At 42.4% G+C, this 288,358-nt stretch overlaps 1 protein-coding gene across 5 annotated transcripts; it reads right to left on the bottom strand.

Annotated features, from left to right (window-relative positions):
• Positions 1-83,175: 83,175 nt before the first annotated feature.
• Positions 83,176-236,726, bottom strand: LOC132834248 (uveal autoantigen with coiled-coil domains and ankyrin repeats protein-like). Of its 5 annotated transcripts, none has more exons than XM_060852925.1 (19): positions 236,478-236,726; positions 166,630-166,763; positions 156,704-156,792; positions 152,131-152,195; positions 149,673-149,730; positions 141,138-141,208; positions 139,751-139,857; positions 138,866-139,047; positions 115,137-115,174; positions 112,785-112,874; positions 110,261-110,368; positions 106,870-106,902; positions 104,138-104,236; positions 101,301-101,349; positions 99,301-99,353; positions 92,962-95,676; positions 90,967-91,116; positions 84,754-84,819; positions 83,176-83,304 (listed from the first exon to the last, which is right to left on the bottom strand). In XM_060852925.1, exons 1-19 carry the CDS (start codon positions 236,523-236,525, stop codon positions 83,233-83,235), a joined length of 4,227 nt encoding a protein of 1,408 aa, XP_060708908.1. In that variant the 5' UTR covers positions 236,526-236,726; the 3' UTR covers positions 83,176-83,232. The 5 variants fall into 5 exon arrangements, with proteins under 5 accessions (XP_060708908.1, XP_060708909.1, XP_060708910.1 ...); XM_060852926.1 differs by having other exon boundaries at positions 166,630-166,760; XM_060852927.1 differs by lacking the exon at positions 236,478-236,726 and adding an exon at positions 178,199-178,643.
• Between the last annotated feature and the right edge of the window lie 51,632 nt (positions 236,727-288,358).

Genomic DNA, 288,358 nt, shown 5'->3' with positions numbered 1-288,358 from the left:
GGGATATCTCCCCTGCATCCCCCACCTCCACCCCCGCACCAACAGGCTTGGCGATGTGACTCAATGAGAACAATCTCTCTCAACATCAGCAGAAGTAAGGAACTGATCACTGACCTCAGAAAGAAAGGAGAAGATGCCCCCACCTACATCGACGGAGCTGAGGGGGAGAGCGTCAGGTTTCTCAGAGTGACAATAACCGGCGACCTGTCCTGGATTTCCCACGTAGATGTGATGGTCAAGAAGGCACAACAACACCTCTTCTTCCTCAGGCAGCTCAGGAAATTGGGGCATGTCTTCTACAGATGCACCATTGAAAGCATATTGTCTGGGTGCATAATGGTCTGATACAGACAACTGCCTAGGACTGTAAGAAACTACAGAAGGTGGTGTGCACAGACCAGACAATCGCAGAAGCCAACCTTCCATCCATGAACTCCATTTACACAGCCTGCTGCCCCAGAAAGGCTGCCAACATTATTAAAGAGCCTTTGCGCACCAGTAATGAACACCTACAACCTCTTCTGTCAAGCAGAAGATATAGAAGCCTGAACACACACTCCAGCAAGTTCAGGAACAGTTTTTTCCTGGCTGTTCTTAGCTCGATGAATGGACTTGCTTGCCTCAAATAATGCTTACCTTGCTAATGTTGATCTCGCCAAGTACACATCTGTGCAATGTAACCTGTATGCCTCTGTCTAAGTCTTTTTACAACCTCTGAGCTGTACATCCTTGCTTGCTATGCCTGTACTGCTCATAAACAAAGCTTTTCGCTGTATTTCGGTACACATGACAATCAATCAATCAACAGTAGTAGTGTGCCATCCACTTTCATCTCCATTAATATCCAGTCCAAAGATGTGCAGGTTAGGATGGATTGGCCATGTTAAATTGACCCATAGTGTCTGGGGTATGTAGGCTAGGGAGATTAGCCATGGTAAATGTAGGGTTATGGTGATAGGATGGGGTGTTCTTTGGAAGGTCAGTGCAGACTCTATGGGCCAATTGGCCTCTCTCTGCACAGTTGGGATTTTATGAAATGCGGCTTTGTTCTGCAATGTAAATCCAACCAATTCCTGGATGGCTAAGTGGAGAAACTGAAATTCTTTACAACAAAGGGTTGTTGAGGCTACGTGGTTAATGTTGAAATAGGCACTTTTTTTAATCAGTAAGAGATAATGGTGGGAAAGTTGGAAAGTGGAGGTGAAGATCACTCGCTCAGTGAATGGTGGAGCGGACTCAATGGGCTGAATGGCTTACTTTTGCTCCCTCTGTCTTAAGGTTCAGAAAACAAGAAATTGGAGCAGGACCAAGGCATTCTGTCCTCAAGCCTGCCCTGCCATTTAATGAGATCATGATGAATCCTTTACCTCAACTCTACCCTACTGCCCTATTCTCTTATCTGCTGGTACCGTGCTTTGTGCCAAAAGTCAATTGATCGATAAATGTGAGGTGTTGCATTTTGGAAAGGCAAATCCGGGCAGGCCATCTACAGTTAATGGCTCTGTCCTGGGGAGTGTTGCTGAACAAAGAGGCCTTGGGGCGGAGGTTCATAGTGTCTTGAAAGTAGAGTCTCAGGTAGATAGAATAGTGAAGAAGATGTTTGATATAGAACATAGAACAAAGAACATCGAACGTTACAGTGCAGTACAGGCCCTTCAGCCCTCAATGTTGCGCCAACCTGTGAAATTAATCAGATGCCCATCTAACCTACACAGTTCCATGATTATCCATATGAATATCCAACGCCAATTTAAATGCCCTTAAAGTTGGCAAGTATCCTACTGTTGCAGGTGGGCCATTCCATGCCCATACTACTGTCTGAGTAAAGAAACCACCCCGATACCTGTCTTAAATCCATCACCCCTCAATTTAAAGCTACATCCCCTCGTGTTAGCCTTCACCATTGAAGGAAAAAGGCTCTCACTGTCCACCCTATCTAACCCCCCCCCCCAATTATCTTCTACGTCTCGATTAAGTCACTTAGCAACCTTCTTCTCTCCAACGAAAACAGCCTCAGCTCCCTCAGCCTTTCCTCATAAGACCTTCCTTCCATACCAGGCAAATCCTAGTAATTCTCCTCTGAACCCTTTCCAAAGCTCCCACATCCTTCCTATAATGTGGTGATCAGAACTGTACGCAATACTCCAGGTGCGGCCTTACCAGTGTCTTGTACAGCTGAAGCATGACCTCGTGGCTCCAAAACTCAATCCCCCTATCAATAAACGCCAACATACCATATGCCTTCTTAATAACCCTACCAACTTAGCTGGCAACTTTCATGGATCTATGCGCCTGGGCACCCACATCTCTCTGTTCACGTATACTGCCAAGAATTTTACCATTAGCCCAGTACTCTGCATTCCTGTTACTTCTTCCGAAGTGAACTACCTCACGTTTTTCCACGTTAATCTAATTTTGCCACTTCTCAGCCCAACTCTGTAGCTTATCTATATCCCTCTGTAACCCACAACATCCTTCAGTACTATTCACAACTCTAGCTACTTTAGTGTCATCCACAAATTTACTAACCACATCGAGATCATTTATAAAAATGACAAACAGCAGTGGCCCCAAAACAGATCCTTGTGGCACACCACTGGTAACTGAACTCCAGGATGAACATTTCCCATTAACCATCACCTTCTTCTTTCAGTTAGCCAATTTCTGATCCAAGAATCCAAGGTATGTATTCCTTTATTGGTCAGAGTATTGAGTATAGGAGTTGGGAGGTCATGTTGCGGCTGTGCAGTATATTAGTTAGGCTATTTTTGAAATATTGCGTGCAATTCTGGTGTCCCTCATAAATGAAAGATGTGAAACTTGAAATGGTACAGAAAAGATTTACAAGGATGTTGCCAGGGCTGGAGGGTTTGAGCTATAGGGAGAGGCTGAATAGGCTGGGGCTGTTTTCCCTGGAGCGTCAGAGGCTGAGCAGTGGCCATATAAAGATTTATAAAATCATAAGGGAAATGGATCGGGTAAATAGACAAGGTCTTTTCCCTGGGGTGGGGGGTGTCCAGAACTAGAGGGCATAGGTTTAGAGTGAGAGGGGAAAGATTTAAGAGGGGGCAACATTTTGACACAGGAGGTGATGCTTTTATGGAATGAGCTGCCAGAGGAAGTGGTGACGGCTGGTACAATTACAACATTTAAAAGACATCTGGATGAATATACGAACAGTAAGGGTTTAGATATGAGCCAGGTGCTGGCAAATGGGACCAGATTAATTTAGGATATCTGGTCAGCATGGATGAGTTGAACCAAAGGGTCTGTTTCCATGCTGTACATTTCTATGACTCTATGGTCCCATTTTTGAATATAAGTTAATGAAACAGTTTAAGATTGTCCATTGCAAATTCCTTTTGACCAAATAGTCATCCTGAGGTGGAGAGAGAAAACAGTCAACATAATTAGATTAGATTAGATTCCCTACAGTGTGGAAACAGGCTCCTTGACCCAACCAGTCCACACTAACCTTCCGAAGAGTTACCCAACCAAATCCATTTCCCTCTGACTAACATACCTAACACAACGGGCAATTTAACATGGCCAATCCACCTGACCTGCACCTCTTCGGACTGTGGGAGGAAACTGGAGCACCTGGAGGAAACACACCAGACAGTCGCCCGAGGCTGGAATCGAACCTGGACCCTGGCTCTATGAGGCAGCAGTGCTAACCACTGTGCCACCGTGCCACCCCGATAATGGAAAACCATGGAGAAATGCAAGGTTTGAGTTAAAATGAGGAGCTGGATAGACTGGGGCGTTTATAATGTCACCTCTCAACCTCCAACTCTCACTGGAGTGTAGGAGGTTGAGAGGTGACATTATAAAGGTTTATAAAATCATGAGGGGTATAGATATGGGAGCTGTTTTTCCCCCAGTTTGGGGGATTTCAAAATGAGGGGGCACATTTTTAAGGTGTGAGGAGAGAGATTTGAGAAGGACATGAGGGGCAACGTTTTTACACAGAGGGTGGTTCACGCTTGGAATGAACTTCCTGAGAAAATAGTGGATGTGGGCACGGTTACAACGTTTCAAAGACACTTAGATAAATGTTTGGAGGAATATGAGCCAGCAGCAGGCGGGGGGGGGCGGGGTGGGGAGGCGGTCAAGTTTTGTTTGGGATTATCTTTGGCATGGACTGGTTGGACCAACGGTTCTGTTTCTGTGTTGTAGGACTTTGATTGAAATATAAAGGAACATAAGCAATAGGAACAGGAGGAGGCCATTCAGCCCCTCGAGCCTGCTCTGCCATTCAATAGGGTCATTGCTGATCTGTTTATGTTCCATATTCTACATTCTCATCCAACACCTTGCCCCCCCCCCCCACTTCCAAACAAGAATCTACCAGCCTCCACTTTAAAAATAATCAATGACCCCACCATCATCACCTTCTGAGGTAAACCTCTAAAGTCACACAAAGCTCTGAGAGAACAATTCTCACCTTGGTCCTAAAGGATGGCCCCTAATTTTAAACAAGGCTTTCTGCTTCTGGCCACATCTGCATGAGGAAACATCCTTTCCACGTCAATCTGGTCATCCTCACTTAGGACCTTATACCCTTCAGTCCAGTCGCCTCTCAGTCTTCTAAATTCCAATGGTTAAAGCCCAGTCTCTCCAACCTTTCCTCATAGAGCACTCATTCCAAGTCAATCGGGAAGGGTTTTCTTGATGAAGGGCTTTTGCCCAAAACGCCGCTTTTCCTGCCCCTCGGATGCTGCCTGACCTGCTGTGCTTTTACAGCACCACTCTAATCTAGACTCTAATCTCCAGCATCTGCAGAACCCACTTCTGCCACTCATTCCAGGTACTGGTCTAATAAACCTCCTCTCAACTGTCTCCAGTGCAACCCTCCTTAAACAAGGAAACCAAAACAACACACAGTAGTCATGATGTCCTCTCCCCCATAGCATGCGTAATTGAGACACAACATCTTTATTTTTATGTTCAATTCCTCTTGTTACAATTGAAAATTGGAGGAGTATGGAATAGGAGAGAATAAATCAAAATGAGAGAGAGAGACCATAAGACGTAGGATCAGAAATAAGCCATTCTGCCCATGAAGTCTGTTCCGGCGTTGAATGAAATCATGGCCGATCTGATGATCCTCAGTTCCATCTACCTGCCTTTTCCTCAGATATTTTTAACCAACATCATCAAAGCTGTGATGACACAGCTCCACAGCAGGCAGGACTTGAATCCAGGCTTTCTGGCCCAGACGAATGGGACACTGTCCCTGTGGGATAGCCAGAAATAGAATGACATAGCAGAAAGAGAGGGAGGGATTTTCATGCTATGACATAGTCCAGAGAGTGAGACAACAGATAGTGAGTGCACCCTGATAATATTGCGATGGATCAGCAGCGGAAAGGAGGGTGCCATTAAGAGAGAGAGTCACTAGGGTAAGAGAGCTTCAAAACATAGTTAATAGCACATGGGAAGTATTTAATGCAAATAATATAGTACAAGATAAGAAAAAAGACAGAGAAATATAAGTTGCAAACAAGAAGCCAGAATCAGATAATGTTGGAATCTGCAACAGTTAGTGCTCATTATTTAAACCTTTGATCTCCTATGAACTGTATGTCAATTTTTAAATAGCCAGGCCCATCAGATTGCTACATTCAAATTAAATAATTTTTCTGTGCTCTGCTGCTGTTCATGTTTCAAGACACCCCATCACTTTACTCACACAGACCTTCAGAAATTCAGCCAGTCCGACTGAAAACCTTTCCAGTGCCTTGAGAAAGAACAATTACCCACAGCATGAAAAATGGAACCAAAAATTATCACCATCAGACACCAGTGTAAGTTGGAAGGGAATTAGACAGGCTTAACAGCTTTAAAAAAGCTCGCGGCTAGAATTAACAAGCTCTCAAGCAGAAGTCTTAACTAGGTCAAGATGTTAAAGTGGAAAGCGCTTGAAGAAAAATAATTCAATCAGTTACAATAAATAGCCAATAATTATTACTCGGTTTTTTTTCTGTATTTCATTGATTTTTCCCTGGTGCTCTCATTTAAAGTAAAGAATGCTGATGTGCAGTCATGTAAGTTCAGGTCGTAAAAGAATTGCTTATCCCTGACCAATACAGGCCTGAATTTCCCAGTGTCAGCCCAACACAGGGAGCAATGTGTCTGACGTTTCATGTCTCTCCCATGTCAAGGCCTCTGCTACTGTCTCTGTCATCCCCTCTGTTCCTTCAATCCTCTAACACCTCTGTGCACCCCTCCAATTCCGACCTCTGCGGTATCCCTCATCTTTTGTCACTCCAACATTAGCATGGTTGCCTTCAGTTGTTCAAGTACTAAAATCTGGAATGCACCCCCTCCCAAACCCTCTCCACCACTCAGTCTCCCCCCCTCTCTCTCTCTCTCCTCGTGAAGGCCTTCCTAAATACCAAACACTTTGATCAAACTTTAGTTTACGTGTCCTAATACTCCTTATGTGGTTGAGTGTCAAAAGTTATTTGCTAGCTCTTCTGCAAAGCACCCTGGGACACTTTGTCATATAAAGGGTGCTATACAAATGCAAGTTCTTATTGGTTCTTCCAGCACTGAGCAAAATATCTTGTGTTGTAACCTATAGGAGCAAAAAGCTTGGAACAGGCATAGGACGACCATTGCAGACTCACTCTTCAGACTATGTGTTTGAACAGTGCCATCCAACAGAGTGGGCACCTATAAGTCACCTTGGAATTCTGTATGAACCTGGTGTGATCAGCTTTATCATTGCTTTCAAGATTCCCCATCACTTTAATGATACAAAACTGGGGATTCAGCCAGTCCGACTGAAAACCTTTCCAGTGCCTTGAGAAAGGACAATTACCCGCAGCATGAAAAATGGAACCAAACATTATCACCATCAGACACCAGTGTAAGTTGGAAGAGACTTAGACAGGCTTAACAGCTTTAAAAATGCTCTCGGCTAGAATTAACAAGATCTCAAGTGAAACTTTTAACGAGGTCAAGATGTTAAAGGGCAAAGTGCTTTAAGAAAAACATCTCCGTGAATTGCAACATATCAACAGTAACTTTACTAGTTTTATATTTTTTTAATCTTTTGTGGATTGTTTTACTGTGTGTTTTTGTTTATAAGTACTATTCCAGAAATGCTGTTCATGATTCTTAGCTCTTCTCAGCCTCCGCTCATTTTATTTTTAAGTATTGTTCCAAAGTTATACTAACCAAGGCTCAGAATCCTGTAAATGCTGGAAATGTGAAGTTGGAACAGGAAAATACACTTTCATTTTGATTCTCAGCTTTCTCAAGACCATTAAATTCTGATGACAGGTCACAGACCTGAAAGGTTTACTCTGCTTTACTCTCTCTCTATGGTGGCTGAACCATTACGATTTCTTTTGCAGCATTTTCTGATTTTTTTAATCCAAGGTTACACTGTTCAGCTAATTGTACTGGGTATAGTTTGTGCCAAGCTCCAAGATTGTGCAGATCAATCAAACAGTCCACACACAGAAGCACGTGACTTGGACATTTGAAATTCTTCAGATCTCCCTTGAACTGGAAATGTTTTGACCCAGGTCTCTCGCTCCAGTGTTGCATCAGGCTCTTAAATCACATCTGACCTTGGACGTCAAAATATGTCAAAGAATGAAATAAAGCACGCTTTAGCTATGAACACTGAAGCAGAGAGAACACTGAGGTCAGGTATAGTCTCAGATAATAGCTAAGTAAAGGTTTCCCTCACTTGCTCCAGCAATGTGCTTACTCCCTAAGGAATGTCGCTCTACTGTTATCTACTGAACAAGGCTTGAACTCCTACTTTCGATGTTGTTGATTCATTAGGGTATGTTTTGTTGCAGATTTATGTCTGTTGGGGGTGTGGACTGTATATGTCTGAGATCAGCTCACCTCTACCCCTCAAGGGTCCTCAGCAGGTCTGCATTCTGAGCTGAATCTCAGAGCTGAAGAGGGAGTAAGACTGAAACAAGCTGGATACTGACACCGCTGCCCCAGTTGCCGAATAAGAAGACTTCCTTGCTCTGCTTTTGGAGATTGCCCGGAAATTTCCTCCTATCCCACTTGAGATTTGGGCAGAAGAGCAGCTGAAAAGCAAAAAAAATTAGATAACGGAACGGGCGGGTCTGGTGTTTCTGCCCTGACCTCAGATTTTCTTTCTCCTTGTCCTGAACCAATGGGAGTGGCCAGGCTGACACGATGCACTGACCCCCATCCTTTCAATCAAACCCAGGGGATCCAGCACAAAGCTGGCCGTCCTTTATCTACCATTCAATCACAGTTTTTGATTTTTAATTGATTCACAGGATGTGGTCAGTTTTTATTGCCAGAGGGCAGTTAGGAGCCAACCATATTGCTGTGGGTCTGGAGTCACGTATAGGCCAAACCAGATATGGACAACAGATCTCCTTCCCTGAAAGACATTACCGAGCCAGATCGGTATTTTCCCAACAACCAACATTATGAGATTCAATTCTAGAAATGTATTATTGAATACAAATTCTATCTGCCATGGTGTGACTCCATCCAAAGTCCCTAGAACATTGTCTAGGTCTCTAGATCAATAGTTTTGTAATAATACCACTAGACCATCACCTTTCATCGGTGACAATTTTCCCCTGTCCATCAAGAACCAGTTGTTGATTCAAAACTTGTTGTGGACACATTTGTGGGAATGCAAGACACCAGAAATTCAGTAGCTTATTAATGAATGATGAGCCAATTAGCAAATGCTTTGATAGGATCTTAAAATTTAAAATCCAGGACGTGAGATTCAACATTATTTCTCGGAGGCTGCTGTCTAATATAAGTGTTCATAACGAGACCACATTTGTCACAATAATTACTAATGTCATATCTTGATTCTTTATGTGATTGTAGGAAGAGTCCAGTGAACTCAGATACATGAGTTATAGTACGGATAATATTATAGTAATGAGTAAAATATTTCATTCCTGTCTCATTAAGACCCCTTGTCAAGGAATCAAGTGTTTCATTTTTTCTAAAAATATTCAGTTTCTTTGATTTATATCTGTTCCACTAATTAGAATGTTACATCTTTTTATTATGAAATTCATTAAACTCTTGTACCCAGCTCACTGGTGTTTTGTTTTCAGACGTTCCTGGGGATCTGTGATCTTGCTGTACAGAGAGTGAGGGAGGACTACAGTAACTCTTTGTAAAGGCAGGGGATGTGTCTCTGTGGACAACCAAGTATATGCCCACCAATGCTTCAAGGTGGTCAATTTGTATTAGGTAATAGGTGCTCTGACCCACATTGGCTCCTAGTCTGATTTTTAAGGTCTCATCCCTATACCGTTCCTCTTTGTACATGTCCCTCCTTATCTCTGTAATCACCTCTAGCCCCCAAATGCTCCAAAATATCTGCATACCCAATTTTCTTGGGTATTCTCCATTTCCATTGCTCCACTTTTGACAACCATGTCTTCAGCTGCCTGGGGCCTAATCTCTCTTTTCTCCTATAAGCCACTCACTAAAACTAATCTTTTTCACCATACTTTTGGTTACCTCTCCTAACATCTCCTTACTCTGTTCAGTGTCCAGCTTTGTTTGGTAATTGCAGCATCAAAGCACTGTTGAATATTTTATGATGCTAAAGGCGCTACTGAAATGCACATTCTTGTTAAAATGTGGGTGGCAGGCATTTTGGAGCATGCTGGGGGTGGAGGGGGTTGGGTTGAGGAGGGGTAGTTGTGCTGGGAGCAGGGGAGTGTTGGGCTGGGAGTTGGGGGGGTTGGGCTGAGAGTGGAGGGTGTTAGGCTGAGAGTGGGGAGGGTGGGCTGCAAGTAGTGAGGGTTGAGTTGGGCGGGGTTGGACTGGGGATGGTGGTGGTGGGCTGGAGGAGGGATGTTAACTGGGAGTAGGGGTTTGTATGGGCTGGGGGTGGGGGGTGTTGGCCAGGAGTAGGGGCAATTGAGCTGGGGAAGGATGTGGAGGCTTATTTCCTGATGCTTCTAATTAGCAGTGACGCTGAGGAGAGACATTGAGTGCATGAAGTCCTCCGTCCCCCATTTCAGCAACTTCCACCCCATTTCCCATCCCATTCCAACCAGTCCCATTCCATCAGTTGTCACAGCCTTCGATCAGAATCCAAATTACAAACAGGAACCTGTAACCCAGATAAAGCCTTCTTGTTGAATTTGTCATTTTCTCTGCTCCAGGAGTCTCCGTTTTAGAGGAGACGGTGAGAGAGACAGGGATGTTTGAAAGGTTTTAAAGTTATGAGGCATCTAGATGGGGAAAGAAACAGATCCTGTTGGCAAAAGGGACAAGAACCTGAGGTCACAGATTTGAACTGATTGTTAAAAGAACAAGAGGAGACACAAAGAAAAATCTTTGGAAGCAGCAAGTGGCTCAGACCTAGAATCAAAGTGTAGAATGGAGAGAATGTGAGGACTGCAGACGCTGGAGATCAGAGCTGAAAATGTGTTGCTGGAAAAGTACAGCAGGTCAGGCAGCATCCAAGGAACAGGAGAGTCGACGTTTTGGGCATAAGCCCTTCTTCAGGATTCCTGAAAAAGGGCTTATGCCCGAAACATCGATTCTCCTGTTCCTTGGATGCTGCCTGACCTGCTGTGCTTTTTCAGCAACACATTTTCAGCTCAAAGGATTTCAGTGAGTATCTTAGCCTGCTTGGCTCTCTCTCTCTTATTCCTGATGAAGGGCTTATGCTCGAAACGTCGAATTCTCTATTCCTGAGATGCTGCCTGGCCTGCTGTGCTTTGACCAGCAACACATTTGCAGCTGTGATCTCCAGCATCTGCAGACCTCATTTTTTACTCGAAGATTTTAACCTACTGCGAATCCTCTTACAAGGATGCCTTCCTTGAAGAAGCTCTCTTCCTCCCTCTACAAGGATTTCAGTGAGTATCTTAGCCTGCTTGGCTCTCTCTCTCTTATTCCTGATGAAGGGCTTATGCTCGAAACGTCGAATTCTCTATTCCTAAGATGCTGCCTGGCCTGCTGTGCTTTGACCAGCAACACATTTGCAGCTGTGATCTCCAGCATCTGCAGACCTCATTTTTTACTCGAAGATTTTAACCTACTGCGAATCCTCTTACAAGGATGTCTTCCTTGAAGAAGCTCTCTTCCTCCCTCTACAAGGATTTCAGTGAGTATCTTAGCCTGCTTGGCTCTCTCTCTCTTATTCCTGATGAAGGGCTTATGCTCGAAACGTCGAATTCTCTATTCCTGAGATGCTGCCTGGCCTGCTGTGCTTTGACCAGCAACACATTTGCAGCTGTGATCTCCAGCATCTGCAGACCTCATTTTTTACTCAAAGTATAGAATCCCTACCGTGTGGAAACAGGCCATTTGACCAAACAAGTCCACACCAACCCCATGAAGAGTAATCCTCTTTGCCTACCCTATTACTCTACATTTACCCCTGACTAATCCACCTAACCCACATATCTCTGAATACTATGGGCAATTTCCCATGGCCAATCCACCCTGACCTGTACATCTTTGGACTGTGGGGAGGAAACTGGAACACCTGGACGAAACCCATGCAGACACGGGGAGAATGTGCAAACACCACACAGACAGTTGCCCGAGGCTGGAATCGCACCCAAATCCCTGGCACTGTGAGGCAATGGTGCTAACCACTGAGCCACTGTGCCATCCCTATAGGTAGGTTGACTCAAGGATTTCAGATGAGGACAGGATAATGATCTGTAGAGAAAAGAAAATCTTAGGACCACTGGGAAGAGATGGGGAGTGGGACTAGCTGTGCTGTTTTTAACTGTAGAGACACAATGGATGAAATGGTCTCTTTCTATGCTGTAACGATACAGTGGATCAATGAGACTTGGCTCTGTGTGTTTAATGTTGCTCTGAGAACAGTTACAGGAAATTAACTCAATCACGGGTTGCGGGGAGGGGGTGCAGAATTCAAACCGTCTTGAAGCTGAAAGACTTCACCGACAGATTACCATGGCTAGAAACCTATCCCTGATCTTCCATAACGCCTTTCACAACCTCACCATGTCCCAAAATGCTTTGCAGCTGAATTGGACTGAATCATGTATTGTCACATGCCTTCAACATAAAATATAATGAAAGGTTTATACTATCGCCACGCACTGGCACCATTCTCAATCACTTGAAATATATAAAAGAAAGATAACTTAGAGATTCCAACTGTCCCTTCTCCACTGCTGCAGTCCTGCTCCAGGCCACACCAGCCATGGAGTGGTGTGGTCCTTCATTAATGAAATGTAATCAATGTTACCATGCAGGTAGTGGAGGAGCGCATAATAAGATCCCACGGTCAGCACTGTAATAATGATTAAAAATCAGTTTCGGTCATTTGAAGGGTTTAATTTGGGCAGAGCACACTTCCCTTAGTTTCCTTTGAAATCGTGTCCAAGGGAACTCCTCACCTCCCTTCACAAACATCGCATCCACCAACGGTCAGAGTATTGAGCACAGGAGTTGGGACGTCATGTTGCAACTGTACAGAACTTTGGTTAGACCACTGTTAGAATATTGTGTGCAATTCTAGTCTCCTTCCTATTGGAAAGATGTTGTGAAACTTGAAAGGGTTCAGAAAAGATTTACAAGGATGGTGCCAGGGTTGGAGGATTTGAGCTACAGGGAGAGGCTGAACAGGCTGGGGCTGTTTTCCCTGGAGCGTTGGAGGCTGAGGGGTGACCTTATAGAGGTTTACACTATTATGAGGGGTATAGATAGGATAAATAGACAAGGTCTTTTCCCAGGGGTGAGGAGTCTAGAACTAGAGGGCATAAGTTTAGGGTGAGAGGGCAAAGACATAAAAGAGACCTAAGGGACAACTTTTTCATGCAGAGGGTGGTACGTGTATAGAATGAGCTGCCAGAGGAAGTGGTGGACGCTGATACAATTGCAACATTTAAGAGGCATCTGGATGGATATATGAATAGGAAGGGTTTGGAGGGATATGGGCCGGGTGCTGACAGGTGGGACTAGATTGGGTTGGGATATCTGGTCGGCATGAATGAGTTGGACTGAAGGGTCCGTTTCTGTGCTGTACATCTCTGTGACACCACAAGGAGTGCAGCTTTCCCTTCACTGCTCCAGTATTTTGTGCTGAAATTCTGGAGTGGCGCTTCAAGGCTGGCGTTACCTTGGGTCATCAACCACCTACCGACAAGTACATCTCACCCCCATCATCCCCAAACATTAACATGAGCCAGCAAGTCCCAGTGCTTCAACAGCAACAACTTGCATTTACATAGTGATCAGCCCAAAGCACTTCACAGGAAAATTAAGGTTTGACTCCGAATCACATAGGGAAATGTTGGGTGGTCAAGCTGTTAGATTTTATTGGGTAGGAAAGAGTTGATTCCCTGCATTTGTTCAGTTAACTGGAATGGGTGGGATTGACAGAGACATAGAGATCTCCAGCACAGTAAAGGCACTCCAGCACCAGTCAAAGAAAACCATCAACCTATTCTCATCCCATTTTCCAGCACTTTGCCCACAGCCTGGATTCCTTGGCGTTGCAAGTGAACACTGAAGGGTTTTTACCTCCACCATAAACTTTGACAGCAACTTGTCTACATGTATTGCGACACACCTCTGGAGCAAATGGGTCTTGAATCCAGGCCTTCCAGCTCAGAGTCAGGGACATTACCACTGCACCAACAGAGCCCCCGTTTCCACCTCCTTTACAGGTGTGAGTTCCAGACTCCCACTATCATCAGGCAATTCATTGATCAAGGTGTTTGTTCATCAAGAGTGTGGTGCTGGAAAAGCACAGCATGTCATCCTGAAGAAGGGCTTATGCCCGAAACGTCAATTCTCCTGCTCTTCAGAAGCTGCCTGACCTGCTGGGCTTTTTCAGCACTACACTCTCGACTCAGATGTCCAGCATCTGCTATCCTCACTTTCTCCAATGTATTACTAGTCAACATATACTGCATGAGTCTAAGTCGGATTTTATTACAGGCTGTTCTGCTGTAATGTGAGTTTTGTCAACACAAATTGGCTCTGACGCGATTGGTGAATTGTGGGCATGGTTTGGATAATGCGAACTTTTTAATGAACGGGGATAGCTATTTTCTATTCGCGATCTTTGACAGTGTGACTTTCTGTGGCAATTTTCTGTAGCACCACTTTCTATAGCACAAGTTTGCAGAGGAACACAACTATCACATTAGAGCTGAATGACCCTGCACACACTGTCAGTTCCCAGATGCGGTGTCCTCCAAGATCACATTCACAATCATTGAAGAATAATTCCCACTGGAGTCCCGTGTGGATCCACATTAATTGGCACAGTTACATCCTCCAAGATCCATGAGAGAACCAGTTGGGTGTTCAAGTTTTACTGGCAAAACAGGCCGAACTGCGGGTAAACATTTGTTAAGCTGCACAGTCCCAGGGTTCTGGTAACTGTGTGGATTAAATACAGTTTTGCAACCAGGTGGAAAACATTCCAAACATTATACAGAATCACCCTTACACGATCAACTTAACAGATGGAGATGAAATCAGTTTTCAGGATCGCGCACACTATTAACACTTCCTGTGCTGGTACATTCCAGGTTTTATCACCTTTATTGTGGGCGGCACGGTGGCACAGTGGTTAGCACTGCTGCCTCACAGCGCCTGAGACCCGGGTTCAATTCCTGACTCAGGCGACAGACTGTGTGGAGTTTGCACGTTCTCCCCGTGTCTGCGTGGGTTTCCTCCGGGTGCTCCGGTTTCCTCCCACAGTCCAAAGATGTGTGGGTCAGGTGAATTAGCCATGCTAAATTTCCCATAGTGTTAGGTGAGGGGTATGGATGGGTTACGCTTCGGCGGGTCGGTGTGGATTTGTTGGGCCGAAGGGCCTGTTTCCACACTGTAAGTAATCTAATCTAATTGACCAAAACAAAGAATCATTTTGAATCATGACAAGAATTCTGGAAAGTTAAAGAAGGCGAGTTTTAAAAAATTCATTCATGGGTTGTGAATGTCAATGGCAGGGACAATATTTATTGCATGTCTCTAATCTATAAATTACAGAATTGTTATGGGGCAAAAGGAGACTATTTATCCCATCACACTTGCATTACTTGTCAAATGAGTATCATTACTTAGAGCAGATCTCCTGCTTTGTCCCCATACCCTTGCACTGTATTTCTATGGAGGTGGGAGTGAACTGCCTCCTTTAACTGCTGCTGTCCATGTGGCTGTCTGTCAAGGTTTGGGATGACGAGAAAGTTCTCCACCCAAAGGGTTGTGAAACCTTGAAAGTCTCTATCCCAATCACTGAGTGTGTTCAAGACAGAATCAATAGATTCATGGACATCAAGGGAATCAGGCAATATGGAGATCATGCAGGAAATAAATACAGCCATAAGACATAGGAGTACAAATAGGGTATCAAATCAGCTTGATTCCAATGAGGACATGGCTGATCGGATGGTCATCAATTCTACTTTCCTGCCTTTCCTTTGATTCCTTTACGAATTAAAACTCCGTCTAGCTCAGTCTTGAATATATTTACTGATCCAGTCTCGACAGCCTCCTGCGGTAAAGACTTCCACAGATTCACAACCCTCTGACAGAAGAGGTTCCTCTTCATTGCTGGCTTAAATGTGTGACCCCTTATTCTGAGATTGTACCCTCTGGTTCTAAACTCTCTTAGAGGGGAAACCACCTTTCCACGTTTGCCCTGTCAAGTCCCCTAAGAAACTTGTCCATTTCAATAAGGTCGCCTCTTATTCCTCCAAACTCCAATGAGTGCAGGCCTAAACTTACTCAACTTCTCCTCCTATGACAATCCCAGCGTACCTGGAATCAGTCTCATAAATCTGGGCTGTCACCAACACCAACATACCTTTTTTAGATAAGAGGATCAAAGGTGTTCATCGTATTTCAGCTGTGGTTTGAAAATGCTTTGTATAGTTTTAGGAAAATCTCCCTACTTCTAAAATCCATTCCCTTTAAAGCGATGTCAACATTCCATTTGCCTTCCCTATTATCATTGAACTTGGATGCTACCTTTTTGTGATTCACGAATGAGGATTCTCGAATCCCTCTGTTCTGTCACTTTCAGCAGTCTTCCTCCATTTAAATAATAATCAACTCCTCTAATCTTCCTTCCAAAGTGCATAACTTCATATTTTCCCACATTACATTCCATCTGCATACTCACTCAACTTGTCTATGGGTTTTCTACAGACTCTTTATATCATCCTCACCACTTGCTTTGTCACCTACCCATGTAGCATCAACAAATTTGACTAAACTACATTCACTTCCCTTTTCCAAGTATTTAATATATATTGTAAATAATTGAGGGCCCAGCACTGATCCCTGTGGGACTCCATTGTTTACAGTGTGCCATCCTGAAAATGGCCCCTCTGTAACAACTCATGGTTCTTCTTACAAGGTAACCATGCCATTGAGTTTTTTCAGAAGTTCTAACTACCCAAGGTTCCATCAGGCCTGGAGTTTGACTGGTTTATTGGGGCCCTTTGTTCACCTCCAACAGACAACACCTCCAGCCTCAGGCTTTCATGTCTAAAAAAAACCTGGTATAATCAAAGGGGAGTGCCCAGCTAGCTGTGTAGCTAGCCTTTGTTTAGATTAGAGTTTTTTCCTGTTGAGTTTAGAACTTTAGTAAGTTCAGTTGCAGCAGGAGATGTGTGAAACCAGTTCTCTGACTACAAACTGTAAGCTGTCAGTGTCATTTTTACCTTTGTGCTCAGGGGTGTGTGTACTGGCACTGTTGCAAGTATTTTCAGAACAGCATTATTATGTTAGTTTGGACAGGATAACTTACCTGATATTCAGTTTTCTGTTCTTTGTGTTGCATTGTATAATTTTGTCAATAAATTTTGTTTGTTTAAAATTTGGCAGTCGAACCAGCTAATTTACTCCTGGAATATCCATTGCACACTTAGCTAAAACAAATAGCAACGTTACGGTCTGGGCTACCTGGTTAAAAAGGTTTTGAGGGGTCTTGCCTAGTCCCTAACACCTTTAATCACAAATCTCTTTTTTTATTAGTTAGCCAATCCACTACCTACGCTAATAGATCACCTCCAACACCATGGGCTCTTATCTTATGAAATAACCTAAGGAGTGGTACCTTATCAAATGAAAACAGAACATGTTGGCAATCACAGCAGGTCAGGCAGCATCCATGAAGAGAAAGCAAGCTAACATTTGGAATCTATCTGAATCTTCATCAGAGCTGAGGTGAAGCTGTACAAGGCACGAGTCATACCACAGCTGGAATAATATGAACACTTTTGATTCCTTTATCTATAAAAGATGTACTGGGCCTGGAGGCAGCTCAGAAAAATTTTGCTAGGGATTGTCTTGGAATGAGAGGTTGGGTCTGTATTCATTAGAGTTTGGAAGCATGAGAGGTGACCTTATTGAAACATACAAGATTCTTAGGGGACTTGACAGGGTAGTTGTGGAAAGGTGGTTTCCCCTTCTGTGAGAATCTTGGATCAGAGGATATCATCTCAGAATAAAGGGTCAGCTCTAATAAAGAGTCATTGAGGCTCAACACATTAGCTTGCTCTCTGTCTTGCTGCCTGACCCACTGTGCTCTCCAGCACTTTCTGTTTTCAGTACAGCTTCCGACATTTCTATAATTTATTGGTACTTTATTAAATGCTTTCTGAAATTCCAAATATATTACACTCATTGCTTCTCCTTCATCTTTCCTGCTTGATTCCTCCTCAAAGAATTCCAACAAATGTTTAGTAGGATTTCCCCTCCATGAACCCATGCTGACTCTGCTTGATCATATTTGGTATTTTGAAATGCTCTGCTATTATATCCCTTATAATAGACTCTATCATTGTCCCAGTGAGACACATCAAGCTAATTGACCTAGAGTTACCTGCTTTCTGTCTCATTCTTTTTTGAATAATAGTGTTACATTGGCAGTTTTCCAACCCTCTAGAATTTTTCTAAGAATTCCTGGAAGATTATCCCTCACCAGTTCATCTACTACCTCTGTAGCTACTTTGTTTAATATCTGAGGATGCAACCCATCAGATCTTTAGTCCCATAAGTCTCCCGAGCACTCTTGCTCTGGTGATATTATTTTGTTTATGGTCTCTCCTCCTTTTGTCCCTTGATTATTTAATAATTATGGAATGCTGTTAGTGTCGTCTACCACGCAGACTGATGCTCAGGTTGATTAGTATAAAAGATCCACGACTGTATTGGATGACATAGTGGGCAAGAGGGGCAGAACGGCCTGCTCCTACATTCTTAAAAATCCCGATTAAAAAGGACCCTTTGTCAACCTCTCGCTGGTTATCACAAAGCTCCTTCTCCCAGGGAACGTTCTCTCTCTCTCTCTCTCTCTTGTCAGTGAATTCGTGTTCCAAATCTCTCTCTCCTTCACTACAGGGAGAACAGCCTGAAACATGATATTATGTATATATTACATCCCCACCTCCTCTGAAAAGCTGCTGAGTCCTTAGCTTGTTACCAGCATTACAAACATCTGATGTCATGTCACATTAGCAGATTCTTCTCCGACAACCCAGAGATAAATGTCAGTGCATCTCAGCACCTTCAGCAACACTGGCAGCTTCTCCTTCTGTTCCCATACATCAAATACCACAGCCTCCTGCAGCTATCCCTGCTGTCTTAAAGCTGGCAAATAATGCATCAAAGCCGATGTAGCCTTCAACACTCAGTTGTCAACCCGCCCCCGGAGACCAGATTGAGATGCCGAATTAAAATAGATATCTCCTTGTAGCGTTAGGAAAGAGGAAACCTTTCAGAAGTAAAGCTGAATTCATTGTGGTACAATGATATCAAGAAAACCTTGTTAAAAAAAAGAAGGTTAAACCGCTTAGGGCAACAAAAGAATTTGCTGCATGAATTGAATATTTGCTCATATCCAGCTGGTCCTTGTCCCCTCAGCGATAAATTGCAAAGAAAAATGTAAATAATTAGATTATGTAGTGCACATTGAGGTGACAGTCTGGTAAGTACATTTACAGGATGGTGAATTGGCATGTAGCAGCAGGCGAGAATTGCTGTTTCCTTACAAAAGATTCCGATTCTTCGCCCCTCTATCTTCCTTCTTGTTTCTCATCTACTGATAATCTTCCTGCTGTTACCTCATCAAGTGGCACCTTTTCATCTGCGAATCCGCTCAGCAAATATCGATGTATTGGCCCAAGCTCTTCCAAGACAGTGCTGCCCTTTTCTTGACACTTACCGAGTCTCACACGCACATGAACATATGCACCAGGAGCAGGAAGAGGCCGCTCTGTCCCTCGAACCTGCTACACCACGTAGTAAGGTTCATGGCTGCTTCCTGCCTTCCCACAACAACAACCTTCCACCACCACTCCCCTCTCTTTGCTTATCATAAATCCACCTACCTCTGCCTGAAAGAAATTCAGAGGGTATGGGGAAGAATGTTGGGATGGGGGACTGACTCAGCCATAGCGGTGCAGGGTCAATGGGCTGAATGGCCTATTCCTGCTCCACTTTCGCATGTTTCTAAAACTCTGCAAGGAAAAGAACTCTGGAGACTCACAACACGCTGAGAGAAAATATCTCACCTCACCCTCTCATCACGCCCTCCATTCAATGAGGAACATTGGCTCCTGATCTGGGCAGGCCCATGGCTTCTACAGTGTCTCCCTGGTAACAGAGATCGTGGAACAAACAAATCCTTAAAACAGACATCACGGGTAAACATCAAGAGAGGTGGAATGGGAGAAGTTTAAGCAAATTTATGGTTGAAGAACCGGACTTTGGGGCAATTTAAAAATCTGAAGTGGGGGGAGGAGGTGATAAGGATTAACAGCTAACATTTCAGAGCTAGGAGCATGGTAGTAACCTGCAAGAAGCAAAAAGGAGAATAAGAAAGAGGACTGGAATATTGAGAGGGGAGACAGGGCTGGAGGGTATTGTAATATTGGATGGGAGAGAAATACTGAAGGGATAAGGAGCCACTGGGAATTAATAATGAAGGATAATGATTCATAATAATGACCTTAAGTTGGAGTTTTAAAAAATGTTTTAGGGGATGTCAATGTCACTGGCGAGGCAGCATTTATTACCCGTCCCCAATGACCTTTGAACTGAATGGTTTGTTCAGCCATTTCAGAGGGCAATAAAGAGTGAAAGAGGCTGACAGTACACACAAAGGTCCTTTAGCCCATTGTTTTTGGCAGGTGCAAACTCAATCACCTCATTATTCCAACTCCATTTCCAGCATTTTGCCCATAATCTTGTCTGTCTTAGCACTGCAATTAAGAAGAAGAAGGTACCCTTGAGTCTTAGAAAGGAGAAGGTGGATATTGCTTTGTTACAGGAGACACATTTGGATGACAAGGAGCATCTGAAATTACAGCAGAATGGCTTTAACTGAGTTTATTTTTCATCATTTAATACCAGAAGTAGGGGAGCGGCTACATTGGTAAGGAAGGATTTCCCATTTAAGCTGTTTGAGTGTGTTAAAGACACACATGGGAGGTTTGTCATTCTTAAAGCTTTGATAAATGGAAAGAATATGGTGTTTTAAATGTTTATTGGCCTCCAGCTCATCCCCTTAAAATTTTTGGTAGAAGCTTTTTCTAAACTGATAAGTCTCAAGTCCCAGCACATCATCATTGGGGAGTTTTCAACTGTCTCATGGATCCCATAGTAGACAAGTAGCCCAAAGGTCCCTGAATACCCTCTGTACAAACTAAACAGTTTGTGAGTCTGTAGGGAGTTAGGGTTGATGGACGTCTGGAGGCCTCTCCACCCGACAGGTAGGGATTTCATTTTTTTCTCCAATTCACACAGATGTCACACGAGGATTGATTTTTTTTTATGACTCCTGCGGTAACCCTGGTTCTGGTGGCATCTTATACGATTGGCAATATTACCATCTCTGATCATGCTCCAGTGTACCTAATGGTTAAGATGAAGGACATTACAGTGGGTTCGAGGTATTGGTGAATGGATCCCCTTATCCTCGAGGATAAGAAGTTTGTGGAGTATTTCTCTAGGGAATTTTGGGCATTCCTAGACAATAACTTAGGCTCTGTTGATAGCTCATCCGTCCTCTGGGAAACTGCCAAAGCCTATTCCAGGGGGTTAGTTATTTCATATTTCACCAGTAGGAAGCGGCAGAAGGGTGAGCAGCAACGTCTCCTTGAAACACCGTTGAAGGCAGCCAAGAGCGCTTACTTTGACAGGCCCTTGTTGGTCAAGCTACAGAGGATTACGATGCTGTGGTCTGCATTGAATTCTGTGCTCATGCAGACGGCAAAGGAGCTTACCTTTGCAAAGCAAAGGTTATATGAGCATGGTGACAAGCCAGGCAAATATCTAGCGTATCTCGCCAGAAAAAGGAGTGCCCCACAAGCCATCACGGTGATTAAGGAAGGGTCTGGGAACCTAACATGCGATTCCAAAAAGATTAACATGGCATTCCAGAGATTTTACTCGAAGTTATATCAATCTGAGGATTGTGAGGAGGGGCAGGCCAAAATGGAATTTTTTTTTAAGGATATGAAGATCCCGGGTGTGACTCCCGAACAACAGCCCTTTCTCAATGCCCCATTATCAGAGCAAGAAGTGCAGGAAGCTGTGAGGCAGCTTCAGAGTGGAAAGGTGCCCGGTCCTGATGGACTTCCCAGTATTCTATAAGGAAATTATAAGTATACTGTCAAGCCCGATGTTCAATATGTTTAATTATTCATACAGTTATGATTGTCTCCCACCATCTCTGAGAGAAGCCAATATTTCACAATCTTAAAAAAGGGAAGGTCCTGGAGGACTGTGCTTCATACAGGCCCATCTCGGTCTTAAATATGGACTTTAAATCCTCTCTAAGGCTCTTGCATTAAGGCTGGAAACTGTGTTACCTTCTATTATTAAAGAGGATCAGATGGGCTTCATAAAGGGCCACAGACCCTCCAGTAATGTGAGGAGGCTGCTTAATGTGCCAACAACAGTCAAGATTTGGATGTGCCAGTGTTGGACTGGGGTGTACAAAGTTAAAACTCACACAACACCAGGTTATAATCCAACAAGTTTAATTGGAAGCACACTAGCTTTCAGAGCGACGCTCCTTCATCAGATGAAGGAGTGTCGTTCCGAAAGCTAGTGTGCTTCCAATTAAACCTGTTGGACTATAACCTGGTGTTATGTAATTTTTAACAACAGTCAATACAGGGATTGGTGATTTCTCTAGATGCAGAGAAGGCATTTGACCGAGCTGAGTGGCCGTACCTTTTCTATATTCTGGAGCGGTTTGGTTTGGGCAAAGTCTTTACAAGATGAGTAAAGGTTCTCTACAGTGGCTCTCCCAAAGCAGTCATCACCAACAGGGTACAATCAAGCAATGTTAATACTTCTAGGGGCAGTCAACAGGACTGTCCCCTTTCACCATTGCTTTTTACGTTGGTGATTGAACCGTTGGCAGAGGCCATTCGTGGGGATCCCGATATATCAGCTCCAGGAGTGGGGTCAAAATTACATAAGATCTCACTGTATGCAGACAATGTCCTAATTTTTTTGACAAATCCAGCAGTTTCAGTGCCTCGCCCTGATACAATGCATTCGCGTGTTTGGCACCTTTTCGGGTACAAGACTAATCTTGTAAAATCAGAGGCTATGCCTATGGATGGTCAAACGAAGGAGCTACATCTTGAGGGCGACTATGGATTCCCATTTAGGTGGTCACGGGGGGTTTTGTGTATTTGGGCATATTCATTACTCCAGTTCTGGATCGGCTGTTCAAAGTCAATTTTATCCAATTATTTGAAAAAAATTAAACAAGACCTTCAAAGATGGGAGGCACTTTGTGGTTGGGTCGGATAGCGCTTATTCTCCCCCACCCATATTGCTATACCCAATATGGATGCTCCCCCTGATGTTCAATAAGCAAACAGACAGGAGGCTGAATGGTTGGCTCAGTTCCTTTATGTGGGATTGTAACGAGCCCCTCATTAAGTTAGCTAAACTGCAACTGCCTCACAGATTGGGGGGAGTGGACTTTCTGGACATTGAGAATTACCAATTAAGCTCGCTTTTGACCTATGTAAGTGATTGGGTTTGTGGAGATCCTCCTTCAATATGGCGAGATATCGAAGCCTCCCAGGCAAAATGCCCCCTTACCAGTTTGCTGTTTTTGGACAAAATGAGGACAGTTAGGGAATATTGCCATAGTTATTAATACTGTTAAAGCATGGAGGGCAATTTGGCAGAGGGAAGGCAATATTAGCAAAACATCTTCGTTTACACCTTTAGTGGGTATGCTGTGTTTTCAACCGGGTATGATAGATTCAGCATTTAAACATTGGACAGCTAGGGGTGTGTCTTGCATGGGTGATTTATTTGAGGGAAACGTAATCTTGTCCTTCAATCAATCAGTACGGAAGGTCGAGTTATCTAATCGGGACCAATTTCGTTTGTTTCAAGTTAGAGATTTTATTCAAAAAAAAAGACCACACTTATAACTGATCCCTACAAATCCAACATAGAGAGGGGGGGTGCTAAGAGTACACTTTCTGTCAGTACTTTATATCATCAATTGGAGGGGGTGCCCCCTCACGTGAGTTTGATTAACTTTGCAGGATGTGGGAGAGAGAGGTGGGTGTTAAAGTCTCCTCAGAGGCTTGGGAGGATATTTGGGAGAATGCAAGGAAGATATGGCGGCACGGTGGCACAGTGGTTAGCACTGTTCAATTCCCGCCTCAGGCCACTGTCTGTGTGGAGTTTGCACATTTTCCCAGTGTCTGCATGGGTTTCGTCCGGGTGCTCTGGTTTCCTCCCACAGTCCAAAAACGTGCAGGTTAAGGTGAATTGACCATGCTAACTTGTCCATAGTGTTAGGTGCATTAATCAGAGGGAAATGGGTCTGAGTGGGTTGTTCTTCGGAGGGTCGGTGTGGACTGGTTGGGCCGAGGGGCCTGTTTCCACACTGTAGGGTATCTAATCTAATCATGTCCTTCTAAACCCTTCCTATTCATATAACCATCCAAATGCCTTGCAATTGTACCAACCTCTACCACATCCTCTGGCAGCTCATTCCATACATATACCACCCTCTGACTGAAAGAGTCCCCTCTCACCCTAAACCTATGCCCTCTAGTTCTAGACTCCCCCACTCCAGGGAAGAGATTTTGTCTTTTTATCCTATTCATGCCCCTCACGATTTTATAAATCTCTATAAGGTCACCCCTCAGCCTCCAATGCTCCAGGGAAAAAATCCCAGCCTATTCAGCCTCTCCCTGTAGCTCAAACCCTCCAAACCTGGTGACATCTTTGTAAATCTTTTCTGAACCCTTTCAAGTTTCACAACATCTTTACAATAGGAAGGAGATCAGAACTATATACAATATTCCAAAAGTGGCCTAACCAATGTCTTGTACAGTCGCAACGTGACCTCCCAACTCCTGTACTCAATACCCTGACCAATAAAAGATGTTGTGTGAGTCTCGTTATAAATGGCGAGTGCCTGTTTTTACAACAATCAATGATAGTTGCACATTTACTATCATTGCTGACACTAACTTTACATTCCCAATGTATTAATTAAATTTAAATCCCAACACCTGTCACTGGTGCTTTGGGATTAGTAGTCCAGTGACATCATTCACGCATCACCACCTGATAGCAGCCATTGAATAGAGGACACATTGCACATCCACATCTGGGATCTCCATCAAGCAGTGATGTAGAGTCGGAAAACTGAGAAACATGAATACCAGTCGGATTGGGACTGGGACCCAGACTACGATGGGATTGCGACTGGGACTGGGACTAGGATGGGACAGTGATTGGGACTGGGACTGGGACGAGAATGGAACTGAGACTAGGACGGGACTGGGACTGGGACTGGGACTGGACTCCAAGTGGAGACAAACAATATTTCTTAAGTAGAAGGAAGAAATTCCAGGGATCAATAATTCATTTCAGATCAAACAAGATGACGAAAACCTGTTGATGTAAGTGTTTTCCAGGAATCAGGAGGAGTCTGGGGTTTAGGATCATGAGGTCCTGTAGCATGGCTGTTCCTGCAATCTTTATCCTAAAATTACCTCTGAATGTTCGAGCCATCGAATTAATATTTAAAACATTTGTACTCCTCAGGAAGAAACATTTTGGTATCCAGCATCTGAGTAACCTTGCTTGCTTTGTTCTTTCATGGGATGTGGGCATTGTGAGAAGGTCAACAATTCTTGCCTTTATATTCAGTAACTTGAGAATGCTTCAAAGGGGTCACCTGTTGATCTACAAAAGGGTCCTTATGGCTGGCAGATCAGTGGACCTTTTCAGCGAGAGGCTATTTGAGGAGTTGGTGAGAAGGATTAAGTTCCATGCCAAGATCAACTCTGGCCATTGCATTCGCGTTGCACCAGCTCTCTTACCAGCCCCGGAGGGGAGGCAGTTGGGGAGAATGCTGCACACGTTCCCATCCAGTTGATATCATTCCTTGCCATCAAATAACTAGCAGGGACTTGCCAGGTTTGATTGTATTTCTATTACTTCTTTCATTCATTTTCACTCCCCCTCCCAGCAACTCCATTTTCAAGGAACATTCAGAAATGTAAGATCATTCAGCACTTCAAGAATCAAAGCCTTGGCATTTACCCCATTCATCAATTGAATTAGGATCAGGAGAATCACTCTCAACCTGCCTCATCATTCTACAAGACTGTGGCTGGTCTCAAATCCGCTTATCCATCTGTCTCCAATAACCTTTGACTCCCTTGTCAATCAGTATTCAAAGAACCAGCTTCTGCTTCACCCCAGGAGCAGACCTCCATCCATCCTCTGCAGGAGAAGCTTTCTCCTTATCTTTTATCATCTTATTCTAAAACTCTGTCCCCTAGTCCCAATCTCCTCATAAAAGGGAATATCTATCCAGCCAGCCAAGTCCCCTCAGGATTTTCTACCTCTCAATCTGCTAAATTCCAGTGGGAATGTGTCCAACTTGTTCAACCTTGCTTCATAAGATAAACCCATCATCCCGGGAATGAGTCCGCTGAAATTTCTCTGAAATGTTTGTATCCCTTTTCAAACAGACAAAACTGTACACCATAGAATCCCAAATGTGTGGAAACAGGCCCTTCAGCCCAACAAGTCCACACCGACCCTCCAAAGAGTATTCCACCCAAACTCTAACATTTACCCCTGACTAATGCACCTAACCTACACATCCCTGGACACTATGGGAAATTTAGCATGGTCAATTCGCCATAACCTGCACATCTATGGATTGTGGGAGGAAACCAGAGCACCCAGAGGAATCCCACGCAGACACTGGAAGAACTTGCAAATTCCACACAGACAGTGACCCGAGGCTGGAATTGAACTTAGGTCCCTGACACTGTGAGGCAGCAGTGATGACCACTGAGCCACCATGCACAACACCCCACATGTAGTATCACAAAGACCAAATACAGCTATAGCAAAACTGTCTTAATTCTATATTCCACTACCCCTCCATTTGCTTTCCTAATCCCTTGCATTATCTGCAGATTAACTATTTGTGATACATGTACCAGGACACCCAGATCCCCCTGTACATAGAATCATAGAGATGTACAGTATGGAAACAGACCCTTCGGTCCAACTCGCCCATGCCAACCAGATATTCCAACCCAATCTAGTCCCACCTGCCAGCACCTGGCCCATATCCCTCCAAACCCTTCCTATTCATATACCCATCCAGATGCCTTTTAAATGTTGCAATTGTACCAGCCTCCACCACATCCTCTGGCAGCTTATCCCATACATGTACGACCCTCTGCCCCTTAGATCCCTTTTAAACCTTTCCCCTCTCACCCTGAACCTATGCCCTCTAGTTCTGGGCTCCCTCAGCACAGGGAAAAGACCTTGTCAATTTACCCTATCCATGCCCCTCATGATTTTATAAATCTCTCACCCCTCAGCCTCTGATGCTCCATGGAAATCAGCCCCAGCTTATTCAACCTCCCCCTATAGCTCAAACCCTCCAACAGTAGAGTTCTACAGTGCCTTCCCATTGAAATATTAGACTGCTTTTTGATTCCTGCTGCCAAAGGGAACAAGTCCCACATTGTAGTCCATCTACTTATTTCTTGCCCACTCATGTAACCCATTGACACCTCTTAGCAGACTCTCTGTATCCGCTGGGGAACTTACTTCCATGACCTGTCCAGGTAATGGCCTCTTTTGAGCTCAGGAGAGAAATGTTCCAAACCGTAATCAATAGGATCAATAAATGGAGAGGACTGTGTGGAAGGGGAAGGGACAAGTGGGACCAATTGAGCTAGCATCGGCTTGATGGGTTGCATGGTCTCCATCAATGCTGAATGTGGAAGAGAAGATAATGGGACAAAAGTTACCACTTTGTCACAATGGGTTGATATCAAAACTGTCATAAGAGACCGTAAAATAGCACAAAGCAGATTCAGAATATCTCTGCACATCTATTTTCAAAGACAATTTTGTGATTCATCTAAGAGCCCTTGAGAGTTAAAAGGAGACCAAATTGACTCTTGGATGTGCAAAGTCAATTAAAAAGTACTTATACAATACTGCAGTGCTGAGTGCTAGCAACAAGATCACTGTGGCAATCAACTGCATTCACACAACTGTGAATCATTCTTAACGATCAGGAACTCCCTGAGCTTTCCAACATGCTTCATTGTGAGGGGACAGGTGCGGGCTGCACACTGCAAGTTATCCAAATTCTCATCAACCGGAAGTCAGGCTTTTTTTCCTGATGAAGAAAAGCAATTTGAGGAATGGTACGGTAGCTCAGTGGTTAGCACTGCTGCCACACAGTGCCAGGATGTGGGTTCAATTCCAACCTCAGGTAATTGTCTGTGTGGAGTTTGCACATTCTCCCCATGCCTATGAGGATTTCGTCTGGGAGCTCTGGTTTCCTCCCACAGTCCAAAGATGTGCAGGTCAGGGTAGATTGGCCATGCTAAATTGCCCATAGTGTCCCAGGTTGGGTGGGTTAGCCATGGGAAATACAGGGATGAAGTGGGTTTGGTGGGATACTCTTCAGCCAATTGGTGTGGACTTGATGGACTGAGTGGCCTGCTTTCCACACTACAGAGATTGCATGATAATATTGTTGGAGGGTTAATTAGGTCTGCATTTATTAAGCAATTATTGGAACTTCTCAGAAAGTACCTGCCAAGGCACAGTCACTGCTGTGAAATGGGAACTGCAACCATCAATATAAGCACATCAAGATTCCACAGAGAGCATTGTGGGATGTGGAGGAGGCTGCAAACATTGGAGCAGACTCCTAGACATTGCCACCACAATTGAGGTTTTCCAGACAAAATTGAGGAATGTACCTAGTCCTGCTGGGAGAGATGTTCACAACACCTACAGGTCTTGAGAGACGTGAAGTACAGAATGTTGTTAATAAAAAAAGTATTCAAATTCAAAGACAAATTAGATAGAAAGGTGTGATCAAAGACCAGCAGATCAAAGTAACAGAAGAAATGTGAAAATGGAGATGAAAGGGGCTGGAATTAAACAGATTTCTTTCCTCCTGCTGGTAGGTTTTTATATATAAAAAAGGTGTTAATATATTAACTTGACTAATGAAGCAAAAAAAAGGCTATTGAGTGAAAATGTACTGAGGAAGATCCCACATAATCTTTTATATTTCTCAGCACATCAAAGAACATTGACAAGGTGCTGGTAATTGGGATGAGTAAAATCATCAAATGTAGATGCTATACACCGCATTTAAACAGGCTTAATCACTTCTTATACCTACAGTGGTCCAGTTATAATCACATTTCATTACTTTCAAAGGGCTCTCCTTTTTGATATGCAGTCTCCGCACTATCCCCAATAGACACATCTTCCAAGAATTAATTGCTGGGTTTCATCTTGTGTTTTTTTTCCCCCAGAGGAACAGCATTTAAAGGCTGCTCACACATTTTGCAAATCTTCGCTGAATGTGTATTGCTACAGTGCATTTCATGAAAAATAATCAGTTCAGTAAAAGTGCAGATATTTAAACAGAGGGAGCAGATTTTTATTTTCTGAGCTTTCCCTGATCATGTTCACAGTGAGTTTCGAGGGACGCAACTATCTCTGAGCTCTTACACTCCACAGTCCATGACCTTTGCTGAGGTAGATTTCCAGGAAGATCAAGTCTAAATCCATAAGCCTTTGAAAGTCCACCTCAATTACACCAAGAGTCAACCTCAGGACAGCAACATTGGACCCAATAAAAACAGTGATAACAATTTCATTCACTGAACTAAGAAAGGTAATAAAGAGGTGAGCACTGGGGGTATATTATTTCCCCCTTCAACTCCATTTTGATTTAGCCTCCTCCCCCTCTCCCCACCTCATTCTTGACGGTTTGCAATGTCATTAATGGGCTCTGTGTATAAACATTGAATTGGCTACATGGGTGTTTTTACTGGCTCGTGGCTTACGAAAAGAAACAGTCATGGTGATTTTGGTGACGGGAAGATCATTCAGTTGTATGTGATAATACTTCTGGGTAGATATATAAAAAAGAAAATTAACAACAACTTACGTTTAGAACATCCCCAGTTGCATTGCAGGTGAGATTATTTTGACTCCAAACTATGCAGAGACATGTTAGAATAAACTACCAGGAGAGTAAGAGTTTTTGTGTTTCTGTTTGTCCAGGATGAAACAGAGAGATGGGCTGCCGGAAATGTTCTAATCTGCGTGTGCAAACAGAGAGGTCTGAATTTCCCAGTAGGCTGTGAATGTCCATACTTAATCAGTGATTCACTTGACATTTGAGTATGTCTTTTGCTCAAATACCTAACATACACGATTTGCAACAGCCATTTTAATCATCTGTTTGATTGCAGTTTTTAAAATATTGACTGAAAGTTCCTAATAATCTACAGTGTGACACTTAGGTGTTACCCGAATAATTTTTCGAAGGGACAGCCTGTAAAATACACTTGTCTATGAAGAGAGGCCATAACCTTCAGAATCCTACCTTCTATAAAATTGAACATTGAACGATTAAGGCAGGGCTAATAAACTGAAGGTCACAGACAGTCTGCGTATAGGAGTTGGTTTTTTTTTGGTCATTAAAACAACATACTACTACTCTTTTCACTTGCCGATTGAAGAAATAAAACAATCATTTCTGCTGAACACACTGTTTGGAAACTAAGTCTAAGAACACGAGGATTAAGTACAGGAGTAGTGAAGTCTTGCTTCAGTTGTCTGGGAGCCTGGTTAGATCACACCTGGAGTACTGTGTACCGTTTCAGTTTCCTAATCTCAGGAAAGATATTATTGCCACAGAAGGTGGATGTTCCTGAGATGGATGGCCTGTCCAATGGAGAGAGATTGGGCAAACCCGGCCTGGATTCTCGAGAGTTTCAAAGAATGAGAGGTGAGCTCATCAAAAATCGACAGAATATGTAAATGGTTAGGCAGGGGAGATACAGGACAGATATCCTCCTGGGTGGGGGTCTGTAACCAGGGAGCACGGGTTATTAATAAGGAGAATACCACTGACTTCTGAGATGGGGGGAATTTCTGAGGGTTGTGCACCTTTGGAATTCTCTCCCCCAGAGGGCTGTGGGAGCTCCGTCTTTGAGTCTGCGTGAGATAGAGATTGATCAATTTCTGATGACCAGTGAAGTACAGAGTTCAGGGAAGTGGCGGAGGAAGGCGGGGGAGGGGAGGTTCGTAGTCTATGTAAAGGCATTGAATTTTTTGACCAGCTATGGTCATATTGAACAGTGGCACTGGCTCAATGGGCTGCATGGCCTACTCTAGTCCCTTTGCTAGAATCCTCTTAAAGTCAGCTGGTATCACAGTACGCCATGTATCAAGTCCCATTAAGATTAGGAAGAACTTGATTTTCACGAAATCGAGTGGGGGTTGGGGGCCGGGGGCATGGTTATAACACTTTGTACCTCACTCCCTGGCTCAGCACTGCACTGCAGTTCATTAACTCTTAATGTTTTCCTTCCCCACCCTGGCATCATCAAATCTGAATAAATGCCCATTGTTTAGTTACAAAGCTGTTTGAGATGAGAGGCTAACTGAGCAATGCCACCGGTGGGTCTATTTAGAGTCTCTGAGGACACTTGCTAAACTAAATACCAGATCACAACAAAACACTGTGGCTTTTCCCCATCATTTCCAGGGCTATGAGGGATATGTGATCATTGTCAGCTTTGCCCAGTGATGCCCATATGGTATAAATGAATAAACGCATGTTGGTATCACGCTGTGTTTTAGTCACTGCTAAGTATTGAGAGAGCACTGAATGAATTAATGGTTTTATTGTGTGCATTCACAGTGAGAAAAACAGCAAAATACAGTGAGAAGCTTTTCTACTGTCACCAGGATCCAGTGCCATTTGGAATAGTTTAAAAATAAGAAATAAAATAGAAAGAGGTAGCTGAAATACATCCATTGGTCATGAGCCAGCTCATCATCAATGATGCCTGTTCCACCTACCCTGCCCCATCGCTGTATCACTGCCGTCTACACCCGACCCAACCAATGTTAAAGGCATTGCTTCTCAGGCACCAACTTTCACTGCTGGGCTGATTCCCCACCACCATCCCCACCTGCCTGTGTCAGACCCACCAACCCCACGTCACTGCCTGTGTCAGACCCACCATCCCCTCGTCACTGCCTGTGTCAGACCCACCATCCCCACGACACTGCCTGTGTCACACCCACCATCGCCACGTCACTGCCTGTGTCACACCCACCATCGCAACGTCACTGCCCGTGTCAGACCCACCATCCCCACGTCACTGCCCGTGTCAGACCCACCATCCCCACGACACTGCCTGTGTCAGACCCACCATCCACACCTCACTGCCTGTGTCAGACCCACCATCCCCACGACACTGCCTGTGTCACACCCACCATCGCAACGTCACTGCCCGTGTCAGACCCACCATCCCCACGTCACTGCCCGTGTCAGACCCACCATCCCCACGTCACTGCCCGTGTCAGACCCACCATCCCCACGTCACTGCCCGTGTCAGACCCACCATCCCCACGACAATGGTGTCCAAACTCAGGATAAGAGGTAACTCAAGAAAAAGAGAAGAGAAAGAAACAAGAGAAAAAAAACAAAGAAAACAAAAGCGGTGGGAGTGGATGAGCCCCAGCTCAGGAGCCCCACTCTGCCGCCATTTTGTTGCTGTCATATTTAGGCTGTGACGCTAATATGAGGGTCCACCTGCTCTCTCAGGTGACTCTGAACAATGCCACGGCACAATTTCAATGAAGACAAGGAGTATTTTCCTCGGTGTTGGGTCAATATTCATTTCACCAATCCCAGATGAGTAAAAGCTGACAAGTACAACCGCACCTTCACTGTTTGTGGGAGTCTGGAGCAGCCACATTTCTGACAATTTAACAGTGACTCCACAGTGTGTCAGCTACATTGCCTGGAACCGTTGTGCCATGCCTGGGGACATATACAAATCAATATACAAATCTTTGCTTTCATTAATGGCAAGTCTCATTCCAAGTACTCAATACATGCAGCATCTGTAGATAAGATTCAGAAAGTCCTCATCTTGCCCACTGCAGCTCTCCATGCTCCACACAAACAGAATGTGGGAGTAACTTAGAAGTATAACATTAAGCTCAGTCAAAGTTCAAAGCTCTCAGTTAAAACCAAAGCTCATGACGATGTGGGTAACATGAGGAGGGAGCAACATGAGATGCGGTCTTTTATTTCTATATCTCTGGAACAGTCCTCTCTGGGCTTAGGCCTTGGGATCCATTTCCACAATGCGGCAAAAAGCCAGTGTCCAGTGAAGTCTGATAGCAGCTTTACACCCAATGTAAATTAATCAGGAGCACATCAGTCCGAATCCCATACCGCGGTCTATTTTCAGTGCACAAGTTGAGAAACTGTTTGCTAGCTTTGTGAGGATCAGAAGGTTTGTGGGCATAGAGGAACAAGGAAGGGAAACCAAGCGTTGCTAAATTACTTTTGCAGAGGGTCAGCACAGAGATTTGGTAAAGTTAGGTCATTGATAGAAGGCAATCCCTGTTCATGTCAGCAAGCCATCTTTATTAGCTATAACGACATCCCAGAAACCTACAGGCTCAGGTACCTTTTCCATGTCATTGATGACATCATGGAGAAACCCCTTCTGCATACATTCAGTGGCTAATTTTAGAGTAAAGGTATAGTTAACCCTTTAGTTTCTCTGCTGTCATCATTTCTGAGATTCATTGTTTCTGTCATGCTTATATTTTGGAAACTAACTCCAAAGCGAATAAGAGAATCCCTAAAGTGTGAAAGCAGGTCATTCAGCCCAACCTAATCTTGCAAAGAGCATCAACCAAACTCACCCGCTATCCTTGCATTTCCCATGACTAACCCACATATCCCTGGATATGGCCAATCCAACTATCCTGCACATGGACTGTGGGAGGAAACTGGAGCACCCCCACGCAGACACAGGGAGAATGTGCAAACTCAACACAGAGGCTGGAATCAAACCTAGGTCCCTGGTGGTGTGAGGCTATTGTGCTAACCACTGAGCCACCATGCCATTCAGAGAAACTGGAGAAGGAAGCAGCAATAGATCATTTACATACATCTGACTATTTTATACATTGTGATTCCCTCAAATGTTTCTTGTTTTCATTGAGAGAATTGAGGGGTTACAGCACCAGGACATCATAGATACATAAGAGAAGGAGAAGGCTCTTTAACCCCTTGAGTCCGCGCCTCCTTTCAAAGAGACCATTGACAGATCTGTGACACAACTCCGGAAATCCACACCCACCGCAGAATCAGCAAACCCCTCTGTCTCTTCACCCATTTCCAACCCTCAAGTCGAAGGGGCTAGGAATGTAATTGTGAGAAGGACAATCCATTTTGATGCTGGGCACAAGAATGGAGGCAATGAGAATACCACAAAGAGGTGCTTGTGAATAGAGCAGCAAAATGCTGTTGAAAGTCTGAAATACAACTGATTCTGAGATGATCGTATGTCACAAATTTGTTTTATAATCAGGGTCCCTGACTCCCTCCTCAATCCCAGACAAATATCTCTGAACTGTGTTCCCCTCTACCCTTCTCTACCCTCCACTACCCTGGCTCCATCTCTTTTGCCCTCCCCTCCAACAACACAATGGGCACCAACTTATTCCTGGCCCAATCCAAACTCCCTCATCAGTCTCAACCATCTATTGAACTTCTCCCACACCCCACCACCAGCTCCAAATACTCCAGCCCTGAATACCTCCCTCATCCAATAGCAACCTGGCCCAGGATACCCCCAATGCCAAAATAACTCCATCAGCTCCAAAAATCTCCCCATCCAATGTCCTGAGCCCAATAGCTGTTTCAGCTCCGACTATCCCCCTCAACCCTCTGACTGACACTGGTGACCATGGGTCTCTCTTCCATGGTCTTCTCTTGTCTGCAATCATCTCCCCATTTTCTGCACCCTGGCGACTGTGCTATAACATACTTCCGCTGTCAAACTGAGAATGGAAATAGGCAGCCAGTCTGTAGCAGCTCTGGGTTGGAACAAGGGTGGTGGGGAACAGAAAGAGACTGTGAGCTGCAGAAGTGCATCAACCTGAAACACTCAGTCTGCTGCTTTCTTGGACTGCCATTGCTGGACCTGCTGAGTATTTCCAACATCTTCCGTTTACATTTGAGATTAGAAGGGGCCAGGGTCTCTTTCAAATCAAGAATCAGTCAGTGAATGCTGAACAGCAGCTTTTAATTGGAGAATCTGATTGGTGCGAGATCTGAGGAATGATTTGAATGAAAGAATTAGAGTCTGGTTGAAGATTTGTAGCTCGGGTGTCCGTTGTTGTGGTTCTGTTCGCCGAGCTGGAAGTTTTTGCTGCAAACGTTTCGTTCCCTGGCTAGGGAACATCATCAGTGCTGTTGGAGCCTCCTGTGAAGCGCTGCTGTGATGTTTCTTCCGGTATTTATAGTGGTGACTATTTATATATAGACCACTATAAATACCGGAAGAAACATCACAGCAGCGCTTCACAGGAGGCTCCAATAGCACTGATGATGTTCCCTAGCCAGGGAACGAAACGTTTGCAGCAAAAACTTCCAGCTCGGCGAACAGAACCACAACAATGAAAGAATTAGCTTTATTGTCACATGTACTGACATGAGTACAGTGTAAAGTTTACAAGCTGACACTTATGGCACTATCTTAGATACAAAGGCACCCAGGTACAGATTCTTCAGTACAAATTCTTAGGAAATATATGTTAGAAAAATAAAGAAGTAAAAAGTTCAGTATTAAAAATCTTCAAAAGTACAAAATCATACAAACAGATTTTTAAAAAGTAGTAAGAAGTTCAGAACAGCAGTGCTTCTACTAATATGGAACAAAGGGAAAAAAGAAATTTAGAAAAATAAAATTTAAGATAACATCCATTTCATGGCTGGGAGCTTGAGGATTTGAATCCTCTCGTTGGAATCCCAGTTGGACACAGCACCACATGGAGTCATAGACCAACGGAAGCTGCCTGGAGTTAGCTTTAGGATGCACAGGACATGACATCTGCTGAGGTTTGGGACCACAGTACAGAAGGTGAGGGGAAAGCTGACAGGTTAAAGGGTTTGGTTGTAGCTGTCTATCAGAGCAGAGATGAGCTTCAAGGAGAAAGTGAGGACTGCAGGTGCTGGAGAGTCAGAGTTGAAAAGTGCATGCTGGAAAAGCACAGCAGGTCAGGCATCATCCGAGGAGCAGGAGAATCGAAGTTTTGGGTATAAGCCTTTCATCAGCCCTGATGAAACATTGACTCTCCTGCTCCTTAGATGCTGTCTGACCTGCTGTGGGCTTTCCCAGTGCCACATTTTCCAACAGAGATAAGCTTCACAGACACAGTCCTCAGACCAGGCCTGTCATCAAAGTGGAGCTGGAAATCTGAAAAACAGAGAGAGAGAGAGTGATGGAGAAACTCTGCAGGTCTGGCAGTGTCTGAGGAGAGAGAAATAAGAGTTTGAGTCCAATCTGACTTTCCTTGAGAACATGTGGAGCATGCTGCATGAGAATGGTGGTGACATGCTCAGTGAACAGACCTGCTTTGCCAAGTTCTCTACAATGGGAGGGAAGCCAATTCACCTACCGGGTCTGTCCCAGCAACTCTCTCTAGTGTTTTCAGTTAATACCAGTCTCCTGCCTTTTGCCTGTAACCTCACAGTGTTTCGCTTTAATAATCATCCAACACCTTCTTCGATTGAACCATTCTCCGCCACATTTCCCAGGCAGTGCGTTCCAAACCCCAACCACTTAATGTGTGAGAAAGACATTGTTTCACCTCGCGTTTGTTGCTTTTGTAAAATACTTTCAATCTGTGGCCCCTGGTTCTTGATCCTCTGGAACAGTTTCGCCCTGTCTTCTCTCTGCACGGCCCCCATGGTTTGGAGAATTTTTAATCGGGTCTCCACTTGACCTTCTGCTTGCAAAGGAAAGCAATCACGACATTCTCCAACCTATCCTCGAGACTGAAGCTTCTCATTCCCAGGAATCATCCTCATCGAAAGGCCTTTGTTTGTTTCACATTGCCTGGACAACGATTGAACATCATCCATTTATAGATTTACTTTTTACTATCCTGGCTGTCATGTGGTCCACTATAATAGAGTTACAGGCTAATCATAGTGATCGATCTCGATCAATGAGTTTACAACTGACTCAGACAGGAGGTGAAGGAGACCCCCACTGGTTAGCAAAGGTCAAAGGTTATCTGTTTTTCCAAGAAAAACTCTATTCACCACACATCACGTCTCGTATTACTCAAACACTGGATCCTAAAAATGCTTTTCCTGAAACAAGATTCAATTTTGAATTTGAATGTATCAATACTAACTGCTTCCAATATGTCCCTGAGGAGCCTGTTCCACTCATTCTCGGAGATATTGATTACACAGATTAGTTTTGAGTTTATCCCTTTCCATTGCAGGCCTTGTCCCAATTAAAGCTGGGTTTAACATCAGAGCAGAGTGCTGCAACTAACCCCCACTGCCTCTCACTGAGTGGGAAGCAAGAACAATCTGTCTAGCACCTTCCACAATGACCCCGTGTGATATATAGCCAGTGAAATTAGATTTTTATTGGATTAGATTACTTACATAGTGGAAACAGGCCCTTTGGCCCAACATGTCCACACCGACCTGCCGAAGCACAACCCACCCAGACCCATTCCCCTACATTTAATCCCTTCACCTAACACTAGGGGCAATTTAGCATGGCCAATTCACCTAACCTGCACATTTTTGGATTGTGGGAGGAAACCCACGCAGACACGGAGAGAATGTGCAAACTCCACACAGAGAGAGTCGCCTGAGGTGGGAATTGAACCCGGGTCTCTGGCGCTGTGAGGCAGCAGTGCTAACCACTGTGCCACCGTGCCGCCCAATGTTTAGTCACTGGGATGATGTGAGAAATATCACAATACAATTTTAAGGGAGAATTCAGTCCAAGATCCAATTCCCAATTGCTACAGTGTGGCTCCTGATGAACAGTATTTGGTGAAACAGAGGTCGGTGTTAGCAGGATCGCCTGTTAGCTCACTCATTGTTTCATCTGACACAGGAAGACTGCCTCTAAGGGGTCAGCTACAATAAGCCAAACAGGATCACGGTAAGAGATTTGGGATCACTTTCTAATGTATTTTTCAATCCATAATGGGTTGGTGGGTTATGGAGAATGGCTGGGAAAGTGGAGGTGAGGATGAGATGAGATCAGCCATGATTGTATGGCAGAGTCAGCTGAGGGGCTCGATTACCTTTACTTGCTCTTAGATCTTAAAGGTGCTGTATAAATGCAAGTTGCTGAGTCAGCATCACCAGGTGTGGAACTACAAGAGGGATGAGGGGACTTTTAAGAAACATCACAGGTGTTGGAAGATAAAAGCTGCTGAATTGGGAATGGACCATGTCCCAGACAACAATCTAACATCTCTAAGTTGTACACGTTTACATTCTTGGATTAATAATGCTTGGGGAGGCCTCTCTGGAATACTGTGTCCAGTTCTGGTCGCCCAGTTACAGGAAGGATATTATCAAGTTGGAGCAGGTACAGAAGAGATTTACCAGGATATTGCCGGCTATAGAAGGTTTGCGTTATAAAGAAAGGCTGGAGAGGCTGGGACTTTTTTTACTGCAGTTTAGAAGGTTGAGAGGTGACCTGACAGAGGTTTATACAATAATGAGGGGTATAGATAGAGTTAATAGTAGTTGTCTTTTCCCTAGGATGGGGGATTTCAAGAGTAAAGAGCATATTTTAAGGTGAGAGGAGAGAGATTTTAAAATAACATAAGAGGGAATTTGTTTTACACAGAGGGTGGTTCATGTGTGGAATGCACTTCCTGAGGAACTGGTGGATGTGGGTACAATTACAACAGTAAAAACAATTTGGATAGGTAAATGAACAGGAAAGACTTGTAGAGATAGACTTGTAGGAGCAGGCAGGTGGGACTAGTTTAGTTTGGGATTATGTTCAGCACGGACTGGTTGGACCGAAGGGTCTGTTTCCGTGCTGGATGATTTTATAACAGACACAGTCTGGACTTGTGCACATACCACAGTGAAAGACAAAAATCAAATGCTACTACCAAATGTTTTATTTCTCCTGGAAATATCTAATCATAGGAAAAACTGAACCACTTTCATGCTTTTTTTTAAATAAGAGGAAATTGCCATTGTTTGACATTGTGCATTAAAACAAAGGGCTGGTCATGGATGTGGGGGATGCACAAGGTTACCACCTCATTTAATTAGCGCCAGCTCTAGGTGTCATCCTGGCAGACGATGAGTGAATTAAACTGCTCTGCAAATACAGGGATTACTCAAGGCTCATATTCTAATGAGGACAGTGTATGCATCAATAGACAGGCACACGGCTCTGTGTAGTGTCACGTGACCGACACAGGTCATGGGTCAAAACACATGAGATGCGGGTGTGAATCCATCAATCCAAAACCTTATTAGGAACATGTTTTGGAATATTTTAATTAAGTATGTAATGAGCAAGGTGAAATTATCTTGAGTCCTTTGATTTAAGCAGAACACTGTAGGTTAAATCATTCCCTCAGTCTTACTGCCCTAACTCTATAATGAAGCTCGGTTAACTTCACTGTTAAATGGAAAGATACATTTTCAATCTAATGCACAACTCTCACCAACCATCCATTTATGGATGGAAATAATGACTGCAGTTTCACTACTTGTTTCTGCCTCAGCTCATCCGCAGCAGAAACTTCCATCTGAGTCTGTCATCTCCACACACAACAATTCCAACTATCTCCTGGCCACCCTGCAGCTTGCACTCTCCATAAACTCTCACTCAGTCAGAACCTTGCTGTGCCTATCCCCCAGCTCACACCAAAGACCCTTTCACCTATTATAGTCGCTGTGCTGGCTAACCTGTATTGGCTCCAAAAAGAACAAACAGCAACACAGCACAGGAACAGGCCCTTCGACCCTCCAAGTCTGTATCTACACATGCTGCCCTTCCACCCTAAAACTGTCTTCACTTACAGGATCCATATTCTCCTATTCCCTTCCTATTCCTGTATTTGTCCAGGTGCTTCCTGAATGCTGCTATTGTGCCTGCTTCCACCACCTTCTCTGCCAGAGTGTTCCAGGCACTCACCACAGGGTGTGTGAAAAACCTGCCTCGCACATCTTTTTTAGACTTCCTCCCCGCACCTTGAGTCTGTCTCCCCCAGTAATTGACCTCTCCACCCTGGGAAAAAGCCACATACTTTCCACTCCATCCAGACCATTCACAACCTTATGAACTTCTATCAGGTCACCCCTCAACCTCCTTTGTTCTATGAAAACAAACCCAGTCTATTCAATCTTTCTTCAACCTGAAATCCCCCATACTGAGCAACATTTTGATAAACCTTTTTATGTACCCTTTCCAAAGCATCCACATCCTTCTGGTATTGTGGTGACCATAACTGCACACAATATTCCAAGTGTGGCCAAAGTTCTATAAAGCTGCAACATAATCTCATACTCTATACCCCTTCCAATGAAGGCAAGCATGTTATAAGCCTTTTTAACGACCTTATCTACCAGGTCTGGAAAAACCCCAATGTAAAAATGCCCATTGTCATTTTTAAAACCATCCTATCCGATTTCTGTGACCTCCACCCTCCTCCTCCCCAAGACACAGATAACAGCACTCCTCCCAAGGCTGCTCTCTTGCACAACTCCAATGTTAATTGTTCCAACAGTGGTGGCTGCACCTTCAGCTGCCCCATGGTGTCAGACTCTGTCCCCTCTAAACCCACTCCCAATACCAAGCTTTGGGTCACCTTTCCTAATACGAGAGGCTCCATCTGAAATGTTGCTGAGTAATAATCATAGGATGTTTTGGTGCTTTTTAAAAGCAAATGCATAATGGCATGGGTTTACCTTATCAAACATCTCAGCTGCAGTAGTGTAGTTGTCACTCAACATCGCACTGGCGTATTAATGCGCAAAGCTGAGGTGGATTGATTTTGATCAGTTTTGGAATCAGGGGTTATTGGGACAATGCAGCAAAGTAGATGTGAGGTACATCAGATCAGACCTGAATGGTGGAGCAGGCTAAAGAGGATGAATGGCCTCCTGGTCCTATTTATTTTGGTCTTATTCCAGAGTGAGATTTGAACTCTCAAAGTTCAGATTCCAGTAAAGACAACCTGACAATCTCCAGCACAGAATGTCAGAATTATTATGGGATAGAAAGAGATCAATCAGCCAATATTTTTCACTGGTTGTCCCAATGTGCAATCACTTTGTGCCATTCTGATTCCTTCCCGTAACCCTGCACATTGGCTCAGTTGGCTGGATGGCTGGTTTGTGATTCAGAGTGATGCCAACAATGTGGGTTCAATTCCCACCCACCAACTGAAGGACTCTCCTCAACCTCATCTGGAGGTGTGTTGACCTGGATTAAATTCATCACTGATCATCTCTCTTTCTAAGGAGACAGTAGCCCCCTGGGATGATGGTGACTTTATTAAAGAAAGGATCAAGGAGGAACCCAAAGGCTGGTATCAGAATCCAGAGATAGTATCTCTCAGGAAGGATTGACTCAAATTCTTATCCAGAAAAACGAGGAGTGACTTGATAGAGGTCTTTAAAGTGAAGAACAGTTTTGACAGGAAAGATGTGGAGAAGATGTTTCCACTTGTGAGCGAGACTAAAACTAAGAACCATTGACCATTGATATTGTCACTAACAAATCCAACAGGGAATTCAGGAGAAACATCTTTTCCCCAGAAAGTGGTCAAGGCAAGAAATATAGACACATTTAAGAGGACTGACTGTGTGCATTCTCCCCGTGTCTGCGTGGGTTTCCTCCGGGTGCTCCGGTTTCCTCCCACAGTCCAAAGATGTGCGGGTCAGGTGAATTGGCCATGCTGAATTGCCCATAGTGTTAGGTAAGGGGTAAATGTAGGGGTATGGGTGGGTTGCGCTTTGGCAGGTCGGTGTGGACTTGTTGGGCCGAAGGGCCTGTTTCCACACTGTAAGTAATCTAATCTAATCTAATCTTAAAAAAAAGGACACTGGATAAACTGTGAGGCAGAAGGAAATAGAAGGATGTGCTGAGGGGGTAACGGGAGGTTCACATGCATAAACACTAGTATGAACCAGATGGGCCAAATGGTCTGTTTCAATATTATATGTTCGATGGCATTCTGTGCATGATTGAAACTTTTTGAAAAGGTTTGGGCCCCTCTCGCTCCAAATACACTTTCGCAACCTTTCTTAAAGTAAAAGCAAAATACTGCAGATGCTGGCAATCTGAAACACAGAGACAGAACACTGGGGAAGCTGAGCAGGTCTGCAGGAGGAGAAACACATTAATCTTTCAAGTCAATAGACCCTTCATTGGGACTGCCTTCCAGCTTCACAGAGATTGAGCAGGCTCTCTGACCTGCAGCTCAGTTTAAACTGCCCTGCTTCAAGTCTTCTCAACGAACCGCAGCTATCTAAATCAAAACTGGAGTTGGATAACCATTGTCTCAGCTACAAAATAGTCAATTGATACAGTGAAACTTGAAAAGTTGGTCAATGCAAGTCAATGCAAACCTTTAACTTGCAAATCACAATTCCCCAATGTCAAATTGTCAATAAGGAAACACAGTCAATGAAGAAAGGATCATGCTAAATCGTGGTCTAAAGGAGACTAATTTAATGTAGTCTAAGTGCTAACATGTGGGTGAGAAATCCTGCCTCCAGGTCATACATCAAGGATCAGTTAGAAATCTGCTACCATCTGCAATTAAATTACAAACACTGCTGAAATCATTTTTGTATGTTTTACGAATTTAATGCGATTGTTTTTTTTAAGTCTTTGGAACACGAGCTCTGATTTCAGCAGATTACAAACATCTGCACAGCAGCTGGTTTGGGAAAAGCACAGAATGTGGTATCTTCAGTAACTATCGGATTTGTTTTGGTATGCAATTTAAACAGTGGTAATGAATACCCAGGATTACCAACACCAACACTTCACCTCAAACTACAATTGACAAAAAAATAAACATGGAGAAATATCATTTAAAGAATAATAAACATTGAGTTTCAACCGATTCTAGAGTCTGCTGACTCAGGGGGAGCACTGTTACCTCATTGTCAGTCAAGGTCTCAGTTTAAGTGCCATTGCAGTAACTGCAGCAAATAAACTATGATTTGGAGATGCCTTTTTTTTCTCTTTTTTACTTCTTCTTTTTCATATAAACTACACTAACATTCCCAGCACAGAGAGAATGCTGCACTGTCTGCAGCATTGTCTTTAAGCAAGATGTTAAATGTGAAATAACTCAGAGGCCAGTATCGCATCACCAAGTCACCCTTTACTTACACAGGGAGAGTCCTTGACACTGATCCAGCTCTCTCAGAGTGAACAGAACCTCTGACACTCCTGTTTTTTATCTGTCAGCTAGGGGTCCCTGATTGGACCAGATTGACAGCCCCAATCAGGGAACTCATATTCTATGAGATCCACCTGGCTGACCTCGTTACAATCCACTACAAAATGGAGGCTCCATCTGCTTCCTTGCTATTTATAAGGTCCTCTGACTGGAGGTGAAATCCCACAGAACTATCTCAAAGAAAAGCAATGCTGTTTCCTGGCCATTGTGTGTCCCTCAAAGTCAAGGCTATCAGATTATCTGCTCCTACAGCATCTTTGCTGTGTGTGGGAGCTTGTTGTACTAGGTTTCCTACATTACAAGACTCGTAACACTTCAGGAGTATTTTATTGACTGTAGACCTCTTTGGGACAACCGAAGATATTTGTTCCCTGATACATCTGACACACTCAACCCCCTTTTCCCTTCTTGAAACTCCAAGTTTCATCAAAGATAAGAAGCAGAATTTCCTGCCCTTAAGTTCCAAGATGCACAGCTTTTCAAAGGAGACCGCTGTAAATTTCCATCAACTTTTGCATGAAAATAATTTTTTTGACATCACTCCTGAATAATCTTGCTCTAATTTTAAGATTGTGCCATTGTGGTTCTGCGTCTCTCCAGCACAGGTAGTTACAGTAAGCAAAATGTGCAGTTTGCAAAAGCTTCTATCTAGAATTATTTTAAAGAATGTTTGAAAAGTACTTTTAGGAGTTTGTGTCAATTGTATTGGGATCGCTTGTACCCTTCTTCAATAATGAGCAATATGGCCTATGTAACCGTCTGACCTTCAACTTGGAAGCAGTACCAACAGAAAAGAAGTTTAAATAAAGCAGAATGGCTGGCAGATACAAAGGAGAGCTACAACCAGAGGAGCTGGAGAGTGAAAGTCATCAGTGCACGATGCCAAGAGAAAGAGGAAACAGAAAGAAAGACATTTTGTAAGGAGGAAAAGGAAATCACTTCCAGGAAGGGGTTAGTTTTCCTGTTTTGGCAAAGTCCTTTTGAGGTGCTGAGCAAGCAAATCAAAAATGCCTAAAGCCTGAAAAACTCTGAATAACCCAGAGACCCTAAAGATGGCAACAGGAATGGTGACCTCGGGCACTTTTTCATGGCACTCCTGTAGTTGAGCACATGTGACAAAGAATCAAATTCTAATTCTAATGAACTGGAAGCTTTCCTGGAAATGACCAGATTGTGAAGCAGAGCATTATTGGTTGGTCGATTGAAAAGGGAATTTTGGAAAGCTAAAATGACAGGTTAATAGAGATCTAAAGGAGAGAGGGTTTGTAGAAATTGTCTTGCTGATAAAAGTCATAGCCGTGAAACTCAAAGGGGAAAGCTACTGTTTGTGTTTGAGTCAAGAGCAACATGTTGTAGAGCAGTACAGTTATGTCGTACAGAGGTACAGTTATGTACAGAGGTACAGTTAAGTTGTACAGAAGTACAGTTATGTTGTACAGAGGTGCAGTTATGAACTCTATAACTGAGTAGCCTCACCACAGCTGGGAATGCATGTGTTTGTGGAAGACATATCTTTGTTACCCAACAATTTAAAGTAAAATTCACCTTTCACCTTTCTATTTGAAGCATTTCCTGTTAAATCATGTTTAACTTGCATTAGTTCTGATTCATGTTCAGTAAAAAGTACAAAAAGTGGAATCTTGTTGCTGATTTTTTCATTTGAGAGTCATTCAGTAAATTTGGTCTCCAGTTTCCTCCTGGGGATTATGTCACTCTGTAATTCCTTTCCATTTTAAAGGCCCCAACTAAATCTCCCTATCGCCTTTGAAATGTAAGAGGATACACATTTCTGAGTATAATCACACTGGGCTATGGTCAATATATTAGTTTACACTGTTATATAAATCTTGTCTCACATGTGATGTTCTCTGTATGTATAGCCATGTGTTTGAAAGGCCCTCCAGAGTCAGATTTATCAGTGACAGGTACATAATACTGCACCAGGCAGGAAGATTAACATTCTACTTATCTAGTTCCCAAGTGCTATAAATTTTTATGAGTTGGTTACAGCAAATGAGGGTCACATGGATTAAACTGGAAGCTGTATAATTGGTTTTTGCATTATATTGGTCCAAGTGATTTTTTTTCACATTTTTCAGATGATTTCAGAATATATTTTCTGCTGTGACAGGTTAGGAAGCAGTTTACCAGGAAAAACAATTCCCATATACTGGATGAAATTGTGGTGTGCCTTCAGCTACAAACCACCCTCTACCAAAATTTTACCATCTACTGTTTCATTAGAGCAAGTATTCCATTTAATACTACTGCCTCTAGGTCAGGAAGGGCAGGAACTGAACTCTACTCTGACTCTTGACAGTGAGAGTAGGCTCCATCTCATTTCTGGGGTTCAATGGGACACTCACTCACCAGCAAACCCTTCATCATTCTCTCCTGGGTTGTATAACCCACAAAATTCCTCCACCGTATAAGACTAACCTCCCAATCGGTCATAGAAACTAGGCCATTCAGCCCTTTGAGCCTGCTCTATCATTCACTATGATCATGGCTGATCCTTTATCACAATGTCATACTCCTGCTTCCTCACTGTACCCAGTCAGCTAAAGTCAAGGTGGGTAATGCTATTGAAGATTCATTCATGGCCTGCTCAATTGTTTGTGAATTTTGCCATTAATACATAATCTGTTCCCCTGGGGAATGGTAAAGAGACAACAGTGGCTATCTTATTGCCCCTTGGAACCCATACTTTAGGTTCCCATTATTCTATCCCACATATGGTCTGATTAGTTTTGCTCAGTGGATCATCTCTCCACGCTGGAGGCTTCCTGCTTCTATTCCTGATGAAGGACTTTTGCCCAAAACATCGATTTTCCTGCTCCTCGGATGCTGCCTGACCTGCTGTGCTTTTCCAGCACCACTCTGATCTAAACTCTGGTTTCCAGCATCTGCAGTCCTCACTTTTGCCCACTTGTCCCTCGGGTCAGATTGTCTTAGGGTTAAACTACATGCTAGCAATTGAGCACATGATCTCATGCTGAGGGAGTGCTGCCTGTGAAGCTGACTCAGCATCTGCTGCCATTCCAAACATTTACCATTCTTTTTGGCTGTAGAAGTGCTTCCTGAGCACCTGGCCCGAATTCTCAGACTATGCCTCTAGTTCTAGAACCCCCAGAGGAAATAGAACATCAAAGATAAACTGAGTAAAGTTATCGCCTGTTCTCCTGACGTACATCCCTTCTCATCAAGCAATGCCTCATTTAAAAATTCTCATCCTTGTTTTTGAATCCCTCCACAGCTTCATCACCCCTCTGTAATGTCCATTACCCCAAAAACCCTCCAAGGTGTCTCACCTCATTAATTCCTTACTATCCATCACTGACAGTCATTCCTTCCAGTGCCTGGGTGCTAAATTCTGGAATTTATTCCCTAAATATTGCTGTCTTTGTCTCCTCCTTTCAGGCACACCTAATCATCCAACTCAATATTTTGTTCTTTCTTTGGACTCCTTTTGATCCCCTTAGCCCTAAGAATACATCTACCTCCATCTTGAAAACATTCAATGTTTTAGCTTTAACTGCTTTCTGTGGCAGAGAATCCCACAGGTTCTCCACTCTCTGGGTGAAGACATTTCTCCTCATCGCAGTTCCAAATGGCCTACCCCATATCCCCACCGCCTGGGGAACACATTGCTGTTGTTGGTGCTGTGTTTTTCCCTCAAACTCGCCACCAGAAACAAATTCATTGGACATTCGTCCCAATTGTTGCCTGTGTTGTTTTGCCACATTTGCTTGCACATTACGGTAGTGCGACCAACTCCGATAATCCACAGTCATTGTAAAATGCTGCAGCTCACTGGCAATAACTGGAGCTTTCAAGACTCTGATTAATGGGTTTCTGCTGAGAAAATGTCAGTGAAATGGAGTGAAGGCTGTTCAATGAAGTTGCAGCATCTCAACTAAACTTTAATTCAATGATGAAGCAGGCTTGAGGAGCTGAATGGCCTCCTCCTGTTCTTATGATATCATAGAATTCCTAAAGTGTGGTAACAGGCCATTCAGCCCATCAAGTCCAGAACAACACTCCAAAGAGCATCCAATCCAGACCCATTCCCCTACCCTATCCCTCTATTTCAATGGTCAATCCACTTAACCTGCACATCTTGGGACTGTGGGAGAAAACCAGAAACCCACATAGACATGGGGAAAGTGTGCAAACTCCACAGAGAGTCACCGGAGGCTGGAATTGAACCCAGACCCCTGATGCTGGGAGACAGCAGTGCTAACCACTGCAGTGCTGAGTGATGACCATAACTTTGTGTTCATTGTATAGTAATTGCGTTTAATTATAAACAGGTGGAGGGAATTAATTAAGATTTTCACTCGCGCACAAAATAATTGAGGTAGTAATAATACACTTGTCATGTTTTACTCTATAAATAAATGTATGGTTAAACAAAGATTGAGCACCATTCTGCATCATCTGATTTTCCAAATACAATGTGTTGGCTTAACTCTAACTTTCACCCAGAATGTAAAAAACAAAGATTACTATTAGAAGTTATTGTAAGCATTTCACACACAAAGGGAGTGTGTGTGACGGGAGGGGTAAGGATTTCAAAGTCCCAAACTAAATAGCTCCAAGATCTCAACATGGCTTTGATTTAAATTGTTTGGAATTTCATGTGCGATGATGTGTCACTTAATACATTGAGTTTTTCTCTCTCCTGAACCTGTGCTGTGTAATTTCATGGACCAGGATTGCTCCCTCCAGTATCCAACGCTCATGATTATTCATTTGGGAGATTGCTGTGTGAGATTGGCTGGCTGGAAGCAAATCCTCCTACCCAGCCAGAAACTCACTCCCTGCACAACATCCACATACAGACTGTTCTTAACCAAGAGTTACAAAGGATGGTATTATCAAAATCCCGTTCAACTCCAAAACAGTTCAAATAAGGAGCTAAAGCCAAATGTTTGAACCTTGGCTATGCTGTGATGTACCCACAGGATAGAGTCAACAGAGGCATCAGGAACGTTATTTAATTAAATTCTTCCAAAGGGAATATTCTGCGATGCCTCATTCACCAATTGTCCTGTGGTCACTGATCTACATTAGCAACCCCTTTCCGTGTCCTTAGGTCCAGCAACATTTCAATTTCAAAATTCTCATCCTCTTGTCCCAAGTCCTCTGTGGCCTTTCCATTCTCTATCTCTAGAACAGCCTCCATCACCAGAACTCTCCAACATCTTTGCAATCTTCTGATTCCGGCTTCTTTATCCCCGATGTCCATCGCTGCGGTTTTGGTGATGCAGTTAGCAGCTGTTTGGGTTCCAAGCTCCAGAATTCACTCACTGAACCTCTCCGCCTCTCTCTCGTCATTTAATGTACTGCTTACAGCACACCTCATTGGTCAAGCCTTTGGCCAGCTGAGCTACTGCTGTGTCCGTTTGTTAAATTTTGTTTAGTTGGACACCTATGACATGCTCTGACATGGTTAGGCTACAGTGAAAACACTACATAAATGCAGACACTTGTTGCTGACAAGAAGGAATAAGCTAAGCATGAAGTTTCTAATCTTGACAGTGAAGAATGAAAGCAGGGAACTCCGGTTATATCCTGTAATGTGAATTCACAATGATCATCATTTCTTTCTCCTCTGGAATCTAAATAATCAAATCACTGTATTAATATAAAAGCAGTCAATCAATCCACTTCCCTGTTTTCCATTAGTTAATGTATAATGACAATCCAGAAAAACATCAAAATGCAAATAGAGAGAGAGCGCGAGACCACCCACAGTTGACAAGCCCAAATAAAGGGGCAATATTTATAAACACACCCAATCAGGGGAGGTTGGGAAGGAATCACATGTAATGAAGTTTGTAATTTTTCAATCTTTCAGCAAATTGAAAACAGGTGATCATCACCGCCAGAGTTCAGTTATTCCGTACTGATGACTACTCACAGGGAGAGTCAGAAACTGAACCCAGATGGCAAACTCCCTATTTTATAACTTACTTTTATGCTGACGCAGGATGTTACAATGATCCAACAGTCAGAACAAACAATACTTTTTCATTTTTGCATTGTGGGTGACACTGGCTGGCCCAGCATCTGTTACCCATCTCTAACTGTCCTGGAGACAGTGCTGCCTTCTGGCAACTGTCTGCTACGCAGAGTAATTTCTCTGCATTTACTTTGCTCCGCAGTCATCCCAATAAAAGGATCATAGGCTCATTCCAATATACAGATACCACAGTCTCATTAGGTCTAGGTCCTGGTGGTACCCTGCACCCTCCCCCCATTCCTATCCACCCCATCCCCCTTCCCTCACCCATCTCTATAACAGCCTCCATCACTAGAACTCTCCAAGGTCCTTGTAATCTTACAATTCACATACAACTGCCAAACTCACGGGGAGCCATTACCTGTGGCCTGCCTTACCCCAGACTCAGTCTTTTAGGGGTTCACTGCTCTTCCCCTGCAGGACCATGTTCCCTTGGCACCAATCATTAGCTTCATACACTCCACCTTGCACAACACCTTGACCTGCATCACATGATCATCTGCCAGGCGCTTTCTCAATGGTCAAAGTTGAAAACACAGAACTCTAAACTAACCACCAATGACACCACCTATTTCCCTGATATGGAATGTGGACATCACTGGCAAAGTTGGCATCAGGACAGCACGGTGGCTCAGTGGTTAATACTGTTTCCTCACAGCCTCAGGGACTCAGGCTCTATTTCAGCCTCAGGCAACTGCCTGTCTGGAGTTTGCACATTTTCCCACATTGTCTGTATGGGTGTACAGGTTAGCTGGGTTAGCCAAGGGAAATGCAGGGTTACAGGGAGAGAGTCTGGGTCTGGGTGGGATGCACTTCTAAGGGTGTTGTGGACTCAATGGGCCGAATGGCCTGGTTCCACCCTGTAGGAATTGTTTAATTTATTATCCACCCTTAAGTACCTTTAAATTAATTGGCTTATTAAACCATTGCAAGTGACAGTTAAGAGTCAATCACAATCACATCGCTGAGAGTCTGGAGTCACATGTAGACCAAGTTAAAAATCACACAACACCAGGTTATAATCCAACCGGTTTAATTGGAAGCACTAGCTTTCGGAGCGCCGCTCCTTCATCAGGTGATTGTGGAGAACACAACTATAAAACACAGAACTTGCTAAACTTTTGCTACAAATTCTGTGTCTTACAATTGTCCTCCAAACCATTTGATGAAGGAGAGTCACTCTGAAAGCTAGTGCTTCCAATTAAACCGGTTGGATTATAACCTGGTGTTGTGAGATTTTTTTAACTTTGTACAACCCAGTCCAATACCGGCATCTCCAAATCATGACATGTAGACCAGACTAGGTAAGGATGGCAGATTCCCTTCTCAAGGTTAACTAGGGACAGGAAATAAATACTTGCCAGCTAGCGGCACCCATGTCCCACAAGTGAATAAAGAAAAGAAAATCCTTCCCTATATGACACTGGGGAGGTCTCTTCTGGAATACTGTATCCCATTCTGGTCATCCAGTTGTGGAAGGATATTATCAAGCTGAGGAGGAATCAGAAGACACTTACCAGGATGTTGCCGGGTGTGGAAGGTTTGAGCTATAAAGAAAAGCTGGGATCCTTCTCACTGCAGTGTGGGAGGTTGAGGCCAACCTGATAAAAGTTCATAAAATAATGAGGGGTATAGGTAGAGTTAATGGTAGTTATCTTTTCCCTAGGATGGGGGACTTCAAGACTTGGGGGCACATTTTTAATGTGACAGGAGAGAGATTTTAAAAAGACATGAGGGGCAATTTTTTTTATATACAGATGGTGGTCTGTATGTGGAATGAACTTCCTGAGGACGTGATGAATGTGGGTACATTCACCGCGTTTGGATAAGCACATGAATAGGAAAGGTTTGGAGGGATATGAATCAGGAGCAGGCAGGTGGGACTACGTTAGTTTGGGATTATGGTCAGCATAGACTGGTTGGGCCGAAGGGTCTATTCCCATTCTCTATGATATAGCAACCCAGACAGGTTCTTACAACAATAGTTACTTGGTCATCCTTAGCCTAACATTTTGATTCCAGATTTTTGATTGGCAAATGGTGAAATTAGAATTCAAAGTGGAAGTCAAACCCATGTTCCCAAAAGATTAGTCAAGGATTCTGGATTACTAGTCAAGTAAGAGTAGCACTTACCATCAACTCCTCATTGGAAATTATCTACACACCGCATTGTAACAAATAAGTAAGCTGCATTTATACCACACTGCAGATTTACTCTCCAAGAAAATTAGGAAATGACTATCATGCTGATAGCACATTCTTGTTCTACACTTTCCACGAGATATTCTATGTTCAATGCACAATAGAGTATGCATTTTGACTCACATGACATGAGACTGTACTGTGTAATTTCTATAACAAGGAATTTAACTTTCTAAAAACTGAAAGAACTACAGATGCTGCAGATCAGACACAAAAACAGAAGGTGCTGGAAAAGCTCAGCACCTCTGGCAGTATTTGTGGAGAGAAATCAGAGCTAATATTTTGAGCTGAATGACGCTTCCTCAGAACTGAATTCCCAGAACTGGATTTTCTGTTGCTTGCAATTCAGCAAATGTTGAAGCAAGTTCCTTTGTGTCATCTTTTTCTGCAATTTCATGTCTGTTAACAAGATGCAAAACTCAATCAGTGTTTCTCTTATCATTGAGGGAACATTTGTTTGTTTTAATCAACTTTAGCTCGTAAAAACGTCATTCACCAATGGCCACAGATACAAGGAGGGTCAAGAGGATGTGGAGAGTCATTAATATGCGGGAGCACTATCTACCAGCTGTTTTTTTGTGAACAAAGTTATTTAAATTCATCTCACAATGGCTATCCATTCACTTCACAAATCATCAATATCTTTGGAGTCCCCATGTTTTTAAAAATTTCTATCATGTGTTCATGAGCCATGGGCATCACTGGCTGGGCCAGTATTAATTGCCCGTCCCTAATTGCCCAGAGGGCACTTAAGTGTCAACTACTGTGGCACAGTGGCTGTGGTTAGCACCGCTGCCTCACAGCACCAGGGACCCAGGTTTGATTCCTGTCTGTGGAGAGTTTGCACATTCTCCCAATGTCTGTGTGGGTTTCCTCCGGGTGCTCTGGTTTCCTCCCACAGTCCAAAAATGTGCAGGTTAGGCAGCTTGGCTGTGCTAAACTGCCCATAATGTCCAGGGATGTGTAGGTTATGTGCATTAGCCAGGAGTAAATATAGGGTAGCGGAATGGGTCTGGGAGGGTTACTCTTTGGCGGGTCGGTGTGGACTTGTTGGGCCGAATGGCCAGTTTCCACACTGTAGGGATTCTAATCCTAATTCTCAGTGCTGAGAGTCTGGAGCCACATGTAGGCCAAACCAGGATGGCAGTTTCCTTCCCTAAAGGACATTAGTAAATGAAATGGGTTTTTATAACAATTAATAGTGGTCACCATTAGGTGAGCTGTTCATTCCAAATTATAACTGAATTCAGATTCTACCATCTGCCACGGTGGGAACCAACCCCACGTCCTCAGAACATTAGCCTGGGTTTTGGGTCACTAAACCAGTGACATTATTCTGCAAATTGTGAACATCATATCCAGCAAATTATTTGATGTGTCCTTGTGAATATGTTGGTTTACTCTGTCAAGGACCGCAAAGTTCCCTTAGAGTTTTTTTTCCAGGTTTGGAGTAGACTCAGTCTCCTTCACGTCTGGATGGCTTCCTCTTTCTCTTTAAATGGTTCAAATCTGGTTCAAAGTAACCCTTTGTCACTCTACAATCTCCAAGAAACATCTTAGTTTCTCTTAGTTGCCTAATGGTTTCTCTCAGTTCCATCAATGTGAAATTCCTTTTCCTGAAGTTATCTGCTTGCCATTTTGAGCTCAAAGAGGATATCATCTGAATAACTGTTAGTAAAGAGGTTTCCAGGTATTAATCTTGTTTCTCTCAATGGTTTCCCTGAAAGATTAGACACATGACACATCAGAACTTCCCAGAAATGGTCTGAAGCTGAGAAACGTACATAGACATGCACTCGGTGAAAGAAAGCCACTGGGTCCAAGTGACACTATCATAAATATCTAAATGTAGAGAACGTACACTGGAAGGAACAAACAAAACTTGGATTAATATCCAAAATTCTTTAACAAAAAAAACAGAAATTGCTGGAGAAACTCAGCAAGTCTGGCTGCATCTGCAGAAAGAAAATCAGAGTTAACATTTTGAGTCCAGTGACCCTTCTCCAGAACTCTGCGCTCTGTTTTAGAACACACAAAATTCTGTCGCACTCTGTTTTCTCGGTCATAAACCCCCTGTTACTGTAGCAAAGTATCCAATAGGCATTGCCATCTCTAACTGGTGAAGGACAGCTGTTGTCCAGTTGCCCAGCACCAGGCCGCACCTTTGAGTGGCTCAAGTCCCAAGACATGTTCCTTTCTAAACAGGGACACACAATTTGCAGCATGTGGAGCTGAATCCACAAAACAAGGGAGAATCTGGGCCTTCTAACCCAGAGCTAGGAGCACTACCACTGCACGGTCATTTGTTCAGTATGGCCCGCAGGATGTGTACGATCTGGAATAATTGGACGTACTCAACAACTCAGGCAGATGCTGAGGTTTTGCCTTTGACCACTTTGGGAATGAGGTACAGAATGAATTGCTGCATCTTACCCAACGTAGTGTTCAAGTCTCTCTGCTTATTTATCTTATAGGTCTGCAACTAGGTCAAACAAAGTGATATTCAAATATTTCAAGAAGCTCTCATTCCCACAGATTTTCACTGGTTCCCCAGAAGGTCAGATTTTGCTATCAAGACCTCTCTATGGAACAGTCACTCTCTCTACATTTTGCTGCCAATACATTTTTCTTCTGGTTTAATCAAGCACAAACTCTATTCATCATTGTTTTTCTTGTTTTACAACCACAATTCAATATTTTCCACTTTTGAGAATCTATCAGATGTTTATGGTTTTTCTTGTGCTCTGGTGGAATGCTCTGTCCCATGCTTCACTCCTTGATCAACAGTGAGATGGTGCAGCAATTGGGTTACAGCTTGCAGTATAAGACATGCTTAAGTCCCTTAACACAGGGATTATAACTCTTGATAAGACATTCCTTTTTCATTAGTCATCACCCTTTCGGAATGATTTGTTGTGAATTTCTTTTAGTTATGATGTCAATGAAAATGACAATGTGTGCTGACATGATCCACCACAATCTGTCACACATGATCATTGTATGTGAGTCAAGTAACAGGGTTAAAGAACAAAAAAACAGTGTAGCAGAGGAACCAGCCCTTCAGCCCACCAAGCCTGTGCCGACACATGACATCTTTTTTTAAAACACAGAACCTTTTGCCTCCACGCAGTCAGTATTCCACCATTCCCTGCCTATTCATGCAGCCAAAGTGCCTCTTAAACATTGCTACTGTATCGGCTTCTCTCGCTTCCTTTGATGTAGAGGTTCCTGTGTCGGACAAAGTTAAAAATCACACGACGATAGGTTATAGTCCAACCGGTTTATTTGAAGACTCTAGCTTTCGAAGCCCCTCTCCTGCATCTGAAGGAGGAGCAGTGCTCCAAAAGCTAGTGTTTTCAAATAAACCCTTTGGACTATAACTTGGTGCTGTGTGATTTTTGCTGCAAATGTGTTGCTGGTCAAAGCACAGCAGGCCAGGCAGCATCTCAGGAATAGAGAATTCGACGTTTCGAGCATAAGCCCTTCATCCCTTATTCCTGATGAAGGGCTTATGCTCGAAACGTCGAATTCTCTATTCCTGAGATGCTGCCTGGCCTGCTGTGCTTTGACCAGCAACACATTTGCAGCTGTGATCTCCAGCATCTGCAGACCTCATTTTTTACTCGCTGTGTGATTTTTGACCTCCTTTGATAGCACATCCCAGGCAGTTACCAGTCTCTGTTTGGAAAACTTGCCTCTCACATCTCCTTTAAATTTCCCCCCTTTTACCTTAAACCTGGGTCTCCTAATATTTGGCACTATAGTTCAATCAGGTGACAGACCCATATCCTTCAAAAGCACAAACCATATTCTGACTGACTTCACTTGGGTTCCTCTCTTACAGTCAGATGTCCCTCAGCTGCAACATGTGAAACTGGGGCTAAAACTGTCCTCTCAAGTTGGTCCTTTGAGCTACAACAATCTTCAGCTTCTTGATGTTTTGGACAAAGTTACTGCAGAAATGAAGCTTTGCACGTGGTTTGTGTTTTTTTTTCCCCCATTACCATCTCCTGTTTCTGATAGAAAATGTTTGCTGGGACACCCTGTCTCGATCTGACACGATGCCTGCCATGAATCTGAATGCTCCCTGGACAGTTTGAAATAAGGAAAGCCCTCTCTCTCTGCTTTCCCATTTCCCAGGCCTGTTGCACCTTGTATTAATTTTCATCACTCCAACAGGAGGGCTGTCTCATCCTGGAATCACCAACGGAAGGTGACTGAGTGAGTGAAGGGTGGGGTGGGCACTAGCCGGTGAGCCAGATTCAGGATCAAAACCCCACAATATCCAGATGGATTCCAAAGTCCTGGCCCCTTCAGGGAGGTATGGGAACATTTGCTGTCCCGTGATGTGAGAAAGATACCGGCCTGTGAACAGGAATTCACTCTTCTGTATCTGGTCTATAGCCATAAACCAGTAACAGGGATTTCATAATCATGATCAGAAGTCACATGACACCAGATTATCATCCAACAGGTGTATTTGAAATCACAAGCTTTCAGAGCGTAAGCTCTGTCCAATACTGGTACCTCCACAACATGGCTACCTTCAAAACCACAAAACGCAGCACAAGACAGCACATCACAATCACTTAGGAACAATGTGAAGATTTGGAGATGCCAGCGTTGGACTGGGATGTACAAAGTTAAGAATCACACAACACCAGGTTAAAGTCCAACAGGTTTATTTGGAAGCACTAGCTTTAGGAGTGCTGCTCCTCACCAGGTGGTTGGCAACCACTTAATGAAGGAGCAGCGCTCCAAAAGCTCGTGCTTCTAAGTAAACCTGTTGGACTACAACCTGGTGTTGTGTGAGACCTTTAACTTTGAACAACATAAAACCTCTCTTCATTGTATTCTTGGTACGTCTGTATCTCTGAAGATTGAAGTGCTATACTTAAAAATCTCAAATTAAATGAAAATCTTCTTTTGTTCACAACGTGACTGCAGATTGTGAAAGGCCCAGAAACAGAGATTGTGAGAATCTATTCCTGATGAAGGGCTTTTGCCCGAAACGTCGATTTCGCTGCTCGTTGGATGCTGCCTGAACTGCTGTGCTCTTCCAGCACCACTGATCCAGAATCTGGTTTCCAGCATCTGCAGTCATTGTTTTTACCACGTATAAAACAAATTTCTCTCTTCATTTCATTGGATTGGAAATCTGCCCGGTTGATTTTCTCAGAAAAGCTCATCGGCATTGGGCTGGTCTTGGTCAGTCAGTGAAGAAAAATCTTCACATTGTACTTTACTGATGACCCTATGATTATTGTAGCTCCTCAATCCCAATGACATTGGCTGTCAGTTTTATCCCTCATCGTGGGTTACTGTTGCCATCTACAGTTCACCTGCTGCACTGCAGCAGTTATAGACTCCAGAAATATTTTTACAAACCCTCATGTTTGGTCTTGAACACTTTTATTCCAAGACATGTACGTGTACAAGAACATTTGTACAAAGTTCTGACAGTTGCAAACTCAATTCCCAAAGTGTTTTTGTTCCCAAGATTATTTTGTTTATCTACATTGATAGCTTCAGCATAATATAATGTTTAGGAAGGTCCTGAAAATGTTTGCAGAAGGTAGTAAGGGATTTTTCCTTCTTTCATAATTTCCTCCATTTTATTCAAACAATTGACTGATTCTGAAACGGTTACTGTCACCATTATGTGATGGAATATCGCCACATGCCTGGATGGGGGCAGTTCCAACAACACTCAAAGCTCGACACCAGAGGAAAAAGCACCCCTCTTAACTGGCACCACAACCACTAATTCCAGCATCCACAGGACAAGGGCAGCAGATACATGGATTAGATTACTTACAGTGCGGAAACAGGCCCTTCGGCCCAACAAGTCCACACCGAACCGCTGAAGCGCAACCCACCCATACCCCTACATTTACCCTTATCTAACACTACGGGCAATTTAGCATAACCAATTCACCTGACCCACACATCTTTGTGACTGTGGGAGGAAACCGGAGCACCTGGAGGCAGTGGCACTGTGGTTAGCGCTGCTGCCTCACAGCGCTAGAGACATGGGTTCAATTCCCGCCTCAGGCGACTGACTGTGTGGAGTTTGCACATTCTCCCCGTGTCTGCGTGGGTTTCCTCCGGGTGCTCAGGTTTCCTCCCACAGTCCAAAGATGCGCGGGTCAGGTGAATTGGCCATGCTAAATTGCCCGTAGTGTTAGGTAAGAGGTAAATGTAGGGGTATGGGTGGGTTTCGCTTCGGCAGGTCGGTGTGGACTTGTTGGGCCGAAGGGCCTGTTTCCACACTAAGTAACCTAATCTAATGGGAACACCATTCCCTTCAAGTTCCCCTCCAAGTCACTCACCATCCTGACTTGGAAATATATCGTCATTCCTTCAGATCCAGGAACTCCTTTCCTATCAGTAGTGTGGGTTTACCGACACCAATGAACTGCAGCGGATCAAGTGCAGTGACCCCTCACCACCTTCGCCAGGGCATTGAGAATAAACACCATTGGGTCCACATCCTGTGATGGAACACCCTGTCCTTCTGTACGTCCACGTGACTCGATTTGAGGTTGAGTATTGGAACACTGTGTCTTGACAAAAGTTTATCCTTTTAACCAACACAACAAAACCAGAACTGATTATTAACAACCTTTAAGACCTCTACACTCACCTGGTTCTGGCCCCTTCTGCATCCTTGATTATTTGTGACCCACCATTGGCAGCTTTCTCTTCTGTTGGCTCAGCATCTGAAATTCCTTCATTAAATCTCTCCAACTCCTCTATCTTTTTTAAGATGACTCTCCTTACACTGTTCTCCATTTTCTCTAACATTGCCCTTGTAGCTCAGTGACTAATTCTGTTTTATAACACTCTGGTGAAGGGCTTTGTGACATTTTATGTTGTTAAAGTTGCTGTATAAATATATATGTTGGAGGTGATAAGTTTCGAATGATTGTCACATTTACAAAAGCAATAGCAATCATGCACCTCAAAGCAGTTCATTGTATGAGACTCCCAGAGATATTTCTGGATCTATTGGATGGCACTGGCTAGATCCCTGGGTACATAAGGCAGGAAAATGGGGTGATGATCTAGAACACCCCCACACATACACATGACCCTCTGTAAGCCCACATTCATAGAATCCCTACAGTGTGGAAGCAGGCCATTCAGCCCATTGAGTTCACACCGATCCTCCAAAAACAAAATCCCCCCGAACCATTCCCCTACCTCTGTATTTCCCAAGACTAATCCACCCAGCCTACACATCCCTGGACATAACAGGCAACTTAGCATCGCCAATCTTCCTAACCTGCACATCTTTGTGGAAGAAACCAGAGCACCTGGGGGAAACCCACAAAGACACGGGGAGAATGTGCAAACTCCACACAGACAGTCGCCCGAGGCTAGAATCGATCCCAGGTCCTTGGTGCTGGGAGGCAGCAGTGCTAACCACTGAGCCACTGTGCCTCTCCACAGGTGAAGGCCAGGTTTTGAAGATTCTGTGACAGAAAGTCAGTGCAATGTTAGAGACTATTGGCTAAGGGTCAAAGGGCACATCCGGCCTATCAACTGGATGGGTAATGTTGCAACGGCTGGTCAGCAGATGACATTCAGTTCTCTGTTGTCTGGACAGACTGGGATTGAATGGTATACATATCACTCATCCTCACAGTGTGAGACTTTCCTTCTCTCCTATTCTTTATTTGTGGAATCATTACCATATTCAAACAGAAATGACATGAAACAGATGCTAACAGGCAGACATGTGGGCCCCATGCTGAGATTGTAAGTTGAGCTAAAGCTGGGAATGTGTCCATTTACTTGTTTACAGAGTTCCTTTCACAGTAAGAAGTGCTGATATACAAGGTCAGCTATCATCTAGTTGAACAGTGCAGCAGACTCAATGGGCAGAATGGCCTATTCCTTCTTATATTTCTAATTATTTTCCACTTTTTTCCCGTTAATTGGCAAAACTTCCTAATGCTGATATCATTGTTATAAATTATTGATATATCTTTCATTTAACTCGGAGAAATTTTAAATGACTGTGATATTAGAAGATGAAATTCAGAAATGATAGTATCAAAAACAGATGTATTAGACCGATGTATCAGAGATAAACTGCATGATTCGGGGGGGTGTTAAAAAAATCAAGGGCACTGCTTCATTCATTTAGAGAAGGTGGTAGTGCCAGGATTGGTGGGGATTGAACATTATGGCCATAATTAAGAAGAGACAGTACACATTGGTATGGTCTAGATCAGATCACTCAAAACATTCATTCCCAGACCATAACTTGGCAATTAATTGTCGTAAGTGGACAGTGAAAATTACCCAGAGTAAGTTAGCTAGGTTGACTACCAGGTTTTAAAACAGACAAAATTTATTCACAAATTACACAATGAAACACAAAGAACAGAATAAAGACCCCTACAAAACCCAGTCTATCCAAACTAGACTTAATTCTGCTGTTATACACAACCGCCCCAATAAGCACACCCCCTTTAATACACAGTACAAAGGGAACAAATGCTTGCAGGTTGAAGTTAGAAGGACAGAAGAGGAGAGAGAGCCTGTTTCCATTCAGCTGAACTCCTAACTAGTTCTGGACTGAACTGCTCACTCCCCTTTCATTATACAGGTCACTTCTAAAACATGACCACTTTGGTCTGAATTCTCATCTGTTTACATATAAACAAAAATCCTCTCAAAATCCTTTTCATCTCTGTACCAAACTAGTTAACTGACCACTCTGAAAAAAAGGACACAGTATCCTTGAGAAAAGGAACAGCTGTTAGAAAAAAGGACTAACTTTGAGACATCTCCCTGCTTAGAAAAAATGAACCGTCAATATCAAAGATAACTTCATTTTTAAAACCCATCAAAAACAAACTGGTTAGTAATCTAAAACACGCAGATACACTATACTAACACGCACAACCACATGTGAATTCAGGCCGTGGTATACCCACCGTGGTACACCCACCACCGAACGCCTCTATTTCTCATTCAAGTCTCAATAACACATCAGCAATCACATCTGCGTGACCTGCCACCTGCACAATTGTCACATCGAACGGCTGTAACAAACTCCATCTAAACGGTCTGGTATTTTTGTCCTGAAATTTTTCCACAAATGGCAATGGGTTATGATCGATGTACACAGTTATCTTAGATGTATTGCTGGTAATATAAACACTGAAATGTTGTCATGCCAATACCAAGCTTAAAGCCTTTTTCTCCACTGTTGAATATTTCTATTGATGAACGTTCAACTTCCTGGAAATATGCCCAATGGGTCTTTCTATTCCCTCGTCATCCTCCTGCAGGAGCACTGCACTGACACCCACATCACTGGCATCGATAGCCACCTTGAAAGGTTTTGTGTAATCCGATGTGGCTAATACTGGGGCAGTGGTTAACACCGTTTTTAGGCTGTCAAATGCCTTTGACAGTCCGCTGAAACTTCTTATCCTTTTTTAACAATTTGGTGAGTGGAGCAGCCACACTGCTAGAGTTCGGCACAAACTTTCAGTAAAATCCACTCAACCCCAGGAACCGAGTACTGCTTTGTTTGTCGACAGTGTGGGAAATTCCCCAATTACTTTCGTTTTCGAACCCCGTGGGGCCATTTGTCCATATCCAATAACACGGCCCAGGAAGGTGACTTGGGCTTTGGCAAATTCACTTTTAGCCTGGTTTACCACTGCCTTCCAAAATTGATTGAACAAGTCCAATAAATGCTGTAAATGTTCCTTTCATGAGTGACTAAAAATCGCCAGGTCATCAATATACACCGCATGGTTGGGTAATCCGGCAAAGACATTATGAGTCAGTCTCCGAAATGTGGCTGGAGGGTTTTTCATACCAAATGGCATGACTTTGAATTGATACAGTCCATTTGGTGTTAGGAAAGCTAAAATTGCCTTTTGCTTTCTCTGACAGAGATACTTGCCAGTCATCTCCAAGCAAGTTCCTTGCCCCACCTTTTTGACACAGTCCTCCAACCATGGAATTGGGTCTACATCAGTCTTTGCAACAGCATTGTCTTTACGATAGTCCACACATAACTGTTGGGTACCATCAGGTTTTGGCACTATGGGTGAGCTCCAGTCACTGCAACTGACTTTGATTATGCCTTTATCTCCTTCTGACCCTCTGCCAACTTTAGAGGTTATGCCTATAAGGATGTTGCTTAATTGGAACAGCATCTCCTATCTTTACATCATGCACAATTAGTTTATAGTACTCCCCAGTTTATTTCCACATATCTCCCCATGTGATAGTAATAACTCTTTCATGACATTTTGATTTTCTTGTGAAAGGTAACTCAATAATTTATCCCAATTTTTGACAACTTCCTCATTGTCCAATTTATTTTGAGGAATGTCCAATTCAGAATCCCCTGAACTTGGTTCTTCCTTCTGTGCTGTAATCAGTAACACCTTCTCCTCCTGCTTTCCTTCCCTGTCAAAATACCTTTTGAGCAGATTCACAGGACACACTCTGAGATTTCTTCCTGTCTGGAGTCTTTATCAAGTAGGTCACCTCACTCAATTTCCTCTCAATTTGATACAGTCCACTAAACCTTGCTTTTAAAGGCGCACCTGTTACTGGGAGTAGCACCTTATTCCCAATTGCAAAATTGTGAATTTACGATTTATCTGCTGTTTCTTTTTATGCTGTGATACTTTTAAATGCTGTCTAGCTAACTCTCCAGCTTTATTAAATTAGTTCTCTAATTTCTGACTTATTAATTTCTCCTTAATCAATTTTATCGGTCCTCTTACTTCATGCCCAAAAATTAATTCAAATCGACTGAATTTGGTCGATTCATTTGGTGCATCTCTGATCGCAAAAAGTACAGACAGAACTCCCTTATCCTAATCATCTGGATAATCCTGACCATAAGTCCTCAACATGGCCTTTAGTGTTTGATGACATCTCTCCAGTGTTCCCTGCGATTCAGGATGGTTAGCAGTAGATTTGAATTGCTTTATTTCCAAGATATCCATAACCTCTTTGAATAGTTTAGATGTGACCTTTGATCCTTGCCATGACTGGATCTCTATTGGCAGTCCATATCTACTAAAAAATTTAAGTAGCTCTTCTACAACCCTTCTAGCTGTGATGTTGCATAATGGGATTGCCTCTGGAAATCTCGTCGACGCAATCATTGTTCATAAATACTTATTCCCACTTTTTGTTTGAGGTAGGGAATCTACGCAATCAATCAAGACTCTTGTGAACCATTCCTCAAATGCTGGAATAGGTATTAAAGGTGCAGGTTTTATTGCTGCCTGTTGTTTTTCAATTAGCTGACATGTATGACACATCCTTTTGTAGTCCAACCCAGTAAAAATGTCTTTGTATTTTAACCTGTGTTTTCCACACCACTAAATGGCCTCCAAGAGGTAGCTCATGAGCCATTCATAGCACCTTTCTGTACCCTACTAGCAAAACAATGTGATGAATCTCTGCCCATTTCTCATCTGCCTGAAATGTGTGATGGTCTCTATTTCCTCATTAAGACATAATTTGTTAAGTCATAACACACAGGGGTGCATTCATTCTCCTTATCTGTTTATGCCTTTTGATACCACTGTTTTAAGTTATCATCTTTCTGCTGTAATTCAATCAGCTCAGCAGAGCTAAAGATACTTGAATGTTTACCTATTTGCTCCTGCTCTGTCCCACTTATCTGATCAAAAACGTCTCCAATAAAGCTATGCCAGCTTCTTTATCTGGGCCTTTTGATCTTTCCTGCTTCAGCTTGTGCCTCTGTGGTCTTGTGACCATCCAAACGGGAAATTTCCTGGATAAACATCCTTCATGTCTTCAGTTGCCTGCGTCTCCACTGGCTTTTCAACTAGAGTAGGCAGCACACCTACCGGTAAATCAGCGATATCCTTTGCAAAGACAAATTGTATCCCTGAAGCTGAGAGATTGTCCAGTTCTCCCACCACAAATTATCCACTCTTCTCTGGACTCTCTAGCCTCACTTTACATAAATGAGCACTTTTTGTCTCACCATTAATTCCTGTTACCAGCACCTTTCCTGGCAATAGTCCCTCAGGAGTACATATCTCCTCATCCTTCAGCATTACAACCTGAGGGGATCCTGTGTCCCTCAATATTGTAACCTCCTTACCTACTACTCATTATGCAGAGAGTGGTAAGGGCGTGGAATGCCCTACCTGCTAATGTAGTTAACTCAGCCACAATTGGGAGATTTAAACAATCCTTAGATAAGCACTGGGATGATTTTGGGATAGTGTAGGGGGACAAGCGGAGAATAGTTCACAGATCAGCGGAACATGGAGGGCTGAGGGCCTGCTCTCCATTGTACTGTTCTATGTTCCACTCCTGACCTATTTGAATAAACTTTACCCTTGCATGTATATTTTTAAGCAGATCTGGCACTCCCTCCTTAATCAACCTCTGATCACCTTGTACACTCCGAGGCAAGGGGCTCCCTCTCCCCACACTAGCTGTGTCTCCACCCCTCCATTCTGTGCTCAACGTCACCGCAATGTCCGTCCTCCCCCACCTCTTGTTCAGTGTCACCGCAGATACCGGCAGATGGTGGGCCGCCTGTTCTCGCCACTACCAGGGGACCCTCTCGTCGCCATGCTGCCTCAATCCCCTCCACTGTCCACACAGGGTAAACAGGTTAAAGTAAGGAAAAAGTAGCAGTGAACAAAGAGAAAAATGAAGTACGAGCAGATGGAGCAGCTGAGCTTCAGGCAGGAGGACGCACGCTGTGCTGCTACTTAGCTGCCATTTTGAATTTCCAAGAATTAAGCACATTTTGTGATCCATGTACAAGGATTCCCAACTCCCTCTGTTCTGTAACTTTCTGCAGTCTTTCTCTGCTGAAACAATATTCAGCTCCTCTATTCTTCCTGGCAATGAGAAGGTACTGGTTTTCTTTCAGAGGACTATTAGTCTGTGGAATCCTGTTCCCTCAGGCAATGAAGGTCATTGAATACGTTGAGTACAAATTACCTCAATCTTTGACCAATGGGGAGCCTAGAATTATTGAAGGGGAGACAGGGCCAGACAGGAAAGTGGAGTTTAGATCACAACCAGTCTCAGCTTATTCATTAGGAGCATTACCACGAGGGACCAAATGGCCTCATCTCTCTCATGTATACCATGGTTTCGTGTACAGCAGACAGAGCACATTATTTCAATTCCTGCCTCTCTGTTACCTCAGGATTGTCAGCAGCAAGAACCTGATCTCCTATTCCCAATATCCTCAGAGTCCGCTCGAACAGGGCTGGTCTTGCAGAGGGTCCTGCACGAAGCCTCACATTGGGGACCCCAGCAGTCCACTTGAAAAGGTAAATCCACTGGACAAACTCCAGAAAGGAAGACAGACAGAATTCCATTTTGGTAGCACCTTTCACAGCCTCAGCTATCCCAGAGCACTTTGAAGCCAAATAGCAATGTGAAAAAGACCAGCCTCACCTGAGCATTAACATTTTCCCAATTCCCTCTTTCCCTTTCTTTTGTTTTGAACAGAAAATGTGAAACAACTCAGCAGTCCTCAACTGGACCCTCCAGCCTGCTCCTGTAATGAGACGATTGTTCTTTGAACTGAGAGAATCAAAAAAGAACGTGGAAGCTTGTAATCACTCTAACGTCCTGTCTGGTTAGCGTTCTTTCAGACTCAGAACAGTCACTACAATCAGTCTTGGATCTGCAGGAATGAGGGGTTTGTGGCTGTGAACACAGGTAAACACATTGAGTTTATAATTCAGCCCAAATGTTTAAGTCCGTTTCATATTGAACCAATAAGCAGAAGATTAACACCATGTGCAGTAGAAAGAGAGAAAGAACCATGAACTCAGTTCAGTAAGGGAACAACATGTTCATATTTTTTCAACTAGAGATAAAAAAAAACACCTCATTAAGCTCAAGAATACTCAAAGAAGAATTCAAATCGAACCATGTAAACTTCGGCCTTCCAATTTTACCCACCAGATGTAAGGCTGATTTCCTCACAAGTTGGATTAACACAAGGGGCTTATGCCCAAAACGTCGAATTTCCTGTTCCTTGGATACTGCCTGACCTGCTGTGCTTTAACCAGCAACACATTTTCAGCTTAACACAACTGGAGACAATTAGCCTGAATATAGGAGTTGGAGATTATACCATGCACTTGACTGAATCCAAGACATGCAGCAAGTTCATCTTCCAAGCCAACTAACTCAATCCAGCATGGTACGCTACTGGGCTAAGCCACCAAACCACTTGAGGCAGCTTGCCAGAGATGGTCTGGAACGATATGTTTCCGCTCGGTCACTGAGGCTGCAGCTGTACTGTTTCTCACTGTGATGATGAATGTTTCTGAAACGACCACAGCATCTGCTCCTCATCAGTGGTTCTGCCTGGGATGGCAACTTGCCCATGATGTAGTTAACCCACATGAAGCTGCCTCTTTCCTTGCCACATGGACCAGCCACGTTCAGTTACTAATGAGCGAAAAGCAAATTATAATTAGGTTTCATTGTCATGTACAGGAGTACGGTGAAATGTTTATAATATCACCCCCCTCATGGCACCATCTTAGGTATAAAGTATCTAGGTACAAATCTTAGATAAAAAGAAAAATGTTACGTTACCTTACAGTGATTCATTGTGTATGCTAGAAAATAAGACATACAGTTGAAAGGATAAACATTATAGTCAGATAAACAGATTACAGATCAACATTGCAGTAAATCAGTGCAGGGCTTCCACATGTAACCTAACAACCGTCCCACGTCGCTCCATGCCTCCAGCTCACTCTGCTCCGGCCCTCAGCTGCTCCAAGGGACCTTTCTCAGGAACCTGTGAATGTAGCCCACCAGGAACTGTATGCCAGCCCTGCCCTGGGAAGACAGAGATTTCACCCTGAAGCAAGCTTTCCCATCAGTCTTCCCTCTTCCAAACCTGGCCACTATCTCACAAGCATTTGCACAGAGAATTTATAAGTAACCAGAAAAGAAACCAGACTTTTGCATCCAGTGTTTTAAAGAATGCCTATTTACCCAGTAAATTACAGAGAAATCTATTGTTTGTACAACACATTTCAAACCTTTTCCAATATTATGCCTAAGATGATTGATAGGTTCAAGTAACAGATTCAGTTCTGTGGCATTTAAAAGCTCCCAGTATATTGCTACCACAAGGTTATTTTTAAAGGTATGACTTGCATTCATATAGCACCTTAAGGTAGGCAAATATCCTAAGATATCCATATTCACTCCATTCCAGTGTAAGTGAAATGAAATTATATTTGGTACTACGTAAGGAGATATTAGGACTAAAAGCTTGGTAAAAATGTTAAGTCTGGAAGTACGTTTTGACAAAGAGATGTAAAGTGGTGGTGAAGTTTAAGGAGGGAATCCCAGTGATTAGTGCTCAGGCAGTGGTCAGCAACAGGACACGAATTAGAGTGAGAGACCAGCATTGGAGAATCTCCGAGGTTTTTTTAGATTAGATTACTTAGTGCGGAAACAGGCCCTTCGGCCCAACAAGTCCACACCGACCCACCGAAGTGCAACCCACCCATACTCCTACATTTATCCCTTACCTAACACTACGGGCAATTTAGCATGGCCAATTCACCTGACCCGCACATCTTTGGACTGTGGGAGGAAACCGGAGCACCCGGAGGAAACCCACGCAGACACGGGGAGAACATGCAAACTCCACACAGTCAGTCGCCTGAGTTGGGAATTGAACCTGGGTCTCTGGCGCTGTGAGGCAGCAGTGCTAACCACTGTGCCACCGTGCCGTCCACATATATAGAGTTGGAGGAGATTGCAGATCTACCTTCTTCAGATTGCTCAGAGGTGTTGGAGGCTAAATCATTGAAGGATTTAAGAACAAAATTGGAAATGTTACAATGGAGTGGTGAAGCAGGAGTCAGTTTATGTCAGGGAGTTACATGGATGGATGAGCCTTGGTGCGAGTTAAGAGACGGGCAACAGGAAGGGACCCGTGTGTTTCAGGGGTAGTATCCTGACCTGTTGGCCTAAGGAACAGTGATATATTTCCAAGTGGCTTGGAGGGGAACTCTCAGGGGATGGCGTTCCCATGCATCTGCTGCCCTCGTCCTTCTAGATGGAAGTGGTGGTAAATTTGGATGGTGCTATCTAAGGATCTTGGGTGAATTTCTGCAGTGCGTCTTGTAGATAGCACTGCTGGTATTGAGTGCTGGCATTGGAGGGAATGGACGGTGACCAGGGAAGACAGGCAGAGGTAAGGACAGCAAATTTCCTTCTCAAAAAGACGGGGTTTCAATTGTTGTTACATTGTTGGAAATAGGCTAGCTTTCAATTCCAAATTTTATTGAATTCAGATTTCACCATCTGCTAGATTGAGTCTGAATCCCCATAACATGAGCCGAATTTCATGATTACTTGCAGAGTGCCATTACTCGAGGGCAATTGGGGGCTGCGAGATGGGGCTTTATGCAGGAAGGTGGCTTTCAAGGTTACAATCAGAGCAGTCACCATCTTACAGAGCAGACTTCACAGGTCCATTCTGGCTCTTATCCCATTTGCTAGGTTCAGTAACACAGACATGTCAATGGATGATGCTGACGTTGCAGTAATATCTCCACAGGCCAGCCAGCCTATGAGAAACAGCTGAAAGTTCATCTGGAATTACTAAAGCCAGGAACTCATTAAAATAAAATTGATTTTAAAAAGCAGCCCATGCAGTTCTTGACGCAACAGATAAAAATGATTGTTCCAGACTGAAATACAGCATTATTTTTCTGATGCGTACTCTGTAATCCTTCGGCACTGGACCGTTGAGGAGGGAAAATGAGAAAGCAGCCAAGCAGCTCATCAATGAACACCAGCAGAAACCTCAGAACATGTTCCCACCCTCAGAGCCCATGTCATACCTGAACAAAAGTGACCACTTTACAGTGCATACTCTTCCTGGGCACAGGCACACGCACCTCGGAAGTTGTTGGCCAGTCACCAGTGTTTCATTCACAAACCACGCAGTTTCTGGTGATTATAAAACTTACTGTGACTCATAGAAAACCCTGCAAAGACAAATTGTCTTGGAATTTGGTTTCATTATTAAATCTCCTTGTGTCACACACATAAGGGAAGCGATGTAAGAATCAATGCTGTGGGTATGTGTGTGTGTTGATTGTGTTACAGTTTGTCACTGAGTCAGAAGCCGGCTGATTGCATTATTGAATTCAATTCAATTTATTGTCACATGTAATGAGGCACAATAAAGACAACTTGGGAGGGATGTGTTTTTTGCTTCAGTGATAACAAAAGCTAACAATAATAAAAAGGAAATGATACAATAGCGCTCAGTTCCTTGGATAGATGTAAACACCAGACCTGACTGTACTCAAAATACATCACCAAAAGTTTATGATGTTTCTCTCTCCTCCCAGAAGTTCTGCACCATAAGCCATTCTGAACCAGGCATGTGTTGAGCATGTTCCTGGAGATTGTATCACCCTCAGCAAACACCCCTCCCCCACCCACACATCATTATCCCTCACACTTACTACTTTCCAATGTCCAACTGGAAAAGTAACAACCCTGTTCTACTGAAAGGTCATTGATTCAAAAATTTAACTCTGTCCCTCTCCCTACAGATGCTGCCAGGTCTTCTGAGTTTCCCCAGCATCCGCTGATTTTATTTCACCATCTAGCATTTCACCAGCTGCACAGCCTGATGGATAAGGAATCTGTCCGCTAAACTGATCGATGGAGTTGGAACTGTTCCACTTTTACAGAAGGAGATCACATAGAGGTCTTCAAAATCATGAGCAGGGCTGGGCAGGGTGGAAAGGGAGGGGTTACTTCCTCTCGCAAAAGCAGCAACAATGAAAGCTTATACATTTAAAGTGATGCGTAAATGAAGCAAGGGGAAAGTGTGGAAAACGTTTTCACTTATCGAGTAGTTAGGGTCTGGAATGTATTGCTTGGAATTGTGCTGGAGACAGGTTCAACTGAAATATTTAGCAGGCCATTAGATGAGTATTTGGATAAAAATCACAGTGCAAGGGGCTGGAGGGAAGAAAGGAGATTGGCCATTGGTAACAATGCTCGTTTACAGAGCCAGTATGGACACAATGGGCCGAATGGCCTCTATTTGCCGAAACACTTCCGTGCATTTAATTTTAAATTTGACCGTCAGTGAAATATCCTTCGCTCCCCTATCTTAAATATTTTAATGATAAATAAATGTATTCAAAGACAAAAGGGACAAACAAAGTTTTTTCCACATTCTTATTATTTTCCCTCGGATTGTTCCTTCCAGCAGAGTCCAGAAGATTAATCCTCAATTTCTGGAGATTCCAGGACAACATAAAAAGCTGGTGTGAGGGCAGGACACTCAAAGTCAGAAGATTTCTTGGAATTGGTTTTACAGGAATCAGCAACATTATTTACATCACTACCCCTCACAAACAATAACCCCAAACTGAAACAGTGGGTTATCAAAGGTGTCAAAGTTGCAATAATTAATGCCCAGAGTGTTAAAGACAATAAAAGAACCTTTCTCAGGCTCCATTTTGCAAACAGACACTATGAATTTTTCATAAAATCCATTGGATTTATTATTAAGTGGCAGGGACCAAACAAAGAGGAGCCTGCCAATTTTACACAATCTTAAAACATACCTCTGGCTGCTGGAAGTAATTTAACTCAAGCAGGAGGGTAAAGCAGATTAGAATAAGCTGCTGAGGCTCACCATCGCTTTCTGCTTTATTCGAAGATTCTGCTGCTGAACGGTAACATGGAGAAGGGGAATGGAACCAGGGATTTTGAAAAATCCTAAGAGCACAGGGGACTTACAAGTGCAGATGTAGGAATGGGAACTGTTGCTGTGGGTATATTGGGTCTGATCAAACAGGAAAGGGCAGTCTTGGAGTAATCTTGAGTGGGGGGGTGGGGGGGTGGTTTTGGATGATTCCTGGGAGTAACAGGCAGTTGGATATGACACAGTCCTTCATGCAGCAGTGACTGATTAACAGGAAACCTAAAGGATGTTACCCAGGGTAGGTGAGTTTAAGTAGCAATTCAGACCTGGGATCGAATCAAAGGCTAGTCTGGTCATTACAAAACATGGATGGTGGAGGGGGTAATCAAACTGGGCCCACTTTCTAACAACAGAGACACTGAATGAATATTTAAACCAAACCTGAAGACCAAAGACACTAAGATAGAAGAGGATGAAATAATGGTCTCCTTTGATGTAACAACCCTGTCCATATCCATCAACATTAACCAGGCCAAGGAAACACTGACTACACTATTAGAAGAGCCAAAGAAACATACACCAAATACCACGAACTTCATCAGCAAGGACAGTATCATCAAGCTAGTGGACCTATGCCTTACCACTCACTTCATCTTCAACAACAAAACCTACAGCCAAACCAACGGAACACCCACGGGATCTCCAATATCAGGGTTCCAGCAGGGGCAGCAATACAGAGACTCGAACAAACAGCCAACCATCCAACCCAAACTTTGGGTCCGCTACGTGGATGAAACCTTTGTCATCACTAAATGAAACAAATTAGAGGAAACCTTCAGGACCATCCATAATACCTTTACTGGCATAAAATTCACTAAAGAGGAGGAAAACAACAAGCTGCCATTCCTAGATGTCACTGTGGAGCGAACAGCCAATGGGGAACTTCAAACCAGCGTCTACAGGAAAACAACATATACGGACCAAATATTGAACGACAGAAGCAATCATCCCAACACCCACAAATGAAGCTGCATTAGAACATTATTCCAATGAACCATCACACACTGCAGCACAGAGGAATTACACAGAGCAGAGGAAAATCACCTATACAATGTATTGAAAAATAATGGGTACCCAAGGAAGACAGTCTGCCGATTTCTGAGCAACAAACCCAAACAAGCAGACAAAATGCATCCTGCAACCCTCGCCACTCTCCCCTACATCAAAGACATCTCTGGAATAACTGTCAGACTACTCAGACCCCTTGGCATCATGGTAGCCCACAAACCGACGTATACACTAAAACTGCAGCTAATGAACTTGAAAGACCCTATACAGACAACAAGCAAAACTAACGTCATTAACAAAATACCATACAAGGACTGCAACAAATACTACATTGGACAAACAGGCAGAAAACTAGCCACCGGGATGCATGAACACCAACTAGCCACAAAGCGACATGACCTTCTCTCACTAGTACCCTCACTTAGGGATGAGGAAGGACACCATTTCGACTGGGACAACACATCCATCCTAGGACAAGCCAAACAGAGACACACACGAGAATTCCTAAAGCATGGCATTCCAACCAGAACTCCATCAACAAACACATTGACTTGGATCCCATTTACCATCCCCAAGAAAAAGAACAGGAAATGACATTGCCATAGGAAATGACATCACCAATCCAAAGAAACGCAAACATATAAATAAAAGGCAGGAATCATCAGCAGTGCTTCGTCCAGAGGCTCACTGAAGAAGTTACCCAGGATGGTGACAAAACATCTGAAAATGAACCTTCCAGCTCAGCGAGCAAACTTACATCCAGATCCTTAAACCAAATCTTACATACCTGTCTTGCCATTTCTTGGCAAATGTGATTTCATCAAAGGGAAATTATACTTCATAAATTCAATTTATTTTTTAAAAGGAGTAACTGAGGATAAAACAGCAACGACAGATTAACTTAGATTTCCAAAAGGCATTCAATAAAATGCAGGCAGAAGACAGAGTCCGTCCCTGGGGCACCCTCCACCCCTCCCGTACCTCTGTCAACCCCCTCGACCCCTCCCCTACCTCTGTCACACCCCTCCAGCCCTCGACCCCTCCCTCATCTCTGTCAACCCCCTTGGGGGGCCTCCTTCACCCTCTATGTCACCCTCCTTGGGGGCCCCCTACACTCCTCCCCTACCTCTGTCACCCCCCTCCTGCCCCTACATCCCTCCCTATCTCTGGACCCCTGTAGCTCACCGGTGTTCCTATAATGTGCCCATCTTGTGAATGCCACACCCTCCTATCGGTGGCATCACCTGCAGGTGCCAAGTCCCCAAGCTCAGGAAAATCCTCCCTCTGTCAACACCCTTTACGATGTATATTTTTGATTCAGCTTTTGGTCATCAGATCCAATATCTTACTTGGTACTGTCATATTTTGTTTGACACTTCTCTCGTGTAGCGCTGTAGGCCTTTTAACTTCATTAAATGTGCTGTATAGATCTTTGTTTCTATGATCATGACGATTAGCCTCAGGGAAATGATGATCTAGTGGTATTATCAGCAGACTAGTTAATAGGATCCCAAGGAAGATTCTAGCATCTGTTTTGAATCCTTCCATGGTAAACGGTGGAATTTGAATTCAGTAAAAATCTGGAATTGAGAACCTAATGTTGTTGATTACCAGCTGGCTCACCAATGTCTTTTTGGGGGAAAAAATCTGCCATCCTCACCTAGCCTGGCCTACACCTAACTCACAGCAATGTGGTGGACTCTTTAATGCCCTCTTGGTAATAAATGCTGGCCCAACATCCCATGAATGAATTTTCATACAATCATAGATTCCCTACAGTATGGAAATAGAACCTTCTACCCAACAAGTCCACACCAACCCTCCAAGAGGTAACGCACCCAGACCCATTCCCCTACCCTATTATCCCATATTTACCTCTGACTAATGCACCTACCCTACACATCTCCGAACACGATGAGCAATTTAGCATGGCCAACTCACCTAACCTCCACATCTTTGGATTTAAAAAAATAATTTAAAAGCTATCATTTGACCTGGAGTTTATGCTTATGGGCATATTACAATTCTGGGTCTACTGTGAGGGTCCCTTTGATAAATTCTCTACTTCTCCCAACTTATATAGAAACGTTGAGAAACTAATGAGAAATTCTTATCAGTGACTAAAAAAAAATTGACCTGATTTGAGCAGCAGAGGGTGCTATTGTTACACCAATTTATATTCCAACAAAAGCCAATAGCTCTTGAAAAAGGACTCCCTCATGAGATTAAAAGACATATTATTTCCAAAAGATCTTTTACTACCTCGGAGATCTGAGCACGCTCCTAGCCAAAGATGTTCAAGTGTTACTTTTATCATGGAAGTCAAAACAACTAAACTGGCAAAGGTCAAGCTCCTATAAGTAATAATCAAACAGTCTGATCATCTGCCCTGGGGATGTTAGTGGAGGGATAATTACTTGTCAAGACATCAGGGAAATTTCTACTGTCATAACGATCATCTGAATCCTGGGTGAGATAATCTTGACATAATATCTTCTCCCAGAACGGCACTTCCTCTACCTGCAGCTGAGTGTCAGCTTGGCTTTCGTGTTCACAATCTCATGGTGCGGGACATTCTGAACACACGACCAACTCTACACAAAGTAACACACTACTCCATGGGTAACATCCTGTATCCAATAAAAAGGAGACACTAATATAAATTTGCCTTAAGTACAAGGGAAAATCAGACAGGGATACATTGATAGGTGGAAGTGGGTCCTGCAGATGCTAGAGATTAGAGTCGAGATTACAATGATGCTGGAAAAGCACAGGTCAAGCAGCAGCAGAGGAGTAAGAAAATAGGCAAAAGTCCTTCACCATTACCAATGTTTGATTCCTAAACAAGATGTTTCCAATCCACTTTTCCTTCCAGATGGTTGCTGTATTACTGCTTAAACTGATCATCACATTGCTGCTGGTGGAACTTCCAACTCACAAAGAAAAGGTTAAAGACTTTTTTTTTAAGTCGTCTAAGACTACTCAATTTTTAAAAATTTGAGTGAATATGTGGAGGAGTCTGTAATATAACAGTGCCTCAGTCATTACCTGATGAAGATTCTGCTGGAACTGGATGTAGGTTTGCTCACTGAGCTGGAAGGTTTGTTTTCAGATGTTTCATCACCATACTAGATATCATCATCAGCGGGCCTCCAGATGAATCCAGACACTCACTGAAGATGTTACCTAGTATGGTGATGAAACGTCTGAAAACAAACCTTCCAGCTCAGTGAGCAAACCTACATCCAGAACCTCAACCTGAGCTACAAATCTTCTCAAAACTCGCTAATTCTGCTGTAAGGTTGGAAAGAGAGCAGTTCAGAGCAGGGAGCTTTGCTGGACAATCACAAATATATTTTTCATGAATATTGTTTAAAAATAACCTTGAGCCTGGATAGACTTCATATGAAGAACACAAGAACCCAGCTTAAAATAATTCCATCTTGTAAAATTAACTCATTAATATCGAAGGTTTGGCAGTAATGACCAACTATTACATGCTTGTAAATTCACGATCTCTGAAACATTCTGGCCTTGCCTTTTCATAAACTTCTAGGGGGAAGCTGCTGGCAACATGCCCAAACTCTCTTCAGTCTGCAGTATTTGTGGCTGAAAGCAGTGACGATGATGTCCTGCAGTGATTAAAAACTCCAATATGAATACACATCTCTCTATGTAGCATACATCTGATTTGAATAAAACAATGCTCTTTTCAAAGTGGAGAACCATCTCCTGTGTAACCTTTCAGTATAAAAAGGCTGAAAATTACATTAATAATTGCACACTGTTCCAATGCGAGATAGTTAACACATGGCTGATTCTAATTATCCTGTCAATACTGGACAGGCTTATGGACTAGGTGTCACACGTGATCACCTCCAATCACACATTACTCTTCAGAACTAGTCTTTCTTCCCCCCCACCCCATCCCATCTCTCGTGTCACAACTAATATTTCAAGGGCACTACACAGATGCGGGTGTCTGGGTTTGTTTACAAGTCAATGACCAATTATATCTGCAGCATGCAAGTGACTACAAGTGTATGTTGGACATTTATTGAGGAAGTGTAAGTGGGGAAGGAGAAGATGAGGGTGTGTATTAGTACCACACACGTCCCCAAACGGTTTACAGCCACACTTCTGCACACAGTAAGCGCGAACAAACTTCAGAAATGATTAAGGGGATAAAACATTGATCAGAACACAAGGGAGAACACCCCCTCTCTTCAAGGCAGTGAGTGACAACCTGCAGCTAAGAGGGCAGACTGGGCCTCCAGTTAATGTCTCCAGTCAAATCCAATACTTCTCAAAATGCAGGATTCTTACACTGAAGTGTCAAATTAAAGTTTTGTGCTCAAGTTGTTGGAGTGACACTTGAACCCATAACTCAGTCACAGTTGAAAGTTCAAGCCATTGAGCTGACAATGTTTGAATTCGAGTAGCTGTGCCCTTTTATAAGGTTTGGATTTAAACACCTAGATATATTGCTTAAACATGTTGGCATTCTCTACTCAAATTAACCACCGATGCATATAAAGGTGTGTTAAGGAAGGTTAACTGGTGTGGCATTTATTTGTAGAGTTGATCGTTTACATGGTATCAGCAACACACCTACCAAAAAATACACTGAAGAAGTGATCATTCATCTGCAGATCTTTCATGGATATACAAACATCACTGCCTGGCTCAGCACATATTGTTCATCGTGAAGTATCCAGCAGTAGCAGATGGTGGAATGCTGCTGTTCATGTTGCACAGATACAGCTGGCGGAGAGTTCCAAGATTTTGAACCATCGACAGCAAAGAAACGACAGTGTGGGTAAAACCAAAACAGAATTTTATCAAAATCTTTGGCTGTTCACAAAAAAAACAAGGTATTAACCATAACCAACCAGCCAGCGCTTGTAAAATAAAACATCAGATACAATTGAACAGCATTTAGCAAATAATTGTGGCATGATGCATCACAATGACAACGGGTTTAGCGCAGCCATTAGACTCTCAGTGTGGTGTCCTGGAGTGTGCTAATACACTAAACCCTGGTCTTCACAGGCAGGAAGAAGCACATACATGCACTGCATTTGATCCAAGTCAACAGAATAAGTGATAACCCTTCACTTGTCAGTGCAATATTTCAACCAATCAGCATCAGTCCACCTTGTGTAAAATTTAAACAAATTTTAGCAGTTTCTAAGGGCAGGTACATAGCTTCTTTAAAAGGAGAGTCGCAGGTAGATAAGATAGTGAAGGTGGTGTTTAGTATGCTTTCCTTTATTAGTCAGAGCATGGAATATAGGAGTTGAGGGGTCATGTTGCGGCTGTACAGGACATTGGTTAGGCTGCTTTTGGAATATTATGCAATTATGGTCTCCATCTGTATCAGAAGTATGTTGTGAAACTTGAAAGGGTTCAGAAAAAAATTACAAACAAGGATGTTGCCAGGGTTGGAGGGTTTGAACTTGAGGGAGTTGCTGAACAGGCTGGGGCTGTTTTCCCTGGAGCATCGGAGGCTGAGGGGTGACCTTATAGAGGTTTATAAATTTTTTTCCTGTGGTGGGAAGTCTATAACTAGAGGGCATAGGTTTAGGGAGAGGGGGAAAGATATAAAAGGGAACTGAGGGGTAACTTTTTCACGCAGAGGGTGGTACATGTGTGGAATGAGCTGCCAGAGAAAGTGGTGGAGACTGGTACAACTGCAATATTTAAAAAGCATCTGGATGGGTATATGAATAGGAAGGGTTTACAGGAATATGGGCCAAGTGCTAACTAATGAGACTAGATTATTTTAGGATATTTGGTCAGCGTAGACGAGTTGTTCCGAAGGGTTTGTTTTCATACAATATATCTCCATCATTAACTGCTACATTCACCAATGCAACCCTTCTTCCACATCAACCAACCAGCACTCTCCTCAGAGCATTGATGGCATCGTCCTTTTGCTCTGAAAGTTCTTGCGAATTGTCCTGACAAGTATAACATAAAATAGATTGACAAAATGTGTGTCTTTTTCAGCAATATTCGCGCTCTGTGATACCAAAATCAGAATGTTCTGTGGCTAGAAGGGAATTTGAAGGTACTGGCATTCCCATACAGCTGCTGCCCTTTGAGATGATTGAATTTGCAGGTTTGGAATGTACTGTTGAATAAAACATGAGGAGTTACTGCTTACATCTTGCACACTGCTGTTATTAGCCATTGCTGTTGGAGGTGTCAAGCTTCTTGAGTGTTGTTGGAGCTGCACAGATCCAGGCAAATGGGGAGTATTCCATCACACTCCTGACTTGTACCTTTAGATGGTGGACAGGCCTTGGGGAGTTAGGAGATGGGTTACTTGTCTCTGATCTGACCGTTATTTAAAATATCACATTAGAGTTACGTAAATATTAACTGGCAAGAAGCAAGTTCGTGAGCCAGGTCTGGTGAATTGGAAAGGCCAGTGACAGAGACTGATTTTACAGGGAGATGTGGGAGGACTCTTCTTATCGATCTCCTCTTCATGACAATACAAGGTACTTTTCAATGGGTTACTAGCAGTGGACAGTGAGTGACTGTGCGTGGATGAGTGAGTGGGTGAGTGACTGTGAGTGGGTGAGTGAGTGTGTGAGTGACTGTGAGTGGGTGAGTGTGTGTGTGACTGTGAGTGGATGAGTGAGTGGGTGAGTGACTGTGAGTGGGGTTGATTTAAAGTAACTTTTGCTTTCGCAAAAATTTTCTGGTATTCCCTCTAAACAGGGTACATCTCTCAGTTTTGATGTAGCTTTCAATTCCTTTTCCCCCAAAAAGACATACTAGGTTCACACGATAGTGTTGCTGTTAGCAGCGTTCATGGAGATGTCAGAGCTGTACAGAAACAAGTGCATTTTCAGGACCAGATTCACCAAAGTGATTTCTGCCTCTTCACAACAGCCATCTCTATACCTTGGAGTTGCATGGGTTAAACTGCAATTTTCACTATTCAGACTATATACCAAGTAGTGGTTACTTGTAGGAATGGGTTGACAGATCAACGGAGTATTTAACAAACCATGTCTAAACCATTAAGGAGATGCCAGCTGGCTATCATACAGTGACATTTGATCAGATGGCCTCCGCTTTGAATTACAACAGGAAATGCGACTACAGTCTGGCAGCGTCGATTGCTGGTGTCCTATAGCAACCATTTAAAGCTGGGATGGCTCCGCTTACAGCACTTGACCTTTCCAGAAAATTCTTCTCCCCAAAAGACCAGCACTTTTCGCAAGACGGACTTAACCTTGCAGCAGAATCAAACCGGGGAATGACACCAAGAGATCTGCTGAACAAACTTTACCCAGACATGAAGGAAAGAGAAAATATGAGAGAGAGGAAAAAGAGAGAGTGAGGGAGAGAGAAAGAAATATAAAGAGAGTGAGCGAAACAATGAGAGAGAACATGAGAAAACAAGAACAGGAGTAAAGGGAGAGCCCTGCACTTCAGAGAAAGCTCAAAAATGTATTCATCCAAATTTAAGTAAAGTCTTGCCCTAGAGTTTGGCAATGATGCTTTAGAAATGACAATTAAGAAAATATCGTTTGTAAAACCCTAAAAATCTGAAATACCTGGAAGGTTTAATCATGTAGAATGGTTGAGCTTTATACAGAACTTAAACACCAGTACAGACTAATTGGATCAAATTGCCCATTTCTTTGTTGTAAATTCAATGCAAGTGTTTGCAGTGTAAAAGGTTACTGTGAGTATATAAAATCAGAGATTACATCACTGGGAAGTGATGCAAGATCGCATGACTGCTGACCCATTCTCCCCAGTAACCTGGCAGCAAAGGTGACGTGTTGACCTATTATTTACTATGCTAAAAAAAGGGCTAACTTTTAAACTCTACATCAAAAGACTTGACCATACCATATAGTATTTGATTACAGTGCTTAGTTTCAGATTAATCTGTTCCAAATCAATGAACTAAACACTGCCTGTTTCTTTTGAATGAAGCAGGAATCCAGTGTGAAATGACGTACTCAATAAGGAATTAAGGACACATTTAGAGATAGTCTTGGGTGAAGATGTGGTTACAAAATGCTGGGGAGGGAGTAGCAGATTTATTCCAACTTAGGAATGTTGGGTTACATAATGGGAGAACAAATCTATGCCAGGAACATCCTTAAAGACTAAATATTGAATGGTCATTCAAGTAGAGACAAGGGTTGAAATCAGAGAATTATTTAGCTAACAACTCGGCGTTATGTCTGAATGAATTAAAGAGTCTTCCACATTCATCAAAAAGGTATCCCATTCCCCAATGCCTCATACTAATCTGATTATTCCACAATTCTACATAATTTCACATCAATGATCCAATTTAAAAATGCTTTTCTGACTGGATTAAAAAAAAGCAGAATTGACTGAAATCTCAATCTAAACCATTTGGAAAAGCATGAATATTTAAAGTCTCACAGGAGGAGGCACTAAACTCCAGACGGACTGTGCACACACTGAATAATAACAAGATTTAAATCAGGTGGTACAGAAGGTTAAAATGCTGTTGTGCGTGTAATCACAGTGCACCTTAACTGTTAACAAAGACCTCCTGTTGAATCAAATGATGCTAATATACAGAAGACAGACTGAGCATTTCTGTTGAAACTATTAATCTATTCAGCTCAAATGTACAGTATATGATTTTCCAGATATAATTGTCTTTATACTTTGTGTGATAGACTACTAGCTTTGCAGTCAAGGGGAGCCAAAGAATTGTCAAATGTAAATATTGCTAACCAATTGCATGCTGATGGGTAATGGAGACATTTTGACCAGCACGGTCACTCACAAGCATTGATCATTTTCGTGCCCAGAATAACATCCTGTGGGAACATCATCCAATAATGGAAACTCAGGGAGAGTAAGGATAATATCAAAACTGACCTGCAAAAACTTAATGCGCGATTGATCTATGGTACTGCGTAGAATTAACGTACAATGATCATATTAATTAATTCCAATGGAAATTGGACCAATTGTACAAGTACTTTGAGATGCAAACATGTAAAGAATCAAACCTTGGCTCTGTGAGGCAGCAGTGCTAACCACTGAGTCACTGTGTTGCTTGGGGAGAAGATGCAAATTTGGACACTTGGATGCCAAAGTTCTCCACTCCCTGCAGGCTTTCCTCATCTCTTCAGAGTCTGCTGGAGACTCCGTGATTGAGATTAATCACAGTGAGCAGTCAGCAATTCCATTATCCTGTATCATAGGTGATGATTTAGGTTATCTTTCTACTTCGAGCAATTCCTATGTTGATAAAATTGGAAAGATTTTCAGCAAGTTTATGTTGCCTAACGATAAACGAACGGTAGCTCTCTTGATAGTCTAGTGTCACAGGTCAGTGATGTATGGGAGGGAGCATTACACCAGACTGGAAGCTCTCCTGTGTTCCCAGCTACATCAGACCAGATACAGCATTCCAAGAGGTGCTGATCAAGGGTGAAGATAGTAAAGAGGAGGGAACACAGCCAACAAAAGGGCTGCAGAGTGGTTCAGTGGTCAGCACTGCTGCCTCCCAGTGCCAGGGTCCCAGGTTCAATCCTGGCCTCAGGCGACTGTCTGTGTGGAGTTTGCACATTCTCCCAGTGTCTTCATGGGTTTCCTCTGGGTGCTCCAGTTACCTCCCATGATCCAAAGATGTGCAGGCCAGGTGAATTGGCCGTGCTAAATTGCCCGTAATGTTAGGTGCATTAGTCAGAGGGAAATGGGAAAGGGTGGGTTACTCTTTGGAAGGTTGGTGTGGACTGGTTGGGCCTAATCTAAAAAAAAGGAGACATTTACCAGAGTAATCATCTGGCAATGTTCAAAGTAATCAAACAGAGAGGATTGGTGCATGATGAAAACCCAGACAACCATCTTCATCTGGGAAAAAAAAATCATGGAAAGAGAGCAGTAAAAAAAAAAGGTGCATTTTGAATAATGCACAAATTCATTTTATCCAGTCAACACTGGGATTTAAGTCTCATGTTAGGCCAGAACTTTAAGTGGGTGCACATGAATATACAATAGAAATAGTGATCTAGGTCAAAGCACAGATACCAGCTTCACAAAACTTGAAATCCCTGAAAACATTTTTTTCTTCAAACTGGAGTGTTATTTTCCTGATTACAACCACGGCTTTCATAAATTAGAACCGTAGCTTACAATGGTATGGGGTGGGATGATAGTACAGTACACTATAACGAGTCTCAAAGAAATTCAACTATCATTTACAGCTGTAGGTCTATAATTAGATAAATGATATTCATTCACAAAATAATTGTTCCAGTCACAGTATTAATTGTTAAACTTTTAGTGTGGATGAAGAGTAAAATGTTGCATACTCTCAAAATTAAACAGAAGCTGTCTATGTATCCACATTATTCAGTAACAAAAACAGACAGACCAGACCAGCTGAGAAATATCACTGTAACTCAGTTCTATAAAGGATATATATTGGAAAAATAGTTCTTTCAACTGCATTAATACGTAATAAAATACAGCAGGAACCCAATGCAAATCTACAAATTGCATTAGTTTTTTGCAAAATGCAAGCACGTTGGTTAACTTAGTTAAATTAGAACTGAGACTTGGCCAGCCAAGTAACACTACTGAGAAATCTCTACATTGGAGTTGGCTTCAATCTGGAAATACACCATATGAACATTGCTGTAGAAATGCCAAATGTGTTCATTTTGAAAAAGCTTTGCCAAGCCACTTTCACTGCTGAATTAACCTTCTAATTTAAAGTATGTTACTTCTGTCATTATAGGAGGAATTTTCCACAAATTCATTTACATATAAATGCACAATGGTTGTTCAATGTAATTTCAAGACCTTTTCCAAAAAAAAATATACAGGAGATTCTTCTCGGTCATATCCAGATTGCTGAAAGCTTTTCTTAAATGAATTATCTTTTCCATTCTCCACTTTCAAACTATATATTAAATACAGAGTCCCTGAAATTCAGTGGGAAAATAATATTCCAGATCTCCAGCAGATCAATCAGTTTTTTTTAATGTCACACGAGAAAGGACCCACCCCATTTTATCTTCCATGACAGCATTAGCCTCAAGATAATGATCACAAGCTTCGATACAAATGTTTGTATGATCTATGGTCTCTTTTTCCCTAAACCTTTGCGGTGAGGGACAGAGACAAACTGGGGCCATTGCAAAACTTCCACACTGTCAGAATGAGAGCATGAATTTAGCAGATGGTGGTCTGGGTGCAATGATGTGTCAGGGGAAATCGAAGATCAAGTTTTGAGAACGAGGAGGAAAAATGAAAACTGCAAACCCAAATTTTAAAAAAAGGCAGAAAATGCAAGAGGAGTATAGCCTGGCAAGTTGATGAGCAAGCTATTAACTTTCAAGTGTCCTACAGCGATGGAGAGTTTGAATCAGCTCAAGAAAAAACCCGCTTTCAAAAAGACCGACATCATGTTGCTCCCTAACATCCTCCAGCATGTTATCAGATTGGGGAAAGTTACAGGAGTGGGGAAAATAGTGATGAACTTTTTGAAAAGCAAACTAAATTATCCAGAAAACCGATTCATGAAACAAAACTGTGGCAACTGTGTCCCTCCATCCTTCAACACAGATTTGATGAGTTAGTCTGCGCTGGCAGGTCAAAAGACCTTGGAATAAGTCACTCTACTACTGATAGCTCATAAAGCACAAAAAGCACATACTTGCTGTGCTATTACCATTGCAGTTTTGGACTGGATATTTTTTTAAAAAGTGTAGACATTCTTAAATTAGTTACAAGTGTGGAAACTTCCTTATGAATTCCCAACTCATTGGACCCGAAGGTTGAAGCAAAGTGGGGTTACAGCATTTGTCTTTTGTTCAAAAAAATGTTTTAAAAACATTGTTTGTTCAATTTGCAGCAATTTTTCACACAAGTTCTGTAAATACCAGATAATACAATCCTAGTTCAATTGCAGATGCTACTCCTTCAGTTGGAAGTCACATGAAAATCTTTGTAGTTGCACATTTCCCAGGTAGAGAAGTTTGAAAAAAGGCCTACATGGTTGGTGATGAATGTTTATAGTCCAACATGGGTGACATCAGATGAAAAAACTTTTTGTCAGTCTGCAGAATTTATTTTGTGATGTTCCAATAAGCTAACTTGTTTCTTACATTTCTGCATTTAAATGAAAACCTGGAATTACCTATAGGTAAGTCAACAGGAATTGGAAATAGATTAACTTCTTTTATGTATATAAAAAGTGAGGGGGTGGAGATATTGGAGATAGGGGATTGAGTATCACAGTTGAAGAACTTAGGCCACTGGGATAAATGCTACAGCAAAACTGGAGTAATCTGGTTAGAGTTTTAATACAGCAATAGTAAATAATTGGCCTCCAGGAACTCTGCTAGCAGACAAACTCTTGCCGCATCCGAATAATTTGCAACAAGGCAGCTTGTACATCTTCATCCATGTGACCCTGGAAACAAAAGTGAAGAAAACATTACTTTTGTCCCCCCTTTCTTAAGGTCAGAAATGGAAGAAAACAGGTAAGAGGATGAGGTCATTCATACAATTGTGCAACAAAAAAGGCCCATTCAGTCCACCATCTGCCATGCCAGCTCTCTCTGAAAGAGGCAACCAATTTGCTCCACTCTCCTGCTCTTTCTCCATAACCTGGCAAGTTCTCATTTCTCTTCAAGCATTTTTCCAATTCCCATTTGAAAATTACGAATGAATCTGCTTCCACCACCCTCACAGATAGTGTTTATTTTAGAGTAAACCATTGTGAGCTGGAATGCACCATCTCCCCTCGGCTTCTTTGCCGGATTGTTTGAATTCTGTCACATCTGGTTAATCACCTCTTCATCATGTTTACTCTATCAAAATCCCTCATAACTTTGGACATCTTTATTAAATCTCTCCTTAATCTCTGATATTCCAGGACACAGAATACCTGCTTCTTCAGGTTTTTATAACCAAAGACCTTCCATCCTTGCTATCACAGCAACTGCACTCTGCAAAGCCTTAACATGCTTCTTAAGGCCTAGAACTGAACACAGTATTCCAGCTGAGACTGGAGGCAGTAATTTATGAAGATTTGGTGTAACTTTTCAGCATTATGTGGCCCACATTGAGACACATGATAAAGCAGAGCCAGAAGATGGAGTCTTTTGTGATGGTCATCAGTTTGCAAAGAGATGTTCGAATGCCATATCACATATCTCAATTGACACTCCCAGCTGACATCAGAATCTTGCCCAAGAACACAACTGCTCACATGGACAAACCCAAACCCCTCAGATTAAAGAAAACCACATGGGGCCAACAGCATGAGCAACTGGTAAACTGTTTACATCAGTTAAACACTGGTGGGATTTGGGTTCTGGCTATGCTCATTGAATGAGTTAACAGTTTTCAACTGCATTCATCAACTTTGCTGAGAAAATGTAACCAAATAATTTCAAAACATGGATGGGTCTATGAGTGGGAAGGAGCACAGCAGGTCAGGTAGTATCCGAGGAGCAGGAAAATCGATATTTCAATTTTCAAAAAGCCAACTGAAACGTCAATTTTCCTTTTCCTCAGATGCTACCTGACCTGCTGTGTTTTTCCAGCACCACTATAATCTAGACTCACTTTTGCCTACATGAGTAGGAATAGTTTACAGGGATATGGCCAGGTGCTGGCAGATGGGGCTAGATTGGGTTGGGATATCTGGTCGGCATGGATAGATTGGACCGAAGGGTCTGTTTCCGTACTGAACATCTCTATGACTCTATGACAACAGATTGCAACTCTTTTTACAAACACTGGGACAGCTCCAGAAACAAGGTTAAGCAACACAACTTATCCAGTTCTCCCCGTCTGTATTAGCAGTGATTACTTGGACACAATTTCTCTTGTTTTGGCGGTTATTCCACTTTACCTGGGCAGCGTTGAGCAGGTGTGTTCGATAGATTGCAATGACCTCTCGGTGTTGCCTGTCAGCATCCTACAGAACAAGGGGGAAAGAGAACACCGAAATGTCACAAAATGCTGACTGTATGATCCAGCCATCAGTGCAGGGCACAAAAATGATCAAATCACCTCATCTCTCAAAGGAAGGGAACCAATATCATTCACAAAAGGTTTGAAAACAAAATCATAGGATGCATTGGTTAGTGTCAGCTGTGTCTCAGTGAGTGTCATGATGATTGTGGGTTCAAGTCCAACTCAAGGAAGCAGGCATCAGAATAAAAGCTGACAAGCTCAGTCCTCTACTGAGCAATCGAGGGTAAGCTGGAGTCAAAGGAGTGTGGAGCAATCTGAAAATGACCCTCCCATTTCCCCAACCACCATCTGCCCCGCCAGATAGAGACAGGAGGACGTGCATCAGACTTTTCACTCAACAGAAAGCTCTACAGTCGTGAGGGAGCAAGTCATCCTTGATCATGAGGGATCAGCTCAGGTCACACCCGTTCCAATTAGGCAGGTCCTGTCGGCCTTCTTGGTGGGCAGACCTGAAACACTGCACAGTATTATTTCAAAAGAACAGAAAGGGAGGTAGCTGTCACGTCTTGGTCAATATTTACTTACTTGAAGGAGGAATGCGAATTACAGATGAGTTAGCCTGACTCAGGTAGCAGAGAAAATGCTGCAGTCTATTGTGCGCTGAGTATTTGGAAATCAGTGGCATGACCAGACAGAGTCAGCATGGATTTACAAAAGGGAAATCACACTTGGCAAATCTACTGCAATTCTTCACGGATGTAACTCTCAGAATTAACTGGGGAAGCCAGTAAGTATGTTTCACTTAGACTTTCAGAAGGATTTCAATAAAGTCCCACATAAAAGATTAGCACGCAAAATTAAAGTCCATCAGATTGGGGTAGTGTGTTGAAATGAAAAAAAATTGGTTGACAAGACTGGAATCTGGAGGAATAAATGTTTTTTTTCCCCAATTGGCAGGCAGTGAATAATGGGGTACCTCATGGATCAATGCTAGGACCCTGGCTATTTGTAACATATATTAATAATTTAGACGAGAGAACTAAAAGTAAGACATCCAAACTGTCCCGGGGGGAATGTGGTGGTGGGAGGGTGAGCTGTGAGGAGGCTGCTCCAGTGTGATGTGGACAGGCTCGGTGAAAGGGTAGATGCAGTACAGCGTGGATAACTGAGAGGTTATCCACGTTAGCAGCAAAACTGGAAAGCAGATTGTTAACAGAAAGGCTATAAATTTAAAGAGAAGAATGTTCACCAAGACCCAAGTGTCTTCATGCACCATTTATCGAAAGTTAGCACACAGGTGCAGAGGTGGTGAAGGCAAATGGTATTTTGGTTTTCAGAATGAGGACACAGAATCCCTACAGTGCAGAGAGAGACCATTTGGCCGATCGAATCTGCACCAACCCTCCAAGGAAGTATACCACCCCGATCCAACCCCCATCCTATCTCTCCTAATGTACACAACCAACAGAGACATGAGTAGAATGTGCAAACTCCATACAGACCGTCACCCAAGGCTGGAATAAAATCTGGGGTCCTTGGCGCTGTAAGGCAGCAGTGATAACCACCGAACTGCTATATGGGGTGAAGATGTCTGGCTGCAATTCTCCAGCATCTTGGTGAGACCACACCTGGAATATTACAGAGGTTTGGTCTCTATCCGAAGAAGGAAGTACTTGCTATAGAGGGAGTGCAACACAAGGTGACCAGACTGATCCTGGGATGGCAGGACCGAAGGAGGAGGTCAGATTGGATCAGTTCAAGTAATATTCACCGGAGCTCAGAGAATGAAGAGGGAAATCTCAAAAACCTATAAAATTCTAACAAGACAAGGGGTAGATGCTGGCAGCTTGTTCCGGAGGACTGGAAGTTCAAAGCTGGGGTCACAGTCTAAGGGCACGGGATAAACCTTTCAGGATTGAGATGAGGAGAAATTTCTTCACCCTATCACAGACACGAGTTGATGCCAAAGCATTATAGGATTTCAAGAAGTTGTAGTGGTTCTGTTCGCCGAGATGGAAGTTTTGGTTGCAAACGTTTCGTCCCCTGGCTAGGAGACATCATCAGTGCTGTGGAGCCTCCTGCGAAGCGCTTCTTTGATGTTTCTTCCGGTATTTATAGTGGTCTGTCCTTGCCGCTTCCGGGTGTCAGTTTCAGCTGTCCGCTGTAGTGATTGGTATATTGGGTCCAGGTCGATGTGTCTGTTGATGGAGTTTGTGGATGAATGCCATGCCTCTAGGAATTCCCTGGCTGTTCTCTGTCTGGCTTGCCCTATGATAGTAGTGTTTTCCCAGTCGAATTCATGTTGCTTGTTGTCTGAGTGTGTGGCTACTAGGGATAGCTGGTCGTGTCATTTCGTGGCTAGTTGGTGTTCATGTATGCGGATTGTTAGCTGTCTTCCTGTTTGTCCTATATAGTGTTTTGTGCAGTCCTTGCATGGTATTTTACCATGGTAAAATCACTACAGCGGACAGCTGAAACTGACACCTGGAAGCGGCAAGGACAGACCACTATAAATGCCGGAAGAAACATCAAAGAAGCACTTCGCAGGAGGCTCCAGAGCACTGATGATGTCTCCTAGCCAGGGGACGAAACGTTTGCAACCAAAACTTCCAGCTCGGCGAACAGAACCACTACAACGAGCACCCGAGCTACAAATCTTCGCACAAACTTTGATCAAGAAGTTGGATATAGCGCTTGGGGATAAAGAGATCAAAGGATATGGTGGAAAAAAGCAGGAACAGGTTGTTATGTTGCATTATCAAACATGATCATATTGAATGGCAGGGCAAGATCAAAGAACTGAATAGTATGCTCCTGCTTTCTATGGTTCTAGGTTATCCCTCAACCAACATCACAAAAACAGACCCTTTGGGCACCATTAGATTGTTGTTTGTGGGTTTTCAGTATGCACACCTTTTGCAGACATCACAAGGTACTGACACTGCAAGTGACATCCCAGACATTCTGGAAATTAATAAATGAAGAAAAACCTGTAATGCAGAGCCCTCATAAGTATACAGCACAAGGGACTGGAGACCATCCAACAGAGGTATACAGCACAGGGAAAGGTACTGGAGACCCCCAGAGGAATACGGCACAGGGAAAGGTACTGGAGACTCCCAGAGGAATACGGCACAGGGAAAGGTACTGGAGACTCCCAGAGGTATACGGCACAGGGAAAGGTACTGGACACCCCCAGAGAGCAACAAAACTGTAGACAGCTGAGCTACTACAAGGAGACAGAAAAGACTGGAATAAACAAAGGAAGGAGAAAGCCAGTCAAGACAGCCTCACTATTTATTCAGATCGAGACCGATTTGTACCACCACTCCACTTAGCTCCATCTCAAGTCCCTCAATAATCTTACTCAAGCAAAAGCTTTCTCTCGACAGCTCCAACAGCCACACCATTTGGTTACCACTAACTTTTATATGAAAATCTACTTCATGATTGCACTCTTTTGGTTTGTCTCTAATGAGACTGCAGAAAGTGAGTGAGCGAGAGAAAAAAAACTGACAGCGAAAGATTTATAAATGCAAACATATGGAGTGAAGAATAGGCCAATCATCCCTCAGGCATATTCACCATTCAGTAAGTTCATGGCACTGTGACTGAACATCAAATCCACATTCCCGTCTATTCCTGATAACCTTTCACCCCACCTTGCTTTCCAAGAATCTATCCATAATATAAAAAGAAAAGAAATGGGATGCAGGAAATGTGAAACAATTCCTGTGGTGCACTAGACGTTACACCTTAACAATCTGAAATTTTTGTTAATTCTGCTTCCTGTTCATCAGCCAATATGTACTCCATAACAATATGCTAACACTTCCATCAGGAGCTTTAATTTGTGACAATGAGGACTGATGTGGAAACAGGTCAAGCTGCCATAACCCCAAAGGATCATAGGAGTGCTCGCTCAGAGACGATAACTGGCGGTGGTGGAGGAGTTGGTCATCACCTCCATCCCCACCCTCATCCACCTATCGTACTCTTTGCTACCTTCTCCACAGCCCCACCCCCCTCCCATTTATCTCTCCACCCCAGAGGTTCCCTGCCTCCATTCCTGATGAAGGACTTTTGCCTGAAACGTCGATTTTCCTGCTCCTCGGATGCTGCCTGACCTGCTGTGCTTTTCCAGCACCACTCTGATCTAGACTCTGGTTTCCAGCATCTGCAGTCCTCACGTTTGCCCAGTTGATCTGTAAGCTAACCCGTTCGACCTGCCTTTGGCCACTATCCCTTAGTACCTTTGCTTACCAAACATTTATCAATCTCAGATTTAAAATTAACAACTGATCCAGCATCCAGCAGTGGTTAGCCCTGCTGCCTCACAACACCAAGGACCTGGGTTCGATTCCAGCCTTGGGTGACTGCCTGCGTGGAGTTTGCGCATTCTCCCCGTGTCTGCTTAGGTTTCCTTCGGGTGCTCCGGTTTCCTTCCTCAGTCCAAAGATGTGCAGGTTAAGTGGATTGGCATTGGGAAATTGCCCATAATGTTCAGGGATGTGTAGGTAGGTGCATTTGTCAGAAGTAAATGTAGAATTATAGGGTAGGGAAAGGGTCTGGGAGGGTTACTCTTCAAAGGGTCAGTTTGGACTTGCTGGGCCTAATGGCCTGTTCCCACACTATAGTGGTTCTATGCTTACCTGCCATTCATGGAAGAGAGTGCCAAACCTCTCCTACCCCTTGTGTCGAAGTGCTTCCTAACATCTCTCCTGAGCAGTCTGGCCCTCATTCTCAAACTATGTCTCCTAGTTCTAGAATTCCCCAAACAGTGGAAACAGCTTCTCTTTAGCTACCCTGTCTTTTCCTGTTAATATCTTGAAGATTTCAATCAGATCACACTTTAAACATCCAAATTCTTATGAAAATGCCTAATTTGTCTAATCTCTCCTCATAAGTTAACACCTGAAGTCCAGGTATTTTAATATTTGAAGCAGTGTTTGGTCCTTTAACACTGCCTCAGGCAGTTGAGAAAGTGTAATGGGACACTCACACACATACAAATTGTAGTTGCTGGGCATCTCTTACGATGCAGCTCATGGATGGAGACAGCATCCACACATTAACTCAATAGCATCCCCGGTGGACATGCTACTAAATCTCCATCATTTAACCAGCAGCAGGAGAGCACGGGATCTCAATGCCATTTAATTATTCCTGCAATGATTAACAAATGGAATTTGGCTCTGACCTCGAGTGCATGAAAAACTCTGTGATCCTGAGGGAGGTTAAAACACTTAACATCTTAGCCGCAACACATCCTGAACAGATATGACAGAAGCATTACTGAAATTTGATATTCCTCTGCTGCACATGAATAGCAGAAAGAGATTAATTGCTCCTTCTCTCTCGGCTTTGAAGATGTGCAAGTGCTGGTTAATGCATTAAATATTTGAAATGTAACACCTTAGGAGGCCGGCTGATTAAAGTTTAATGGTTTTAGGTCCAACCTTATTTAAATAAACAAATCTATTGGAGGCAGATTGCAGCTCCAAAGTAAAACTGCAGTCAGCATACCAAGCAAGCAATTTAAATCAACCTTTTAGACTATTTTACTCATGGTTAAAAAATGACACGTACAACTATTGCATGGAAAGAAAAAGCATTAGATGTGAGAGATACCAGTCCTAGCAATCCTGGGATTGTGAACGGAGTAGTTACTGCATCCAAAATAGAATCTGTCAGCACCTAATAGAATCACAGAATCCCCACAGTGTGGAAACAGGCCATTTGGCCCACACCAATCCTGTGAAGAGTAAACTACCCAGACCCATTCCCCTATCCTATTTCTCCACATTTACCCCTGACTAATGCACCTAACCTACTCATTCCTGAACACTATGGGCAAATTAGCATGGCCAATTCACCCTAACCTCACATCTTTGGATTGTTGGAGGAAACCGGAGCATCCAGAGGAAACCCACGCAGACATGGAGAGAATGTGCAAACTCCACACAGACAGACAGTCGCCCGAGACTGGAATCAAACCCAGGTCCCTGGCACTGTGAGGCAGCAGTGCTAACCACTGAGCCACCGTGCCATCCCATCGTACCACACATTAATTGAGGAATCTTGCTGGATAGTCTGAATATTTTGAAAAGATACAAACACTCGTGTAAACAACTCCTGGTCAACGTACAGCCAGCTGTTGCTGCAGATCTTTGATTTGAACCTGGAGGGCCTCCATCTGTTGGCTTGGTCTCTTTGGGTTCGTGGCAGAGTATGAAAGCTGAGACAGGCCATTTAGCGCCTGTTTTAGTCTCTCCACATCATTTAACAGCTCAGTGATCTATGACAGAAAAGAAAAATCATCAATCTCCTCAATCCACATATCAAGTGTTCACATCATAAGGCAGAACGGTAAAGAAGGGTGCAGTGTGATTGGAAACCAAATATATTTTAGAACGATCCACTGGGGCTAGAGAAAAGTCTCATGTCTACATAGCTCCTTTCACAGTCTCAGCACATTCTGAAGTGTATCACAGCCAATAGAGTACCTTTTGAAGTGTAGTCACCGTTAAAATGTAGGAAACGCAACCAATTTGTGCATAGCAAGTCCCCACAAGAACGGATGTGACATGGACATATAAATCTTTTTTTCTGCTATTGGTTGAGGGATAAATACTGGTGAGGACATTCAGGATATACTCCTGCTCTTCTTTGGATAGTGCTTCCCTCCCTCCCCAGCCCAAAGCAACACGAAGGGCCTCAGTTTAACAGCACCTTTAAAAGAAACCAGCTCTGACAGTACAGCTCTCCCGCAGTACTATCACTGCAAGTTATCAATTTATGCTGAATTGAAATCTCTAAAATCGGATTTGAGAAACAACAAATAAATTGCAAGCATGGCCTGGTGTAGGAATCTTTCTCTGAAAGTACTAAAATTGCAAACATCTGCAAACTAAGGCTGTGGATAGAGTCCCTGGAGGGACTGATGTGAATTGCCTTTGGAAACACATCCTCAAAATAATTACTGACCATTGCATTTACACATGTCCTTAGTCTGCACTCACTGGAGTTCTCTGACATCTTTGAAAGAGCAGATATCGTTCCTTTTGGAAGAATGTGAATATTAGGCAATCAACATCTTCCTTGGTTTAGCAACATGACCACCCATATCAGAACAGACCAGCTCAGAAATATTATACACTTACTGCACATGTGAAAGCAAGAGCCATTCATCAGGACCTTGAACTACTTCCCCTCACAGAACAGTCAACATTCTACTGTATGCAAAATATTTACTTGCCTATAGTAAATCCAAACAGATAACATGGACCCCAATGTGGTTAGCACTGCTATCCTACAGCACCAGGGATTCAGGTTCGATTCCAGCACAGGACCACTGTTATATGGACCTTGCACATTCTCCCCATGTCTGCGTGGGTTTTCTCGCACAGTCCAAATATGTGCAGGTTAGGGTGGACTGACCATGGGAAATTGCCAAAATATCCAGGGATGTGCAGGTTAGTGATGGGAATACAGAGTTACAGGAATAGGGTGTGGGTGGGATACTCTTCAGAGGGTTAGTGCAGACTCTATCAGCTGAATGGCTTCTATATGCAACGTAGGAATCCTATGATTCAATAACCTCCAATATATCAGTACCGATACTTTGGTAATATTCTACCAAAAAACAGGCAAAATTTGCCAGTTCAAAGATACATAGAATTGACAAGACAGAAAGTGGTTACTTGGCCCAAATTGTTCTATACTGGGGGAGCAAATTACTATGGATGCTAGCATCTATACTGAAAATATAAAATGCTGGAAATTACAGAGTGTCAGACAGCATCCATGGAGAGAGTAAGTTAACGTTGAGTCTAGATGACTCTGATCAACTTTCACAAACTTCCTCCTATTTACTTTATCCCAACATAAGCTTCCATTCCTTTCTCCCTGGTGATTATCTAACTTCCCTTTCAATGCATCAGTACTATTTACCCCGACTACCCCTTAATGAGACCCACATTCTGCCACTCCCTGGCTATTGAATTCCTTCTTTAATTGCTTCTTAGATCGAATTCGTGACTATTGGTTATCCATGGGCTACAGTTTGACGCCCCTTATGGGAATATCTTACCCCTCACCCCGCCCACAATGCCCGAATAGTCATGCATTCCTTTCACTCTACCTTGTTATCCTTGGCCTCAATTTGCTTTGCAGATTCCTGAATACTTTTCTGCAGATCACAAATCGTTGCCATGGAATCATCATATTTATTTTTAAGTTCTTTAATTTCTTGTTCAAAGCTGAAGGAGCGCGATTGAAAAGTCTCCTTTTCATCTTTTGCCGATAGTTCTTTCTCTTTGGCACGTAATATTTCAGTGCACATTTGATCCTCCTTCTCTTTCAACTCTGCCAAGTCTTTGTTTAATGATATTACTTGAGCCTCTAATGTACTCTTCACCGTTTCATGCTTTGATAGGTCATTTGCCTCCTTTGTTTTCAGTTCTGTAATTGTCCTGCTCAAGGCTTCAGCATCTGCCTGCAGTTTTGAAATCTCTGTAACTTTTCCTCTCAATTCCTCTTCTCGCTCATTCAGCTGGTTCTTCAGTCTGGCAATATCAGTGTCCATCTTCTCTTTCCATTCTGTATGCTCTAGAAGTGGTAGAGAACTCTTCTTCTGATCGTCTAACTGGAGCAACAGGGTTTCTACCTTTTGCTGCTCCTGTGCACAAGAAGTCTTCATCTTCTCCTTTTCTTTCTGCAGCTCCAAAACTCTGTTGTTCAGCGATGTTTTCATTGCCTCAAATTCTTCAACAGGGATGTACTTTAACTGTATACTCTCTTTTAATGCCTGGATGTCTGACTGCAGTTTGGCATTTTCCTTCTGTGATCTTTCACTTTGCAATTCAACATCTGCGCACTTCCTCATCACTTTTTCCACATGCTCATCCTTTTCACCCATGCCATTAACAAACTTGCTTTCCATTTCTTCGTATATATCTTTGGAAACATAATGTTTCTCCAAGTTTTCTTCCAAATGTCCAACTGTTTTCTTCAGCTCTTCAGTCTCTTTCTTGTACTTTTTAGCTTCCTCTTGAAATGCAGAGCATTGCTGGGTCTTTTCGGTCAACTGATTCATCACTTCTTTCAAAGAGATATTAAATTCATTCTGTTTCTGTTCATAATTTTCCACAGGAACATACTGTGAACTGAGGGATTCCTGTAGTATATGAAGCTCATTTGCAAGGTTCTGTTTTTCTTTGCGAAGCTCAGCTGTTTCTTCCTGAGCTTCCTTGTATTTTGACAAAGCCTCATCAACTTTCTTCTGCTGTTCCTCCGTTCTGCTGTTCAGGGTAGTCTTCAATTCTTCATGCTGCTGAAGGGGTATGTACTCTTCTTGCATTCGATCTTGAAGGATAACTAGCTGTTCTTTCAACTGATTTTTCTCTTGCTCACTCCTTGCCATCTCACTCTGCACTTCACTGCATTGCTTAGTTGCTAATGACAATTCATGTGCAGCTTTTTCTGAGGCAGCATTCAGAACCTTTTTCAATTCCTCATGTTTTTCCAAGGGGACATATTGACTTTTCAAAGAATCTTTCAAAGCAGCAATTTCTTTGAGTACATTTTCTGTCTGCCTCTGTGCCAGGCTATACTTCTGGTTGAGTTCTTCCAACTCAGTCTTTGATTTGCTAACAATGGAATTTAGAGTTGTTATTTCCTTCTTGTGCTTTTCTGGAGACACATACTGAGTCTGCACATGATTCAGGTTATCCCTTATTGTATTCTTCTCAACTTTTAACTTTTCTGATTCTTTCAAAGCCTCCTTGTACCTTTGTGACACCTTAGAAACTTGCTTGTTCAGGTCTTGTACAGTTTGATTCATTGAAGACTTTAACGAGTCATGGGTTTTCAAAGGTACATACTCCACTTGAATTTTGTGTTTCAAGCCTTCTAGTTCAGATTTGATGCGAGCATTTTCCTGCTGAATAGCTTCATTTTCTTTTTGTAGCTTTTGTTGCTTTTGGGTTATATCAGAAACTTTCTCCCCCTGACTGTCAAAGGAACTCTTTAACGACTGATACTGTTCCATCTTCACACATGCAGCTGCTCGAGCCCTCTCTCTCTCCAGTTCTTTCTGCAGTTGGACAACTTCCTTTTGAGCACTATTATATTTATCATTTGCTTCTACCACCTGCTTCTCCTTCTCTTCCAAACCACTGATGAACGAATTCCTCATATTCTCAAACTCTTCAGCTGGTACAAACTGCGATATCTTTTTCTCCATGCTCTTCAGTTCATTCTCCATTCCAATTATCTTTCTCTCTGCTTCTTGATTCTTTTGCTCCGACATGGTTAAAGCCTGCTTCATCTCTCTCACCTCCTCCTTGTATCTATCCACTTGCTTAACCTCACCCGATTCCTGTATTGATAAAACGCCAAGTTTGATTTGGTTTTGGAGCCTCTCCACCTCCGACAATGCTTCCTCGTGTTTGGATTTCACATCCTTCAACTGAGTTTTGAGTTCATCCACTGCTCGATTGTTTCCTGCAGGGCCTTGTTTTGAAAGGTGATCTTTGAGCGCGTTGACATGAGCTTGCAGGAGCTTCACTTTTCCCTCCGATTCAAACATTCGCTTTTGTACTTCACTTAAGGCATCTTCCAGTTGCCTGATCTGCTCTTCCGATTCCTGTTTCACACGCTTGCACTCGTCGTTCAAGACTTCGCAATGTTTATTCCTGTTCAATAACTCCAGTTGAAGGTTGTTTACCTCCTTCCTTGCCAACTCAAACCTTTTTCTCGTCATTTCCAAGTCCTTTCTCAAACTCTCATTTACCTCAGGCGTGCTTTGAAACGGTGCTATCACCTCACTTGATCCAACAGCCAACTTGGAAGGATGCTGAAAGAAATATAGATTAAACAACAATTAGCAAAAACAAGAAATTAAACTAAACTTTAAGAGATTACTTTGTTCATTTTCATGTGCAATTAGAGGTGCTGCCATGGGCCCAAGATCTCAATTTTTTTTAAGGTGAAACAAAGATTTTCCTTTGTAATGAACTTCCAGTCAGCAAAGTAGTAATTTCTGAAAATGGGGATCTGGCTACACTAATAATTGCAAGTCTGAACTGCAGGACTTTTAAAAGCAAAACACTTTGCAATCTATTCAGGCATTGACTTCCAATCAACACCCAGCTCCCAAACCTAATTTCTATCCCTCAGATTTCACTCTCATGGGTACCTCTCCTTGCCTTCTGCACCATCAGCAACAATCTTTTAGTCATTGTTTAATTTGGTGAATGGGAGCCAGTGTTATAATGCAAAAGGGTCACTCAGCCCTTTACAGCTGCACTAGTTATCATAGTTATAGAGTCTCACAGCACCGAAACCGACCCTTTGGTCCAACTCATCCAAGTTTCCCAAATTAAACTAGTCCCATTTGCTTATGTTTAGCTCATATCCCTCTAACCTTGCCTATTCATGTCTTTTAAATGTAACTGTACCCACATCTATCAATGAGCATTATGAATTTGATTCAATTTTCCTGCTTTTTTTCCCCTTATTCTTCCATTTCTTTTCTATTCAAATCATCCAATGCTCTTGCCAATGTTTCACATGAACCTGCCTCCAACACCTCCAGGCAGTGCACATCCAAAGCCCTTTTAAACTTACATCACATATTCTGTGTTTACAAGTCACTTAAAATCTGTGCCCTCTCATTCTTGATTCTTTCACAAGTAGGAACAGATTTTCCTGAACTACACCTCACATGATTTTGAAAACATTATCATCATGTCTACTTCTAGCAAACTTAATCTCCAAGGAGTACTGTTCTAGTCTCTCCAATCTGTCCTCATAAATGAAAGTCCTCTTCCCTGGAATCATTTTCGTAAGGTACCATCTACTGAAATGGTAATGAACCAGTCCTTTATTATTGCATGCCTATTTCATATTGTCTGCTTTCTCGTAAGCAGGTTCATTATCTTACAGTCATTTCTTCAGACTTTAAGAACCACCTTTGGAACAAAAGCTTTAATATTTTCAAAATGTTCCTCATAGCCAATCCTCTTGGCTGTTGTAAAACACTTCAAAACACATAATCGAGAACACAGACTTAGTGGTGGAAACATGCAACTTATCCAATGAGCCTCCACTATTGCCCTCACACGTTGCTTTTGGTGGAAAGGTAAATGTGCCTTAAGAATGAAAAACAACATAACAAATGATCACATCCATCAGGAAACTGTTCACACAAACCAACAAACAACTTCATATTTTTATTTCGACCAAATAATGTCAAGAACACAAAGGTATTATCCACCAACCTGTCACTTTGGGAGAAATCCCAATTATGATTAAGTAGGAAATAGCAACTTCAACAATTTTTAAATGACAAAAAAACTAATAAATACTTCATTAATAAAGGAAGGAAGGCTGCTGAAGTGAACTTGTTCAAGAAGCATTTATAAAGGAAAGAGTATTGATACCAAGGAGATAGATGGAAAGGATGAGTTTGTTGCACCTACCATCCTCAAACAAAATGCATTTGTGTTCTTGCAAGGCACATGTTGGAAAGAAGCATCTTAGTTGCAGATTGTTCTGGCCTCACACGAAACACAAATATAAAGACAGACATAATACCAGCACTTCACCAGAGGCTCACTGATAATGTTACAAGTATGGTGACAAAATGTCTGAAAATGAACCTTCCAGCTCAGCGAGCAAATTTACATCCAGAACCTCAACCTGAGCTACAATTTTTCTCAAAACATGCTAACATTACACAACAGCAGATTAAGCTTTATTAGGATATTATTCAGCATTAGTATTGACTAGAATTTGGAATTCAATAAGTGGGACTGCTAATATCTCATTCCTGATTAGCATTTGAGATCAGCGTCAGCTCGTCTTTATTTTGTTTTCAGATCTTTACAAGAACAGAGGAAACCTCTCCAGCGTAGAAACCACCCTCAGAGTGTACAAAGCAATGCGTGCTACACATAAATTTAACCTCATATGATGCTCCACTTCAGATTAAGAAGTAAATTTACAAACATCAACTTAATAAATTGAATAAACTGCAAGTGATTAAGTATTTCACTAAGCTGAAGTGTAAATATTTATGCACTCTAAGGAACACAATATAAAACAAGATTGAAAGTGATTAACTGTTATATGAACCCAGGGAGAAGTGATGGCTTCGTCATAGTCTCTCTGGACAATTAATCCAAAGGCATAAACTCATGCTCTTGTGGGGAGGGGTGTTCAAATCCCACCTTGGCAGCTGATCAAAACTTACATGTGATCAAGAAATCTGCAATTGAAAGCCAGTCACAGCAATGGCAATCAGGAGTCATTACTGATGGTCACTGAAAACCCGTCAGACTCTCTAATACATGTTGGGGAACAAAATCTGCCCTCCTTACCCCACCTGACCGAAACGTGACTCCACACCTCAGTAATGCGAAAGATCTCAAGCACCCTCAGTTCAAGGGGTTATTCCCAACACCAAAATGGTTCTATACGCACATGCGTGTAGACAGTGACATTAGTTAGTCACAGCTAGAGCTTGTGCTGTTGACATCGCTACGTGAGGATGCATTTGCACATGTGCTGGTGTCATCACATTCAGTGCAGTGATATCCACACTGTTGAATATCCACAGTGCAGTGATATCCACACTGTTGTAGGTGGAGATGGCCTCACCGAAGGTCACTACTTGGTGCATGCATCGTTTGAACACATGCAGCTACAATATTTGGTTTCAGTGGTCTCCTTTCCTCTGGCTGAGGGAATGAGGCTGAAACTTGGGAAGGAGGCTGAGTGAGAGGTGGGAGACGGACATTTGAGGTGAAGGGGCAAGGCAGAGGGGGAAGAGGTTTCTGCCATAAGCTTCGTCACCCTGGATCCTCAAGAAGCAGGTAGTGAGGGGGAGAGGTGCACTTGGTAATAGGGACAGTACCAGATTCAGCACCCACCTCTCCCTATACGACAGAGTCTTCTGCCTCATTCCATCGCCTCGCACATTGTTTCAAGGAGACCAATTTAATGTGTAGGAGGTTTGAAAAGACACAAAATCAAATTAAAACAATGTAAAGACAATTACAATGAATTTGTTTCGGCTCTTAGTGTATTTATGTGTGAGCATTGACCACATCATTGAAAACAGACTCAATCATGTTTTAATTGTCGTCATTTCTGAAAATCTCTCTCCTGGAGCTCCGGTCAGAACTCAGCTTGTCCAGAACCTACAGGTCCCACTGCTACCACTCAACCATTCTCCATGTTCCCAGGTAAACCATTTAACTCAGCATTGGATCATTGACCATCTTCACTATTGATAGTCAGCATCTGAATACAGTGAAATCCTTCAAGACCACTCTCATTAGATCAGCAAATCCTTTTCTTTGCGCTCCATACAATTGAAAAGAAAGGCAGAAATAATGCTACAACAGAACAATTTTGGATAGTTACAACACTAAACCTTTACTGTTCACATGGGGCAAACCAAAAAAACATTTACCTGTGATTCTGTGGCAGGAAAATTAGTCTGTTTCACAGCCATTTCTTCTTTCACTAATATTTTAAAGGAAATTAAACATAAAATAATAATTTAATCCAAACACTCTATGCATATAACCATTTTCTTAATTAACTCTATCCCCTCCAGGGCATTCAGCTTATTACATGAACTATTTGTTTTAAAAGATGCAATACAGCAAAGTGCACCCAAAATTAGACAATACTCTTTTAACAGGAGAAAGCAGCAACATTAGCATCGCATTTCATTAGGCAACAAGGAATTCTGAGAATTCATAACATGATCTTCATCTTTGTTGTTATCGGGCAGAAAATTAATTCTGAACAAGTCGCGATTCTGGTTGGAATCTGGGTTTAAATTGAATACCGCTTCAGGAAATGGAAGCCGACACAGTATGTCAGCCTTATTCACACAACGTCTTTTACACAGCAAGTAAGGAAAACCACTTCACAGGAGTGTTTTAACACAAAACTTGACAACTAGAGAGCACAGATTTACTCACAACTGGAAATAAAGTAGAGGCAATGATTACAGAAACTTACTTTCTTTGCCCCTCACTCAACCCAAAAAGTGACTAAATTGGAAATGCAATCACTGGATATTTTAAAGTATTTCAACAAATATTTGCAGTAATACCAGGATATCAGGAAGAGGATGGAAGTGAGTACAACTTAACGGTTCATTCATTGGGCTAAATGGCCTCCTTTGTTGCTGTCTTATTCAGTGTCAACATGTACTCTCTGTTAAAAATGGAGAGCCCATGGCAGTGAGAACCACAGTTAAAATTAAAGAGGAGCCAGAGTTCAGTTAGAGGCTGCATTTTGTGATGGGAGTTTAGAGGAGTCTTTTGTTTTATATGTTCATGGCCTGTAGGCATCAATGGCATTTATTGCCCATTCCTAATTGCTCAGAGTGCAGTCAGGAATCAACCTCATTGCTGCATGTCTGGAATGTGTCGGACAGAACAGGTAAAGACAACAGATTTTCTTCCCTAAGGGACATCAGTTAACCAGGTGGGTTTCTACAACAATTGGCAGTGGTTACATGGTTGACATGAGGCTAGCTTTTAATTGCAGATTTTTAAAAAAAAACAAAATCAGCACCTTTCATGGTAGGATTTAAACCAGTGTCTCCAGAACATTAGTCTGGGGGAGGTCTGAATTACTAGTCCAGTGACACTACCACCTTCCCATTTAGCAAGAGCTCAATGTGTACAATGGATTTCTAAAATGGGAGAAAATTCTCATTATTGAATCCTTCAATAATTGACACAATATCACTAATGGCACACATTGAAATTTTTGATGTGTTGTGACAGAAGATTTGAAAGTATTAACATCCTTTTTGGATTTGACAGATCAAAGACATTTAATACCTTTGGTTCATTCACATCTCAGAACTTCACCTGAGACAAGGAGGTAGTAACACTGAACATATCAACAAACAAAATATTAACTGCATTAAATCAATCTTGGACAGCAATCAGAATTTTTGCTTTACTTTCAAGTTGCTTTAAATGTTTTGGATTAACTTTCAGTAACCCGAGCAAAGGCGATGTTACAATCTCTGGACAAGTAACAAAATACACAATCATTCTGGAATGAAAAGAAATTTTAACACTGCTCAGTATTAATTATTAACAGAATTAACCCTCCACATTGCAGGTTGACAATGACGTAGTGGTAATGTCTCTGGTCTAGTAATCCTGAACCTCAGCTATAACTCTGGGGTCATAGGTTTGGCCCCCATCATGGCAAATGATGAAATGTGAATTCAATTTTAAAAAAATTCAGATTTACAAACGAAAGCTAAACTAAATCAAATACGCAAATAATTTCAGGTTAATCACCGGTAGATTTATTTACATCACAGTAATTGTCATCCAACATTACATTTCTTTGCACACTACTCCAAATTCAAAACTCTTCAACGCATCAAAAAAGAATGATTTATTGTCATTAAAAAGAAAGATTCGATCTTACCCTTCACCATTGGGATACTTGCTGCCATCTGCTCATAGAAGTGCCCACTCTACATTAATTAAAACACAAGGTTTCATTAACAATTTCATTCAAAAGGATCCTCCCATGATTCAGTAAGAACAACCCAAGCTCATACAATAACTTTAATGTCATAAAATGCTAATCAGAAGCATTTGACTTCCGTATCCACCTTAAAATGTCTGAAATTCTGTAAGTGCTACAACCACTAAGTTTCCCTCCAAGCCACTCACCATCCTGTCTTGGAAATATAAGGCTGTTCCTTCACTGTCCCTGGTTCAAGAATCTGGAACTCTCTCCGAAACAGCACTGTAAGTCTATTAACAGCATATGCACTGCAATGGTTCAAGGAGGCAGCTCACCATCACCTTCTCAAGGGGGACTAGGGATGGACAATAAATGCGGGTCAAGTCTGCAAAACCCATATCCCGTGGGCTAATAAAATTATAAAGCAACATGTAATCGATAACGTGACTGAAGAGATGGTTGAGGGCTTAGTTAAAAAGACATTTTTAAATGAGCATTTTAAGCAACTATAGGAGGCGAGAAATAGAGAGGTGGAGGGGCTTGTCAGGTAAAGGTAAAATGCCAGAACCTAAGGACCAAGCAGCTGAAGATGTGACCTCCAATGTTGATGGGATTATCAGGGACAGGTAAGAGGCCAATATCAGAGGAGGGCAAGGTTTTAAGAGAACTGTTGGTCTGGAGGAAGCTATAAAGATACAGATGAGTGATGCATGGAGAACTTGCTTAACCGGGAGTCAGTGGAGTCCAAGCACACAAAAGAGTGATAGATGAACATGATTTGGCACAGGTTAAGATAACAGAGCAGAGATTTAGATAAGCTTAACCTTTTTTTTAATTCATGTGGGCATCACTGGCTGGGCCAACATCTATTGGCCAACCCTAATTGCCCAGAGGGCAGTTGAGAGTCAACTACATTGCTGTGGGTCTGGAGTCACATGTAGACCAGACCAGCTGAGAATGGCAGATTTCCTTGCCTAAAAGACACGAGTGAACCAAATAGGATTTTCTGACAACTGACAATGGGTTTATGGTTATCATTACACTTGTAATTCCAGATTTTTATTGAGACCAAATTCCACTATCTGCCATGGCAGAATTCGAATCCAGGTCCCCAGAACATGATCAGGTTCTCGTGGTGAATACTCTAACAACAATACCACAAGACCATCACATCCCCAATTATGTAAGGAAACTGGAAGATGAAGGATAACTGGGTGCATATTAGAATTACGTGAAATCCAGTTTGGAAGAACATCAGCCAGTCTAGACTAAGTCACAGTGCCAAGGGAGGTAAAACCTGTCAGGTTATCTAACCTGAGTTAGGGCAGCAACTTCCTATTCTTTACTGTGCTTAGGTGGCAACCACCACAACCTGCAACTGTCAGCAAGCTCACCATTTTATTTAGGCAAAACACAAACCTGCTGATTCACTTGGAACAACTAGCACACAAAATAAAAATGAAGGAAATGGAGGAGGAGGAGATAGCAGATGCAAAAGAGTGAGCGAGGAAACTCTGGCTTTGAAACTGGCATTAGGACACACCTTGGCCACCGTACACATTCAGGATGCTACACCCAGACCCTTTGAAAATTCCAAGGCTACAAAAGGTGCTGCATAAATGCAAAAGTGTTCCTTTCTTTTGACAGTTTCTCGGGGTATCTCTGCAACTCTAATATCTTTGCCAGCACTGTGCATTTTAATGAACCCTGTTCCTAATTAGATTCTGGAGCAGTGTGTATCAACATAGGCCAGTTATGATACCAGCTGCTCCCTTTCTCTGTGAGCAGCTGGTTGGAGAGACTGAAGGGTTTCTTCCACTTATTAGTTTCATTTGTTGTCCAGATGCTTTGTTTCTCTTCAGCTGTGGTTATGCAGTGAGTGGATCAGACTTGGTGATAATGCGAGTGTTCATAACACAGTTGATGGCATTTTTAAATTCATCCTGTTGTAATGTTTTGAAATTGCTGCATGAGATTTTGCAAACTCTGTGGAACTTCCTTGATTGCTGTGACTCATTCCTGCCTACCTTCTACCCCTAAACTTTCCAAGAATAAAAAGATTTGTGTGGTATTTTTCACCAGTTTGAGTTTGTAAAAACAAATTTGAGACTTTTCATCTGACTGTCATTGTGGAGGGTTTCCTGTCCCTGGCATGGTCTCTCTCTTTTCTTGTATCTTCTCAGGAAAGTGTAAAACAGGCCAAAATCGGAATGTGTACAGTGGCCAAGATGTGTCCTAATGCCAGTTTCAAAGCCAAAGTTTCCTCACTCACTCTTTTGCATCTGCTATCTCCTCCTCCTCCACTTCCTGCACTTTTATTTTGTGTGCTAGTTGTTCCAATGAATCAGCAGGTTTGTGTTTTGCCTAAATAAAATAGTGAGATGCAAACACAACTGCCATGAGAGAAATGTGATGCTCAATTTGCACACAGCAAGCTCACAGAGGCAGCAATGATAATAATCACGTTTAGGGATCCTGCTTGAGGGATAGGTTTTTGTGCTCATCACTAGTGGGAACTTATGAGCCCTTCTTTCATTGGGTACCATTGGGTAACATCCAGCTGAAAGGACTGCACTTTGGTCAAACACCCTGGCCCACTTGGTCCAGTGCTCTTTCAAGAATGTACTGAAGTGCCAGTTTCACAATGAAAGAGAACTGATGACGAGACTGACTGGGGGTACAGAACCTACTAGCAATGATAAATGAAGCAGTTGGTTTGAATCACAACAGTTATTGCTTTAACATGCCAACATACATGTCATCATGCATTCAGACAGAAGTCATCCATGTACCTCATATGTTCTAAGCTTGGCTCTCACACTCTCGAGTACCTTCATGTTGTCTTCCTGTTCTCGGTCGCGTGCCAGCAATAGGTTTTTCAGTTGCTGTCTCTGAAAGATGGAACATGGTACAGAAACATTAACCCCTCACTGTTCCTGTACCATTTAGATTTAACAACCGAAACTCCAATCAAGCAAATAGCCCCCACAAAAAAGGTATAAAAATACAAACTCCCATCCAGATGGTGGACTGATCACCTAACCTGGAGTTAGTGTCATAGGGCACAGAAACAGACCCTTCGGTCCAACCAGTCCATGCTGACCATAATCCCAAATTAGCATAGTCCCACCTGCCTGCTCCTGGCCCATATCCCTCCAAATCTTTCCTATTCATGTATCTATCCAAGTGTCTTTTAAAAGCTGTAATTGTATCCACATCCAACACTTCCTCAGGAAGTTCATTCCAAACACAAACCACCCTCCATAAAAAAAATGCCTCTCACGTCTTTTTTAAATCTCTCCTCTCACCTTAAAAATGTGGCCCAGTCTCTTGAAATCCCACATCCTAGCGAGAAGATGACTACCATTAACTCTAAATAAAAACCGCAAAAACTACGGATGCCTACGGAATCCCAACCTGTACCAGGATAGAGTTAATGGTAACAAAAGCAGAAGCTGTGGAAAAACTCAGCAGGTCTGGCAGCATCTGAGAGGAGACATCAGAGTTAACGTTTCACATCTGGTGACCCTTCCTCAGAACTGAGGGGCCCAAAATGTTAACTCTGATTTCCCTGCACAGATGCTGCCAGACCTGCTGAGCTTTTCCAGTAACCACGGTTTTTGTTACCATTAAATCTACTTTATATAAATTAGGAATAAAGGGAAAAAAGGAGGCCATTCAGTTGCTCCTATTCCACCTGAATATCTTGGCTCTTGAATTTTAATATCCTTAGTTAAGCTACAATGACTTAGCTCTGAACATATTGATCTCTCCCTCTTGCCCACACTCCCACCCCAACCTCGCCCAACCCTCTAACTTTTTAAAGGAGATAGATTAGGGGTGGGGAAGGGGGAAAGCGTTGTTGCTTCCCACCAAGTTGTGTGTTACAAAGTGACTCAGGACATCATCCCCTAACAGCCTCGTTCCAACTGCAAGGCTTTACCCAATTCTAGTTTCCTGCAATCCGATGAACAAGAGTGAGAGAAATATACTAACTTGACAAATCATCAGCCTCATTAAATTTTATTCTAAAATTGTGCCACAAACTATCAGCAATGACAACACATCGTCTATTGTCAAGCTAAAATTTGAGAGAGAGAAATGACGAGGAACAGTTTAGAATCCATACAGCAATCAGTAAACTCCCAGTAAGATGGCAAGAGGTTTAAGAACAAACAGATTTAGGATCAACGTTAAGTATTTATTTATTTGTACAGAGGCTTAGCAAGATTAGGATAGGTTTCTGAGCAGATTAAATGCAAACATGTTTTCTGAACTTACTGAAGAAATAACCAGACCCTGTAAAAGAAAGATTAGGCATTCAGGAAGAACCAAACCACAATATATGAAGGAAATTCTTCATTTCAACACAGAGAAATCTTGTGACTAACAGTGGAAGTTGAGTAAGTAAATTCCATCATTTGTTTAAGAGAATGTGATTGAAGAGAAGCAAAGGTACGAACTCACGGGGATAATTCAATCTTCGATGCTGCAGCATGCTGAATGGTTTGGCCTACACAAGTCATTTCATTTACAAAGTGCTTTAGTGTGTATAAATCTGATAAAGTGATGCATAAATTCAATGCAAAGATCACTTTAAAATGCAACGTTAGTAAATAGAACAGCAAAAGCATCAGGATTAATGAACGTCCTTTGGTTCTGCCCAAAACTGTAAAAGAGAACGTGGACAAATCACCATCTCAAAAACACAGCTGAGCAAGATTATTAGGATAAAACAAACTGAAGAATACTCAAGAAAAAGAACTTGTTAAATTAAATTAGAAGAGTAAAACAAGGGGATACTGATTGAAATCAATTACAAGAAGTTTTGCCTATTAAGAATGAGGAAACAGGCCTTCAGTCAGTGATATACTGCAGGTCATCCAACCAGATCAATCTTAACAGGCTAAATCATCTTCTTAACAGGCTAAATCATCTTCCTCATTTCTAATTATCATGTAATTATCTCCTAGGAGCGAGAAAATCAACTAGTACAAATAAAAGTTCATGATACGTATATGCTTTCAGAAAGGAAATGATCTGAGAGGTCACCTGGCCTCCTCCTGTATCACAGGTTTAATGGGCATAAACTTAAAGTTTATAGAAACTTCCTGAAATTATAATTTCATTCAGAGTGGGATTTGCTTGCATTTGATGGCCAACTTCTATCTACTACTTGGAAAGATCATGCAAAAGGAACCAACAAAATTTTTCAAGGCATTCAGAAGGTGACACTGGCTGGTGTGAGAATCGAAAAAAGCCAAAAGGGTCACAGTAGAATCTTAAAGCCCATCCTTATTGTGGCTCAAAGGAAGTGACAGCATGAAGCGAGAGAGAAAAGATGAGATAGATTTAAGCACACCATTATAATATTTAGATTTTTAACATCTGAAGATTGTAGAACATCGGAAAGAAATGGAGAAAACCAACCAGATTCAGCAGGAAACGTAGGGGAAAGAGCATGGAGAACAGCTGATTTATCAGTTAGGACTCAGATATGACTTCTTTTTAAACAAAACCATACCTCGTTTTGAAGATCTCCCACTGCCTTGCATTCCTGTATAACAGGAACAATACATTCGATTATCAAGTAGAACACATACTTCACTTTGACCATATTTTCATCTGCAGTCCTTCACAGTAATTGCTCTATAACATTGCTTCCAGTTAACTTTGGGATTTTTCTTTGTAAACTATTGAGATACCTTTGGTTAAAATCCAAGGTGCTTATCAATGGCACCAGCAAAGCTGGAAAGTTCAAGAAAAATAGAAGTCAAGGTAGGTCAACAAATTGTGGCTGGCAGATGCCAAGTATTGAAAAGAAACAGCAGATCAGAGAAAAGAAAAACTGAAACACAAACAGAAGATCCATAGTTAAAGTTATGGAAAAGAATAAGCTGAAGTACAGCACAATGCAAAGGACTCGCAATCTCCAAAAGTAGGACAGAAACAAAGAGTGTAGCTCGTAGGATGGCTCTATACATGAGGCAGGAAGGAAGAGTGACTCCAGTATTAAAGACCACGAAAGGCACACATTAACTGAGAAACATATACACAAACTCCACAGACAAAGAAATAAACCACTTAACAATTGTTCACTTTCAGTGTAAGAGTTACTAGATTGTAAGGAAAATCAAACATATACGCTCCAAAATGATGCATAAAATTATGGCATAAAGTCCAACACCAATATGATTAATTTGGAATTATAGCATGTTAATCATAATTGCTCACTGACCTGTAGCTTGGGATGCGCTTTCAAAATCTAAAAACAGCAGAATTGCTGTGAAAAGGTAGCTGCTAAACGATTAATAGCTTTTTCAAATCGCTTTACTAACTTAAAAAATATTTTCAGTTTAAGGGCTTAGATTGACCAATGTGACAGCAGCTCAAATGGCAAATTTTCAAAGGGGTGCAAGTCAGGCGGGGGTGGAAGATGGAGGGATGGGGAAGGAGGAAGAAACTACTTTCTAGGAAATAACAGTTGTAATTATTTAGTGAACTGGAATGAATAAATATTCAATTCTATGTAAACAGGTGTAATTATGAGCAGAAATGGTAGATATAGGCACATTTTTATGTTTTCCTCAAATAGATCAAATATTTGTAATACATTTGAATCATCTGCCTCAAAATTCACTTCAAATTCTGAGAGCTTCAAGCTAGAAAAAACATTTTGGAATGATATACTGGTATAGCATTGAGACAGCAACTAATACAATTATAGAATAAATGACTAGGAAATAAAATGCAGTGCGTTGCATGTGTAACATTCTAAGAAATTAAATCTTTAATAAATTATGTTTTTTTGAATAAGTGGAGAAATGCTCAATAAGAATTGATTATCACAGCATTAAGCCAGCTAAACGGAGAAACTGTTCTCTCACTCCCTCTCATTGGAAATACATTTCCAGGCATTGCATCTCAACTCATTATTCCTGGAGACAGGATTCTAGCCTCCACAGCAACAGTGCTGAGTATGTACAATAGTTTGCTGTATACCCTTGTATCTATTCAGGTGCCTGGTAAGGATTGGAACGTGACCCTCAGCTGGAAGCAAGCCAAAATGTTCAACTTAAACTGAAGGAAGGAGGCCACCATCTTGATATCTTTGGTACCTGCACTTGTTGGTTAAAAAGGTTCCAACAAGTGATTGACATCAGATAATGTACTTTATTTCAAGGGGCTGGTAGTTTAAGTGTCTGGAGACATGGGCAACCTATTCCCATCAGCTGTCAAAAGGTGTGGTGCGGGAAAAAGCACAGCAGGTCAGGCAAGCTCAAGGAACATCAGAGTCAACATTTCAGGCATAAACCCTTCATCAGGATGAAGAGCTTACCCCCAAAAGAAGGGTTCTCCTGCTCCTCAGATGCTGCCTGACCTGCTGTGCTTTTCCAGCGTCACACTTTTCGACTCTCGACTCTCCAGCATGTGCAGTCCCCACTTTCTCCTCCTTTCCAAAAAGCTGTTTTCTTCACAGGGATGATGTACCAGGTAAGAAGCAAGGTCGCTAGGGGAAGAGTTCCCTATCATTTCAATTAGAGAGCAGGGTACTGAACTCAACATACTCTGCCCACAGGTCATTTGCTCTGACATCAGCCAATCACTCAGAATTGTTACAGATTGTATACCTTTTCTGTCTACTTCACTAATGTATCATATTTAAATGCACAACATATATGGATTCTTAGTAAACTACCCTAAAATTACTTCCGTCAATTGCCCTTCTTGGGCATCTACCAAACCCAAAATCTTGCACTATTCATTACTCAACCTTCCTATTTTGACTGGAAGCCATTTATTCCATCATAATTGTGCCAGCTCTTAGCAAGAGCTGTCTAAATTGTCCTCCTCACCCCACTCTCCCTAGAACTCTACATATTTTGTCCCCGTTATACACCAAATTTCCTCAAAAGTGACTATGAATGGGCTCCCATATACAATGCCAGGCAGTGAATCATCTTAACTCATCCCAAATTCTCATCACCCTGCTGATCTTTTACCATTATCTATCTACACATCGATCTCCTCATTCATCTTCATCAAAATGCGTAATTTCTGTGCATTAACGTACACCTGTCTCTGCTTCCCCTACCACCCTAGCACCCCTCGGAATCTGTTACATGTGTTATTGAGAAACTTTGAAACATTGCCCTCTCTTCCCAAGTCCTGATAATTAATGCTGAGACAACTGACATGTGAATGGGTCAGATTCAGCATCTAGAGCAAAATTGAAACATCTTCACCCAAATCTTTAACATCAAAAGAATACCCTTCACTCATCCAATCTAACCCTATGACTCCAGGCACTTGTCCAATCAGATTATTGCTTTAGGTCCCCAGAAATAAAAATAAAGAGATACTGACCAACTTCTGCAATTCATTTTTAAACTTCTTTTCTATGCACCTTCATTATATGCCTTTTCTTCCAGACTCTTGTCTCATCATCTCCTGGTTGTCCACCAGTGCACCAAATGTGAGCTCGTCCAAGATTCTGCTGCACATATCTAACCTGGCACCAAATTCCACTCCCTCTACCCCCTAACTGCACGGACTTTATAAGATTGCCAGTTTTCAAACCATCTCCATCACCTCATCCCTGTAACAGTATTTTTTAAAGTTGCCCCAGCCCAACAATCTTTGGAAATCTTCAGTTCGGGATCTCGTGCTTTCCCAACTTCATCGCTCCAAAATTGTTGGCCATACTGTGAACCATCTAGGCCCTAACCTCTGGAGATCTCGCGGCCTCTTTTGCCCCATTCATCACATTTCTTAAAACATACCTCTAACCAAACCTTTGTTTACCCTGCCCTAATACCCCCCCCACCCCGCCCCCCCATCAAATTGCTTTTCTGAAAAGCCTTGGATGTTTATTCTGTAGAAAGGCGATACTTCTATTCAGGTGGTTGCTGTACCTGGTTCAGTTGTTTCTGAAGTCCACTGAGTCTCTCTAGAAACAGCCTCTGATCTTGCTGATGCTTTTTCAACTTGCCTTTAAGGTCCTCATTTTCAATTTGAAGTTCCTAGACACATTATTGTAAAAATGAATTAAACATTTTATTTGAATTGTTGTTTCTTAAATAAACATGAATAGTTCTGAGGAAGGGTCACTCAACCCGAAATGTTAACTCTGATTTCTCTCCATACATACTGCCAGATCTACTGAGCTTTTTCAGCAATTTCTATTTTTGTCCCTGATTTATAGCACCTGCAGTTCTTTCAGGTTTTATTAAGAATAAAATTGGATCTTGTCACCCGCACCCACTGCCTGAAAATTATGAAGTAGTTCAATTGCACAACAGGAAATGATGCGATGTTAAATTCGGTCTATCTGCCCAAGTGAATGTAGAAGATCCCATAGCATCAGTTCCTTTAAAAAGTAAATATCAGCAACTGCTAGCCTTGCCACTGATGCTTAGCCATGGATGACGCTAAGATGATGAGATTTCTCTGTGACCTGGTCAATATTCATCCTTCAGTCAACATTAACAGCAATTTGATCACTAACTTACTTCCATTTGTGGGACCTAGCCGTCATGTTTTTTACACTGGAATGGTGATTAAATTTTTAAAAGTGCTCCATTGGTTGTAAAATTGTAATGTTTAACCAGGGGCAGCCAAACAGTAAACAGCAAAGTCCCACAATACAATAACTAAATGACAACTAACATTGAGAAATTGAGTCATGAAATATTGTCAAGTGGACCCGGGAACACTCCTTTCCAAAACAACAACATTGGATCACTTACAACTGCAGACTGGACACATGACTCATTTGAAAAACAATACAGACGACAGAAGAGTACAGCTTCAGCAAGGCAGTGGGAGTGTCAGACTGGTTTGTACTAGAGTCTCTAGAATGGGTTCTGCAATCTGTAACTTTCTGGCTCAAAGTCCAAAACACGGCTGGCATAACTCTCTAAAAAAATGTACAACATGGGAAACAGGAAGGAGAATTGAGTTGTCAATCATCAGATTCTAAATGGCTCTCTACACCTATATTGTGATGTTTTGCAATTTTTGACTTCTTATAAGCCCAAGGGACAATAACCAAGTTAGCTCTTTTAAATCTGGATTTAACGCACAAGCTAAAATAGAACTGATTTAGACAAGTATGCTTATATGCTTGTACAAAAAAACCTAATCATAATTGCAAAATCACATTTTACATCCCCTGTTGAAATACATCAGCCTCTGTTAAGAGTCCTGGACATATTCACACCTCTGAAGGTGCTATTATTTTTACACTGTGCAAGTGATATTATTTTAAAAATTTTGTGCTGACTGAATCACAGTTCAAAATGTTTGTCATGTAATCTTGCTAAGCCTCAGAAATAGGCGCAGGGACTAAAAGAAACTGTATACATGAAACTTAACACGGGCAAAGATTTAGGATTCAGAATGAAACCAAAATTTGGCTTTGTCAGAATGCTCATTCTCAGTGTATGATTTGCAAGCTACACACTCATCCTCCCTAGAGCAGAGAAATGTTCAAGAGGGGTTTGAGAGAGGTGCCCAAAATCAATGAGAGTTAAGATAGAAAGAAACAGATTCCTGTGGCAGAAATTTCAGCAACTGGTAAACTCAGGTGTAATGCAAAAGGCAAAGGAGCATGAAGGGAGCTGGAGTGGTCTCTTTCAACTGTGAGTTGTTGCAATCTGGAACATGAAAGCAGTTTCAAAAGCAACTTTCAAAAAGGATTTGAATAATTTGCAGGGTGAAGGGTTGTTACGTTATGGGGAAGAGCAGGGAAGTAGGGCTCGATGACTTCGATAGCAAACATGTTGTGCTGAATGCTTTCTTTCTGTTCTAGATCATTCTCATGCTATTCTTGACAACTCAACAGTCAGTTGTAATTATTTGAAGACCCACCCTTCCCTAGTGTTATTGCCAAGATAAATATTCTCTGCAGTGAGATCTATATATCAAGTGGTGCAACAAGTGTTTGGGATTTTCCACCACTATCACACGGTGTCTGTACTCTCTTCAGACATTAACTGTGACTCAGTTGGTAATGTTCCGATCTCAGATGGAGAGTTGACTTCAAACCCCAGTACAGGGATCTGAGCACAAAATCCAAAGTTGAGACCTCAGTGCACGTTTCACGTTGAGTCTTTCAAACTGAGACCCCATCTACCTTCTCAAGTGGGTGATCAAAAAGATGCCATTACATTCTAATAAAGTATCTTTGTTGACTAGTCATTAACTCTGTTTCTCTCTTCAAAGATGCTGCCTGCCCTGACTGTTTCCAGCACTCTGTTAATTTCAGATTTCCAACATCAGCAGCATTTTGCTTCACTTATGGTTTTAGACATTTCAACATTTTTATCTTCCATTGCAAGGACCGTAATAAACCAAACAACTCTCTCATCAGTGAGAGGCAAGAGATTAAAAAGACAGTGACCATTTAAATCTCCAGAGAATGGATTACACTAATACCTTTACAATGCGTTGTTCCTTCTGACTCTGTGCTGTCTGTGTTTCAGTATGAAAATGCCTTTGATCTATTTTCTGTGACAGTTCAGGAACCTGCGTAGATACCAATTTTTTTTTTAAAACTTCATGTTTAAAAGGATAAAACAAAATCCACCTTGTTTAAATACTATATTTTTCCAACCAGAAGCCAAACAAGTTTCAAGACAGTTCATACTGACTTATCAACATGGGATAGCAAAGGAGCCAAAAACCAGGGACAGTCAGATGACATTTAATGTGGCCTTTCTCCAGCTTCAGCCTTACAGCTTTGTAAACAGGAAAGCAGAGAGATTAGATATTTTAACATTTATGATTCGTAGTTGCATGGAAACCATCAGAAGTAAAATGGATTCTTTGCAAGGGATATCTTGGTCTATTGGTATCTTTTCATTAATACAGACACATATTTCATCAAGTTTACTCGAAAGCAAAATAAGCTCAAGTTAAAAGATTTCCATTTTGAAACCTGGAGCTCAGAAGTTTCAAAGTAGATTTGGAGTGAGGGAGGGTATGGAGTGTTTTGTTTGAGGGAATTATGGTACCGACAGGATATCACAGAATTAAAATGTTTCTGACCATTTGGGATAGGTATCCCCATGAACCAATGGCAATGAAAACTCTAAACGTTAGATTACAGTTTGTTTATGAATGCAGTCTTCTTATTTAAAATATAATCACTTCCATGATGACAGGGCATTTTTCTATATATTTGAAACACAGAGTCAGGACTTGGGAAAACCCACCATCAGGATCTGTCCATATCTTGTAGGGAATCCGTTCACACGTAATTGGAGACCACTGATGCAGACTGCCACCTTTCTACATGTGGTATTGGATAAAATCAAGCACTTATCGAAATAGGAGCAGGAGTGGGCTGTTTGGCCCTTACGCAGAAATAGTTACAGGAGTAGACTGCCCAATATTCAATAGGATCATGGCTGATCTGGGATTCCTCATGTCCACTTTCCTGGATTTTCTCTCCGAGCTTGCTCTGCCACTAATGATGATTGTGACTGACTGTCCAACTCAGTAACCTGTTCCTGCTTCTCGCCCCCCACATCTTTTGATCCCTTTAGACCCAAGTGCTGATCCAATGTTTTAACCTCAACTGTTGTCCAAATTCCACAGGCTCACCATTCTCTGGCTGAACTTAACTCTTGAGTTGGAAGGGACTTGGTATGCAAAATCCTGCCCCCTAAATCAATGTTAAAACAAAAAAAAACACCATACCCCCTCAAGGACTATAAAGAGATACCTACGCATTCATCCTTGATTTCAGCTTTACAGATCTGATTTATATTTACATGCCTTTCTCATATTTCAGACAATCAGAAGTCAAAACCATCTGACTGTCAGGAAACCGAGATGGTTGAGACAGTTGGAATCACAGAGTGATAAGATCGTCTGGCCAGGTCACAGAGGTAAAATAAAGTTCTAAACAACCAGTTTCTGCTTACGAGCAAATCCCATCAGGAGAAGATCTGCCCTCAAAAGCTATTTGTTTCATAATATTTCCATGTGAACTTATTTTCTAGAAGAAATCCATCTGCACAAACACTATATATGTTAAGCTTTATATTTAGATGAATGTTGTGTTGATGTAGATGATGATTAGCCATGATCCAGATTTGTGGAGCAGACTCAGGTTTCTGAATGGCCTACTCCTGCACTTTTGGTCTTGTATCATAAACTGTTGAAAAGAGCCAAATACCTGATTAAGTAGTTAACAATCCTCCTACTTAGTAGTCAAAAACTAGTGGTCTTGTGCTTAAACCTTACCAATGAATTGAATTGGGATGGGCATGAGTTGAGGGGAGGGACCTAATGATAGAAGGGAATCTATCACCATCAAGATGGGCATCTAGTCTTGTTCTGTGTCACACTGAGTGCACACTTGGTTTTTGCAACATCTTTTAAAGAATGGGAAAAGAAAAGTCTTGAAAATTCATAAATGTCATCAGAATACAGAAGCTGAGCTCCAGGAGGTCAGAAGACAGGCTTTGGTCACACAGCTCTGTTTCATGGAAGGGGTCGAAGGAGTGAAAATAAGGAGGTTGAGGGGTTTGGGGTGAGATTTGCGGAATGTAGGGGCATGAGGCTCAATCACCAAATGGCAGAGGAACCTGAGGACACTCAAAAGATCATTTCAGTGGGACCGAAAATTGCAGCAGGAAAAGCCAAAGTTAACCAGGTAGAGTTGAGGAAAATTGCACCAAGACATTGAATCACACATATTACTGAATCTCTGGCTCTCTGGCATTTGGATAAGCAGAATTAATTCAAATGAACAAAAGCGATAGAATCAGTAAGTCTTACCTGAGTCACCTGTTGCGATTTCGTACTAGGTTCCCTTGCTGCGTGGGGTTAAAAGAAAAACAAGACTTAATTTTGACCATATTACAATATTCCTCAATCCTTTGCTTGAGCTATTCTCAAGACAACAACATGTTTGCAAGGAGACAGAATGTAAGGAAAAAGGAGGTGTAAAGTAGTAGCAAAAGGCACTGGGAGATGAGGGTGAGGCGGGGGAATAAAAAAGGGCCTGACATTATAGGAGGTTTACAAAGTCATGAGGGGCATAGATAAACGTGAAAGGCTTGTGTCTTTTCCTTTTGGGGGCGGGGGGGGGGGGGGGGGGGGGGGGGGGGGGGGAGGAGGAGAAGAGATATTTTTAATCAGCAAGGAGAAAGGTTTAAAAAGGACTTGGGGGCACTGAGCATGACTAGTGTGCAGAATGAACCTCCAGAGGAAGTGGTGGATGCAGGTACAGTAACAACATTAAAAAGACATTGAGATAAATACATGAATAGGAAATATTTGGAGCGATAGGAGTCAGGAGCAGGCAAGGCAGGACTAGTTTAATCCGGGAATATGGTCAGCATGGACTGGTTGGGCCAAAGACCCTGTTTCTGTGCTGTATGGCTATCTGAAAACAAAATCTCGCCTCTCTACTGGCTCTTCTGAAATTGCAGCAGAAAACGATGTGCAGTGAGTCATTACCATTTGGAATGCATTGGTTTAAAAAACAGTGCAAGCAGAAACAACTGTAATTCGCAACATTAGACACTTGAAGAGCAAGATTTGCATTGTGTTGGGGAAGGAGCAGGGGCAGTGGTTGGGGTGTAATTGCCTTTTAAACAGCTAGCACGGTCACAGAGAGCAGAATGGCCTCACATGGCTCGATGATCCTAGGCATTAGGATTATGGTGGTGGGATCTTAAGAGCTGACAGTCACCTGGAGCTTATAGATATATTCACTCAACCTCTCCAGACACACACTGGGCAGGTGGATTTGGTCCAAATGTACAGGCAGTACCACTGCACCACGAGAGTTCCCACATAGTGTGAATGACAAACCACCAACACAGCAACCAGGGTTCACAGAATTGCTGATGAGCATAAAACATTGCAGCAAGAAAGATCGTCACTTAAATGTTAAAATAATCAAAATATTGTTTGGTGAAGGGTTCCATCTGAAACAGAAAAAACTGGAAGATACTATGCACCATCCAGTATCTGTGCAGGCAACAGCCAGTTGATTCGTTGGGGATCATACCCTTCCTTGGGGCTACTGAAGGGCCAAGCCAAAATCCAGTCTCCACCTGGAGCACGTTCGCTCGAAATCAATGTGCTGAGTATCCAAATGAACAATATTACCACAACAGGCCACAGCAATGAAATAACATCCGCAGTTGACAGAGCAAACAGATGCTTCAAGCCCTAAAGTTTCCACTTACAACTGTCTCCCAACAGTGACTATACAGATTTGTACAAAATAGGGAACTCACACAACCAGATTAAAAAGTGGTTGTCCAGGATTCTATTTTTGGTGGGGGTGAGGGTGGGAGGTGGGGTGGGGAGTGGGGGTGAGAGATTGCAAATAGTAGGTACTGTCCCCAAATTTAATACTGAAACAGGTAACTTTTGCATGCAATTTTCATTTATTCAACAATTTTAAAAAACTGGCTGAAGTCCTGCAGTAAACAGCAATATGCACTCCACCTAGCTCCTTCATTCAAGTCATTAATATAAATTTAAATGATCAAGGTCCCAGCGCTGATCCCCTCTGAAATCCCATTAGTTACCAACTCAAAAATGATCGATTCGACCCACTTTATACACACTTAACAAAAGGCACATTAATGTGTCAAATCCTTAGACATTCTCCCTTGATAAGGCAAAGTAGAACAGCAGACACAAAATTGCATTTACATAGCACTTCCAATGCAGTAAAATTTCCAGTGATGTAATCAACAAAACCTAACACTAAGTCACAAAAGAATATAACAGAACAGGTGACCTAAAGGTTGATCAAAGATGTGGACATTCAGGAGGGAAAAACTGAACTTTAAGGAGCAAGATCCAGAGCTTGAAAATTTTGGTATTGAAAGGTACGGGGCACCAGCAAGGAGTGCTTGAAATCTAAAACGTGCAAGTGACCAGAACGCGAGATTTACAATTATCTCAGAAAGCTGTGCAGCTGAAGATGACTGCTGCGATAGGGGCAAGTGAGTTCATGGAGATATGCGAGAACACAAAGGATGTGAATTTACAGACAGACCTAGCAGAAGGAGAGCCAGTGAGGGTCAGCAAGCTCAGGTGTGATGGGGAAGCAAATGCACAACGCAGAGTTCTAGCAGTTACACTTGTAGGAGAGAAATGCGTGTGTGCGTACACACACACACGCACACACACACACACACACACACACACACACGAATGAAGTGGGTGTCTGCATCATAAAGATGTACAGCATGGAAACAGACCCTTCAGTCCAACCCATCCATGCGACCAGATATCCCAACTCAATCTAGTCCAACCTGCCAGCACCCGGCCCATATCCCTCCAAACCCTTCCTATTCATATACCCATCCAAATGCTTCTTAAATGTTGCAATTGTACCCCCCTCCACCACTCCCTCTGGCAGCTCATTCCATACCCGTACCACCCTCTGTGAAAAAGTTGCCCCGTAGGTCTCTTTTATATCTTTCCCCTCTCACCCTAAACCTATGCCCTCTAGTTCTGGACTCCCCGATCCCAAGGAAAAGACTTTGCATATTTACCCTATCCATGCCCCTCAATCTTGTAGACCTCTATAAGGTCACTCCTCAGCCTCCAACGCTCCAGGGAAAACTGCCCCAGCCTGTTCAGCCTCTCCCTGTAGCTCAAATCCTCCAACCCTGGCAACATCTTTGCGAGTCTTTTCTGAACCCTTTCAAGTTTCACAACATCTTTCCAATAGGAAGGAGACCAGAATTGCACGCAATATTCCAAAAGTGGCCTGACCAATGTCCTGTACAGCTGCAACATGACCTCGCAACCCCTGTACTCAATACTCTGACCAATAAAGGAAAACATACCAAACGCCTTCTTACTATCCTATCTACCAGCGACTCCACTTTCAAGGAACTATGAACCTGCACTCCAAGGTCTCTTTGTTCAGCAACACTTCCCAGTACCTTACCATTAAGGGTATAAGTGCTGCTAAGATTTGTTTTCCCAAAATGCAGCCACCTCATATTTATCGGAATTAAACTCCATCTGCCACTTCAGGCCATTGGCCCATCTAGTCCAGATCCTGTTGTAATCTGAGGTAACCCTCTTCACTGTCCACTACACCTCCAATTTTGGTGTCATCTTGCAAACTTACTAACTGTACCTCTTATGCTCCTATCCAAATCATTTATGTAAATGACAAAAAGTAGAGGACCCAGCACCAATCCTTGTGGCACTCCACTGGTCACAGGCCTCCAATCTGAAAAACAACCCTCCACCACTGTCTGTCCGTCTGTCTTCTACCTTCGAGCCAGTTCTGTATCCAAATGCCTAGTTCTCCCTGTATTCCATGAGATCTAACCTTGCTAATCAGTCTCCCATGCGGAACCTTGTCATACGTCTTACTGAAGTCCATATAGATCACATCTACCCCTCTGCCCTCATCAATCTTCTGTTACTTCTTCAAAAAACTCAATCAAGTTTGCGAGACATAATTTCCCACACACAAAATCATGTTGACTATCCCTAACCAGTGCTTGCCTTTCCAAATACATGTACATCCTGTCCCTCAGGATCAGTCAGAAGTGGAACAGGTCCTTTCAGAACATCCTTGCTGGAACACAAGGTGAAAATCTTATTTCCATGAAAACTGTGCTCATGATCTGAACATGCTGATCATCAAGTGTTTGATGGAGTGAGTGTAACTTTCAATTTGATAACCAAGGGACTTTTCACTCACTTCAAATATTTTTTTCAGTGCAATTTTAAAACGTTTTAGTTTGCAACATTTCACTTCAATGCATTGGTTTATGCAACAGATACCCCCTTCAGTGGTTCCAACCAAGATAACACTCCAGTGCAGTACCAAGGGAACATTGCACAGTCATTTGAAGCAAGACATTAAACAGATGCTGTGCCCACCCACCTATGCAATTGTATAAGATCCCAAGGCAGTAGTTAGAAAGGGAACAGGGGAGTTTCCTGTCTAATATTCAACTCGCCACCAGCATCATGGAAATAACTAGATCATCCTGTCTTTGTTACATTGCTCACAGCACACTCTCACAAGTAACAAATTGGTTTTGACATTCCTCCACAGTACTAGACTTCAAAAAGTACTTAATTTGTTGCAGAGAATGGGGATTTGGGACATCTGGAGTTCAAGAAAGGTGCTACCTCTTAACAGTTCCTTCACTTTATCAGCGTGGTTTCTGAAGTGCAGTCAATCTATTATTGATTGAAAAGCATTTCAGCATGTACAGAGATTTGATGAGGTCTCATTGTATATAAATCCAAGTTATTATTTTGATAGCATATTCCCCAACATGTCACGTTAAATTGTTGCATAACCAGTTAATTTTGGCCTTAACAGCTCATTCACCTAGAGATACGAGGTTTAGTTATATGAATGTACAGAACACACTGTGGCTGTCCATGTAACTGCACTTTGCAGTAAAGCTTCAGTAATCCAGCCTGAAAGCAGGAGATGGCACTAGAGTTATCTGCAAAACTCTCCAAAACGAAACAAACTTGGCACAATCTTTTTCTCCAATTAACTTTCCTCTTGCTCACAAAACAATTTTAACTCCTTGACAACACCCTGCAACTGCAGACTGCAGCTGTCTTTATACAGCTGCCTACACACAGAAGCCTGCACCAAAGCACCAAGAATGCACACTCAAAGGCAAAGTCACATCTTGAAGATATTACTTGGACGTTTGTGCATTTTAATTATGGACCCAGTAATGTTCTAATTGTCAACTGTGACTGGCCACAGACCCAGAGGTTCCAACATACACCCTCCAACCTCCGACCTCCCCAGGCATATACCTTTCATAACATCCTGACACCACCACAATCCAATCCAGGCGTTTTATATCGAATCAACAGAAATGGTCAAAGAATATTCAAGTAAAAAATCAAACAGGATTTTTCTCGAGGGTTTTTTTTTTGCTCACGGTTCTGCCTTTGAGTGGAATTGGAAACCCTACAGGAGACATGCACAGCCTCAAAGCCAGGATCCCAGCCCCAGATGGCGGCTCAATGACTCTCCAATTTTAACAGCCTCCTACATTTCACAGGCTTTGAATTTGCTGCAAACGAGCCTCCAAGATTTACTTTTAGATCTTACACACACATTTTAAATGCTTGCAGTTTTTGTTTAGATTTTAAATCTTCTTCAGATGATGTAGCTTAGTAAATGTCACAACTTTCCTGAGTGTTTTAATAACATACAGTCATATAGCACCATTAACACAACAAAATAGCTCACCTTGCTTCACGGGATCATTATCAAACTTTGACACTCAGCCACAAACAGTTATATTAAAGCAAGTTCAAAATGAAAAAGAGGTAGGTTTAAAAATTAGCGTAAAAATTAGGGACGGTCCCATCTAAGTCAGAGATGAGGAGGAAGCTTTTTATCAGACGATTAGTCTGTGGAATTCTCTCCCACAGACAGCAGTACAACTGGATCTCACAATCCATCCAAGATGGAGTTATGGCGGAGAGGTGCCGGTGTTAGACCGGGGATAGACAAGCTTAGAAGTCACACAACACCAGGTTATAGTCCAACAGGTTTATTTGAAAGCACAAGCTGTCAAAGGTATTGCCCCTTCATCAAGTGAAAATTGAGTTAGACAGATTTTGATCACAACAGAGTCAAACGGGAAATTGGAGGCAAGGCCACAAATCAGATCTGCCATGACCTTATAGAACTGTGCAGCCTGGGGGTCCAACAGTTAACAGAGTCCAACAGTCTACATTGTTCCTAACACACTGTGCTTTGTGTTTTAAGATCATCATGGGGCCCTCTTTTGGTTCAGTGGTAGTGTCCTTACCAGTGGATCAGAAGCCCAGGTCCAAGTCCATCTACTCCAGCGATTACATCTCTGAATTGGGCGATTAGAAAAATAGGTCAATAATACAAAAGAAAACTAAGACCATCACGGGGTGGCCTTCTTCTCTAAGTGGTAATGTCCCTACCTCTGAACCAAGAGATCCAGGTTCAAGTCTCACCTGCTCCAAAGGTGTGCAATTACATCTCCAAACAGGTTGAAAATAGTTTAAAGATCATCATGTAGGAGGAGAGAGAATAACATGTGACAATGTTTATAGAAGGAATTCATTATCTTGGTTCCCAGCAAGTTGATGGTGAACAACTGAATGAGGGAATACAGCTGTTTGAGGGCAGTAGGGCTGAAACAGGACTCAAAGTGGAAGTAAGTGGGGATTCGCTGTGGTGGCCGGGGGAGTACCAACAAAAAACATTGTTGGGGATGAAATTCACTGAACTACTCTTTCCCCACCGCCCACAAGTGCTGAAAATTCAAATAAATCCATTCCCCATGGTGAGGTGCCAGAAGACTTGAGGTTGCCGAATGTGGTGCCACTATTTAAGAAAGGTGGTAAGGAAAAACCAAGGAACTACAGACCAGTGAGCCTGATGTCAGTGGTGGTCAAGATGTTGGAAAGAATCCTGAGGGACAGGATGTACATGTATTTGGAAAGGCAAGAACTGATCAGGGATAGTCAACACAGCCTTCTGCATGGGAAATCATGTCTCACAAACTCAATTGAGTTTTTTGAAGAAGTAACAAAGTGGATTGATACGGGCAAAGTGACGGACGTGATCTATATAGACTTCAGTAAGGCATTCGACAAGGGTCCTCATGGGAGACTGGTTAGCATGGTTAGATGTCATGGAATACAGGGAGAACTAGCCGTTTGGATACAGAACTGGCTCAAAGGTAGAAGACAGAGGGTGATGGTGGAGGGTTGCTTTTCAATCTGGAGGCCTGTGACCAGTGGTGTGCCACAAGGATCAGTGCTGGATTCGCTGCTTTTCATCATTTATATAAATAATTTGGATGCGAGCATAAAAGAGGTATAGTTAGCAAGTATGCAGATGACACCAAAATTGGAGGTATAGTGGACAGCGCAGGTGGTTACCTCAGAATACAGCGGTATCTTGATCAGATGGGCCAATGGGCTGCAGATTGGCAGATGGACTTTAATTTAGATAAATGCTGCATTTTTGGAAAGGCAAATCAAAGCAAGACTTTTTTTTAGATTAGACTTACAGTGTGGAAACAGGCCCTTCGGCCCAACAAGTCCACACCGACCCGCCGAAGCGAAACCCACCCATACCCCTACATTTACCCCTTACCTAACACTACGGGCAATTTAGCATGGCCAATTCACCTGACCCGCACATCTTTGGACTGTGGGAGGAAACCGGAGCACCCGGAGGAAACCCACGCAGACACGGGGAGAATGTGCAAACTCCACACAGTCAGTCGCCTGAGTCGGGAATTGAACCCGGGTCTCTGGCGCTGTGAGGCAGCAGTGCTAACCACTGTGCCACCGTGCCGCACTTATACACTTAATGGTAAGGTCCTGGAGAGTGTTGCTGAACAAAGAGACCTTGGAGTGTAGGTTCATAGCTCATTGAAAGTGGAATCTCAGGTAGATAGGATAGTGAAGGCGGCGTTTGGTATGCTTTCCTTTATTGGTCAGAGAATAGAGTATAGGAGTTGGGAGGTTACGTTGCATCTATCAAGGACATTGGTTAGGCCACTTTTGGAATATTGTGTGCAATTCTGGTCTCTTTCCTATTGGAAGGATGCTACGAAACTTGAAAGGGTTCAGAAAAGATTTACAAAGATGTTGCCAGGGTTGGAGGATTTGAGCTATACAGAGAGGCTGAATAAGATGGGGCTGTTTTCCCTGAAGCGTCAGAAGTTGAGGGGCGACCTTATAGAGGTTTATAAAATCACGAGGGGCATGAATAGGGTAAATAGACAAAGTCTTTTCCCTGGGGTGGGAGAGTCCAAAACGACAGGACGCAGGCTTAGGTGAGAGGGGAAAGATATAAAAGGGAACAAAGGGGCAACATTTTCACACAGAGGCTGGCGAGTGTATGGAATGAACTGCCAGTGGAACTGGAGGAGGCTGGTAAGATCACAACATTTAAAAGGCATCTGGATGAGTATATGAATAGGAAGGGTTTGGAGGGATATAAGCCAAGTGCTGGCAAATGGGACTAGATTGGGTTGGGATATCTGGTCAGCATGGACGCGTTGGACCGAAGGGTCCGTTTCCGTGCTGTACATCTCTACGACTCTATGTTCTCAGACATCCTGGTTTTACAAGGTCTGCTCATTAACTCCCAAAGGAAAAATGGACACACACCATATTAGTGATAATCGGACTAAATGATCATTCAATGGAGTGTGATTAAATATTGATCAACACTTGCATCAGGGTCAGTTAACTGACCACAATAATCACATGGCAAAGGGTTATTTGGCCCCATCACGCCTGTGCTAGCCCTCTGTAAAAAGCCAAACGATTATACTCACTTATCCTGCTCTTCCTCAATAGCCCTACAACTAGTCTCCATTAAATCACGCAAATGTTACTCAAACCTCTTCCTTCACAGTCACCAGGACAGAACAAAAATAAAACAAATAAATCTCAGCTTAAATATGCAAGACATAGCTGAATGATTCAACTTGTTAATTTTAAAGTTTGAAATACCCTTACATTTAATTTGTAAAGCAACACAAGATGGTAGAGTTTACCAGGAATTGATAGAGTGATGTGGCACATCATGGACAGTATAAAGGGTTCAGCCTCAAACAGACTTATGGAATTACAAGTAATGTGGCCAAATGAAGAAATTGATAAGATGTTAAGAAACTTAAGACAGATTAACAGTTTTCCTGAGTTGTTACAAGAACAAAACCAACAATAAAATAACAGCTTTGTGTTTATTCAGCAACTTTTCACCAGCATTGGGTCTCTGAAAGATCAGCATTAACAGATGAAATACTATTTGAAGGGTAGTATTCGAAAACTACTTGTGTTGCAGTGTTGAAAACAGGTTTATTTTGCCATCTTATCAAAAGATGATTATTGGCAGGACATCAAGGGAAACCCATGGGAATTTTCACATCCCATGGATGAGGCCTCACTAACATTTAATCCAAAATATAGCATCTCCTGCAATGTGGTTCCCCTCAGTAATTCAATGAAGGATTAACCTCGATTTATGTGTTCGCATCTTGGAATGGGATTTGAACTTAGATCTGTGAGCTGCAGCGGCGTGTGCGTAATTAACTGAGGCACAACTGAGCCGATCTAAGTACAGGGATTGTACAAGGAAATTGGGAGTGGGCCTTTATTGTGCAGATGTGATGAGTCAAGTCTTTGACCCATTTCCCAATTCACTGCCTCTCCTGCCAAAGTGCATGTTGCATAGTTCTCCCATCCTGCAACATGTTTTTATAATAAAATTACTGGCTTTTTTTTGAAAGGGATAACATGTGCTTGGAGATGTTGTTTTATAATTCACTCCAATGCAGGGTGTCCAGGTTTCAGAATATTTCAGGATGCAACTGTAGTTCTACGGTTTGCTTGTTCCTTCTGGGACTCCCATCTTCTTGATTCCATTCACCGTCACGCCACTTCTAATTTCTTTCATCTCTGGTATTTTGCTGCCTGTTCCATTCTTTACATCAAACAGCCTCTACTTCTCCTGGTCCCTACTCTCCTGTTATGGAGACCACTTTGGGTCTTTCCCAAGTTACCCACTCTGTTTTTCACATGGCATCACTCAAAGGGTCACTGAGGCACCTTCTCCAGCTTTAACAAAGACTGTCCAAGACTCCTCTCTCATCCAATTGCCCACAGAGAGAGGATGTTATACAGAGTACCCCAAGCAGGGAGTCTGTAGCACCTAGAAGAGGAGCCTTGCTATAGGCAATCAGCATACATGGAGGAGGAGCAGATCATCAAAAGAGCCCACGGTAAATAGGCACAAACAGAGTCAGATATGTCAGAACAGATTGAAATTAGCTCTTGCTTTACAATATAGAAAGGATCTAGCTGGTTGAGAAATGTCTGGTAAATGGATGAAGTATCTTTTTTAATTCTTAAACATTAACATAGTCCACAAATTGGTGAGACGGAAAATCAATTTGGGTGAGGATGAGGAATAGTCAGGGAAATAGGTCACTAATGGGAGTGGTCTACAAGCCTCCTAACAGTAACCACGTTGTAGAACCAAGAGGATAGAATGAAAGATTTTGTGTTTGTGCTAAAGCAATGGCAATAACCGTGGATGATTTTAATCTACACGAATTGAAAAATACCAGACTAACAAGTGGAAACCTGTATGTGCGGTTCCTGGAAAGTTTAGAGGTAGCTTCTTACAGTGACACATTTTGGAATTGACCAGAAAGAAGGTTATGCTCAGCTTGGTGTTGTGTAATATGACAAGAAAGAATCAATGACTTCATGATTAAGGCCTTCCCATGTTAAGTGACCTCATTATGATTGAATTTTACATTCAGTTTGAAAAAAGTGTGTCGAATTCTCGTATTTTAAACTTAAATTTAGGCAACTATGTGGGCATGAAAGCTAAGCTAGCTGACATAAATTGGCATACTAGGCAAGGGAATAGATCAATACTGAGACAGCGACAGACATTCAAGGAGTAATTTCAGAGTGCCCTCATATGATAAAGAAAAAATCTATCATATGATAGATGAAGGACCCTTCATCCATGGTTAGCCAAAGTTAGGAAAAGCATCAAACTTTAAAAACAACCAACCACACAAAGATGACTGGAGGTTTAGATAATGGGTCAGAATATAAAGAATAGCAGCGAGTGACAGAAAGGTTAGTCACGAGAATAAGTTAGAGCATAAAAGACAGCTATGTAGAAATAGAAAATTGAAAGGAAAGAGTTTCTACACACATTTGATGAGGAAAACTATCTAAAGGGAGTGTTGGTCCTCTAGAGAGTGAGAACAGGGAATTATGATTAGAAAATTGGGAAATGGAGGATGAAGTTAACAAATACTTTTTGTTAATTATAGAAAAGAAAAAACATTCCAGTACGGCTGTAAATCAGGAGTGGGGGGAAGAGAGAGAGCGCGAGAGAGAGAGCGCGCGAGTGAGCACACGTTGGTGAGAGGAATGTCGCAAAATTACAATCACAAGGCAAGTGTTCTGAGCAAACTGATGGAGCTGTGGCTGACAAGGCCGAGTCCAAATGCACTTCATCCAAGGGTCTTAAAAAGATGTTGCTAATGAGACAGTAGATGACGAGGTTTTAATTTTCCAAAAATCCCTAGATTCATAAAAAGGTTACATCAGATTGAAAAGTAGCAAATAACTGCTCTATTCTAGAATGAAAGGAGGTAGAATACAAGAAACTATAACCAGTTAAGATTTAGAGATGCCATTATTGAAGATACGAGGAAGCTACCAAGTATATCAACAAGTTGGAGCATACAAAAACTGGCAGATGGAACACAATGTGGGAAAGTGTGAAGTGGTCCATTTTGACAAGATGAAAAAAGGAGTGTGTTATTTAATACAGAAATCCAAGTTGCAGAGGGATCTAGGTAGTTAGGGCATTAGTCACAAAATTATAATCTGCAGGTAGAGCACATATGCAAGGTTAATGGGATACTTTCCTTTATTTTGAAAAGAACTGAACATTAAAGGATGTCATGCTTGAAGTTATACAGGGCAATGGTGAGACCATATCTCGAATACTGCGTGCTGTTTTGGTCTCCTTATTTAAGGAAGGATGTAAAGGCATTGGAGGCAGTTCACAAAGGTTACATTGATACCTGGAACGAACGGTTGTCTGATCAGGAAAGGTTGGGCAGATTGGGCTGCTGTCCAGCAGAGTTTAGAAAGTGAGGGGTGACCTGATTGAAGTGTATCAGATCCTGAATGGTATTGACAAGGTGGACAGAGAAAGAGGTTTCCTCTTATGGGCGTGTCCAGAACAGAGGGCAATGTTTTAAAACCAGGAGTTCTCCATTTAGTACAGAGAGGGGAAAATGGTTTCCTGAGGGTTGTACAACTTTGCAGCTCCTACCTAAGCAGGTGTCAAAGATAGGGCTTTTTATTTTAAGGAAAAGTCAATATATTCTTATTAAATAGAAATGTGAAATTCTAAACAAAAACATATCAGCAATGATCTTAATTAATGACAGAGCCAGCTTGAGGGGACAATTTTACTATTTCATGTGTATTTACAGCATGCCTACTATGGGATAAATCAAGGTCCTTCTCTTCCCACTGATCCATCGATCAAGATGAAAGTCTCCTGCTGGAGATCCCTACTACCGTGTTAACATTCACCCCCTCAATTACAAGTGTATCAGCACTGCAGTATGTGCATCCCACAAGTTGCACTGCAGTAAGTCAACCAGCTTTTTCAACAGCAACTCCCAAATCCACACAGATACCATCACCTCCAAGTTCCCCTTCCACTTATACAACATCCTGACTTGGAATTATTTTATTGCACTTACACTGACACTGGAACAAAATTCTGGAACTCACACCCCAACATCACTTGGCTGCATCTACACCACATTGACTATATTAGTTCAAGGTAGCAGCTCACCATATTTTTTTTTCCCTTCGTTGACCCCCTACCATCTCAAAAGGAGATTATAATTGGGTAATAAATGCTAGCCTTCTCAGTGATAATGGTTAATGTCCAATCAATCATTTTGCTAAGGTCTGTTAATGTTATTGCTAATTGCAACAGTTGGTAGGTATTAATTACGTTTTAAAACATAGAAATAGATGTCTTCTAAAAAAAAAACAAATGGGGCAGGCTCTTGGGATGCACAGGTCATATCCCTACCTCTGACCCAGGAGGTCCAGGTTCTGGTCCACCTACTCAAGAGGTGTGGCATAACATCTCTGACCAGGTCAATTAGAAAAGCGTAGAATTCAAAATCTATGTTAAGAATTCAGTTAAGGAGAAAGGACTGTTGGCAACGTTCTACCTCAATCACAAGACAAAAACTAGTGGTTACTACAGCAACATACAATATCTCCCAATCTTGGTAACCTCTCAATTATTTGCTTAACGAGAATCTACCTACCTTTACCTTTAAAAATATTCACATATAGATATCTAACAGTTGAGACAGTGGGACATGGATGTAGGTTTGCTCGTTGAGCTGAACGGTTTGTTTTCAGACATGTCACCGTTATAGGTAACATCATCAGTGAGTCTCTCGCCGAAGCACTGGTGGCACGGCCCACTTTCTATTTGTGTGTAGATTTCCTAGAGTCGGTGGAGTCATTTCCTGCTCTTTTTCTCAGGGGGTGGTAAAAAACATCTATGCCTGCTGGTTTCTACATCATTGATTAATATGTAAATATAATCTAAGCCAGACAATCAAAACCTGCATCCCCATTCTAAATGACTAAAGACTTAATAGCAATCTAGGTCACATCAGTTGTACTGATCTTTTACTATAAATCCTGTGTCCTATGATCCTGCCCCACTAGCTACCTGACAAAGGAGCAGAGCTTGTACTGGGGGACTCCCGTATCCACGGCATTGTTTTCCATAGTTTCTGTTACCAGTGGTTTATTGTGGCCCAAACACATGATGGAGAACTTTCTGGAACAAAGGGACTGCCAGGTAGGAAAACTTCCCATTGAAATGAATGGATTTGCTCCAATCTGCAGTTCCAGGCTTCCATGGTAGGTCTTGGAACATATCCCCCGCAGATACCTGGGGGATCTACTGTACTTTCAAATAACCGGTTGGACTATAACCTGGTGTTGTGAGTTTTTTTACTTTGCCAATCTAATTTAAGTCCACATCCCATTAATGAATAAAATAGAGCCTTACAACACAGTCTCCTCTGCTTCTTCCTGTGGACCATTCAACATCCCCTCCCCATATTTCTTGCAAAATCTCCAGTCATTCATCAATAAGGTCTTGGACACTGGTCTCATCGGGAACTTGCTCTCAAGTTGCAACCTCCTCTAAAGCTGGTTCTGTTTTCCACCAGCTGTTCCACCAAGAATAATGATACCCTACTCGCTCCTTCTAAAGCACAAATTTTGTTGGAATTTGAAATCAACTTTCCTTGGATTACTGGTAGGGGCCTCCAACATCAAGTAAAATGGGTTATAATCACCATCTTCAAGAACAGAAAATGGAGAGTTTCCTGAATCAGATGGTTCAAATAACGTTTAGTCACTCCATACTTTCCTAAATAACTAAAACTAAATAATGACTAGTTCAAAATCATGTGCATAACAAGAATGAGTCAAACTACAAATTTGAAGAAGTGAAGTTCCATCACAAATTCCAGGGAAGTTTCACAAAATATAGCTTAGTCATGATGGTATTACATCAACTGACAAGTCCCTAACAATGTTTTTAAACCTTGCAGTAGCAGGAAACTAAATAGAAAATGCCAACCAAATTAATTGAAAATAAAATTCATTACTGAGAATCTAAGATTAAATCTTGGTAACCAGCGTGATGAAAAGGCAAAAATCAAAGCACACTGAAGGTGCAAGATAAACACAGTGATCAATTTGTGAAATTATTTTTAATTGCAGAAAGAAAAAGTTCTGTTGGCAACAAGAATCAAATAAAACACAGATTAATTCAACAAGCACACACAAACCTTTTCCTTTGATTAAAATTGTACTCAGTGACTGAGTAGAAAGTTCAAAACTATTTCCTCCATTTAACATTCATCTGCAGATACTTAGTACACAGCCCATGCTTTAGAGAAAGAGTATGTTAATTATACCCTTTAATATGAGACTCACCCTCAGGCATTAGGATATAATAGGAGGGTAAGGAATAATTTAATTTTTAAGTAGGCACACTCCACCCTTTAATACATAGATTGACATGAAATTACCCAGCACAGAAACAGGTCATTCAGCAAACTGGTCCACACCACATGAACCTCCTCCATCTTACCCTAACAACATCTTCCTATTAATTTCTCCCTTTTAAGTTTATCCAGAGACATTTCTCTCAAATTCTCTTTTGGATTTATCATATAGTGTACAGAGGAACCGCAATTATCTGAATGAGAGGGGTGGGAAGTATTTCGCTCAGACAATTGATTATTCGGATAAACGATTCATTGCCTCTCCTCTGGGACTCTGAGTTTTCTGAAGTTTGCCTTTTCCTCGCTCTGCCTGCCTTGCTCCCTGTCTGTCTCAGGGCTTGTTTCTGAGCAGACACGCACTAGTGTGTAAGGGACCTGCAACATTGCACAAACCTCTCCCCACCGCTACTTCGCTTCAATGGGATTGACAGGGTAAGCACTTGCTATATCCACTCCCTGTTCAGGAGACTAGATAGCAGCGCACCATGCAACACTACATCCCCGTCCCATCACCAACACCCATCGCCCCCCCCCCCCCCCCCAAAACCCCAGAATGGAGACTGCAGCCAGACTGCACACCAACAGCAAGACTGCCTTTGGGGGTGAGTCTCAAAATAGCACACACAGACACCTTTTTGACAAGTTCCCACCTTTCCCTGTACAGGACACTGTTGGAGAAATTATCTGGGTCAGGAAGGTTTAGGTTATACCTCTGTGTAGAACTCCTGGGAAAAGTGTGGAGTGAGAGAGAGGGCTGACAGTCAGTCATTTGGAGATGGTGCCCGAGCTCCCAAAGATGCCCAGGACTGTTCTTGGAAGCATTACAGTAAGCCAAATTCAACTTTAATCATTGTCATCAAAAGACATGATCAGTGTTGGTAACACCTTTTTGATGCAGTATTTCTATCAGGTCCTTGAGATCTTCTTCGGATAATCCAAAATTCGGATAATCCGAAATTCAGATAATCGAGGTTCCTCTGTATTTATGACTCTTAGTTTTGAACTTTCTCCCTAGTAGAAATTCCTTTGAAGTCAATCATATTAAATCTAATCACTACCCATCCTTCTCTTTTCTACAGCAAATAGTATTTTCATATTTCATTAAGAACTGGGGTTATGTTCATATGCGACAAAACCAGGAAAATACTTGGGCATGTGTTGATATGATGCAAGAAAGAATTATGCCCCAAGTGCCAAATAATGGCTGTCGCCAATAAGAAACAATGTAACCATTTTCCTTTGACATTCAATGGCATTACCGTCACAGAATTCCTCATCATCATCCTGGGGTCTTCCATTGGTCAGAACTGAATTGAATTAACCTGATCAATCCAGTGGCTACAAGGTTCAGGTCTGGGAATTCTAGCAACAAGTAACTCATCTCCTGACTCCCCAAAGCCAGTCCACCACGTACAAGGCACAGGTTAGTGGTGTGATTGATACTTTATTTGTCATGCATGTGTGCAGCTCCAACACTCCAAAAGATTGGCACGATTAAGGACAAAGGAGCTCATTTGATGAGAGTGCCATCCACCACCTTCAACAAACCCTCCTTTCACCATTGATGCACAGTGGCTTCATTGTGTACCATCTGATGCTCCAAGGTGCACTACAGCAAATCACTAAGGCTTCTTAGTAATCATCTTCAAACCTGTAATTTCTACCACAGAGAAGGGCAAAGAAACATATTAAGGGAAGGACAAGTCAACTATGGCTGACAAAAGAAGTCAGGGACAGCATAAAAACGGAAGAAAAAGCATACAATGCGAAGGTGATTAGCGGGAATCCTGAGGACTGGGAAGCCTTGAAAAACCAGAAGATAACTGAAAAAGCAATAAGATGAGAGAAGATGAAATATGAGGGTAAGCTAGTAATATAAAAAGAGAATATAAGAGTTTCTTTAGACATAACAAAGAAAGGAGGGAAATGGCAAGAGTGCACACTGGAAAACACTGGGAAGGTCGTAATGGAAAACAAAGCAATAGCAGAGGAACTGAATATGCAGCTAGCATCAATCTTCATGGTAGAAGACATCAATAGCACAGCAGAACTTCAAGTGAGTCAGGGGCAGAGATGAGTGTAATGGCCACCGCTGAGAAGGTGCTGGAGAAGTTCAACATTCTAAAAGTAGATAAACCACCCAGGCAAGACGGACTGCACCCCAGAGTTCTGAAGGAAATAACTGAAAGATAGTGGAGGCATTGGTGGTGATCTTTTGGGAATCACTGGAGTCAGGAATGGCCCTAGAGGCCTGGAAAAAGGTTAACGTCACACCCCGTTAAAGAAGGGAGGGAGACAAAAGACTCAAAATTATAGGCAAGTCAGCCTGACCTCAGTCGTTGGTAAAGTTTTAGTTGATTATTGGAAGACGAGATTGTGGAGTACTCGGAAGTGCATATATCAGCCAGCTGGACAAACAAAATGAGGGCAATGTTGCTAAGTTTGAAGATGACACAAAGATAGGTGGAGGGGTAGGTAGTGTTGAGGAAGAAGGGAGGCTAGAGAAGGACTTGGACAGAGCTTAAAAATGTGTTGCTGGAAAAGCGCAGCAGGTCAGGCAGCATCAAAGGAACAGGAGAATCGATGTTTCGGGCATAAACTTCTCCATTCCTGAAAAATTAAGAACATTTTTAAGCTCTGATCTCCAGCATCTGCAGTCCTCACTTTCTCCTAAGGACTTGGACAGGGTAGGATAGTGGGCAAAAAAGTTGCAAGTAGAATACAATGTGGGAAGGTGAGAACTTATGCACTTTGGTAGAAAGAACAGAGGCATAGAATATTTTCATAAAATGGGAAAGGTTTCAGAAATCTGAAGCACAAAGGGACTTGGAAGTCCTAGTTCAGGATTCTCTGAAGGTTAACATTCAAGTTCAATTGGCATTTACGAAGGCAAATGCAACATTTACATTACTTCAAAATGGCTAGAAAACAAGGGCAGGGGTGTACTGCCGAGGCTGTATAAGGCTCTGGTCAGACTGCATTTCCAAACATCGAGAGGGGTTTTGGGCTCCGTATCTAAGAAATGAAATGTTTACCTTGGAAAGAGTCCAGAGGAGGTTTACAAGAACGATCCCAGGGATGAAAGAACTGTCAAATGAGGAGCCGTTGAGGACTCGGGATCTGTACTTGAAGTTGAGGAGGATGATGGGATATCTGATGAAGCTCACAGAATACCAAAAGGCCTTTATAGAATGGACATGGAGAAGACTAGAACCTGAGGACACAGCCTCAGAATGAAGGGATAAGCCTCGAGAACAGAGATGAAGAGGAATTCCTTCAGCTAGAGGATAGGTAATCTGTGGAACTCCTTGTTGTAGAAGACTGTGGAGTCCAAATCATTAAATGCCTTTAAGACTGAGATAAATTCTTGATTATAAGGGGGATCAGAGTTTTTGGTCTCTGATCTCCAGCATCTGCAGTCCTCACTTGCTCCTTGCATCAGATGTGGTCTACAGCCACTCTCTCTCAGGGCAACTAAGGATGGGTAATGAAAGCAAACAGAATCCCCATCCCAGAAATTAATTTTTGTGGAAAAAGTGTGGTGACTTGGTACAGCAGCTACCCAAAACACACCACAAAAAAATTGCTCTTGGCCAAAGGCATCAAAAGGCCTGGGTCAAAGGCAGACAGGAAAGTGGGTGACACATCAGCTGTCATCTCACTCATCGGCAGAACAGACTCAGACACTATGTGACAGGAAGAGGAGGCTATTTCCTCTACAACGTGAAGGAATGGGACTAAAGTTCCAATATGATTTTAAACACACATAGGCCTAAAACACTAGAATTTCCACACAAATAATTCACCAATTCAAACAGGGAACATCAACTGCAATAGTGTGGCTAAGTGACTGTTCTGAATAGCTTTTCAGTTCACTCAATGAACATAATGAGTCATTTCTGTCCTATTAGTTATGGACTTAGATAATGTTTTAACCATCTATGTACACAGTAGAATTACATCTGTACATATTTGCTGGCAATTTCTTCCAGCATCAATTCCAACATACAATATTAATGTAAACACATAATACTCTAAACTCTGCAATAGCATTGGCAAGAGGAGTCAGAGTGGGATGTTCACATTATTAATTTCCATGATTAATGTATTTCATGAATTTATACTGGCAACATAAAGCTAAGGAGGAGAAAGTGAGGACTGCAGATGCTGGAGATCAGAGCTGAAAAGGTGTTGCTGGAAAAGCGCAGCAAGTCAGGCAGTATCCGAGGAACAGGAAATTCGACGTTTCGGGCATAAGCCCTTCATTCCTGATGATGCTGCCTGACCGGCTGCGCTTTTCCAGCAACACATTTTCAACATAAAGCTAAGGTCAGGCCTTAACAAAGCAATAGAGTAGCCTCAATCCTTCATCGCGTTACACACACCCAACAGTCAGTCCATCCCCACACCAAGAACTCGTGTCATGGTTATGATACAATAAGGTATGTCACAATCTCAACTCCCCAAAAGGGACCAAACCAAAAGAAACCAAGGTTTAGAAGTCAGAATCACAGCATGATGTCCCTGTTCCTGTCCCGCCCCCCCCCCAGTCAGTCAGTTCTACCTCTGCAGACATGCACAGCCTTTCCTGATGATGGCCTTTCACAGTCTCTCTCCAGCGACCGAAATACTTTTGAAGGAGAGCCATTGTTTAATACAGGAAACATGGGAGTCAATTTGGACATGGCAAGATCCCACAAACTGCAATCTGAAACCACCAGACAACAGGTTTCTTACTTAAAAGTGCATTGGTCAAAAGGAAAAAATATTGGCTAGGCTGACTCAATTTCAACATACACCATTGGATATTTTACATACACACAAGGGTCAGGCATATAGATGGACATTTCGTTCAAAAAGGAGCACCTCTATCGCAACTCTCTCCCAATATCTCTGCTAGATTATATGCTCAAGATTCCTGGAGTTTATTGCAACCAGTAACCTTTTCACCCCAAGGCCAGGGTGATGCTAAGCCACAGTTGGCAGCAGAGAATGGACTGCTGGGGAGAAGCAGAGTTCCCTGTGAAGCCTACTTGGCAATGTAAGAGTCAAGAAACAACAGCATGAAATCTACCTTGAGCTTAGACATAAAGGGCAATGACTGCACATTTCTGGCATTTCCCAGTTCTTATTATACCTTCGGTTTTATTTGGTGGCTATCTACATTAGGTAGGGCACACAGCATCCTAGGAATTCCAGGCTATTTGGCTAATGCAGAAGATTACACAGTTAGATTATAATCTAAAAACCTTAGGATATCTAACAAATAATAAGCAACTGCTTTGCCCAGGCAATTAAAGCCCAGTTCACAAGCTACAATACAATAGTTATACAGCAGAGAATACCCCTCCTTTTACTATCATTTTTATTCCACATGGATGAACCAGACACTTATCAGTTTCATCGCCGTTGGTTCCATTTAAATGGATTGCATTTCAGCCAAATGCAAGTGCACGTATTTGATCCAAACACAGTGAATACTGGAGAATTTGTGGGCGGCACAGTGGCACAGTGGTTAGCACTGCTGCCTCACAGCGCCTGAGACCCGGGTTCAATTCCCGACTCAGGCGACTGACTGTGTGGAGTTTGCACGTTCTCCCCGTGTCTGCGTGGGTTTCCTCCGGGTGCTCCGGTTTCCTCCCACAGTCACAAAGATGTGCGGGTCAGGTGAATTGGCCATGCTAAATTGCCCGTAGTGTTAGGTATGGGGTAAATGTAGGGGTATGGGTGGGTTGCGCTTTGGGGGGTCGGTGTGGACTTGTTCAGCCGAAGGGCCTGTTTCCACACTGTAAGTAATCTAATCTACAAAAAAACTTAGCAGTTCTGAAGAACAGTGATACTAGATTTGAAACATTAACTGTTCCTCTCTACACTGATGCTTCCAGCTTCTCCAGCATTCCTCTTCTTTCAGATTTCCAGCAGCCACAGTATTTTACTTGTACGCACATATTTGATTGCTGTTCTTCACCATACAAAACTAGTGAAAAATTGCCTGCAGAAGAGGCTGTGCTATCCAATTAGTTCCACTGAAGCCACTTTCAAAAGAAAATTTCTACTGTGAGGATTATGTCAATTTTCTTTTGAAAGTGTTTGAATCCATCTCCACCACCCTTCCAGGCAGTGTGCTCCAAATCATAACTCTAAACAAAGAAAAAATTCTCAAATCCTGCACTGGGGGCTTATCGCCAATCTGAAAACAGCAAAATTCTACAGATGCAAAATATTTTTAGAAGATTGGAAAGTGGAGAAATTTAACAGAACTTGCAGCTGTGGAGAAAGGTCTTAATTATTCAAGCTTTAGCACGTTAATCAAATTTTGCAAATCTTGCTATTCAAATACAATCAGGTGCATTCTGCAGGGGACACATCCTTCTTTTCTCACACAGGGAAAATGTCATCAAGTCTATTATCCTTCAGATAGTGCCAAGCTACTCAAACACTCTTGCTTGATTGCCTCAAACCTACCCCCGCCAGGCGTTATCTTATTTTCCTCCGACCCGCTGAGCAAATGAAAAAGCAGCAAAACACAACATGCCCTAATTACGTACAGTCAGAGAAAGAATCATGTCAAACCAGACAGTACAAAGACGATTTGTCTGAATACTGATCAACCAATTTACAGCAAATCTTGTGATTCCTTCCTTGGGTTTTAATGGCCAATGTCTCAGAAAACTACAAAACATGGGGGATGAAAAGAATAAAAATTAACAATAAACTGTGGAAATCAGAATTAGAAATTTTTTTTAAAAATCAACACAAAAGATTAGATTAGATTAGACTTAGTGTGGAAACAGGCCCTTCGGCCCAACAAGCCCACACCGACCCCCCAAAGCGCAACCCACCCATACCCCTACATTTACCCCTTACCTAACACTACGGGCAATTTAGCATGGCCAATTCACCTGACCCGCACATCTTTGTGACTGTGGGAGGAAACCGGAGCACCCGGAGGAAACCCACGCAGACACGGGGAGAACGTGCAAACTCCACACAGTCAGTCGCCTGAGTCGGGAATTGAACCCGGTTCTACAGGCGCTGTGAGGCAGCAGTGCTAACCACTGTGCCACCGTGCCGCCCATAAGGTCAAGCCGATAGGTCAAGTCAACAAAAAGAGAACAGATAAATCACCATTGGCAACAATGAGATTTCTGAAAGTGATAAACGTGGACAGAATCATCTGTTGATTCTGTCAATAGAATCTCACAATGCCATGTCAAATGGTAAACCTCTTTGTTGCCCACAACAGATTATGCAGCCACCAATAAAATACGAAGAAATATTGCTTCAATAAAAAGTGCATTCCTTCAGCATATAGACAGATAACAGAATACACATGACCAAACACAGAATGCCTTTTCCATTATGAAACCCTTCCTTATCTATACAACTAACTCACCCAGACACCTAGATAATTTATCAAGATTAAGTCTAGACTAACTTAAGTCAACTGCTTTGAATCATACACATGTATGGATGCCTGGAAATGATATAAGAGTAGCTGTGTTACATACCTGGATCAGTGGTGCTGGAAGAGCACAGCAGTTCAGGCAGCATCCTCTTCCAGCACCACTGATCCAGAATCTGGTTTCCAGCATCTGCAGTCATTGTTTTTACCTGTGTGTTACATACCTGTCCAACCTCAGTTCTGGAAGGTAGATACATCTGAAATTCTTAACAACCATTTCCTATTCCATCATTTTCTCCTCTTTTTTTTTTGGGGCCTGACTCAGTACGCGTGTGCGTATGTAACTCCTTGCATGTCATCACCCAACTACACATGAATGGCAGCTTAAAGGGGCAGGTATGAAGCTCTTTAGCAAATGACAATATTCTACTCTCTGCCCTAAATGTGGACAGAAATTTTATGTTAGAATTATGAAGATCGAACTGCATAGGAATAGGCCATTCATTCATCTGGTCTGTGCTATCTTATGTGCTATTGGAGGCTTCTTCGATCCCACCTTTTTATTATTCATTCTCAGGATGAGGATGTCGCTGACCGAGCCAGCATTTATTGCCCATTCCCTAATTGCCTGCAAGTCAGTTAGGAGTCAACCACATTGCTGTGGGTCTGGAGTCACATGTAGTCCTTTCCAGGTAAGGATGGCAGTTTCCTTCCCTAAAGGACATTAGTGAACCAGATGGGTTTTTTTCAACAATTGACAATGGATTCATGGTCAACATCAGTGACATTCAATTCCAGATTTTTTTTTAAAACGAATATAAATTCCACCATCTGTCCTAGTGGGATTTGAACCCAGATCTCAGAACATTATGAATTAAGTGTCTTTGGATTAACAGTCCATCCAGCAACAATACCATTAGACCATCACCACCTCACTTGGTTCCACTCTACCTGTAAATCCTTCTGTTCATCAGATACCTAATTTGTCTTCATGCTATTTCACCTTATCCTCTCTGTAGATTGTATATAGCAGTCAGAATCACAATTCCCCTCAAAGTACCAGAACATTGCCATCATTCACAAAAGGCAATTCAAAACCAAATTCCAGATTCTAACGATTGATGCAATTGACCAGGTTTCCTCAGGACTTCCTACAAGTGGAAAGGCATCAGTGTGAAATCTAAAATTCAGTTTCCACAAGTTACAGAAACAAATTTCTGCCATGACTGCATTCATCATTAAAATCAGTTTCCATCTGTTTTCAGTTCCATCATATGTTCATATTTCAAAAGATTTGGGGAGAAGGAAGATAAATGGCACAACAAAAGCAAGCAGCCTGCCAATCCAAACTGCAGCTGTCATTGTGGAACACAAACTAAATCCAGCCCTAAAATAAACCCACCCACCTGAACTTCACACACAGTCAGCATTCACAGCAATGATCTCACCTTTCACTTTCTTCTCCATTGCTGCTCTAGCCAAAGCCAACAACTCTGGGTCTTTGGAGAGTTGAGCGTAATACAAACTCTTGTGGCCAAAGTCATCCGTCAAAGTGACATCAGCACCACGATTTAATAGAACTTCCACTGCATCCTTACAACCAGTCTCACAGCCCATCATCAAAGCAGTCCTGAAATGGGAATTGACAGGTTAATGTAAGACTCAGGAGAGAAGTTTTAACTGGAGTATAACTTTCCAACTTTAACAAGCTTTGAACTAGTGCTTTGTGAAAAGGTCACAGCCTGCCCAATGTCTTTTCTATCACAATATTATCCTGTCTCAACAGTTAGTGATTTATCTAGGTACTGAAGATAATACATAGCTTGTACGCCAACTATTCAGCTTTATTTGCTTTAGTTTCTCTTTGCAGAGAGAAAAGAAATGACAGCCGCCATTATCTCTGTTAAACATGTCAACATCAGCAAAAGGTCAAATAAGATAATGAAGGGCAATGGAGCCACGCACTCTCTCTAAAGACTGCACGTAGGCACTACAATGAATGAAGAAATAAATAAAACACCCATTTATCTTGGCTCAACGCTCACATCGTCTGGGCAGATTTGTCAGTTTGATTCAGTGGCTTCTGAGTCACAAGGCTCAGAAAAACCTCCAATCAGCAAACTTTACAAAAAAATAGTTATTGCAGGGCTGTCAGAAATCCATGTCTGTTCTTAACACAAACTAGGGTCAGCCTAGGTGACATGATTTAGCCACCCACCATTTTAATCAATCAAGCACTGGCTATAATAGTAACTCATTGAGCTGAAAAAGGGGGCCGAACTTTAATGTCATGGATTTGTTTAAAATCAACAGTTTTTTTGAAAAGAAGTTACCTGTTTTGCTTATCCCTCGAGTTGATGTCTGCCCCCCGCTCCAGTAAAAGCCGACAGATTTCTGGATGACACTTTTGTGTTGCCAACATGAGAGGGGTCTGTCCATCCTGCATCAGAGAAGATGAAACACACAGCGGTTAATAAGATAAAAGGTAAAGCTGCCATAGTCCTAGCAGACTCACTGAGGTGGGGGACAGGGAGGGGGAAAAATTAACAAAGAGAATCCTTCATGGTAATTTCAACCAGTACAGATCGCTGGCATCACACTGGATCACAAATCAGCCATCCAGCCAACTAAGCTCATCAGCCCTCATGCCAACCTCCTCTGACAGACCATACAACACAAATTGACAAGAACAAAACTAAAGTTGCAAACAACACTGTGGTTAAAAGCATGCTGGAACTCTGAGACAAGCAGAGAATGCTGGCAAAACTTAGCAGGTCTGGCAACATCAATGGAGACAGCAACAGAGCTGATGGTTCAAGTTTAGTATGGCTTGTATCCTGAAGAAAAGTCATACTGGACTCTAAATGTTAACTGTTTCTCTCTCGCTCTCCACAGACACTACCAGACCCGCTCAGTTTTGCCAGCTTTCACTGTGCTTCGTACAGCACTGAGGTTAATTTCCAGGTGATTAGAATTGTAAAGCAGTGATGCTAAGCTTAGATGCAAAGTTGGTTAAGGCCACACATGGGGCAGATTAAACATTTTTCCAAATTACAAAAACAAATGGATTACAGAGACACTGGAGAAAATGTAGAATTAGTTTAGATGGATTGAAACCAAAACTGAGAGATCATAGCTATCAAGAACAACCAAACAGGCTTATGTCCTATTTTCTGGAAGAGACAGTCATGGGGTGATCTAAAAGCGGTCATTAAAATGGAGAGAGGGTTTGACTGGGTAGATCAGAAGATGCAAGGGAGAACAGGGCTAGAAGCTACCCCAAATAAATCCACGAAGAATGGAAGAGGAATGGAATGGAAGCCAGAGGTTGCAGTGTGGAACATAGCGTACATCACTGAAGCGTTTAAAGGGAAACTAGATAAACATGTCAGAAAGAAAGAAATGGAAGGGTGTGCTGTTGGGGTGAGATAAAAGGGTTGGGGGTGGGGAGGAGGGAGGAGGTTTATGTAAAGCATAAAGCACTAGCATGGACCAGATGGACTGAACAGCCACTTCAGTGCTGTTTAAAAAAAAGTATCCTCTTCTGGGAAATTGACTAGGCGGAGCAATCAAAACCAAAAGAGTTTTACAAACGTTTGTTCACTTATCAACCAAACTAAACAGATAGTTTTAGATAAAAATGTAATCACTTCCAAATTTCTAAACATTACCCCATCACCTATTCAAAACAGCCACATCTCCAAGAGTCTATGAACTTACCCCATCCTTGATGTTCACAGCAGCCTCATGGTCCAACAGCAGCTTCACACATGCAGGGCAGCCAGCCACCACTAGAATACAGGAGACAGTTACAACAGGGGAACCCAACCCTCTGTAATACAGGACACAGTTACAACAGGGGAACCCTACTCTCTGTAATACAGGAGACAGTTACAACACCGAAACCCAATCCTCTGTAATACAGGAGACAGTTACAACAGGGGAATCCAACCCTCTGTAATACAGGAGACAGTTACAACACCGAAACCCAACTCTCTACATATTTCATTCAGTAAAAAATGAGGTCTGCAGATGCTGGAGATCACAGCTGCAAATGTGTTGCTGGTCAAAGCACAGCAGGCCAGGCAGCATCTCAGGAATAGAGAATTCGACGTTTCGAGCATAAGCCCTTGCTCGAAACGTCGAATTCTCTATTCCTGAGATGCTGCCTGGCCTGCTGTGCTTTGACCAGCAACACATTTGCAGCACATATTTCATTCAGTTTACTGAAGACCCACTTTTACCCTGGACAATTCAACTAAACAGTCAATTGGTTCAACGCAGCCAAAGTTACCCTCGAAGTGAGTATGTTCAGTATATGGAGCACGAGCACCAGTCTGCCCATGAAATAAGAAAGGCCTAGTTACATACAGTTAATTCAATGCAATTCTATTTACAAACATTAAACATCTTCAAAACCTGAAATTTCTTTTCAGTACACACATTAATTCTAAGCTTTAATTCCCTGGAGGGTAATATAATTGTTAAGGGAACAAAGGAATCAAAGGATATGGAGATCGGGCAGGAACAGGGAGTCAGGATAAAAAGGGACAACAACTCAAGGACCAAATGACATACTCCTACTTATGCTCTATCACAATGGAGTAGGCTTCAGATAATTGCTCTGTTCTAATATACTCGAATGCTTCTATGTGTTTTAGCACCTTACTAATGTAATTTGCAGCAGCCTCTTCACACTGACAAGAATGAGGAGGAGTTGAAAAATGTGGTGCTGTAAAAACACAACAGGTCAGGCAGCATCCGAGGAGCAGGAGAATCGGCGATTCAGGCATGAGCCCTTCTTCAGGAAAGAGGAAAGTGTGCCAAGCAGGCTAAGATAAAAGGTAGGGCAGAGGGACGTTGGGGGAGGGACGTTGGGAACGCGATAGGTGGAAGGATGTTAAGGTGAGGGTGATAGGCCGGAGAGGGGGTGGGGGTGGAGAGGTCAGGAAGAAGATTGCAGGTCAAAAAGGCGGTGCTGAGTCTGAGGATTGAGACTCAGATAAGGTGGGGGGAGGGGAAAATGAGGAAACTGGAGAAATCTGCATTCATCCCTTGTGGAGGGTTCCTAGGCAGAAGGAGATGAGGTGCTCTTCCTCCAGGCGTCGTGATGCCATGGTCTGGCGATGGAGGCGGCCAAGGACCTGCACATCCTTGGCAAAGTGGGAAGGGAAGTTAAAGTGTTCAGCCACGGGGCGGTTGGGTTGGTTGGTCCGGGTGTCCCAGAGGTGTTCTCTGAAATGTTCCGCAAGTAGGTGGCCTGTCTCCCCAATGTAGAGGAGGCCACATCGGGTGCAGCGGATACAGTAAATGATGTGTGTGGAGGTGCAGGTGAATTTCTGATGGATATGGAAGGATCCCTTGGGGCCTTGGAGGGAAGTGAGGGGGGGGAGGTGTGGGCACAAGTTTTGCATTTCTTGCAGTTGCAGGGGAAGGTGCCGTGAGTGGAGGTTGGGTTGGTGGGGGGTGTGGACCTGACGTGGGAGTCGCAGAGGGAGTGGTCTTTCCGGAACGTTGATAGGGGAGGGGAGGAAAATATATCCTTGGTGGTCGGGTCAGTTTGGAGGTGGCTTCAAAGACCGCAATTTCCTCTCAGACGTGGTTGACGATGCTCTCCACCGCATCTCCTCCACCCTTGAACCCCGCCCCTCCAATCGCCACCAGGACAGAACCCCATTGGTCCTCACCTACCACCCCACCAACCTCCAGATACATCGTATCATCCTTCGTCATTTCCGCCACCTCCAAACGGACCCCACCACCAAGGATATATTTCCCTCCCCTCCAGAAAGACCACTCCCTCTGAGACTCCCTCGTCAGGTCCACACCCCCCCACCAACCCAACCTCCACTCCCGGCACCTTCCCCTGCAACCGCAAGAAATGCAAAACTTGCGCCCACACCTCCCCCCTCACTTCCCTCCAAGGCCCCAAGGGATCCTTCCATATCCCTCACAAATTCACCTGCACCTCCACACACATCATTTACTGCATCCGCTGCACCCGATGTGGCCTCCTCTACATTGGTGAGACAGGCCGCCTACTTGCGGAACATTTCAGAGAACACCTCTGGGACACCCACACCAACCAAACCCACCGCCCCGAGGCTGAATACTTTAACTCCCCCTCCCACTCCGCCAAGGACATGCAGGTCCTTGGCCTCCTCCATCGCCAGACCATGGCAACACGACACCTGGAGGAAGAGCACCTCATCTTCTTCTGCCTAGGAACCCTCCAACCACAAGGGATGAATGCAGATTTCTCCAGTTTCCTCATTTTCCCCTCCCCCCACCTTATCGGAGTCCCAACCCTCGGACTCAGCACCACCCTCTTGACCTGCAATCTTCTTCCCGACCTCTCCGCCCCCACCCCCCCTCCGGCCCATCACCCTCACCTTAGCCTCCTACCACTTATCGCATTCCCAACGCCCCTCCCCCTCCGCCCTACCTTTTATCTTAGCCTGCTTGGCACACCTTCCTCTTTCCTGAAGGGCTTTTGCCCGAAACATCAATTCTCCTGCTCCTCGGATGCTGCCTGGCCTGCTGTGTTTTTCCAGCATCACATTTTTCAACTCTGGCACTCCAGCATCTGCAGTCCTCACTTTCTCCTAGAATGAGGAGGAGCATGGTGCAGGATAGTTGCAACAAAGGGTGCAAAAAGGTTTTACAAGGATGTTACTGAGACAAGAGGGCTTGAGTTCTAAAGATAGGCTGGGTCTTTTTTTCCTTTAAGTGTAGGAGGTTGAGAGAATGACCTTAAAGGGTTTCATAAAATCAAAGATAAGGTCTTTGCCCCAGGGTAGGGGAGTCCAAACTAGGGGACATCAGTTTAATAGATTCATAGATTAATCGAACGTTTAGTGGAGAAATGTCAAAGGTCCTGTTTAGAAGCAGCAATTCAGCAGCATTCTTTCCTATAGTAATGAGACAGTAATGAGATTTATTTAATGAAAAAATAATGGCTTGAAGCAAATGGGGAGGGGGGGTGGAGATTTAAAAAGGGTAATTTTTTTCACACAGAGGATAGTGCATATGTGGAACGAGCTGCCAGAGGACGTGGTGGCGATGATTGCAACACTAGGACAGGTACATGGATAGGAAAGGTTATGGGTAAAAAGTGAGGTCTGCAGATGCTGGAGATCAGAGCTGAAAATGTGTTGCTGGTTAAAGCGCAGCAGGTCAGGCAGCATCCAAGGAACAGGAAATTCGACGTTTCGGGCATAAGCCCTTCATCAGGAATGAGGAGAGGCAGGCTAAGATAAAAAGGTAGGGAGGAGGGACTTGGGGGAGGGGCGACGGAGATGTGATAGGTGGAAGGAGGTCAAGGTGAGGGTGATAGGCTGGAGTGGGGTGGGGGCGGAGAGGTCAGGAAGAAGATTGCAGGTTAGGAGGGCGGTGGTCAGGAAGAAGATTGCAGGTTAGGAGGTCACCGCCCTCCTAACCTGCAATCTTCTTCCTGACCTCTCCACCCCCACCCCACTCCAGCCTATCACCTCACCTTGACCTCCTTCCACCTATCACATCTCTATCGCCCCTCCCCCAAGTCCCTCCTCCCTACCTTTTATCTTAGCCTGCCTGGCACACTCTCCTCATTCCTGATGAAGGGCTCTGGCCCGAAACGTCGAATTTCCTGTTCCTAGGATGCTGCCTAACCTGCTGCGCTTTAACCAGCAACACATTTTCGGGAAAGGTTATGGGCCAAACCAAAATGGAATGATTATTTCAGTTTAGGAAACCTGGTCGATGTGGACAAGTTGAGCTGAAAGATCTGTTTCAGTGGTGTATGACTCTGTATGAAAGTGCAATCCATTCCTCTGTACTGTGCATCTTTCAAGGAAGGAGTTAAGTCTATAATCCTTTATGCAATAAAGTACAGATAGTATTTCCACAAAGGGAAGCCATTTATAATTGGAACAAGTTAAATGAAGGACCAAGACACCTTCAAGATTAAACAAAAAGCTCAGAGTAAATCAGAAAAACTTTGGTTTGGAAAATGAAGGAGAAACAGTTGGTCACATACAATCGATGCACGGTCAATTAACAACCACACAACTCAATGTTACAAGGTAACCTAGGGCCACAGCGCATAAGTTGCTTGACTTATCAGTCCCTTTTATTTTAAGTCATTTTTAAAATTAACCAATAAATCTCATTACTGTCTCATTACTATAGGAAAGAATGCTGCAGAATTACTGCCTCTAAACAGGACCTTTGACATTTCTCCACTAAACATTCTATTAATCTATGAATCATCGTACTGACCAGATGGTACGAAGTTAAGGACAGTGAATGTCCAAAGGAACTTAGAGGCTCAGGTACATATATCTTTAAAATGTTTGTGATATTTTAATATCATAAACAGGTGCAGAAAATAGTCTAGAAAGCTAATAAAATGATGACCAATATATCTAGAGAACTTGAGGGCAAGTAGGTAGAAGCCATGCTGCAGCCACGCAAAACCCTAGTTACATCCCACTTGGAATACTGACAGGAGATCTAGGCACTGTGCCTAAGAAAGGATAGACTGGTCTTGAATGGAGTACACCTTAGGATAAAGTTATTATCCCTGAAAGGGTTCAGTAAAGATTTACAAGGATGTTACCAAGGTTGGAGGATTTGAGGTATACGGAGAGGCTGATGGGTGTCCTTATAGAGATTTATAAAATCATGATGGGCATGGATAGGATAAACAGACAAGGTTTTCTCCTGGGGTGGGGGAGTCCAGAACTAGAGGGCATAGGTTTAGGGTGAGAGGGGAAAGATTTAAAAGGGAACTAAGGGGCAACTCTTTCACACAGAAGGTGGTGCGTGTATGGAATGAACTGTCAGAGGAAGTGGAGGAGTCTGGTACGATTACAATATTTAAAAGGCATCTGGATGGGTATATGAATAGGAAGGGTTTAGAAGGATATTGGCCAGATGCTGGAAAATGGGACTAGATTGGGTTGGGACATCTGGTTGGCATGGACGAGTTGGACCAATAGGTTTGTTTCTGTGTTGTGCATCTCTAATGTCTGAAGTCCAGATACGAGGTGAAATTATAAAAATCAGGCCTGTTTTCTCCAGAATTTAAAAGGTTAAGAAGTGATCTTCTTGAAGCCTTCAAGATATTAACAGTAAAAAAAGTAGGGTAGATAAAAATAAACACTATTTCCACTGGTTGGAGATTCTAGATCAAGGCAGCACAGTCTGAGACCGAGGGCCAGGCCACTCAGGAGAGATGATAGGAAGCACTTGTACACAAAAAGGATGGTAGAGGTTTCTGCAAATCCACTGACCCAGGTTATTGTTCTGGGAGGACATGGATTCATAATCTCACAGTGGTAGTTGGGTGGAATTAATTAAGTTTATTAATAAGTCAGGATGTAAAGCTAGTCTGTGACAGTGGTGATGCAGCTATAGTCAACTGTTGTAAAAACCCACCGGATCTACAAACTTTCTTTAGAGTAGGAAACCTGACTGACATTGATTTGGCCCATTTGTGACTAAAGACCCACAATAAAGTGGTTGGCTATCCTCTGAAACCATCCAGTTCAAGGGCAATTTGGTGTGGGTAACAAATGTTGGTCTTCTCGATGACCACAAGACCAAAAGCTACAGGAGCAGAATTAGGCCATTTGGCCCAGCAAGTCTGCTCCACTATTCACTCATGGCTGATACATTTCTCAACCCCATTAGATTAGATTAGTTTACTTTACAGTGTGGAAGCAGGCCCTTCGGCCCAACAAGTCTCCTGCCTTCTCCCCGTAACCCTGGATCCCCTTCACCATTCAAGAACCCATCTTTAAGGCAAAACCTACATCACATGAAAAAATGAAGGACAAAAATGCTTGTGATGTTTACAAGTAGTGAAAGTGACATAAACACAAGTGTTTACTTTCTTTCACATAGTTCTGGAGCCATGTGGAAGGTGGTACTTTGATTTCCTTGAATGGTCCCGATAAAATGGGACAAAATGGTGAGCAGGAATACCACCTCTCACTGTTCCAATATGGCAGTTACCATGGACAGAGACAGAGATATACAGCATGGAAACAGACCCTTTGGTCCAACTTGTCCATACCAGCCATATATCCTAAATTAATCTAGTCCCATTAGCTAGCATTTGGCTCATACCCCTCTAAACCCTTCCTATTCATGTACCCATCCAGATGCCTTTAAATGGTGTCATTGTACCACTTCTTTCCCTGGCATCTCATCACACACACACACACACACACACACACACACACACACACACACACACACACACACACACACAATCCTTCTCATGAAAACGTTGCCACTTAGGTCCCTTTTAAATCTTTCTCCTCTCACCTTATACCTATGCCCTCTCATTCTGGACTCTTCTCCCCAACACCCCATGGAAAAGACCTTGTGTTAATTGTTAGTTTTAAATCTGAAGTAGATTTCGTTTTTTAAGCAAAAGCATTAAGGAATATGGCCTCAAGGCAACTGGGCCACAGATCAGCTATGATCTCACTGAATGGTGGAACAGGTTTGAATGACTGACTCCTTTTCCTATAGTTATCACAATTTGCCATTCAGTCCCAAAACAAAAGGGACCTTACTTATCAATGCACAACTTGACTTCAGAGAGTGAATACACAAGACAACTATTCAAAAACATGATGATTCGTAGGAAACAATGCGACAGCTCAGATAAGCTGCAGTGCAATTTCCTTCATTGATTAATTAAGAAGTTCTTTGACGCTGGTAAGCTCACATCATAAGAAATTTTTTAGTTTCTGTGATGATAAAGCACAATAATAGTTCCTGTGTGCAAAGTGGTTGCCATGTTTCTGTATTACAATAGTGCCTACAAAAGTACTGAATTAGCAGCAAAGCCACTTTGGGATGCCTCAGAGTTGTGAAAGTCACTATACAAATGCAAGTCTGTGCTGAATTATAAGCACAGTTAGATCAATGATTTGTAATCAAAAATGGATACACACACAGACACACAGACACACAGACACAGACACCGTGAGGCAGAGTAGTACTGTCGCTACTGCTGGACCAAACGTTCCGGGTTGAAATCTCATCTGTTTCAAAGGCACATTTGTTTTTATCAGACTCATTGATCACAATCACAAGTGTTCCTGTGCAGAAGAAGGTCTCTCAGCCTATTCTATTTTCAAACAAGCATCATTACCTACTTCCTGCTCCTTCGGCCCCATTCCTTTGCACATTGAAAATAATTTATCTACACCACTGAATTGCAAAGGGAATTTGATCAGCACAATTTACACTCAAGAGATGCCTACCTGTTTGACCTCATTGCCCTGAATCAAGTTTATTTGATGTTTCACATAATTTCCAGTGTTTGGAGGTTTAAAACTTTGAGGGATTAAAAAGGTGTTTGTGAGATTATAGTCTCACTCTCACTGATTATGCTCTTGAAACTGACTAAATGGTACCTTTCACTTATAAGTGCAGCTTTGAACACAAGGCAATGTTGGAAACACATAGCAACAGGAGGAGGCTATTTGGCCCATCAAATCTGCTCCAAAGAGATCATGTTTGATCTGAAACTCTTCAACTCCACTTTCTTGTCTTTTTCCCAAATAACCTTGGAACCCTTTATGGACTGAATGTCTGACTCTCTATCTCAGCCTTGAATACACTTAATGACCTAGCCTCAACAGCCCTCTGCAGTAAAGTATTCCGCAGAATCACCGGAATATTTTCTCCATCCCCGAAATTGGGATACTATAAATGTATTATTTGGGCTTCAACAGCCTAAGTGAACATGTTTAAACTTGCTAATGCTCTGTATCAAAATTCTAGAGACAGTAGTTTACTATCTGGATGTATGAAACACCATACATCCATACACCATACACCATAACTATTATTTATGGGCGGCATGGTGGCACAGTGGTTAGCACTGCTGCCTCACAGCGCCTGTAGACCCGGGTTCAATTCCCGACTCAGGCGACTGACTGTGTGGAGTTTGCACGTTCTCCCCGTGTCTGCGTGGGTTTCCTCCGGGTGCTCCGGTTTCCTCCCACAGTCACAAAGATGTGCGGGTCAGGTGAATTGGCCATGCTAAATTGCCCGTAGTGTTAGGTAAGGGGTAAATGTAGGGGTATGGGTGGGTTGCGCTTCGGCGGGTCGGTGTGGACTTGTTGGGCCGAAGGGCCTGTTTCCACACTGTAAGTCTAGTCTAAGTCTAGTCTAGTCTAACCAGAATCCTATTAAGCTGTATACGGGAACTTCTAAATAAACAACCACTCAATATTGTCGTATACTGACCTGCATTGTGAAGGGCAGATCTACCATGAAGATCTACACTGTCAACAGGGCAATTTTGCTGCAAAACAAACGCATTTGTTTAGTACAAGTGAGCAATACGGAGACACTCTCAATTGTAGAAGAAACTTTAATCAGTGTACATTATTTAAAGCTGCATTGGAAGGTCTTGGTCTACAGGAAACATCAATTCTCGCAACTTGATTGCTGCTCCTTTATGGTTAGCACTGCTTCATCACTGCTCTTTAACCATTGCTCAATGAAAGCCACCCTCTGCAGGTACCAAGAACCTTGCAACTGAACCCAAGCTCTCGCCACATTAAGTTTCAGGACAACTAACAAATTAATGTGGAGCTGATGTATACTATTTGGCCCCTCAGTTCCACCAATCAATCAGGCTGATCTCATGGTGTTCAAATTCCAATTTCGCATCTACCATGATAACCTCTGATTCACCCGTGTAGCAAGAACCTACTTGCTCCTTAAAAATATTTAAACGATCCTGCCTCCACCACTTTCTGGGGCAGAGAGTTCCAAAGTTGCCCAACCTTCAAAAGTAAACCCTAAAAAATCCTCAACTTTGGCCTGAAAAGACAACCCGTAATTTTAAAACAGAGCTCCCCAGGATCAGGGTGCACTTGCAGGAGGAAACATCATTTCCACATCCACCTTTTCAAGGCCACTCAGGATCTTATACAACTCAATCACATCCCCCTCAATCCTCTAAACTCCAATGGAAACAAGCCCAGTCTATCCAAACTATCCTCATAAAGGATATTATTTAAAACAATATTATTTCAAACTATTATTTATCCAGATCTCTTCTGGGTAATAAACTACCCAAATAATAAAGCACGATACCTCTGAAGTATGTATGCAATAAACTGTATACATAGTATCGGTGTAAGTCAATAGGTAGAATATAGAAACCTTGACATGATATTAACACACCAGCTTTAGGTCCGTTGAAATCTGTTGCCCACTGGAATCTACTAACAAACCAACACCCATGAATCAATCATAATCTGGGACTTCAAAACTTACACATTTAAGCAAACTGATCATTAATTGACCATTACTATCTCAAGAACTTCAAAACTGACCATTAACTGGTATACAGTCAAATTTACTTCTACATCAATATTGCCTGGTCAAGAGTCTCAACTCAGATCCCATACTAAATAGTCAACACCTTCCGAGACAAGTCTAACTAAAAACTGAAATGTGAATACATCAAAAAGTAAAACAATTAAATGATAGTCAATAACAAATTCAATGAAAGGAATTCTGGAGAAATGTCTCTACCCAGAGTAACACGAAAATCAAACTCAAAGAGTGGACAAAATTAAGAATTAAAAACACTCAATATGAAGGTGGATGTGGAAGAAAGGATTTTAGTGTTCTAAGATGGCAGCTCACCATCACCTTCTCAAGGTCATGAAATGTTATTCTAGCCATTAACATCCACATCCCGTGAACAGATTTCAATAAAAGAATACCCAATAGATAGCATGAGTCAAAGAGGCATGGCAAGAGGTGCATGTGAACTATGAACTCCAGTGTAGATCTGTTGGGCTGAAGGACCTGTCACTGTTCTCTAAATACCACATGAACACAGACAGACAAGAGGACAGGCTGCTTGATCAATCAAACCTCTGCCCACCCCGAACAGTCCAGGAGCATCACCTTTTCTCTCTTCCAGCTTACTTCATACTTATTATGGAAACTCTTGGAAGAGTCAAAGGGGAAGACTCCTAAATTTCTCTCCAACTCTCATGAACAAATCCAGCAAAAAGATGTTGGCTGCATTTTAGGGACTGTAAAAATCCAAAATAATGTAGATGAATTTAAGAACTATATGGTGGCTCAGTGACTAGCGCTGCTGCCTTACAGCACTGGGGACCCAGGTTCAATTCCACCCTCAGATGACTGCTACCCCTGTCTGCATGGGTTTCCCCTCAGGTGTTCCAGTTTCCTCCCACAGTCCAACAATATGCAGGTTAGGTGGACTGGCCGTAGGAAATTTCTCCATAGTGTCCAGGAATATGCAGGACGAGTGGGTTAACATTGGTAAACGTGGGGTCATGGGGATAGGGTGGGATTCTCTTCAGAGGGTTGGTGCGAAGTCGATGGGCCGAATTGCCTTTATCTGCACTGTAGGGATTCTATAACTTCTATATTCTACACTAAGATGCTCTCACTTAGTTCACATCAAGTCTTGAAAGCATTTTTCATTTCACTTCTTCCATTGAAAACTTTGGCTGAGAAGTTGACACAAATAATTTAGTTAATGTGATGAATAACATTTACTCCAACAGGGTCATTACACTACAGGCTATTTCAACGTTAGTTCTGAAGAAATAGTCCACTCAAAACATTAACTCCGTTTCTCCACAGATGCTGCCAGATCTGCTGAGTGTTTGCAACGTTTTCTGTTTTCATTGTAAGTAATTCCAACTACCTGGAGTAACCGCTGCAAACAGAGTGGCTGGCCATGTTGAGCAGCAAGATGCAACACGCTTCGGCCTGCAGAAGGGAAAAATAAAAGTCATTCTTAACAACGGAACCTTAAACACAGAGGAGTCTTTATCTATAATAACACCATCAAGATGAATCGCCTGAATGGCTGCTGTAATTGTTCTTTCAGGAGTCAGCTATGGCTCACCAGGTACCACTCTCACTTCTGGTTCTGAAGTTCAGGGATTCAAGTCCCACACCAGTGACTTAAGAGTACATAATCTAGGCTAACACTCCCAGTGCAGTCCTGAGAGAATACTGTAGGTGAGAGTGGTTGGAGGTGTCATCTTTCAGCCAAGATGTTAAATTGAGGTCACCTGCCCTCTCAAGTGGCATCCATTCCAATTTTCTTTTTAAAAAGGGAGTTTACACAGTCTCCCAATCAGCACTTATTCCTCAAACATCAACCGCTGAATGATGTTCTGATCATTACATTGTTAATGAGAGCTAGCTGTGCGCAATGTTTCAACACTTTTGCAGGGATTACAATTCAACGGCTGCAAAGCTAGTTGGGAGGTCTTGAGATGATGAAAAGCAGGATAGAAATTGAAGTCTTTATCTTTAATTATTTCCAACAATACACGAGCCGCTCAACAGTACATTTAGTAACTATAATGTAGCAAATACAACAGTAATCCCGATTCTGTTCAGCTACAATGCAATCAGTGTCAATACAAATGGGGTCTAAATGCCTGGTTCGTGCAGCTTTATTCATCCCCAAAGCGAGAAGCAGTTTCCTCTGAACCAAGTAAATGAAAGATGTATCGCAAAGCACCATGCAATAACGCGTCAGGAAGTGGCTACACGCCAAAGCACCCAGCGCCTAATTACAGCTGTGTTGTTCAAGGAAGGTGCCAAGTAGAGATTAAATGCTTTCTCAAGCTGACAGATGAGATGGAAGAATATCAAACTCTCCAATTAGAAGCATTGCCATGGCTTGTCCCAGTTCGGACAGGGCTACAAAGCAACAATAGCAGAGCCTGGGAATTGGGCATCAGTTTGCTGAGAATTAGGCTTGCATTATAGTCCATTGATAAACAGAACAAAAAAGGAACAGGAGTTTACAGGAAATACATTATAAAAACTTAGGATGCCAGTCTGACCATTTCGCTGGCACACTCTTAATGGATGCAAAGGCACACTGTCTACTATGATGCAAATGAAGCAGGTCTTTGGTAGCCAGTTATAGACGTTTCCTCATTTTCACACACAACTCACTAGCACAAACTGTTGCAGTGAGGAGTGACAGTTAATTCATATTTCTGTAAGCCAATCGTGATGCTTTAATGCTAAACTAAACAATAAGCAGAACAAAAACTAAATTGCACACGAGAGAAAAAAAAAAATCAGGTCCATAGCCAGAAGTCACAATAATATGAAAAAATTCACTTGCTGCTTCCATCTACCTGTGTAATGATTAACAGTTTACCCAGATTACCCCAGAGATTGGACACCACTTTTACCACTCCCAAAAATAAGCAGTCAGCATATTCCTAATCTTTCATCTGACTTGTCAACCAATCAATGGACATCTCTGGAATTTAAGGAATAGCAATGGTCAAACGATACTTGAATTGGATTCCACACTCCTCTAGCACTTTTACGTTCTTCAGTTCACTCACCTTTCCAACCAACACTAAAGATCTATTTTCTGGAATTTTTCCCAAGACTCTCAATTTTCCTTTAAACATTCTATAAAATCTCTTTCTTTGGCTGAGCTTTTGATCATCCTCTCCTTAATCTGTTGTACCGTTCACTGAAATGTTGCTCAATATGACTCCTCTGCAGTGCTTACAATGTTTTACTAACATCAAAAGGAGTTTGTAATGACAGTTTGTAGAACTGAAAGTTTGTAATGACAAGTGGACCTTTTGACTATGAGATCCTTGACTTGAGTTATTAACCTGGGCTAATTGGGGAGCCCTGGCTGACAGGGCCCTCTTGTGGTGTGGTGGTAGTCTCCCTATGCCAAGAACGAGACACCTGGGTTCAAGTCCCACCTGCTCCAATGGTGTGTAACTGCATCACTGAACAGGTTGATTAGGAAAAACAGGCTAAATTTCAAAAAAGAATAAGTAGGGGATTCAGAAAATCTCCTGACTCCACGCTGGCTGACCACAGCCAATGTACTGTGCACATGTAAATAAAAACTGATTTGGTGATGAAATATTGGTTTCTGTGCAGTTATTTCAAAGTTATTTTACACTTGTAGGAACAGAGACAAATTGCAGTCAAGGTCTTTCTAACATCTAGGGACTAGAATCACATCAAAGCAAGTAGGCTACATAACAAGGACAGATCTCAATACCAAAAAGGAAGTACAAAAGAATTAGACCTGAAACAATACAAGAGTAAAAGTATGGAATCAAAGAGCAAAAACCACTAAGACTATGTTAATCAGTTGTTAAAGTATAGCTAAACAATAATATCAAAACAACTGGACAAAATCCAGAAAGATGTTCAAGAGTGTTTCAAAAACGGAAAGGCATGCCCATCAGGAAAGCCTGTACAGACTGTGTCCCTTCAGTAAGGGTCAACAAGGAGTGCGCATAATCTTCAAAGATAAAAAGCACGGGTTTCAGAGGGGATTGGAGGAAAATCTTCTTCGCCCAGAGGGTGGTGGGAATCGGAAATGTCCACCGTGGGAGGTTCTTGAGGTGCAAAACCTCACCAGCTTTTTTAAAAAAAAAGATATTTGAATGAGCACTTCAAGCGTTGTAACATTCAAGGCGCTAGGCCAAGCGCTGGAAAGTAGAACTGAGGTAGGTTTGGAGTTGAATTTGTTGGTGCAGACTCGAAAGCCCAAGGATCTTTTCTATAACATAGGATTCTAAGATTCTTTTTTACTAAAAAAAAGGGTGACTTGAAAGAAGACTTTAAAATAATGAAGCTCAAAAAGATTGATGCAGAAAAACATGTCTCCACATATAGGAATACCATAAATAAGACAGCCGTTAATAAATCAACAACATCAGAAATGACATTACCCAGAGGGGGTGAAATGTGGAACTTGTTACCATAGGAGGTGCAGTTAAGGTGAAAATACAAGGAAGAAAGGAACAGAAGGATTATATTGGCACTGCCAGATGAAGTCACGCAAAAGGAAGCTTGTATGGATAGGAGCCAAATGGCCTGTTCAAACTGCAAATCCATTGTACATTTATTTCTGATTAAGAACAGGTCTGAAGTGTATGAAGATAAAAGAAGAAATAAAATCAAACAATTCATAGAATTCCATTACTTTGGAGTGCACATGATCAAAATCAAGCATTCCTTCAAAATAGGGGAGGGGAGAAGAGGAGGAGGGAGCGAGGAGAAGAGTGTATGTGAATGTAAAGAACAATATTATTTTGCATATTCTTCTGAATTCCACCTCCAAGTTAGTCATCTCTATTCAAAGAGGAAACTTCACCAGGTAGTGAGCAGAGGGACAATTCCAGGATTTGTAGCAATGGAGGGTGAAGAGCCTCACTCGCAGAACAATCTTTGAAGGCAACAAAACTGAAGAAAGTGGAAGCCTTTATGACGCAGCACAATAAGCTATAGCTACATGATGCAGTCAAGCTGAGGGGGTACAAACAGAAATGGCCTTAATCAATTGCTGTCTTCACAAACAGAACTCTCACAATGTTTGTAAACTTTCCAAAACATAAGTAAAATATATTTTAACTATTTCATCAATTTCCCATGATGCAATATGAAATCATACCCTATTCTTAAAACTGTTATAATAATTTGTAATGGAACAAATCTAGTTTCTAATTGATTGTAATGGAATAAACGCTGTTTGTAATTGATTGCAATGGAAAAAATGTAGTGCAACATTGGAATGAAACAAAAGGTTGAACTATGGAGAGATTCTGTTCTTTCTGATTTTCATGTGCTATTGGACAGACTGTTCACCAGTACAATACTCATTTGTTACTTGTAAAGCCTTTCAAAAACAAATCAAGATACTGACTTCTAAAAGGATTGGAACAAGAGACTTTAAAGGTTTGAATTATGAGGAAAATTGACAAGAAATATTCGTCTGAATCCCCTCAAATGTAAAAGATTGAGGGACATTTTGTGGAAATGTTTAACATTAAATAATTAAACTATATGGGGAAGATGATAGCCTCCTGGTATTATGTCACTAGACTACTGACTTAAATACCCAAGTAATGTTCTGTGTATCTTTGGAATGCTCAACATCAAAAAGACGCTCAATCAAGAATGTTTAGAACCAGAGGTGCACAGATTTTTGGCCACTAAGGGAATTAAGGATTACAAGGTTGGGCAGGAAGGTGACTGGAGGTAGAGATTCAGTCATGATCCTATTGAATACTGCAGTTGGTTCGAGGGGTGAACCAGGTCAGTCGTGCTTCTACTTCTGAATGCGGAATATTTAAGTGCAAGGTTAAAACTGATGGGTCAGTTAGCCTTCGACATACCGATGTTAGAAGCTTCTGAAAGAGAGGATATTCCCCATAACCACCCCAACACCTAATAATGAGCACTGTTATAAACATATTTACCTGCAGCATCTATCGCCATGACATCGACTCCATGAGACAACATTGCATTGATGCAGGGAACATCTCCTTTAGCAGCCGCCACATGGAAACTGAGAAGGAATAGAAAGCGAAGAGAGAAGTTCAATTCTAAACCACAAGCAGCATACTTTCACATGTTGATATATGGCCAGTTTTGTTTTTTTTTAAAATGTACTGCTATCATTCTACACACTGCTCTGAAGAGTCACCTAGACTCGAAAAGTTAGCTTGCTCTCTCTCTCTCCACAGATGTCACCTGACCCGCTATGATTTCCAGCATTTTTTGGTCTCAGTATCATTTTACACGTTTCCTCTTGAAAAAGGTCCAAGCTGACAAGTGGCTTCCACCACACTTTTACCCTTGACCAGAGTCTTCTGTTTGAACTCAAAAACAGAGTCAGGGTCAAACTACATAATATCAACAACTACTTCAGACATAGTGAAGACTTAAATCAAGATTAAAACCAACAGCCACAAGGACAGAACTGGAGAGAATCAAATTTGGAGGGCTTTCTCTGATTTCAGTTTGTCAACTGCCTTTCTTTCTGAGGGAGAAATGCCCAGAGACAATACTTGCACAAGATCACAAAAAAAAAGTCCAACACTGAAAAACTTCTTCCTTTTTAAAAAGTTGATTCACGACAATTTGGAACAGTCAAATCCCCCATCACTAATGATCCATTTGAGGCCATATTTATTCCAAGAACAGCATAACTAAATTGAGAATACCAAACTGGCATAAGCATGAGCCAGGCCTTACTAACACTAGAAACTGACTAAGCACTCCTTTTGGGATGACAGCATTACACTGGAGGAATTTTCAATTATTACATCCCAGCTAGAGTTCGTAGTGTTTAATAAAATAAATCCTTGACAAAATACCCAAATGTTAAGCACCAAGAATTCCATCTGCAGCAGTTTCACTAAATAGGCCCATCATTATGAAATGATGTTATTATTCAGCTTGCAGCTTGTCATATAATTATCTACACAAATAGACAAACAACCACTTAACTAGGTCAGTGTCAAGAATGCGTCTGCTTTTTGCCAAGTAATTGAACTTTTCAAAGTGAATTTCTTTGGAAAAACTAATTCTTTCAAAATCTATATTACCTATAAATCAGTCTCTCTCGAGGGAAAATAAAAACTTATTTAAAGTTCCCTCTTGATATTTTACAGCAAACCCATCAACATTAAATCTTTACTAACATTAGTAATTACAGAATTACTCGTTAAAATGAACCCAAGGTTACTAACCAAGCTTCAGCCTGTCTGAAAGTTCTGGCTTGCAATTCATGACATGTCTCATGCTTACTTCAAGAAAAATCTTGAATTCATTACAATTTTCTTTAAATGTCAAGTGAGGGAAGAGTCACAATTCTGCAAACATTGCATTCATACCCCCTATATAATATTTCTAACCCACCACTCTCCTGAACCAGCTCAGCTCTCCTCTAATCTGGCCAGCCTGCCCACAGCCCACGGCTTCCACTGAACTTGTTGCTCTTTGGAAGCAGAAGAAAATATTATTTCTGCAGGTTGTGGCGTTTACAATTATGGACCTATGTATAAAGATTCAAGCCAGACCTTTCAGCAGTGAGGTTAGGGAATATTATTTCATACACAGTGGGCAAAATCTGAACCACTTGGACAAAAGGCAATTAAGGCAGGCTGGGTGGCACTGCTGTCTCACAACACCAGGGACCTGGGTTCAACTCAATCCTTCAGTGACTGTGCAAACTCCACACAGGTATTCTCTCTGTGCCTGCGTGGGTTTCCTCCGGGAATTCCAGATTCCTCCAACAGTCCAAAGATTACAGCTAAATTGGAAGGGGACTGGCAGGGAAATTTGCGAGAGCTGCTCGGGAGGATTTAAACTAGTAAGGTGGGGGGGTGCGCAACCCAGGGAGATAGTGAGGAAAGAGATCGATCTGAGACGGGTACAGCTGAGAACAGAAGTGAGTCAAACAGTCAGGGCAGGCAGGGACAAGGTAGGACTAATAAATTAAACTGCATTTATTTCAATGCAAGGGGCCTAACAGGGAAGGCAGATGAACTCAGGGCATGGTTAGGAACATGGGACTGGGATATCATAGCAATTACAGAAACATGGCTCAGGGATGGGCAGGACTAACAGCTTAATGTTCCAGGATACAAATGCTACAGGAAGGATAGAAAGGGAGGCAAGAGAGGAGGGGGAGTGGCATTTTTGATAAGGGATAGCATTACAGCTGTGCTGAGGGAGGATATTCATGGAAATACATCCAGGGAAGTTATTTGGGTGGAACCGAGAAATAAGAAAGGGATGATCACATTATTGGGATTGTGTTATAGACCCCCCACCCCCCCAATAACCAGAGGGAAATTGAGAAACAAACTTGTAAGGAGATCTCAGCTATCTGTAAGAATAATAGGGTAGTTATGAAAGGGGATTTTAATTTCCAAACATCGACTGGGTCTCTTGATGTACCTACTAGAGAAGGTGCAAAACTTGACCTACTCTTGGGAAATAAGGCAGGGCAGGTGACTGAGGTGTCAGGCGGGGAGCACTTTGGGGCCAACGACCATAATTCTATTTGTTTTAAAATAGTGATGGAAAAGGATAGACCAGATCTAAACGTTGAAGTTCTAAATTGCAGAAAGGCCAATTTTGACAGTATTAGGCAAGAACCTTCGAAAGTTAATTGGGGGTAAGTGTTTGCAGGTAAAGGGACGGCTGGAAAATAGGAAACCATCAGAAATGTGACAATGAGAATCCAGAGACAGTATATTCCTGTTATGGTGAAAGGGAAGGCTGGTAGGTGTAGGGAATGCGGGATGACTAAAGAAATTGAGGATTTGGTTAAGAAAAAGAAGGAAGCCTGTCAGGCACATACAGGATGGATCGAGAGAGTCCTTAGAAGAGTATAAAGAAAGTAGGAGTATACTTAAGAAGGAAATCAGGAGGGCAAAAAGGGGACATGAGATAACTTTGGCAAATAGAATGGAGGAGAATCCAAAGAGTTTTTACAATACAGTAAGGACAAAAAAGGTAACAAGGGAGACAACAGGGCCCCTCAAAGATCAGTCTTTGTGTAGAACCACAGAAAATGGGAGAGATACTAAATGAGTATTTTGAATCAGTATTTACTGTGGAAAAGGATATGGAAGATATAGACTGGAGGGAAATAGATGGTGACATCTTGCAAAATGTCTAGATTACAGAGGAGGAAGTGCTGGATGTCTTGAAATGGTTAAAGATGGATAAATCCCCAGGACCTAGATCAGGTGTACCCAAGAACTCTGTGGGAAGCTAGAGAAGTGATTGCTGGGCCTCTTGGTGAGATATTTGTATCATTGATAGTCACAGGTGAGGTGCCGGAAGACTGGAGGTTGGCAAACGTGGTGCCACTGTTTAAAAAGATGGTAAGGGCAAGCCAGGGAACTATAGACCAGTGAGCCTGACCTCGGTGGTGGGCAAGTTGTTGGAGGGAATCCTGCGGGACAGGATGTACATGTATTTGGAAAGGCAAGGACCGATTCGGGATAGTCAACATGGCTTTGTGGGTGGAAAATCATGTCTCACAAACTTGACTGAGTTTTTTGAAGTAGTAACAATAAGGATTGATGAGGGCAGAATGGTAGATGTGATCTATATGGACTTCAGTAAGGTGTTCGACAAAGTTCCCCATGGGAGACTGATTAGCAAGGTTAGATCTCATGGAATACAGGGAGAACTAGCCATTTGGATGCAGAACTGGCTCAAAGGTAGAAGACAGAGGATGGTAGTGGAGGGTTGTTTTTCAGACTGGAGGCCTGTGACCAGTGGAGCACCACAAGGATCGGTGCTGGGCCCTCTACTTTTTGTTATTTACATAAATGATTTGGATGCGAGCATAAGAGGTGTAGTTAGCAAGTTTGCAGATGACACCAAAATTGGAGGTGTAGTGGATAGCGAAGAGGGTTACCTTAGATTACAACAGGATCTTGATCAGATGGATCAATGGGCTGAAAAGTGGCAGATGGAGTTTAACTCAGATAAAGGCGAGGTGCTGCATTTTGGGAAAGCAAATCTTAGCAGGACATCTACACTTCGTGGTAAGGTCCTAGGGAGTGTTGCTGAACAAAGAGACCTTGGAGTGCAGGTTCATAGCTCCTTGAAAGTGGAGTCACAGGTAGATAGGATAGTGAAGGCAGCGTTTAGTATGCTTTCCTTTATTGGTCAGAGTATTGAGTACAGGAGTTAGGACATCATGTTGCAGCTGTGTAGGACATTGGTTAGGCCAGTGTTGGAATATTGCATGCAATTCTGGTCTCCTTCCTACTGGAAAGATGTTATGAAACTTGAAAGGGTTCAGAAAAGATTTACAAATATGTTGCCAGGGTTGGAGGATTTGAGCTACAGGGAGAGGCTGAACAGGCTGGGGCTGTTTGCCCTGGAACATCGGAGGCTAAGGGATGACCTTGTAGAAGTTGACAAAATTATGAGGGGCATGGATAGGATAAATAGGCAAAGTCTTTTCCCTGGGATTGGGGAGTCCAGAACTAGAGGGCATAGGTTTAGGGTGAGAGGGGAAAGATATAAAAGAGACCTAAGGGGTAACTTTTTCACACAGAGGGTGGTACGGGTATGGAATGAGCTACCAGAGAAACTGGTGGAGGCTGGTACAATTGTAACATTTAAGAGGCATTTGGATGGGTATATGAATAGGAAGGGTTTGGAGGGATATGGGTTGGGTCCTAGCAGGTGGGACTAGATTGGGTTGGGATATCTGGTTGGCATGGATGGGTTGGACCGAAAGATCTGTTTCCAAGCTATACATCTCTATGACTCTATGTGCAGGTTAAATGGACTGAACATGTTAAATTGCCAACAGTGTCTAGGGATGTTTAAGCTAGGTGGATTAACCATAGGAAAAGCAGGGTTACAAGGACACGATGGGGGGCTGGAATTGCGATGTTATTTGGAAGTTCAGTGCACACCCTGATGGGATAAATAGCCTCTTTCTGCACTGTAGAGAGATTCTATGAATTAACACTAGATCAGTTGTTACATTTTAAACTTAAGATCAAGAGTCTTTTGTTAACCAAATGGTGGCAGGGACACAAGCAAAGGTGGGTGTGGAGAATTGGGGCATAGTTCTGCCATTCAATCAGATCATGGTGCAAGAGGGCCTGGATGCCAACTGGTCTCTTCCTGTCCCAATTCTTCTCCATGGTGGTTCATTGCTGTGACATACCTGTCATGTCTTCCCATTGCCACCTGGCCCAATGCAGTCTACTAACCTTGATGCAAAACCTCTTCCCATTTACCAGGTGTTCATTGGAAACAATGCTATGAGTTACTTTGGCAGTGGGCCGCTCATGCCCCTTACAATCACATCATGTCTGAGGCTGCCAGGTAGGCAGGCAACAGGGAGAACACCCGCGGAATCATCTGTATGCCCCCTCCACCATCTGTCAGTGGGGATGGCCATGTTCTGCTCTGATCGTTACCCTATGGGTCATACACTGGAGGCTCAAGGAACAAATTCAGAGCAGGAGGAGGCCAATCAGCCCATCTAACCTATGCCACTTCATTAAGAGCATGGCTGATCCACTTCCTCCATATTCCCACCAGCCCCAATAATCTACTGTGCTCTTTTCTTTATCAAAATTTACATTGTTCTGTTTTGAAAATGTTCAGACTCTGCTTCCATTGCGTTTTGGAGGAAGAGAGTTCCAAAGTCTCTCAACCCTTTCAAACTTGCTTTCTACATGGTCCCTATCAAGATCCCTCAGGACTGTGTGTCAATCAAGTCACCTCTTACTGATCTGAACTCCAGTGGTTGCAAGCCGAGGAATTCTGCAGTCGTTCTCCATTTTATAATACTCTGATTATACCCCACAGCAAGTTGGATGATCAATAATAAAATGAACCATGCCTTTGTTACTTTCAGTCTTAGTTCCTCCATTATCCTTTAGTTTGAACTCATGCGAACTCTACTCAGTCCATCCTAACTCACTCTATGCCTTGTTCACCTCCTGCTCAGAGACCGACATTGGCATCCACTCAAGAAACACTGCAATTTCAAAATGCTCATCCTCGCTTTCCACCCACAATCATGGCCATTCCTATCGTCAATGTCCTCTAGCCGGCAACTTTGAGATATGTGCATTTGTCCAAGTCCGGTATCTTATTCAATTTAAGCTGTTGCACAATTGCTAGCGATGCCTTCAGCTGCCTGAAAGCTAAACTCTGGAAATCTCTTTTCAAACCTTTCAGCCTCAACATCTCTCCTCTTCCGAGATGCTGTGTAAAACTTAAATCTTTGATCAAGTTTTTGGTCAACTGACTCAGAACCACCTTCCTGTTTTGTTTGATAATGTTCTTGTGAAATACTTTGGGGAATTGTATTGCATCAAAAAGGTGGTATACAAGCAAACGTTGTTGTAATAGAGCAAGGTTTACACTTTACCCAAACTGGACACAGACTCTCTTTTTGAGGGTGTCACTGGCCAGGCCAGCATTTTATTGCCCATCCCTAATTGCCCAGAGGGCAGCTAAGAGTGAACCCCATTGCTGTGGGTCTGGAGTCATTTGTAGGCCAGTCCAGGTAAAGATGGCAGATTTCTTTCCTAAAGGACATTAGTGAACCAGATGGGGTTTTTTTCCAACAATCGACAATGGATTCCTGGTTATCATTAGATTCTTACTTTTAGATTTTACTGAGTTCAAATTACACCATCTGCCATGGTGGGATTCGAACCTGGGTCCCAGAGCATCACCTGGGTCTCTGGATTTAAACAGTCTAGCAATAATGCCACTAGGCCATTGCCCTCCCCAGTCGGAGGCAACACTCCATGTCCCTCTCATCACAAAAAGGTCCTTGAAAACCATTACAGAGAATAAATCAGTGGCACAAAATTAATGATTTATCATCGTCATACTTAATAGCTTTGTTCCGTTCTTAACAATTTTTGTGTTTCACTTCATCATTTGTGATATTTCCCAGCTGGGAAACAGTGACTAGTGCTTCACAGAACAGCATATGTGGATCTGGAACCCAGTCTCACAAGAAACAATCAATCAATCAATCTACTGACAAATTAGAATTAAGCTGGTGTTAAATTTTTCATGATATTGTGCAGTATGAGCAAACATTGGATGAAACACGCAAGAGGTTTGGTGTCATTGCAGCTTTGACTGAAACACAGAGTTGGAAGATTCGAGAGCAGGAATGTGATCACAATTTTTCCGGATGACCAGTTGCTGACCTTAGCCAGGCCATTATGTTTCAAATTGTCCTTATTGCTGAATACGCAGTCACACAGACAATGAACAGATAAATCCAAGTCAACCATCCTCCCTTTAATGAGAGGGAGGGATGGGGAAAAAGGGCATGGTCAAGAGGGAAGAGGGAAAACGTGTGTAGGGTGAACACAGCTACAAGTTTTGAAAAGAGAGAATATAATATAAAATACATATTGACAAGTCTCCTAATTGAACAAGCAGCAAAGGAAGTGTGCACACACAGGATACTACAACATGCAGTTTCTGCAGTTCTACAAGTGTACAAACCAAACTCCAGAACACAGTTTATGAAGTAATAAGATCTTGGCTGCCAATGAAACAGATCTGTATGGAAACTGAAATTCAATACATTCTGAATTTGAACTGGGATGCTATGGGAAGCTAGGGAAGAAATTATGGGGTCTGCAGCAGTGATATTTGTCTCATCAATAGCCACGAGTTACAGACGCCAGAAGGCTGGCTAATGCTGTGTCATTATTTAAGAAAGGCTGTAAAGAAAAGCCAACAAACTACAGACCGGTGAGCCTGACATGGTAGGTAAGCTGTTGGAAAGGATTCTGAGAGACAGGAATTACATCCATTTGGAAAGGCAAGGACTAATGGGGGATAGTCAGAATGGCTTAAGGAGACATGATTTCTTATGCACAAACTTGAAGGAGTGACCAAGAGAACAGATGAAGGCAGAACGGTAGAAATTGTTGACATTGACTGTTGAACATTTTGTTGAAGTCTCTGAATGGTAGAGTGGTTAGTAAGGTTAAATCACATGGGACCCAGGGAGAGCTAGCTAATTGGATGCAAAACTGGATTGATGGTTAGAGACAGGGTGGTGACAGAGGGTTACTGTTCAGACTAGAGGTCGATGACCAGCAGTGTGCTGCAAGGATAGTCAGTCACACAGTCAGAGATGTACAGCACAGAAACAGACCCTTCAGTCCAACTAGCCCATGCTGACTAGATATCCTGAATTAATTAATTAATTAATTAATTAATCTAGCCCATTTGCCAGCATGTATCCCATATCCCAACAAAACCCTTTCCTATTCATAAACCCATGCAGATGCCTTTTAAATATTGTAACTGTACCAGCCGCCTCCACTTCCTCTGGCAGTTCATTCCATACATGTACTACCCTCTGTGTGAAAAAGTTACCCCTCAGGTCCCTTTTACCCTGTATATCTTTTCCCTTAAAACTATGCCCTCTAGATTTGGACTCCCCCATCCAAAAGACCTTGGTTATACACACTATCAATGCCCCTCATGATTTTATAAATCTCTATATGGTTACTCTCAGCTACTAATGCTCCAGGGAAAACAGTCCCAGCCTATTTTGTCTCTCGCTATAACTCAAATCCTCCAACCCTGGCAATTTCTTGTAACTCTTTCCTGCACCCTTTCAAGGTTCTCTTCATATTTCCCATTGCAGGGAGAGTAGTACTGAATACAGTATTCCAAACAGTAATCTCTGTGATTGTTCATTTTTAGAAACAATTTAGATGAGAATGTAGGAGGCACAGTCAGTAAGTTTGCAGAGGTGGTGGTGTAGTGGATAGTGAGGGTAACTAAAAGTACAATGAGACCTTGGCCAACTGGGCCAATGGGCCAAGGACTGGCAGATGGAAGTTTAATTTAGATAAGTGCAAGATGTTGCAAATTACTTAGGCAAGCCAGGGCAGGACTTAGAGTTCATGGTGGGGCTCTGGGGAGTATTGTTGAACAGAGATATCAAGGGGTGGAAGTACATAGTTCCTTGGAATTGGTGTTATGAGTGAAGAAAGCATTTGGCACCCTTGCTTTCAGAGGTCAGAGCACTGAGTACAGGAGTTGGAACGTCATGTTATGGCTGTACAAGACATAGGTAAGGTCACATTTGGAGCACTGCATACCATTCTGGTTGACCTGCTATAGGAAGGATGCTATTAAATTGGAAAGGGTACAAAAAGATTTACAAGCATGTTACTGAGACTGGAAGGTTTTAATTATAAGGAGAGACTGGATAGGCTGGGACTTTTTTCCCTGGAGCATCAAAAGCCATGAGGGTGACCTTATCGAGGTTTAGAAAATCACAAGGGACAGATGAATAACCAAGATCTTTGCCCCTGGGTAGGGGAGTCCAAAATTAAAGGGCATAGATTCAAGATGAGAGGGAAAAGATTTATAAATGACTTGGATGAGAAAGTAGAAGGGTGATAGTAGAGTCAGATACATTAGGGACATTGAAGGAACTATTGGATAAGCACATGGATGATATTACAAAGAAGGGTATGTAGGTTAGTCTGATCTTAGAGTAGGACAAAAGGTTGGCACAACATTGAGAGCCAAATGGCCTGTACTGTGCCGTACTGTTCTATGTTCTATTTATAAGGGATCTGAAGGGCAATGTTATCGTGCAGAGGGTGCTGCATGTATGGAATGAGCTGCCAGAAGAAATGGTAGGGGTGGATACAGCTACAACATTTAAAAGGGACCTGGATGGGGATCTGAATAAGAAGGGTTTAAGAGGGCTATGGGTCAAGTGCTGGCAAATGGGACAATTTCAGGAAACCTGGCCAGCATGGACGAGTTGGGCCGAAGGGTCTGTTTCCGTGCTATATGACTCCACATGCTGGAGCAACACTTTTCAATGGGTACTTACGCTGATCGGCCTTCCACATCCAACTTAGTGCAGACTATTCCTCTTTTGGCAAGAACAGATGTAACTTTATCCGCATCTCCCTTCTCCACTGCCTTCATCAACCGATCATCGTATTTGCTCCAATCTGAAGTCTGCTTTAAAAACAAGAATATTGCATTAAATATTTGATACAGTGATGGATCTGTAACATCTCAGTTTGATGATGAAACATGGAGTATATCTATCCCACATTCCGGAGCTTCCCTTGCATGCAATTTCAAGCTAGATATCAGCACCTGTTTCCTCCGGTCTTAGCCGGAATCTGACATGTGCGAGAATTAATAGCTCATCATTACACGCAACCACTCAACAAGATAGAAAGACACACTGGCAACAGATGGACTCTTGTACAAATACAGTCCAATGACCAAATGACATTCGCACAGTTCAACTGTCCCAGTCATCCCAGCTTCTCTTTCCCCCAGTTCCCTTCGATGCTCCTTCCCGGCACACCGTTGCATGCACTTCTCACCAAATTAACCAAATATCTGGACCCAAGTGACCAGCTGTGAATCCTGAAGAACTGCACGTGTCTTTCAAAGCAGCACTGACAGATGTGTGACACCAGGAACAAGTGGCACAGTCTACGGTACAGTCAAAACAGACATGTAGCCCAAATGGCTGATGCCTGAGTTTGCACTGCTCACAGGCTTCATCTCACAGCGATTCGGCCCATCAAGTCCACACCAACCCTGCAAACAGCATCCCACTCAGACCCACGCCTCTAACCTATCCCTGCATCCCTGCATTCCCTATGGCTAATCCACCTAACTTGCACATCCCTGAACACCATGGGTAATTTAGCATGGCCAATCCACCTGAACCTGCGCATCTTTAGAATGTGGGAGGAAACCCATGCAGACACTGGGAGAATGTGCAAGCTCCACAGAGACAGTCACCCGGTCGTCCATGCTGACCAGGTTTCCTGAAATTCTTGATTGAACCAGGGTCCCTGGTGATGTGACGCAGCAGTGCTAACCACTGAGCCACTCCTATATGTTCTCCTGTTGCTTTGTTCCTTAAGCACATGTGCTGTCCACCTTAAATACTATTTGAAGGAAAATATTCCTGTTGAGAGCACATACAGACTCGTTCAAGCCTGTAGTGATATTGTGCGTAGGAGGACAACCAGCTTTCTGGTCAAATGAGGAGCATCTCAAAGTTTTAATAGCTTGACTGAGCAAAACTTGATCATTGCTTGAGAAAATATTTTTTGTCAGAGCTTTTGTCTTACACTCGTCAGAATAATTCATAAGAAATACCAAAGAAAGTAAAAGCAGTATAAAGCAGTAAAAAGAATGAAAGGAAGTCCTTTGACAAAAATACTTAAATGTGAAGTTTATTGCACATGATCTACATTATCACAGAGACTATTAGGAGCACTAACAGCTCCTGGCTTGTCTCCTGCAAACTACTTCTCTACTCTCCTGTCAGGTCCCTGTGACATCATCACACTTGGTGATGCTTAGGGTACTCAGTCAAGTGTGGATACTTGCAAATCCAAGTACTCGGGTTCCTGGGTAACAACTGTATGAATTGAATTTCGACCTAGAAATATTAGTGACCACACATGAACATCCCCTCTTCTATCGCAGTCAAAAAACACAGTGAGGAGGGAGACAGTCCAGAGGAGATGAGGACAGTTGAGGACCATTTCTTATTTGGCTCCAAGCCCATCCTTCCCAATGCAGCTTTTGCATCTCAAATAGTAGCACTTCTGTCAGTTCTCACACGGACATAACCGCAGCACCCTAAGGACACATCATTACCTGCCAGTTTCTCTCATTGAAAAGACGCTCCGATACAGGGTGCTGAGTTTTCAAAGAGCCCACCCAACTTCACCTTTCTAATATTTTCACCTCACCCCACAAGGAACACTGTTATCAACACGGCCCTATCAGATGTGGAACAGACGTTTCCAAACTTCCTGTAATTCACCACATTTTACCTGCACTTACATCTCTCACATTTGCCATTGGGTCCACTTTCTAGATGCTACCTCAGCTCGAGTCACAATTAAACCTACGATGAGCTTTCCACCAAGGACTGAGAGCACTGAATTCTAACATCACAACAACACAACTCAATGCTCTTCTTGCTGATGAGGGATTGGACAAAAAAAAATCTACAGGAAATGCTAGAAATACTCAGCGGGTCTAACAAGATGAAACAAAACAGAGGAGTGCATTCACCTCCAAACACTGAGCTGAACAGTCATATTGGATTCAAAGCTGTCAACTCTACTTCAGTATACACACATGCTGCCAGACCTGTTGAGTTTCTCCAACGTCTTGTTTTTATTTCTTACTTCCAGCATCCACAATAACTTGCATTTGTTCAACTTCTCTAATGTGCATTTTGTGTGTGACCCTAAGAACACAAGAGATAGGAACAGAAGTAGACCACTCAGTCCATCGAGTTTGCTCCACCTTTCAGGATCACGGCTGATCAGATGTTCCTTATTTCCACTTTTCCTCCTAACCTGGATTCTCTTACTGATTTGTTTTTTTAAATCAGTTTGTCCATCTCAGCCTTCATTACACCCACCAACCCGCAACAGCTCTGGGCAGAGCTCAACAGATTCACTGCTCTCAGAACCAGTCCCTGCTCATCTCAGTCATAACTAGACATCCTCTTACACTAAGATCATGTCCTCGGACCCCAATCTCTGTAAAGTTTATATTAATGCCATCACCTGTATTTTGTCTTGCATTGCACTGCATGACAATTCCCACTTACACTGCATCCTTGTTCCGGATGCCCTCAATCTGTTGACTTTAAAATCTTCTTCTGGCTTGCAAATGTCTATATCGCCTACACAACATTGTTCAGTATTTTTGTTAATGATTAGAGGTGTCAGCGAGTTTTGAGAAGATTTGTAGCTCAGGTTGAGGTTTTGGATGTAGGTTTGCTCGCTGAGTTGGAAGGTTCATTTCCAGACGTTTCATTACACTACTAGATAACATCTTCAGTGGGCCTCAGGCGAAGCACTGTTCATGATTCCTGCTTTCTACTTATAATGTTTGGATTTCTTTGGGCTGGTGATGTCATTTCCTGTGGTGAAGTCACTTCCTGTTCCTTTTCTCTGGGGGTGGTCGATGGGGTCTAACTATGTGTTTGTTGATAGAGTTCTGGTTGGATTGCCATGCTTCTAGAAATTCTCGTATATGTCTTTGTTTGGCTTGTCCAAGGATGGATGTGTTGTCCCAGTCGAAGTGGTGTTCTTCCTTATCTGTAAGTGAGGATACTAGTGAGAGAGGGTCATGTCTTTTTGTGGCTAATTATGTTCATGTATCCTGGTGGCTAGTTTTCTGCCTGTTTGTCCTGCATTGGACAAAACTAGAGGGCACAGGCTTATGGTGAGAGGAGAACAATTTAAAAAGGGACCTAAGGGGCAACTTTTCGCACAGAGGAAAAAGTGTACGTATGGAATGAGCTGCCAGAGGAGGTAGTGGAGGCTAGTACAATTTCAACATTTAAGAGACATCTGGATGGGTATATGAATAGGACGGGTTTAGAATGATTTGGGCCAAGTGCTAGCAAAGGAGACCAGATTAATTTAGGATATCTGGTCAGCATGGATGAGTTGGATTGAAGGGCTTGTTTCTTTGTTGGACATCTCTAGGACTCATATTTCAGCAAGCATCCCATTATTCCAATAACTATGCTCCTTAGTTTGGAGATTTCTCCACGAGTATGGAATGTTTTCTCAACATGTATCCAGCAAGCCCCCTCACATTCTTCTATATTTCGAGAAGAACACCTGTTATCCTTCTAAATTCTAATAAATAAAGGTCTAACCTGTTAATAACAGAGTGTTAATGTATTGGTCGGGGTGATACTGGTACAAATGATGTGGAATCAGTCTCAGCAGAAATAAGGAATCGCAAGGAAAATCCACGTGTGGGAGTCATCTGCCAGGCTCCAACCAGTTGCCTCACTGTCGGAGAAAGCAGTGAGCCGCATCCTCAAATCACTGTAGAGCCCAGGATACAGCTCCATATATATATCCAAACACTCAATGGAGTTAGAGTAGAAGTTTCATGATTTTGACCCAGCAAGATTGAAAACTTAGAATCATTGAATACCTATAGCATAGAAGCAAGCCATTTGGTTCCTCAACTCCACACCAACTCTAAAACAGCATCCCACTCACTCTCTACCCTATCCCTACAACCCTGCATATCCCATGGCTAATCCACCTGGTCTGCACATCCCTGCAGACTACAGGCAATTCAACATGGCCAATCCACCTAACCTGTACATCTTTGGACTACGGGAGGAAACCAGAGCACCCAGACGAAAACCACGCAGACACTGGAAGAATGTGCAAACTCCACACAGACAGTATAGAATCCCTGGTGCAGTGCGGCAGCAGTGCTAACCACTGAGCTAGCGTATCACCCTAGAGTCACAACAGGGTGCGTTGAATGTTAGGATGAGGTGAGTGGGGTTTGGATTCAGGAGGTTGTAGGAATGGATACACCTTGAAGTCTTTGCTGAGGTAAACTGGGATATGACAGTGAATGAACTGGGGAATTGAAACAGGCCTCGAAGTTTAATCCTTGAGGGAACAGGAAACCATATAGATGAACACAGTGAAAGATGGGATGTAGATGCTAGCATGGCAGCAGTTCAATGTCTGTCCCATGAATCTTACAGCGATAACGTGTATTCTTAAATCACCTTTAAACAAAGCAATTTGTGACAGCACGGTGGCTCAGTGGTTCACACTGCAGCCTCACAGCACCAAGGACCTGGGATCAATTCCAGCCTCGGGTGACTGTCTACGTGGAGTTTACACATTCTCCCCGTGTCTGCGTGGGTTTCCTCCGGGTGCTCTATTTCCTCCCACAGTCCAAAGATGTGTAGGTCAGGTGAATTGGCCATGCTAAAATTGCCCATAGTGTTAGGTGCATTAGTCAGAGGGAAATGGGTCTGGGTGGGTTACTCTTCGGAGGGTCGGTGTGGACTGGTTGGGCCGAAGGGCCTGTTTCCACACTGTAGGGAATCTAATCTAAAATATATCCAAATACATTTTCACAGAGGAGAGCAGACAAAACCCAACATCAGGATACAGACAGACATAGGTGACTGTAGGAATTAAGGAATGTATCAAAAACGTGGGGAGCAAGCCTGAGCAAGCCAGGAGTGAATTAGCACAAAGGATATCAGGGACACGGGAAGCACAGGAACTGGAGGAACACAACAATCTGAGGGCTGCAGGGATGAAGGGCAGTCTGAGGAACAGTACCAGAAATCCTCCAAATTCCAAAAGGTGACAATGTGTTACTTTGTCCCAAAGTGAACTACCCTACCTGTTTTTAATCAATAAGACAAGTTCAAAAGCCAATTAAAAAGTGCAACTTCACGCTGGTCATGTCTTGGAACTTTTGACAGCCATGACGATTTTTCTTTCTGCTGCTAGTTTTATTTCTAATGTCTTAAGCCTTCATTCAAAGGGATCCAAAATTATTGACTGACACGTCTCTGCTTTTGCTTTCTGTTCTGGTGACCCTTTAGTCAGTGTCTCTGGTTTCAGTCTGCTGCTGCTCTGAATGCAATTCAAATCCATTTTTAAGCAGCACAAATTATTAATACTTATCTAAACCCAGCCAACAGAAATAAAAGATAATCCATCATAGGAACAGGAGGCAACCATTCAACACCTTGAACATATACAGCTATTTAAAGAGAACACAGCTGATGGCAGAAAACAGTCTTTCAGACTTCTACTGCCCAGTTATACGAGGGCTCTTCCAGCCATCACCCCAAAATGGCCTTGCTCAAACTATAACATCATGTCCCCTTGTTCTGGGCTCTCTCTCACCAAAGGAGATGGTTTCATCCAAACTTTTGAATCTTTTAATTATACTTTAAACAACAGCAGAGGGGGATGTGGTGGTGCAGTGGTAATGTCACTGGATTGGAAATCCAGAACCAAGATTAGAGTAGTGCTGGAAAAGTGCAGCAGGTCAGGCAGCGAGGACATGCAGGTCCTAGCCTCCTCCATCGCCATTCCCTCACCACCTGACATCTGGAGGAAGAATGCCTCATCTTCCCCCGGAACACTTCAATCCCAGAAATCAATGTGGACTTCATAGGTTTCCTCATTTCCCCTCCCCCCACCTTACCCCAATTCCAACCTTCCAGCCCAGCACCATCCTCATGACCTGTCCTACCTGCCAATATTCCTTCCCACCTATACGCTCCACCCTCCTCTCCAACCTATCACCTTTATCCCCAACTCCATCCATCTACTGCACTTTTAGCTACCTTCTCCCCAGCCCCACCCCTTCCCATTTATCTCTCCACCCCCGAGGCTGCCAGCCTCATTCTTGATGAAGAGCTTTTGCCCGACATGTCGATTTTCCCGCTCCTCGAATGATGGCTTACCCGTTGAGCATTTTCAGCACCACTCTAATCTTGACGCTGATATCCAGCATCTGTGGTCCTCACTTCCACTTGGTGATCTAGAACCCCAGTCTAATGATCTGGGAATAAGATAGTCAAATCCCATTATGGTATATGGTGAAACCTGAACTCAAAACTCTGGGATAAAAAGGTAACCACAGTCAAAGGTCAGAGAAACCCATCCAGTTCACCAACTTTAGGGAAGGAAATCTGCCATCCTGACCTGGTCCGGACTAAATACGACTCCAAACCTACAGCAACGTTATTGACTCTTGATAATTCATTGGCAATTTGGGCTGGATAATCAGTTCTGGCTTAGCCAGCTACGTCCATACCCCATGAACAAAAAAAAGAAGAAAATGCATCAACAGGATCAGAGCTTTCCTCACCCAACCTTTGTCCTGTGAAGTGCTGGTGAACCAACCATTACAACAGAAATATCCAGAAGATCTGCAGAGGCTATAAATCAGAAACAAAAACAGAAATTGTTGGAAAAGCTCAGCAGGTCTGCCAACATCTGTGGAGAGAATTCAGAGTTAACGTTTCGGGTCGACTGATCGTTTCTCAGAAGGGCACTGACACTTATAAGTTTCTAAGCTGCAATCATGGAGACACCCAGGATTCTAAAAGAAAGATTATTTCTCCTCCATCCCACTGTTATGGATTCAGTTGATATGGAATAGCTTTACAGAAACTTAATGAAAACAAGCTGTGTTTCCGACTTCATCAACGTGTTTTTTTTTCCATACTTTCAGTGGATGTAGGAGTTACTGGCAACACCAGTTTCTCATCCCTTGAATGCCCTTGAATGGAATGGCTTGCTCAGCCATTTCAGATTCAACCACATTACGGAGAGTCAGGAGTCACATGTAGGCCAGATTGGGCAAGAATGGCAGATTTCCTTCTCTAATGGACAATGAGTCAGATGGCATTTCACAATCCATGGTAGTTTCAAGGTTGTCATTACTGAGGCTAATTTTCAAATCCAACTTTGTCAATTAAATGCAACTTCCACCAGCTGCCCCGGTGGGATTTGAACACATGCCCTCAAGGTTTTTAATTTGGGCCTTTCGATTCCCAGTCTAGTGATAACAACACAATACCATCACCTTCCCAATGTCCTAACTTGTGAGTGTTGCTTTAGAAATGAAAAGATTTATTTCCCATCATTTACAAATCTTCCCCCTTCTCTACTGAGGGATTTAAATCTCAGTCAGCTCAGAGTCCACATATACCTGTTGATATTCTTTACCTCAGTGACCATCAGCAGGTAATCAACTATTTACCTGCAGGGAGTAATTACTGTGAATGTCCAAGATCAGGATTGGACTCAACAAAGACTCACATCAGGAACTAACAATGTAACAAATTAACTCCCTGCCACTACACAGACACGTGTACAACTCACAGACACTAAAACTCAAGGGATAATGCGACAGTGTCAGAGCGGGGAAATGCATTCACTCATTGAACCCATGGGATGGTGGAGTATGTGTGTGTATATGCAAGTAATTCTGTGAGAAAGGGGAGATAGGGAAAGAGCGTTAAAGTTAACAAAAGGGTCTTGATTACTCAAGAAGTGCATCCAATAGCTGATGTGATATGTTATACACAGAAACACAAAAATAGAAGCAAGAGTTGGCCATTCAGCACTGCTGTGCAATTTTTTATGATCGTGGCTGATCATCCAACTCAGCAGACTGTTTCCACATCCCCCCTCCCCACCCCCACAGCCCCACGTTATCCAATGCTATCTTGAAATCATACAATGTTTTAGCCTTGACTGCCTTCTGTGCTAGTAAATTCTGCAGGCTCACCGCTCTCTGGATAAAGAAATTGTTGTTTTGTGTAGAATTGTTTTTTTTTAAGTTGAGGTAAAAAGCAATAGATTGGCTGCCCGTTCCTGACCCTGACCACTAAATAAGAAGAGAAAGGTATTTCCTCTGGTGCTCTTCTTACTCTCAGGATTCCAAAATAACTAGGAATGGAAGCATCAGAACTGTCATATTCAAGGTGACACCAACATGCAATAGACAATAGGTGCAGGAGTAGGCCATTCTGCCCTTCGAGCCAGCACCACCATTCATTATGATCATGGCTGGTCATCCTCAATCAGTATCCTGTTCCTGCCTTATCCCCATAACCCTTGATTCCACTATCTTTAAGAGCTCTATCCAACTCTTTCTTGAAAGTATCCAGAGACTGGGCCTCCACAGCCTTCTGGGGCAGAAGATTCCACACACCCACCACTCTGAGTGAAGAAGTTTCTCCTCAACTCTGTTCTAAATGGCCTACCCCTTATTTTTAAACTGTGTCCTCTGGTTCGGGACTCACCCATCAGCTGAAACATGCTTCCTGTCTCCAGATGTCCAATCCTTTAATAATCTTATACCTCTCAATCAGATCCCCTCTCATGCAAACAGCCATGGGGATTATTGCTGTATAAAAGTCAGTTCCAACCTGAAAGGGTTAAGAACTCATGTCACCAATGAGCTCCACCCATCGAGATACAAGGGTCTGTTTCTGGGGAGGAGCAAAACAGTTCTCTTTGTGTGCACCAGTGAGTGAAGTGCTTCCAACATTATCCTCAATGTTCACTAATTAAGCCACACGTTCTGTTTACATACTCCAAGTCGAGCCTGGTGTTTCACAGACAATCCTGCATCTGAGATGTAACCTAATTTGCCAATTATTAAATGTGCAATAAAGCTGTTTAGTGTTCATCAAGGTCGAACCATACTTCCACCTAAGAGGTCATGTGGAAACCCTTCCCAGCAAGTAACCTAGACCAACACCAGCAAGGAGGACTGCTGATGGTGAATCTAGGTGACATCTGACAAGATGGTGACTGCAGGTGAGGACTGACAAGATTAACAACAAGAAAGCTCCCTCTAAATATTGGGGGAGACACTGTTTTCTTCAATCACTTGATATAGTTTTTATTTATTTGTACACACCCATCCTCGAGCAAGCAGGACCTCCAACTGTGCAGTACTCCCTCAGTGCTGGGACTGCAACAAGCCGAGAGTGAGAGAGTGTATCTGTCTGTGTTCCTAATTGATCAAAGTTGCCTGTGTTGCATTTCCCCCTCCACCTTTATCCTTTTCCAGCTTTCACATACAAACTCCCACCACCTCAACTTCAGAGAACGTGGCAGTATTCAACAAAGTCCTGCCATGAACAATTATCACATGAGTTTTCAACTGTCATCCAATGATGGCCATGAAATTTAACCCACCAAAGAGTCAATCTTCACTAAGGAGGAGGAGGAGGAGGAGGAAGAACGAGAGACAAAAAAAGGAAATAATGACTTGGAGATGATAACACTTTAAAGGCACAACTGAATCCAGACATCAAACACTGACAAAATGTCACCATAGTTCCAGAGAATTATGCAGTTGCTCTGTCATGAGAGAGACACGACTGGTGGTGGTTTAACCCAAGAGTCACATCTCAGGCGAGGGGAACTGTTGAGGAGGAGTGTTCTTCATGGTAAGCTAGCCAGTGTGGGACTTCAACCCATGTGTTGACTGCATTACAAATCAACCATCCACCCAACTGACAGCAAAACATCAAGTAACACTATCAAACCACAAACAATGATATGGAGGTGCCACTATTGGACTGAGGCAAAGTTAAAAATCTCATGACACCGGGTGATAGTCCAACAGGTTTACTTGGAAGTACAAGCTTTCGGCACATTGCTTCTTCCTTAGCTAGCCAATGGAGTAGGATCTGTGTCCTATGATCCTGCTCCACTAGATCAGAGTGGTGCTGGAAAAGCACAGCAGTTCAGGCAGCATCCGAGGAGCAGGAAAATTGACGTTGTGGGCAAAAGCCCTTCATCAGAAATAGAGGCAAAGTGCCTGCAGGGTGGAGAGATAAAATGGGTTTATTCTCTCCACCCTGCAGGCACTCTGCCTCTATTTCTGATGAAGGGCTTTTGCCCAAAACATCAATTTTCCTGCTCCTCGGATGCTGCCTGAACTGCTGTGCTTTTCCAGCACCACTCCGATCTAGAATCTGATATCCAGCATCTGCCGTCCTTGTTTTTATCCTGCTCCACTAGCCACCTGACGAAGGAGCAGTGCTCTGGAAGCTTGTACTTCCTAGTGAACCTATTGGACTATAACCCAGTGTCATGAGATTTTTAATTTAAACCATAAACAGACACTGAGCTGCCCGAGGAGATATTGGGTCAAGTGTCTATAAATCTCAGAGGAAGGCTTTAAACAGCATCTTAAAAATAGAAATGTGAGGGGTAGAGGGCCAGGGGTATTTAGAGAAGGTGGTAAGTTTCAAAATACTGCACTGTGCCACAATTTGAACATTTCTATATTTCTAGAGACAATGAAACTTCTCTTGAGGTGAGATGAGGAGAGAGAAACAAGAAAGAATCTGCATCAACAAGGTTTTCTGTGCAAATATTTCTGTTGGAAGTAATTGTAAAATGCTTGAAATTTATCTGTGGGAAAATATCAAAATTAAAATTCCTATGCAATGCCACAAAAGGCACCAAAATATTTCAATAATTGCTCTGCCGATTATAAAATAACCAAACTGTTGTGAAAACTTCGGGGGTTAATATGTTTGACACTGTTGCAATTCATATCGACCAGGCTGAAGGTATCAGATGTCAAGGACACAAGCAATAAACAAAGCTGAACGTCACCAGCACAAGATTTTTAAAAATCCAGAAAAGTACCGCTAACAAAAATGAATTACATGAAAAGAAAATTTTGGATTGAGGAGTGATTAGCAGTTATTTGGTGCTTTGGTTATGCAGCTTTATGACAGCACCTGAACACAAATGGATTACAGTCCATTCATTCACTTCCATGCGTTGTATTACTGAAGGCGTGTGAACTATGTTTGGATCAATAAAGATTTTGCAGCCATCTCGCATTCTAACCATTTGTCTTTTAAAACACTGTTTCCTTGGCTGTCTTGTAACTCCAACATCATTAGTACAACACAATAAAGTACAGCTGAATAAATCACACCCCAAATCAACAAGAGGTGATCTATACGTCACATTCACACGCCAACTTCCAAATACGGATTTAAACTCTGGTTAGAGCCAAAACATTCACTACCTTCAGTACGAGATACCTACAAAGGGCCCAGAGGCACAGGAAAACCAACGCTTCATGCCGATAAAGACTGCCGCCGATGCTTGGGGAGATTTATAGTTGCAAAGTGCAGCTTGCTGTAAATCTTAAACTCTGCAATTTGCACGGTGGAAATTGAGGCCAACAAGCACAAGTAGCTGCGTCTACAGGCTCTGCAGTGTCCTACAACTTCAGAAGAACTGCATGACATCAGTTCATAATCCCGTTCGAGCATTTTACTAAATTCTCTTCATCTTCTGCCTCTTCTTGTGACTGCATTACTCCTCGGGAGGATCTCTGGTCTTTTGCTGTTGTTCCAAACTCTGACTCAGTCGCTCAGAGATTGAGTGGCTCCTCCCCTTCCTCCAGCAACTCTGTCAAATTCTTAGTGTTTTTCAATTCTTGTTCTTCTCAACATAAGTGACTGCAACGCAAGTTCTTTGAGCTCTCTCTCCTGGGCACTACACGCTGCAGTGAGTTGTGCCAAGCGTCAAGTAAAGCTTTTAACTCAACTCCAAAATATCACACCCCAATCACAGTAAACAGGCCATCAGGCAGCCAACTCCTTCATTTTTGACCTCACAACCCTTGGAGAGACGTCTGCAAGGTATGGCTAATAATAATTCAATGCATGCATAGCCTGTGAGTAATGGAGTATCAAGCTATCATTAAAGCCAAAGAGGCCCAGAGAAGAATTGTGGTACCATTAAGGCATGTTTTGAAGATTCTACAAATAGTTAGCTCCAACAGAGATGTAAGATCCAGAAAGCCTTTGGCTGACCTTTGAATAGCACTGAATGACCGATCAATCAGGACGACACTGTTACTAACAGGGTGCCTGCTTCCACTGCACAGCATAGTGATTGCATCATCATTTTTACAGGCAGGTTAAAGATTTTTGACTGCAGCTACATAGATTCTCACACACCCTGCCCGACTCAACAATTCCCAGCCAAGTACCTGACTCCGCACAGCCCACAGCGGTCAGCAGAACAAGGCAATAACATCGCCATGTTACATTCAATCAGTCACACAAGGAGAAACATCTCGTGCTACTGGCCAGGATATGTATTTTAAACCAAACGCCTGAAATATATTTCCAGCTACTGCACTGATATTTTCATTTGGAATTCAAAACTATTAAAAACACAGGATACTAGAATACACCATTTCAGAGATGAGCTGTCACCAATCTGCAGAGGCGACAGACTGCGTTGCTGAAAATCCTACAAGTGGGAAACTGAACGTTAAATTTAAGGAGGGCTTACAGACTTGAGGATAATCTCTTTGCCAAGTTGTCGCATGGGCCCAAGAACTCATACGAATGATGAGCATTTATATATAAACATGCAATAAACAAAGGCAGCTCCCAAAGCACTTTAACAAACAGTATGTGTTGCATGGAGAGACATTAAAGCAGGTGACTAAGGTTTGGTCAAACGAGGTTGCTTTTAAGAAGAGAGGGGAAGATGTTTAGAGATGAAGAAGATTGAGACAGCTGAACAGACTCATTTTTGGGGGGATAAAACAACATGTTGTGCAGCAGCTTCTAGCAGCCAACATCAAGAGACTGCTTCTCATTGGAAGGGAATCCAAAAACAGTGGGTACAGAATCTCAGGTTAGGGAATCAATCATTTAGGATGAAGAAAAGAATGAACTCAAAGGGTTACGAATCTTTCAAATTGACCAACTGGAAGTTGCAAATGCCGTCTGAATACATTTAAGTCGAGACAAATGTTTGCATTCAGGAGATGAAAGGTGTAGAGAGGGGCAGGCAGCAACAAGGAAGTGAGGCAGAAGGTCATCCATTATGGTATTGCATGTGGATAGGTCTAGTGGAATTCAATAGTCTACTCCTGCTCCTCTTGGTTGCGAAACAACAGTTTACATTTACATAGAGCCTTTGACATACTGAAATAACTGTGTCATACTTCCATAAAAGGAAAGTATGACACTGAGCTACATAAGGAAATTTGAGGCTGGATACCAAAACTTGGTCAGGGAGGAGCATCTTAGAAGGAGGAAAGTGAGGTAAAGAGCCAGAGAAGTTCATGGAAGGAATTTCAGAGCTTGGGCTGAAGTAGATAGAAAGTACAAGCTAACATTAATGATTGATCAATTGTTATTTGGAACACACAAGACAAGGTCAGAGAAGCATAGACATCTCAGTACTACAGTCAGACTGACAGCCTGGACTTGTGCTAAAGTCTCTGTAATGGGACTTGAACTTTCCACTTCCTGACTACAGGCCCAGGTTTCATTCATTAGGCTACTGTCGACAAGGATCTCTTCTCCTTCAAGCAACTGGGGTTTCTTTCAGAGTTATAAACTCAGGTATTTGGAGGTCAATATTTACAGCTGGCTCTTTTGCAAAAAAAAAATTGCTGTAAAGTCTTATAAATAACAATACAGAAATGAAAATAAAAATAGTAAGACATTGTAACAGTTTCCTAAAATTCACAAAGGTCCAATGAAATTTTATTCTTGTCAATTCTATTATAATAACTATAGTACATTTCACGATAGGTGTCTTTGGTGGCTTGATAGTGTTAGAAGTGTCCTTTTATTTTCTGAAATATAGGGAATTCTGAAGAGTCACTGGACTCAAAGCATTAAATCTGCTTTCTCTCCTCAGATGCTGCCAGACCTGTTGAGATTTTCCAGCGTTTTGTCTTTGTGTCTTTTTTATTTTTGCCTTTTAAAACTGTAGACTGCAAGGACAACTAATTGTCCCTAAAAACAGGGATTTACCAGGATGGCTGCATAATTTACATCGAGGACGTGGATACTGATTGTGAGCTCTGCAGAACCCCCAGAGCCAAAACAATGTGCTGACATGCAGCAGCCAGGAACAAGTTGGCTGGTTCTCAGCCAACGGCAGGTTGGAACCTGACATAAGTTGTTGTTCTCTCCAGCTGAAGCTGCCTGATCTCTGGAGTTAAACACTTCATTTAACCTTAAAGAATACCAATTACCTTCCCTGCAGCAAACACAACTTTTGAACTGAAAAATCAGATGTAGTTCAAGTGAATCAGTTGCACTGTACTTTCTACAGCCCAATACAAGCTGCTAGAGAAAGACAATTGAACACCTGGCTAGATTAGATTAGATTACTTAGTGTGGAAACAGGCCCTTCGGCCCAACAAGTCCACACCGACCCGCCGAAGCGCAACACACCCATACCCCTACATTTACCCCTTACCTAACACTACGGGCAATTTAGCATGGCCAATTCACCTGACCCACACATCTTTTGGATTGTGGGAGGAAACCGGAGCACCCGGAGGAAACCCACACAGACACGGGGAGAACGTGCAAACTCCACACAGTCAATCGCCCGAGTCGGGAATTGAACCCGGGTCTCAGGCGCTGTGAGACAGCAGTGCTAACCACTATGCTACCGTGCCGCCCTAGCTGAAGTAGGATCATCAACATTAGAACAGAAACATAAACCATTAATTGCAGGTTTCTTTCTACCTCCGCCAATCTATTTTCCCTATATACGGGTGTGCACATGTCTCTGTATGCACATCTGTGTATATCCCTAGATGTGTGCAAATATAAGAGGGAGTTTAGAAGGAGACTAGAGTTTCAGTTAGTTGCCCATAGGCCAATGGTTTATATCAGTTTACCTGCAGATACACTCTAATTACTTATATGATTCAGATGTAGTATTTAAAACCTGCTCTATGCTTGCTATCAAGTTTCGTCTCAAAGTCAGACAATCTTTAGAATTTGGTAAGACTCTAGGAATAGAGGAGTTGGACTTATGACACACTAGCCCAGTGGGCTGCAACAATAGGAACCATTTAGGCACACAGTTTCCCTGTTAGGGCAAACTCTTATCTAGCAGATATCTGTTCAAACCACACTATGAAAGTCACAAATCAATCGGATCTTCAAAAGCATGCATGCCTGAGCAGGGGTCTGTACTTGAGGACGGCAATACGGAATGCTGCAGAATATTATAGCACCAAGTTTCTCCTCAAATCACAAAGAACACAGCAGGGTGGTGTCCCCAGAAAGAGATGGCTGGGGAGAAGCAAAACCAAAAATCACAAATTCCACTTACCAGAGAGGATTTTTTTTGTTTACATTTTATAAACTCAGCAGCAAGCCATAATTGTCAAAAATGTCCTCTTCTGCTTGAGATGTCAAGCTGAGTCACTGTTTACTACCTCAGGTGGACACCAATGCAACAATTTTACAGAGAATTGCTGTGGCCAATATCCATCCCAACATCATAATACCCAGTCATTTGCTGTGTACAGTTTTTACTGCTGTTTCCAGAATTACAAGTGACCATGTTTCAAAAGTACTTCATTGTGTGCAAAGTATTTGTAAACCAAGAGGTAATGAAATGTACTGTATAAATGTAAGCCCATCTTTAAAGTTACCCCAGACTCAAGCCTATCAAACTGATCACCAGATTCAAAACATTTACTCTACTTTCTTTTCAAAAGATGCCACTAGACCTGCTGGGTTTCTCCAACAACTTGTTTTTGTATCAAACCTGTTAGAAAATAGCTCTTGCAACTCATGACATCTGGATTATAAAGAGCTATGCAACAACACTAGTATTTATCTGACAATATACAGAATTACCCAGGTATGTCTCAAAAAGCAGGACAAATCCAACCCATCAGAATGCTCTCGATCATCAGTAAAGTGATGGAAGGTGACATCAAAGTACCATCAAGCAGCTCAATATCACCTAATTTGTATCTCACCAGGTCCACTCAACTCCTGACCTCATTACAGCCTTGATTCAAACATGGACAAAGGAGTTGATTCGAAGGCAAGGGAAGAGTGACTGCCCTTGACATCAAATGTTGCATTTGACCGAGTGTGGCATCTAGGAGCCTTAGCAAAACTGGAGTCAATGGAAATCAAGGAAAAATCTCCACTGACTAAAACCATACCTAACACAAGATAATTGTGGTTGTTGGTCATTCATCTCAGCTCCAGGATGTTGTGGAGTTCCTCGGGTTAGTGGGAGAAAGTGAGGATTGCAGATGCTGGAGATCAGAGTTGAGTGTGTGGTGCTGGAAAGCACAGCAGGTCAGGCAGCATCCGCGGAGCAGCAGAATCGACGTTTTGGGCAACAGCCCTTCATCAGGAATGGTTAGTGTCCTAGGGCCAACCATCTTCAGCTGTTTCATCAATGGCCTTCCCTCCATCATAAGGTCAGAAGTGGGGAGGTTCATTGATGACTGCACACTCAGTAACATTCACAAATACTCAGATACAGAAACAGCCTAAATTCAAATGCAACAAGATCTGGACAATACCAGGCTTTGGGCTGACAAGTGGCAAGTAACATTCGCACCATTCCAACAGCCAGGCAATAACCATTTCCAAAAGCAAGAGGACGTAGCCATCACCCTTGAAATTCAATGGCATTACCATCATTGATTGTCTTACTAACACCCTGGAGGATATCACCGAATTGGAATAGCCATTAAAAAAAATATAATGGCTATCAGAACAGATTAGAAGCTAGGAACTTTGCAGTGGTAAACTCAACTCCTTACTCCCCAAAGTCTACTCATTCACCTGGATGAGTGCTGCTCCAACAACATACAAGAAGCTTGACATCAGCAAAGGCAAGGCCAAGCATTCTCACCTTCCACCAGTTACACACTATAGCAGCAGTGTGTACCATCTACAGGGCATTGCAGAAATTCCTGAGACAGCACCATCTAAAAAAGGACAAGGCAGGATATATAGACACCACCACCTACAAGTTCCCTTTCAAACCATTCAACATCCTAACAAGAGACTGTATTGCCATTCCTTTAGTGTTGCTGGGTCAAAATTCAGGACTTCCCTCTCTAATAGCATTTTGGGGTCCACCTCCAGTCCATTTGGTCTGCAGCAATTCAAGGCAGAAGTTCACCACCATCTCAAGGGGCAGTTAGGGATGAGCAATAAATGCTGGCCCACATTCCACAAGTGAATCTTGCTTAAAAAAACACCTTCTGATAGCTACAGAATTCCTTTTCCCCATCATTTCCGAAGTCATAAAAGGTACAAAAAGTGTTCAATAATTTTAATCATATGGCAACAATCTCAGTTCTATATACTCTTGGCATGGACATGGGAAACAAGAACTTTAATTCCAAAGAGCAAGACTCCATTTGGTAGGAAACGCTTTCAAACCAACTTGCTTGCAAACACACCAGATAACACTAGATATTCATTTTACAAACTGATTGAACCCCTTCAACCTGCTTTTGGGATTAGGTCACAGGCTTATAAATATTTACAAGTGTCCTATACATCTATATAAATAAACTACATTCAACTGAGCTACTATTCCATCTTAGAAATAGCTCATACATCACCTCCTTTTTCTATAGTTACTGTTTGAAAGGGATACACCATTGCAGCAAAAATACATGTTATAATTAGATTATTGGAATCCTGTGGAATTTATGGTAATATCAAGCAAGTCCCAACAAGGATGTAAAAACTAGCCTGGACAACAACAATAGGTGGCTGTGGATTAAAGAGGGAGCCAAACTGTATGGTTAGGTAATCTTGTGTGTAACTGAAGACAATATGCTATAGCCCTCCCACAAAGCCATAAACATTACTTCAATGACTGAATTTAATGACGACAACTAGAAAGTGAATACTTCCCACCCCTCACAGTTGCGGTGCCTGTATTAATGATAACAGTTCACATTGTGCACAATGTGGTATATTAAACTAAATTTCATCACTAATACTATTTCCCTAGTCCCATAACAATTACTATGCTTAATCTTCATTAATTTATATTTCACTACTTATATCATATTATGCTTAAAGCTAATACACCTTCCACTATGTCATTATATTCAGTCCTTCATCCTGAAAACTATAATCAACCATATCCATTTCATATTATTTTCCTCGAAATGTAGTCATAAAATTACTAATGCAAGCTTGTAAGAAACCTATATCCGACTATTAAGACACTAATAATTGATCCAAACTGGCAAATTTCTGCTCATTTTCCTCAACATTAAAGTACGTTCAACTAATAGGAAAAACTCTATAGACACAGGCTTAAATAACAGGAGGAAAACACTTGAGCACAGATTCCTCTACATCAATGTCAGGCAATACTTTTTCACTTATAAATACTATCTGCAAAGTTGCTGAAAACGTTAATTTTACCTCAAAAGAATTCTTGCACTTGAATACATTAGTCTGATCCCAACTGAACCAACTGTATTTGAGTGTTAGACTTCACACTACGGTCACACGTCACAACAGTGACTACGCTCCTAAAGTATTTCACTAACTGCAAAGCACCTTGCGGCTGCTGTGGTTACGAAAGGCACGATAGAAACACAAGTGTCTCTTTCAAATGTACAAGTTAGGAGTAGGATCGACCTTTCCACCTCTTGGGCTGGGTCCACTATTCACAATGATCACAGCTGAATTGATTGCAACCTCAACTCCATATTCCCTCCTAACCTTTCCACTTCTTTCTTTGGGAATTCGAGTACATGAACAAGGATGTCTTGCTGCAATTATACAGGTCATTAATGAGGCCTCACCGTGTGCCTGTGTCTGTGTGACAGAGTAAGTGTAACTAGGGTCTCCTAGTCTGAGGAAGGACAGTCTTGTTATGATGGGAATGCAGTGAAGGTTTTTCAGACTGACTCCTGGAATGGCCAGACTGACGTAGGAGAAGAGATTGAGTCGGTTAGGATTATATTCATCTGGAGTTTAGAAGGATGAATGGGGACCTCATAGAAACTTCTAAAATTCTAATAGAACTAGACAGTTTAGATACAAAAGGATGCTCTCAATTGCTGGGGCAGGGCTCCAAAACCAGGGGTCATAGTTTAGGAATAAGGGGTAAACCTTTTAGGGCTGAGATGAGGAGGCATATCTTCACTCAGAGTGTGGGGATCCTGTGGAATTTGTTACCACAGAAAGCGGTCAAGGCCAAAACATTGTGTGTTTTAATCAAAGAAGTAGATACAGCTCTTGGGGGCTAAAGGAATGAAGGGATGTTGGGAGTGGGGGTGGGGATTAGGGTATTGAGCTCAATGATCAATCATGATCACACTGAATGATCAAGGGCTCAAAATGCATTTAATGGTCTATTCCTGCTCCTATTTTCTATGTTTGCTAAGAAGCTGCCTACTACTGACTTAAATATTCAAATTCAATTCCTCAAAATGGCACTGGAAGCAAAGATCCAGAGATTTACCATCAGTGAAAAACATTCTCGTGTTTTAAAATGGGTGACCCCTTATTGTTAAACATCAACATAGCTGGTGGATTTTGAAATTGAATTAAGAAGAAAACTCAATATTAAGTTAGTTTAAATGGTCACATTCCTGAGACTATCATTGGTCATGAAATCCCATCTGGTTCACAAATGTCATTTAGGACTGATTTGGAAATTCCAAAGTTTGATTGGGTTGTACAAAGTTAAAAATCACACAACACCAGGTTATAGTCCAACAGGTTTGTTGGAAGCAGTTGGTGTTGTGAGATTTTCAACGTCATTTAGGACTTCCCTACACGGTCTGGGCCACACATGATTCCAGACTTGATCCTCTGAAATGATCAAGCATATCACTCAATGTGCAGCAAATGCTGGAGCCTACCATCAGGTTCAGACAGACTTCACCCTTGGCTCTTAAAACAACGTGCTAGTGAAGTAGTGGTTGTATCGGTGTTGATTTTATAAAATTCTCTCAATCCATGAAATGCTCCAGCTGACTAGAAAGTTGCAAATTTGACCCCCACTATTCAAAAAGGGAGGGTGGCTGAAAACAGGGAACTGTATGTAGGGCAGATGACTTGTCTGTCATGGGCATCATCTGAGTTTTGCCGTTTTGTCTCCCTCTCATCACCTTCCAATTTTACAGCATTAGGGCCTTGAAACTTCACAGCTGTCCAGACTTACCTAGTAATTCAAAGTTGCAGACTGCTGCTCTAATTCTTCCTTCTTGTTGTTTGTAAGCAGTAAGCTCTCTTACATCCTAAATATCCACACAATTTCAGCTCCCTACTCTGACATGTTTCGCAGAATATGTCCCAATAACTACTTCTTAACTGTACTAGCACTGGAAAAGGAGGCTGGAGAAGTATTAATGGGGAACAAAGAAATGATGGAAAAACTCAAGTTCTTTGTATCAGTACTCTCAGTGGGCAGAGGTCAGTGTGGTGGTGATCATGAAGGAGGTGGTGCTGGGAAGCTGAAAAGGTCTAAAGTTAGGTAAATCACCTGGACCAGATGGACTACAGCTCAGAGTCCAGCAGGTTGTACAGTCATCAGTAGTGAGCTTTCAGAAATCATTGGAGTCAGGAAACTCACCAAAAGACTGGAAAATAGCTAATGTAACATCCCCGCTCACGAAGGAAGAGAAGCAGAAAACAGGAAACCACAGGCTGGTTAGCCTGACCTTGGTCATTGGTAGGATTTGACAATCCATTATTAAGGATAAGATTGTGGAGTACTTGGAAGTAAATAGGAAAACCTGGGTCAGTAAGCACAGCTTTATCACATGGAGATCATGCCTTACAAGTCTGTTAAAATTCTTTGAAAAGGTAATGAGCAAGTTAGACAAAGGACAGCCAGTGAATGTGATTGATTTGGATTTCCAGAAGTCTTTTCACTAGGAAGAGAGAAAGCGAGGACTGCAGATGTTAGATAGTCGAAACGTGCGGTGCTGGAAAAGCACAGCAAGTCAGACAGCATTGGAGGAGCAGGGGAAATCAATGTTTAGGGCATGAGCCCTTCATCAGAAGCTATGCCCGAAGCATCATCTCTCCTGCTCCTCAGATGCTGCCTGACCTGCTGTGCTTTTACAACACCACACTTTGCAACTCGCTCAATAGGAGCCTGCTGCTAAAATAAGATACAAGCCCATGGTGTTTGGGTCAACTTTCTGGCATGGATAGAGGATTGGCAGAAGGCAGAGAATGGGAAAAAAAGGGGAGTCTTTTTCAGTATGACAGCTAGTGATTACTGGAATCCCACAGAGGTCCACATTTGGACCATAACTATTCACATTATACATTAATGATCTGGACAAAGCAACAGAGAGTATAGTTGCTAAACTTGTAGCTGACAGGTAGATAGGTATAGGGATGTTGAGGAAGTAGGGAGGCTGCAGGAGGACTTGGGGAGGCCAAGAGAGAAGGTAAACAAGTGGTAAATGGAATACAATGTGGGAAAGTATAAGGTTATGCACTTTGGTGGAACAAACACAGGCTATTTTCTAAACAGGGAAAAGTTTTGGAAATCTGAAACACGGAGGCACTTGGGAGTCCTAGTTCAGGATTCTCTTAAGTTTTACATGCAGGATCAGGTGGCAGTTAGAAAGGCAGTGCGATGTTAGCATTCATTTCAAGAGGATTAGAATACAACAGCAGAGATGTAGTGCTGACACAGTAAAAGGCTCTGGTCAGACCCCATTTGGAATATTGTGAGCAGTTTTGACTTGTGAAAAATAAAACTTGTGACATGAAAGACTCAAAAGAAAGATCAAGAAAAATCAAACTAGATTTTACCACACCTTTAAAACATAGGCACATGGAACTCATCCAGCTTCAAAGCTGAGCTCAAACGCCTGTCTGCTTACAGCAGTGTGCAAGCACAGCTGACAGTATTCATTTCAAATATGATTAGGTCCTGAACATGAGCAGAGTTTCAGCATTCACCTCCATGGATGTTTAGTTAAATTTAATAGTGAATATTTCACAGCTGCACACCTTCTTCTGTCTGACTGCACCAAACAAACAAGGTAAATTAACTGTCCTACAACTTTAACTCTTATAAAAGAATGCAAGGTAGCACTCTCTGCACAGTCTGAAACTCATCGGTTAAAGCCCCAAACAACACTGGATTTAGGACAACACCTCAGAGTACGACAGTGTCAGAAGTGCAATTCTTTGGAGGAGAACTAAATCAAGGTCCCATCAGATCCCTCAGGCATGTGTAAGATATCCTTTGAAGGGCTGTTATGGTACTGCGGTAGTGCCCCAATCTCTGGGCCAACTTCAAGTCCCACTTGTTCCAGAAGTGTGTAATAGGTTGATTATAAAATACCAAAAATATCCCATAGCACCAAAGAGGAAATGGTGCCACATTGATATCATCGCTGGACTAGCAATTAGAGCCACAGGCTCATGTCTTAGGGACAATGGTTCAAATCTCACATAAGACATAGCAGAATTTAAATTTAATCAAATAGTAACAAAAAAAAACTAGCCCAATGCTTTAATGACAATCAGCAGCAATCTGGTACACCAATGCCTTTTAGGAAAGGAAATCTGCCAGCCTTACCCTGTCTGGCCTACACGTGACTCCAGGTCCACAGCAAAAATAGCTGATTTTTTATTGCTCCCTGGATAACTAGAGGTGGTCAATAGGAAACAAAAACAAATTGCTGGAGAAACTCAGTAAATCTGGCAGCATCTGTGGAGAGAAAGCAGAGCTTATGCTTCAGGTCCAGTGACCCTTCTTCAAAAGGAATGTACACTCTGCTTTCTCTCACCACAGACGCTGCCAGACCTGCTGAGTTTCTCTAGCTATCTCAGTTTCAGAACTGAGTTACAGCATCTGCAGTGCTTTGATTTTTTTTGTAGAGGTGGTCAATAATTGCAGCCCTCAGCAGCAGTGCCCCGACCCGTGAGCAAATTAAAAGATCTCTCCAACCAAAAGCAGGGAAGTTCTCACTGTTAGTCAGCATTGATCTTTCAACCAAGTGGCTAAAACACACTTACCAACTATTTTATCTCATAGCTATTTGTGGAATCTTGCTGTGCATAAAATACCTGCTGAAAATGTGTTGCTGGTCAAAGCACAGCAGGCCAGGCTGCATCTCAGGAATAGGGAATTCAGATGCTGCCTGGCCTGCTGTGCTTTGACCAGCAACACATTTTCAGCTGTGATCTCCAGCATCTGCAGACCTCATTTTTTACTCATGCATAAAATACCTGTCAGATTTCTCTGCAACTTGGTTTCAAAGGCTCCTCATTGCTCTAAAGTATCCTGGCTGCCTTGAGTAGAGTCACGGATAAACAGGATAGTGAAGGAGGCATTTGGTATGCTTTCCTTTATTAGTCAGAGCACTGAGTACAGGAGTTGGGGGATCATGCTGCAGCAATGACATTGGTTAGGGCACATTTGGAATATAGTGTCAATTCTGGTATTCTTCCTATTGGAAGGATGTTGTGAAACTTGAAAGGGTTCAGGTAAGATTTATAAAGATGGTACCAGGATTGGAGGATTTGAGCTATAGGGAGAGGCTGATTAGGCTGGGACTGTTTTCCCTGGAGCGTCGGAGGCTGAGGGGTGACCTTATAGAGGTTTCTAAAATCATGAGGGGCATGGATAAGGTGAATAGCCAAAAGTCTTTCCCCGGGGTGAGGTAGTCCAGAACTAGAGGGCATAGGTTCAGACAGAGAGGGGTAAGATATAAAAGGGACCTAAGGAACAACTTTTTCACCCAGAGGGTGGTACGTGTATAGAATGAGCTGCCAGAGGAAGTGGTGGAGGCTGGTATAATTGCAACATTTAAAAGGCATCTGGATGGATATATGACTAGGAAGGGTTTGGAAGGATATGGGCAGAGTGCTGACAGGTGGGACTAGATTAGGTTAGGATATCTGGTCGGCATGGACAAGTTGGACTGAAGGGTCTGTTTCCATACTAGACATCTCTATGACTCTAAGACATCAATGCAAGATTTTTTAAACCCAAAACTGTTAAGCTGGAAGTCAAACCATGTAGCTGGCAATACCAAATAATGCTCATATTGCCTTTGGTTACAGCCTTTAAAACACAAGCAACACTTAGGTATTAATTTAGTTATTAAATAAGGTAAGCCAAGTCTTAATTGCTCTCCAAGCTTTTTACTGTAACAAAAATCAGTTAATAAACTGGAAACATTGATGCATGCAGGAGTGTATGAATCTCATTTAAGTTTAACTGCAAAACACGCTAGAGAAAAAGAAACTTAATTTAGCAAAAGTTGGCAGGCAGAGCTGGCAACCTTTATAAAAAGGAACATGACTTTGGATGGAATCATGCATCAGAATGAATGCCAAGTGTGATGAAGACTGCTTCCAGAATTATTAAAACTGCCTTTCCTTCCTGAAAACCTGCATCTATATGGCACCTCTAACATTGTAAAAGAACTCAAGTCGCTAAGTCTCACATGCTGTTATCAATCAAAATTTGGCACCAAGTCACTTAAGGAGGTACAAGTCACAGGGAGGGTGTTTAAGGGCTGGGAGTGGGGATGGGAGTAAGTCAGCAGGGAAACATGGGGTTTAAGATCCAGCCAGCTGCAAGCATAGCCATTGGTGGTGATGAGGTCACCATTGGGGAATGCATTTGGAGGGCAGTGATATAAAGCACAGGAAAGAAAGCAGAACGAAGGTACAGCACACATCGACATCAGTGCAACTGAATGACAATGAGCTTTTGGGGATGAATGCCCAATTCTGTTCTTACAGCTTAGTACTCATGCTCTTATTGACTGTGCAATTCCAGCCTTTCCTCTCATTTTCGACGTCTGGTATTTGTACCATTTCATTTTATGTTTTCTTTAACAAAGGTGCTTTCAATATGACCAGGTATCAAATGATCAAATCTTCTGTCCCATTCACTGATATTTACTGATGTGATGTTTGTTTGAGTGCAACTGATCCGCTTAAGAATTGTAGCAGTGCTCAGTCAATATACTCTTACTGATCTAGATCCGGAGTATTTTTACAGATCTGTGCCTAGATTGTTTGTTTTAAAAGCCAAGCTCTGCTGAACACATTAAGTAAACATCATGAGGCCATCTAACTGCTATAAAAGGCATTAACAAGAAATCTCTTTTTCAATTGCTGTTCCACCAAAAACCATCCGTGGCATTCTGGACTGCGCTATCACTCCAAACCAACAGTTCTCAACCACTTGCTAACTGACAGCTCCAGTGGTGTTAATGAAAATCTCAGTTGGAAAATACATTTCAACCATCTCATCTCATCACCCTGTGCCACTTAATACCCAGAGTGGGAGGAGAAAACAAACTGCTTCAGTCACACAGACGAGAGACTCCATAGTGAGATATTTCACATCTGCAATTTAACACAAACAGCTCCAAAGTCTGCAAAGCCTGTGTCAACTTGCATCGAAAAGTGAATGTAAATTTATTGGACACTGACTGAATCAAATGCTTTGACTGCTCTTTAGTATTAAATGCCTATTTGCACCAATCTCTGACTCCTATTTTAAAAACGACAGTTTACAAGCTAGAACAGTTACTGGATATGTGGCAAGTGGCAAGGAAGTGGAGACTCGTTCAATCATTTGGGTCTTGGTCTGCTAAAATCAGAAGTGCAATTTAAGACTTGGCTCACACCCGGAATAGCTTGCAAATGTCATAGAGAGCTATTTTATACCCAAGAACCCATTAAACTTGGACAGTAAAAGATTTCCGAAAGACACTACAGGAATAGCTACTTTAACAAAACAACTTTTCAAAAATCCAAAAAGAAGTGAAAAACAGAGGGAGCTATTAAAGTTAATCTAGGAATACTGATGGAACTGTCATAATTAAAGGTCAAGCTTTCAGCACACAATTATAGTCAGAGTCATGGGGAAGTGACGACCTAGCAGTATTATCATTGGACTGTTAATCCAGAGACCCAGGTAATGTTCTGGGGACCTAGGTTCAAATCCCACCCCTGCAGATGGTGGAATTTGAATTAAATTTTTTAAAAATCTGAAATTAAGAATCCAATAATATTGACCACAAATCCATTGGTTCACTCACACTCCCCTTCCATGAGGGAAGGAAGCTGCTGTCCTTACCTGGTCTGGCCGACATGTGACTCCAGACATATAGGAAATGCTAGCCGAGCCAGTGATGCCCTCACCATGTGAATTAATTTTTAAAATGCAGCTTCAATCCACTCATCTGCACTGACCAGACATCCCAATCTGACCTCGCCCCATTTACCAACATTTGGCCCATATCCCTCTGAATCCATCCTATTCATATACCCCTCCAGGTGCCTTTTTAAAAAATGTTATAACTGTATCCACCTCCACCACTTTCTCTGGCAGCTCATTCCAAACATGCATCATCCTCTGCATGAAAACATTACATCTCAGGTTCTTTTTAAATCTCTCCCCCTCACTTTAAAACTATGCTCTTTGATTTTGAGCCCCCCACCTTGGAGAAAAGACCTTGGCTATTTACCCTCTCCAAGCCCCTCATGATTTATAAACGATAAGATCACCCCTCAGCCTTCTACACTGCAGGGAAAACAGCTCCAGCCTGTTCAGCCTCTCCCTATAGCTCAAACCTTCCAACCCTGGTAACAGCCTTGTAATTCTTTTCTGACCCCTTTCAAGTTTAACAACATTCACTAAAATTTTTGCTCTCCCTGCTATTGGAAGGTATTCTAAAAACTGGCCTCATCAACATCCTGTAAAGCTGCAAAATGATGGCCCAACTCCTGTACTCAATGTTCTGACCAAGGAAGGCCAGCATGGCAAGTGCCTTCTTCACTACCTAGTCTATCTGAGACTTCATTTTCAAGGAATTATGCACCACAGCCCTAAGTCTCTTTGTTCAGCAATATTCCCCAGGACCCTACCATTAACTGTACAAGTTCTGTCCTGGTTTGCCTTACCAAAAATGCAACACTCCATCTGCCACACCTCAACCCACTGGCCCATCTGATCAAGGTGCTGCTGTATTCCAAGATAGTTGTCCAAAGTTAGCTTTTCTCTTTTAGATGGAATGCTAAGCTAAGGTAAGCACCCTTGCCCCTTACTTGAGTGGATGTTCAAGTGTTATTCAGTGGGACATTCTCTACAGATATAAATTTGGTTGATAGAAATTGAACAACCATTGAACCAACATGAACTAGAATGATCATCCAGGAGGAATAGCAGTGAAGCAGACAGTCCATCTGCCATGTGCTGTTTATGTTTCTCCCAAGCCTCCTCTCATCAGGCTTCATCAGAACATAACATGCAAGAGAAGTAAGTTATTCGGCACATCAAATCTGCTCAGCAATTCAATAAGATCATAGCTGATCTGGTCATCCTCAATTTACTTTCAGGCCTTTGTTCCATAATTCTCAATTCCCCAGCTGATTAAGACTCCGATCTCTCTCAGCCCTGAATGCACCCATCGATCCAACCTCAACAGCCAGCTGCAGTGAAGACTTCCACAGATTCACCAGCATGTCTTTATATTCCTTCACCTCACCCTCCCTCACAGTACCCCCTATGCATTTTAAGGATAAAGATCTTTAGAGTCTACCCTGTCAAACTTTGCTTATGACAGCCACACAAATTTATTCTGGCACAAAACCATTTTTAAAAAAGTGCTTATCCATCCCTGCTGAAATGATCACTTCTGTATCAGATTTAACTTCAACACCCAGGCCTGAGGGAATGGTAATCACTTGGTGACACTCTTAAAATATGCTGGATATTTGTCTTATGACTAATTACATCTGACTACATTTTTCCAGGTATCTCTGTGAAAATCTGCCCCCCTGGGGAAGGAAAGTCAACCCTTACCACAAACAATACAAGGGCTATCCAAAAAGAAAAAGTAACAAGAAATTCCTTCAACTCTCCAAGGACAAAAGCAAAGCAATGAACATCCAAAGTCAGCAAGCTGCCCAATTTCTGAGAGATTTACACAGAACAATAGTTTGGGTGGGAGGAGTGGGATTTTTTTTGGGAATATATGCCAAAGGATTGACAGAGCAGAAAAAGACCATTGTATTAGAAACTGTGATCAAGCATCAGTATATTCTACAGAAAGTGTTGGAGAAACTCATCAGCCCATGTGGAGAGAGAAACAAAGTGTTAATTGGAAAATAAACTCATACCAGACTCGAAATGTTAACTCTGTTTCTCTTTCTCCCCACATTGCCAGGCATGCTGACCTTCTCTAGCACTTTGTTTTTAATTTCAGATTCTCAGCATTCACTGTATTTACCCATTCAGTTCCATTTTCTAGCACTTCCCTTGTATGTTATGACACTTCAAAATGTCATCAAACCAAGATTTAAACAGCCCACCCCACATTTAACTGGGAATTCACCGATAATAATACAGGTCCGCTGCACATTGTGGAAATAAGCCACACAAACCAGGAATGTCACACTTTCATGTCCCAGTTGGTGCCAATTCTGCAGATTTCAGTCGCTTCAGCGAGGTAAGAAGGGGCATGAGCAACTGTGACAGGAGGAAGCAGGCAGCATGCGCGAGAGTGAAGAGAACAAAAGGTGGGAAGGGCAAGTAGAGAACAGACAGCATAACAGAGAGACACGGAGAGAGGAGGAGAGAGGGGTAGAGAGGGAGGGAGAGGGAGGGAGGGAGAGAGGGAGGGGGAGGGAGGGAGAGGGAGGGAGCACATGCATACGAAAGAAACTATACGGACAGGAGGGGAGACAAAAATGGAATGGAAGAGAATGCAAGATAGCACTGCTACCTCATAGGCCAGAGACCAAGGTTCAATTCCCACCTCAGGCAACTGTCTGTGGGGAGTTTGCACATTCTCCCTGTGTCTGTGTGGGTTTCCTCCGGGTGCTGCGGATTCCTCCCACAGTCCGAAAATGTGCAGGTCAGGTGAATTGGCCACGCTAAATTGCCCGTAATGTTAGGTGAAGGGGTAAATGTAGGGGAATGGGGATGGGTGGGTTGCTTTTCGGAGGGTCGGTGTGGACTGGTTGGGCCAAAGGGCCGTTTCCACACTAAATAACATAATCTAATGAAGGAAGAATGGAGGGAAGTGGCAGACTGGAAAAGAAACGAGAAAACAAAACAGGGAGAGTGAAAACATGAGGGAGTGCAATCATGGATGCCAATTCAATTTGAAGGAAGCATTAACCTATCTTGCTCCAGTTTTGATTTTTTTGTACTAGTCAATTAACAAACCTCAAACTTCTATTCACCACCTTTCAGCTCCTCTTAAATATTTGAGAAGTGATTCTAGGATATTCCTCCTGCAAAAGAACAATCATTCTCTGTTCCCCTGTTTAAGCTTGCTTCCTTTCTTACCATTTTACAGTTCATTACAACTCCTTTTACTGGAAACAATCTGCTCAGCATGAAGCAACAGATAACAGGATTGAATTTCACACCATTACTCGTCACTCCCACTCATTAGCAGGATTTTATCAGATATTAAAGCACATTCTCCAAATACCACCCCCTCTCTCGCTTTCTTCTCTGCTGAGACTTTAATCATTTTTCTAGTTAACCTCAACTTTATAATTTCATATTAATAAGTTTGCTTCACTTTTCAGAGGCATATTAAAACCACACTTCTGCCTCTTCACTTTAAAATTTTTCTTTTTCGTAATTTTGTCTGGTCATGCTCTTACCTTTCCATCATGAAAGATCAAAGACAATTGCTGGTAACCAGACCATCTCATTCACTCAGCCAGGATTATACTGAATTTACAGAATTTATCAAACCAGGCAGCGGGGCGTGGAGGGGTCATTGTGCCTGACTGTCTGCCACTCTAGTTCAGGGATCCATTGAGGGGGAGCATGCAGTGTCCTCCAGCACAATACAGGCCTTTAGAAGCCAGTGGACACTACAGGGGTACAGGTGCATCATATCCCTCACAATGCTACTTTGATTTAGCGAGTTTTTTGGATAACAAGCTTGTATTGGTACCATGCTCTCCTACTTTTTGTTGGGTCATTCTGCTTTTTTGGAATTCACAAGAACTAGTGAATGCAGAAGACACTAATGCACATCTAGCCTGATTCCATCCTAAAAAGGTGCATGAAATGTTAGTGCAAGTTAATTAAATGTACAACTCCATTGTCACTGCTTCACGTGGAAAGGGGTAGAGGAGCCAAGCAACTGCTTTCTGGCTCCATAAGGTAAAAGCCAGGAGCTAGAAAATGTTAGGAATCGTTGCTGCAACATGTCACTTCCAATCATCCGGATACACTGGAGATTTTACAGTATTGTAGCGGAGATCGTTCTGAGCAGTTGCTGGAATCAAGACATGGAAGTTAAAATGTTACCATTCTGGTCTGAGCACTTGCTGGCTGAGTCACATGGAAACAACAGAGCAAACGTAACTTAACACCTTAATAACTGGAGGGCAACTAGGGACAGGCAATACATGCTGGCCATCCAGCAACACCCACCGCCCACTTACAAAAATAAATCCATGGGAGCTCCAGATACTGGCAATATCCAAATTTTTGAAAACTGATACAAGAACAGATTGCTGAAAACTAGTTCAGTTTTTTCATGCTCATGAAAACAAAATCACAGCCAAAATATTACTTAATGAATTTAATATGCAAGCAGAAAATAAAATGCATAATAAGTCCCTGATGTGCTATACACAAACCAACAACCACTTTTTGTTTTAAGAAGTTCCCCCACGTGTTGTTCACCTCAACAATTATAAAACACAAGTCTTCTGTTAAACTAATCTGCAGTACTACAAAAACATCCCTTCAAATCTTCACAGGACAGGTCACCACCCACTTCCCACAGTGTTGCTAATTCAGCTAAAAATAGAAAATGTTGGAGAATCTCAGCAGGTCTGGCAATATCTGTGAAGAGTGAAATAGAAGTTAACATTTAGAGTTCAATACAACTCTTCTTCAACTAAATAGAATCCAGAGACGTGCAAGAAACTTGAACCGGAGGAGCACAGAGATCGCAGTCAATTGTAGTGATGGAGTTCTGAATTAGGCACGAGCCAACGAAGATAAGTGAGCAGCAACCTTAAAGTGCAACAAACAAACTTTGCTTTATATTGAACTGCAGCTGCAAAAATTGATGACAACCTTTAACAGAACACAAGAAACAGTGTGACTTTGTTAGACCAGACAGGAATTGGCAATTCACTGTGGAACTCCCAGCTTACACTTAAGCAATTGACATTGCTCAGCTCTCCCTTGTGATTTGGCTGGACTGCTGCCTCTAAATACAGTAACTGGCAGATGCACTATACATATTAGGACTAGGTCTTATTTCAATATTGGCACCTATTGAAAATTCCAACAGGATAGAAAAAATACAAAAAGCAAAATTATACCCATCGAGTGGTATGTACCATATTAGACCAGCATCCTGATGACCTGCAACTGGGACATTGATATTGCAACATAGAAAACCTAAAAACTGGGATATTGATTTCAAGGACATTTGGACAGGTACATGAATAGGAAATGTTTAGAGGGATATGGGCAAAGCATTTGCAAACGGTACTAGTTCCGTTTAGGAAAGCTGGTTCGGCTTGGACAGGCTGGACCTGTTTTTTGTGCTGTACACCTCTGTCACTTTATAATTCTAAATTTTTAAAAAATGACAGTTTGAGAAAAACTCACGCACAATTTGCACGTTTTGTAGCACAAACTTTAATTTTTGGCACAAAATGTGCTACCTCCTATCTTTAAAAACTTGCATTTATATAACACTTACCCCATCTCTCAGAAATCCCTGTGTGCACGTTTCAAAACCAAAAAAAATCACCATGCCCAATAATAGCTTGTGTTTGGATTGCAACCTCATGAGTTAAATATCCCTAGATGCCACTGAACATGATTTGAGAACCATGTAAAGATATTAAGACAGGTGACTGAACCTTTAGTTACAAGGAGCATCTTTAAAAAGGGAAGAGGCACAGGGAGGTTCAAAAGGGGGGGATACCTAAAATTAGACCTAGCCAGCTGTAGTAGTAACAGCCATCAGTGGGGAAGCAATTAAAAATCAAGAAAGTGTAATGAGCCAAAGTGGTAGATCACAGAGCACTGTAGGATTAAGAACTGAGAAAGAGGTCGGGTATAAGGTCAAGGTGGAGGATGTAAAAACAAGCAATAGCACAGCAACACAACAGGATCCAAGTTTTGCTGACTTGGCATATTTTGCCTCGGTTGGTATAGCCTGAGCAAGGTTGGCTGGGCACCCAGGAGGTTTGCTATGGGCAAACATGATGAATCCTCATTGAGCTTCTCATCTGAAGCACAACAAAATTCCCCACTCTGACTGTATTTCTCTGCTTTGGCGTGGCCTGTGCACTCAAACCTTGGCACAGTCGCTGGACTCCTGCAGAGGGACTTGAACCCAAAAAAAATCCCTGCTGAGAAGGATGGTGTCATCATCTCTGTCAAGCAAAATCAGATGCGAGAGAGTTATAATAAATGGAAGCAGAGTACTGAGTAATCAGTCATCATGAGTGTTCCAGGAAAACATAATTGTGGATGTGGGAAATTTCTGGGATATGTCCATGTATACAGCAATAAACAAACAAAAAGTCAGTAGTCTTCGATCTAGAAGATACTGAATTGTGCAACACTAAGCTACAGTACCAGAGTTGGAATTGCCCAAATTTGACTGACCAATTATGTACTAAATCGGAAAAAAAAAGTATTGAGACACCCGCAAACGACCACCAGATCTTCAGCTAATCAGGCGGGTCTCAGGCCTTCATCTAGAATAGAATCCCTGCAGTGCAGAAAGAGGCCATTCAGCCCATCAAGTCTGCACTAACCCTCTGAGAATAGAGGTGGGTCAGTGGTTAGCACTGCTGCTCAGAGAACCAGGGACCTGGGTTCAATTCCAAACTCGGGCGACTGCCTGTGTGGAGTTTACACATGCTCCCTGCATCTCAAAGTCCAAAGATGTGCTGGTCAGGGCGGATTGGCCATGCTAAATTGCCCATAGTCTCCAGGGTTGTGCAAGCTGGGTGGGTTAGCCATGAGAAACGTAGGGATGGACTTGGTCTGGGCAGGATGGCCTTCAGTGGGTCTGTGCAGACTGGAGAGGCTGGATGGCCTCTTTCCACATGTAGAGATTCCATGGTTCAGAATCAGATCCCTGTGAAATTGGGGCTGTGGGGCTTTGAAATCAATCAGTCGAGAGAGAGCGAGAGCGAGAGCGAGAGAACAAGCAAGAGAGAAAACGGTTTTTAGAATTGTTCACGAGTGTTTGTCAGACCTATTACAGTTCAACGTTGTGCCTCTGGAGAAGTCTATTCAAGTTTAGCCATAGCCATAAGCCAGAAAGACCTTCAGACAATGTGCAACAGAATGACCAACATATCAAGAACAACAGAACTCATCCACTGTGTCAGGCATGAACACCATAAAGACACACATGACAAGCCAACACAACGAGCAGACCAATCAGCAGATCCTCAGAGTCAGATGCAAGACAAAACCCTCAATGGCACAAGCAGTGCCCACCTATGACAAAAGAATGCTACATCTGCAGAACCAAACATCACTTCCAGTAAATGTACAGAGGTAGCATGCAATCACAGAACAAAAGAAAGCTAATTGCTTCCTCAAACAATGTTCATGTGACAGAACCAAACTATGAAAAATAGGTTAGGAAAACCAAGGTAAAATTAGTGATTCAACTGACTCAAGTTTGAGTCGAGAGTGTGGTGCTGGAAAAGCACAGCAGGTCAGGCAGCAGCCGAGGAGCAGGAGCATCGACGTTTTGGGCAAAAACCCTTCATCAGGGTTTGCTTGTAGAGAGTGGAGGAGAACTTCAAGGTAGGCATCTTTGGAAGAGACTTCGCAGCGAGATTAAAATCAACCAGGAGAATGTGAGGACTGCAGATGCTGAAGACTCGAGTCGAGACTGTGGTGCTGGAAAAGCACAGCAGGTCAGACAGTATCCGAGGAGCAAGAGATAATGAAGCGCTTTTGCCCGAAACATTGACTCTCCAGTTCCTCAGAAGCTGCCTGACCTGCTGTGCTTTTCCAGCACCATACTCTCAACTTCTACTCTCCAGCATCTGCAGTCCTCACTTTCACCCTGACTTGGGATTGAACCCAACTTAAGTCTTAACTATTTATTGAATACATAATAAACTTAGCAGAGAAAAAAAATTAAACATGATAATTTAATTAAATTTTATGTTTTAAACCTAAAACATTTGTTTTTCAGCCCCCACTCACACAAAAGGACAGACAAAAGCAATAGTTAGAGGATAAATGAAAAAAATTATAAAAACAACTACCTGTTTAACTTAATGCTGTTCACTGTGTCTATAGGAACACAACTTTTTAAAAAATTCATTTGAGAGATGAGGACATCACTGGCTAGACCACCATTTACTGCCCACACCTAATGATCCAGGGGCAACCACATTGCTATGGTCTGGAGTCACGTGCAGGCCAGACCAGGTAAGGATGGCAGTTTACTTCCCAAAAGGACACTGGTGAACCAGATGGGTTTTTCCTGACAATCAACAGTTGTTTTGTGGTCATTAGAACCTTTAATTCCAGATAGTTAATGAATTCAAATTCCTGGGTCTCTGGATTAACATTCCAGCAATAATATCACCAGGCTATTGCATTCCCCAAATCAAGAAACAGCCTTCAATTAACTTCCATGCCTAGCCTCACAAACCTGTTTAATCTGTTCTTTTCATGAAAGCAGCTTGTGGTAAAAGGAAGTCCTCAAAATTGATCAAACTAAAAATAATGAAAACATAGTCGAGGCTCTAACAACATCCACAAACATTCACCCCCTCCAAAGAGATGCTTCATAGCAGCAGTGTGTACTGTCTACAAGATGCACTATAGAAATTCACCAAGGTTCCTTGGACAGCATCTTCCACACCCTCAAACTCTACCATTGACAAGAAGAAGGGCAGTAACTACATGAGAACACCATCACATGCACACACCACTCACCATCCAAACTTGGAAATATATCGCTGTTCCTTTAGTGTTACTGGCTCAAAACTCTGGAATTCCCTTTATCAGGGCATTTGATCTACTTATAGCAGATGGATTGCAGTGATTCAAGGAGGCAGCTCACCATCACCTCAAGGGCAACTAGGGATGGACAATAAATGCAAACAGCCAGTTTGCATACCCCATGAATCAATAAACAGGTCCACCACATTCTCTGGAGGACCCTTACCTCCTAAATCATTACGGCAACGGAACTCTTCCCTAATAAAGTCAGATGGTAACTACCCAGTCAACCCATGAATTTCTAAAGATCACTGTTTGATGGAAACAGTACTTATTTATATTTTTTAAAATCCTAAATTTCTAGAACAGGTAATTTCTTACACCTTCATTTCCCTTTAATCTTGGGATTTTCATTTCAGTCGGACATGGTTTGTGGGTACAGCTGTGCTCAAGGTTTCGGATTTCAAATTCAAATATTCCTGCGTATATATTTACACATTACACTTCTATCATTCCAAACATAAATTCTGCAATATTCATATCACTGTCTTCAAAATAGCAATTTACACGTCATTGCAGACAGACGTCTCCACATAACCCATCTCGATGTGTCTCCTGCGGAGCTTGGCATGAAGATTATAGTTACATCATGCATGTGTTTATAGGGTCTACGCTAGTGTCAAGTTACTTGTGGTTACATAACCTAACTACAGATTTAGCCCCTGCAAATGTTTTCACTAACCAGGACCACATTTTTGATTAACTAATAGTTTTCATTTTTAATCACTTTCGGAACAGCAGGTCATCAACTTTAAAAGTTGCAGGTCAACATTTTTCAAAGCAAATCCTCTCAATCGTGAAGAAAGCACTTGCATTTAGATAGCACCTTTCACTAACCTAGGACATCAGAGGTTGATTTACAACCAACCATTGAAGAGTCACACAGTTGGATTGTAGCATTGATCGAGGTCCCATAAACAGGAAAGGGACCAAATGTGATTAGAGATTACCACAAAATGCTGTTTGTGACACAGGTTGAGGGATAAACATTGGTGATAATAAAATTGTCACGTGGGATCTTTTTGGTCCACCCCAGGGAGGTGTCAGGGACTCGATGTAATGTCTCATCTGAAAAGCAACTCCTCCAACAGCACAGCACTCCCTCATTATTGCACTAGGAAGATCAGCCCAATGCCGGACTCAAATGTTCAGAATGGGAAACTGAACACACCACCTTCAAAGGCAATGGCAAGAGTACTATCCACTAAGGCAGAGTTGAGAGTAGGAATAAAAACTAATTTGTTGTTTTCAGTAGAGATTCCAGTATCTGCTCCTACAAAGTTTAACCTATGTTTTGTTTGTGGGTTACTTCTGAAAACCACCAACATGTGTAAAACAAAAAATTGTTTGGAAGCAACAATGGGCCTTCGGTGGCCACATGTGCCACTAAACTATCGGCTGCTCATCCTAAACCACTTCAATTAACCAGGCTCTTATGTAAAAGTCTGATTTGATCAACAATTAGTCAACAGATGCTGCAGAACAGGCAGTGACTGGATACCAGGTCAACACTGACCTACAAAAACTGGAAGAATGTGAAGCAATCTGGCAGCCTGTGAATGGTCACAAATAAAATTAATCTACAAAACAAATTTTAATAAAAGCTGATTGAATTATGCTGTCCTAAGCATTTGTCTTTTATGACACACAGCTGCTCAGATGGAGGAGAGAATAGAAACACAATTGGTATCTCTTCAGCCATTTACAAACGTACACCTTTTATGTATCAGTTTATTGTCAAAATCCAAGGTCAGTACCTAATGTCTAGCATAGGTTCCTACATCTATAACAGAGAGACACAGGCACTGAAATAAAAAGGAACTGCACTAAGAAACAAATTGCTGGAAGCATTCAGCAGAAAAAGGTAGCAACTTAGTAAGAACAGCCATTGTTTAAGGCTCAGATCCTTCATTAAATATTACTGCACTGTAATAGTCGTGATCTCTCATGTATTTAACACAACTTACGTGGAAATTTAACAAAGCACTTGAGCCTCGTTACACAGAATAGCAAACTGTCCCAAAAATAGTTTACAGGTCCATGTCTACCTTTATGCTCAAGAAGAGCCTGCTCAAACTCTACTTCATCTCACTTTTCAACATAATCTTCTATTCCTTTCTCCCCTTCATGTCTATCTATGTGTCTATGTCACACACCTCATACAGCAGCAAATAATGTTTTGTCAAGCAAAGGTCTAAGAGGATGATGGACCAAAGGCAGGTGGAGTTAGGCCACAGATCAGCAATGATCTCATTGAATGGTGAACAGGCTCAGGGAGCTAAAAGGGCCTATCCTGTTCCTATGTTCTGAAAAAAGTTCACATTCTTGTCAATCTCCAAAAGGTTTCGCCTGAAAACTTCACTGGATTCCTTTGTAACTGTCCTATCTGTATGGCCCCTTATTTTTGACTCCCATGGACTCATCTTCACTCATATTTTATCAAGTCCTTTCATAGCTTAAAAGAATTCTAAAAAGGTCACCTCTCAGCCTTCACTTTTAAAATAAATAGCATGGTCTATCAGTAACTTAGACTGGTTCCCTTTAAAAAGGGGAAAAAAAATTGTGCTTTTAAAATTTTACTACAACTATGTCCTTGCAAAGTATAGCCAGTCTATTAAAAAGCCACTGTGGCACACCTCAAAGCAATTAACTGCATACAAAGAATTCCTGGCAGGAAGTAGTCATAGTATAAAGGCACAAATTCATTTTCAAACTGAGCTGTAAAACCAACTCGAGATCACCTTACCGTGTTGCTGCACTTGATTTTACAAAAACAAGGTACACACATTCAAAATAACTGAATTAATTCAGTGTTTTAACAAAAGTGCAAAGTGCTAACCCAAAACGGAGCCACAATTAACTGGCAGCAAAAAGAACATTCCTGATGAAGGGCTCATGCCCGAAACGTTGACCCTCCTGCTCCTCGGATGCTGCCTGACCTGCTGTGCTTTTCCAGCACCATGCTTTGAGCAAAAAGAAATGCTACTTTATCGAAAATAAGTTGTCAAAGTTTATAAAGCTTATACTTCACTGTCTAGCAAACCTCAGAGTCAGGATGAAGTGTCCGGCATGAATCTCAAAAACAACAACTTGACTCCCAAATATTATCAACTATTATTCCTGATGAAGGGCTTTTGCCCGAAACGTCGATTTCGCTGCTCGTTGGATGCTGCCTGAACTGCTGTGCTCTTCCAGCACCACTGATCCAGAATCTGGTTTCCAGCATCTGCAGTCATTGTTTTTACCTATTATCAACCATGGACTTACGAAAGGATAAACTTGAAAGGGACTTTATTTTTCTTTTAAAGTTAAAAGGTCAAATGATCTTTGCTTTCCTGCTATGGAGTAACAAGACACAGCCCTGAGATCATCTTTATGTCCAGGCAAGTCTTGATGAAACCACTAAAATGCAAACAAACAAGCTTCCTGGAAATATCTTTGGGACATTATTAAAATGGAAAAGGCCTTTCCTTGTGGTTAATGGCTTTCAATTCACCAAACAAATCAAGAAAATCTCTCTCAAACATACCTTGCAGAATGACCCGAGTTGAAATCCAGAGAATGGGGGTGAACAGTTGTAAGTTACCATGACAGTTAATGAAGGGGCAACACTTTGGAGCATATTTACTCTACAATGACAGGGCCATCAGAAACCCTTTGAGAGGACAATGGAAAAAGGTGATCTGGTCAACTGACAGAATTAGACTTTGAAAAAGGAGATTTAATAAAGCCCATATTTGGTGCAGAAACATGGGCAGAAAGAGGAGGTTAGCCTTGTCCTCTTGATCTGAACACTGAGACCAGGGCTTTGATATTTCATATATGGTCTGAAATGGAACAAGAGAAATAGACCACAAACAACATGTAGACTCCTGATGAAGGGTTTATGCCAGAAACGTTGATTCTCCTGCTCCTTGGATGCTGCCTGACCTGCTGTGCTTCTCCAGCAACACACTCTAGACTCTGATCTCTAGCATCTGCAGTCCTCACTTTCTCCTACAAACAACATGCAGAAGTGCCTCTCTTCCTAAAATGACCAGAGTCTTCTTTGCTGGACCAAAAGGAAGTCACAGCCCTACACTGAATCTAAACATCACTCTGGTAAAAGCAAGTTGAGAAAACAAAATCTGAACCCCTTAAGATCTAAATGTGTACTATTTTTCTAATTACAATTCATTTTTGCAGCCTGCATGCATGTGCAGGAGTGTGCGAGTAGTGATTGTACATATCAACAGACTCCAATGCTGAATAGTATTTACCTTCTTTCAAAAACTTAGGAGAAAACCTGTAATTTATGTGCCCTAGACAAATGCAACACTCTAAGGTTAGAACACTTGCTTTTTAAAGCACTGTTATTAATAATTTAAAAACTGGAAAAAGGGGGAAATCATCCCTGTAGTCTCTCCCTTTGTCCACAATAATGTGCACCTTTGTGTTCAAATGGTTTTACGTGTTCATGTTTAACATGCATAATCCAAGGTTTTTATTTACTTCAGATACAAGTGAAAAGGACACAGCAGAGCCCAGGTCTCTGTCACATGTACCATTTATTTACAGATAACCAGCTCTTCCTTCAGGCTTTTCCATGCTACATGTCACTAACTCCAAAGCTGAAGAAATTTTTTTTAAAAATTAAATTTCCTTCTCAGAAAAAGTACATGTTCAATCCACGACCAACAAACTGCTCTGAGAAATCTTCACACTGTAACAGCCGAGATAATCCACAACATTCTAAAACAAATCAGCAAAATTCATAATATTAAAAACATTCATAAATCCATTTTAAAAATTCCGGATGTAGACCTGCATCGAGGTGAAAAACTAACCAGTTCTTCCTCATGTCACATCCTGTGCACCAAGTTTCAGTGAAATCTGTCCACTTGTTTTTGAGATGTATACTTTACAGACAGACAGACAGAAAAACAAGCAAGATAATTACCTCCTCACATCTTCAGTGGTGGAGATAACTATAATTTCATAATTACACTATAGTCTGCAACAAGATACCTGTCAATTACATCCCAGACTGATCGTTTCCTGGAATGAATAAAAAATTCTGACCTTTGGAGAATTCTATCGAAGTTAACCCTGATGGTCAAGTTTCAAGCAAAGGTGATAAGCACCACCACTTCCTTCACACTCCGAACTCTCCTAAAATCGCTCCCTGAGGTATTAGTCCTGCAGGCCTGAGGCATCACCTTCACCACTTGGTGAGGTGGGGTATTTAAGCAGTCATGACATTAAATACAATGTTGGGAGTGCTAATTATGAAATGCACATTCCCGTAAGGAATCATTGTAACAATGTCAATGAACCCAAATCATGGCTGATCACAGAATCATAGAGATGTACTGCACAGAAACAGACCCTTTGGTCCAAACTGTCCGTGCCAACCAGATATCCCAACCCAACCTAGGCCCACCTGCCAGCACCCGGCCCATATCCCTCCAAACCCTTCCTATTCATATACCCATCCAAATGCCTCTTAAATGTTGCAATTGTACCAACCTCCATCACTTCCTCTGGCACCTCATTTCATACGTGAAATAGTTGCCCCTTAGGTCTCTTTTATATCTTTCCCCTCTCACCCTAAACCTATGCCCTCTAGTTCTGGACTCCCCAACCCCAGGGAAAAGACTTTGCGTATTTATCCTATCCATGCCCCTCATAATTTTGTAAACTTCCATAAGGTCACCCCTCAGCCTCTGAAGTTCCAGGGAAAACAGCCCCAGCCTGTTCAGCCTCTCCCTGTAGCTCAGATCCACCAACCCTGTCAACACCCTTGTAAATCTTTTCTGAACCCTTTCAAGTTTCACAACATCTTTCCGATAGGAAGGAGACCAGAATTGCACACAATACTCCAACAGTGGCCCAACCAATGTACTGCACAGCTGCAACATGACCTCCCAACTCCTGTACTCAATACTCTGACCAATAAAGAAAAGCATACCAAATGCTGCCTTCACTATCCTATCTACCTGCGACTCCATTTTCAAGGAGCTATGAACCTACATTCCAAGATCTCTTTGTTCAGCAACACTCCCTAGGACCTTACCATTAAGTGTAGATGTCCTGCTAAGATTTGCTTTTCCAAAATGCAGCATCTCGCATTTATCTGAATTAAGGTCCATCTGTCACTTCTCGGCCCATTGGCCCATCTGGTCCAGATCCTGTGGTAATCTGAGGTAACCCTCTTCGCTGTTCACTACACCTCTAATTTTGGTGTCATCTGCAAATTTACTAACTGTACTTCTTATGCTTGCATCCAAATCATTTATGTAATTGACAAAAAGTAGAGGGCCCAGCACCGATCCTTGTGGCACTCCACTGGTCACAGGCCTCCAGTCTGAAAAACAACCCTCCACTATTGTAAGGACAGACTGATGGGCAGAGAGGGTGGGGTGGCCATGTTGGTAAGGGATGATATTCAGTCCCTTGCACGGGGGGACCTAGAATCAGGGGATGTAGAGTCAGCATGGATAGAGCTGAGAAATTCTAAGCGTAAAAAGACCCTCTTGGGAGTTATCTACAGGCCCCCAAACAGTAGTCTGGATGTCAGATGTAAGTTGAATCAGGAGCTGAAATTGGCCTATCACAAAGATGTTACTACAGTTGTTATGGGGGGTTTTAACATGCAGGTAGACTGGGAGAATCAGGATGGTATTGCACCTCAAGAAAGAGACTTTGTGGAGTGCCTCCGAGATGGATTCTTAGAGCAGCTGGTGCTGGAGCCTACCAGGGAGAAGGCAATTCTGGATCTGGGATTGTGCAATGAACCAGAATTGATCAGGGACCTCGACGTGAAGGAGCCATTGGGAAGTAGTGACCATAATACAATACGCTTCAATCTGCAATTTGAGAGGGAGAGGGTACAATCAGAAGTGACAATATTTCAGTTGAATAAAGGGAACTATGAGGGAGGAGCTGGCCAAAGTCCAATGTGCAATACCTTAGCAGGGATGACCGTGGAGGAACAATGGCGGATATTTCTGGGTATAATGCAGAAGATGCAGGATTGGTTCATTCCAAAAAGGAAGAAAGATCCTAGGAGGCGGCAGGGGTGGCCGTGGCTGACGAGGGAAGTTAAGAAACATAGAAATTTAAACGAGAAAAAGTATAACATAGCAAAGATAAGTGGGAAAACGGAGGACTGGGAAGCTTTTAAAGAACAGAGGATTACTAAGAAGGAAATACGCAGAGAAAAAATGAGGTATGAAGGTAAACTGGCCAAAAATATAAAGGAGGATAGTAAAAGCTTTTTTAGGTATGTGAAAGGCAAAAAAATGGTTAAGACTAAAATTGGGCCCTTGAAGACTGAAACACGAGAATATATTACGGGGAACAAAGAAATGGCAGAAGAATTGAATTGGTACTTCAGATCTGTGTTCACTGGGGAAGACACAAGCAATCTCCCTGAGGTAACAGTGGCTGAAGGACATGAACTGAAGGGAACTAATATCTGACAGGAATTGGTGTTGGAGAGACTGCTAGGTCTGAAGGTAGATAAGTCCCTGGGGCCTGATGGCCTACATCCCAGGGTACTGAAGGAGGTGGCTCGAGAAATTGTGGATGCACTGGTGATTATTTTCCAGGGTTCGATAGATTCAGGATCAGTTCCTGCGGATTGGAGGGTGGCTGATGTTGTACCACTTTTTAAGAAAGGTGGGAGAGAGAAAGCAGGAAATTATAGACCAGTTAGTCTGACCTCAGTGGTGGGAAAGATGCTGGAGTCCATTATAAAGGATGAAATTACGACACATCTGGATAGTAGTAACAGGATAGGTCAGAGTCAGCATGGATTTATGAAGGGGAAATCATGCTTGACTAATTTTCTGGAATTTTGAGAGGATGTAACTCTGAAGATGGACGAGGGAGATCCAGTAGATAAAGTGTACATGGAATTTCAGAAAGCTTGATAAAGTCCCACATGGGAGGTTAGTGAGCAAAACTAGGGCGCACGGTATTGAGGGCAAAATACTAACTTGGATTGAAAATTGGTTGGCTGACAGGAAACAAAGATTAGTGATAAACGGCTCCATTTCAGAATGGCAGGCAGTGACTAGTGAGGTACCACAGGGATCAGTGCTGGGACCGCAGCTTTTTACAATATCTGTTAATGATATAGAAGATGGTGTTAGTAATAACATTAGCAAATTTGCTGATGATACCAAGCTGGGTGGCAGGGTGAAATGTGAGGAGGATGTTAGGAGATTACAGGGTGACCTGGACAGGTTAGGTGAGTGGTCAGATGCATGGCAGATGCAGTTTAATGTGGATAAATGTATGGTTATCCACTTTGGTGGCAAGAACAGGAAGGCAGATTACTACATAAATGGAATAAATTTAGGTAAAGGGGCAGTACAAAGAGATCTGGGTGTTCTTGTACACCAGTCAATGAAGGTAAGCATGCAGGTACAGCAGGTAGTGAAGAAGGCTAATAGCATGCTGGCCTTCATAACAAGAGGGATTGAGTATAGAAACAAAGAGGTTCTTCTGCAGCTGTACAGGGCCCTGGTGAGACCACACCTGGAGTACTGTGTGCAGTTCTGGTCTCCAAATTTAAGGAAAGACATTCTGGCTATTGAGGGACTGTAGCGTCGGTTCACGAGGTCAATTCCTGGAATGGCGGGATTACCTTACACTGAAAGACTGGAGCGACTGGGCTTGTATACCCTTGAGTTTAGAAGACTGAGAGGGGATCTGACTGAGACATAAGATTATTAAAGGATTGGACACTCTGGAGGCAGGAAACATGTTTCTGCTGATGGGTGAGTGCCGAACCAGAGGACACAACTTAAAAATATGGGGTAGACCATTTAGGACAGAGATGAGGAGAAACGTTTTCACCCAGAGAGTGGTGGCTGTGTGGAATGCTCTGCCCCAGAGGGCAGTGGAGGCCCAGTCTCTGGATTCATTTAAGAAAGAGTTGGATAGAGCTCTCAAGGATTGTGGAATCAAGGGTTATGGAGATAAGGCAGGAACAGGATACTGACTAAGGATGATCAGCCTTGATCATATTGAATGGTGATGCAGGCTCAAAGGGCAGAATGAAAATGTGTTGCTGGTTAAAGCACAGCAACACATTTTCAACTGTGATCTCCAGCATCTGCAGACCTCTTTTTTTTACTCAAAGGGCAGAATGGCCTACTCCTGCACCGATCGTCTATTGTCTCTGTCTTCTACCTTTGAGCCACCACTCTCTGGGTGAAAACGTTTCTCCTCATCTCTGTCCTAAATGGTCTACCCCATATTTTTAAGTTGTGTCCTCTGGTTCGGCACTCACCCATCAGCAGAAACATCCAGATGCCTTTTAAATGTTGCAATTGTACCAACCTCCAGCACTTCCTCTTGCAGCTCATTCCATACACATACTATCCTCTGCGTGAAAATGTTGCCCCTTAGGTCCTTTTTATATCTTTCCCCTCTCAACCTAAACCTATACCCTCTAATTCTGGACTCTCTCACCTCAGGGAAAGACATTGTCTATTTATCCTATCCATGCCACTCAATTTTGCAAATCTCTATAAGGTCTATACATGGGCGGCACGGTAGCACAGTGGTTAGCACTACTGCCTCACAGCGCCAGAGACCTGGGTTTAATTCCCACCTCAGGCGACTGACTGTGTGGAGTTTGCACGTTCTCCCAGTGTCTGCGTGGGTTTCCTCCAGGTGCTCTGGTTTCCTCAGGTGAATTGGCCACGCTAAATTGCCCGCGTGTTAGGTAAGGGGTAAACATAGGGGTATGGGTGAGTTGCGCTTCGGCGGGTCGGTGTGAACTTGTTGGACCGAAGGGCCTGTTTCCACACTGTAAGTAATCTAAACTAATTTTTTTCTAAGAAAAAGGTCACCCCTCAGCCTCCAACACTCCAGGGAAAACAGCCCCAGTCTGTTTAGCGTCTCCCTATAGCTAAAATCCTCCAACCCTTGAAACATCCTTGTAAATCTTTTCTGAACCCTTTCAAGTTTCACAACATCTCTCCGATAGGAAGGAGACCAGAATCGCATGCAACATTCCAACAGTGACCTAACCAATGTCCTGCACAGCCGCAACATGACCTTCCAATTCCTGTACTAAATGCTCTGACCAATAAAGGGAAGCATGCCAAACACTATCTTCACTATCCTATCTACCTGCGACTCCACTTTCAAGGAGCTATGAACCTGCACTCCAAGGTCTCTTTGTTCAGCAACATTCCCTAGGAATTTACCATTAAGTGTACAAGTCCTCCTAAGATTTGCTTTCTCAAAATGCAATGCCTCAATTTATCTAAATTAAACTCTGTCTCTCCTCAGCCCATCTGATCATGATCCTGTCAGAATCTGAGGTAACCTTCTTCGCTGTCCACTACACCTCCAATTTTTATGTCATATGTCAACTTACTAAATCTTCTATGCTCACATCCAAATCATTTATATAAATGATGAAAAGTAGAGGACCCAGTTCCAATCCTTGTGGCACTCCACTGGTCACAGGCCTCCAGTCTGAAAAACAACCCTCCACCACCACCCTCTGTCTTCTACCTTCGAGCCAGTTCTGTATCCAAATGGCTAGTTCTCCCTGTATTCCATGAGATCTAACCTTGCTACCCCTTACTGAAGTCTATGTAGATCATGTCCACAACTCTGTCCTCATCAGCTCTCTTTGCTACTTCTTCCAAAAACTCAATCAAGTTCATGAGACAATGATTTCCCACGCACAAAGCCATGTTGGCTATCCCTAATCAGTCCTTGCCTTTCCAAATGTGTGTAAATCCTGTCCCTCAGGATTCCTTCCAACAACCTGCCCACCGCCGATGTCAGGCTCACCGGTCTATTGTTCCCTGGCTTGTCCTTACCACCTTTCTTAAACAGTGGCACCACGTTAGCCAACCTCCAGGTCTTCTGGCATCTCACCTGTGACTATCGATGATACAAATATCTCAGCAAGGGGCCCAGCAATCACTTCCCTAGTTTCCCACAGAATTCGAGGGTACACTTGATCAGGTCCTGGGGATTTATGCACTTTTGTGTTTCAAGGCATCCAGCACCTCCCCCTCTGTAATATGGACATTTTAAGATTGACTAACTGTAAGAAAGCACCTCCTGAAGTATGTACAAAAGTAAGAGTTGGAGGAGGCCATTTCATTATTTGATTCCGTTCTTACCATTAGTCCATGGTTTATCCATATCCAAATTAATTTCATCTGCCTTTGTTCCAGGTCCCTTGAGACTATTGGCTGTTGTAGCACGTTGGTGGTATTCCTGCTGCTGGGTCAGAAAGTCCCAGGTTCAAGTCCCACCTGTTCCAGAAATATCTTCACCTCGGGTTGTTTCAAATGGTTCATCCTCTGACACTCTTCCTGAAACAATCTATTGACCTCTGTCTTAAAAATTGATATTCCCCCTACCTCCACAGGCCTCAGGTGGAGAACCTTCCAGATTTTCTCCATCTTTGCGTAAAAGGAAACCTGCCTCCTGATCTCTCTCCTAAAGAAACAGGTTCTGATCTTATGCTTATGGGCCATACACGCACACCCACACGCCCGCACACACACACGCACACACTTAATTCATCTGTCAGATTACCTGGATGAGATTGTCCCTCAACCACCTGAACTCTATGGAACACCAACCAATTTCATGCAAATGTCCTCCTGGTTTATGAAAATGTATTTATTCAGAGGAGGGATGGTCCCTACAAGTGCTGGATCATTAGAGCGAGTGCTGAGACATTGGGACATTATTAGATACCTTGGTACAAATTGACAAGATCAGGGATCCCATGGTGAACTTGTTTAACCCAGATATATTCCATACCATCTCTGCCAATTTTTTGTGTTCCCTACCAAAAGGCCATGTGTTTTAGTGGTAGTGCCCCAACGTGTGGGCCTGAATCTCCAACTTTGTGTTCCACCTCAGGACCTCATGGTTCCAAAATGTGTCATAACAGCCAATAGGCAATAGACAATAGGTGCAGGAGGAAGCCATTTGACCCTCCGAGTCAGCACCACCATTCATTATGATCATGGCTGGTCATCCACAATCAGTATCCTGTTCCTGCCTCATCCTCATAACCCTTGATTCCACTGTCTTTAAGTGCCCTATCCATCTCTTTCAAGAAAGTATCCAGAGACTTGGCCTCTGCCTTCTGGGGCAGAGCCAAATTGATTTACAACCTGCAGATTTTCTGTGGCAGGCCGTAAGATCAGGAGAATTTACTGCTTTGCCAGCATCATGTGGTAATTGCAACAAAACAGCCTCCTCATTTCAAGTACTTATGTGCAGGTTCTTGTCAGGAGCAAACATCTTCCTCGTTGTGATGGATTCCCAGAGACAGAGGTTTGCCTTCACCCACGTGATGAAGTGGAAATGGATTTAGTGGCAAGTTTTCAAAGGGAATTGGGTGAATCTTTGAAAGGAAGTAGTTTGTCGGGCTGCGGGGAAAGAACAAGAAAATGGGGCTAATTCAGGGAATCTGCGAAGAGACTCTGTGCTGAGTGACCTTCAGTATGATTGATGTGCAGTTGGGAGGTGCTTTGACTTGCAAACATTCCTGTGGGTAATTGCGTTGGCGTTTAGCTTGCTGAGCTTCTGATGCAATGCATTTTAATAAGGGTCATTAGATACTAATTAATATTCTGTGCGACTGTTTGAGCAGTCAAGAAAGGTATGAAATTATCTTTGAGATTTGGTGTTAATTTAACCTGCTAATTTCTGATTACTCAGTGGTAAACTTCTGAAATGAGGTTAACTGTTTGAAACTTAACAGTTCTAAACATTCTCCTTTTCTGGAAGAGACTACACTTGCTCCACCCTCCAGCCAGATCTCCTTCAATTGCCCAAAAGTTTTTGTATTAATTTTTTTTAAAAACTGTTAATCCTAATACTGCTAAGATAATGGCGTAATGCTATCTCCCTCTCTCTGTAAATCCCCACCATATAAGCAAGCTTCCATTAACACTGCAGGAAACATGCTGGTTTAAAATCATGGTTCTGGGAATATTTAGCTGGTTAATTTTTAAGCCCTAGCACAGAGAAAAATACCCATATTCATGCCCGTTTAAAATCCAAATTCTCTTCTTTAAAAAAAATTAATCAGATCCAGGTAAACCTTAATATCTGTGCACATTAATTATTCTGGATTGGAATAGGTTTTAGAAGGTGGAGGCAAGTGGTTTGACACCAGTTGGCTGATCAATTCTATGCAGTAACAACAGATCAAAGCCACCCTCCAACTTCACACCATATCGTTCAATCATTTGCCAGCTCTAGCAGTACATCATTTTGTACCAAATACTTCAGTAGCACTCCTTGGAAGATCTTTGCCCCTCAACCTCTTTCAAGGATATAATTCTGCCTAATCCCCATCATTCCACTATTATTGTTCAAATTTTTAATGTGAAAACATTCATTCATTTCTACCCATGAGGTGCCACTGTAGTTAAGAGTTCATTGCATTGCTTTGGGCCAGAACTAGCATGAACGGCAGGTGTCTTTTCTGAAAAAAACATCAGTGTACTAGATGGGCTTTTACAAAAGTTGGCGATTATTGCCATGGTCACTATTAGGAAGATTGATGTTCAATTCTAGATTTTATTAAATTTAAATTAATTTAAATTCCACCTGTTGCTATGATGCGATGTGAACTCCTGTCCCAAGATCATTATCCTAAACATCTGGATTACTAATCCAATAACATTACCTTGATGGGTGTGAAAATGGAGTAAGGTTGTGTAAACTGGGTGCTGAAGAGTAATGTTTCTAACTTATAATTAATGCCTTAGAAAAGGTAGCAATTTTAATAGCCCTTTCTGTGATAGATCGCTCATACTTTCATTATTCTGTTGAGATTTGACAGTGAGCACCTGTGGGAAAGGAACACCTTGGAGCTCGTGACTTGGCCCATTCGATCAATTGCAAAAGATAAAATGTAAAAGCTGAAAGTAGATTGTGTGAAATGTGGAATGTGCTTTCCTTGCACAAGGGGGAAAATGATTTGCATTTCTGTAGCACCTCTTGGCCATCTTTGGACATCCCAAAGTGATTTCCAGCCCATGTTGTAATGTAGAAACAGCAGCAAGTTCCTACATATAGCAAAGTGATATTAACCAGGCAGAGACTTTCAGTCGTGTAGGTGAATTATGAAAAGGCTACTGTGCCCAAATATTAATAATGAAGCATGCCATACATTTTGTCCCTATTAAGATGGTACCACACTTGTTATACCATTTCTGAGTCAATTGAAAAAATGTGGAAGAGCTGGTGAAATGAAGAAGAATTATCTGATAACTTTTTGCTTTTATCGCTGGGAAAGATAGGATTTCTGTGCCTCCCCGATTAAATTTCTGGAAATATGTTGGTGTGAGCAGGAAGCTTCACTTTGGACTATCACATCTGACAGTGGGGGTGTGTTACATACTCCAGTCTTTCTCATGTCATTGTTACAGGAAATTAGTCAAGAGAATTAATCCAGTTGTGACTCCAAATGGGGCTGCTTCAAAAATTTGTCCACTGATGTGAAACATGATTATTAATAACAACCCCAAATTATTTTGGTTCAGGGCGAGATTTTACCTTCCTTTGAACAGAAAGGGACAGTTGCTTTTGAAGGTGTTGTGTTGAATTTTAACGTAGACTAGGATTTATTGAGCTTCTGTTTATTTGAGTAGAACTCTGCAGGGACTGGCTGCATGCCTCCAGTGTCATTGCCAGCACCAGCTGCCTTGCTTATCTTAACCTGTACTTTGTCGGTTAAATGGTCTTTATTGAATGGTATTGTTACAGTTGTTGGCTGTGTAATTAACTGCTGCATCTTGAACAAGTTTAAATTGCATATCTTTAATAACGAAGGGTCTTGTAAATGCTTCTATTTTGAATGTGCATTGTATTGGAAACCTGCGAGCTGAGTGAACCTACTGAGACTGCTCTGCTACCTATTATAATTGTGGTTGATCATTCATCTTAATTCTTTTTGCACCATGTTCCTTTACATCATTAGTACAGGTATTTAGAAATGTGACAATCTGTAATTTTTGTTGAATATAAATTAACCAAATCCATATTTGTCCAGTATTGGGTTTAGCATAATGGTGGGTATTTAATAACGAAATGCCCTGATTTTGTTTCCATTCATTCGTGGGATGCTGGCATCGTTGGCTAAGCCACCATTTATTTTGCATTCCTAATTGCCCTAGAAAAGTTGGAGGGTGAGCTCCATCCTTGTATCGCTGGTCATTGGGGTATAGAGACTCCCGCAGTGCTGTTAGGGAGTTCCAGGATTTTGATACTGAAGGAACAGCAATATGTTCTTATCTCAAGATACTGAGAGGCTTGGAGGGGAACTTGCAGGCCATGGTATTGCCATGTATCTGCTGCTTTTGTTCTTTTTAAGATAGTGGAGGTTGTGGGTTTTGAACATGTTGTTGCAGGAGCCTTGGCATACTGCCATATGTCTTGCCACTGAGCGTTGGTAGTGAAGGAAGTGGATGTTAAAAGTAGTGGATGTGATGTCAATTAAGCGGGCTGCTTTGTAGTCAAACGTATTGGGGAGACAGGCCACCTACTTGCGGAACGTTTCAGAGAACACGTCTGGGACGCCCGGACCAACCAACCAACCCAACCACCCCGTGGCTCAATACTTCAACTCCCCCTCCCACTTCACCAAGGACATGCAGGTCCTTGGACTCCTCCATCGCCAGACCATAGCAACACAACGACTGGAGGAAGAGCGCCTCATCTTCCGCCTAGGAACTCTCCAACCACAAGGGATGAACTCAGATTTCTCCAGTTTCCTCATTTCCCTTCCCCCCATCAGTCCCAATCTTCGAACTCAGCACCACCTTCCTAACCTGCAATCTTCTTCCTGACCTCTCTGCCCGCACCCCCACTCCGGCCTATCACCCTCACCTTAACCTCCTTCCATATCGCATTCCCAACGCCCCTCCCCCAAGTCCCTCCTCCCTACCTTTTATCTTAGCCTGCTTGGCACACTTCCCTCATTCCTGAAGAAGGGCTCATGCCCGAAACTTCGATTCTCCTGCTCCTTGGATGCTGCCTGACCTGCTGCGCTTTTCCAGCTGAGAATGATTCTCCTGGACTGGAACCACAGCATTCTTAAATTTCAAATACATTGAGCTTCCAATGATTGAGATAAATGTGGCTCCTTCTACTCCACAGTGGATTTCTAGAAGATGGGAGATTCATGAATTATTGAGAATCATTGCTCTGAAGAAAAACTACGACCTACTGCCTGGTATTTGCATCATGTTACATTCACTCAACGCTCCCATGTTTGCTGCCTCACATTAGCTGCCACTTCAGCAAAAACTCCAATTTAAAAACCTCAAGCAAGTGCTCATGTCTTTCCGTGACCATTCTGTTTTCTCACACACACACACACACACACACACACACACACACACCTCTCTGAAAACTCTACCCTCCTTCCATTTCTGACCTCTTCAGCACTCCTTATCTCCTTCATTTCAACATTGGGCAGCACGGTGGCACAGTGGTTAGCACTGCTGCCTCACAGCGCCAGAGACCTGGGTTCAATTCCCGACTCAGGCTACTGTCTGTGTGGAGTTTGCACATTCTCTCCGTGTCTGCGTGGGTTTCCTCCGGGTGCTCCGGTTTCCTCCCACAGTCCAAAAAGACGTGCAGGCCAGGTGAATTGGCCATGCTAAATTGCCCCTAGTGTTAGGTAAAAGGGGTAAATGTAGGGGAATGGGTGGGTTGCGCTTCAGCGGGTCGGTGTTGACTTGTTGGGCCGAAGGGCCTGTTTCCACGCTGTAAGTAATCTAATTGATCACTGTGCCTGAGGTTGTCTGGCTTGAAGCTCTGGAATTCCCTCTCTAGGAAACAACAAAAGTAGCCACAGCAGTCAAGTCATTAGGATATTGGGGATATTAGGTCAGATTACCATACACTCAAAGAGGTAGGTCTGAAAGGGCACTGAAGAGGAGGAGAGAGGAGTGAAGAGGAGAAGTTTAGAGATAGAATTCTAGAAATGGCACCGACTCAACTGAAGAAAAGGCATCCAGTGGTGATGGCATTAAAATTGAAGATTTGCAAGTGATCAGAATTAATAGTGCAGAGGTCTTGAGACAATTGTGGAACTGAAATTTAATACAGAGAGAGTGAACCAATGGAGATATTTGAAAAAAAAGGTCATAACTCTCAAGTTGAGACATTGCTTAACCAATATTCATTCACATTTGGAATTTGCAAGAATGTTTAGACTGGCTTCACTTCCACAAAACAACATGTACTGACTCGCCTCCTCCATTACCCACCACAGAAACTTATTAGCAATGGAAAGTATGGGTGGTTGACTCAGAATTGATCTTAGCAGTGGGTCCATACTTAAAATAATTTTTCAAAGCATTCATGAGATTGATGTAACTTTTCTTTAGTGCGACATTAATACACAAAGTATTAACCTTTTTGTTTCTTTACTTGCCCCCATCCTCTTATTTTTTGCCTCGCATCACTGTTCTTTGTCATCTCACCCTCTCCCACTTTCCACTCCATCACAGACTTCCTGTTGTGTTCCACCCCCATCTCCTTCCCTGTCTTTGTGCATGTTTAAAATCTGTTATAACTCAAATGCATTCCACACTGATAGAGTTTCAGGTCGGAGTGATGTTACTGCTCTGAACATTTCCACCATTTCGGTTTTTAGTTTAGATTCCCACCATTTGCAGAAATATTTCTTTGCATGACCATTGAATGGATTTGGCCATATAAGGAAGGGCAATTCTGAAAGTGTAATATAATAAATAATAAGATGCACTTTTTGAACATTAATTTGATCAAAATAATTTGTAAAACATTTGATAGAATTGCACAGACTACACTAACCAGTACAACAAAGTTGGTACAGGTTAATTGTTTCTGTTCCAGACCAGTCTCTTCCTATCCCAATATATCCCATTTTATCAGTATATCCTGCCTTTCCTTTTTCCTGTGTGCTTATCTAGCTTCCCGTTAAACTATTCAATGTTAAACTTTGAAAAAAGTTCAGAAACTATTCCAAACAGGACAGTAGAAGGATCAATAGTAACTTAATTTTACAAACATCTTTAATCTTCAGATATATTCCACTTGCTGCCAACGTGTAGGTCTCCATCTTGGTCTCAATCATTAATTTCTGCTTTGGCGGTTTTGTGGCTATGGTTAAGGGAGTAACATTTTCGTCTCTAAATTAGGATTATTGTGGATTGGAGTCTCACTTTGGAGACTGCAGCATATAATCCAGCTGACACTCCCAGTCCAGTTCCAAATGGATAACCAGCTTTTGGAAGCGCTCTCTTTTTTATAGTTCATATTAAACCGAGCCCGTCTGCTTAATCAGATGCCAATGGTGTGATTGGCTGCCTTTTTAGTTTAAATTCACTCATGGGACATGGGCATCACTGGCTGGGGCTGCATTTATCGCTGATCTCCAGTTACCCCTCAGAAAGGTGGGGGTGAGCTGCCTTCTTGAACCGCTGCAGTCCATGCACCGTAGGTAGACCCACAATGCCCTTAGGGAGGGAGTTCCAGGATTTTGACCCAGTGACACTGGAGGAACAGAAATATATTTCCAAGTCAGCAAGGCAAGTGGCTTAAAGAGGAACTTGGTGTCCCGATGCACTTATTGCTGTTGTTCTTTTAGATAGTAGCGATCATGGGTTTGGAAGAGGCTGTCTAAATATCTTGAGAGAATTTCTGCAGTGTATCTTGTAGATGATACGCACTGCTGTCATTGAGTGTTGGTGGGGGAGGGAGTGGATGCTTGTGGATGGGGTGCCAATCAAATGGGCCACTTTGTCCTGGACAGTGTCAAGCTCCTGGAGTGTTATTGGAGCTGTCCCCAATCCAGGGTACGTGGGAATATTCCATCAAACTCCTAACTTGTGCCTTGTAGGTGGTGGACAGGCTTTAGGAAGTCAGGAGGGGAGTTACTCACTGCAGTGGGAACAAATAGCAGGAGGCGTAAGGCAAAAATTGTGGTGTTTTGCAAAGAGGAACATTTTTTAAATGGATAACTGAAGTCCCCACATATCCACCAATTCCCTCAGCTTATATTTCCATCTCCGGGTATAAATCATATTGATTACGATAGCACCAGTCTGAGATTGTGAAAATGTCACTCATGGACCAAGGGCTGTCCATGAGGGTCCTCTGCTTGGTCCAAAATACAAGTCACTGATGCACAAATGCCATAGCCCAAAACCACGAGAGCATTGCCACAATTCTTGTCCCCGTGACCTTAATAAAGTTACATACTCTGCACACAACACAAGTTGGCATAAGCAACAAGAGTATAGTTTTATAAACAAGATTTGCATTACTGTTGCAATCTGCAGCTGTGATCATATTTTGAATACTTGCACAGACAAAAACAAAGCAGAGGCACTAGTTGAACATGGGAGCCTGATGTGGGAAACTCAAGCTGTCCAGCATAAAAGCAGACATCACCTCACTGATGTTGCATTAAAATCCTTTGCCATTCTTCCCATTTATTCTCCAGGGTTTTGTGCTGTGTCAGGTCGGCTGTCCTTTGCCCTGCCCAAGTGGCCAATGGATGGAAAGGCTCAACAGCCAATGACTTTTGAGTTGGGAGGTCATGTTGCAGCTGCACAGGACATTGGTTAGGCCACTGTTGGAATATTGTGTGCAATTCTGGTCTCCTTCCTATTGGGAAGATGTTGTGAAACTTGAAAGGGTTCAGAGGGTTGGAGGGTTTGAGCTATAGGGAGGGGCTGAATAGGCTGGGGCTGTTTTCCCTGGAGCATCGGAGGCTGAGGAGTGACCTTATAGAGGTTTATAAAATTATGAGGGGCATGGATAAGGTGAATAGACTTGGTCTTTCCCCTGGGGTGAGGAAGTCCAGAACTAGAGAGCATAGGTTTAGGGTGAGAGGGAAAAGATTTAAAAGAGACCTGAGGGAGAACTTTTTCACACAGAGGGTGGCACGTGTATGGAATGGGCAACTAGGAAAGTGGTGGAGCTGGTACAATTACAACATTTAAAAAGGCATCTTATACCAGTATGATAGGCGTAGCAGGATATGGGCGAAATGCTGGCAAATGGGACAAGATTAGGTTAGGCTATCTGGTCAGCATGGACAAGTTGGACTGAAGGGTCTGTTTTCGTGCTATACCTCTCTATGACTATGAATTAAGGCTCATGAGAAATGTTTAAACCTATGGGATCTTCCAATATTGAAGTTTGTCTTGCAGGGGGATTTATTCTTCTAGCAATAACCTGACCATGTGACTTGCAGTGGAATGTTATTGTCACACACAACCTTTTACACATGGCAAATTGAGTCATGCATTCTGCTGTCTGTATCACAGATAAAGCCTGGTCAGTCCGTCAGCACAAACACATAGCAATGAAGTCAAGTATCTTGCAATCCTGTTTAGTTACAATAGTAATTTGCCTTTGGCCTAGATACAGTTTAAAATCACTGAGCATTCTTTACTCTTTAATAGCCACTATTGAAGAACCACATTTTATTCTGTTGGATTTTTGCTTGGCTTCAATGAGATGAGCTGCTTTGGTGCTGGGTGAAGAGGGCCATTTTCTGCTTTGCATAAAGTCGCAGTACCTCTTACAAAAGATGGAAGTCTCTAGCATCACAACATTCCAAGCAGTTAACTAAATATCAGCTAAGGTTTCTGCACAGGACTGGGATCAGACTCAAACCAAAAACCTCCATTACAAAGTAAAGAGTCGTCTCAACTGGGCCCAGTGGATGAGCCTCCAAGCTGCTCACCATCAAATTCCTTCACTACCACAGGGTCAAAATCCTGGAAATCCCTAACAGCATTGGAGGTCTACAGATAGCAAAGGGACTGCAGCACTTTAAAGGCAGCTCATCACCACCTTCTCAAGAATAACAGGGTACGGGCAATAAATGCTGTCCAACCAGTGACATCCACAACCGGTCAATGAATTAAAAAAAAACCTATTCTACACTCTGGGCAGCATGGTGGCTCAGAGGTTAGCACTGCTGCCTCACAGCGCCAGGGACCCAGGTTCGATTCCAGCCACAGGTGATTGTTTGTGTGGAGTTTGCGGATTCGCCCCGTGTCTGCGTGAGTTTCCTTCCACAGTCCAAAGATGTACAGGATGGATGGACTGGTAATGAGAAATTGCCCATAATGTCCAGGATGTGTAGGTTAGCTGCGTTAGCCATGGGAACACAAGGTTATGGAGATGGATCTGGATGGAATGCTCTCCAGCAGGTTAGCGTGGACCTGTTGGGCTGAATGGCCTGTTTCCACACTGTAGGAGTTCTATAGAACTTCAGGCCTGGACACTGGGTGAAGTCATAAAGGGAGGGTCACAAACATGTCCAATCCTTGTCTGCAACCTGCACTTTTAACAACAAAGCACAGAAATCTTGGCTGATTTAACTTCAATTTCCTAATACAAGGGGGAGGAGGAGGAAGAGGGGCAAAAAGGTTTCCCAAGGAGGGAATATTAAGGGTAAGACAATTTAAGGCATGGCAATGATTGGTAGAATGAAGGAAGTGATAGATGCTCAAAAGGTCAGAAATCAAAAGGACAGCAGAGTTTTCAGAGGCCGGCTGACAGAGGGGACAAAGTGGTCACTGAAGGATGTGAGCACTAGCTGGAAGTTTTTAAATTACAGTTGTTGCTGAATGTGGGCCAATAAACAGGAGTGTTTAGAGAAAGGAACATGGATCAAGTTAAATCACAGGCAGAAGGTTGTGTTGTTGCTGCAGAACAATCATTCTCAACAGTCCAACAATCTTTCATCTTCTAGAAACCTACCATGTAGTAAGAGACATAGCCACCTCAAAACACAGAAGCTCCACAACCTAGGGAAACCTTTGATTCTCTACAGCTTAAAGTCAAAGAATTAGCTCAAAAGATATTCTCAAGCTACAGACAAATATTGCTGTACTACTAAACTACAAAATTATTACAGGCAAATGAAGCATTTGGAAATTGAGCATTGGGCACAGCAAGAATTGTCTTTCACTCATTGTTGGATGAGATCATTATTTACATCCAAGAAAATTGACCTTAAGCAATGAATTGCTTCCCCCTCATATAGGAGGGCTCTATGATGGAAACTACTGTATGATGGAATCTGCACTCAGTATCCTTGACAAAATGTGACAGAAAGTGCCAGAAGTTAGTACTGAACAGAGGCACCACAGACAGCCAAATACGTCTACCTCATTTCTAGTTTCAAAACGTGAACGCATTCAACAAGTATTTGAACAAAAGTGAAAAAGAATCATGTCTCTACTTGCATATATATGATCTCCGATAACCTGGGTGTGTATGCTAACTGCACAGTCACACCAACTCCTGAAAGTTAGATCCATTGTTGCACTGGAATTCTCTGCAATTGTTGCTCATCCTGGTCAAAATTCCCAGATTTTAATGTTATATTCTCTCCACATCTACCATGCTAAGCAGGTGAGGTTTCACTGATGTTTGTGTTCCCCTGCCCACCAACTAAACATGCGGTTGTCCCAAAGAAAATTGATGTGATATTTCTTTGCCCTGACTCCATACTAGCGAGGTTAGCATGAAGGATTCTCCTTCTCGACCTCTCCCCTTACCAGAGATGTGGTGACCTTCAGGTTAAACCACCACCAGTAGGTCACTCTCTAATAAGGGAACGGCCCTATGGTCTGGTAAGACTATGAAATCTTAACCTTTTACCAGCTAACTTGTAGATCGGTTCATTGTCACTTAAAGCAATGGAAAGATGTAAAACCCAACCCGCACTCTCAAAACGTCTTCCTGTATATAAGCAGACAGTGCTCTATGTCTGAAATAGACAACCGTTTCATCAATGAAACAACACAGGATACGCATGAGACCATTCAGCCCACAAGCCTGTTCTAACATTACGCTCTACACGAAACATCATTTCCTGATATCACCCAAAAGCCTACTTTAGTATTTAGCCTCTGCTCTCCTACTACCCCATCTGAGGGAATGGCTGCTTGCTGCCAGATTCTTAAGCCATCTAAAGACAAGGGGGAGGGGGGGATAAGATATAAAAAATGAAAGTTTGGAATTGGCATAGGAAGTCAGTCTACACCTACAAGGGTAAAGGACAGATTACTACATTCTAGTTTAGAAATCCATCCTCAAAAAAGATCAACACAGATACTCTCTTCTCTCTTTACAGATTTGCTGCATGTTGCCAACATTTAATAATCCTTTCTTTATTTCAATTTCCAGCTTAAAATGTTTGTGTTTTTATTTCCACTAAGAGAAACATCTGATCACGCTGGCTCATTTTCCAAGACAGTTCTGTAACCTAAATTCCACATTCCATGGCTATACTTAGCTGCTTCCATCGCTAAGTACAAAGATACAAATATCTGAATATTACACCAAAATAATCTTTCAACTAAAAACTCAATGCCAGATATCACAGACAGACCTATATGACTGATCTCAATCCCAACATGACAACACAGAACCCAATTATGTTCAGTGATTCTGGGAAATCAGACACATTAGTCAGGACTAAAGTTTGTTTTGCAGCTTTTTACACAGATCGCTATTGACAATCAATCTATTACACACACAGTCAGAGGCAACAGTTTGTAACAAGACTCAGAAAGCAATCTTTAGACTATAGATTAATATTGAACAATTAATGGGTAATCATAGCATATTTCCTCATTGCATGCCCTTTGATTGACTATAACTAACAATTCCAATGAAGTCCACAGCACTTGTAACACCAGGAACTTTTCAGAGCTTCAGAACAAACTGTCTCGACTCAAAACCCCTTTTTATAAACATCTGATTCTTCATGTGGCTGTACAACCAGATTACAACTCCTCAGCAGAAACTCCAGTCACACCCTCCCCAGCCTGCCCTACAACAGCACAAACATGATAAATGAACAGGAAATGAAAGATGGTTTTAGACTGAAGGACTTTGGTTTAAAATAGTCTCTCCAAAACAGAATACATACAGTTTAACTTCAGACCTCCTTTTATCATCTTACCTGCAGTGACAGATGCAAACAATCACTGTTTGGCAAGTCACATTGAAAACATTCTGGGACAAAACAAGGTGTGCCTGATGATGTCTTTACATAAGAGCATTACTGGGGGGGAAACAGTCTTGAAGTCATTTTCTTTTACAATAGCGTACTGAACTAAAGTCAAGGCCAAACATCTTGCCTCAAACACCAATTGTTCCCAGTCTAAGGTGAACTCTGGTATTAACTAACACTTCCCTCTGAACATTAATATGTAGAATGATTTCATAAAACTATATATGAATGTACAGTATAAACCATGTGTGAATGTACACTTACACAGCTTCAGGAATGCCAGACTAGGCGCAGGTTAAAAGACAAGGTTAGTCATGATCTAAAAAAAGAGGAAGTTCATTATCTCTGCAAGGCAACTAAGGACAGGTATCAGACATGGCCAACATCCCTCACATCCAGAAGCTACATCACACAAATATCCATTCTCAAGGTTCTGAAGACATGAATAGTGCCGATTACAGAAGCAATTCAGCCATTCTTTCCGCCTACTTCGGATCTTTTTATCCAATCTGAAGCACGTCACCAAACAACTCTAGCATGTACAGATCTGTGCACTGGAGAATTAGCCGTTTCAGTAAGGTGGGGAGTACAAAACCAGGGGCCAGAAATAAAAGGAAGTCACTAATAAATGCAAAGAGAGACTCCGTTAGCTGAGCTGGCTGCATAATTTGTGATGCAGAGTGATGCCAATAGTGTGGGTTCAATTCCTACACCATGAAGAGTTCTGCTCCTTAACATCTTCCCTCTCATCCAAGGAGTGGTGACCCTCAGGTTAAACCACCATCTCTCTCTCTCTCACACACACATGGGGGCGGGGGGGGGGGGGGGGGGGTTGTGGAGAGAGAGAGAGCAGCAGCCCCATGGCCCTCTGGGACTATGGCGATTTCACCTTTTAATCCCAAAGAGGTATATTGGAAAAACTTCTTTATCCAGAGAGCGGCAAGAATGTAGAACTTACTACCAGAGGGAGTCATTGAGGGAAATAGTGTTGATGCATTTAAGGAGAAGCTGGTTAACTACACGAGGGAGAAAAAAGGTAAAGGAGCTGAAAAAAGGGTTAATGAAGCAGCACTAGAGAAGGCACATGCACAACATAAACATCAGTGGTTGTGCAAAATGGCCTGTTTCTGTTCTGTAAATTCCTGGTAATGTAGCCATACAAACATTAACATTTCAGGTAGAACAGATTGCTGTGAAAATCAACCAGCTTGCTCCTGTAAATGTACTGCTCACCAATGCACCCAACATTACCCTCAAATAATACTGTGTAAATTCAACTAACATTGCAATTCAGAAGAAGCCATGCTTTTATTTCTTAGAAACGTAATTGACAAAGGATCATGAGAATTTAGAATAGGACGCAAGGGTAGGCCATTTGACCCCTCAAACCTTGTGTTGCCATTCAACAGGATCACAGGTGGTCTCCTACTTCAACTCATGCTAAATTGCCCATAGTGTTAGGTGAAGGGATAAATGTAGGAGTATGGGTCTGGGTGGCATACGTTTCGGCGGGTCGGTGTAGACTTGTTGGGCCAAAGGGCCTGTTTCCACACTGTAAGTAATCTAATCTAATCCATTATCCCACTCTATCCCCATTTGACTTTGCGTCCAAAATCTATCAATGTTAAATATACTCAAAAACTGAGTATCCATAGGCCTCAGGGATGCTGAATTCCAAAGACTCCAAATGAAAAAAGTTCTCCTTATCTCTGTCCTAAACAGTCTACCCACTACTGAGATTGCCAAAGCTATAGATCTGGACACTCCATCAGGAGAAGCAGCCGGTCAGTATCAACTCTTGTCATGTCCTCTAATAATTTTAGATGTTCCAATGAGATCATTTCTCATTCTTATAAACTTCAGAATTTGCAGGCCTTGTCTAACTTAATCTCTCACCCTGGAAACACAGTCAGCTGAACTATTTGTTACACTCTAAGGTAGTTTATATCGTTCTTTAGATCTGATGAAAAGACAAAAGCTGAATAAAGCAATGTAGGCTTGGTCTCTGTTATTACACACCACAATGCAAATATCATGTTAAGCGATCTACTTATATCATAAAGCCGGTATAAAAATGGCAATTGAGAATCCTATTCACCAATACAATGGGAGTTGGTAAGTTTCTCTCTCACACTTCCTCCAGTTTCTATTGATTCAATTGATACCCACATTCTGCCAGAAAGCCAGTGATACCAGCACTGAACTTAATGGAGCAGGAAACCAGGTTTCAGTGACTCAGGGTGTGAAATAAGAGATACACACAGGCAGCACAGAATGCAGATGCAGTTGGCCAAACCAATCAGAAGATGCTTCAAGGACTCTGAAAGCTTTCAATCATTCTCTGAGGAAAGACACAAATTTAACTCCCCCAGTGTCTCTCTCTGCTCCACAACTTGGCCCAAGTCCAAATCCATCCCTTCACTCAGTGACAAACAAAAACAAATTGCTGGAGAAACTCAGCATTTCTGGCAGCATCTGTGCAGAGAAGGCAGAGTTAACATTGTGTCCAGTGACCATGCCTTCACTCGGTTAATTGTCACTGCATCGCCAATGAATGCCTGCATTCAGTGTTGAACGGTCTGTTGCGTCACTGCATTGCCAAATTCCGAAGAGTAAACATTTCAAAGTAACTATCCATAAAATAACTTGTAGAAAGCCAACTCTTTAATGAATTCAAGATCAACATGGTCAAAGGAAAGCCATCGCCTCAAACCCACATACTATCCTGACTTAGGCATATAATCAACAGTGCCTTCATGGTGTCTGGATCACAATTCTCCGCACTGTAAAAGAACCTTTAGCTGACACGGTTTCTCAAGAGCAAAAGTGAAGGTTAGCCTTGCCAGCAACACAGTCACAGAGATGGACAGGAATGAAACAGACCCTTCAGTCCAGCCAGCCATGCCAACCAGATATCCTAAACTAATCTAGTCCCAATTGCCAGCATATGGCCCATGTCCCTCTAAACGTGCCATACTGATTCAAAAGGCATCTGGATGGGTAATTGTACCAGCCTCCACTACTTCATCTAACAGGTCATTCAATACACACACCACCCTCTGCATGAAAACGTTGCCCCTTCGGTCCCTTTAAATTTTCCCCTATTACCTTAAATCTATGCCCTCAAGTTTTGGATTCCCCACACCAGGGAAAAGACTTTGACTATTTACCCTATCCATGCCCCTCATGATTTTATAAACCTCTAAAGGTCACCTCTCAGCTTCCAGCGCTCCAGGGAAAACAGCCCCAGTCTATTCAGCCTCTCACTGGAGCTCAAATCCTCCAACCCTGGCAACATCCTTGTAAATCTTTTCTGAAATTTTACATATTTAGCCAAGTAATTATTTTTCCAATCAAATATTGTGATAAAATCAAATTCGTGTAGAGGCTGTTAAATCTAAAGTAAAATCAATGTGGTACAAGTATGTGGAGGTCAGGCATGCATCTGTGGAGGGAGAAACAGAGTTTAGACTTTGAGTTGAATATGACTTCGACAGAACTTTGTAGAACTTCTGTAGAAACTTCCTTTATATAAAACAAAATGTCACAACCCTCTCAAGAATTAAAACTCACATACCCAAACAACTAGTCAATCAAGTACTGGGAAGAGGGAAGAAATAGCATTGAATTAGACAGACAACTTTCCTGGAACTGCATAGCCTGCATTCAAGACACGGATTCAAATAAATTCATATTGTGCCACAATTTGGTTTAACGTTGCAACGAGCATGTTTACTGCTGTATTTTAAGTAACAAATAGCCAGAGACCTTTCCCCAGGGCAGGATGGACTGATACGAGAAGTCATAGTTTGAAGATATTAGGAGGAAAGTATAAAGGACACGTCAGAGGTAGGTTCTTTACACAGAGTTGTGAATGCATGGAATGCTTTGCCAGCAGTGGTGGTGGAAGCAGAGTCATTTGGGACATTTAAGCGACTGCTGGACATGTACATAGATAGCAGTGAGTTGAGGTGTGCGTAGGTTAAGTTACTATATTTTACAATAGGATTAAATCTCGGCACAACATCTTGGGCCAAAGGCCTGTTCTGTGCTGTACTTTTCTATGTTCTAAATCATATCACACTAAATATTTGAGTGTCTTAAGATATGCAGATAGCAAGCAGACCGCAGTATGGAATTGTGAGAAACATGCAATGCCAGTACAACCATTTGACTGGGTTACCTTTTCTATAAAGTAATGAGATCTGATAACCCACCTCATCAGGAAGGAGTCATTAAACTTCTCCCACATTGCAGAAAGGCAAACAATTAGCGGGGAATCCTCAAATATGCAGTACAGGTACAAAACTGTAGCAGTGAGTAGTGTTAAACATGACCCTCTCCTGGGCCATTTACATTTCTGTGTTAATCTTAGAGATTCCAAATCCATTCTTAACAGACTCCTTAACATCAGATTCCAGGGGATTAGCATCCATAAACCAGCTCCCAATATTTACACTACTGAATTATTCCAACAGCAAGATAGTAGATGCAGTTTTTTGACAACTAGACTGTGCTGCTGTGACAAAAGGAGAATGATACATTAGCATCAATTCTATGCTCAGGGTCCCGAGTCCAGAAATCCAAATTAAATGAATACAAACACAAGGAATGTTTTATGGTGTGAGAAATCAGTGAACTGATATAAACCAACTTTGAAAAAGGTTTGTTTTAAGTGGGCTGGTGACATTGTCGGGATTCTATCAAGTAACAGCAGTTTACAGTCGGGTCTATTAGGGGAAATTATAGAAGGGTTTAGCCTAACAGAACCAAGTTTTTAAAAAATGCAAAACCTGGTGGAGTTGCTTTACAGACAGCAGGTAGTGAAAAGATGGACTGAATGGCCTCCTTCTACGGTATGACCAATCTTAGATGTTACAAATAAAATGGAATCAAAATGCTCTCCTAGAAGAAGGGAATAGGTAGATTCAAGAAAAAAAAGAAGAGGAAATTAAGAATTCCTATAGCATTTTTTTTTAAAACAGTGTTCACTGCCCCAATGCAACTCATAGTTGACTCCATTCACAATCACTATAACCTGGTGTTGTCTGATTTTTAACTTTGTACACCCCAGTCCAACACCGGCATCTCCAAACCATTCACTTCTGCAGTGTAATATAGGAAACACAGCAGCCAACCAGTGCAGAGAAAACATCCAGGGCAGTAATGTGGCCAGTGGTTAAATCATCTCATTTGGTGACCTTGGATTCAGAGTTAAATGTTGCCCACAACATCAAGAATATCTGCCCTACACCTCAAGGAAATGGTGGCATTTCTTAACATCCACAAACGAGGGACCAGACAGTCCTTCAGTTTAGGCCCCTTCCCCGACAATGCAGAATTGCTTTACTATAGCACAAACAGCTTCAGTCCGAATTGTAAAGCCAAGTCTCTGAAGTGGGATTTGAACCCATGATCAGCTGACTCAAAGCAATAAGGAGTCAAGGCATACGCATCCAGAATATGGTCATGCAGGCGAACAGAATTGTACCCTGGGGGTTAGAAAAGAAAACTTACACCTGAAAGCCTTATGGAGATTCCAGTTTATTCTAAATTAACAGGTTTGTAAACTATTGTTGAGATTGTTTTTGATCTTCATCTATTTCCTACCAACCCATAAATTTCCCAAAGGCAGTTTACAAAACAACTAGACAACTGAACGCGCAAGTGATCATTAACAGTACAAATAAAGTAGGCTTCACTCATCTGAAGAAAAAAATGCTTCTGACTCACAGCAGCATGCTTTAATTTTTTTACTACAAAAACAAGATTGAATGAAAATGGAAAAGTCTGGAAACATTCTGAAGATCCATCAACATCTGGAGTAGTCAGATGCAAGAATCCATAATTGGATCATTACAAGACCTCTCTATTTCCAGCAGGTTACAAAATTGTTTCAGATTTCTGTTGCCTGCCTTTCCTTTTTAATCTTTAAAATTAGGTTCCATTACCACAAAAGGAAATTGAGCTATTGGATGCTCATCAGATTCATCACAAACACCCATAACATAAAGAGACTTCCACTTGTGGGAGAGCAAAAGGACAAGAGGGAATTATCTCAAAATAGAATCATCCATTGATTAAAAAGATGAGGAAGATTCATTTTCTTTCAGTCTGGACAGAGATGCAGTGGTTTGTGTCGAGGTTCATCCTGAGCAGCTCTGTAATGCAGGACTCTGTGCTCTATGGTCTGTTCCCAAGATACACACCGAGACAAGCATCAATTGCTCCCAGAGGACCATCAACTCAGTGAAAGACAGTTGCTGATCTGCCTGAAACCTCTTGTTGTGGAGGACCAATAAGTTGACCTTGAGCAAGTGTTGCAGACTGGCACATTCCAAGGGTCCTGGACTACACGCTAAGGGATGCACTAAAGCCTGGAGCAGCTGCTGCAGGGCAAGACCACCGTCTGAGGTCCTTCTGCTGAAGTTAAATGGGAGTCAGTTCAGTTATCAAACCCTTCCAGTGCCTCAAATGCATGTAAATATAGTCTCGTCCAAGTAAGAGATACCTTCAGTTTGCCTGGAGTCAAACTCCAATGTTTGTTTGTTTCCATGATATGCTACTGTACAGAACTGAACTGTGTTTGTAACTATGTGTATAGATAGTTTTATGAATATTGAGCATTGTGGAGCGATGGAATTAATTACTACAAAAGGGCTTTAGAGGCTGAGTCATTAAGTGTATTCAAGGCTGAGACAGACAGATTTTTAATTATTAGGAGAATCGATGGCTCTTGGAAAAATGAAACTGAGCATTATCAGATCAGCCATGATCTCACTGAATAGCAGAGTAGACGTAATGAGCTGACTGGCCTACATCTGCTTCTACATTTTATGACTAAGTTTAGCCAGCAATCGTTTCACAGGAAACAAATAAATGCTCATCAGCCTACTGGAGCAGATACAATGGACCAAGTGGCTTCCCTCAGAACCATAGCAATTCTCTGATGCTATGAATTGGACCTCATACAGATCTTTCCTAACTGGATACAGCCCACCAATTGTAATGTCTGTCTGTAAAGGCATTTGCAGGTGGAAAAAGATGACACTGGGTTCTCTCTCACTAGACAGTTATCAGGTGAACAGATTATAAACCCACCACTAATCAATAACTGGAAGAAACTGTACTGACAACAGGGAGACAGTGGCAGAGAATTAATGTCACTAGCCCAGTAATTCAGAGACCCAAACAAAAGCAGAAATTGTTTGAAAAGCTCAGCAGGTCAGGCAGCACATTTGGAGAGAAATCAGAGTTAACATTTCAGGTCGAGTAACCCTTCTTCAGAACTGGTGAACGATTTCCAGCAATTTCTGTTTTTGTTTCTGATTTATAGCATCCAGAGTTTTTTTGGCTTTTAATTCAGAGGCCCAGATTGATGCTCTGTGGGGGAGGGCCTGCAGTTCAAACCCCACCTCAGCAGCCACTAAAGTTTACATTTAATTAAGAAAACCAAATTGAAAATAAGACTTACTAATGGTGGCCATGAAACAACAATTTTTTTTTAGGAAAAGAAATCTGCTCTTTTGATCCACGTAAATCCAGATCCACAGTAACATGTAACTCCTGAAATGGCCCAGCAAACCACTCCCTTGTATCGAACTGCTATTAGGTGGCTATTTTCTCGCAATGTGGGCATACCTGTACCAGAGGGACTGCCACAACTGAAAATGATAGCTATTTTCTCAATAAAGGTCAGTAATGCCCACACCTCATGAAAGAATAGGGAAAAAAAAGGATGACGTTGTGTCTCAAATCCACAATCACAGAATTCAAAGATGACCTTATTTGAAATTAAAAGTCACACTACATCAGGTTACAGTCCAACAGGTTTATTTGGAAGCACTAGCTTTCAGAGTGCTGTTCCTTCATTGGGCAATTTGTGGAGCAGAATCATATGACAATTTATAGCAACAGGATTGCAGTGTCATGGAGTGCAATTATAAACAAATTTAGCTTGAAACTTTCATCTTTTAGAGTGATCATGTAAGTTTCGGTTCTTTCATATGTAAATCCCAGAACTTTTTTAAAAGTTACATTCTCAAGATAGCTTTAACAATAGGTGCCACCTCAGCTCAGGAAATACATGAAGGTATGATCCTGTTCCACCACCACCTAAAGCAGCAGCACTTCAAAAGCTGGTGCCTCCAAATAAACCTGTTGGGCTATAACCTGGTGTTGAGAGATTTTTAAACTTTGTCCATGCCAGTCCAAAACTGGCATCTCTAAATCATTACTTGAAACCTGTACGGGCAGCATGGTGGCTCAGTGGGGAGCACTGCAGCCTCAGAGCACCAGGGTCCCAGGTTCGATTCCAACCTCGGGCGACTGTCTGTGTGGAGTTTGCACATTCTCTCTGTGTCTGCGTGGGTTTCCTCCGGGTGCTCCGGTTTCCTCCCACAGTCCAAAGATGGGCGGGTCAGGTGGATTGGCCATGCTAAACTGCCCGTAATATTAGGTGCATTAGTCAGAGGGAAATGGGTCTGGGCGGGTTACTCTTTGGAGGGTCGGTGTGGACTAGTTGGGCCAAAAGGCCGGTTTCCACACTGTAGGGAATCTAATCTAATCTAAATTGATATTCAAAAATGAAAATCTTTTGTCAAAGAACCTTAGACAGCAACTTACAAAACCACTTTTATCTAAAAGGAAAAGATACGGAATTCCCTGTAAGTTCTCCAAAACACCCACTATCCTGATATGGAAATACATCCCCTCCAACCACATAGCATCAATATGGATTTCACCAGCTTTCTCATTCCCCTCCCCTCACCTTTTTCCAAATCCAACCCTCCAACTCAGCACCACCCTCTTGACCTGTCCCACCCGTCCACCTTCCTTCCCACCTATCCGCTTCACCCTCCTCTCTGCCCTATCAGCATTACCTGCACCTTCATCTACCTATTACACTCTTAGCTAATTTCCTCCAGTCCCACCTTCCCCTCCCATTTATGTCTCCACCTCCTTGGCTCACAAGCCTCATTCCTGATGAAGGGCTTTTGCCCGAAACATTGATTCTCCTGCTCCTCGGATGCTGCCTGATCTGCTGTGCTTTTCCAGCACCACACTCTCAACTCTGATCTCCAGCATCTTCAGGTCTTCAATTTCACCATGGATATATATAACCCTTTGATGGCACTGGGTCAAAATCTTGAAATTCCCTCATGAATGGCATTGTGGATCACCTACAGCACATGGACTGCAGCAGTTTAAAAGGACAGCTCACCACCGCCTTCTCAAGGGCCAACTACAGATGAACAATAAACTCTGGCCAGCCAGCAATGCCCACATCCCACAAGTGAATAAAAAACACATGTAAATTAATAGAGCTAAATGAGCTAAGTGTAGAGATAGTGAAATTGGAATTGGAGATGCAGTTTTAAATTAATGCTCACCCATTTAAGACATGGGATGGATTTATTTTCCCACTTAAATTGTCAAGAGTCTTTGGAACCCTTTTTCCCCAAACAGTAGTGGAAGTGGGGTCATTGGATATTTTTTAAGACAGAGACAGATGGATCACTGACTAATAATGCAGTCAGAGGTTAGAATGTAGAGTTGAGGGCACAACTTCAACCAGCCATGATCTTACTGAATGGTAGATCAGGTTGATGACCTGAAAAGCCTATTCCCAACCCAGATGTTTACACAACTGCATTATTATCCAATGTTTTAACTTACAAAAAAAATTAAAAAGTGCAATGACTGCAAATGTAGCAAACAGAACACACAAAGTCATACTATAAATTATATTTTCTTCAAATTATTTTAGTGCCACAGCATAAGTGCAGATCAACAGAAAGCATCTGGGAGCGATTACAGGGATGCATCTAGTATTCAGTTACTTTCCATACAGAACATATCTGGGAATGATTCTGAGGCAAACATATATTACTATAAAACTAAGACTAATGGATACCTGGGAGTGATCTACCTGAAGTGTGACCTTGGAAGGGATAGATATAACATCCAAAAAAAAACAAGTCTCCACCCAAAATGATGTTGTGAACAACCCTTATTACAGGAATGGCAGGTTATATTGAATTCACAGTGATGTTACACTGAGGGAGGTAGAAAGTTTTTACAGGAGCCTGGGCGTGGTATTTGGTGTCAGAAGCAAATGGAATCAGTGCTATGGGTGCAACTGCTTAAAAACTTATTTCAGTTAGTACCACAATTAAAGTCTAAAAATCAAAACATCATTAAAGTCTCCAGTACAAATTTCGCAACAATTTTGTTTTAATCGAAGGCCTCCAACTATAACTTTTTAAGTTTCCTGATCACTCCCGCAGATTAGGAGTTTGAACTCCAGAAAAAGTGGCGCTTAGATCAGCAACGACAACGACACATTTTAAACACACAGACACACTCTTCAATGCTGCTGGCTGAGGAGAACACTTATAAAAGAAAACAAGCGAATCTAAAACTTTAGAATTACAGAACAAACGATCAGCGACTGCACAGAGTCAATAGGTGAAGGCTGAAGGCGCGCCCTCAAAAACTTACATTGAGAGTAACTTCGTGTTTCTTCAACCGTGACTTCAAACTTTTCATGATTGACTTCAATACAAAGTTTGTTGTGTTTTCTTCTCTGTCTGTCTCTCCCCCCTCAGAGCAGGTTGGTTAGGGGTCTCCAATGGAGTATTGTATATTGTGGGGGGGTGTGGGGTTGGTTACAGGGTGGTCCGGGAGGGAGATGGATAACCCTAAACCCCCCACACTCGGTCTCTCCGCAAACTCCGCCACAAGTTGCCTCCAGCGCAACTCCGCACTAAAGGAACACCCCTCACCTGCCGCCGCCTGATGGACAGCCAGCCCAGCCAATCGCACCCGGCCTGCCCAGCCAATCACTGCCGGGAGAGGGTGGGATTTCCTCACTGTGATTGGCAGATCCCCAAGGGGGCGTGGCCTGCGCCAACCCCTCACCTGGGCGCGAGGGAAGAGGAGCTCACCTGAGGCCACAGCCTCCCACCACCTTAACCAAAGGTACCTCCTGAATGTTCCACCAAAGATATCTGACCCTAGATTCTATTTTAGTTTTAAAGTCTCTGAGTTAGTCGTTTCTTCTGCTGAGGGGGGGTTGTTAAATGATACAAAGACTTGGATTGATGTAGCGCCTTTCACCTCTCACAGCCCTTCACGTACAGTGATGTTGTGGAGATGCCGGTGTTGGACTGGGGTGGACAAAGTTAAAAATCACACAACACCAGATTATAGTCCAACAGGTTTATTTGGAAGCACTAGCTTTCGGAGCGCCACTCCTTCATCAGGATCCTGTCCCACTAGCTACCTGAGGAAGGAGCAGCACTCCGAAAGCTAGCACTTTCACATACAGTGGAGCACTTTAATTGTGAGGCTGCTGTTGGAATTTAGGACACATGATGGTCAGTTTGCCCATAGCAAGGCTCACCCACAGCAATTTGATATAGAGGTGCTGGTGTTTTGTCTGGGGCGGACAAAGTCAGAAGTCACACAACACCAGGTTATAGTCCAACAGATTTGTTTGAAATCACAAGCTTTTGGAGCGCTGCCCCTTCATCGCCGGTGAACTAACAGAGAAGCACACATTCACAGAATTTATAGAAAGAGAGATCAAAAGATCGTACCAGTGGAGTGCTGAATACTAAGTGTCTGCAGGTGATCAAAAGTGTCAGACAGTGTGAGTGAAGTCTAGGAGAAACTGAGGACTGCAGGTGCTGGAGATCAGAGTCAAAAAGAGTGGTGCTGGAAAAGCACAGCCAGTCAGGCAGCATCAGAGGAGCTTATGCTCAAAATTTCGACTCTCCTGCACCACGGATGCTGCCTTACCAGCTGTGCTTTTCCAATACCAGACTTTTTGACCTTTGTGCATGGTGTCCATAGCTGAGTAACAGCAAAGGGACAACATATACTCCAATTAAATGAGGCAGAAAGATCATTTTTAAAAATTAAAATTAAAAAAATTGTCTTCAGCAACACCTCATTTTTTAATTTTATAATTATCTCTCTGCCTCACTTAATCGGATTATTGGGCATCCCTTCACTTGTTATTAAGCTGTTGACACTTCACTCGCACCTTCTGACACTTTTGATCACCTGCAGAGGCTTATTATTCTGCATTCCATTCACACCATTTGTATGATCTTTTGATCTCTTTGCCTATAAATTCTGTATCCATGTGCTTCTCTCTCACTCCACCTGACAAAGGGGCAGCACTACAAAAGCTTGTGATTTCAAATAGACCTGTTGGACTGTAACCTGGTGTCATGTGACTTTTGACAGCAATTTGATAACGAGCAGATGACCAGCTTCTGTGAGCTTGATTACCAGTTTCAGGAAAAACTCTCCAACTCTACCATCACCCTGTGCTTCCTGCCTTTCTGCAGTTTTTTCATTCAATATGTCGCTTGGCCTTTGATCTCAATGGCTCTCAAACATGACCTTTGCTTAACAAATCCATGCTGACTATTCCTGATTAATCTGTATCCCTTCAAGTGCAAATATATCCTGTCCCTCAGAATCTTTCTAATAATTTCCTTCCCATTGAAGTTAGACTGCCTTGCCTGTTATTCTTTCATCCCTTTTTAACAATTAGACAATATGAACAGTCCTTCAATCCTCTGGCACATTATCTGGAAAGAATATGCATTACAAAACATTTCAACTTGAATATTACAAAATTTACAATAAAGTTAAATTTATCCCCATACAGCACGTTCTACAATTGTACAATATTTACAATATTTATTCCATGTCAAGTAGATAACCCAAGGAAAAATCATTTCAGATTGGAAATTAATAGAAGTACAACAGAAATAAACTTATCTCACTACATCCTGTTCTATGTTGAAGTGGTTCAATGTTATGGATATTAACCTAAAATTTGCTGGGTTAGCTGAAATGGAAAAGTATGAAATCTGCTCTATCGAAAAGTTGATGATCAGGTGATGACCATGGATTAGAAAGGTCACTGGTCTTAATGTGTCTGTATCTGAAGCAATGTGTAAGTGTTGTAACTCATCCGTAATGGACTAAAATGTCACAGTATGTCTGAAAGGCTGTTTTAAAACAGACACAGTGAATTGGAATGATAATGTGACTATTTATCAAGTAAACAGAGTTTGCTTGATCATGGAATTGTGCTGTGTAAATACCATGGCTGATTAGATGACATAAATGTGGCAAGATAAACTTAAGGTCAAAGTTTGTTAAAACCAAGTGGTAAGTCTCTGTCCAAGGGGGAAAAAAAACACAAATGTCTTCATGACTAATTGATTAAACTGACCATGATAGATGGCACATTTGTGGTGTTTGTACTAAGCAAACTAATCAAATTGCTGGAGACTGGACAGTCTCCAAGTTTGAATACATACACTTGTCTGAATAGAAAATGGGTGTAAGAAAGTGTGCCCCACAGCGATAGCTGGTTAATACAGGACAGGGTCACCTGATCAGTGACTGGAGGATGAGGTGGAGTGGGATGATCCTCAGACAAGTATATGTAAACTAGGTCACATGCAATTGTGAGCACTGTATGGATTAAAATTGTGGTGCATGACTATTTTTTCTGTGCACCTTGCTTTAATAAAGAAGAATTGGGCATATTGTGTTATTTGGACTGTTTTCGGTTTTGACATTCAGAGTAAATCTGACAGACCAGGGAAACTAGGACTAAAAGCCTAGTTTCAATTTTCAAATTTCGTGATCTCTTCAATGAACATTCATTGTAAGGAATTTAGCCCAAGGCATTTGACATATTCCAGCCTCTCGGTTTAGTTGAGCTGAAAGGCTTCAGAGAGTGAATTTTCTCCATAATGGCACTGCAATGGCTGCCTCAAGCTTCATGCGTCCTTTAGCACACAGACCTGGATCTTGGAATATGCCAGCCTAAACCACTCAATCAAGAACAACGCTATGCACTGGAAAACCAACAAGCCTTGAGAGACCAAAGAGTGTCTTTCACTGAGATGATGAGCTTTGAGATGCAGTTTGCATTTGTCTTGGTGTGTGTTTCTGAGAACAATCCTATGTCCTGGAGTTTCTAATGTAAAACCTTGCAAAACAGCTGAATCTCTTTCCAAAATATTGTAGCAAAGGCCCATTTCACTGGGACCTCACCTGGTGAACCTTCACAAACCTTGCAAGTGGTAATTAGCTTCACATTCCATCACTGGAGGGTAATTAGTTAGTAAAGGTCATGCTGCTGTTTGCTATATACCAATTTCATATCTGATACTAATACCGCCACAATAAATGAAGAGAAAAAAAATTGCAGGTCCAAAGAAAAAAGTACAGAGGTGTGGGAGTAGCTGAGTAGCTTACAGAAATCTGGTAAATCATGAGAGAAAATGCTGGAAAATTTCAGCAGGTCTGGCAGCATCTGTAAGGAGAGCTTTGTCAGAGCTTTGACAAAGGGTCAGTTAGACTCGAAATGTCAGCTCTTTTCTCTCCTTACAGATGCTGCCAGAGCTGCTGAGATTTTCCAGCATTTTCTCTTTTGGTTTCAGATTCCAGCATCCGCAGTAAGTTGCTTTTATCTGGTAAACTCTGGTAATAGACTGAACGGCCTCCTGTGCTGTGACTATTCTATGATCCTATAACTACAAGTATTGCAGCTACGTTGTTAGCTCAGTGAGTGGTAGACAACAAGTATGCCATCATTGTGGTCATTCATAACCCAATAATTTTTTTTAAACAGTAATGGATGTGTATACTTTCCTGCTCAGTCATTCTGCAGAAGGCAATAGCATAATCATGGACCAATCCAATGGAAATCCTGTTTTTTGGCACTGTCTTACAACATGGTACCTGGAGGAGAAGGAGGAATGGATGGTGTATGGGACATTGAGTCAGGAGAGGATTGCACTTACCTCTGCATCTGTCTTATGCTACAGTCATCCACCAACATTTGCATATGATGTGTGGCTGCTTAAGAGGGACCAGACCACGGGTGACAGCAAAGTAAACATGTCTCCAGCATGAGTCAATACTTCAGAAGCTCAGAAAAGACAACACATCTGGTTGAGCCCCAAACCGATGATGAAACAGTTGAGCAAAGGAACATGAACCCAATGCCATGGGGAAAATGAGGTCATACACAGCATCAGACTATTGGCTAAAGATGGGAGGTGTAAGACACAAGTGAAAAGAATCAAAAGCAATTATCAATGCCATAGTGTGTGGCTTAGCAACACTATTAAGATATTTTAGAATTAGAATTAGCTTTATTGTCACATGTACTCAAGTGAGTACAGTGAAAAATTTACAAGTCAGCACTTATGGCGCCATCTTAGATACTAAGGTACCTAGGTACAGATTCTTTATACAGATATCTTATATGCAATTTTTAAAGTAATGATGGTATATTATGATAAAAATTAAACATACACATTCAGAGTAGTAGCACTCAAATCTTTTAAAATGTCATGTCATGGAATTATATGATCCAAATTCACAACCATTACTTCCAAGGCAATCTCAATGTTCATCAAAGGAAGGCTTTGAGTGCAATGTATGTTTTCCAAATAAACTATTGGGATTTTTCAATATAAGTTGGCACTGGCTAAATTGTGTATATGTGTGTGTGTGTGTGTGTCTGTCTGTGTGTGTCTATGTCTGGCTTTGATCACTTTCTCTGGCAGATAATTCTGCAGTTGCACCATTCTCTGGGTGTAGATATTTTTCCTCATCTCATGAAATAAACATTAGATGTAAGCCATGATTGTATTGATTGACAAAGGAAATTCTGGGACTGTAAATCTACAGGACAAGGGGTTAAGAGTTGTTATGCTAATTGTTAGAGTACTTCATCAGTGACATCAGATTATATGGAATTGGGACCTAGAGGAGGAAGACTCTAGGTTGAACCATTTCTCTGCAAATAGTTCTGTTTGCAATAATCTGGATTCCAGTTCTCAATTATCAAAAGCACCCAGAACCCAGTTGTGATATGTTATTTAAAGTCACCCTTTTATTTATGTTTGGATAGTCCCGTGGTTCAAGATAGCACTGATATCATGAGACTCCTTGTGAGCTCCCTACAGCAGATCTAACTCTAACATTTGTTACAACCTTATTATGACTCTGTCTAAGTCTTTTTGATCTGTACATCCTTGCTTATTGTGATCTGCTTGTACTGCTCGTAAACAAAGCTTTTCACTGTACCCCGTGACATTAAATCAATCAGATAATTAATCAGTAAGGGAGGATGAATTTTAGACTATATACGGAGCTGAGGTGAAAAACAAAATGAGGGCCAACCTTAGAAATAAGGTCAAATAATTCACAAACTGATGTTGATGAGTTTGCAGGCTAGACCAGATTATCACAGAATATTATGGTGCAAAAGAAGGCCATTCAGCACATCATGCCAATACCAGCACGATTATATCGATTAGGTTAGATTCCCTCCATTGTAGAAACAGGCCCTTCAGCCCAACAAGTCCATAGTGACTCTCTGAACAGTAAATCACCCAGACTCATTTGCCGACATTTACCCCTGACTAATGCACGTAACATTATGGGCAATTTAACACGGCCAATTCACCTAACCTGCACATCTTTGGATTGTGGGAGGAAACCCATGCAGACACAGGGAGAATGTGCAAACTCCACAGCCCAGGTGGGAAACAAACTCAGGTCCCTGGCGCTGTGAGGTAGCCGTGCTAATCACTGATCCACTGTGCTGCCCTAATTGATTCAAGAACAGATTACAGGGCTGCCAGGTAATACACACCCAATATGACCCAGTCTACATCAGTATGACCCCAGTAACATGTTCCTTCTATTTTCAGAATGAGTTCAAGTGGACCTCTGTGGGCCATCAGCAGATAGTGAGAGATTTAGAATTGGCATAACACAGAAAAACACAGAACTACTCCTGTCCCTGAAAGGACACGCACCAAGAGCTGATGGGCCTTTACATGCATCTTGATTTCCAAACCCTTGTATGGTCTCACCCCTCCCTATCACTGGAACTTCATCCAGTCCCACGACTCTCCAGGATCTCTGTACCCTTGTTATTTGGTCTCAGAACCAACCCTGACTATAATCATTCCATTATTGGCAACTCAGCCTTCAGCTGCTGAGGCATTCAGCTTTGGAATTACTTCCCTAAATTGCTCTACCTCTCCTACTTTCTTTAAGATGCGTGTTATAACCTGCCTGTTTAATGAAGCTTTTTATCACTTGTCCTATCTTATATGGCTCAGTACTGAACTTCAGTGTCCGATGGCAATTTTATTACATTAAGAAAATGCTATATAGATACCAGTTATTGTTGCATTAACAATGCTCATGATTGGATCTAGAGTAGACCATTAGATATAGGAGCAGAATTAGGCCGTTCAGCCCATTGAGTCTGTTCCATCATTCAGTCATGGCTAATATGTTTCTCAGACCCATTCTTATGCCTTCTCCCTGTAATGTTTGATGCCCTTATTAATCCGGAACCCATCTATCTCTGCCTTAACGACATTCAATAACTTGGCCTCCATAGCCTTCTGCAAAAATGAACTTCACTGATTCACCACGGAAGGACTGAAAAAATTCCTAGGCAGATGTTAGAGATTAGAGTCAAGATTAGAGTGGTGCTAGAAAAGCACGGCAGGTCAAGCAGCATCTGAGGAGCAGGAAAATCGATGTTTTGGGCAAAAGACCTTCATCAGGGCCTGTCAGAATGATGTTGCAATGGATGTAGTGTGCACTGAAAGTAGATTCTGCATTTTCAACTGGCCATTTTCTGCCCTTCCCTCCCTATGTGATCTGGTTCCACATGTCGAGGTGGGAAAGATATAAAAGAGAGCTAAAGGGCAACTTTTTCACGCAGAGGGTGGTACATGTATGGAATGAGTTGCCAGAGAAAGTGGTGGAGGCTGGTACAATTACAGCATTTAAAAGGCATCTGGATGGGTATATGAATAGGAAGGGTTTAGAGGGATATGGACCAAATGTTGGCAAATGGGATAGATTAGGTTGGGAAATCTGTTCAGCATGGACGAGTTAGACTGACAGGTCTGTTTCTGTGCTGTATATCTCTATGACTCTATGTGATCAGCTTCCTTCTGATACCCATGAGGCTATTCTTCAGATATGAAATGTTGGCAGGTTACTCAACCATGAAGTACATCACATTGACACTAACTGAGTCTCATGTACACAGGGAAAAAACAGTTACTCTGTAAAGATTGTCATGATAATGGGTCATAATGCTGCATTACTTAAAGGCATATTTACATTTTAAATAACAAAGATGTTATTTCTGTTTAAATTTTTTGAAAAGACATACAAGTATAAATGGCTAAGAATGTAAACTCAGTGGTTATCTTGGAAATTAAGTGTGGATTATACAGAGTCCCGAGAGGAACCCTAGAATGTCATACTCAAAGAGTGTCAAGGGACCCTCAGCCAGCAACTCGTCAAAGGGAGAGATGCCATCCTGAAAATTAACTGTGATCTCCTATAGATTCTATCCCAGCAGGTATGATAAGTTGAAACAAAAGCAGCTCTGGACTAAGAACATGTTTTCACTTTGCCTTTCAATGAATACCCAAGAAAATGGTTAAAAATTGACTGCAACCGCTGGTCTCCATAAGCTAGCTTGTGCTAAATGTACTGTGAAGAGGCACTGCCACTGGATGCCCCCAGATCTATAAGTAAGAAAAGAAATAAAATTTCCCCTTCCCATTCTCTTTTCGATATGACCATCCTTGGCATTCTCCATTGCCACAATGAACCAAACCGCAAATTGGAGGGAAAACACCTCATCTTCTGCCTGGTCAGCCTACAGCCCGGAGGACTCAACCTTCAGTTCGCCAAATTCAAATAACATTCCTTACCATCCTCTGACTCTCTTCTCAGCCCCTCCCCCTCCCTTTCACTCCTCCCAGCCACCAACTGGATCCATTCCTCCCATTTCCAACCTCTACCTGTCTTCACCAATCCCAACTTCAACACCCTGTCCCTACCTCCCCCTTTTTCTGCAGCTCCCCCCACACCCACCACCAGTCCTGAAGAAAGGTTACACCCGAAATATCGACGTCTTCAACTCCTGATGCTGCCTAGCTTGCCGTGTTCTTCCAGCCCTCCTGCTTGCCTACCTTGCAGTTTTTTTGAAAATAAGTAATTAGTATTGCCAAGGAAAATAAAGATAAAGTACTGCAGATGCTAGAAACCTGAAATTAAAACAGAAAATGCTGAAGAAACTCTGCAAGCCCGGTAGCACCTATGGAGAGAGAAACAGGATTAATGTTTCAAACCCAACATGACTCTTCTTTAGAAATGTTGGATAAATCTGGTCAAACTCCTTTCAGTTAACTGCAGAAACAAGAAACTCCAAACAGTCCTTCAGCTCCCAAAGTCAGTGCCTTAGGAGCTGCAATGTTTTACAATCTGTCACAGTCAAGCAGGAGAGTAATTCATACTTTCTTTTAACTTTTAAATTTTCGGAGTCACCTGTTATTTCTAAGCTGTGTCTATATGTGTTGTGCTTTTTACACATGCTATAGGAAGGATGTTGTGAAACTTGAAAGAGTGCAGAAAAGATTTACAAGGATGTTGCCAAGGCTGGAGGATTTGAGCTATAGGGAGGGACTGAATAGGCCGGAGCTGTTTTCCCTGGAGCATCAGAGGCTGAGGGGTGACCTTATAGAAGTTTATAAAATCATGAGGGGCATGAATAGAGTGAAAAGTCAAGGTCTTTTCCCCAGGGTAGGGGAGTCCAGAACTAAAGGGCATAGGTGGGACCTTATAGAAGTTTATAAAATCATGAAGGGCATGAATAGAGTGAAAAGTCAAGGTTTTTTTCCCTAGGGTTGGGAAGTCCAGAACTAAAGGGCATAGGTTTAAGAGAGAGGAAAGATTTAAAAGGGACCTATGGGACAACTTTTTCATGCAGAGGGTGGTACATGTATGGAATGAGCTGCCAGAGGAAGTGGTGGAGGCTGGTACAATGACAACATTTAAAAGGCATCTGGATGGGTATATGAATAGGAAGGGGTTAGAGGGATATGGAGAAAGTGAGGACTGCAGATGCTGGAGATCAGTGGGTGGCACGGTGGCACAAGTGGTTAGCACTGCTGCCTCACAGCGCCAGAGATCCGGGTTCAATTCCTGCCTCGGGCGATTGACTGTGTGGAGTTTGCACGTTCACCCCGTGTCTGCGTGGGTTTCCTCTGGGTGCTCTGGTTTCCTCCCACAGTCACAAGGATGTGCAGGTCAGGTGAATTGGACATGCTAAATTGTCCGTAGTGTTAGGTGGGGGGTAAATGTAGGGGTATGGGTGGGTTACGCTTTGGCGGGTCGGTGTGGACTTGTTGGGCCGAAGGGCCTGTTTCCACACTGTAAGTAATCTGTCTAAAGATCAGAGCTGAAAAATGTGTGGCTGGAAAAGCACAGCAGGTCAGGAAGCATCCAAGGAGCAGGAGAATCGACATTTCGGGCATAAGCCCTTCTTCAGGAATGAGGAGGGTGTGCCAAGCAGACTGATGAGGGATATAGGCCAATTGCGGGCAAATAAGACTAAGATTAATTTAGTTTATCTGGGGTCGGCATGGACAAGTTGGACTAAAGGGTCTGTTTCTGAGCTAGACAACTCTATGACTCTACAGTAGCTAATAAACTTATTCTTTCTTTACTTCACAAAAGCCTGGTTAAATTGGCTCCTTTTAAAATATAAATATATTTGGGCTTGGAAAAGGTATCCATAAGGGAAGGGATTCCTTTCCAAACAAGCCTTGTGGTGACCAACCATGGGGGGACTGTATAAAGAGAGGAGATAATAATAAACCTGGGGCCCTCTGATAGAGACCAGTCATAACAAAATATCAGGATTCCATCTTACTCTAATAAAGCTGCTCTTATAAGTTTGTTCCATTTTTCTTAAGTACTGAAACAAAGACAAATTTATTCACAGCAAACCTCTTCCAGACGATTCGGTCAAATTCAAATTAGTTCCAGCTCATTATGCCACATAATAAAATGTATTAATTTCAGTTGAATGAGTCAAATTTATTGTTTGCAGCTTCAGATCATTTCCAACCTTGACGTCTCACTGTTTTACCTTGGGTATTTTTACCATCTTGTATAACCTATCCTGCAGAATTATTCTAGCTTCTATAAACCTCCCTGCAGTGACAAAACCTTCATCTCCTTGAGGAAGGGCTCTTCTCCCAACTGGTTTACTCCCAGCCTCGAGGGGAGGGGTAGTGAGGTCTCCCAGCCTCAAGGGTTGGGGCAGTGGGGTCTCCCAGCCTCGAGGGGAGGGGCAATAGGGTCACCCAGCTTCAAGGGGAGGGACAGCAGGGACTCCCAGCCTCGAGGGGAGGGACAGTGGGGTCTCCCAGCCTCGAGGGTAGGGGCAGTGGGGACTCCCAGCCTCGAGGGGAGGGGCAGTGGTATCTCCCAGCTTCGAGGGGAGGGGCAGTGGGGTCTCCCAGCCTCGAGGGGAGGGACATTAGGGACTCCCAGCCTCGAGGGGAGGGGCAGTGGGGTCTCCCAGCTTCGAGGGGAGAGACAGTGGGGATGCCCAGCCTCGAGGGGAGGGGCAGTAGGGTCTCCCAGCCTCGAGGGGAGGGGCAATGGGATCTCCCAGCCTCGAGGGGAGGGGCAATGGGGTCTCCCAGCTTCAAGGGGAGGGGCAGTGGGGACTCCCAGCCTCGAAGGGAGGGGCAGTGGGGTCTCCCAGTTTTGAGGGGAGGGGCAAAGGGTCTCCTGGCCTCGAGGTGAAGGGTAGTGGGGTCTCCCAGCTTCGAGGGGAGGGGTAGTGGGGTCTCCCAGCTTTGAGGGGACAGACAGCGGGGATGCCCAGCCTCAAGGGGAGGGGCAATGGGGTCTCCCAGCCTCGAGGGGAGGGGCAGTGGGGTCTCCCAGCTTTGAGGGGAGGGGCAGTGGGGTCTCCCATCCTCGAGGGGAGGGGCAGTGCAGACTCCCAGCCTCGAGGGGAGAGACAGCAGGGACTCCCAGCCTCAAGGGGAGGGGCAGTGGGGTCTCCCAGCTTTGAGGGGTGGGACAGCGGGGACTCCAGGCCTCGAGGGGAGGGGCAGCGGGGTCTGCCAGCCTCGAGGGGAAGGACAGCGCAGGTACATCTGTTTCAGCTGCTTCAATATTTTTCTCCCTTTTTTGTTATAGAAGGACTTTATGTATTTATTTTCCAATTTATACATTAGATTTTATTCCAAGGCACCTTTGTATCTAAGATGGCAGCAGAAATGGCGACTTTTCACACTTGCACTGTACTCCTGTATCCAAGTACATATGACAATAAAAACTAATTCTAATTCTGGTTCTACCCTCAGGTTTCACTCACTCACATACATGCTACACTCACTTTTGCTCTACTTCCTTCCCCACTGGTATTGCCACTTTCCCTTTGGTCACCACTGGATTCTGTTGTTTTTTTCGTTCTCCCTGCCCAGCAGAATTCCTAACTTTTCTGAACTCGCAGAGACGAGCTGCTCTGGCACTAACACCTTTCACCTCTCACCTCTCTCTCTTTCTCACCTTTCGCAGCCTTAACCATTCACTCAAATTTGTCAATTCAGCAATCACTGATGGCCTATACTTAAGGCTGTATTCTGTCGAAGCTGTACATTCCTTGATACACATACAAAGATCTTTAAATCGCACTCTCAAAAGATTTAATTGGCCTCTAGAATCCACAGCCTTTTCAGGGAGAGTTTCAGAGTTGTACTAAACTTAGTGTTCTTCGATTCCAGTACTTAACCACTTAGCTTTGATTTTTAAATTGTCACTTTGTTCTGGATTCACCCATCAGGGATGATAAACTTTCTTGATTTGACTTGATTTATCGTTGTCACATGTCATACATATACACATACATGGTCATACAGCCTGGAAACAGACTCCTCAGTTCAACCAGTCATAGTCATAGAGATGTACAGCACAGAAACAGATCCTTCGGTCCAACTCGTCCATGCCAACCAGATATCCCAACCCAATCTAGTCCCAACTGCCAGCACCTAGCCCAAATCCCTCCAAAACCTTCCTATTCATATACCCATCCAAATGCCTGTTAAATGTTGCAATTGTATCAGCACCACCACTTCCTCTGGCAGCTCATTCCATACATGTACCACTCCCTGTGTAGAAAAGTTGCCCCTTAGGTCCCTTTTATATCTTTCCCCTCTCACCCTAAACCTATGCCCTCTCGTTGTGGACTCCCTGACCCCAGGGAAAAGACTTTGTCTATTTATCCTATTCATGCCCTTCATGATTTTGTAAATTTCTATCAAGTCAGCCCTCAGCCTCCAATGTTCCAGAGAAAACAGCCCCAGCCTATTCAACCTCTCCCTATAAGTCAAATCCTTCAATCCTGGCAACATCCTTGTGAATTGTTTCTGAACCCTTTCAAGTTTCACAACATCCTTAAGATAGGAAGGAGATCAGAATTGCACGCATTATTCCAAAAGTGGCCTAACCAATCTCCTGGACAGCTGCAATATGACCTCCCAATTACTATACTCAATACTCTGACCAATAAAGGAAAGCATACCAAATGCCTTCTTCACTATCCTATCTATCTGTGACTCCACTTTCAAGGACCTATGAACCTGCACTCCAAGGTCTCTTTGTTCAGCACTCTCCAGGACCTTACCATTAAGTGTGTAAGACCATGTTGAACATTATCCCAAACTAAACTAGTTCCACCTGCCTACTCCTGGCCCATATCCTTCCAAACATTTCCTACTCATGTACTTATCCAAATATCTTTTAAACGTTGTAATTGTGCCTGCATTCACCACTTCCTCAGAATGTTCATTCCACATGCAAACCACTCTGTGTTAAAGATTTGTGTGAAAAATTTTGTTTTGCATGCAGTACAGGCAGATCATAATGTACAAGGACATACAAATCGCAGGGTGATTGGACAGAATGAGACATACAAAGTTACAGCTGCACAGGAGATGCACAAAAGCAAGATCAACATTATGTTTGAAATTAGGTCCATTCGGAAGTCTAATAACAGAGGGGAAGAAGCTGTTATATATGTTGGTATATATGTCTAAGCTTTTGTATGTTCTGCCTGACAGAAGAGATTGGAAGAGAATATATCGGGGTGGGAGGGGATTTTGATGACGATGGCTGCCTTTCCGTGGTAATAAGAAGTGTCGATGAGTGACTGGATGGCGGATTGGCTTATGTGATGGTCTGGGCTCTGTTCACAACTTGCTGTAATTTCTGAACTACAATCCTCTTGGACATTTTAATTATTTTTATCCCTCAATATCCTAAATTTAAGGAAATACAAACAGCCATTGGTCATAATTTAATCCTTTGAATTCAAGTGTCATGTTGTGCTCTGGGCTACACATGAGTAATCCCATGTAATGTACAGTGTGTATTAAAAATTCTCAAAAAGCACACATCCTAAAACTTTGTGAAGATATTCTGAACTCCCACTTACAGGAACATTTCTATCTGCCAAGTTTATGGGAAGCTCATGATTCCTTCCTTAAATTAGCAGCTAAATTGCAAGCTCAAGTCAAGTATTGAGGCACCACAACGAATATCTTTTGCATTATGTCTGGTTTTAATAGGACTATATTTCAGGTTTTAGGATTACTATATAGGTTTCATTTTATTCACAGCCCTGTGATTTTGAGGCAACATTTCATATTTTCTTTGTCACATCTAAGGTAGCTGTACTGTGTAATATTCATTTCCTGGAACAATTCCCAATCCAGATAAGTTCAGGCCTGAGTCCTGTGTTCCCTGGATCAGCAATGAATGTTTTGTCATTGCCACTTCAAGACCAAGTAGCACATTTCTTTGGGTGGTTATTGTGATTCATTAGGTTGAATGTCTTTGATGACTGAATCCCAAGAAGCCTCATTGTTTAAAAGTAAATTTGTTGTCACAAGAATATTTTTGTGGTTCTGTCTACAGTTACTTGTATGTGGTCATACTTACCACCAGAAATTCAGGACAAGACATCCACACGAGGGGATTTGATAAGCTCTTCAACTCTCTTGGCCTCTCTCTCTTTGTCTCTCTGTCTCTCCTCTTACTCCTTAAAGCCTGCTTCTTTGAGCAAGTTTTTGGTCACCTGTCCTAATATCGCCTCAGTGAGTAGGTGTCCCAATTTGTTCTGTGTGATGTGCCTTGTAATGTTTACCGTATTAAAACCACTAGATAATTACAGGTTGTCAGTATTCCTGCTGCTTGCTTCTGATCTGCCGCAATAATGACTAGAATGTGTGGAAAAAGAAGCTACTTCTATGGACTAATAAGCAACAGGAAACACAGGGAAAACTTGACAATCAAAGTTCAAATGAGCTTGGAAAGGAATTTGTCTTAATGAATATAATTTTTGAAGAATTAATTACATGGAAAGGTGGAGGGAATATTTAATAATTAACATGAGGTATGAAACCTGAAGCAGAAGCATACAAATTAGATTTCTGTTCGGCCCCAATATGTTTTCCAACAGTTCCTGCAGTCGCCAAGAGATACTGTAGCATTTTAAAATTCCATCATAGTTATTGGCATCAACAGCATTTATTGAGTGTCTCCAGTTACCCTTGAGAAGGTGATAGTGAGTTGTGTTCCTGAACATAACTGAGTGATGTGCTCAGTCACATTGCTGAGGGTTAACAGTCACATGTAGGCCTGATGTTCTTCTCGAAACATGACAAATGAAACAGACTTTTTTTTAACGGCAATCCAGTAGTTTTGTGGTTCTCATTACAAACAGATTTTTTTTTAAATTCCAGGTTTATTCCAGGTCTGAATTCAAACTTCCCAGCTGCTATGGTCAGATTTGAACTCATCACACTGAGTCTTTAATTGAGACCCTTTGATTACTGGTAATAAAACTACTATGCTACCATACTTTTTCCGCATTCTCTGGACTGCTATTGTTCATATGTAAGTCAAAACAATAAATACTGAAATACTGTTTGACTACAGGGAGCATATTCTATCATTATGCATGCACTTCAACAGATGTTGGAAGTTACAACAGAACAGAACAATCAGAAATGGAATCTTTGTTCTCTCAATTGCTCATTGATCTCAGAAATCCCAGATTTGATCCCTTGTCTGAGAGATCTAGCTAACAGTATTAGCAGAGGACAAAATGAGGAGGCAACGAAAGGTTGGCTAGAGTGCTTCAGAGGTTTGAAACAATGCAGCTGAATGCAGCCTGCCATTGGTGGGGTGAAGAATTGGAAAAATCACTACAGGACAGAGTTCAAGAGACTCAGATATTTTGGTGGGGTTGTGGGTTTGGAGAAGGTCACAAAGATGGATGAGGCCATCGAGGAATTGAAGGTCAGGCTGAGAATTTAAAAAATCAATGACATGGATCTTCCATGGAGCAGTGGTTATCACTGAATATCTGATCTTTTACCTAACCTGACCTTACCCCACATTTCAAGATGGATCATACGAGCCCAGCCTCTCCAGGAACACAGTGCAAAATATCCCTCAGAGAGTTCCATTGCTACACTGTATTAATAGGGAGAAGACTGGAAAGACCCTTTTACACAGCATTAGCTGTTGTGAGGTAAGTGTGAATGACTAGTATGAATGTTAATGAATGGATGAATTGGTAAGTGGTCATAGTGGGTGTGTGGGAGAGATTGGTGGATAAAGGGTGGGGTGACAGCTGGATAGGGTGACAAGTGGGTAAAGTGAGCAGTGTCAGTAGGTGGTTGAGTTGTATTGGGCCTTGGGACATAGTCACATTGAGAGGGGCAGTCAGGGAGTCAAGTGAAAGTAATCTGAGGTGGTAGTCAGAAGATGGAAAGGGCATTGGTGTGAGTGTTTGAGGTTCAGTTCTGTAGATACCCAAGAGTTTAAGCGGCCTATTACTTCCTGGGTACTTATTCACTTAGATGCTGCAGAAAGGTTCAAAGTTTCTGATTCTAGCTCAGAGTTGGAGAATTTTGTGGAGGATTCCGGGGAGCAGAAGAATTGCCCGTCAGAAATTCAAGCTTCCCAAGAAATTCCCATGGAGGTCAGAGTGTCCAGAGCTACATGAGATCCCAGTATCTTGAGTCGAAGGTCCAGTCTCTAATGTTTCAGAGATTGGAAGATCTGGGTGAAAATGTTGCTGGACTGGCAGCCAATGTACGTCAATGATGCTGTGTGATTCGGATTTACATTAAGTTAGCACAAGATTCTGGATGACTGCAAGTTTATCATTCTCAATGCAAACTTGAGCTTGACCTGAGGGAAACTTACTCTCACAGCAACAGTTCAAATTTTACACAAAGTGTTCCATTTCTTGACACCAAACCAAATATTTATGAAGAACTCTGTCAAAATTCCTCCATTTATAATAAAGTTGTGTTAAAACACCTTCTGATCAAAGGTATATTCTAAAGGTTTAGCTTCACCTCCAAAGGGCTGGAGTGTAGGGATGCAGACATTATGCTGCAGTTATACAAACCTCTAGTTAGAACCCCTGAGCATGTGAGCAGATCTGGGCACTACACCTGAGGAAGGATGATTTGGCACTGGAGGGAGTTCAATACAGGTTTCCAGGGATGATCCCTGGACTTTAGGGGTTAAGTTATAAGGAAAGGTTAGACAAACTAAGCCTTTATTGTCTGGAATTTAGAAGGTTAAGAGGTGATATAATTGAGGTCTTCAGGATATTAACAATGAAAGACAATATTTCCATTGATTGAAGATTCTAGAACCAGGGGCATAGTCTAAGAATTAGGGTCAGGCTATTAAGGAGGGATGTTAGAAAGCATTTCTACGCATAAAGGAGTACTGGAGATTTGGAACTCTCTTCCTTAAGCAGGGCAGTCAATGCTAATTCAATTGTTAAATTTAATTCTGAGATAGACAAATATATCAAGGTGTCAAGGGATATGGGCCCAATGCAGATGGAGTTGGACTACAGATCGGCCATCATCTTATTGAATGGCAGAACAGGCTCGACGGGCTGAGTGGCCTACTCCTGTTCCTAGATACCTAAAATACCATGCTACAGCAGTGTTGTTATAAGTTCAATTTTTATCATAACTTAACTGATCAATTCCACAACTTTCTTTGAATAAAATTTAAATAAGCTGAGATAAAGACTGATTTGAGAATTCCAGCTTTTGTCAGCTGTGGTGTACAGTGAATTGAGTCAGCTTTTGTTCAGTCCGTGATCGTATTGGTGGATTCAGTCTATGGCCAAACTGCATGTGCAAACAAATCTCGCTGATTGTTGGACACTATGTAGAGGAATGTCACTGGGCATTTTGTTTAGTTCATTCACAGGATGATGTTGCCATTGGCTACATAGGGATTTATTGCCCATCCCTAACTGTCCAGAGGGCTGTTAAGAGTCAATCACATGGAGTAACATGTACGTTAAACCAGGTAAAGACAGCAATTCTTTTTGTAAAAGGACATTAATGAACCAAATGGGATTTTTAGAAAATCAACAATAGTTTTGTAGTCATCGTTAGACTGTTAATTCCATATTTGTTATTGAAGTTAGTTTGCAACATCTGCTGTGGCAGGACTCAAACCGGGTTCCCCAGCACACAAGCTGGGACTCTGGATTAATAACCCAGTGTTAATGACACCAGGCCGTCAGCTCCCCTTGCTTCACACCAGGCATGTGACAAGTACAAAGTGGCATTGTTGCTAATGCCACTGACATCCTGTTTCCTTTCATGGCAAAACAAGTTCTCAGTGGAAGGTGATCACTAACACATTGAAACATCCTGGAAATGTGCATTATAAAAGCAAAACCAACTTATTCAGCCACCAAAGAAATCAACAGCCAGCATTATGGGAATTGGAGAAAGTCAGAGCTGGTATTTTGATTAGATTACTTACAGTGTGGAAACAGGCCCTTCAGCCCAACAAGTCCACACCGACCCGCCACCAACCCATACCCCTACATTTACCCCTTACCTAACACTACGGGCAATTTAGCATGGCCAATTCACCTGACCCGCAAATCTTTGGACTGTGGGAGGAAACCAGAGCACCCGGAGGAAACCCACGCAGACACGGGAAGAACGTGCAAACTCCACACAGTCAGTCGCCTGAGTCGGGAATTGAACCCGGGTCTCAGGCGCTGTGAGGTAGCAGTGCTAACCACTGTGCCACCCACTAACATTCTGTTTGTACAGAATTGTTAAAGATGAACATTAATTTTTAAAAAAAGCAACAATCTCCTCAATTTTGTTTATTTAGTCACCACATACTCATAACCTGGATCATTGCCTGTCCACTTCCTTCGAATCTCCTCAGCCCAATCTGATGTCCATCAAAAGGATTATTAAGAGGAGTCGGATGCCAGAGCTTAATAATATCATTGTTAGGAAAAGGTAAGAAGGCTCTGGAACCAAGGCAAGAGGTTGGATTTCACAGAGAGTTTGGATAACAGAATGGTGGAACAGAGTCGATGGGCTGAGTGGCCTTTTCTTCTTCTTTTATGTTTATGGGCAGTGTACAGTGACTCCCATGTTTAACCTTTGGCATGTTGGGTTCAGTTGATGACTGCAAAGTAGGCTGTGCTCTGGAACAATCCCAAGTGATTGTCTCATTTCACCCCTGGCCCCGATTAAGATGGAATACCCCCCCTCCTCACCACTATCTGCATTGAGCTCCACCATCATGGAATAACTGAGAATGGGAAGTTATCCTGCATTGCTCTTTACTCATAAACACAATGTTGAAGTACATCTTATCAGAAAGCATTGACACTCTATTGTTCTACCAGAGATATAGTTCTGTCAATTTTAGTTTAAATGCATGTTTTGAAATTCCCTAAGATCGATAAGTGAACATAGCTTCATATCTTCAAATGGATTTGCAAGTGGTCTCACCCTTTTCACTCAAATCCCTAACACTCCCCAAGACAACAAACTGGGGTTAATGTTTTTTTTTGCATGGAACATACAAAGATTAAGGGGAGCAATTGGCTGAAGAAGGCTCCTGAGTCCCATTTGATCTAATTATTCCAAAACTGGAACATTACTGTCCTAATAGATTAGATTTTCACACAAAGTAGGGAATATCCACAACATTAATTGAGGGATTCATCATTTGATAAGGGTAGGAGTGACATATCATATCAGCCTGACTCAATGGGGTAGCATTTTCACCCAAGGCAGCATACTATGGGGTTGGGTTTCATTTCATGTTTAAACATAGTGTATCGTCCACCTCATGTTTTTGATAAGGCATCATTCTGTGGGGCCCTTCTTAAGTGGATGTAACAGGTTACAAAATAATAATTCAAAGAATAACAAGAGACATCTTCTGTCACCCACCATCACTAAATACAAATGATCACATTGTTCTTTGTGGGAACTTGCTGCAGTATTTATTAGATTTCTGCACTTGAAGCGTGTTTTGTTGACTACTAAATCCATTAGGACATCCTGATGACATGAAAGGTGCTTTGGAAATGCAGGTCCTTCACTGTGGGCTGCTTTTATGTTGAGGTCATCTGATTTAAACAAATGGAATCATTAAACAAAACATGCAAAGGAACAAAGCATAAATACGATGGACATTCGAACAGAAACCTTGCTGATCAGAAGATCTACTACTTGTGACAATCGCAAGACAGCCAAGAACAGTGAGGTAATTGCATTCAGTTCCATCAATCAAGCCTCAAACTCTCTCATTGACTTGCTGCTAAATGAGTCACACACACTTTTAAAATAAATAAATCTCAGGCAAATACGTGAAGAGAAAACTTCTATCAAGATCTGTTTTGTATTTCCCTGTGGCACACATCACGAATTCAGCATGCATCAATGCTCTGTCTACGCTTTGAAAGGGATGAATAGCATTTAGACATCCCTTAAATCAATTCCACAGCTTAATAATATCATTGGCTGAATAAAGACCATGATCATCTTCAGACATTACTGATGCCTGTCTTTAGTTTACCACCTGATGATGATGATGATGATGATGAAGAACCTTGGCACAAACTATATTCCTGATGAAACGTCGATTTTCCTGCTCCTCGGATGCTGTCTGAACTGCGTTGCTTTTCCAGCGTCGCTCTAATCTACAAACTATAAAAGACAGAAATGTTTACAAGTTTAACAATGTTCTTCCCTTCTCAATGAATTGAGAAGCAAACAGAAGGGGAAAGATGTTTACTATAACTTGATGTATTGCTCTGTCTAATTTACCCTGATGTAAAGCAATCAAATCCTTTAATGTCAATTGTATTGATTGTTTCTCACTGTCCAATGATTTTAATGTAATCTCCACACCATTCTTAGAGCTTGCTAACAGTAGGAGTCACCAGCTACTGCATAGATACTTGCTTTTCAGAGAGCAATAGAGTTCACTTGGTCTCCTGTCTACTAAAACTAGGGGGCATGGCTTCCAAATTAGGGGGAGCAGATTGAGGACTGAGCTGAGGAGAAACTTCTTCACCCAGAGGGTTGTGAGTCTGTGGAGTTCCCTGTTCAGTGAAGCAGTTGAGGCTGCCTCGTTGAATGTTTTTCAGGCAAAGATAGATTTTTGAACAGTAAAGGAATTGAGGGTTATGGTGAGAAGGTGGGTAAGTGGAGCTGAATCCACAAAAAGACTAGCCATGATTTTATTGGTTCAATGGGCCAGATGGTCTATGTCCTTATCACAGAATCCCTACAGTGTGGAAACAGGCCCTACGGTCCAACAAGTCCACATCGATCTTCCAAACAGTAACCCACCCAGTCCCATTCCCCTCCCCTATTATTCTACATTTACCTTGACTAATGCCCCTAACCTACACATCCCTGGACAGTGTGAGCAATTTAGCATGGCCAATTCACCTAACACGCACATCTTTGGACTGTGGGAGGAAACCGGAGCACTCAGAGGAAACCCACGCAACACAGGGAGAAAGTGCAAACTCCACACAGTCACCCGAGGCAGGAATCGAACCTGGGTCCCTGGAGGCATAAGGGAGCAGTGCTAACCACTGACGAACCGTGCTGCCCCCAAATGCTCAATGAACATGATGGGAAATGTAATTTTTGGTTATTTGCTATTTGTGGGATGTTGCTGTGTACGAACTGACTCTTAGGTTTCATACAAAATAAAAATGATTACGCATTTAAAAGGTCTTCTTTAGCTGGGAAGCTTCTTGGGTTGTCCTAAGATTGATACAGTTGCTATTTTGGGAAGGAAGTCTCATTTCGGTATTGTCACTAGACTAGCAGTCCCAAGCCACAGCTTCATGTTCTGGGGATGTCTGTTCAAATCCCACTATAACAGGTGGTTAAAATTTGAATTCAATTTAAAAAAAAACTATCTTAAGGTTGACTGTTGATTTATCATAAAAGTTCCTCTGGTTCCATTGACTCCATCTACACTTCCCACTGCCTCGGAGAGGCAGCCAACATTATCAAACACACCCCCCACCCCACTTAGAATCTCTTCTGAGGGGCAGAAAATACAAAATCTTAAACACAAATACTAATAGATTCAAAAATAGTTTCTTCTCCACTATTATTAGACTTCTGAATTGATCTCTCAAATTTTAAATGTAATGTTGATCTTGCTGTTTGTGCACCTTCTCAGCAGCTGTAACACTGTATTCCTCACTTTGTTCTATTACCCTCATACACATTGTATGGTATGATCTGCCTGTACTGCACAAAAAAACAAACCTTTTCACTGTACTTAGATACATAGAGTCAAAGAGATGTACATAGAGATGCACAGTATGGAAACAGACCCTTCAATCCAACTCGTCCATGCCAACCAGATGTTCACATGTAACAAATAGTGGGAAGGAAATCTGCTATCCTTACCTGGTATGGCCTACATGTGACTCCAGTCCCATTACATCACTGACATTGATAAATGCTGCCCTGGCCAGCATGCCCACATCCTGTGAGCTAATAATGGTTTTAAAGATGTGCAGCAAATGTTCCCAATGAATCATTAATCATCAGCTACAATTAATCAACATTAGTCATCAAGTCATCAACAATAAACGCCATTGATGTTGTGAAATAGTAGCCTGGGTTTAAATTCAGTCTGGACAATTATTCTCTGTAAACAGACACTTTTTAAATGAAATAAGACACAAAAAAAACTGGCATCTTTAGAGGAGCTCAAAATCTCACTTCCAGTCTGTAAACAGTTACATTTTCAGATAGAATCCTACAACCAAGCCACAATGAACACTTACTGATTCACTTCAGGCATGTGTAATCAGTTCAACAGTGTTGGAAATTGATTATTGTCCCATATGGCAATATCAAAGCGCACATTTCTGAAGACTTAAAAATCACTCAAGTATAAATAATTGGAGACTGACTGTTCTGACAAAACTGCGTTACAATATAGAAGGATAAATGTTTGGCTCATGGTGACCACTTTCATGTCAGTTTCACATTTTCAGGATGACAATTTTCTAGCTGCAAGCCTGCTCATGATCAGGACTACTGCCTCTGATCCAGTCTGCATGGTGCGAGAATTGAAATGATTGAAATGGATTTTTTTGTTAGGACTCGTATCTTAGAATAATACGAAATGAGTTTATTCAAGCTTCTTATTGATGAAGGACCAACATTTCTCATTAATATCACCACTTCTCCTAAGCCACACAGTCGGTCAGTCTTACTCTGTGGAAACTCTTTGCTCCCTGGAATCAAACTTTTGTCTTTGTCGCCTCATAGTAATCTCTCATGGAGTCTTGGGACCACATACAAAATTTACGTATAGAAACACAGTCACTTGGAAACATAAGAAGGCCATTCAGCCTCTGGGTTTGTGATAGATTGATAGGTTGATTTGTTCCTCAGTTCTATTTCCATGCATTTGCTCCATATTTCTTCACCCATCCAAGACCGATCAATGTCAGAATCAACAGCTATTTCAGATTCCAGATTACTACCTCCTTTTGAGTTGCAAAAATGTTCTAATTTTACTCCTATATGACCTAGCTTGAATGTTGACATTATTGCCCTGTCCCCACTCCTCTATTTTGGATTTGTCCGCCAAAGGGAATTGTTTCATTGAACTGATCCTGTCAAATTCATTAATAACTTCAAACTACCCTCAATTAAACCACCCATCATCCTTTTAAACTCTCAAGGGTATACTCGTCAAGTTTATATTTGCCTTGTGGTGTAACCCTTTATTGTTCTGGAGAAGCTGGATTGTAATCCGTGCAAAGGTGCAAAAACTGAATCCTTCTAATAAGGTCTGAGCAGAGCTCTGTCCAACTTAAGAAATTTCCTGAACATTGTATTCCTGTCTTTGTGCTGAAGGTAAGCAGTTGCTTAGCTACTTTGATTCCTTCTTGTACCTGTAATCTAACTGGGAATGATGTTAGTTTCTAGGCACCTAAATCTCTTTGTTCCTCCATAGGTTCTGAATTCTCACCTATAAGAAAATATCTTCCCTTATTTCTGTCCACTGGCCATAACTATCCTGAACAGTCATCCTTTTTAGATGCAGTCCATGTGCTGTGAATAAACCCAAAAGCTGCTAGGGAGGGAGCTTCAGGATGGTGATCCACAGACAGTGACAGAACAATGGCATATTTCGAAGTCACAATGATACGTAGCTGGGAGAGGAACTTGAAGTTATTGGTGTAGCCATGTGTCAGCTGCCCTTGTCCTTCTAGAGACTGGAGGGTCAGGAGCTCAGACAAGCTGGTGCATTGAATCTTGTCAATGGTACACACTGCTGCCACTTGTGTGAGTGGTGGAGTGAGTGGGTGTTTAAAGTGCTGAATGGCTGCTTGATCCTGGATGGTGAAAAGCTCTTAAGCATTGTTGGGGCTGCACTTGGACAATATTTGATCACTGCCTATCCATCCAAATTGACCAGTTAGCTCAATTAGCTGGATGGCTGGTGTGGGATGCCAGTAGCATGGGTTCAATTCCTGCACTGGCAGAGGTCACCATGCAGCTCTTACTCTCTCACCTTAGTCATGGTGACTCTCGGTTGAACTCACTAATGAGAGTGGGGCAAAAGTGACTTTACCAATTCACCCAATACTGTGTGAAAACATCTCATTGGGTGGAGCTACTACAGCCTCAACCACTCTTTCAGAACTATTATGTTGTACAACAAAGGTGTTGTTCATCACAGAATTCCCAGCCTCTTGGAGCCAGAAATAGCTGGCAAAAGTCAGCAGGCCTGGCAGCATTCCGAATATTTCAGATCCACTGACCTTTCTCCAGAACAGTTCTGAGGAAGGGTCACTCGACTCAAAACATTAACTCTGATTTCTCTCCATAAATGCTGCCAGACCTGCTGAGCTTTTCCAACAATTTCTGTTCTTGTTGCTGATTTCCAGCATCTGCAGTTCTTTCAGTTTTTATTTATATGACTGCTCCAGTTAAGTTTCTGATCAATGTAAAGCCTTCGGAATGTTAATGACAATTGCTGAATGCCAACATGAGTTGGTTAAACATTCTTTTTTTCTCTTCACAGCTCAATGATCTGAGCCTTCGAACTATTTCATCTTGTGTCCTTTGTGTAGCAACAATGACAAGACATGTTTCTCAATACTTCATTCTTTCTCCTACTCCAGTACCTTCATTCTACAAATGTCACTGTCAACTGATATTTATATTGTGTTTCTTTACATTTCATTAATTCAGACTGAATGCTAGACACCATTCAATCATGTGAAACCTTTTAAACTAAATCCCTCTCCTCGATAAATCTTAAATCCCACACAAATTTACACAACCTCTGCTGAGATTCTAACTGATTAGTAAATATTATACACAGCTGAAGTGATGCAATAGATTCCTGTGGGATTCAATTGGCCTCTGCAGCTCAATTTAAATAATCCCAGTAACGATTGTTTTCTGCTGCTTATTGTCAAACCAATTCTCTATCTGATCTGCCATTTCATCAATAATTCATGAACCTTCACCTTTGTTGTACATCTTTTGCATGAGAGCTAGTCAGACGTCTTTTGAAGGTCAAGACGGATAACACCAACAAAATTTACCTCAACAGCTTAATGCTGATGCATTTGTTTGGCTTGTTTCACTGTCACAGCTCACACAGGGGGAGTGGGGTGAGAATGGAGATATAGTTAAAAAAGAGCTGAGATATTAGATCAACCTCATGATATGTAGCAGTGATGATACCCAAAGATCAGACCAAAAAATATAGATGGATACAATTTTCCATAGTTGTCACAGAATGTGAGTTGAAATGAAGCAGGGAGACCTCGGGAAATGATACAAATGATTCAAAGGAAACATTCCAGTTACTAACCCCATAATCAAGCTTTGTGGTTCATTTCTTGAGGGATACAATTGAAAAAGCAGAGAAATCATGTTAAATTCATATAGAACTCTGAATCTGGATGTAAGTTTGCTCACTGAGCTGGAAGGTTCGTTTTCGTCATTTCATCACCATACTAGGTAACATTATCAGTGAGCCTCCAGTGATGCACAGGTGTTAGTGACCCACTTTCTATTTATGTGTTTAGGTTTCCTTGAGTTGGTGATGTCAGTTCCTGTAGTGATTAGAATCCTGATTAGGACACTCTTGGAGCACAATGAACAGTTCTGGTCACCATCATTATAAATGTGACAGAGGCAGTGGAGAAAATTCAATATGGATTTACTACAATGGTTCCAAAATGGAGAAGGTGTAACCATCAGGAAAGGTTGGAAAAGTTGGAGATATTTTCTCCAGGGTAACCCAATTATGGTCTTCAAGATTAGAAAAGGGTTTGGGAGGGAGAGGGAGAGAAGATGCTTTCACTTGTGAAGGAGACCAGAACCTAAAGGCTGTAAACATAAGATGATTATAACAATCTAAAAGCAAATTCAGGGAAATCTTCTTCAGTCAGACAGTGGTTAGAATTTGGAACTCACTACCATAAAATGGATGCGCTCAAGGGGAAGCTAGATATAAACCCATTAAAGAATGGGAAATAAAATGATATGTTGATGGGATGAGGTGAAGAGAGGTGGGAGGATGCTCAGATGGAATTTAAACACTGTCCAATAATAGGATGCATCATCATCACATCCTCCTTAAAACTGGATGACTCAGTGTGGATGCCTAATAATCACTTCATATCACTTGTTGCAGAATTGCCTCTGACAAATTAGGCCCTTCGGTTTAACAGGACTACACCATCCCCGATGAATTTAATTTGCTGCATGTCTGTCATCTCACAGACCAGAGATCCCAAACTGACCTGCCTTTAATCCTCTGGTTTGTGTCGCTTCTCGCTTTATTGACACAAGTGGTCCCTAAGAAAATGAGAAGCTTTGAATTCAAAGGGCCAATTTGTTTTAGTTCAATCTTTAAAGGAGAAATCTGTTGTTTTGAGTTCTCACATAATCTCAGATATTACACAAAGATCACAAAACAGCTTTGGATGTGTGAGGTAGTTCTGCCTCTCATTTCTCATCAATTTCAAATCAATCTAAAGTGCACCTATTACAACAGCAGTCTCTCATTTAAATGATTTCTGGATTTTTGATTCTATAATCTGGTTGGAAGTTTACTTCCTGCATCGAACACCCCTCAAATGAAGAAAGACTTGCTGACCTCAGTTTGAAATCTGTTCCATTTTCAGCTGTGGTGATCATTGTTCTGCTGTTAGAACAATTAAGGTGTTCACTCATCGAAACTCAAATAACTACACATTACGTAGCTCCTGTGCAATCCCGTCAGTGCTTTGTGTGTTAAACTGTTGGCCACAGAAAGTCTGGGAATAATTAGATTCAGAATTGTTCCTGGAACATTACCTGGTTCTGTTCCAATGACAATGAGAATTTGTAATGATAGGCTCAATGCCCAGATTGGATTCAGGATCCCACTGGGACCATTCTTAAAGTTAAGCTTTAGAGAAACAGGGAGTCCTCCTTACTATTCGTGGGAGATATGTTTCAGGAAAACCTGACAAATAGCGAAAGAATGTAGAACAGAAATTTACTTCCCATGAATAATGAATAATTTTCAGTAACACACTGAAGTAACAACGTAAATGCGAAACAGCTGAAAGAATACTGAAAATCATTCTCTAATAGAGACATACATAGGAAACAACAAACATCAGGGGAAGATATAGCACAGAATCCCTCTATGTCATTTCTTTATTTTTATTCATTCAAGGGAGGTCTAGCTTTTTACTGATATTAAATTTTAACATTTGTGAGGTGGAGTAAGGTTGTTTGATTTGGTGTGCAGTGGGGAGAGGTGGAGTGTGTGGGCATGTGGTGGATTGATTTGGAGAGTTTCAGAGTGAAGTACAGTGGGGTAGAGTGGGATTCAAACCTATATCCCAGAAATTAACCGGGGATTTTAGATTAGTAGGCCAGTGACATCAATACTATATCACCACCACCAGGTTGTAAGTTTGCTTACTGAGTTCAAACCAGAAGTTCATCAATAAACACATCGATTTGGAACCCATTTACTAAACTCTTAGAAAAATAACTGGAAATTATATCACCCATGTTAACAGACCAAGGCACATACATAGAAAGCAGGATATAACACCAGTGCTTCACTGGAGGCTCACTGATGATGTTACCTAGCATGGTGATGAAACATGTGAGAACAAACCCACCAGCTCAGCGAGCAAACTTACAACCTGACCCATAACCTGAGCCAAAAATCTTCTTAAAAATCACAATCCCCACAGTGAGAATCTTCTTGATGTTAAGGATCATATGTGAAAGGGAGAAGTAATGAATAAAAGATGAAAAATCTGAGCAATGTTTGAACATCATGGACTTCAGACGGAGTCTACAGAGAAGGAAATCACTCAGAGGAAATCGCTTGACGGTCATACTTCGTATCTCTTACTGAGTATTTTCAAACTGCTGATTTCACACGGTATCATGAGTGTGGTAAAAGCCAAGCACTGTCACACCGTTTGGATTATAGCTCGACACAGGTCACACAGACAGTTGATAAACAAAGAAAATCAGGAAGCTATGATGTAAGAAATACTCAAAATCTATTACATTGGTATGTTTGTCATAAAAAGATCATCAATCACTGCTCCCATGCCATTTCTAGCCTTCCCGAAGTGTCTTGAAATTAGAAATTAATCTCACAGACACTTCTGCAAATGAAAATCCTGAAGAAAAAAAATGATAAGACTGCAGGGTAGGAGTAATAAAATACAATTATTTTTGAGATAAAATTTTAGAAACAATTTTTTGAGTTGGTGGGGCTGTTGAAGGTGATGAAATCTCTGGACTACATTCTGTCATATGAATGATAATACTCCAATAATAATCATTCCTCAGGGATTTATTAATTTTGTGGGTTAATTTTATTAAAAGAGCAAAACACATTATAAATTATGAAGCAGTCATTACAGCAAAATCACTGATTTCTGTGTAAGTGCAGCTTGCAAACCACAGCAGCCACAACAATGTATACAAACAGCCTATGGAATCCTTATAGTTGAATTGTCTCAAAACCAAGGTATACATACAATATACCCGACCGACCAAAATATAAAGCCACTATACAGACACCTCCTAATTCTCAAATTGGGATTACAGCAACTCCCCACCTCACTCCATCCCCATTCCCTCATGTGTTCATTGATAAGTTGCAAATAAAGTTGCTTTCTCCAGATTAAGGAGTTTCTCACTCCATTCACTAGGAATACATTAGGACATTATCGCTTTCCCTCACAGGCAACTCAATACAGCATTTTGTCAGAAAAGTAAAACATTGTGGAGGCTGGAAATTGGAGATAAAAACAGACCATGCTGGAATTACGATGGGAGGTCAAGCAGCATCTGCAATGGGAGAAACAGAGTGAATGCTTTAGCACAAGGTCCTTTCTCCAATTTCCAACTTTCATTACCCTCCAAATTTCAGCTTGGCCCTGCACCGTGGAACTTCCTGCCTTGACTGTTCCTCCATTTATCGAGTCTCTTCCAATATATGGCCATGCCTCTGTTACGGCCCTAATCATTCTCTGTGCAGCTTAGAGGTTTACTCCCCCTATACCTCGGCCCGACCAGGAACATACAGCATGAGAAAGTCCTCTGCTTCTCCCATGTCCTCCTCTGACTGATCCTGATCCCATGTTGAGCAAAATTCTGTAGAAAATCAATCTGAAATATTAACTCTGTCATTCTCTCTCCCTCTCTCCACAGATACCTATCAGACCTGCTGAATATTCCCACCATTTTCTGTTTTTAAAAAATTTCTGAAGTCTAGTTTACACAGTATTTTGCTTTTGTTTTCCAGTTAATGTTCAAGATATATATTATGCAAATTGGTTATTGGCGAGCCTGAACTTTACACTCAACAATTGGAGGAACAGTGCTCATAGCTAACCTTGAAGGAAGCTGCCTACAAAAGGTTAACCTAATCCCCAAAGCAAACAGCAGGTCAACTTTTTTGTCATCGCCAGTTTACACAGAGTCAGGTAGAAACTCAGTGTTAGGATTGCACAGAATCACATAAGCTTCATGGCAGATTTGACGAGTACGTACGGCATCATAGAATGCTACAGCACAGAAAGTGAAGTGACTGGAATGGGATCAGCCAGATGGACCCCACTGAATGTGAGTTCCCTGATTGGGGCTAATAACCTGGTCCAATCAAGGAGCCCTGGCTGACAGATATAAACAGGGGTGTTGGGATTTGAGGCTTGTCCTCATTTCCCTGGAAACTGATTGAATGGTAGGGTTTGGGGCCTGGCTTTGCTGCTCCTCTCCCTTGTAAATTGCTGTTTCTCTGTATACAGCTGTTAATGTTAATAGTTTTGTAAACTGTATTGTTTCATAAAATGTAAAAAAAGGAGCGTCAGATGTTCTGTTCCCTCTGAGAGCTGGCTCTGAGGGAGTTGGAGTAGTGTCAAGGTCTCTCCATGTGTAAATAAAGGGGGACTTGGTGACGGGATTCCAGCCTCTGTGGAGTTATTTCAGAAAAAGGCCATACAACCCATTATGTTGGTTCTAATTCTTTTGGTACACCAATGTAATTAGTCGCACTCCCTTCCTCTTTCCCCATTGCCCTGTATCATCATGTCTGGTATTTATCCAGTCCCTTTTTGAAAGTTCCTATTGAATCTCCAACACCCTTCAGGCAATGTCTTCCAGACTCTGATATATAAAGATAAAGTCACTATAATCCCAATGGAAGGAGGGAGAAAGAGAGAGAGAGAGAAAGCGAGATGATTGGTGGTGGTTTAACCTGAGGGTCACCATACCTCAGTCCAGGGAAAGGTTGAGAAGGTGGGACCTTTATGGTAACCCTAGCTGATGAGAATTGAACCCGTGCTGTTGCTGCCACCCTGCATTGCAAACCAGCTGGCCAACCAACTGAGATGACCAATCCTCCCAAGCCTAGAAAGCCAGTGAAGAGAGAATGGTTTTCTCCTGTCAGCTCAACTCCTTGTCTCAATCTCCTTAAACCTGTGTCCTCTGGTTTTCCAGCAGCAGCAAATAGGTTTTCCTCATTCACTTAAAACCACACAGTATCATAGGGATGTACAGCGCAAAAACAGACCTTCGGTCTAACTCATCCATGCAAACCAGATATCCTAAATTAGTCTAGTTCTATTTGCCCATTTGGCCTATATTCCTCCAAACACTTTCTACTCATATACCCAGCCAGGACGTCTTTTAAATGTTATAATTGTACCAGCCTCCACCACTTCCTCTGGCAGTTCATTCCATACACACACCAACCTCTCTGCAAAGAAGTTGCCCCTTAGTTCCACTTGATCAAAACTCTTCAAATCCTTGAACATCTTTACAAATTGCCTGTTATTGTTTGTTTGTCTGAAATGAAAGCAGCTTCTCCAGATAACCAAAGTCTTTCATCTCAGAAGCAAATTCCTGCAGATACTGGAATCTGTACTGAACAAATGCTGGAGATCACAGTGGGTCAGGCAGCATCCACAGAGAGAGAGCAAGCTAACGTTTCGAGTCTAGATGATTCTTAACTTTACTTCAGCCCCAGTGAAGACACATCTAGACTCAAAACACTAGCTGGCTCCCTCTTCATGGCTGCTATTGGATCTGCTGTGATCTCTAGCATTTGTTGTTTTCAGTCTTTCATCCCTGGTGTTATCTAGTAATTCTCTTACACTGGTCAGGCAGCATCCAAGGAACAGGAGGTTCGACGTTTCAGGCATAAGCCCTTCTTCAGGAATGAGGAGAGTGTGCCAAGCAGGCTAAGATAAAAGGTAGGGAGGAGGGACTTGGGGGAGGGGCGTTGGAGATGCGATAGGTGGAAGGAGGTCAAAGTGAGGGTGATAGACCGGAGAAGGGTGGGGGCGGAGAGGTCAGGAAGAAGATTGCAGGTTAGGAAGGCGGTGCTGAGCAGCAACACATTTTCAGCTCTGATCTCCAGCATCTGCAGTCCTCACTTTCTCCTCAATCTCTTACACTGAGCAGCATTCAACAACAAAAAAGGGAAATTCAGTCTCAACTGGTCCATCATATGCTGCAGCAGCTTAATTTTAAAAATGCATTTAATTAACCCAAGTATAAGACTTCCTTTAAACCGTTCCTTAGAAAGTTTGAAAACGTTTCATTAATCTTGGCATTAGAAAGGTAAACAAATGAAGAAAAATGGTGAAACCCAAGCTGGGCTGAATATAAACAAACAATGCTGGCAGTTCACAGCCGGCCTGATAGCACTTGCAAAGAGGGAAACAGAGATTAACATTTCAAGGCAATGACTCTTTATCAAAACCAAACAAAACTTTCTTGCATCTTTTAAGCAGCCCCACAAGAAATAAGACCTTGAAAGATTACTTCTGAGTACTCCATTCTGTGGAGGGCAAAAGTTATAAACAATCTCAAAAGAAAGCAAGGTGCACCCAATAATCACACCCAGACAGTGACATCCTATCCAAACATTGGTGGAAACATTGTCAGTGTAGTTCGACAGAAGACAATGTAAAGTAACAGAAATCTATAATCTCTGCAGGAGCATTAATTTTGTTTCTTTATACAGAACTAGAATACTAAATGCATGGTTGCTAAAGTTTCTGATGGCACCAACATAGGCAAGAAAGTAGATTTCTTAAGCGTCTACAAAGGATTATCACTTGAATAAAAGCAAAAATACCTCTGGAAATCTGAAACAGAGAGAATGATTGGTCTTATGGTCTAAGGCAGGGGAAACTCAGCAGATCTGACAGCATCTGTGGAGAGAGAAATAAAGTTAACATTTTGTATGTCTCTTCTTCAAAACTCAGTTATAACACAATGGTAATGCCCCAACATCTGGATCAAGAGCATGGGTTCAAGTCCCACCTGCTCTGGAGGTACATCTCTGAACAAGTTGACTAGAAAACATTTAAATTCAAACAGTGTTGCTGTGGAGAATTAAAAGGTGATGTGTATTTGAGAAGAGACGCCAGACCCACAGCAATGGATTTGACTCTTAACTACCCTCTGGGCACGAGGGATGAGCAATAAAGGCTGGGCCTAGCCGCGACACCCACATCCTGTAAATAAAGAAAAGTTAAACTTATTAATGTTAATTATACACATTTAGGTACTCCAAATTGATGTAAATTTAGATTATTAGCAGGTCTAAATCTGTTCTGATCTAAATTGTTTGTTGAATTTTTGATTTAATATTGGACAGTGATGGTTTACTTAGTCAAGCCCATCCGAACCTCGGGTTGTGAAAGGATAGGTTTATGCTGTTTGATTATATGATGTTTACCCAGTCAGCAGCAGCCCCCACCTGTCACATTTACCAGTGGATACCTGCCCCTTCAGCAGCTGCTGAGCTCCTTCCGGGCAGCTTCACATTGCACAAGATCAAGGCAGAACCATGTCTGTCCACACATCAGGGTCTTATCTTATCTTCAAAAGCTTTTAATTCCTTAGCTATGCCAGGAATTCCATACAACATACCACCGTTAGGCTCCAGTGAAAACCTTGTCAACTGATTGGAGGTATGAGCTCTGTTGAGAACTTGTTTGAGCCCCCATAGCAGAGTTTGTAGATCTGGGAGTGATCACCTGATGGTGAAGCACACTCCCACTAATTTCTGTTTGTGTGGGAAGTGCGTAATCATTGGAAACACATAACCTTTCAGGACATTGCATCTTTTTTTATTCACTCATAGGACATGGGCATCTCTGGCTGGGCCCAGCATTTATTATCTGCCCCTATTTGCCCCTTGAGAAGGTGGGGAAGGGGAGCTTCCTTCTTGAACCACTGCAGGTGTTGGGGAAGGAATTGCAGGATTTTGACCCAGCAGCCCTGAAGGAATGGTGATATATTTCAGGATGGTGAGTGGCTTGGAGGGGAACCTGCAGGGGCTGATGTTCCCATGTATCTGCTGCCCTTGTCCTTCTAGATGGAAGTGGTCATGGAATTGGAAGGTGCTGTCTAAGGATCTTTGGTGAATGTCTGCAGTGCATCTTGTAGATAGCAGACACTGCTGCTGCTGAGCATCGGTGGTGAAGGGAATGGTGTTTGTGAATGTTGTGCCAATTAAGCAGGCTGCCTTGTCCTGGATGATGTTGAGCTTCTAGAGTGTTGTTGGAGCTGCCCCCATCTAAGCAAGTGCGGAGTATTCCATCACACTCCTGACTTGTGCTTTGTAGATAGTGGACAGGAGGCGAGTTAATCGTCGCAATATTCCGAGCATCTAACTGGTTCTTGTAGACACTGTATTTATATATCAAGTCCAGTTGAGTTTCCGGTCAATGGTAAACCCCTAGGATGTTAAAAAGTGAGGGATTCAGTGATGGTAACACCATTGAATGTCATGGCAGTGGTTATACTGTATCCTATTGAAGATCACTCCTGATGAAGGGCTTATGCCTGAAACATCAATTCCCCTGCTGCCTGACTTGCTGTGCTTTTCCAGCATCACGCTCTCAAGACTGAAAATGGTCATTGCCTGGCATTTGTGTGGCATGAATGTTACTTGCCACTTGTCAGCCCAAACCTGGATATTGTCCAGATCATAGATCATTTAATCCCTATATTTGGCCTCAAATTCACAGTGACCCTCAAAAGAGCATCCCCCTGCCCTATCCCTGGAAGCCTGTATTCCCCATGTTTAATCCACCTAACCTTCACATCCCTGGACACTATGGACAATTTCCCATTGCCAGTCCAGCTAACTTGCACATCTTTGGACTGTAGGAGGAAACCGGAGCACCCGGGAGGAAACTCACGCAGGTCGGGGAGAATGTGAAAACGCCACAGATTTTGTTGCATTTGAATGTGGACTGCTTCAGTATCCCAGAATTGTGAATGGTGTTGAACATTGTGCAATCGTCAGCAAACATTTCCCACTTCTGACCTTATGAAGGAGAGAAGGTTGTTGAGGAAACAGCTGAAGAAGGTTGGGGCTCGGACACTACCCTGAAGCATTGCTGCAGAGATGTCCTGCAGTGAAGATGGTTGACCTCCAACAACTACAACTGTCTTCCTAATAGTCTGGTATGACTCCAACTAGCAAAGATTTTGCACCCAATACCCACTGATCCCATGTTTGCTAGGGCTCTTTGATACCACACTTGGTCGAATGTAGTCTTGATGTCAAGGTCTGTCACTCTCACCTGCCCTCTGAAATTCAGCTCTTTTGTCATATTTGTGGGTATGTTCACTGAGCGGGGAAGTTGTTTTGCAGATGTTTGGTCCCTGTCTAGGTGACGGTTTCAGTGCTTTGGAGCCTCCTGTGAAGCGCTGCATCTTCTGAAATTTATTTGGTTCTGTTTCCGCTGCTTCTAGTTGCTATTTTTGGTTGGTTGTTGTAGTGGCCGGTATAATGGTCTAGGTCTATGTGTTTATTGATGGAGTCCGTCGCTGAGTGCCATGCTTCTAGAAGTTCTCTGGCTGTCCTCTGTTTAGCGTGTCCTTTGATCGTTGTATTGTCCCAATCAAATTTGTGGTCCTTGTCATCAGCATGTATGGCTACTCGGGACAGCTGGTTTACTGGCTAGTTGGTGTTTGTGGATGTGGCTTGTTAGTTGTCTGCTTGTTTGCCCTATCTAGTCTTGCACATGATGGGTATCAGGTCTTTTGTCTGGAAAGTTGTTGTCTGAGCGTGCTGTCGGTTTATGGGCTGTCATGAATCCAAGTGGTTGGAGAAGTCCATCTCAGTTCGAAGACATTTTTTATGTAAGGTAGCATGGCTAGTGAGTTAGGTTGTGACATGTCCTTGTCACATTGTTTGTCTGTTAGGCATCTGCAGATGATGTTGTAGAGATATCCATTCTTGGTGAATACTCTGAAGAGCTGTTCTTCCCTTCGGAGGTCGGGAGAGCTGCAGTGTGTTGTAGCCCTTTCGAACAGGGTCCTAATGCAGCTTTGTGTGTGTGTGTGTGTGTGTGTGTGTGTGCGTGTGTGCGTGTGTTTGGGTGGTTACTGTTGTAGTTCAGGACCTGGTTGCTGTGTGTGGCTTTCCTGTACACTTTTGTGGTGCATTCACTGTTCCATGTTCTTTGTACCAGCATGTCCAGGATTGCTGGTTTCCTCCTCTTCCATAAATCTGATCCATGTGAGCATGTTGTTGATAATCCAGTGTGCGTCCTCGATTTCTGTTCTCTTAATGATAACGAAAGTGTTGTCTACGGTATCTGATCCAGAGTTTGGGTTGGATTTGTGGTAGGGGTATTTGTTCCAATCTTTGCATCACTGCTCCTTCTATGATCCCAGAGATGGGTGAGCCCATAGGTGTTCCATTGTTCCATCAGGATAAAAGACCCTATACTCATTATGTGCAAGACTAACGTAACTTACAGGATTCCATGCAAAGACTGCATGAAACACTACACAGGTAACCAAGCAGTCAACTAACAATCCACATCCACCGACACCAACTAGCCAGTAAACCTGCTGTCCCTAGTAGCCGTACATGCTGATGACAAGGACCACAAATCCTACTGAGACAACACAATGATCAAAGGACAAGCCAAACAGAGGGACAGCCAGAGAATTTCTGGAAACATGGCACTGAGCCACGGACTCCATCAATAAACACACTGACCTGGACCCAATACACCGGCCACTACAACAATCAACCGGAACCAGCAACCGGAAACAGCAGAAACGGAACCAAATAAATTCCAGAAGACACAGTACAGCAGCACATCACAGGAGGCTCCAAAGCACTGAAGATGTCACCCAGACAGGGGAGGAAACATCTACAAATAAACTTCCCAGCTCGGCAAACATACCCACAACCATGACAACCAGCACCCGAGCTACAAATCTTTACTCAAACCTTGAATTCAGCTCTTTGTCCATGTTTGAACCAAGTCTGTAATGACGATATGACTGGATATGGGACAACTGCAGAGCTTAGATCTGATCCATTCACTGTGGGCTCAGTTAGCTCTGTCTATCACTTGCTGCTTGTGCTGTTTGACAAGTTGTCCTGGTTGGTATCTTCACCAGGTTCACTCCTCATCTTCAGGTGAGCCTAGTGCTACTCCTGATATGCCCTCCTGCACTTTCCACTGAATCAGGGTTGATCCCCTGGCTTGATGGTAATGGTGAGTGGGGGATATGCCGGGCCATGAGGTTACAGATTGTGCTGGAGTACAGTTCTGCTGCTGTTGATGGCCCACAGTGCCTCATGGGTGCTTGAGTTGCTCAATCTGTTTGAAGTCTGTCCCATTTAACTCTGTAATAGTGCCACACAATGTGATAGAAGTTATTCTCAATGTGAAGTTGGGACTTCATCTCTGTGAGGACTGTGCGGTGGTCACTCTTACCAATTCTGTCATGGGCAGATGCAACTACAGCGGCAGATTGGTGAGGACAAGGTCAGGTATGTTTTTCCCTCTTGGTTCCCTCACCACCTGCTGCAGACTTAGTCCAGCAGCTGTGTACTTTAGAACCCAACCAGCTCAATCAGTAATACTGCTGCTGAGCTACTCTTGATGGTGGACATTGAAATCTCCCACCCAAAGCACAATTTATACTGTTGCTACCCTAAGTGCTTCGTCCAAGTATTGTTCAACATGGAAGCGTACTGATTCATCACTCACCCCCTCTGCTGGGTCTTTCAGCCGGTGGGTCAGGACATATCCAAGGGATGGTGATGGTGGGGTCTGAGACATTGTCTATAAGGTATGATAGCGTGACAATGACTATGTCAGGCTGTTGGTTGACTAGTCTGTGAGACAGCTCTCCCAATTTTGGCACTAGCCCCCAGATGTTAGTGTGGACGTCTTTGCAAGGTCAACAGGGCTGTTTCTGAAGTTTCTAGTGCCTAGGTTGATGCCAGTTAGTACACTTAGTTTCATTTCTTTGTTGAAATTTCACAGCAATTGTGAGATGTGGGTGTAGCTGACTGGGCCAGCATTAATTACCCATTCCTAATTGCCCCTTGAGAAGGTGGGGTGAGCCGCCTTCTTGAACCGCTGCAGTCCGTGTGCTGTAGGTTGACCATAATGCTGTTAGGGAGGAAGTTCTAGGATTTTGACCCAGTGAAACTAAAGGAATGGTAATATATTTCCAAGTCAGAATGGCGAGTGGGTTGGAGGACAGAATTGGTCACCTTGCTGAAAGGCAAACGTGAGGACTGCAGATGCTGGAAACTAGAGTTTAAATCAGAGAGGTGCTGGAAAAGCACAGCAGATCAGGCAGCATCCGAGGAGCAGGAAAATTGACATTTTGGGCAAAAGCCCTTCATCAGGACCTGCTCCTCGGATGCTGCTTGGCCTTCTGTGCTTTTCCAGCACCACTCTGATCTAAATATCTTATATAAAGAACAATTCTATAAATTATAAATGTTTACTTGACTTTTGCCTGGAAAGGGGCAGTTTATTTCATGAGGAGACATTGGACAGGTTGGGCTTCAATTCCCTGGAGTTTCGAAGAGTAAAAAGTAACCTCACTGAGTCTTGGCAGGGCAGATGTGGCAGGGTATTTCCTCTTGAAGGAGAATCTAGAACAAGGGGTCACAGTTTAAAAATAACAGTTTACCCATTCAAAACAGATATTTTTTCTCTCAGGGAACTGAGAGTCTTTGGAATTTCGAAAAGGTGACAGAAGCAGAGTCTGTGAATGTTTAAGGTAGAGTTGGATAAATACTTGGTAAGCAAGGAGATGAAAGGTTATCAGGGCCAGACAGGAATGTGGATTTGAAGGTTTTTATCATTCACAGGATATGAATTTTATTGACCAGGCCAACATTTATTATCCATCTCAACCACATTGACTCTATAGTTGAGAGCTGAAAATGTGTTGCTGGTTAAAGCACAGCAGGTTAGGCAGCATCCAAGGAACAGGAAATTCGACGTTTCGGGCCAGAGCCCTTCATCAGGAACCTGATGAAGGGCTCTGGCCCGAAACGTCGAATTTCCTGTTCCTTGGATGCTGCCTAACCTGCTGTGCTTTAACCAGCAACACATTTTCAGCTCTGATCTCCAGCATCTGCAGACCTCACTTTTTACTCTATAGTTGAGAGTGTGGTGCTGAAAAAGCACAGCAAGTCAGGCAGCATCTGAGCAGCAGCAGAGTCGATTTTTCTGGCATAAGCTCTTCATCAGGAACGACTCTACAGCCACGTATAGGCCAGATTAGCTAAGGGTGGCAGTATCATTCTCTGAGGGAAACTGGTGAACCATATGAGCCTTTCCCCAACAATCAGCAAATGTTTCATGGTCACCATTTAATCCTTAATTCCAGATCCTTTTATTGTATACAAATTCCACCATCTGCCACAGCAGAATTATAACCCAGAGCCCCAGAAAATTACCAGTGTCTCTGGATTAATAGTCTCATGATAATAGCACCGGGCCATCCCCTTTCCCAATTTTATAAGCAGGTCAACCATGATCTTACCGAATGAGGCAGCAGGTTCAAGGAGCTGGTCAAGATATTCTGCCTCATTTCAAAAAGGTCCTTGATGAACCTCCTGAACCAGCCACTGTAGCATCTAGTTTTACTCTGTAACGTCCCCACCTTACTCTGCAACACCCTGCCTTACTCTGTAACATCCTGATCTTATTATGCAATGTCCTGCCTTACTCTATAACATCCCTGTCTTACTCTGTAACATCCCAGTCCTACTCTGTAATGTCCTGTGTTACACTCTAATGTTCTGTCTTACTCACTTACTCTGTAATGTTCCGTCTTATTCTGTAATACCTGTCTTACTCTGAAATGTGGAGAAAGTGAGGACTGCAGATGCTGGAGATCAGAGCTTAAAAATGTGTTGCTGGAAAAGTGCAGCAGGTCAGGCAGCATCAAAGGAGCAGGAGAATCAATGTTTCGGGCATAAGCCCTTCTTCAGGAATTACTCTGTAATGTCCCCGTCTTACTCTGTAACGTCCTGTCTTACTCTAAAACATCCCTCTCTTACTCTATTAATGTCCTGCCTTACTCTGTAACATCCCCGTCTTACCCTATTAATGTCCCGTCTTACTCTATTAATGTCCTGTCTTACTGTGTAACATCTTCATCTTACTCTGTAACATCCCCGTCTGGGGAAGGTGGTACCTCCAAAAACAGGATGGTCATCACCTGAACCAGAGGGATAGCAAACTCCTGGGGGGGATATCTGCTAATGCTCTTCGGGAGGGTTTAAACTAACTCAGCAGAGGGATGGGAACCTAAATTGTAATTCGAGATTGAGAGTACAGAGGTCCGAAATAAGGTTTCAGGGTCACAAGAAGGCACCAGCAAGTAAGAAGTTGGTTTGAAGTGTGTCTGTTTCAACACCAGGAACATCTGGAATAAGGTGGATAAACTTGCGGCATGGGTCGGTACCTGGGACTTCGATGTTGTGGCCACTTCAGAGACATGGGTAGAGCAGGGACAGGATTGGTTGTTGCAGGTTTTGGGATTTAGATGTTTCAGTAAGAACAGAGACAATGGTAAAGGGGGTGGGGGGTGTGGCATTGTTAGTCAAGGACAGTATTACGACTGTAGAAAGGACGTTCAAGGACTCGTCAACTGAGGTAGTAAGGGCTGAGATTAGAAACAGGAAAAGAGAGGTCACCCTGTTGGGAGTTTTCTATCAGCCTCCTAATAGTTCCAGAGATGTAGAAGAAAGGATAGTAAAGATGATGCTCGATAGGAATTACCCTGTCACACTCGCTCCTATGGGGGACTTCAACTTTCCTAATATTAACTTGGAATACTAGAGTTCCAAGTATTTGGAACAGCATAATTAAGTCTAGTTGGATAGGTTGAGTTCTGTATGGGTTCTTTATTTTGTCCTTTGTGTTTCATTGTATAATTTTGTGAATAAATATTTGTCTGTTTTAAAATCTAGTAGTCAACCTAGCTAACTTAGTCTGGGTAATTTTCACAGTACACTTACCAAAACAAACTGCAAAATTATGGTCTGGGGCTGCCTGCTTAAGAATGTTTTGAGTGGTCTGGCTTAGACCATAATGGATTGAGGGCTCGTCCGGGATTTTAAAACAGCAAATGGTCGGTGCTAGTGTCTTTATTTCGGGTGTTGGTTTGGCTGGGATAGGAATGGCAAATGTTGGGATAGGAATGGCTCTTTCAGTTGCCAAATGTTTTCTGGATGTGGATGCGGTGACTTTGGAAGTTTTGCAAAAGTGAATAAGACCAAATTGCAAGAATTCACAGAAAATCTGGAATTGAAACTGCCTGCTTCTGTCAGGAATGGAGAGATAATTGCAGCAGTAGCTCAGCATTTAAACCATCAGAAACCATCAAAATCTATAGAGATGGCAAAAAATCAATGGCAAATGAAGCAGCTTGACTTTGAGGCAAGACAAAAGGAAAGAACAGCAGAAATGAAACAGTTTGAGTTATTCAAAGTTTGTGAGAAGATTTGTAGCTCGGGTGCTCGTTGTTGTGGTTCTGTTCACCAAGCTGAAAATTTTTGTTGCAAACGTTTCGTCCCCTTTCTAGGTGACATCCTCAGTGCTTGGGAGCCTCCTGTGAAGCGCTTCTGTGCTGATTCCTCCGGCATTTATAGTGGTGTGTCTCTGCCGCTTCCGGTTGTCAGTTGCTGTCCGCTGCAGTGGCCGGTATATAGGGTCTAGGTCGATGTGTCTGTTGATAGAATTTGTGGATGAGTGCCATGCATGAGCGTTGCATGAGCAAAACCAATGTAGTGTACAAAATCCCATGCAAGGACTGCACAAAACACCATATAGGACAAACAGGAAGACAGCTAACAACCCGCATCCATGAACACCAGCTAAGCACGAAACGACACGACCAGCTATCCCTGGTAGCCACACTCTCAGATGACAAACAACATGAATTCGATTGGGACAACACCACTATTATAGGGCAAGCCAAACAGAGAACAGCCAGGAAATTCTTAGAGGCATGGCACTCATCCACAAATTCTATCAACAAACACATCGACCTAGACCCTATATACCGGCCACTGCAGAGGACAGCAACTGACAACCGGAAGCGGCAGAGACAAACCACTATAAATGCCGGAGGAATCAGCACAGAAGCGCTTCACAGGAGGCTCCCAAGCACTGAGGATGTCACCTAGAAAGGGGACGAAACGTTTGCAACAAAAACTCCCAGCTCGGCGAGCAGAACCACAACAACAGTTTGAGTTATGATTAAAAGCAGATAAAGACTCCAGACAGGAAGAAATCTCATAGAGTGTGTCAAGTGAATCTGCTCAAAAGGTATTTTGAGCAGATACCTTTTGAGCAAAGTTGTTGGCAGAAAGGATCAGGGAAAATCCTAAAGCTTTCTATAAGTATATAAGGGATAAAAGAATGACTAGATTAAGATTAGGTCCGATCAAGGACAATAGTGGGAAATTGTGCATAGAGTCAGAGGTAGGGGAAGCACTAAATGCATATTTTTTGTCAGTGTTCACACTGGGAAAAAAAAACAATATCGAAGAGAATACCGAGAAACAGGCTACTAGACTAGATGGGATTGAGGTTCACAAGGAGGAGACATAGAAATTCAAGAAAGTTTGAAAATAAATAAATCCCCTGGGCCGGATGGAATTTATCCTAGGATTCTCTGGGAAGCCAGCGAGGACCCTGCCGAGTCTTTGGCTTTGAGCTTTTGTGTTGTCATTGTCGACAGGAATAGTGCCAGAGGCTGGAGCATAGCCAATGTTGTCCCCTTGTTCAAGAAGGGAAGTAGAGGTAACCCTAGAAGTTATAGACCTGTGAGCCTTACTTCGGTTATGGGTAGTGTTGAAAAAGGTTATAAGAGATAGGATTTATAATGATCTAGAGAGGAGTAAGTTGATTAAGGATAGTCAACACGGTTAGTGAAGGGTAGGTTGTGCCTCACAAACCTTATTGAGTTCTTTGAGAAGGTGACCAAACAGGAGGATGAGGGCAAAGCAGTTGATGTGATGTATATGGATTTCAGTAAGGCATTTGATAAGGCTCCCCATGATAGGCTACTGCACAAAGTACAGAGGCATGGGATTGAGGGCAATTTAGTGATTTGGATCAGAAATTGGCTAGCTGAAAGACAGACAGAGGGTGGTGGTTGATGGGAAATGTTCATCCTGGAGCTCAGTTACTAGTAATGTACCACAAGGATCTGTTTTAGGTCCACTGCTGTGTGTCATTTTTATAAATGACCTGGGTGAGGACATAGAAAGATGGGTGAGTAAATTTGCAGACAATACTAAAGTCAGTACAGTTGTGGATAGTGCCAAAGGATGTTGTAGGTTTTAGAGGAACTATATTGATAAGCTGCAGAGCTGGGCTGAGAGATGATGAATGGAACTTAATGTAGAAAAGTGTGAGGTGATTCACTTTGGAAGAAGTAACAAATGCAGAGTACAGGGCAAATGGTACCCTTCATTCCTGTTGCCACCCAGGTTGATAGGGCTGTTAAGAAGGCATAATATGTTAGCCTTTATTAGTAGAGGAATCAAGTTTCAGAACCAAGAGGTTATGCTGCGGCTGTACCAGTTCTGGTCACTGAATTATAGGAAGGATGTGGAAGCTTTGGAAAGGATTCAGAGGCAATTTACTAGGACATTGCCTGGTATGTTGGAAAGGTCTTACAAGGAAAGGCGAGGGACTTGAGGCTGTTTTCATTAGAAAGAAGGTTTGAGAGGTGACTTAATAGAGACATATAAGATCATCAGAGGGTTAGATAGGGTGGACAGTGAGAGCCTTTTTCCTCAGATGGTGATAGCTAGCACAAGGGGGCATAGCTTCAAATTGAGGGGTGATAGCCATAGGACAGATATCAGAGGTAGTTTCTTTACTCAGAGTAGTAAGTGTCTGGAACACACTGCCCGTAATAGTAGTAGACTTGACAATTTTACAGGCATTGGATCGACAGATGGACGAGAATGGAATAGTGTAGGTTAGATGGGCTTCAGATTGGTTTCACAGGGTGGTGCAACATCGAGGGCTAAAGGGCCTGTACTACACTATGATGTTCTACATTCTGTGTTCTTTGAACCAACTAGTCCACACTGATCCTCTGAAGATATCCCCTACCGTTATCCTATATTTACCCCTAACTTACACACCTAACCTACACATCTCTACACTATGGGGTAATTTAGAATGGCCAATTCACCTAACATGCACATCTTTGGATTGTGGGGGGAAACTGGAGCACACAGAGGAAACCCACACAAATACAGGGAGAATGTGTGGAGTTTGCACAGCCGCCTGAGGCTGGAATCAAACCCAGGTCTCTGGCATTATGGCAGTGCTAACTGCTGAGCCACCATACCGCCCATAGTTAGAGTAACCAAAATGATAAAGATCAGAAGTCCAGACCACAACATGGAAAGTTATTTCTTACAGTCCATTTGATTTTAGAAATGATGAAACACAGAAGCAGACCAGCTCTCTTTGATCCAATGGTCAATCCAATGGTCAAGCAGGTAGATCTCACTCTTTCTTGATTTAGAATTCTTTCATTTATGCTTTCTTGGATTTTTCCCACATGGAGAGAGAAAGAGGGGGTGCTTTCAATCTGCAGGCTGTAGAAATTTCTCTCTGCTGTTGCACTAGCACTTGCATCTTTTTAGTACCCTGAAGCTCAACTAATTAGAGGGATGTTGGCAGAAATTAGCAAAATTTCCTTAACTGGAAAGATTCCCTGTTCTGTTCAATCATGAACTGTCCCGCTCCTTGCTTCAAACAGCAAGACTGTATTGTACAGTTCAACAATATCTCGTATCTGCCTTTTTCTCAAGTTGCAAAATTCTTCTAGTGTTCCAGTTGTAACAGAACTGTAATCAGGGCAGGACTTAAACACTTAATAGTAGGGACCTGGGAGTGCTGCTGAACTGAAGAGACCTCAGGGTGCATTTCACAGTTCCTTGAAAGTGGAGTCGCAGGTAGACAGGTTAGTGAAGAATGCGTTTCATGTGCCTGCCTTTATTGGTCAGTGAATTGAGTACAGGAGTTGGAAGGTAACGTTGTGGCTTTACAGGAAATTAGTTAGGCCACTTTCAGAATACTGCATTCAGTTTTGATCTCCCTGCTATTGGAAAAATGTTGTAAAACTTGAAAAGGGTTCACAGAAGGTTTAGGGGGCTGTTGCCAGAGTTGAAGGGTTTGAGCTATAGGGAAAGGCTGAATAGTTTGGAGCTATTTTCTCTGGAGCATTGGAGGCTGAGGGGTGACATTATAGAGATTTATAAAATCATGAGGGGCATGGATAGGGTAAATAGTCAAGGTCTATTCCCCAGGGTAGGGGAGTCCAAAACTATAGGCCGTAGGTTTAAGGTGAGAGGGGGAGGACTTAAAGGAGACCCAAGAGGTATTTCACACAGAGAGTGATGAGTGTATGGAATGAGCTGCCAGAGGAAGTGGTGGAGGCTGGTACAATTACAGCATTTAAAAGGCGTCTGGATGGGTATATGTAAAGGAAAGGTTTAAAGAGATATGGGCCAAATGCTGGCAAATGGGACTAGATTAATTTAGGATATCTGGTTAGCATGGAGGAGTTGGACAGAAGGGTCTGTTTCTGTGCTGTGCAGCTCTATGACTATCAACTTCCATTTTAGTTTATAGTCATGCAGAAAACACATAGTAACTCCCAACAGCACTATTTGCCTTCAATTGCCTGGGCCCTAAACTCAGGAATTCCCTCCAGAAACCCATGGATCTCTTTCATTTCCTTTAAGGTACTGGAGACTGAGAGGAGTGTGCAGTAAGTCAGTATCATTGTAAAGCAGCCTGGAAAAACTGACCTGACTGGGACTTGGGACAAAAATAAGGATAACATTTTTCTAGTTTGTAATCTGTTCTGACTTCAGTTAAAGAGCTGGTCAGAGTGGCACAGAGCTTCCTAATAAACCCCTGAGAAGTGAGACCCAGATAGAGCTCTATAGTTTACAGGCTGCAGGCTAGATGCTGGAAAATGGGATTAACACAGGCAGATACTCGATGGCTAGTACATACACAATGTGCAAAACAGCCTCCTTCCATGCCTTAAATCTCCATGATGATAACCTCATAATACCTTCCATTTGATTTGATTTAATTCATTTATTGTCACATGTACTCTTAAAAACTACACAGTGAAAACTGTCATGTAGTGTCACCACTTTCTACTGTCATAACACCATAAAAATATTCCTCATGTAGCTCAGTGTCAAGGCTTGTCAATAGTCACTCCTCTGAAGCACCTTACGATATTTTACTGCATTAAAGGTGGCATATAAATGCAAATTGTTGTTGTATGGAAATATAGCCTTAAAATAAGCACAAGGCCATTCAGGACTGAAACTGGAAGTACCATTATACAAAGAGGAAAGGAAATCTGAAACTCTCTCCCTTAAAGTTGCTGGTGGTCAGAACTTTCAGAGCAAAGCAGGGTCAAGGGGCTGAAGGACAGATCAGGTGTAACCTGGTTGCTTGGTGAAGCAGGGTCAAGGACTCACTAACCTCCTCCTGTTCCTAACAGACATCAGGATTACCTTGTCAACTGCAATTCTGTAAAGATTAGGGGCCCCTCCCCTTTAAATAGAAACTCTGCCCTTTGACAGCAGCAGACTCAAATTAAAAGTTTATACAGAGAACAAAATAATTGATCATTTCTCATTCCCTAGTGTCAGCTTATTGTCAAGCTTTCTGTGCTGTGGTAATTTGAGTTATGGGACAGGCAACCTGTTTTTTAATCAGCCGTTGCTGTATGTGTAATTTACTTCTACTTAGCATAATTAATTAATATACTATTCCTAATTGCACACACTCTTGAAGGCTCAATTTAGTTAATAGATTTCTCTAACTATAAACTTATGTGCCTAATTTACGTAAATGAATTACATTAGAGGTAGTTAAAATTCCTCTCACTTAATCAAAATAAACAATGCTTTACCCAACAACAATCCTCTCTTTGATCTCCAAAACAATGAAAAAATATATAGGGTTGTTGTATAAGACCATAAGAAATAGAATTGGGGGTAGGTTGTTCAGCTCTTGAGCCTGCTCTGCCATTCAATAGGATCATGGCTGATCCAACATCTCTCAAATCCACTTTCCTGTATTCACCCTGCAACCCTCAATTACCCAACTGATGAAAAATCTATCTCCACCTTCAGTTTACACAAGGACTTTACACCCCTCTGTGGTAAGGAGTTCCAAAGACTCACAACCCTCCGAGAGATGCAATTCCTCCTCATCTCAGTCTTAAATTGCCTCCCCACCTTTATTCGGAGACTAAATTCTCTGGTCCTAGACCAGAGGGTAAATCTCTCAGCCTGACTAACTCCTTAAAGAACCCTATATTTCAATGAGATCATGTCTCATGCTTCTGAACGCCAGTGGAAATATATGGAAAATGTAAGGAAAAATGGAGTAGCCACGACTTTCCCATCATCCACCTTCTTGTGGAATGTGCATTTGCAAAGGAGGTCTGGACTAAGAAGGTGGGTTTCATTGAGGTCCATCCCAAACAGCTCTATGATGCAGTCCTGTAGACTCTATAGGCTGTACATGGAAACACATGCACAGTAAACAACTGTGCCTGGAGGACCAACAACACAAAGAAAGACTCTCTTAGGTTTTCCCGAAACCTGCCAGACGTTTAGTGAAAAAAAGCTGCCACCAACCAAGTGTCACAGATTGTCCTAGACCTTGGCATGTACCAATATGCTGAGGGATACACTAAAGGCTGAGATAGCTGCAGCTGCAAGGTGAAAGGGCCAGAACTGAAGGCCCTCCGAGCAGAGTAAACCAAGGGGCAGGAAGCTGAGTAAAAACCCACATGCCATATGTTTGACATGAAATTAATATTCTAAATATAAACCATAATGATAAATATAGTAAGACACTTCTGAAAGCCTCTGAAGAATGAGAGGTGATATAACTGACACATATAATTCTTGAAGACTTGACAGGAACAGAGTGACCTAGGTACATATGTGCATAAGTCATTATAAGTGGCAGGACAATTTGAGTAAGCAATTACGAAAGTATACTGCAACCTACACTTTATTAATAGAGGCATGGAACACAGCAGCAAGGAGATTAGGTTGAACTTGTATAAAACACTAGTTTGGCTTCAGCTGGAGTATGGTGTACAGTTCTGGACACTTTACGAAGGATGTAAAGACATTGGTGAGCATAAAGGAGGACTGTTCTCCTTGGAGGAGAAGGCTGAGGAGGTCCGATTAAAAATCATGGGTGGTCTGGACCAAGTAAATGGATAGAAAATGTTCCACTTGGGAAGAAATCAAAAGCAAGGCAGCACAGATATATAGTAACTGGTAAAAGAGGCAAAAGTATTGGGAGGAAAAATGTTTACACACAGCGAGTTAGTGCTGAAGGTAAGCACGCAGATGCAGCAGACATTGAAGAAAGCAAATGGCATGCTGACCTTCCTCACAAGAGGATTCGAGCAGAGGTGCCTGGCTACAATTATACAGGGCCGAGGTGAGAGCACACTTGGAATACTGTGTGCAGTTTTGGTCTCCTTATCTCAGGAAGGATGTCCTGGCTATCAAGAGGATACAACAAAAGTTTACGAAATGACTCCTGGATGGTAGGATTGACGTATGAAGAGAAACTGGATCAGTTAAGATTATATTCACTGGAGCTTAGGTACACATCGGGGGAAGGTCTCACAGAAACCTAACAGGGCTAGACAGGAAGGATGATCCCGATGAAAGGAGAATCTGGAACCAGAGTCACCGTCTAACGTATAGGTAGGCCATTTAGGACTGAAGTGAGTACAAATTTCTTCATTCACAGATTAGTGAACCTGTGGGAAAGAAAATAGCTGAGAAAACAGGTTCAAAGGGCTGAATGGCCTACTCCTGTTTTTTATGTTTCTATGATTAGATGTGGAATGGAATAGTTTAGAGCACGGTGGATGCAAGGTTTAATCAAGACATTCACAAGGGAATTAGAAGACTACGTGAAAAGAAAGCAGAATGCTGAGTGAAGGCAGGAGAATAGCACTGGACGCTCATTGAGGAGCCTGTGCAGACATAGACTGAAGGTCCTTCTTCAGCACTGTAATAATTGTTATAGAAACTGGAAAATTGCTTCCTCTGGTCGGAGAGTTTAATACCAGCAGCCCTAGTCTTACAATCAGGTGGTCACCAGGAATTTCTTCAGAGGAAATTTCTAAAACTCTGAATTGCAGACACTAATACACTAGTGCATTTGGTTCCATTAAGGTGTTGTCTATCTTATTTTTAAAAAAGCCATTAACCTCTTCAAAATAAATGAATTAAGGACAGAACACGTAATGCACTAAAATAGCAGAGAGATTAATTAATAGTAATACTAATTAATATCTTTTGGGTAAAATCAAATGATGCGATATTAATTTAGTGAATTTCTAACACAAAAGGTTAAGTTATTCTTCTACTTTAAAGGTTGCTGTAATCATTGACAGATTTTTATATTTCAGAATTCATACTCAAAAGTTTAACATTTACCTCATTGGCATTTCGAGTAGATATCTGCTCATTGTGATTTGCTGCCCTCTGTCTGTGGGCTCTAAATTCATGCATAATACTTAGTGCAAAGAGACAGAAGTCCTTGAGAAAGATATTTCAGCATAACTGTTTAAGCATAGATTTTCAAGGAATTTGATTTTTTAAAAAAAAACTTCAGCCTACCAAGACATCCGCTGTTTGCCAGAATATGTAATGAAAAGAAAACCATGTAGGGCTGAAGTCAATTAAATTAATGATGGCTTTAAACCAATAGTTCCACTCTCAGAATATAGATCACAATCCAATAGTGCAACATTTGTGCAGCCTCTGGTTATGAAAATACTTCCTAAAAAAGGGTGAATTATAAAGAATAGGAATTACTATTCCATAGCTTACATTGCAGAAAACCATGGTCCATGTAATTCACCTTCTATCATCCTGATCAAATATTGCAAAAAGCATGGTGTTACCAAATCATCAGAATGATTATTCACTTGAGTCTATAACAGATCCAGATGAGATGGGGAATCTGTCTGTCAACCCCCATACACTTCCACTATCCCCACTGGAGTGTTTTAGTAACCTAGAAATCACAAGTCCAAAGTCACCCGTTGCTCCAAACATGCTATATTCAGCTTATGTTCTTCAATTAAAGCTGAAGGCACCAGTTCCACTCCCCGCTCCAAACGATGTGCCTAAATTACATATTTCATCTATTCCCCATGGGAACAATGTAAGATGAAGCCAGTCATTCACAATTCTTGTTATGTTTAATCCTGGAGTGAGCTTTCCTAAGCTTTTAGCTGTCTGACCTAACATTTCACACTGTGGCTTAGTGTCATACTTTATACCATAGTTCTCCAGAGAAACAATATAGGACATTTCCAATATCAGATTTTATTTTAACTCAAATTTCTCTCATCAAATATTACTCAGTGCCAGAAATCAAACTTAAAATGAATGAATGAATAGAATACACTGTTTATGTGTAAAGAGGAAGAGATGGAGGTAGGTAAAAAATAGGAAACAGTGAGTTTTAAGAAGCTTTGTAGCTCAGGTTGAGGTTCTGGATGTAGGTTTGCTCACTGAGGTGGAAGGTCCATTTTCAGACATTTCATCACCCTACTGGGTAACATCTTCAGTAAACCTCTGGAAGAAGCACCGCTCGTGTTTCCTGCTTTCTATTAATGTTTGGATTTGCTTAGGTTGGTGATGTCATTTCCATTCTTTTTCTCAGGGGGTGGTAAATGGGGTCCAAGACAATGTGTTTGGTGATAGAGTTCTGGTTGGAATGCCATGCTTCTAAGAATTCTCGTGCATGTCTTTGTTTGGCTTGTCCTAGGATGGATATGTTATCCCAGTTGAAGTGGTGTCCTTCCTTATCTGTATATAAAGATACTAGTGAGAGAGGGTCATGACGTCTGGAAATGAACCTTCCAGCTCAGCGAGCAAACTTACATCCAAAACCCCAACCTGAGCTACAAATCTTCTTAAACTCATGAAATAGTCTATGTTGGGACAACTGTTCAGATTATATATTAACAATCTGGGTGAAGAAACTGAAGGTGCTGTTGCTATTTTTACAGATAACACAAACATAGGTGAAGAACAGGTAATGCTGAGGAAGTGGGTACGCTGCAGAAGGACTTGGACAGGCTGGTAGTGTGGGTAAAAAAGTGGCAGATGGAATATAATTTCAGAAAGTGTGAGGTTGTGCACATTGGTAGACAAAAGAGCTGTCGACCATTTTCTAAATGGGGAAAGGCTTTGGAAATCACAAAGGGACTTGGGAGTCCTACTTCAGCATTCCCTTAAAGTTAACATGTAACTGGGAAGGCAAGTTAAAGGGTTAGTGTCCATTTCAAGACAGCTAGAATATAAGAGTAGAAAGCTGTGGATGTAGATGGCTCTGGTCAGACTGCATTTGGAATACCGTGAGCAGGTTTGGTCCCTGTATCTAGACAAGGATATGCTGGCATTGGAGGGGGTCCAGAGGAGGTGGATGAAGGGCTCATCATATGAGGAGTGATTGAGAACTCTAGATTGTGCTCGATAGAGTTTTAGGAGGATTTGATTGAAACTTACAGAATACTGAGAGGCCTGGATAGAGTGGACATGGAGAAGATGTTTCCACTTGTAGGAGAGTCCAGGATCTGAGAGCACAACTTCAGAAGGAAGGGATAACCCTTTGCATCTGAGACAAGGAGGAATTTCTTCAGCCAGAGGATAGTTAATCTGTGGAACTTATTACCACAGAGGGGTGTGGAGGCAAGTCACTGAATATATTTAAGACTGAGATAGAGAGGTTCTTGATTAGTCAGGTGAAGTGGTATAGAGGAAGGCAGAAGAATGGGATTGAAAAACATATTGCCATGATCAAATGGCAGAGCAGATTCAATGGGCCAAATGGCCTAGTTCTGCTCCAATGTTAGATTAGATTCCCTACAGTATGGAAACATCTCCTTTGACCCAACAAGTCCAAAGAGTAACTCACCCAGACCCATTCCCCTACCCTATATTTCCCTCTGACTAATGCACCTAGCACTACGGGCAATTTAGTATGGCCAATTCACCTAACCTGCTCATTTTTGGACTGTGGGAGGAAACCCACGCAGACACGGGGAGAATGTGTAAACTCCACACACACAGTTGCCTAAGGCGGGAATTGAACCGAAGTCTCTGGCGCTGTGAGGCAGCAGTGCTAGCCA

Source organism: Hemiscyllium ocellatum, chromosome 39 (assembly GCF_020745735.1).
Source record: "Hemiscyllium ocellatum isolate sHemOce1 chromosome 39, sHemOce1.pat.X.cur, whole genome shotgun sequence".
NCBI lineage: Eukaryota > Metazoa > Chordata > Chondrichthyes > Orectolobiformes > Hemiscylliidae > Hemiscyllium > Hemiscyllium ocellatum.
The sequence above is the reverse complement of the archived record's forward strand: the minus strand, read 5'-3'. Positions and strand labels throughout refer to the sequence as shown.

Coding starts and splice junctions, on each gene's coding strand:
- LOC132834248 (XM_060852925.1), bottom strand. CDS start 236,525: ATGAAAAGTTTGAAGTCACGGTTGAAGAAACACGAAGTTACTCTCAAT. Junction 139,858..141,137: donor CTGTGAACATCAAGGATGGG/GTAAGTTCATAG, acceptor TCTCTGATGCAG/GATGGACAGACCCCTCTCAT. Junction 91,117..92,961: donor TTGAGGCCAAGGATAACAAG/GTAGAGTGAAAG, acceptor TTTCTGTCATAG/ATCACTGAGCTGTTAAATGA.